Source organism: Genypterus blacodes, unplaced genomic scaffold, assembly GCF_046128005.1.
Source record: "Genypterus blacodes isolate CSIRO-AG114 ecotype Tasmania unplaced genomic scaffold, CSIRO-AGI_Gbla_v1 ptg000073l_1, whole genome shotgun sequence".
Classification (NCBI taxonomy): Eukaryota; Metazoa; Chordata; class Actinopteri; order Ophidiiformes; family Ophidiidae; genus Genypterus; species Genypterus blacodes.
In genome coordinates this window covers 2,068,880-2,336,821 of record NW_027466883.1, presented here as the reverse complement: position 1 = coordinate 2,336,821, position 267,942 = coordinate 2,068,880, and the positions used below count along the sequence as shown (strand labels likewise).

Here is a 267,942-nt window from a genome sequence, read left to right as displayed (position 1 = left end):
AGAAAATATAAAGAAGGTGGAGGATTTTAAGTACATAAGGTCAACAGTCCAGAGCAACGGAGAGTGTGGAAAAGAGGAAGAAACGTGTGCAAGCAGGTTGGGACGGGTGGAGAAAAGTGTCATGAGTCGTGTGACAAAAGAGTATCAGCAAGAATGAAAGGAAAGGTGTAAAAGACAGTGGTGAGACCAGCGACGTTGCATGGTTTGGAGACAGTGGCACTGAGGAAGAGACAGGAGGCAGAGTTAGAGGTAGCAGAAAGGAAAATGTTGAGGTTCTCTTTGGGAATGACAAGGATAGATAGGATATTTTGGAGATAAAGTCAGAGAGGCCAGACTGAGATGGTTTGGACATGTACAGAGGAGGAATAGTGAATATATTGGGAAAAGGATGCTAAGGTGGGAACTGCCAGGCAGGAGGCCTAGAGGAAGACCTAAGAGGAGATATATGGATGTAGTGAAGGAGGATATGAGGTTAGTTGGTTTAAGAGAAGAGGATGCAGAGGATAGGGGTGGATGGAGACGGATGACTTGCTGTGGCGACCCCTGAAAGAGCAGCCAAAAGGAAAAGAAGAAGAAGATGGAAAGCAGTGATCTACCAAAGAAACCTCAGACAACCCGGCACCAAATGGCACTCCCTCACATCTGGTCAGGAGTGTTATCGGTCCTTTGTATTTGAAACTGAGGTAGCTCTCCTCCACCTCTAGTCACATGTTTTCCCCGACACGCAATTTTGACTTATCAGCCACCATATCCATAGAAACAAAACCCCAGACTTCCGTAGCCAAAACCTTGGTTGTAAATTGAAACCCTACATTGACCTTACAATCCTTATGGTATTTCTTACTGGCATATATATTTTCACCATACAGTCCTGACAATTTACCTTTGTTCATGCTTGTGTGCATTTAATGTGGTGAATTCCTGTGTGAGTTGATATTTGTATTGCATGGTGTATTTTCATTTCTAGTTCAAAATAATTTAAAATAATTCCAGTCGAGAACCTTCTGGAATGATTGGTGATTACCATACCGGCTGGTTAAAGAACCCAATATTTATATATTTTCATTTCATTTCATATTTTCAGGAATTAACACCTAATTCAGTGAAAGAAATATTTGCAAGAAAAAATAGTAATGTAAAAATACTTTAAACAGAACCTTTTGATCGGCTCGCACCTTACTCTCACTCTCTCGCTCTCACTCACTCACTCACACAAAACAAGCAAAATGTAAATGTTTCTATAGGATAATGAGTATAAAATCATTATTTTCTACTGCATATCTGTTTGTGTTTACTGCTTTTCCACCCTGTAAGTTTTGGCATCCCAGCTGGTTAAATAAGTCTTTTTATTTCATTTGATATTTTCACTAATAAACACATAATTCAATGAAACATATAATTGCAAGAAAAGATTATAATGTGCAAAAATACTGTAAACAGAATCTTTGGATCTCGGCACCTTACACTCACTCACTCACTCACAAGCACACAGACATTCAAAGGTGAAGTCGTGATTTCCAGTAAATGTAAAAGTGGGAGGAGCTCTTCACAGGGATTCTGTTTTTTCTTTTGTTTTTGCTATTTGTTTTTATTGAAGCAAACATTTTACATGACATTGGGCATACAATTGTAGGATATTTTGGAGATATTTTTTTATACAGAAAGAGGGGGGAGAGGGAGAAAGAGAGAGAGAGAGAGAGAGGGGGGGGGGTTACTAGGGGTGGGGTGACACGTCGACGTAAATCGACGACTCGATTACGTAAATACGTCGATTTGCATAACCGTGTGCCGACGCGTCATGATGACGTAAGATGGCCGCATCAGGTGAAAGCATGTACGCAACCGGAGAACAAGCTGCGGCTAAAAAAGTCCCACGGTTTCAAGTGACAGCGTCGCGGAGCGCGTTGTCAACTTTGTGTCCCCGCCAACCAAGCGTGAGACACTAGGACAGGGGTGGCGAACACGCGGCTCTTTGCCGGCTGACGTGGGCTAGAGAGCCGCAAGCGGGGGTTTGCCGGCTGACGTGCGGAAGCGCAAACTGACCTGCGGCTATCCCCCCATCCCCCGTCAGACCGACTGATCGCGGAGCAAACGGACCTACGTCTCATGTATTTTTGTTGTTGAACGCAGATTGCGCTGGATCACTTTTACTTGAATTGAATAAGCAATATGTTGGATTGTAAAACGTAGATTATCAATGAAAAGGTGGCTAGTTGTGGAGTAATGCACTGCAAATCTTTGTTACATTTTTTTGTTTTCAAGCGAAGATGATTTAAGAAACCATTGAAATATTAATGAGAAGTTTGATATTTATTTTCGGGGCAATCTTTTTTATATTGCGTAATAAATAATATTGAAAAAATAATCTGTAGATTAATCGTTAAAAAAATGATCGTTAGGTGCAGCCCTAATTCATACTATTGTTGTTAAACTTTATGCGTAGACCCTGAGGTAGCAAACAAGTAGATTGAAATTGCAACGATCTCATAGGTTAAATACAGTGTTAACAGGATGATGTCAAATAGTAATGTAGGGTAATACAAATTGCATCATAGACTGCAATGATGTCATAGGGTTAATACAGTTTTTACAGGATGATGTCAAACAGCAATGTAGGGTAATACAAATCGCATCATAGGCTGTGGTAAAGAGAAGGGATTCTGTTTTGCATTAACAGGAAACGTACAGCCATTTTATATCAGACTCCTTTACAAGGCGGATAACCAGAAGGAGAAAAAGAAGTTGACAACATTCTTATTTATACTGACTGTCTGTGATGAGACAAAAAACAGGTAAAATTGCAGATTGGTACAGAAAAGGTGGATATTGATTCATTTCCAGCTGTTATATCCCTTTATGTTGTGGCTGTTAAGGATGTTTTCCTCTTGAGTAATGTGATGTAGTTCTATCGAGACAAGCTGCAGAGGCAGACTAACACAGCTACAGTACAATAATCAACCAGCAGGTAAGCAATACTTATTAGCTAATCATTAACACTCCTGCTCCCTCTGCTTCATTGGTGTATATATATATATATATATATATATATATGGATGTATAAAGTGTGAATGACCAGTGAAAGCTGTGTGTTCCTCTTAACTAAAGTCTCATTCTGGAAACCACAGAAGCTGACTTAAAAACAGTGAAGGTGAAAGTGAAGTGACTTTTACAAAGTCTGACTGAAAGAAAAGGAGATAAAGATCAATGACAATTTGAATTGTGTTGGGCTTTGGTGTGTGTGTGTGTGTCAAGGCAAGTGAACTTTATATATAACTTTATATAGCCCAATATCACATATAATGTCTCCAAGGGGTTTGATATATATATATATCTCTCCATATTAATTGATGATGTTCCATTCAGTTTCATGCAGAGATGCTGTTTGAGGAGGTGGAATTGATTGTTTGTGCTTCCAGATTTGGTAGCTCACCTCAGAGTGGAGATACATGGGCGTAAGTGGGATTTCATACTAAATTTGTGCTCTAATGTATTCAGACTTCATACTTATATGAGGTGAGTGTGCAAACAAAGCATTGTTCCCCCTAAAACAGGAGCTTGTGCAGCTTTCTGGGATTCAGGCTCGGAACTTCAGTCATTTCTAGTTACGCTCACTGTTTGTCTGCTTCAAATGTGCCCAGCGACATCCATACAGATGATTGCATGCAGGATGTGATCACACAGGATCACCTGTATGGATGTCAGGCAGGAAACCATTTTTACCGTCCTCCACTGGATGTTAACACGTTAAGGGACTGACGATCAATAACAAATCCCTGTTCCCTCTCTGCTGTCCATCACTTGTGTGCTTTCTGTCACCTCGTTTCAGCGCTGAAGCACAAAGGTGAAGCGGTGCGTCACAGTGTTTGTCTTCTGTTGCTGGGTTTCTAAATGTGCAATGTTTTCTAAATGTCCAATCAATCAGTGAGACCACCAGCAGACACTGAATGTGTCATTCTCTTCTCTTCCCAGTTTGGGTGAAACATGAATATGTGTTGCTGTTTATTCATCACTCTGTGTTCATAATAACACAAAACAAAATTAATTGCCAGTTGCTGATTGTGTTTCAGACTTTATCAGAGTAAAAAACACAATAAACTGTTCAACTACTGAGTGTTTCTACAGCTCATCAAATATGTACACCTGGAGTTTGTCTTTATTCATTTTTATTGATTTTGCTTCAGTTTGTTAAACACCTAAACCTGTAAATAATGAGGCCTACATACAACCTGCTGACCACCTGAGCGGACAAGTTTGTTGGAGGCTCTTATACAGCCTAACATGAGGATCTACAGAAACCTGGAAAGAAAACACTGTTTACTAAACGCGATTCTAGCAAAAAATATTTCAATTTATATTTTGCTTTACAGGTGACAATGTGTAATAAAAACGTATTCCTTCAAAGATGACAAAAGTGACCATTAGTCAAAGCTAAAGCTGGTATAATATATTAGTATGTTGATGTCGATGTATAAAATGTACACTTGACCCTCACCAGTGTTTTGTTGAAATCCTCTCTCCCCTTTGCAGGCTGGATAGCTGTCAGATCTCAGATGAAGGCTGTGCTGCTCTGGCCTCAGCTCTGAAGTCCAACCCCTCCCATCTGAGAGAGCTGGAGCTGAGTCAGAACAACCTGCAGGATTCAGGAGTGAAGCTGCTGTCTGAGTTTGTGGCGAGTCCAGACTGTAAACCGGAGATTCTGAGGTCAGTTCAACTCACCATGAATCCTCAAATGTTGTCTGTGGTCTTTATGTCCCTCAGATGAAGAGTCTTTTTCAGGGCTCTCCAACCTTTTTCACACCAGGAGCCTCTTTCAAAACTCAAAGTGGCCACAGGCTACTCATGTATTTTGCTTTTATTTACAAACTGTTGTTCAATTCAACTTCATTTGTATCGTGCCAAATCACAACAAACGTTATCTCAAGGTACTTAACATGCAGAGCTTTTATTTTCAAATTATAATGTGAACGTTTAAGTGCAGAAACAGATAAACTGCTCTGACTAAACTGCTCATTACAGAAAAACAATGATTTGCCACCAACAGTGACCTACATTGAAGCTTAATTCAACTTCTCAAACATTAACATAAAAAATAAAGTAATAAAAAAACAGAAGGCTTTATTCATATAGGATGTTATATACACAAGAGCAATTAAAAAGAAGACAGGTATTAAAAAACCATGAGGGTCTACTTTTTTTTTTCCAGTTTGCAGACGCTTTTACCCAAAGTGATGTAACATAAGATTTGAATACAATAATAAAAAATATAATGAAAAACTATTTCCACATAATTATGCATCTACTTAGGGACGGAGTGGCTCAGGATGGCTGTGCGGTTTGATTTCTGGGAATTGGAAGGTTCCTGGTTTGATTCCAGGCTCCGCCTAGAGAGCATGTGGAAGTGTTGTTGACAAACACACCGAACCCATAACTGCTCCTGATATGCAAGTTTGCTCCTTGCATGTTATGCCCCTGCCATCAGTGTATGAATGTGAGGTCATTCTAATGCATTTTGGAAAAAAGCGATTAAGCAGGACAGAGTTATTATACCTCTATATAAATCTACATATAATCTATGTAGAAAAACACACAACACATGTATGTTCATAACCATTAGTCAGTTACACACACTGAGGCATCAGCTCAGTCCTCATAATCGTAATCAGTCTCAAGCTCCAAATCCACAGATTGTATCTGCCTGAGTGCAGAAAACAATGCAAAGTACTGTACATGTATGAGGGAAGTACCAAGAAACTAGATTATATATATTTATAATAATATATAATAAATATATATACATGAATATATATGTATATATATATTTATATGTTAGCACACACACACACACACACACACACACACACACACACACACACACACACACTATTTGTTGAACATCATATTGGCAGCTTCAACTAAAACAGGTTGATAAATATGAAACACAACAGTGACATTTGTTGTTTGAAATCAAGTCAGGTGTCACGTTTCTGTGTTCTATATAATCATGAATCGACTAATGTTAACCAAAGATTCCCAGTTTCTCGTACAACGTGATTCCTTTATATCGTTATTTCTCATTTTTACATCCCAGTGCTGCACAAGACAGAGACATGTTGACAAAACAGAGCTCTGATTATTTAATGGGACACCAATAATATCTAAATTCAGTTTGTTGGGTTCTCTCTGTATAAGTTAAAACTCTCAAAAAGGCACCTGTGTTTTCATCTCTGAGGGTCCAATGCAGCATCTAATGTTTGTATATCTAAAGCTCAAACTGCTCAAAGTCATGAAATGTGTCACCATGTTGTGTTTTCTTAATTGATATTTGCAGAATTCAGAATTTCACTCATTTCTGAAGGGAAACTTAAAGACTCAACACGCACACGCACACACACACACACACACACACACACCTTCTATTTGACCCTCAGCAGTGTTTTGTTTAAATCCTCCTCTCTCTGCAGGATGGAATGGTGTCAGTTCTTAGTTGAAGGCTGTGCTGCTCTGGTCTCAGCTCTGAAGTCCAACCCCTCCCATCTGAGAGAGCTGGAGCTGAGTTATAACAACCTGCAGGATTCAGGAGTGAAGCTGCTGTCTGAGTTTGTGGAGAGTCCAAACTGTAAACTGGAGATTCTGAGGTCAGTTCAACTCACCATGAATCCTCAAATGTTGTCTGTGGTCTTTATGTCCCTCAGATGAAGTCTTTTTCAGGGCTCTCCAACCTTTTTCACACTGAGTGGTCACTAGCACCTGGTTATGTGAATATGCTCTTATGTGTTTTCATGTAACTGCTCATTAAAAAAAATAGATTTGTCAACAACAGTGGAATATATGTCAGTGTTTGCAACGACCACTGATTTATAAACTCTGTTTGCTCACCCTGGGAAGCGTCTTCTTCTCTCTGAACTTCAGTCTCTCTCTCTACTGCTCAAACGTGTGTTTTGGACGCCACTATAGCTCTCATATTATTTCTGCCACTTCAGTTTATTTACATGTAAGTTGTGTTGTTTATGTGCTGGTGCTGAATCACTTCCTCACTGGATGCTCTGTGTGCCATTCCTGCCTGCTGTGCTGGAGTGTGTGTGGACGATGGTGTGTGTGTTCTTGTGAAATAATGACTCCAAAACACAAAAACACTGTTGAAGCTGAAGAGGAAGACAGATGAACTCATTGATCAGCAGTAAGTAGTGAAAGTATTTGGAGAGACACCTGAAATAATGCCTAAAAAATCTGTGTGTGTGTGTGTGTGTGTGTGTGTGTGTGTGTGTGTGTGTGTGTGTGTGTGTGTGTGTGTGTGTGTGTGTGTGTGTGTGTGTGTGTGTGTGTGTGTGTGTGTGTGTGTGTGTGTGTGTGTGTGTGTTCTTCCCTGGATCAGAATCACCAGCTATCAAATATGGGGTTTAAATGAGCTGTATGTGAGGGGTCTAGTGTTTTTATCTTTCTATGGCCCGGAAGCTTCCCTGTTTTCTGATTTATTTGCTGTTAATGAAACTCAACATGTGTTTCTGCTCTGTGCTGTAATGTGTGTGTGATGGTAAATGTATCATAATGTCCATTTCCGCAACATGGATTCATCAGTAAACAACACAGTGATCAGCTTTCATCACAACTGACTGAAGCTGCTCAACAAACACTTACGGTTCATTGATTTCCACTGAAAAATCCACAAACTTTGTCAAAGGATCCATTTGGCTCAAAGTGATTTCCACACAGATTTGATGTCACCAGGCACCAAACCTTTTTGTTTCCTGCTGCCAGAGATAACTCTTCATTGTGTTGTAGAGTCAAAGAGGTCATCTCACAGTGAGAGCAGCTCACTGACTACAAGAAAAGTGAAGAGAGAAGTGGAGAGAAAATGCTGGTTATGTTTCAGACGCCATCACTGTAGAAACACAATAAACTGTTAAACTACTGAGTGTTTGTGCAGCTCATCAAATATGTATCATCACATTTACAGCAGGAGTTTGTCTTTAACAAACTGGGACAAAATCAATAAAAGTGAATAAACACCTTAACCTTTAAATAATGAGGCCTACATACAACCTGTTGAACATCTGAGGGGACAAGTTTGTTGGAGGCTCTTATACAGCCTGACATGAAGATCTACAGAAACCTGGAACACAATGTGTTTACTAAATGTCTTCCGGGGGGAAATCATTTTAATCTATATTTTGATTTATAGGTGACGATGTGTAATTAAAATCTTTTCTTCAAAAGATGATAAAAGTGACCATCAGTCAAAGCTAAAGCTGGTATAATATATTAGTATGTTGATGTCAATGTATTATATGTACACTTGACCCTCAGCAGTGTTTTGTTGAAATCCTCCTCTCTCTGCAGGCTGTATGGCTGTCGGATCTCAGTTGAAGGCTGTGCTGCTCTGGCCTCAGCTCTGAAGTCCAATCCCTTCCATCTGAGAGAGCTGGGGCTGAATTATACCAGGCAGAGTGAAGCTGCTGTCTGATCTTCAGCAGAGTCCAATATATAGACTGGAGACTCTGAGGTCAGTAGAGTTTCAGCAGTTTAGTGTTAAACACAGTTAGTATCAGAGCAAAGGTCCAGTGTTTCCTGGTAATGCTCAGTCATTAGCAGCTGCGGCTTTCCACTGTGAAGCTGTGAGAGCAGAATGCTGACAGGATTGGACACAAAGACGGAGAGACAGACAACAGTCAGCCAATCAAGTCATCCACTAGCTTGTTGTGATCATGTGTGTGAACTGACATGAAGACGACTATTGTTGTTGTTGTTTGTCTCTACAGAACATAAACATGGACTATAGCTGACAACCTGACAGAAAGTGAGTATTCAGGTGGTGATCATCATTTATCAATACTGTTTTTTTGACAAACATTTTCAAACTTTAGTATCTGTGCGCTTTCTGTCATTGAAGAACAAACAGTTAACATAACAAATCGAATACAATTTTGGACAGAAAACAGATAAGATCACATCTTTGCCATATTCTCAAGAAATTAAACATTCTAAGTTTTGATAATTTTAAAAAATTTTCCAATGTCAAAACTTATTTATAAATGCCTACATAGCCAGGCCTCTGAGGTGTTCGGTGACTTCCTGGTTCCACTCAGAGCTTCAGGCTCAGGAACTCGTGGAGCATCCAATGGAAACTGTAAGGTACCTCAATGTAAATCTGCTTTTGGACAAACAGTTTTTAAAGAGGGAGCAGTCCTGTACTCATGTATGGTGCTTAATTGTATTATCTTGTGCTGTTTTTTGCGTTTGGTTGTCAAGCTCTGAGTTTTATGTTTTAGAAACAGACTTATTGTTAGGTTTGTGTTTTACTGTCTCTTGTGTATTGTCTACATGTTTTAAGTGTTCTTAAGGCCCCTCTAGGTACAGGCATTGCAAATTAGCTCAGGCTATAAATGCTGTGGTGTGTGGCATTGGTTATGTTACATACCTGTCCTTATTCAAATAAACGAAGATGAAATGAAGTCAAACTGATATGAAATAACTGAGGACATTTTCCTGTCAAGTGCATGTGTTTCCACCTTCCTAAATTCTTGTGAGGCCTGCAGTTGGTTTGTTTTCTTAATTAAACTCCACTTAGTGAGTACCAGCACTGTCTGCTTTATTTCTCTCTCTATATATATATATTCCATGTTTTATACATGTCTTTAAATTCGGTGTGACGGCTCAGTTGATTAAAGAAGTCTTTTATTTCTCTTCAATTTCATTTGATATTTTCACTCATAAAAGCTTAATTCAAAGAAAAAAGATGATGTGCAAAAATGCTTTAAACTGAACATTTTGATTTCTGCACACACACATTTCCCTCTGGCTTCCTCTCCCTTTCTCTAACACATGTACAAGCACAGGTGAGGTGGTGTCATTCCAGTAAATGAAATTGAGCGGGCCTCTAAATTCCCAGCCATTTTAATCCATGCTCATTTACAAGGCAGACGATCAGAAGGAAGTTGGTGAGTGACAGCAGGGTGAGTGATACTACTACGTTCTTAATCATACTGACTGTCTGTGATAAGATTTAAAAAAAATGGTGTTGCTGTTATGGATCCTTTCCTCATGAGTAATGTGACGTAGTTATAAAAAGTGTGAGAGCTGCAGACAAGGACAATAATCAACCAGCAGGTAATCAATACTTATTAGCTAATCAATCAAACACTCCTGCTCCCCCTGCTTCAGTGGTCATATATGGATGTATAAAGTGTGAATGACCACTGAAAGCTGTGTGTTCCTCTTAACTTTAGTCTCATTCTGGAAACCATAGAAGCTGATTTAAAAACAATGAAGTTGAAAGAAAAGTGACTTGTACAAAGTCTGACTGAAAGAAAAGGAGATAAAGGTCAATGTCACTTTAAATTGTGTTTTGCTTTGGTCGTGCGTGCGTGCGTGCGTGCGTGCGCGCGCGCGCGCACTCTGGAGAGAGAATTCCAAAAGAGATTCCTGAGTATAAAATCATTATTTTCTACTGCATGTTTGTTTGTGTTTACTGCTTTACCACACAGTAAGGTTTGGTATCCCAGCTGGTTTGAGAACTCTGTTATTTACTTATTTTATTTCATTTGATATTTTCACTAATAAACACATAATTCAATGAAACATAATTGTAAGAAAGATTATAATGTGCAAAAATACTCACCTTACTCTCACTCACTCACTCACAAGCACACAGGCATTCAAAGATGAAGTCGTGACTTCCAGTAAATGTCAAAGTGGGACGAGCTCTCCACAGTGATTTTGTTTTGCATCAACAGGAAACGTACAGCCATTTTATATCAGGGTCCTTTACAAGGAGGATAACCAGAAGGAGAAAAAGAAGTCGACAACGTTCTTATTCATACTGACAGGCTGTGATGAGACAAAAAACAGGTAAAATTGCAGATTGGTACAGAAAAAGTGGATATTGATTCATTGATACGGATTTCCAGCTGTTATATCCCTTTATGTTGTTGCTGTTTAGGATGTTTTCCTCCTAAGTAATGTGATGTAGTTCTAAAAAGTGTGAGAGCTGCAGACAGAGACAAGCTGCAGAGGCAGACTAACATAGCTACAGTACAATAATCAACCAGCAGGTAATCAATACTTATTAGCTTATCATTAACATTCCTGCTCCCTCTGCTTCAGTGGTCATATATGAATATACGTTCTTCTTAACTTTAGTCTCATTCTGGAAACCACAGAAGCTGATTTAAAAAAAAAATGAAGGTGAAAGTGAAGTGACTTGTACAAAGTCTGAAGTCTGAAAGAAAAGGAGATAAAGATCAATGTCACTTTGAATTGTGTTGTGCTTTGGTGTGTGTGTGTCAAGGCAATGCAAGTGAACTTCATTTTTATAGCCCAATATCACATATAGGCCTCCAAGGGGTTTACAGGAAAATTCCAGACCCCGCTTTTTTTTTGCTATTTGTTTTTATTGAAGCAGACATTGTACATGACATTGCGCATACAATTGTAGGATATTTTGGAGATCATTTTTTATACAGAAAAAGGGGGAAGGGGAGAGAGATAGAGAGAAAGAAGGAAAGCTGCACTATCAATGGTATTGTTGTTGCCAAACTTTAAACGTAGACCCTGAGGTAGAATACAAGTAGACTGACATTGCAATGATCTCATAGGGATACAGTGTTTACAGGTTGATGTCAAACAGCAATGTAGGCTAGTACAAATCGCATCATAGGCTTTGATAGAGAGAAGGAGAAAAGAGAGAAACAGAAAAAAACAAAGAGGACAACCCACCCCGAAACCCCACCCAACCCTGCAGTCACACAACCCTGTCCTGGCCTGCCTGGGATGTAAGATAAAATGAAGAAATAAAAAGGAACTGTTCGGTGTTCTGGTAATCAGTCACTAGTCTGCCATAGCCTTTTAATCTGTGAAGTAAGAGAGAAATGGTGGCCATCTCTGATAGAACTTATCGATGTTGATTTTCTCGAGTTCAGAAAATACATTGTATCCTTCAGCCATTGCGAAATAGAGGGAGGGATAGGGGATTTCCAATGCAGGAGCAAGCGGCATCTGGCAGGCAAAGAGAGAGAGAAACTCTTTGTCCTGGGGAAGTAGTTCATGCAGGTAGTTAGGGGAGAAGTTCAGGTAAGCTGATGGTGTTTATTTGTGTGTGTGTGTGTGTATGTGTGTGTTCTGTGAGAGCTCTTTGTGTCTGTAGATTTGTTTTCCTATTTGACTAAATCCAGAAGATGAGCATTTGCATGGATGAAGAGGAGGATGGAACAGGATCTGCTGCATACTATATAAATATAAATAGAGCAGCAGATGGTTGTTTTCTGCTGGAGCTGGAAATTGTTGTTAAAGACCTAATTTGAAGTTAGATGACTAAGTAGCAGCCCAGACAATGTTACAGTAACTTATGTAAGGATAGATAGATAGATAGATAGATAGATAGATAGATAGATAGATAGATTGATTGATTGATTGATTGATTGATTGATTGATTCTCCCTTAACACACCAAAATAGATCCATGACATTATGTGGCTATGAAATGTGTAGCATTGCAACAGCAAACATGCAGCCATTTTATTTCAGGCTCCTTGACAAAGTGGACGACCAGAAGGAGGAACAGAAGAAGTTGGTGAGTGACAGTCTGTGATGAGATAAAATTGGCAATTGGCAGATTGGTAGAGAGAGAGAGAGAGAGAGAGAGAGAGAGAGAGAGAGAGAGAGAGAGAGAGAGAGAGAGGGGATAGTGTAGGCAGTAGTTCATGCAGGTAGTTAGGGGAGCACTCCAGTTAAACTGATTATGTTCTGTCCCTGTGTGTGTGTGTGTGCGTGCGTGCGTGCGCGTGCGTGCGTGTTTTAATAAAATCCAGAAGATGAGCATTTGCATGGATGAAAAGGAGGATGGAACAGGATCTGCTGCATCAGTCAGTGTGCCCATGAAGTGACAGGTCCATGAAATCTCCTCCAGTATTCAGTGATGGACGTGGACCCTCACACACAAAGTAAGAGCTCTGTTTATCTGTTACAGGAATTTTCCAGCATTGGGAATTCTTTGGTTGCTGCCAAAACCTTCTCTGTCTGTGTTAAAACGTTAACATTTTTTATATTGTTGTTCACACAAAAGTCAAGTGAAAAAGAATTATGAACATAAACAATAAAGTAATTTAAGAAGAAGAAATTTTTTTTAAGACAAACAACAAAACAGAGACTAATGTGGGACAGTGTCACATAATACAATGAAAATCAATAAGTTTATACTCATACGCATTCCAATGTAATTAATATAAGGATAGATTAATAGATAAGATAGATAACTTATATAAAGACAACTCTGTATTAACATTAATTTGGAGTTAGGACAGATCCTCCTTTAGCTCCACATGGTAAGTGCAATCTTTTGGTGTTGTAACCATTGAAGTGTACATATTTGTCTCTATATTTGAATGTAACTAATGAACCAACTGAGTACAACCACCTGAAAACCCTATTTACAAGTTTAGAAAAAATAATATTGTGATTAATAGTGTCAAAGGCCTTGATAAGTCAAAGGAGACTTCTTTTTCAATTGCAAAACTCTTTTCATCCCAGGCAGACAGAATTCTATGAACTTATTGTAACACTACCAGTTCAGTTGATTGTCTAGTGTTCATTGTCAAGGAGAAGGGTTGATATGCTGGTATGAACAAATTCCTCCAGAACTTTGGAGGGGCAGGATAATATGGAGATTGGCCAAAAGTTTGTTAATATATCTGTCACCTTGTTTGTGGAGTTGTGTCACTTTTGTCACTTTGAGGTCATTGTGTCACTGCTCCTATTTTCAGGAAAGGGAGGAAAAATGTCCTGGTAAGGTCAGCAGGACTCTGACTCGTTTATGGAATGCTGTTAGTGAGTGACAATCGTGTATTGATAACAACAATTATGAAAGCATCAGCTGTCTCTAAGGGAGCAACAATAGATCGACTGTTACTCTGTATTTCTCTCATTACTGTACGAGAACTTTTTTATTTAATGTGTGATTAAAATTCAAGATGATTGTTTAGTCAGATACCTGTACATACTTGTATGTAGTGAAATGGATTGGCATGCTCATGGAGGTTGTGCAAATAGGGTTTACATGGTTAAAGTCCTCTGCTAAAGTCCACAATCAGCTCCTTAGTTTAGCTGATTTTGGAAGTTGTTATCCTGACACCACAGAGTCAGGTCAGTCACCGCCACCAGGCCTTCTCATGGAGGCTAACCACGGCTGTGTCATCTGCAAACTTTACAATGGAGTTGGAGCTGAACCTGGCCTCACAGTAGTGTGTACAGGGAGCACAATAGGGGGCTGAGGACGCAGCCCTGGGGGGAACCTGTGTTCAGGGTGAAGGGGTTGGAGGTCTGCTTACCGAACCTGGGGCTTGGTGGTCAGAGGGCCCAGGATCTAGTCACACAGGGGGGTGTTCAATCCCAGATCCCTCATCTGGTGGGTACTATGGTGTTAAAAGCTGAGCTGATTAATAAGGTTCCATGTTGATTGTATGTATTAAATAAGGGGGAAATGACACTCTGATTTGATGATTCACATGATGGTGTAAATCCAAAAATATCCTTAACAAAATCCCCACAATGCATTTGGACCAAACCTCTGATCTGACAAACTGTGTATTATGTGTCCCAGATGGAGGTCCAGACTCTAGCTGTCATACTTGTGTTTATCTAGCTTGAATTTATTACATATAACAATGTCAATAATCTGCATGTTGTCAATGGTTCATGTTGGATTCCTATATGCAGTATAGGCTGCACAATATCTAATCAATCAACACCACAATGTAAATAAAGAACAGAAAAAGAATCTGCTGGCCATCAGCTATCATCAATCAGCAAACCATCAACAGATACACTGTTTGGCTTTTAGGAATTAGGACGACAGAAGGCAGAGAGGAACATGTCCAGTCAAACTTTGAACAAAACAATGTTTGTCCTCTGCCCCAAACAACAATTAACCCTAACCCCGACTATCTGACCAACAGGACAATATTACATAAGGGATTAAACACGAGATTTTAGTTTTCTGAGTTTAAATGAACAATGGTTTTAATCAGTGACATGAATTGCCTTCATCTCGGGGGAGGCAGTAGCTCAGTAGGTAGGGCTTCCGCTTGGGAACCGGAGGGTCGCTGGTTCAAGTCCCTGCCGAGGTGCCTTTGAGCAATGCACCGAACCCCCAACTGCTCCCCCTCTGTAATGGGTGGTAATGTAATTAATGTAAGACGCTTTGGATAAAAGCGTCTGCTAAATGACCGTAATATAATGTAATGTAATGTAGTCTTCACAGAAAGAGAAAGAGGAGCTTGTGTTTGGACCAGTCTGCTTCATCTGGAGACTCCTCATGTCAAAAGCGACCCAGAACAGAACCTGGACTGAAGACACCCAGTCAGTCTGGAACAGTGCACAGTAAGACTGTTGATCTGTCTGATGGTGTCAACATTTCTATCAGCGGGAATTCTCATATTTTGTATATTTTGTTTTGTTGTTGTTTCTCTTCCACTAGGTGGCGCTCTGCATGAACTTTTGGACAAACATAAGCTCAGTCTGAGGACGAGATGTGAACATGTGACTGAAGGAAGTGCAGGAGCAGGAAGTGGAACCCCCCTCAACAGGATCTACACTGAGCTCTACATCACAGAGGGACAGAGTGAAGGGGTCAATACCCAACATGAGGTGGTACAGCTGGACACAGCAGCCAAGAAGACCACCCTCCATGACACTCCAATAAAATGCCAGGACATCTTTAAAGCCTTAGCTGACCAACAGAAACACATCAGAGTCGTTCTGACAAACGGCGTCGCTGGTGTTGGAAAAACCTTCTCAGTGCAGAAGTTCTCTCTGGACTGGGCTCAGGGATTGGAAAACCAAGATGTCAGTCTGCTGATTCTGCTGACGTTTAGGGAGCTGAACCTGATCCAAGATGAGCAGTACAGTCTTCTCATGCTGCTCCGTGTTTTCCATCCAACATTACAGACGCTCACAGTGGAGAAGCTGGCTGTCTGTAAAGTTTTGTTCATCTTTGATGGTCTGGACGAATGTAGACTGTCTCTGGATTTCCACAGCAATGAGGTTCTGTGTGATGTCACAAAGAAGGCATCAGTCAGCGAGCTGGTAACAAACCTCATCAAGGGGAATCTGCTGCCCTCAGCTCTCCTCTGGATAACTTCCAGACCTGCAGCAGCCAATCAGATCCCTCCTACATGTGTTGACAGGCTAACAGAAGTACGAGGCTTCACTGATGCCCAGAAGGAGGAGTACTTCAGGAAGAGGTTCAGTGATGAAGATCTGTCCATCAGAATCATCTCACACGTCGAAAAATCCAAGAGCCTCCACATCATGTGTCAAGTCCCAGTCTTCTGCTGGATCACTGCCACAGTTCTGGAGCACATGCTGACTACAGAGCAGAGAGGAGAGCTGCCCAAGACCCTGACCGACATGTACTCACGTTTCCTGATGGTCCAGACTCAGAACAAAAAGCACAAGTATCACAAGGGCCATGAGCGCAGTCTAGAGGAGCTGTCTGAGACGGACAGGGAGCTTCTACTGAAGCTGGGGAGGCTGGCGTTTGAATATCTAGAGACAAGAAACATTATTTTCTACCAAGAAGACCTGAAGCAGTGTGGACTTGATGTGTCAGAGGCATCAGTGTTCTCTGGAGTTTGTACAGAGATCTTGAAGGTGGAGATCTTCCAGAAACTACTTCCAGTCTACTGCTTTGTTCATCTGAGCATTCAGGAGTTTCTGGCTTCAGTCTACATGTACCACTGTTACATAAACAGGAACACTAAGGTACTGGAGCATTTCATGTTTACTGACCATTACCCATCACTGAATGTCTTTCTGAGCCGAGCCATGATCAAAGCCCTGCAGAGTGAAAATGGGCACCTGGACTTGTTTGTTCGCTTCCTTTATGGTCTCTCACTGGAGTCCAACCAGAGTCTCTTAGGAGGTCTGCTGGGTCAAACAAAAAGCAAACCAGCGGACATCCAGAGAGCTATCACAACCCTGAAAGACATGAGGGCTGATGATATCTCTCCTGACAGAAACATCAACATCTTCCACTGTTTGATGGAGATGAAGGACCACTCTGTACATGAAGAGATCCAAGAGTTTCTGAAGTCAGAGAAGAGATCAGAGAAGGAACTCTCAGAGATCCACTGCTCAGCCCTGGCCTACATGCTGCAGATGTCTGAGGAGGTTCTGGACGAGCTGAATGTGGAAAAGTACAATACATCAATGGCCGGACGACTGAGACTGATCCCAGCTGTGAGGAACTGCAGAAAGGCTCGGTTAGTCCAGATATTAATACTAATATCAACTAACAGGTAATCCTGTCCCATCATGTAAAGAGTACACCTCACTTAGAAGTGAAGGTGTTTGCTCAGTGTCCATCATCATTACTCAGATTATTCACATATTAACTCTGAGTAAAATAAGGTAACATAGTAAGTGCTCTGCTTTAATAATGGATTTCATGTTAAATCTTTAATAATAGGTTTAAAAGGTGTGGACTCTCAGTGACCCACTCTGATGTTGTGGCCTCAGCTCTGAAGTCCAGCCCCTCCCATCTGAAAGACCTGGAGTTGAGTCATAACCACCTGCAGGACTCAGGAGTGAAGCTGCTGTCTGCTGGACTGGAGAGTCCAAACTGTAAACTGGAGATTCTGAGGTCAGACACTTTTCAAGAATGTTGTCATGGTGATGTCAATTTCATTGATCAGTGTGTGTAATACTGTACAGTGCAGATGGAGCACTGGGGAAACAGCAATTGTCACTCACATGGAACAAACTTACCACACTTATATTTTTTAATCAAAATTCTACATTTGATACAGTGTTTTGTCTCGTTGCGCAAGCTTTAGCCACAAAGTCATAGAGTTTCTCTGTTTAGCTCAGTTGAAACAATGTGAGAGGTCTATCTCCTCAGTTTAATATCTCCTCATTGAGTCTTAGACATGTTTACAGTCTCTACTATAACAGAAACACCTCTCATCATTTCCTTTAAAAAGCTTCCCATCCTATATCACCACTGACTACAAATGTCGACTTTGCTGTCCAACCTCCATCCAAAGCTCTGAGAGAATAAAGATGCTGCTACAGTGAACAAAAACAGTCTGTCCTGACAGGAAGCTCTGCAGGAAGTGTGGAGGAAAAACCAGCACTCTCTCTCTGTCATTGATTTAAACTATATTTTCATTTATGGTTAACAATCTGTAACTTTAATGTACTGCTAACATTAGAAAGGACCAGAGATTTATATCCAAACTAAACACAAATAAATTTATATTGGCAGCTTGATATAAGCAAGAAATATTTATCATCATATTTTTCAACCCTGAGGCGATATTTGATATATATCTCCATATTAATTGATGATGTTTCATTCAGTTTCATGCAGAGATGCTGTTTGAGGAGCTGGAATACATTGTTTGGGTTTCCAGATTTGGTAGCTAACCTCTTATTAGATAATCTCAGAGTGGAGATACACGGGCGTAAGTGGGATTTCATACTAAATTTGTGCTCTTATGTATTCAGACTTCATACTTAATTGACTTAAGTTATGCAAACAAAGCATTGTTCCCCCTAAAACAGGAGCGTCTGCAGCTTTCTGGGATTCAGACTCAGAACTTGAGTCATTTGTAGTCACTCTCACTGTTTGTCTGCTTCAAATGTGCCCGATGACATCCATACAGATGATTGCATGCAGGATGTGATCACACAGGATCACCTGTATGGATGTCAGCCAGGAAACCATTTACTGTCCTCGATTGGATGTTAACACGTTCAGGGGCTGACGATCAATAACAAATCCCTGTTCCCTCTCTGTTCTCCATCACCTGTGTGCTTCCTGTCACTTCACGTCAGCGCTGAAGCACAAAGGTGAAGCGGCGCGTCACAGTGTTTGTCTTCTGTTTCTGCAATGTTTTCTAAATGTCCAAATATATCAGTGAGACCACCAGCAGACACTGAACGTGTCATTCTCTTCTCCTCCCAGTTTGGGTAAAACATGAATATGTGTTGCTGTGTTTATTCATCACTCTGTGTTCATAACAACACAAATCACACTGTGGTATTTTGGTTGTAAACACACAGACAACATTGTGCTTTCCAGTTGCTGATTGTGTTTCAGACTTTAACACAGTAAATACACAATAAACTATTCAACTACTGAGTGTTTGTGCAGCAAATATTGAAACTCAATTTACACCTGGAGTTTTCCTTATTAATGTTGAATATGACTGATTTTAATTAATTAATTAATTCAAAATATATTCTCTTTACCCCCACCCCCACCTCCTCCCCCACCCCACCCCCCCTCCACACACACACACACACACACACACACACACACACACACACCTTCTTCCTTCCACTTGACCCTCAGCAGTGTTTTGTTGAAATCCTCCTCTCTCTGCAGGCTGCATAGCTGTCAGATCTCAGATGAAGGCTGTGCTGCTCTGGTCTCAGCTCTGAAGTCCAACCCCTCCCATCTGAGAGAGCTGGAGCTGAGTTATAACAACCTGCAGGATTCAGGAGTGAAGCTGCTGTCTGAGTTTTTGGGGAGTCCAAACTGTAAACTGGAGATTCTGAGGTCAGTTCAACTCACCATGAATCCTCAAATGTTGTCTGTGGTCTTTATGTCCCTCAGATGAAGAGTCTTTTTCAGGGTTCTCCAACCTTTTTAACACCCGGAGCTTCTTTTCAAAACTCAAAGTGGCCACACTTTATTTGTACCGTGCCAAATCACAACAAATGTTATCTCAAGGTTCTTTACATGCAGAGCTTTTATTTTCAAATTGTTATGTGAATATTTAAGTGCATAAACAGATAAACTGCTCTGAACTTAACTGCTCATTACAGAAAAACAATGATTTGTCACAGTGACCTATATTGAAAGTTAACTAAATTAAAGTAATACAGGATGTTACATACACAAGGGCAATTACAAAGAAGACAGTAAAGGTATTATAAACCACGAGGGTCTAAAAAAATGAATTTTCAATTGGCAGAGGCTTTTTCCCAAAGTGACGTAAACATGAGATTTGAATACAATAATAAAAGAAAATAATGACAAACTATTTCCACATAATTATGCATCTACTTAGGGGCGGAGTGGCTCGGGATGGCTGTGTGGTTTGATTTCTGGGAATTGGAAGGTTCCTGGTTCAATTCCAGGCTCCTCCTACAGAGCATATGGAAGTGTTGTTTAACAACACACTGAACCCACACACACACACACCTTCTTTCTTCCACTTGACCCTCAGCAGTGTTTTGTTGAAATCCTCCTTTCTCTGCAGGCTGACACTTTGTCAGATCTCAGTTGAAGGCTGTGCTGCTCTGGTCTCAGCTCTGAAGTCCAACCCCTCCCATCTGAGAGAGCTGGAGCTGAGTTATAACAACCTGCAGGATTCAGGAGTGAAGCTGCTGTCTGAGTTTGTGGAGAGTCCAAACTGTAAACTAGAGATTCTGAGGTCAGTTCAACTCACCATGAAGCCTCAAATGTTGTCTGTGGTCTTTATGTCCCTCAGATGAAGAGTCTTTTTCAGGGCTCTCCAACCTTTTTCACACCAAGTGGTCACTAGAACCTGGTGCACTTTTCTTTAATTTATAAACTGTTATGTGAATATTTAAGAGCAGAAACATAAACTGCTCTGATGTGTTTTCATGTAACTGCTCATTAGAAAAAAACATGATTTTTTTTGTCACCAACAGTGGAATATATGTCAGTGTTTGCCACGACCCCTGATATGTAAACTCACGCTGGGAAGCGTACACACACACACACCTTCTTCCTTCCACTTGACCCTCAGTAGTGTTTTGTTGAAATCCTGTCTCTGCAGGCTGAATGGCTGTCAGATCTCAGTTGAAGGCTGTGCTGCTCTGGTCTCAGCTCTGAAGTCCAACCCCTCCCATCTGAGAGAGCTACAGCTGAGTCTAAACCCGCTGCAGAGCTCAGGAGTGAAGCTGCTGTCTGATCTTGAGCAGAGTCCAACATATAGACTGGATACTCTGAGGTCAGTAGAGTTTCAGCAGTTTAGTGCTTAACACAGTTAGTATCAGAGCAAAGGTCCAGTGCTTCCTGGTAAAGCTCAGTCATTCGTAGCTGCAGCTTTCCACTCTGAAGCTGTGAGAGGAGAATGCTGACAGGATTGGACATAAAGACAGAGACAGACAGTCAGTCAATCAGATCAGCCACTAGCTTGTTGTGATCATGTTTGTGAGCTGACATGAAGATGACTGTTGTTGTTGTTTGTCTCTACAGCACATAAACGTGGACTATAGCTGACAACCTGACAGAATGTAAGTATTCAGGTGATGATGTGATGATCATCATTCATAATTACTCCATCTCTTTGTTTTGAAATACAGTTTTAATAAGTATATATGTCGTTGGGCAGTAAAATGGGTTAAAATCGTATTTGTTGTCTTGTTGTGATAGTAGAGAAACGTGGATCAGTGGACAGAAGACAACAGAGGAACACAAGACTCTTGACAGCTCACTGACTTTGCAAGGACATTTTTAGATTGCAGACATCTACTTGGATGGCTGTCATATTTAGGGGGGGGGGGGTATTTTATGTTGGGTCTTAAAACCTGTGTTGTCAATCCTGGTGCAGGGTCCACAGCAAAGCACTGATTTAGCCTATGTGTTCACTTCCTCCCAGATCTTGATTCACATCTGATTCAGCTCACCAGGTGTATGTAGAGCAGGGAGAGATTGGAAACTTGCTTTGCTGAGGATCCTGAGGATTGAGATTGAGAACCTCAGCATTCAAAAGAAGTCCTGGGCTCTGGGGGCACAGGGGGGACTCACCACTGAACAGACCTGGATTTGCTTCCCAGTAGCAGGACCTTGTGGCTGTGCATTTGCACAATTTGAAGACAGAATCAGAGGGGAAAGCCTGAGCCTCTGACAGGTTACACACACACTCAGGGAAGCCCCACAGATGACCAGAGTGAGGGCCATGGAGAATTGGGTAGTCCACGTTGTTGAGAAAAGGGGTTTCAAGTCAAGTCAACTTTATTTGTATTGTATATGTCTCAAAGGGCTTTACAGGCCCACAACATCAGAAAAATTCCTGCCCCCCTCCAAAGCTCTCTAGGGAGATAAGGAAGAAGTCCCGGGAAAACCTTAATGTTTATGGAAAAAAGGAGGAAACCTCTGGAGAGGCAATTCCAACATACATTCCCCCTCCACCAATGGCCTGGTGTGCAATGGGAAATTAGGGTTGGATTATACAAAAGAACAACAAAGCATGCAGAGTCCTATTAGTGAGAGTCTCTCTCCTGGAGCAACAGGTCATGCCGGTAGTTGGGGGAGCTGTCCAGGTAAGCTGATGATGTTCCAGGGGCAGCAGCTTGGCATTGGGATGGTAGGAAGTTATCCCAAAGTTTGAAACTCTATATTAATACAAAGTGCCTCAAATTTACAAACTCTTCCTCCACAAACCTATAAGAGCCAAACTACTGATTCAATTCTGTAATGTTACAGATGTTAGCTCAGTGCATCATGGGTCCCCCAGCTGTGTGTGTGTGTGTGTGTGTGTGTGTGTGTGTGTGTGTGTGTGTGTGTGTGTGTGTGTGTGTGTGTGTGTGTGTGTGTGTGTGTGTGTGTCATTAGCCAGAACAGGACAGCACCAAAACAAGGCAGCTGTGTGGTTCATAGTTTTGAGGCACAGTCTAAATACAGAGAAACTCATATATTGCATACATATATTCTACATCTATATTCCAATATTCAATGAAGTAGTTTAGTCAGTAGGTTTAGTGGGTAGGTGAGCTCACATTGGTTGCCATATTCTATGAAACAAGTTCTTTCCCTGATACGCTAGGTGGCAGCACATTCCTTTAAATCCCCGGTTCTTAATCTTAAAGTGGTCCATGGATGGAATTCAGGTGGTCCATGAAGGCCAGATAGCAAAAAGTAATATTTATATTGACTATATTATATACTAAGTTGTTCTATTTCTGTCAGTTACATATACTAGATGCACACAGTCAGGTGACATACAATAATCAGGTTTTGACTTCTGTTTTCCTATTCAAGATGTACCATCCCACTGTTTATAGCACTGCTGACTGTTCTGGTGACCAATGTTTACCATTTAATTTGCTAGCATCGTTCTCTGAACAACTGCATCTCTATATTAAGTGCTTTTTTTACACAAATAAACTTACTTAAATAAACTTATCTTAATAGTCAGCTTGTGAATGTTCTCATATACCTTTAAGGCTTAACTGAGGCCGTAATATCTTTAAATACACTTTTTCCTAAATAATGTTGGATCAAGGATTCATAATCCTTTCCTTGCTGAGATAGACTGTATCAGTGATGAAGACCATGCCAAAGTTGACCTTATTGACCTAAGAACAAAGTGTGAAATGTTACGAAATGAATTAAACTCAAAGAGCCTTGGAGAATTCTGGTGTGCAGTGACACAAGCCTCCCCTCATCTGGTAAAGGGAGCTATGGGTGCTCGGATTCCATTTTCTGAGTCAGTTTTTAGCATTTGTTTCTATCAAAATGAAAAGTGGAAATTGATCGGATGTCAAAGATGACTCCACAGTTTCATCTTCCTATTCAAGCCAAACACAACCTTTTTATTGAAATGAACATTTGAGCATAAAGTTTTGTTTTGTTTCATTTGGAGTGGCCATCAATTTACACTGTATGAGGCAATGAATGTTCTAGCAAATAAAGTCGATTTATTGCATTCAAAGTTGTGGTTATTTGCTTTTGTCAAAGGAGGGGATCAATAACTTTCACCAGATTGTCAAAATAGTCCACGACACAAAAAAGGTAAAGAACTGCTGCTTTAAATTATCAATTTATAGTGGAAGAAAAATCTGCCCGGATTCAGCTTAGAAACATGCAACTTATATTGGTGACAGCACTGTGTGTGATTTAGTCTATTCCTGTATATTTCTATAGCTACCTTTTTGAAATTCATCACACTGAATAACTCAGGATCAGAGAGTGTTTGCTGTAAAATACAACTACTGTATCAAAATGTGTCAATCAAGTTTACGGTTGACAAAAAACGCAGCAGTCTTCCACAAAGTATAATCAACATCAGTCAGGCCTTCACACATGAAACCATCTAAGTCTGTTTATAAATCTCATTTTCTCTGAACTGTGTGTATTCATAGTTTAGAGTAGATCTTTAATGGATTATTCCCCAATTTAAGAATTTCAGATTTACGCTGTAAAAAGCAGAAAAAAATCAATTTCAATTATTCCTAGGCATGTGATTCTTCATTTCTTTAGATTGTATAGTTTTTAAATTGTCCTATCCAACTCATCAGTATTGTCAACTGTGCTGAAAGGTGAAGTGTTTACTCTTTTTTGTGAAGAGCTCAAGACTACAAAGTTTAAGCACGCCTTGCAAAACACCAGCTTCCCTGACATATAAACCAACCAACCAATAAAGCTTGACTTAATTAAAGCCACAGTTGAAAAATTCTTGTTATAATGATGGGGATAATATTTTAGTTAGAAACCCTACAACTTCAGACATCAACAGCCCCCTGTGGGAAGGTGGGCACCAGAAACACAGACCTACATTATGTACCATCCTCCTCCATTGGCAGAAATCATGACTTCATGATAGAGTGAACTTTCCATGATGGCAAAGAAAAAGGCATCGAGACTCAAGTGTTTGTTCTCCAGAAGGAAATGACTCCATCTAGTGGTTAAACCATGCCACTCATCAGAAGAGAATTATGGGTAAAAACCACATCTATCATGTCTGTCATGTATTGAGGACATGGGGTGCATCAGAGCGAATGAGTGGCTGAACTAGAAAATGTCTTTCGGTGTTGCTGACTGTTCATGAGAGCAGACTCGGGTTTGCTTCTGGCTGAGTCTGTCCAGGACATGCTGCATCCCTTTAGTCACTGACATATGACAAGGAGTGTGGTAGGGAATTAAAGTGACACAGCAGTAATATGAAAGTAAAGCAGAGCAGCTCACAAGGGTGATCTCTTTAAAGAGGGAGCCACCTTTTATAGACGGGGGATCAGAATATCTTTCAACCAGCATCACCTTCTACAGTAGACTTCAGCCTATATCCTATGCGCCTAACCTCATCATTTGTCTCCTCCATTGAACAGACTTATAACTAGATTCTCTGCTTTTATTCTTCCCTACTGGTTTCCAGCACAGATAGATAGACAGGCAGCTGATACAGAAGGCAGCCCCCTCCACAGCCCTCACTGAAAGCAAAGACCCGAAGGGATCTTGAAATAGAAATTTAAAGCAGGGGGAGGGGGAGAGGGGAGGAGGGGGCAAAGGGAGGAGGGCTTGTGAGGGAGATCATTGGTATGCCAAGCTCAGTACCTAGCATGGCTGTGCAGAAGAAACAGAGTGTCATCCCTCCATCACAGGGACCCCCGTCTAACCGCACCATCCACAAGCAGAGGAAGGGGAATGGTCTGTGCTATTTATTTGTGCTTTGTGTTGTCTTTGAGCAAACAAACCTCTCCTTCATGCTAAGCTAAAGCAGAGTTACTGTAGATCCGGAATGTCTCAGACTATTGAAGATTTATGAATATTGGTTTGATTGTATATTGCTTTTGATATATTTGTTGAGTGCTTTTTGATATTGAGCATATCTAACCTCAGCAGGGGGCATCTGTGGATAATGATTATATAAACATACCTAGGAATGACATAATTGATGCTTTTCCTGATCTTGTTTGATATTAGATTATGTATTATGTCATGTGGTTCCTCCCTCGTGTGCATACGCACGTACATCAAATATTAAACAGTCTTGTGCTACGACTCCATGTTTTGCTGTCCTTATTTGTTGCTTGTTTCAGTCGTCTCCATGAGGACTGATCAGGTGCTTGCATGATGTTATGCTGTAATCGTTCTTTCTGTTGCAGTTGACCCTAAGGCACGACAGTCCATAATTCATGGTGTTTATGGCTATGATGTCATTTCTAGTCCTGTGATCAAAAATGTCTGTAGTTAGAACCCTGTGTCTAACTACACACAGTAACAGAGCACAATGGCAAGGGAATATTTTTCACAGACATTTGAGGTTATGAAAAATTAAACCCAGGATGAAATCCTTGTTTTTGTTTTTCACTTCCAGAAAATGGCAGTTATAAGCCGGATTCACAGACGAAGAAAACAAACCTCTCCTCTGTCAACATATCTGCCCATATCGCCAACACAACCAGTCCACCACGGTCCACTGCAGGTTTGATAGGGTTCTCTGTTTGCCTGAGGTCATGTTTACCCTTTAGCCAGTAGAAATCACAAGAATGCATTATCTGTTTTGATAATTGAATTACTGGAGAGTGGAACTTCATTTTATTGACTAACTTGATTTACATTTTATAAGTATACTGGCAAAGGTATTAAGTTTAAAGTTCTTTCCTGTGTGTCATTCCAGGCCCTAATGGACTAAACACTGATGAGAGGCTGAAGTTGGCACGGCAAAGAAGAGAAGAGCAGCAGAGATTGTTTGGTATGAGCTCCAAATGAATATGACACTGATTTGAATTTCATACACATAACTGGTTGATCTATTTATACTAGTGTCCTTTTTTTTTACTCAGCCTCTCGGGAGCAAAGCAGGTTGGAACGAGAGCAACGGGCCCGGCGTTACCACATACAGCAACTGCAGGAGCGCAAGGAGAAACTCCTGGAGCAGAGGCTGAAAGAGGAGAGGAGGCGCGCCGCAGTGGAAGAGAAGCGCAAGCAGAGACTGAAAGAGGAGAAAGTGAGTTTGGGTGGTTCTTTTATGATCAGTCAATCTCATGAGTTCACATTTTGAGAATATGTGACTGACGCTGGTTATCCTAAACTAAGGAGCGACATGAGTCTGCAGTGCGTAGGACCCTGGAGAAGAGTCAAAGAGCCCAACAGAGCCTTGGTCAAAACTCTAGAGGAAGAAAACTCACTAGGAGCAATGGTAAGTGGAGGCTGACGAGCTCATGTTTTGTTCTGCTTAATAACCATATTTCTAAGCCAGTAACGCCACACTTAACTCTGCTCTATGTAACTAATCAGTAGAAACAGTTTGCTTGCCCTATCTTTTGTGTTTGCTGCACAATACTTCATACTAATCCATACACTAGTTCCACGTCGCTTACCACTGACAACATGGGAGAAGAACTTGGTCAGTCGCCTAATTACGCCCACATGCTCTTATCTGGCCAGAAGCAAGAGCGCTGCTTGTCAATCAGGAAAAGAAGGTACTCTCACCTCTGATAAGCAAACATACTCATGTAGTGCAAGATGGAGGCAGTGCAGTTACTTTCTCAGACTCTTTGCTGACTAACTCTGCTCCTCTTCCTCTCTGACTCACTTCCTCCATTCTTTTCACTGTTGCTGCCATTTGCACATAATTCTTCATTTAACCATGATGATGGCACAAACCAATGGTTCAGTTGTCCATATTTGTCGCCGCGCAGTTTCATTCCACTCCATGAATACCACCACAACCACCACAACCACCGCCACCCTTCACAAACCCCAGAACCACTCCGGTCTAGTCCACCGCAGGTCTTCTCCCTCCCCGAGCCCCAACAACAGCCAGCACAGAAGCATCAATAAGGCACAGGTCATTACCACCATGAATGTTAATACATGTTGGGTTGCTAAATTGTTATTTTTGTTCTCACTAAAGACTTGAGATAACATTTTCTATTTTCATTACCTGCTTGTTTTTGGATTAGACCAGAGCAGCAAGACTGCAAGACACTGACAAGAAGAACTCAAATACTGGATCAAATATTAAATCAGCAACTGGCAACTCCAGAGTAAAACCCACCACAAATACAAAAACTGAAACAGCATCACCCTCACCAGAACGGTAAGGGAAGCATGTGTAACCAAAAGCCCCCCTGTACCCCAATTATACAATGTGAACAGCACTGAATTCCACTCTTTTTCACCTTGAAGGAATAACAGAAGATCTTTCAGCAGACATTCCACCCCACTGCAGCTAGAGCTGCCATCTGTCCCTGAGGAAGATGTTGCTGCTCTCTCTCCTGGCAACTCGAGGCCTATCAGGGCATTAGCCGAAGGTCAGCAAGACTGGAAGACTGGAAAGGACAATCCACCAGAGATTCCACCAGCCAAAGCAGCCGCAGCTACACCCAAAACTGTGGGAGATGGGGGTAAGCTTTCAAAAAGCATAATTTGCCATGAAATGAAAAGCAGTTTGTGCATTGTCTTAACATGTTTGTTAAATATACACATTGAAGATTGTTTATTTCACTGAAGGTTTTACGCAGATGCCACCCTATCCAGCTCCACAGCCTCCTGACGTCTTATGCAGGTCCTCGGCTGGCACCACAGACCCAGAGGAGGCTTCACGTCTCCTGGCTGAAAAGAGGAGAGAGGCTCGTCTACAGAGAGAGAGAGAGGAGCAGGAGCGCCTGCAGAGGGACGAGGCAGAGAGGTAACAAGTCATGGTTAACTGCGATCATTCTGCACAACAAGACTAATTAGTCTGAGAAACCACCCAAGATGACTGTGTTACAACTTATGCCACGTACAGGAGAAGTCGTGAAGAACTGGAGCACAGGAGGGCAGAGGAACGAGCCCGGCAGCAGGCAGAAGCTCAGCGCCTGATAGAGGAAAAGAGAAGAAGGGAGGAAGAGGAGCAGAGACGAGCCGACGAAGAGAGGGCCGAAGCTATGAGGGAAGCAGCTCTCCTCCAGAAACAGGTGGGTGATTCAAATACAATTCTGTTATGATATTTCTGATATGTACTGAATGAATCACGTCTGCATAAATAACCTTCGTCGGGAATGCATTTAGATTTGCTTTGTTTGTTTGCATTGCTACTAATTGTTCTTCATCTACTCCCTTGGTCAGAGAGAGGAGGAGCAGGCCAGGGAGAGAGAGAAAGCAGAGCAGATGAGGAAAGAGCGAGAAATTATTGTTCAGAAAGAGGAGGCAGAACGGCAAGAAAGAAAAAAGGTGAGGAGTATAACAACGGTGTTGTTTCACATCTACACATATCATATTGTATGTTCATCAGTACTCGTAAGAAGAATTATTCCTCTTGGAAGAATTATGCTTAATTCAAGTCTCAGCCTTATAATGAATTAAAAGATGAAGGATTTTTTCAGAGACTTGAGGAGATCATGCAACGGACCCGGAGGTCAGATTCTCCAGATATGGTGAGAGTCTCTGCTCTGTTTTTACAAAGTTATTACCCCAGGGTCTTGTGACGCATAACCAGTGTGAACTAGCAAACTCCACATCTGAAAGTCACAACATTTTCGAGATCAAATTACTTGTTTTTAAAAGCAGAAGTGTGTCTCGCTGAGGATTTCGCCAAATGAAGCCAAACCAAAGGAAAACACAGAGCCTGTGCAGAACGGCACCATACAACAGGGTGTCAAGCTGTCGGTGGGGACCAAACCTTCACAGCTGGTACTGAATGATGTGGAGGACATGGTGCCTGTTGTGGCCTTCAAAGAGCGCAGGTCTCTCAGAGCTCTCACAGGTCTTGAGGAAATCCAGACTCACCAACGAGCAGGTGAGTAGTGACTGGAAGAACAAGGGCGCTCAGGGCAGGAAATTAAGACTAGCCACCAAATGCGTTATAGAACCTCTTTCACAGGCTTGGGAGTGTAGAGGTTGAACATCTCATTGGCCTGCAAAGAGACTGACTCACATGTGAAGTAATTTCCTCCGTCACTTAAATCTTTTATTTCTGCCCCCAACTGCCTGTAGAGGTTTATAGCGCATCTAAAATGTTTCTCTTGAGCTGCGATGAAAGCTTTTATTGTTTGTTTTGTCTCTTTGTCATTTGTTCTTTAGAAGTCATCTGAGCGCTTTGAATGTGTCCAGGCCAGCTGTCTTCACCTTGGGAAACATACTGTAGGAAGAGCTGCAGTACAGCCATGTTGTGCCCTTTGGAACTTTGAAAGAGCATGTAAAGATTCAACCCTCTCAATCAGGATGTAGTCAGTATTCGCTCACTTTCCTCTGCTTAACCAAGGGTACCAGTAATAGGTACTGTATCTATAGTACAGTGGGATCGTGTCTATCCTAGTAACGTATAGTAGATTTTGACTGTGCTAAATAGTTTGCCGAAAAAACAGTATATCAGCCTTGGAAAGAGTTGCCTTTGTAAACTTTGAAATAGTAGGTATGATCATTCCAATAGTCACAATGTACTTCAGCCATATGCTTCAGCTTATTCCTGATATTTCTTGACAATGCTACTATCCAAGCACCTTTCCTTCCTTAATTCTGTCACTGTGGATTTAGATTTCAAGTAGCTGTTTGTGCGTAGCTTCTGAGCAGAGTTAAGGTTGTTGGTGAAGACTATCCCTCAATTTCGTGATATAGCAATCAAGTATTTTAAAGCTGCTACCTGACTTAGTCTTTCTCAAAGACCTTTGTGAGTATTGCTCCCGAAAAAATCACACTCAAACATTGATTGTACTCACAGTTACTTTGTTTGATATTGTGCAAGCACATAGTAAGCAAAGCTTGAGGTAAATGCATTATATCAGTTGGAAAAAACTGTCAAGTGGTTGATATTTCCACTTATATTTTAAGTATTGCTTTTAGTTATCAATTGTTAACCCATTTAAAATAAGTAAATGCAATATTTCATTAAAGTTCACATTATGCTGAATTCTTGACTTGTTTTCAGTTCATTTGACTCTAACTGACATAAAACTATGAAGTAAAACAAGCATATGCAAATGTAAAATATAAGATATATAAAAGTACAAACAGTTCATGTAGTTCTTAGTATGCACATTCTTCAGTATCTGTCCTGGATAAGTTGTGGGTCGAGAGAAGATGAAGGGAGGAGTTGAATCAGGAGGCGTCTGGTTTCCTCCGTCTGTGAATGCATCTTCCAAAGCTGATTCTCCAGCTCACTGTTGACCAGGAGTGCTGAGAACTCACCATCTGCACACACACCAACAAACAAAAGTAAGAACTCCTAAATTACCATTCATGTCTATTTCCTCATTTAAACAAGTATGTAAACAACAAATACACAACCTTTTTTGAGATTGAGTACAGTAGCTATGCCAAGCTGCTGTATTTTAATGTCCTGTTCTTTCAGAAAGTCCAACAGGTATTTGGACATGCAGCTGTAGTGAGGTCTCAGCAACTGGATGATCTCCCCTATATGAGGTAGAAACATGAATACATGCCGTGTATAATAATTCTACGAATAATCTGTAATCCAACAGTAACACTTGAATTTGCATGGGATATTACCAGTCATTTCTACTTGGCTTATGATGGCAGCACTGGCGTACGACAACTGAGGGTTTCTTGTGTGTCCAGACAACTTCACTAGTCCTGAAACGTGCTGTGACGTCATTATAGCCGATAACTTGGACTTCAGCGCATCTGAAATTGTGAATGTTAAAGTTGATATCAAGCAGGTAAAATATTAAAGTAAATTCCTCAACAAAGTTTCAGCACAAAAGACAGATACCAATTCATAACTCGCTCACTCACCTGAAGTCATAAGGCCATGTAAACATGATGTCACATGCAGCAAAGTCTCATCTGACGTGCTGGGGGCTTCAAGGACGCTGAGCAGTCCTGATAAACACAGACTTTCCATCACAGCCTAGATAACATAATTTGATGAGGAGTTAATCAGTGCCATGCCATTAACTTATGAACACCAACGACAACCTACCTGCTGACCCATGCACAAGCTGCTCAGATGAGTGATGATACTGGAGCTGTGTGTGATTATAATAGAGCTGGATCTGTGATGATGAAGCCGCTGACCTATCACATCCAGCATCCCCTCACTCACCAGGGCCTCCTGAAATCAAACCAAGGGCATATTTTTGATACTTCTGCCATCCATTTTTACTGATATTGAGCCATTTTGTACCATATTCTAGGAAAATCTAAAAACAATATGCCACTACTTTCATACAGTATTTGGTGGGTGAGCAGACAATGTAGACAGTAGTGTTATTGCCGATTCTGTCCATGCAGGAGTAGAGGAGTTGAGCAATGCTTTCAGCGGTGATACACAGTCAAGCTCCATCAGCTGCTCCTGGATCAGAACTACACATAAAATGAGAAAATCTGTTTCCTTTAAAATCAAAATTTCTGGTTTCATTGTTATAGTTACCATTCTTAGAGAGAAGTTGCAGACATCTGCATGCTTGCACTGAATTCTGAAAATGAGAGCAATTTTTCAGAGGTAAATTAAATTGTGTATCAGTCCATTTAAAATGTGGTGATTAGTCTTTGAAGTCATTAGAATTACTTTGTGCACTGAGGAGGATGTAAGAGTCAACAGAGACTTTAACAGAAAGTGATGTCCAATGCTGAGCAACTTTGAGTGATGCTCCTCAACGCCAGCAATGTTACACAGAGCACAGCAGCTGTAAAACTGAATCGCAGAATCTGAAGACTGCAGCAGGAGTACCAGGACAGGGATAGCTCCTGCCTGACACAACATTCTTGTTGAGCAATCTAAAAAGAAAAGAAAAGAAGAGGTTTCCAATTAAATGTGCATGTCATACAGTTAGAAATGGCAACACGTTGTTTATTGATGACAGCGTTGAACCCACCTGATTGTGTGAGATGTAATAGTGCCCAAACTGCATTCTGTTGCACGTGTGGATCATAGGACTTGGCCAAAACCAGCAGTGGCATGATTCCATCAGCCACAATAGCATCTCTGTTTGATTCTGCATGATGCAGAACACATAAGCATTTTAGGAGAAAAACATTGTTTCATTCATGCGGAAGAATATGATTGATTTTGATTCTCAAATGATTGATTGAGAATAGATAGGTGTAAGATTGTTTAACAACTTAAATATTCTGCATCGTGAGACCAGTCTGCAAAGTCTGTACTAACCTGAGGAGGTCAACAAGGCGAGACATGCGCAGGAGTGGCACTGAGTGATGGGATCACCAGACTGGAGCAACTCCAGCAGGGGCACCAGCATCCCCAATTCAATCACCCATTCTTTACACACTGAAAGGATTTCATGTAAAGGAATAAACCATATTTTAATTTGCACGTAAGTGGTTTACCATTGTATGTACTTACCATTATTCTTTACTATCAGATTAACCAAAGATAGAGAGATTGTCTTTTGCACATCCAGGTCAGCTGAGAAAAGCAAGGTCATGATGGGCTCCAGGAAGGCATCTGGCAAGGGGCAGTCCACTATAACACGCAGTACAAAGATTAGTCTTGTGAAAACAATGGTTTCGTTCATTTGCATATTACTGGTCATAGCCTGTACAAAGCTTGTAACTACTGCTATGTGACAATGGAGAAAGTACCACAAATAAAACAATCACTTTCCCCTGTACTTAACAATTAATCCTAAGACTCAATGTAACATATATTTTTCATTTATGATAACACCTTAAATTGTCAGATACTGGAAACACGTTGTCAAAATAATGGAAAGAATACAGTTTGATATTTGCATGACACTGGTCAGCCTGAGGGTTGAAAGCTGTTCTGCAAACATAAGCCATTGCCCTCAGTCTTTGTTATTATGTAGATTGTCCGAAGTTGCACTTTTCTTGACTTACAATGACTGAGATGTAAATAATGAAGCGCTGCAGCCCTTTGTAGTTCAATGTTTTCTGAGGCTGCAAATCTATGCAGTGATTCCAGACATGCCTGATGGAGCAGAGGGGTTTCATCATCTAAAAGGAACATTTTAAAAAGTGTCATCAATAAAACATCACCAACAATAAAAGAACTGTCACCAAGAAAACATTTTGAATTGCATTTTAATACAATGCATTGGGGACAGTTTTGAAGAATAATTTAGCAGCGTTAGTTCTCCTTTAATTTGTATCAATCTAGAACTGCTCATTCATAACTTAGAGTTTAATTAGCCTTATCAACTGGCTTAAAACAAGAAAAGCAGGGTGAACCGAGTTTTCCCCCCACAACTTCAAAACACAAAGAGCTAAAACAGGGACTACAAACGAAGTCTTTACCTTTATATGACAGTTGTAATGCGTACAAATCATATGTGTTTGTCCTCTGGAAACTCCTCACAACTCCTCGTAACTCCCTGCACACACTCCTCACGTGTGATTGCAATTCTTTGAGCAGTTGCACGCAATTGTCACAAAGCCCAGAAGCCATGTCTCCATCTCCATTCAGAAGGAACAAGGAACCTGTCCGTTTTCCTGCTGACGTCATACTAGGGGCACACCTACAGGTACACCACGTGACTAAAATAAATAATTAACAGACGAGAGCGAGAGAGATTTGCATTTCCTGTTAGTGTGTTACGTCACGAGCTTGGCTCCTCCCCCTCGTTCTCTTGGAAACCGTATCGGCGTTGTGTTGAAAGGGACACGAGAGCTACTGCAGGCTAGCTAGTCGGCTAACTGCCAAACTAAGAAGCCTTACCTGTGCGTGTCTTTGGAGTTTGGTGTATTTGTAAGTCCCACTCAGTTCGGTTTGAAACTCATGTGGACATAATTCAGCCGCGAAAAAAGCGTAGCGTGCTATTAAGTGGAGCTTTTAGTAGGTGTTTCCGAGCTACTCTGGACCGGATAACCGTTAGCTTGTCGCTATGGTAGTTTTAGCCTCAGCTAAGTAGACGCCATAGCAAATATCCTGCGTCTCTTCACTTGCGTGTTCTTGTACTTTCATTCGTATTGTGTGTAGGGCTGAAAAAGTTGTAATCTTGTCGCTCTCCGAACCAGCATTAGCTTAGGTGACGCGGTAGAGATTTAGTAATACAGTTATCCCTGTTTGTTTACCATGAAAGCCGCCCTCCTTGGATTAGTCTGCTCTATTACACAGAATGAGAGACACTGCATCGCCTGAGAATGCCAGCAGGTGAGTTTCCTGCTAGTAGACCAGTACACACACACACACACACACTTTAAATGAATAAATATCTGGCTTTCAATTCAGTTGTCCTTCTAAAGGCTTTGAATCATCATCTTTCTAGGTGAGAGTGATGCCCGGGCAAAGACTCGGGACAGATTCAATGAGGTGTTCAAGAAATACACTGAATCAGAGAAGAAAAAGTCAAAGAAGAAAGGCTCTGAAACCCAGGAGGTCATTGTGGTATGTTTGCTTTGAAATATTTCATTAAGGTTGAGTCTTTACTGAGTTTGTCCATCATTTCCTTAGTCATTGACGTATATTCATTGGATATTTGAATCTTCTCTGTCCCTTTTTCATCAGCTTCAGACCCTGAAAAAGAATCTCAACCTTGACAAAGCCACAGAAGATGATGAGACTATTCTCCAGAATACATACCAGCCTGAGCAGGGCAGCCCTCGCTTCACCAAGAACACACGGCGAGAGAGGGAAATAGCAGAAAAGTTCAACGTCAGTAATAGTATAAACCATGAAGAGGGGATTGAAAAAACACCAAAAGAGAAGAGGAAGAGTAAGAGGGAGCTTCCTTCACTGCCAGTACCATCTAAGGACACCCCAAGTTACATTCTGAGGGACTCAGATGCTTCCAAGTCTGAGACCTCTGCTGAGCCTGGTGATGGTGGTGGAAAGGACGCAAAGCAAAAAACAAAGAAGGGGAAGAGTAGAGGGCGCATGGTGGAGGAGGCAGAGAGTAGAGTTGTTGACGCGGACGATGAACTGCTGCATGAATACCAGCAGCAGGTTGCACAGGTGGCTGAGGAGAGAACTTTGAAGAAGACAGCAGCCAAAACAGACGACAGGAATGCAGCCTCCCCTAATATGATGCTGAATAATGATGTCGGGAAGAAGAAAAAGAAGAAGCTGAAATCCGTAGCTAGAGAGTCAGAAGAAAGGTGAGTAAATCTACTGGTTTAGTCACAGACATGAATTCGGCTGCACGTTTTAACAACGAATTTGATGTAATTGACAAGGAGTTCTGGTCGTTCTGCTCCACCAGGGATGAAGATGAGACTGTTGATGTGGAAAATGAAACTGAATCCAAGGGCAAGAAGATAAAGAAGAAGAGAGATCAACGTAATGCGAACACAGTGGCAACACAAACGCAAAGTCCCGTGTAAAGGATGGTGGTACAGCATGCGGCACGATTACGCTTCATGATTATTCTCGTCTTTTTTCCTCATTTTCAGTTGTAAAGGAAGATAGTGAAACAGAGAAAGAAATAGCCCAGAAACCCACATTTGATGACAGCCTGGTGCTGGGAGTGTACGTCCACAGGACAGATCGTCTAAAGACTGACCTACTGATTTCACACCCCATGGTGAAGGTCCATGTCATTGATGAGATGACTGGAGAATATGTGAAGAAAGAGGACAGGTAAGAATTCATTCAATCTGTCTCGGTTTCCAATGTTGTTTCTATTTCCGTCTGCATTCGTTCTGGGATATTGCATTGTAATGGGAAACACAGGGGCTTTGATATTTGTGCTCTAGGGCTCATCTGGGTAATAAGCAGCAGCATGGTGGTCTCACTTTTGAATAAATGCAGTATGGACTGGATGTAAACATGTAACTTTAAAAAAAATCCTTTATTATGTCTTTGTAATGTTTTTCGCAGCCATCGGCCAGTTGCCTCATTTTACGAACACGAGAACATTGAGCATATTCTCCCCATTATGACTCAACCTTATGACTTCAAGAAGAACAAATCAACCGTTCCTGAATGGCAGGAGCAGATCATCTTCAACGAACGCTTTGGTTACTTTATACAGCATCATGACGGAGGCCCCCGAGTTATACTCTTCTTCGAAGTAAGACACGTGTGATTTGGAAATGTCTATGGGTGAAGCTAATTTAAATGCATCTTTCTTCAAATCATTTTCATTCCAATGTGCCCCAAAGATTCTGGATTTCACAACTATGGAAGATGCCAGAGCCAATGTTGATGTTAACAAACAGGAGCGAGGATTTAGAAAAATCGCATGGGCATTCCTCAAGGTACGACAGTTAGGCTGCGACTGTGAGAAAATCATTCTACATTTGCTTTGGGATTTTTCCCTCTGTGGTGCTAATGTGGTGTTTCTCCCTGCATCCTCAGCTCGTAGGCACCAATGGCGTGCTGAATATTGACAGCAAACTTCGCCTCCAGCTCTTTTGCCCTCCGCCTCGTGCAAAGAAACAACCTAAAACAATTGAAGTGTTAGAGTGGTGGAGGAAGTACCCCAGACACAGATACGCATCCACCCTTTATGTCACGGTGAAAGGCATTCAACTCCCTGAACATGTAAGTTACTTCCTAAATGACAGCTGCTGCTATTCATAGTGTCTCTGTGATAAACATTGCAAACATATATTCATACTTAATGTTGACAATGCATGCTGTATTTTCTGTGAATATCTTTAAGGACAAGCTGTATAATGTTGTTGTTAATTCTAATCATGCACTTTCAGATACTCTGGGACAATATTGAAGTCAAAGCCACCAGTGGATTGAGTAAGATGTGGTCAGAGATTTGCTTTTTGTTTTGCAGGTGGACCCCGGTATTCGTTCCATGATGGCACTACAAGAGGAGAGAGGAAGCACATCCTACAGTGAGCTGCAGAGTGAAGTCACCAGGAGAAGCCTGACGACGCATTTAGACAACAAGCCGGCCATCTTCAGATGGAACAGAGTACCTGGCCAGGTTAGAAGAACTACAATTCACTCATTCATCATTAAATTAAACATTATTAAACCATTCCGAGTTTCTCATATCGTGATCCCGATAAGTCCTATCTTTGAGTGTTTTGCGTCGTTACAGGTCTGTCGGATTCCTAACAAGCCAGTGTTGTCGTTCCGTGGTGGTCAGATGGGATGCTTCACTGTGCGTTTCTCTCACGCCGGGACAATCCTGGCTGCCGCTTGTGCTGACAGAGATGCTTTCCCGGTGGTCGGTAAGCAGCAAATCATTCTGCATAGCTTCCTGTTTTTTGTCTCCTCTGCAGAAATCCTACAGCTGATTAATTTACTATATGCTCATTAGTACTGAGCAGTGTCGGGCATTCAGCTCTCAAACTTGCGATTTTTAGGCAGATATTAAAATAGATAAATGATAATGGGTATTTACTTTCCCCAGTTTATGAAATCCCCTCTGGAAAGGTATTGGCTGCCTTCGGTGGTCATCTCAAAATCGTCTATGACCTCTGCTGGTCCAGAGATGACCGAAGTCTTTTGTCTGCCTCCTCCGATGGAACCGTCAGGTAAATATCTGCATGTTAGATAGATAAAGGTTGGTGTCTGAGGTACTCTTAATAGAAGACAAAAGTGTTCCTCTTCACTGTCCCTCTTCACTGCATCCTTGTGGCGCCATAGCATGTTTTGGGCTTCTCTGTCCCAAGAGAACGACTAATTTCACAACATTTACCTTTGTATTCACCCCATTATTCTTCATGTAATGATAACGGAATATTGCTCCCCCCCTCCCCAGGGTTTGGAATGTTGAGGGACTTGTGGGAAATGCCCAGAAGGTTCTCCCCCATCCGTCATTCGTGTACTGTGCTCAGTACCATCCCACGGCCCAGAATCTGGTAGTGACTGGGGGTTACGACTGTGTGCTACGAGTATGGAGGCTTGATGTTGATGATGTGAACGGCCAGCTACTGCAGGAGTTTGAGGGTCACAAGAATTTCATCAACACAGTTTGTTTTGACGCTGAAGGTAAAACATTCACAAGATTAAATCTCTTAGGCGTAGTTATTCCTGTTGCGTCCTCCTCTATAAAAGTCTGTCGGTGAGCGTGCAAACTTTTAAAGATGAGACTATGGATTGTTGTGAGGGGTAGAATTGATTAGTTTGTTTTGTTTTGTCTGGAAGTTTAAACTAAACTGTGTCTCGTAGCTTTTCTCTCATTGATTTGCTTGTTTTAATCAGGAAGAAGAATGTTCTCTGCAGACAATGCAGGACTTATCATTGTCTGGAAAACTGCAGTTAACGACACTAAGCAGCCATGTCAACGCTGGTGTATAGAGAAGGTACAGGAGAATTCAATTGTAGTATTTACTGGTTTTTTACCTTCTACAATTTGACCTAACTTTACTTAAAGGTTTTGTCAAATGCATGTCTGAGTAGTAATAATTGTAAATCAGTCGGTCCAGAAGTGAATTATGAAAAATGTTAGCTATCTGTTTATCATACTCGTCGTCTTTTGGCAGAATATCGACGAGGGTGATTTAAGCGGGATAGCCATCAACATGCTGCAGGTGCACCCGAATGGACGTTGCCTGCTCATCCATGCCAAAGACAGTGTCCTGAGGATGATGGATTTGAGAATGTAAATCAGATGAGATGATGTACCACTGTACATCCACTGTATTATTTTGTGGATGTTGTTTGTTTTACTTTGCTGCAATTTCATCCAAAATTAGTATTAAGTATCAATTTACAGCCCATGTTCTTTATCAGTCTGGCTGTAAAGAAGTACAGTGGTGCCACGAACTACAGAGAGAGGATCTACAGCACATTCACGCCCTGCGGGAACTTTATCTTCTCTGGTAGCGAGGATGGGATGGCGTATGTTTGGAATTCTGAGACTGGTGAGGACAATGTGCCATTATTCAAATGAAGAAGCCAGTTCGTCCCTGAAAACGCTGACAGAATTTTCAAGCTGTCCATCCTTTTCCATGTTTTCTCAGGTGACCAAGTTGCTGTGTACTCAGAGCTCTGTTACCGTACGGCTCTCCATGGTGTGTCATTCCACCCTCATGAGAACATGGTGGCTTTCTGTGCCTTTGGTCAGAGCCAACCGGTCCACGCGTACCTGTACGATCACAAAGGCTAGTACCTTCCCTTAAAGAAAAATACCTGATTCGACACCAACTATACTTGCTTTTTCCACAATGTCTTAGTGATTTACAGGCACGGAGGTAAACATGTTGTGCTAATAGTATGTCATGCCGTTCCACAGTTTCCCAATTGGCCTCGGCAGACAGTAAAACAGTCAGACACACCCCTGACCCATCCGCGTTCCAGGATACTTCTCCCGCTTTGGCCATGGATGAGTTTGCCCATGCTGCAAGACTTGCACTGAAAATGCAGTGTATCAAAGAGCAACTGGATTCAGTACTCGTTAATAATCGACCTGTATGTGTTGTTTTATTAATAAGTTAGTTATGGTTTCAAAATTGTGTTACCGTCACGATTACAACATAAAGAAAAACTCAACCTGCACTGCTGTTTTTAGGAACCACGGTGTCGATCCCCCATGCCTGATTACATTTATGAGCGAGGTACAATTACACAAGAGGCACTTTACATTACAGCGTTGTTATTTTCATTTATGTGATGAACATACTTGTTTTTCCTGTTTGTAGACAAAGCGGCTTTGCCTCACACTGGGAGGAACCTGACCTCAGATCCTGCCACAGTGAGTATTTTGATTTTTGCTGTTACACATAATAAATCGTGAAAATATGCTTATAAGTTCTTTCCCTCCCCCCAAACTGGGGCTGACTTGACTGGCCTCTGCAGGTTCTCAAACGCGTACGTCAATGTCTCATCGATTTAAAACCCGTGACATCTCGGGGCGGCTCTTCGATGTTGGTAGCCCGTCGCCATGTTGACTCTGCCACTGCTCTTCCCCGCTTTATCCAGATCCACTGGGAGGTTCCCGGCCTTCCACCCATTCCGTTGGCTCTTGAATATGAGGGCCTGATGTTTCTTCCTCCGACCTCTCTTCCCAGGTTACTGTAACCGTGGTTCCCCTTTGCATCCTCAGTGATCTTAGAGATTACACAGGTGTGCTCAAGACAGCAAAGAAGATTTTGCCTTCCATGTTGAGGAGTGAGATGGTATGGAATGCCATTTGGCCCTGAGGCTGGTTGACTTCCTGTCAGCCTGGTTCCTCTGCTCCCTAAGGGGATGAACAGTTTCTCTCTTTCCTCCAAGCTGTCCTCCCTTCTGGTGTCCCTGTGAACTTCACAAAGGTGCTCCTCTACCTCCTCCACCTCCTCCTTTGTTGCTCCCAACTCCCCTGATCTTTTGTTCCCCAGAAACTTTCAACTATGAGCTTTTGGGACTTGAGACCTACTTAGCCTATAGCCTTTGATAAACGGCTACAGGAATAAACTTGACTTGACAGATATTTGAGGTAAATGATTTCATCCGTTGCTTCCTGTCCCTGCAGTGACGTATAGCTCATCGCAAGACCTTAATGCGCTCTCTCAGGTTGTGTTGGCTCTCAGTCATTGCTGGTTTCTCATCCTCTGGTGCTCCACAAAAAGCCTCCTTCAGGCTCTGCAGGTCAACTCTTGCAATTGCAATTTTTGTTTGTTTTCCTTTGTTCCTTTGGCTCTTCTTTCCTTGAGTACTCATGCCATGGGCTCCAGAAAACGAGCTTCTTCACACACCAATCATCTCTCAGAACTAGTTTGTTCTTGTGTTTATCTCTAAACACTCTATAGATGGTCCGCAGTAAGTATGATCTCTGACATCCTCTGAGATACTATCTGTTGAGGGATAGTGTATATTTTGTGATAGACTCAATACAACAATGTATTATCATATTACCACTGAACCCTTTGTTATCCAGGTTATGCTGTGGAATAACATTGTGTAATCAATATTAAACGTTTAAGCAGCAAGTATTTGCAAGATTATTCAATACACTACAGCGATGGAAGTTGAGTCCACTTTTTGCAGATGGGGTTAAATATGTCGTTACCGCCCCTGTCTTTGCTGTGGCCACACTCCATGCTACACGGCTCCGGCTCTCTGGCAGTTCAGCTTAACCCTCAAACTGCCCTTACCTCCCAAAAATGTGAGTGGCTTTGACAGTTATTCACATTGTGATTTGTTCTTGTGATGCTTGTGTGATCAATATGGCATATTCACAATGATTTTTTGTTATGTTACATTTGAATTATTTTCCTTTTTCCTCGCCATTTTTTTTTTTAGGTGGTTTTAGTTCGCTTGGCCAGCATCTAAAAGGAACTTTGTCTCCAGGGCTACAAAAAGTAAGAATATAACTGCTATTGCTCTGGCATGATATAGCAACGCAACTCCACAAAATCACCACTAAGTGAGGTTGTTCTTCCTTTCATCAGACTCTCGCTGGACATGTTCCTTCAGGCCTCCAGGTGGAAACAGCCTCTGTTCCTTTTGTGTCTATTGACTGTGACTAATGTGTTTGGCTCGTCTCATATTCACGCCCTTAGGCTGCTTTTCCACCACTCTTGTTTCTCCCTTCCAGGTTATTTCTCGATCTGACTACAATGCTAATAGATCTGACGAACTGAACCTACGACGTGGTGATGTCATCCATGTACTGTACAAAGACAATGACAAGTGGTGGTTCGGGTGCCTGCAAAATGGACAGCAGGGCTATTTCCTCGCTCCTCATGTAGTTGCAGAGAGTAAGTGGATGGTGTTTTCGTGCGACCGACACTTGCATATAACCCTAAAAGTGCCTCAGTAGTTGTTGACGTATCTTGTTGTTGTAGGTGAATTCAATGAAGAAGTGTCTCAGCCGTTCGAGGCCCACACTGCCTTGACTGATGAGTCTGTCGAGAGGTCAACACCAACCAGGGTGAGAAGTCATAATGATCCATTGACATCCGCCCTGAATTCTATCAGTTAAGACAGAACTGTTGTGGCCACACTTTCATTTAAATCTTTCTCCCCCTTCACCTGTACCAGGTATCGGCAGCCATAAGTTCCCCCGGGGAACTTAAGTTTCTTTCTGAGCATGACACTGACCCAGAGCTGAATGATGTCAAGTAAGTGCCTGTTTTTCTAGTAATCTAAATCAATCCCGTGTAAGTAATTGCTTTCCCCTGTTATCCCAGGGCTATGAGTGTAACTTTGGATAACTGATGAAAGCAATTTATAACATGGTAGGGTGGAAAAACTGCAAGACTGGGGCTTACTAAGGGCTGGATTGGAGACCCCTGGTTAAATCCTCTTACCAATATTCATTCATTCTCACACGCAAGCACATTAATGAGCAAGGCTACATATTTAGATACATATTTTTTTATTCATATATGCAAACTGGCCAGAGAAGGACAAATTAAGCTTGATGATAAGACTGTTTGAAAAAAGAAAACATAGCCACAAACTACTTTTGAAACCTTTGTATTGTTTCCTTCACCAAAGAACTAAAAAGAAAAAGAAGGTTAAGAAGATTGACGTCCCTGAATTATCATCTCGAGCAAGATTTTCAGATCCAGAAGCTTCAGGATCATTAATGAGCACAAGAAAAAGTAGAACAGCAGACAGACCTCTGCCAAAGAGGCCGACTGGCCGGCCTAGTAGCGCCTTTGAGCCTGACGCCTGAACTGAAGAGCTTGCAGTTTTATTTAAAATAGACTTTTGTATTGACAACAGATCTTCCTCCTTCTTTTACATGTTTTTATATGAAATGTATGTATTTTCACATGATACATTTTGCACTTGTAAAAGACTGATAAATCAAAGGTGACTTGCAATTCTGATCATTTTAATATTGTCAGTATTTGACAATGTTTAATATGTTTTACAATGTTTTATATTATTTGTAGTTGTATTGAATAACCAGATTTTGATAATATGCCCTCTAAAGATGAATAAGCCATCTCTTATACTGATGATACTGTACAACAAACATAGATTTGTCATGGTTGTTACTGAAAATAATTTGTAAATTCACCTTTAATGTACAAATGTATTGAATAAATCCCTACTTTTCATATACGCATATTAACATGTTTTTCTGTTATGTTAAATGTACCAATTTCCTATGAGATTTTTAATTCCAAAATGAGAGCTTGGACTTAATGAATAATAAAGTACTTCAGAAAGATTTGATGACATGTCAAATGACACTAACAGTCACAATGTGATTTTACCCATGACGCGGATCATCACACAAACCTTTATTAATAAGATCAAAGTGAGTCTCAAATCAAATATTTGTGAAAAGAGTCCTCTTGGAAGCTGAAGATGTGTGCTGTCCACTCACATGTTGCACTTTAAATGGGCATCTCAGCTGTTCAGGAGAGGGGTCCTTTCACTTTGAAGCAAATGTAAAAAAAAAGTGTTACTTAAAGTTAATAGCCTAAAAATCCTTTTTGAATATTTCACTGGAAGAAAATGCTTACTTTGTTTGTCGGGATCTCTTGTACAGTACATGCCCTAAAAGAAGAAGGCCCTGTTGACAGGATGAGACATGAATGATGTATTTCTGAAGCATCTTCACTTGAACTACACATTTGTACAAATCTGTTCTCCCAAATTTGTGTATGTCCTAAGAAATCACAACTTGTCTCTTGCAATCCTCATAAAAGATCCAAACAATCCTAAGATTTTTTTAAGATTTAAGATTTTAAGATTAAGTTTATTCATCATGTTGCATGCAATTCACACACAAATTACATGCAATTGAAATTAATCTTGCACCCCCTCTTACATATCACACACACAAACACATGCATTTCAGAGGGGGTGCAGGGCAGCCATTTTTCGGCGCCCATGGGGTAGGTGGGGGTTCGGTGCCTTGCTCATGTGCACCCAGGCAGTGCTCTGGAGGCAAACTGGCAACTCAACAGCTACCAGTCTGCTTGCTTGGTCCACACAGGGGACTCGAACCGGGGACCCTCCGGTTCCCAGCTGTCGCCCGGGCAGCAGCATAACCTGGATTAGAATCACGGCCAGCACATTCACAGTCTGATGTGGTCACTGCTATGATTGCACAGGGCCTGATTAACAGCCTACAATGGCTCTTAGTATTTCCCTGAATGCAGAGGATATAAGTTAATAAAGCTCATAATTTCTGGGTTGGCCTTTTTGATCTTTGATAACGTAGAGCTAATATACCAACATGAGAGAATAACCTTGCACTGTGCACATACTTACGCCTACAATCCCATGGCCTCCTAGGATTGCTGCTCCCCACTCAAAGTTAAGATGCTGCGTGATGATACCACCAATTAATGGCCCATACATCATCCTTACAAAACAAAGAGATTTCCAATTTAGAATCCAACTTAGAACTAGAACAGAAACCTAAATGTCTAAAGGACACTACATGGCTTCAGAAACACATTCTACAGTCTCTTTTTTTACAGCCCATATAGTCACGTACCTGTCTTACAACAGGTATATCAGATATCAGCATAGCGTAGGCTAAAGTGCAATTGATAAAGTATAGTCCAATTCAATTTTCCTCCCCTTTCTGTCACGTAAATGTCACGTATAACTGGTACTTTATAATGCACTTCAAATCAATATGTGGCAGCTGAAATACAGAAAACATAGAGAAAGTTCAGTTGTATTCACCCTACAACCCAACATGCTGAAAATACTCCAGACACCATTCCATAAGTGCTCAGTCCTTCTTCATATCCTTGTTCACTACAAAGAGAAGAAGGGGATACAGTATGTGAGTCCCTTTGTTTTATAGCCAAATGACAGGTTAAGAATATAGGAACATAACATATGCAGTCACTCACATTGCACAGGCGATGAGCTCTGGAAACGTGGTAACTAAAGTCGTGCCCAAAAATAATCCACATAGACAAAGCATGAGAACCATCAACCACAGCTGACTATGGATACAAAAACAAACCAAGGAAACAGAAAGAACAAGAACAGGTGAATACCAGCAGGCATTATTTCTGAAAATGTTAGTCTGCTGAGTCACATGTGACCTACAGTAGATCCCATGCTCACCTTGGGATGTGAAAGATGGGCACAGGACCAATCAGCCAGAAGCCGATTCCTGAGGCCAGACTTCCTATCACCATGAACCAAATCCTGATGGCCTAGTAAACACCAGAGTTCATGTGAAATCATTCAACACAAATGCATATTTCATCATTATTCTACTGATTTTATACTCACAGGAAATTTATCACTGAAATACCCAACCAGCGGCGATACCAAAGTATACGGTAACGAAAGTCCAAGCATGATGAGCCCAACATAATCAGTGGTCAGACCAAACTAGGAAAAACAGAGAAACATTAATATACTGTTTCTGTTTGTTGTACAATATATACAATATGTATCATTAAACACATGTGAGAAAATGTAATTACCTTCCTCATAGCAAAAAGGGAAAATGAGGCATCCAAGAAACTCATTGCTGAGGCAAACACAAATACCAAAAAGCCGACCAGGATAAATTTTACATTGGTGAAAAGTCCAATGAAAGAAACATTTGGGGAAGAAGTTGCTTCTAAATGGAAGGAAGCGTTAAAACTGTTTAAATATTAATAATCACAGAATGAATTTCTTATTGAAATAAAAAATAATTGAATAATTTTCCCTCACCGATGCGTGGTAAGCAGAAAATGTTCAAAGGAATAAGAAGCAACACTAAACATCCAGCACCCACAAAAGGAATTAAAAATCCATATGCATGGTAGACCCATCCTCCAATTGGTGGTCCTGCAACAAGACCAAGTCCAGTGAAAACCTCCAAAATCGCCTAAAAAAGAAGAATTAGATTTTTGTTTATGTAATGTGATACAAATGTGATGTGAATGTAATATGAGGCTGTCTCTTACGTTAAAAGAGACATAAAGAGACATGAAAATAGTAACAAATAAAAATTTGGATAATAAACTAAATCGTCACAATTCAGTATTCAATTACGTTTGGTAAAACAAAATGAAGGCTATGGTGTTTTTCATAATAACAGTGTTTTAAACCTGTGTGTCATCATTTGAAATTGCATTGAGGTTATGCAATTATGAAGTTTAAGCTCCTTTTACACTGATAATACTATATGTGTGTATATCACTCTGGGAAATGGGATACAAAACAACTCTCACTATAATGCTTTCTTGTTTCCTTGTGATTCCAATGTCAAATCAACATGGCAGTCAGATAAGAAATATCTATACTCACAAATAAACTTGCAACATTCTCTGGGAATAATGTTGTCATCAAACAAAAACATGAAGTCCAGACAGTCCCAAAGCCAAAACCATTAATGGCCCTCACTACAAAACAGAGAGCGATGAATGTTGTTCCTGCAGGAGCCCACTTAAGAAATCTGAGCAAAAAACAGAGACAATAATTAATAAATATGACACAGTGAAACCACTAAAAGTTGAACATAGGCTGTAATGTGCAACTCCACTCAATGGTAGCAGATGGCTCGTTCAAATTGAGTTGTATAAAGTGTGTAATGTAAATGTGTGCGCAGCAAAGTATGTCTTTGGTATTTCCTGAAGTTGTCTAAATCCGACAATGTTCAACACATTCTTCAACATTGCACTATAAAACAATACACTAAGTAAAGTTGAAAGAAAATACTGTAATATGCCCCCATTAAAGAGATTTGGATGAGTGGTATGAAGGCTTTCCATTGCAGGTGAGACCATTGTCATTTCACCATATGTTTTAACAGTACTTTAACAGTCTCACCCATTTTATCTATTTGTAATTGATCAACAAGGTACAACAATTATTTCACCCTAAATACACCTTGGTTGTGACAAAATCTTCAAACATTTTACAAAGTGGGTATCCTAATGTATGAGCTAGCAGAAATAACCATCATTATATACGAAGAACACAAGACTTACAGGACTTACCCAAAAGCAATGGTGGTGATCGCTGCCACACAAAGCCCCCCAATAAGCAGAAACTTTACACCAAATTTGAGCACCTGACAAAAAATGAGCCTGACTGTTACTGTGTAATAGGATGGACTGGTGTGAAATGAATAAATGAATAAAATACTCACATATTTCCCAGTGAATACTGTCGCTATTAATTGGCAGACCGCAAAAATAGCAAATATGGCACCAACAACAGTCTTGCTGGCTCCTTTCTTTATTGCCTGTGTGGAAATAATTTGCAGTTTACATGTGAAGGATGTGGATTAAATGACAATGAAATGTAAAAGAATTTTGTAGAATTATTGGAGAAAACCTTAACAGCATTTGATAAATTTATAGATTTTTTTTTCCTTTAATCAATCAATTAAAAAATAATGGTTTTGTTTTTCCTCAAACTTCTGTTTTCTTTTTCTCTATTTTCTTTTCATTTAGTTTTATTCTTGAATCAAAACACTTTCTATAGTCAATAATTAGTTTTGGATTGTCAGACTGGGCAGAAATGTCATCCTTTGCTCAAATCTAAACCATATTATTTTGTAAAAATTTTCTACAGTGCAACTTTTCCAAATATTTCCAAATGTAAACGTTTGCATTATAACAGAAATTCTTGAAATTCAGTTGTGAAAGAATTTTGCAGAATTATTGGAAACAGCATTTGATAGATTTATAGATTTCTTTCCCTTTAATCAATCAAAAAAAAAACAATGTTTTTGGTTTTCCCAAAACTTCTGTTTTCTATTTCTCTATTTTCTTTTCATTTAGTTTTATTCTTAAATCAAAACACTTCCTAGAATCTATAATTAGTTTAAGAATCTTTAACAGTGCAACTTTTCCAAATATTTCCAAATGTAAATGTTTGCATTATAACAGAAATACTTGAAATTCAGTTGAAGCTTCAAACCAGTTTGCTAAAGCACACACAGCAGAACTAACGCTGTTCTGGTCATTCTTGTTTATCTATCTTTTCTAAATACCTGCCTGGACTATTATTGCTGTATTGTTGTGTTTTATTCTGCATTTTTGCATTTCCCACCTGCAGTTCTTATTGCACTCTAGACTGTTCCATATAAAACAACAACCAGGCCAAAGAGTTGCAGCAATAATGTTATCTGAACGCTCTTTTGAGACTTTCTCTGTGATATTGAGCGATACAATACATTTGGATTTGATTGCATTTGATTTGGATTGCAACTTAACCTTTTCAAACTAATACAACGTACAACTAAATTCTAGAAACAAATTTATACAGGACGACTTCAAAGGTCATGCTGTTAAATGCTAAATTAAGAAGAAATCTAAACCCTGAGTCGTTTGCCATACAACTACAGATATCACATAAGCAGGAGATTAATAGCTGACCTCAGCAGGGAAAAATGGCCCTAATATGGCGTAGCTCATCATTGCACAGAAGTTGCAAGCTGATAATGATATTATCACCAATATCTGCTTTGCTGAAAACGTCTTGGGCGGATCTGTTGATTCCTTTGGAGTGCTGGAATCTGAAGTGGAATCCGAAGTAGAACAGAATTTCTTACAAATATTACACCATACAAAAACAAGTTATAAAATAAGCAAATTGATTATCTTGCAACATAAAACAGATGAATAAAAACTGTATAATGTGCTGTAAAGTTTTCCATACTGACATTAACAGCAAAAAGGTTCACGCTTTAAGTTGAGGGTCATATTAGGTCAACACTAAGTCACAGTTAAAGTTATTACACAATCATAAAAGTCACTAACCTGTTTGTTGAAGTTCAATCTGTCTTTCCATTTCTCCATTTACAATGTCACAATTACTATTATTCATGTCCAAAGGAATCAAACAGGCCTACACAAGAGAGAGGTGAGAGACTACACACACAACTACACAAGCTTATATATTCTTTTGTGTTTACTCAAGATCAAGCCTGAGATAAAACCTGATTTTCCGGCTGCTAGCAGGGCATGATGTGTCTTTTGCGATCAATGGGAGCTGGCTGCCGCTCGAGAGCCGTTTTATTTTTTCTGCAACTTAATACAGAATAATAGGATGATCGTCTCTGTGCCATGAACACAAATGCATGTGAAGTACAGATGATATTAGAACTACAGGGAATTCCCAGAATTACAGGGAATGTGAAGGGCAATTGTGACAGTGATATGTGGACAGACAGAAAATGTGAAATATGAAAGGTATAGTATTGGTAAACTAGTTAAGAAAAAGTAAGAACATTGTTTTGTTATCTGAGATTAATATGATGTGAATGTATTAGTGTGAGCTTGACACTGAAAATATATACAGAAAATAAACATGCTCATGTTGCTGAATTGAGTGTTGGATAACAACATTTTGTAAATGTTCACACGAAAGACGCTTATTCAGCTGGTTTGGGTGGAGAATCAGCCATGTGGATAAATGTTTCTAATAATGTTAAACATGAGTAGCTCTTTGACACTTTTATTTTGTCAAAGTAGCTCTCAGAGGCAAAAAGGTTGGAGTCCAATGTTCTAAAGTATCATAAGAAAGCTGCTGAATGCTAATTTCATCTGACAAAAATGAATAGCTACTGTTTCTCATTCTTTTTCTAAAAGTGATGATGTGAAGTGGTTTTTTTTGAGCCTGTCACACTGTCACTGTAAATCTGTTCGGAATCCTGTTTCTATTTGACTGAACCAATGGGCAACTTATTTTGTGACAACATATATGTTATTTTGGGCACTAATGTGAAATGAATGGAGTAAACAAAGATGCAGAGTTGTGTAGTTATAGTTGTTTACTATAATTATTCAAAACTTTGACAAAAAGCATAACACAAAAAATGAAACAGAATATCAAAACTGCAGTGAAGTGTTGTAAATTCCTCCTGATCTATTAGGCAAGGCAAGGCAAGGCATCTTTATTTATATAGCGCATTTCATACCACAGGCAACTCAATGTGCTTTACATAGGACAAGGCATTTAAAAGAGCAGCATACAGTTGAAAGTAAGAACAAAGAAGAGGGGGGGAAAAAAGGCAAAAGAAAATTAATATCACACAATTAAGAGGATTTATATTATTACGCTTTAAAATTATTTAAAGCGCTCAGCCATAAGCAGATTGAAAGAGGAATGTTTTTAACCTGGATTTAAAAGTGCTTACAGTTTGGGCTGATTTCAGTTCTGCTGGTAGTTTGTTCCAGTTGTGTGCAGCATAACAGCTAAAAGCTGCTTCACCATGTCTAGTTTGAACTCTGGGCTCCACTATCTGACCTGAGTCAGTAGATCTCAGAGCTCTATTGGGTCTATACTCTACTAGCATGTCATTCATATATTCTGGACCTAAACCATTCTGTGATTTGTAGACCAGTAGCAGAACTTTACAATCTATTCTGTACCTGACTGGGAGCCAATGGAAGGACTTGAGAACAGGGGTGTTCTGATCTCTTTGTTCTGGTCAAAACTCGGGCTGCGGCATTCTGAATGAGCTGCAGCTGTTTGATACTCTTTTGGGTGAGTCCAGTCAGAAGACCGTTACAGTAGTCAAGTCTATTGGAGATGAAAGCATTAATCAGCTTCTCCTGATCTGTTTGGGACATAAAACCCTCAATTCTGGATATATTCTTAAGTTGATAAAATGCTGATTTGGTGACTGATTTGATATGATTGTTGAAGGTCAGGTCTGAGTCTATCAGCACGCCTAGGTTTCTGACTTGGTCTTTAGTTTCTAGTGACAGTGACTCAAGGTGTTAAATGACAGCAGCCCTCATCTCTTAATTGCCAAAAACAATGACCTCAGTTTTTTCTTGATTTAACTGAAGGAAATTTTGGTTCATCCAGTTTTTGACTTGCTCTAAGCAGTCGCACAATGACTCCATTGGACCGCAGTTATCTGGAGACAGTGCGAGATATATCTGTGTGTCATCTGCATAACTATGGTAGTTGACTTTAGAATTCTGCAGAATTTGACCCAAAGGCAGCATGTATAGGCTGAACAGAAGGGGTCCAAGAACTGACCCATGAGGAACTCCACATGTCATAGCCACTCAATCAGATTGATTACTTCCAATGGTTACAAAATAACTCCGCTCCTCCAAGTATGACCTGAACCATTCTAGGACTGTCCCGCTGAGTCCCGCCCAGGTTTCCAACCTGTTCAGCAGTATACTGTGATCCACAGTGTCAAACGCAGCACTGAGATCCAGCAAGACAAGAACTGACACCTTGCCTGAGTCAGTGTTCAATCTTATGTCATTTAACACTCTAATAAGAGCTGTTCCTGTACTGTGGTGAGTTCAGAAGTCTGATTGAAATTTGTCAAGGAGTCCATTTGAGTTCAAGAAGTTGCTGAGTTGATTAAAAAACACTTTCTCAACAATCTTGGCTATGAAATTAAGATTTGAGATGGGTCTGTAGTTGGTTAGAATGGAATCATCCAATGTTCTCTTCTTTAAGAGTGGCTTGATGGCAGCTACTTTTAAGGATTTAGGAAACGTACCTGATTGAAGTGAGCAGTTTATTATTTGTTGCAGATCTGTTTGGACAGAGCTTACAATAGTTTTAAAGAAGTCTGATGACATTGTGTCAAGACAGCATGTCGATGGTTTAAGATGCTGGACTGTTTCTTCTATGTTCTTTTGATCAACTGTATTAAATTCCAACATCATATATGATTGATTCCTAGGTGGTTTTAAGGATTGCATCATTTTGTTATTTTGCTGATTTGAGATGATATTTAGCCTTAAAGATTAGATTTTTTCATTGAAAAAGCAAGCAAATTCATTGCATTTGTCTGTGGAGGAGAGTTCTGAAACTATCTCTTTTGGGGGGGTTGTAAGCTTATCAACCATAGCAAACAGAGCACGGGTGTTGTTGATGTTCTTATTAATCATTTCAGAGAAGTGTTGCTGTCTAGCCTTGAGTAACCCATGGTTAAAATTACGGAGACTTTGTTTATAGAGGTCCTGGTGAATTTGCAGTTTAGTTTTTCTCCACTAACGTTCTGCTTTCCTGCATTCTGTTTTCAGGGCCTTTACCATCATAGTGTTCCTCCAAGTTTTAGTTTTAACAGGTGCAACAGTATCCATGACATTTGAGATTTTCGAGTTAAAATTTTCTAAGACTTCATCAACTGTCTCTGCACTCACAGTTGGTGACATAGCTATAACCTCCATAAACTTAGCACTGGTATTCTCATTTATGTGCCAAAGGGGTTAACTGACAGTTTGGAGTTATCTGTAAGTCAAAGAACACACAGAAATGATCAGAGAGTGCCAAGTCCTTGACATCAACAGAATAAATGTCAACATCTTTAGAGATAACCAGATCCAGTGTGTGGCCTCGGGTATGTGTGGGCCCTTTAACATGTTGTAAAAGGCCAAAAGTGTCAAGTAGAGAGCAGAGTTCTTTGGCATTTGTGTCCATGTTATTGTCTATATGAATGTTAAAATCCCCTGTTATGACAAAAAAGTTGTAGTCGATGCAGATAGCTGAGTCCTTGGTATCTTGGTGGTCTATGAATGATTAGGAAAAGAACTTTTGGATCACCCTTTACTAAAAAACAGAGATATTTAAAAGAGCTAAAATCACCAATAAAATTTGGACTGAAATACTGATTTTGTATCACAACTACATTCAGTCAGCCATGTTTCACTAAGAAATAGAAAGTCTAGATTATAGGTCATGATGATGTCATTTACTAAGAGGGATTTGTTGGCTAGTGATCTGATATTGAGTAGGGCTAATCTTGTGGAGACAACAGGAGACACTGGTGAGTTACGAGGTTGGTACACTAAATTCAATAGATTGGTAGATTTAACTGAACCTTTTTTATTTCTCACCAGTTTGACCACTTTTCTGTTACCTGTCATCACAGGGATTGAAAAGGCTGTCTGAACTTCATAGGGCCCTGACTTTTCCTGGGGAAGAGCATTCTTGATATCAGTATTTGTTATGTTACGGTCTTTGAACATTTCATGTTAATACATCGCTGAAATACGCCATCTAGTGGTCGCTTTAATTTAATTCATTCTGGAGAATGGTCGTGCAAGTCTACTTCCGCCATGTAACAGTCGAATAACTGTCAAAGAGACATTCACAAAAACTCCTGAATTCTGTCACAGCCTCCAAGCCTCAGGATGTAATGTGGACAGCATTGGTCAGCAAGTTTTTGCACGCACACCTGATGACCACAAACTTGCGCCATCATTTGAAGACATGCAGTTTCTCCAAATAATGGACTCTGAGTTCTATCAGGACAGTGACAATAGCTGGATTGGTCCACTGCCCTTCCGGTCGCCACGACAACGTCTACCTAACAACAGACAGCTGGCCTTCGATCGTCTCATGTCACTTAGGCGAACTCTGGAAAAACGGCCTGAAATGAAAGCACACTTTCTAGAGTTTATGGAGAACGTTCACCAGAGGACATGCTGAAGTGGCGCCATCTCTAGCCCATAATCAGGAATGCTGGTACCTACCTTTGTTTGGAGTTTACCATCCAAAAAAGCCTATGAAGATCAGAGTTGTGTTCGACTCAAGTGCCCCTTATGAAGGAGTCTCTCTCAACGACGTGCTTCTTACGGGCCCTGACCTCAATAACAGTCTTGTCGGAGTGCTCATGAGGTTCAGGAAAAAGCAAGTGGCCATAACCGCTGACATTGAACACATGTTCCACTGCTTCGTCGTTAAAGTGAACCACAGAGACTTCCTCCGCTTCTTATGGTACAAAGATAACAGCATGTCCTCCGAAATTATCGAGTATCGGATGCGTGTGCACATCTTCGGGAACACTCCCTCTCCCTCCGTCGCCATATACGGCCTCAAGAAAGCGGCAGCTACTGGTGAAGCGGACTTTGGAACCGATGTGCGCACATTCATAGAGCGAGAATTCTATGTTGATGATGCTCTGAAATCATTTCCCACTGAGCAAGAAGCAGTTCATGTCTTAAAGTGGGCACAACAGGCTCTCGCTTCCTCAAATCTCAGACTACACAAGGTCACCTCCAATCGACCTGCAGTTTTGGGAGCCTTTCCTCCAGAGGACAGAGCCAAAGAGGTTGAAAACCTAGACTTGTGCGCTCAAGATCTCCCAATGCAACGTAGCCTAGGACTGTTGTGGAATGTAGGCACAGACACTTTCACATTCAAAGTCAACAAGGATCAAAAGCCCTTTACTCGCAGAGGCGTCCTCTCTACGGTCAATAGCCTCTACGACCCCCTCGGGTTCCTCGCTCCAATCACGATCCAGGGCAGGCAAATACTCAGGGAGCTTACCAGTTTAACAGACGACTGGGACGAACCTCTTCCTGATGACACAAAAGCAGAGTGGTGCAAGTGGAAGGACTCTCTCCAAGATTTGCAAAGCCTCCAAATACAGCGTCCTTACACCTCACTCTCCACAACTAACGCTCAAAGGAAAGAACTCTATGTATTTGCCGACGCATCTGTGAAAGCCATCGCTGCGGTCGCCTACATTAAAGTATCCACGCCAGAGAGCACAGAAGTTGGATTTGTGTTTGGAAAGACTAAGTTGGCTCCTCAATCAGGCCTCACAATCCCAAGACTGGAGTTATGCGCTGCAGTGCTCGCGGTTGAAGTCACAGAGCTAGTAGTAGCAGAAATGGACATCTCATTTGACAACATTGAGTACTACACGGACAGTAAAGTTGTGCTAGGGTACATATACAACCAGACCCGAAGATTCTATGTGTACGTGCATAACAGAGTCCAGCGCATCCTCCAGTCCACACATCCCAATCAGTGGAAGTACGTTCCATCTGAACTCAACCCAGCAGACTATGGGTCTCGTTCTGTGACAGCAGCCCAACTGAGCAGCACAACATGGTTAGAAGGACCAGCCTTTCTTCTAAAACCTTCAGCGCAAGTGCCTTCTCCAGATAACTACGACCTTGTTGATCCTACTGCTGACACAGAGATACGCCCCCTGGTGACAACAAACCGGACACACGTCGTAAAACCGACTCTCAACATATTTTGAAAAGTTCTCCAGGTACAGTACCCTCATCAGAGCAATAGCCCACTTGATTCACATTGCCTGCTCCTTCAACCACTCCAACCAAGCATCCAGCTGCTGCAGCTGGCACCTTTGTCAACCTAAAGAAGAAGAAATGGCAAAGGCAAAGATTTGTGTCATTAAGAGTGTTCAGAGTGAGTACTACAAAGAAGAACTTAAATGTATCCAAGAAGAGAGAAAGATTCCCCCCTCGAGCAGCCTTTGGAAGCTGCATCCCATCCTGGACAGTGAGGGACTCTTGAGAGTTGGGGGCCGAATCACACGATCTGAACTGGGCATCGACATCACTCACCCTCTCATGATTCCGGCCAGACACCACTTGGGCACCCTCCTGATACGCCACTACCACGAAACTGTGAAACATCAGGGGAGACATTTCACGGAAGGTGCAGTAAGAGCAGCCGGGTTCTGGGTGGTCGGAGCCAAACGAAGCATCAGCTCAGCTCTTTTCAAGTGTGTCACTTGCAGGAAGTTATGTGGGAAAACTGAATGTCAACAAATGGGAAACTTACCTCCTGAACGGATGCAGGTCGCACCGCCCTTCACTTACCTGGGTGTGGATGTGTTCGGGCCGTGGGACGTCTTTACACGTCGCACAAGAGGAGGTCAAGCCAACTCCAAAAGGTGGGCCGTCATGTTTTCCCGCATGTCTACGAGGGCAGTGCATATCGAATTAATAGAAACAATGAGCACAGACAGTTTCATTAACGCTCTGAGACGTCTTTTTGCAATCAGAGGTCCTGCAAAGCAAATCAGATCCGATTGCGGCACAAACTTTATTGGCGCCTCTCACAAACTGAAAATGGATGAGACAGATCTCTCCATCAAAGATGTTGAAAGATACCTGAACAAACAAGATTGCTCATGGATATTCAATCCCCCCCATGCATCACATATGGGCGGTGCCTGGGAGCGGATGATCAGGATTGCCAGACGCATCCTCAACTCCATGTTCCAAGAATGTAAAAAAGCACACTTGACGCACAAACTGTTGTCTACATTTATGGCTGAAGTCTGCGCCATCATGAATGCTCGTCCTCTCGTTCCTGTGTCTACTGACCCTGAGTCACCTCTTATTCTCAAGCCGTCTATGCTGCTCACCATGAAAACAGGATCTACACCACCACCTCCTGGCAACTTCGAAAAGGGGATACTTCTGAAAGAACAGTGGAAAAGAGTTCAGAGTCTCGCTGACATCTTCTGGTCAAAATGGAGACGCGAGTATCTTCACACGCTGCAGCTGCGCCATAAATGGCAGGATAAGAAGCAAAGTCTTAAGGAAGGAGACATCGTTCTGCTCAAGGACTCTCAGGCCAAAAGGAACGATTGGCACATGTCAATCATCACCAAGACCATCCCAGGAAAGGATGGACTCGTCAGGAAAGTCGAAGTTACTACTTCTCAGGCAGGCACAAAAAAGACTTTTTCTCGCCCTGTTACAGAAGTGGTTCTGCTCTTTTCCCCCGAGCAATTCAGTGACTGATTATTTAAATGTGGGAAAGTTATTATCCCAGGCGGGGAGTGTTATGTTACGGTCTTTGAACATTTCATGTTAATACATTGCTGAAATACGCCATCTAGTGGTCGCTTTGATTTAAGATTCTTTTGTAATAGTAGAAGAAGAAAGTTCGCTAAACAGGAAGTACGTTGTCACGATCCTACCGAGGTACATGGCCGCTCTTCACTCCTGTTTTCTCCCTTTGGTGTTTGTTAAAGCATTGTCTGTAAGTATTACATGCTAAGTAATCTGTGATGTTACTTTTGTACTTACCTGGTGTACGTTTGCATGTATTTAGCGCTTTACTTATGTTAATGAGTCCGCTTTTCATATGCTAATTCCCGCTGCTAATCGCCATGTTAACTGCCGTGATTTATCGTTTGAGCTACTTGCAACTTATTTATCTATATGCAACTTATTGTAATGTACATTTCCTGGTTGTTTATTGTTACAGTTTCACAAAAAATAAGGATTAGAAGGAATGGAAATGAGGAAGCTGCTGAAGTAAATTCAACAAACCATCCGTCTTTTGGAGTTTCTTCTTGTTCTGTGTTTAGCTGTTTGGATAGCTAGCGTAGCATCTAGCAAGGCCATTTACAGTATTGCAGCCTGGACCCGGCACATGTCAATCAGACTCACAGATATGATGATTCAGAGGAGGTGGGGGGGCTTGGTGACTATTGGTCGAGGGTTGTTTCCGACTTGGTGGGGTAGGAGGGGCTGGACGATGTGGGAGGTTGATGGGGGAAAACATGGGAGGTGGTGGAGTGGGAGGGGCTGGACGATGTGGGATGTTAAGGGGGGGGAAATGGGATTTTGGCGTGGTGTTAGTTGGATTCCAATGTCGGCAAGGCTACATTACATACATTACAATGCATACATTACATTCTCTTAATATTTGTGTCACCTCAAACACTTTTCTTGTGAAATGCTGAATCATTTAAATTAATTTCAAAGGAGTTAGTAAAAGTATTTGTGTGATTTATGCGGAGGTAGAACCAAATCATTGTTTCGCAAGTCACAAATAAGTCTCAAGTCTCGGTTCTGAAGTCACAAGTCAAGACAAGTAAGTCACAAGTCAGTCCTGCTAAGTCCAAGTAAAGTCAGTAGACCTAGATTTTGAGTTTGGAGTCTTAAATAACCCATCATGCGATTAAAACCAAATTGAATGCAAGAGTAAAACATTTTTATTTTTGAAAATGTCTTTCCAAGGCAAAAGGCTAAAGTTGAAGTGAGATCACAAGTCGGTGGTGTGAAGATAGAGTTGCAAGGAATTTTTTTAAATGTCGGGGTGAGTAACAACGAGTTCAAGTTGAAGTTGACTCGAGTCTTGTGATCTTTATGAGTTTAACTTGGATGCTGATGATGTTTGGTTTAGTGTCCATCCACATATTTCAGTTTAAATGGGAATTTCAATCATTCAGGAGAAATAAAATAAGAATTCAAAAAGTGCAAAGTGGTCAGAGGAGCAGCAGGAAGTTTGCAGAAGCTTACAGAGCTTACAGTTTTATTTAAAATAAAATAGACTTTTGTATTGACAACAGATCTTCCTCCTTCTTTTACATGTTTTTATATGAAATGTATGTATTTTCACATGATACATTTTGCACTTGTAAAAGACTGATAAATCAAAGGTGACTTGCAATTCTGATCATTTTAATATCGTCAGTATTTGACAATGTTTAATTTGTGTGTATGCTTAATTTTATATTATTTGTAGTTGTATTGAATAACCAGATTTTGATAATATGGCCTCTAAAGATGAATAAGCCATCTCTCATGATACTGTACAACAAACATAGATTTGTCATGGTTGTTACTGAAAATAATTTGAAAATTCACCTTTAATGTACAAATGTATTGAATAAATCCGTACTTTTTCTTATTAAGATGTTTTTCTGTTCAATTTCCTATGACATTTTTAATTCCAAAATGACTAGTATTCCATGGTGTACTAGATACAACTATTAAATGGTTACAAAAAAGTCACAGCAAAGTCAGATGCCCTCTATCAGTAGAGAAATGTTTTTTTACCCATGACGCGGATCATCACACAAACCTTCATTAATAAGATCAAAGTGAGTCTCAAATCAAATATTTGTGAAAAGAGTCCTCTTGGAAGCTGAAGATGTGTGCTGTCCACTCACATGTTGCACTTTAAATGGGCCTTTCAGCTGTTCAGGAGAGGGGTCCTTTCACTTTAAAGCAAACGTAAAAAAGTGTTACTTAAAGTAAATAGCCTAAAAATCCTTTTTGAATATTTCACTGGAAGAAAATGTTTACTTTGTTTGTCGGGATCTCTTGTACAGTACATGCCCTAAAAGAAGAAGGCCCTGTTGACAGGATGATACATGAATGATGTATTTCTGAAGCATCTTCACTTGAACTACACATTTGTGCAAATCTGTTCTCCCTGATTGTTTGTGTATGTTTTAAGAAATCACAACTTGTCTCCTGCAATCCTCATAAAAAAATCCAAACAATCATAACCTGGATTAGATTCACGACCAGCACATTCACAGTCTGATGCGGTCACTGCTATGATTGCACAGGGCCTGATTTACAGCCTAAAATGGCTCTTAGCATTTCCCTGACTGCAGAGGTTATAAGTAAATAAAGCTCGCAATTTCTGGGTTGGCCTCTTTGATCTTTGATACCGTAAAGCTAATATACCAACATGAGAGGGAGGCAGTGGCTCAGTACCGAACCCTCAATTGCTCCCCCCCCTGTGAAGGGTGGTAAATGCAATGTAAGTCGCTTTGGATAAAAGCGTCTGCCAAATGATCGTAATGTAATGTAATGTAATGTAATGTAATGAGAGAATAACCTTGCACTATGTGCACATACTTACGCCTACAATCCCATGGCCTCCTAGTATTGCTGCTGCCCACTCAAAGTTAAGATGCTGCGTGATGATACCACCAATTAATGGCCCATACATCATCCTTACAGAACAAAGAGATTTCCAATTTAGAATCCAACTTACAACTAAAACAGAAACCTAAATGTCTAAAGGACACTACATGGCTTCAGAAACACCTTCTACAGTCAGCATAGCGTAGGCAAAAGTGCGATTGAAGTATAGTAATTTAATTTCCAATTCAATTTTCGTCCCCTTTCTGTCATGTAAATGCACAAACTGCACATTTATATAGAGGTGAGAAAGATTTTAGTTAAAACACGTGTCTAATGCTGTTGAAGTAGTTTCATATCAGTGTCATAACTCTTTTATAGCCAAATCGGGGGTTTTATCTTATTCTTGATATGCTTGTATAAAATAACATGACACAACTGGTACTTTATAATGCACTTCAAATCAAAATGTGGCAGCTGAAAAACAGAAAACATAGATAAAGTTCAGTTGTATTCACCCTACAACCCAACATGCTGCAAATACTCCAGACACCATTCCATAAGTGCTCAGTCCTTTTTCATATCCTTGTTCACTACAAAAAGAAGAAGGGGATACAGTATGTGAGTCCCTTTGTTTTATAGCCAAACGACAGGTTAAGAATATAGGAACATAACATATGCAGTCACTCACATTGCACAGGCGATGAGCTCTGGAAACGTGGTAATTAAAGTCATGCCCGAAAATAATCCACATAGACAAAGCATGAGAACCATCAACCACAGCTGACTATGGATACAAAAACAAACCAAGGAAACAGAAAGAACAAGAACAGGTGAATACCAGCAGGCATTATTTCTGAAAATGTTAGTCTGCTGAGTCACATGTGACCTACAGTAGATCCCATGCTCACCTTGGGATGTGAAAGATGGGCACAGGACCAATCAGCCAGAAGCTGATTCCTGTGGCCAGACTTCCTATCACCATGAACCAAATCCTGATGGCCTAGTAAACACCAGAGTTCATGTGAAATCATTCAACACAAATGCATATTTCATCATTATTCTACTGATTTTATACTCACAGGAAATTTATCATTGAAATACCCAACCAGCGGCGATACCAAAGTATACGGTAACGAAAGTCCAAGCATGATGAGCCCAACATAATCAGTGGTCAGACCAAACTAGGAAAAACAGAGAAACATTAATATACTGTTTCTGTTTGTTGTACAATATATACAATATGTATCATTAAACACATGTGAGAAAATGTAATTACCTTCTTCATAGCAAAAAGGGACAATGAGGCATCCAAGAAACTCATTGCTGAGGCAAACACAAATACCAAAAAGCCGACCAGGATAAATCTTACATTGGTTAAAAGTCCAATGAAAGAAACATTTGGGGAAGAAGTTGCTTCTAAATGGAAGGAAGCGTTAAAACTGTTTAAATATTAATAATCACAGAATGAATTTCTTATTGAAATAAAAAATATTCGAATCATTTTCCCTCACCGATGCGTGGTAAGCAGAAAATGTTCAAAGGAATAAGAAGCAACACTAAACATCCAACACTCAAAAAAGGAATTAAAAATCCATATGCATGGTAGACCCATCCTCCAAATGGTGGTCCTAAAACAAGACCAAGTCCAGAGAAAACCTCAGAAATCGCCTAAAAAAGAAGAATTCAACATTAAGTAATAGATTTTTGTTCATGTAATGTGATACAAATGTGATGTGAATGTAATATGAGGCTGTCTCTTACGTTAAAAGAGACATGAAGAGACATGAAAATAGTAACAAATAAAAATTTGGATATTAAACTAAATCATCACAATTCAGTGTTAAACAAGTATTCAATTTACGTTTGGTGAAACAAAATGTAGGCTATGGTGTCATAATAACAGTGTTTTAAACCTTTGTGTCATCATTTGAAATTGCATTAAGGTTGTGCAATTATGAAGTTTAAGCTCCTTTTACACTGATAATACTATATGTGTGTATATCACTCTGGGAAATGGGATACAAAACAACTCTCACTATAATGCTTTCTTGTTTCCTTGTGATTCCAATGTCAAATCAACATGGCAGTCAGATAAGAGATGTCTATACTCACAAATAAACTTGCAACATTCTCTGGTAATAATGTTGTCATGAAACAAAAACTTGAAGTCCAGACAGTCCCAAAGCCAAAACCATTAATGGCCCTCACTACAAAACAGAGAGCCGTGAATGTGGTTCCTGCAGGAACCCGATCAAGAAATCTGAGCAAAAAACAAAGACAAAAATTAATAAATATGACACAGTGAAACCACTAAAAGTTGAACATAGGCTGTAATGTGCAACTCCACTCAATGGTGGCAGATGGCTCGTTCAAATTGAGTTGTATAAAGTGTGCAGTAAAGTGTGCAGCAAAGTGTGCAGAAAAGTATGTCTTTGGAATTTCCTCATTTCCTCAAGGTGTCTAAATCCGACAATGTTCAACACATTCTTCAACATTGCACTATAAAACAATACACTAAGTAAAGTTGAAAGAAAATACTGTAATATGCCCCGTTAAAGAGATTTGGATGAGTGGTATGAAGGCTTTCCATTGCAGTTGATACCATTTACTGTCATTTCACCATATGTTTTAACTAATTGACAACGTACAACAATTATTTCACCCTAAATACACCTTGGTTGTGATCAAAATCTTCAGACATTTTACAAAGTGGGTATCCTAATGTATGAGCTAGCAGAAATAACCATCATTATATACGAAGAACACAGGACTTACAGGACTTACCCAAAAGCAATGGTGCTGATCGCTGCCACACAAAGCCCCCCAATAAGCAGAAACCTTGCACCAAATTTGAGCACCTGACAAAAAAATGAGCCTGACTGTTACTGTGTAATAGGATGGACTGGTTTGAAATGAATAAATGAATAAAACACTCACATATTTCCCAGTGAGTACTGTCGCTATTAATTGGGATAGCGCAAAAATAGCAAATATGGCACCAACAACAGTCTTGCTGGCTCCTTTCTTTATTGCCTGTGTGTTAATAATTTGCAGTTCACATGTGAAGGACTTGGATTACATGACAATGAAATGTGAAAGAATTTTGCAGAATTATTGGAAACAGCATTTGATAGATTTATAGATTTCTTTCCCTTTATTCAATCAAAAAAAAAAACAATGTTTTTGGTTTTCCCAAAACTTCTGTTTTCTATTTCTCTATTTTCTTTTCATTTAGTTTTATTCTTAAATCAAAACACTTCCTAGAATCTATAATTAGTTTAAGAATCTTTAACAGTGCAACTTTTCCAAATATTTCCAAATGTAAATGTTTGCATTATAACAGAAATTCTTGAAATTCAGTTGAAGCTTCAAACCAGTTTGCTAAAGCACACACAGCAGAACTAACGCTGTTCTGGTCATTCTTGTTTATCTATCTTTTCTAAATACCTGCCTGGACTATTATTGCTGTATTGTTGTGTTTTATTCTGCATTTTTGCATTTCCCACCTGCAGTTCTTATTGCACTCTAGACTGTTCCATATAAAACAACAACTAGGCCAAAGAGTTGCAGCAATAATGTTATCTGAACGCTCTTTTGAGACTTTCTCTGTGATATTGAGCGATACAATACATTTGGATTTGATTGCATTTGATTTGGATTGCAACCTAACCTTTTCAAACTAATACAACGTACAACTAAATACTTGAAACAAATTTATACAGGACGACTTCAAAGGTCATGCTGTTAAATGCTAAATTAAGAAGAAATCTAAACCCTGAGTCGTTTGCCATACAACTACAGATATCACATAAGCAGGAGATTAATAGCTGACCTCAGCAGGGAAAAATGGCCCTAATATGGCGTAGCTCATCATTGCACAGAAGTTGCAAGCTGATAATGATATTATCACCAATATCCGCTTTGCTGAAAACTTCTTGGGAGGATCTGTTGATTCCTTTGGAGTGCTGGAATCTGAAGTGGAATCCGAAGTAGAACAGAATTTCTTACAAATATTACACCATACAAAAACAAGTTATAAAATAAGCAAATTGATTATCTTGCAACATAAAACAGATGAATAAAAACTGTATAATGTGCTGTAAAGTTTTCCATACTGACATTAACAGCAAAAAGGTTCACGCTTTAAGTTGAGGGTCATATTAAGAGCAACACTAAGTCACTGTTAAAGTTATTACACAATCATAAAAGTCACCAACCTGTTTGTTGAAGTTCAATCTGTCTTTGCATTTCTCCATTTACAATGTCACATTTACTATTATTCATGTCCAAAGGAATCAAACAGGCCTACACAAGAGAGGTGAGAGACTACACACACAACTACACAAACTTATATGTTCCTTTGTGTTTACTCAAGATCAAGCCTGTGAGAAAACCTGTCTTCCCTTTTGGAAGTAACAAAATAAAATTCCTAATGTCCCTAAAGAACTAAGTAGCTGCAGGAGCTGGTCTGTCAGTGGTGCCCAGAGTTACAACTAAACAGGGTGAAATGGTGTTAAGCCATTATGCTGCCCACTGCTGGAACCAACTCCCAAAGGAGATCAAATCAGCCCAACCCATAACTGCCTTTAAAGAACCTAAAAACTGTCTCTGCCTTCATCTAATATTTAAACTTTAAATATTATAATGTGTCTTTACAATCTGTCTTCTTTTTTTTAAGCACTTTTGTTTCTTTTATGTTGGTTGAGATGCTTCTTTTGTTTTCTGTGAAGGACATTGAATGACCTCTACGAATGATAATGTGCTATACAGATACATTTGCTTTCCCTTGTGACCATGAATATGCCAATTTTACATGAATTTGTAGCACAACTATTACTTGTACCCCACCGATTGCATTGAGTCTACTTTGCATTCATATAAATAGACATACTATTACCAGTTACGAAGACATCAAAATACATTTTGTTCTTCATACAAGTGCTTCAATTATAGTGCTAATTTACCCGAATTATTGAAAAATATATGGTTCACAAGGATCAAATGTTGCGCCTCTGAATGTCCCCATGTATACCAATTCTCAGGTCCAGGTCCTAGTTACTAGTTAGTTATTCTAAAGCAGTGGTCTCCCACAGGTCGCTCGCGAGCCACCAGTAGCTCGCCATCTGTTTGAGTGAAAGGTTTCAAGAATATATACATTTGACAACAGAATGTCAATTGGTAAAGCTGTTTAAATTTCTATGCAATCAAATTCACAGACATCCCGCCCCCTTTTATCACAAAACAGTTATAAGCCAATCAGCTGTCAGTCCAACAAATGACGTTGCTGTCATGTTTGGTTACGTGACACAATAACATTCACCAAAGTCCACAACAACTTTTCACGGCTGCTGGGCGGCTAGCAGGGCATAATGTGTCGTTTGCGAACAATGGGAGCCGGCTGCCGTTCGAGAGCCGTTTTATTTTTCCTGCAACTTAATGATACAGAATGATAGGATGATCGTCTCTGTGCCATGAACACAAATGCATGTGAAGTACAGATGATATTAGAACTACAGGGAATTCCCAGAATTACAGGGAATGTGAAGGGAAATTGTGACAGTGATATGTGGACAGGCAGAAAATGTGAAATATGAAAGGTATAGTATTGGTAAACTAGTTAAGAAAAAGTAAGAACATTGTTTTGTTATCTGAGATTAATATGATGTGAATGTATTAGTGTGAGCTTGACACTGAAAATTGAATTGAGTGTTGGATAACAACATTTTGTAAATGTTCACACAAAAGACGCTTATTCAGCTGGTTTGGGTGGAGAATCAGCCATGTGGATAAATGTTTCTAATAATGTTAAACATGAGTAGCTCTTTGACACTTTTATTTTGTCAAAGTAGCTCTCAGAGGCAAAAAGGTTGGAGACCAATGTTCTAAAGTATCATAAGTAAACTGCTAAATGCGAATTTCATCTGACAAAAATGAATAGCTACTGTTTCTTATTCTTTTTCTAAAAGTGATGATTGGGTTTTTTTGGAGCCTGTCACACTGTCACTGTAAATCTGTTCAGAATCCTGTTTCTATTTGACTGAACCGCTGGGCAACTTATTTTGTGACAGCATATATGTTATTTGGGGCACTGAAGACAGAGTTGTGTAGTTATAGTTATTTACTTGTTCAAATCTTTAACAAAAAGCACAGCACATAAAATGAAACACAATATCAAAACTGCAGGGAAGTGTTGCAAATTCCTCCTGATCTATTAAATTATACAATGCATACATTACATTCTCTTAATATTTGTGTCACCTCAAACACTTCTCTTGTGAAATGCTGAAAGATGAAATCCAAGCTAAGTGGCGTAGAAAACAAAGAGCATTAATGGAGTATAGAGCCACAGAACAAAAGGCACTGTGAGTTATTGTGTTGTGCCCGTTGATGTGACTGATACGTATTCAGTAATTATTGTGTATAGAAAAACAAAACATTACCCAAGTACAAATCAATACAATTAAAAAAAAAGGGGGTTTTGTTTAGATAAATTTCAAAGAAGTTAATAAAAGTATTTGTGTGATTTATGTAGAAGTAAAACCAAATCATTGTTTCACAAGTCACAAATAAGTCTCAAGTCTCTGTTCTGAAGTCACAAGTCAAGACAAGTAAGTCACAAGTCAGTCCTGCTAAGTCCAGGTAAAGTCAGTAGACCTAGATTTTGAGTTTGGAGTCTTAAATAACCCATTATGCGATTAAAACCATATTGAATGCAAGGGCAAAACATTTTCATTTTTTAAAACACATTATTTGACGGTAACATGTCTTTCCAAGGCAAAAGGCTAAAGTTGAAGTGAGATCACAAGTTTGCGATGTGAAGATCGAGTTGTAAGGCATTTTTAAAAATGTCGGGGTGAGTAACAACGAGTTCAAGTTGAAGTCTTAGTCATTTGACTCGAGTCTTGTGATCTTTATGAGTTTAACTTGGATGCTGATGATGTTTGGTTTAGTGTCCATCCACATATTTCAGTTTAAATGGGAATTTCAATCATTCAGGAGAGGGGTCCTTTCACTAAAAGGTAAAAATCAAAACAAGTGTTATTTTTATGCCTGATATGTTCTTGGAAAAAGCTTAAAAATATGATATATATAAGAATATATTATACATATATCTTTGATTATTTAGCTGAAAATAAACACTTACTTTTGCTGCCGGGACCTCAGTCTCTGACTCAGATTATACCCAAGAAGAAGAAGGCCCTGTTGACAGGAGGATACATGAGTGTTGTATTTCTGAAATGTCTTGACTTCAATTACACAGTTAAGGGAAACAATTAAGGTTAAATAGCCACTTAGGCTAAAAAAAACAAACACGGGGAAACGGAAGAGTAGTCAGACGTGCATGTTCAATCAGATTATGATATGCAAAATAGTTTTCACAATTGCGCAATTGAGTTACCTATTGTTCTTCATAACAGCCCAAAACGGTACCCACCATGATCACTACAGATGATACTTACACCTAAAATCCCCAGGCCTCCTTGGATTGCAGCTGCCCACTCAAAGCTCAGATGCTGCATGGTGACACCACCAACTATTGGCCCATAAAACATCCTTACAAAACAAAGGGATTTCCAATTCAGAATCTAAATTACAGATTTCAAATTGTTTAAACACAAGACACTTCATGGCTTCAGAAACACCATCTACAGTCCATTTGGGCATGTACAGAAAGTACTATAAAGGTCAGCTGTATTTACCCAATCGCCCAAACTGCTGAAAACAATCCAGACACCATTCCAAATGTACTTAGTCCCTCTTCATAACCTAGTTCACTAAACAGAGAAGAAGGGAGCCACAGTAGTCGTAGTGTGAGTCGCCTTGCATGATAGCCAAACTACAGGTAAGTAATATAGGAATACATCATATGCAGTCACTCACTATGCACAAGTGATCATCTCAGGTACTGTGGTAATTAACGTCACGCCCAGAAAAAATCCACATAGACAAAGCATGAAAACTGTCAACCACAGCTGACTATGGATACAAAAACAAACCAAGGAAACAGAAAAAAAACAAGAACAGGTGAATACCAGCAGGCATTATCATGTGTTACTGAGTTACATGTGACCTACACTAGATCCCATGCTCACCTTGGGATGTGAAAGATGGGCACAGGACCAATCAGCCAGAAGCTGATTCCTGTGGCCAGACTTCCTATCACCATGAACAAATTCCTGGTGGCCTAGTGAACACCAAAGCGAACACAAGCTCAAAATGTGACATTAGAAATCATTAAACAATGCATATCTTATCATTATTCTGTTGATTTTAAACTCACAGGAAATCTATCAACGAAATAACCAATCAGCGGTGATGTCAGACAATACGGTAATGAAAATCCAAGCATGATGAGCCCAACATAGTCAGCGGACAGACCAAACTGTAGAGACAGAGAAACATTAAAATAATGTTTCCTTATGTACAATGTATCCAGTTTTTGCCCTCAACACAAGTGAGAATAAGGTAATTACCATCTTCACAGCGAAAAGAGACAAAGTGGCATCCAAGAAACCCAGTCCTGAACTCAGCATAAATATCACATAGCAGATCAGGATGACTTTCACATAGGTGAGAAGTCCAAAGAAAGAATCATTTGTAGGATTTGTTTCTAAATGGAAAGAAGCATAACACATAATTTGATTAATTACTCACAATCACAGAATTAGCAAAGTATTGAAGGGTTATTTGGGTAACATGGATGAATGTCAACATGCCACAGTATGGGTCAGTTTATAATAAATAATAAGATTCATAATAATAAACATAATAATACATTTTTATATAATTTTATATAAATGCCAAATCACTAATTTCAGGGCAGACTGGACTTGGGAGTCATGGGTAGGGTTTGGTGAAGGCGAAGAAATATCAGGGGTACAATGTTGCAATGAGCAGCATACAGTATACTGTATATAGCAACATAGTAAAGTAGTGGTAGACATGAATGGAACATCCTTTCCCAGAAAACATTAACAAAGGTCAGGGGTTAAGAGAATGAGTGAGTTGGAATCTACCTTCCTCAGCTTGTGCTCACTTACGGCCAACTTTACAGTGACTCCCTCAGGGGAAAGACAGCCGGCAGTGTGAAAGATTTCATAAAATATGATGAGGAGTTCACACCTGTATTTGTACAGGTGGTAGGCATTCTCCTGTCAGTTCACCTCTTGGGGAGGTTGGACCATACTGAAGCACCTTGACTAGTATGAAATAGAACTTATTGAAGTGAAAACAAATTGGAGGAAGTATTTGAACTTACCAATGCTTGGTAAGATATAAATGTTGATAGGCACCATAATCAATACAAAACATCCAAGAAACAAAAAGGGGACTTCATATCCAAATGAATGGAAGAGCCATCCTCCAATCGGTGGTCCTAAAATAAGACCAAGTCCAGTGAAAATCTCCAGCAGCCCCTAAAATTGACAAATTCAACATATATTCAAATACAATACAATAAAATATACACTAAACACGCACACACGCGTTAATATATCTTTATCCATGTATTGTACTTTTCTCCCCCAGTATGTATATGTCTGTAGGTCCTGTATGTCTACAGCTACTATTTTCTATTTTGAACCGCACTCTGGGAAATGACGTACAAAACAACTCTAACTATAATGTTTTTTTTGTTTCCTCGTGATTCCAATGTCCAATCAGCATGCCACTTAAGACAAAAGATGTCTATACTCACAAAAACACTTGCAATATTGTTTGGGAATGTTTTTGCTACGATAGCAAACGACGAAGTCAAGGCAGACCCAAAGCCCACAGCATCGATGGACCTCACTACAAAGCACAGAGAAATGAATGTGGCTCCTTCAGGAGCCCGATCAAGAAATCTGAGCAAAAAACAAAGACAAAATTAATAAATGTGACACAGTGAAACCACTAAAAAGTCTATCATCGAATCATAGCTTTTACACCAGAATAGAATCTTGCTTTTCAAGGATTAAACAAAGGCTGTAATGTGCAACACCACTCCATGGTAAAGCTTGCTTTGTTGTAATTGCACACTGAATTGCACACTGAATGAAAACATGTTGATTTCAGGTCACTTTAAGGCTCCTTCCCAAAACCTCTGATTCGCCAACTGTGTCAGGCGTGAACTGGCAACACAGACTTCAAAACAAGGGTGCTGGCCAAATACTTGCTCGCTGGCTTCATACTTAAGTGTTCTAGCCAAAGACACGCTAGAAGACAGACGCTTACGTCCCTATGTCAACTATTTCGATGCTACCATTCATTTCACATAACACTGAGGGTCCTGCTCTGTGGTGGGGGGGTCCCACCATGCCCACCATCATATTCTTTTGTCATCCGCAGTAGAATCCTGTCCTGTGATTCATCCACTTTAATGGAGGAGGAGGAACATCACATAAAATGTTCTTTTGCCTTGGAGTTTGACCTCGGCTATACTGGATGCATTTCTATGGGCTATGGGCTATTTCTTTGCAACTTTGACAATGTTCAACACATGCTACTATGACACTATAATAAACCATAAAAGATTTGGTAAAATAAACAGTGTAATATGCTCCCCTTAAAGGGTTTTCAGTGAGTTTTCCATGTGTAAGTTAACTGTGTGAGCACAAAATCATACACAGTTATGTCAAAAATGAAAAAAACGTCTGTTCTTTTAGCATTGAACAAAATGGGTATTACACTCTATGAAACAGGACTGTAAACCAGACTTACCCAAAAATAATGGTGGTGACCCCTGACACACAAAGTCCAGAAACAAGCAGTAACTTTGCACCAATTTGGACAATCTGACAAAAAACAAAAGAGCTTGTCTGTCACTGTATGTCAGTGTAACAGGATGGTCTGGTTTTAAATTGATAAACAATAAAACAATGTACTCACATATCTTCCAGCTATTAATGAAGTAATTAAGTAAAAGACAGCAAAGCAGCCAAATATGATACCAACAACAGTCTGACTGGCCCCTTTCTTTACTGCCTGTGTGCAAATAATCACACACATCATTGAGAAAACTCAACTATCTCATCTAGTTGGAATGTGAGAAAAATAAACACACTACAAGTCAATTCATGAAAAACAACATTTGAAGAACACCAAAAACAAGCAGAAATAATACCATGGAAACACAACCCATTTACTTTTAGTGAACAAATGTTTTTACATTTTTCTAGCATAAATGTACAAAAAAACAGTGCAATACAAACAATAAACTCCACAACCCAACTATACACAACATCTACAATACCATATGACCCTCCTAGGGTAGGATTACTATATTAGTATAGCTGGTATTTCAATGACGCCTGTTCGCTCTGCAGAGCTGTCAGCTGCAGCTGTTTCATCTAGCTGGTGCTGTGCGTTTTCACTCTGAAATCTGAACCTCATTGCTGCCTACGGCCTTGCTGACATCATACAATGTTTCTACTATTGTTTATTGTTATCATGCATACCTCAGCTGACCTGAGGGATTTTGTCTATAATAGAGTGAGACTTTCACTGGCATTCAGACATCACATGATCATAGTAAGCCCTCAGTGGATCACATCTTCATAGTCTCTCTAGTATTCCACAATGTAGCATTTAATAATAACATTTAGCCTTGTAGAGATGCAGACATTTCTACCCAGACTGAATTGTTTGCAGTGCGGGTGATGCTGTTTGCAAGCGTGACAGATCCAAAAGGATCACGCCACAATCAAGTGAATTAGTTTATTTTTAAGTGGAGAAGATTTTTGTAGATTTTTCTTTCTTTTAATTTCTTCATTCATTTCTTTTTGATTTCAAAACTAGGAAATACAAATACACTACATACCAGGACCACAAATGCCATCTAACCTCAGTGGTGTGGGAATCAAACCCCTGACCCCCCGCCCCCCTCCACTGAAATCCCATTTTTCACACAGGTAGGGGATTTATAGCTTACCTCAACTGGGAAGAATGGCCCTAATATTGAGTAGCAGATCATTGCACTGAAGTTGACAGATGCTATTGATATTAACACAAGTGTCTGCTGTCTTGATATCTTCTTGGGAGGATCTGTGGACTCATTTGCTATGTTGAAATCTGCATAAAAACAGAAATTAAATCAAACACCATAAAACTATCCAAATTATCAAAGCATCGTAAATTGATGAATGAAAATGGTAAAATAGAGCTTTCAGGATTATAGCAATCATGTTCATGTAGTAAGATAAATAGAAAAAAAGGTTGATTCGTTAATTTAGACACTTATTTAACAGTGATGAGTAATTCGAAAATATAGTAATAAAAGTCACCAACCCGTCTGCTGAAGTTCAACTTGCGGTTCCATTTTTAATTTCCAAGGTTACATTTACAGTGATTCAAGTTAGAAAGTCAAATCATAACTGCTCACAGAGGAGAGAATACCTTTCAGTGAGACAAACTACACGCCCCAACACTACGCTGCCGCCTTTCCCCCTTATAGCAACCGAGCCTGACAGAATACGTGACTTCCTTCTAAACCTTCAAAATAAGAACCCCACGCTCAAATGACTAATACGCCTTGTAGCTAACACACCGGTCTCATTTTACTAAACAACTCATTTAATACACATACTATTTGCAATAAGCAAACGTTATTATTTTCTTGAGACTGGTAAAGGTTTTTTTTTGTTTTTTTTACGTTTTATTATTCATAAATATAGCCAAAAATAATGTTTGCTATTGGGATTATGTGGCAAACAGACAAAGTGAAGTCTATCATTTTGAATTAGCTCAAATATATATGGTAAATTGCTGTATGTCTCTTTCCCATTTGCTTGCAATACGCATAAAACTTGGTGAATTTAATCTTCATTAGTTTGAAAACTCCTTTAAAGTATACGTATAAATGTAGAGCTGTATAAATCATACAGCTCTTCTGATCGTTGTTCCAAAACTGATAATTGTACTTTGATTGGCAAGTTGTGCTTCCGGTTACGCAATTTCTTTTAATACCTCAATGGTCATTTCGAACCTCAAGAAAGAAATCTCCCTCCCGGAGATCCAAAGCATTTGCATGTGGATCAATAACCTGATTATTACATTTGTATCAGACTCTCAATGAAATGGCAAACACGTTGGAAAACTATTTATTTTCATTTATTATTTTTAAATGATCAGTCTATAGGTCCATGTAAACCTATGGTCATATCATATGTGTTCTCTTCACAAAATAAGAAAAGAAAATTCAGCCAATCAGCTTTTCATTGGGCAGTATTGCTGATAATTGACACTCCCTTGTCTATGAAGTGTCTGAAGCTGCATTTAATGACAAACTTAAAATAAAACCCTGTGCCTGATTACTTTTCATAAAATATTTTCTCAATATTCTTTAAAATAACATTATTTTAAACATTTTAAACAAATGATTTTTCTTTATACATTTGCACCAAATCTACACAAATGCCACTCCTACTTTAATTAATCTTGACAATTTATAAACATATTAAATTAATACATTGTAAGTTTATTTTTCTCACATTTGTAACATCCAGAATCCCTTGGTACCATCTCAAGGCAAATTATAGTTAATTCACTGAAATTAGCACCATATTAGCACAATATTTGAAGCATATAACAATGTTTGCTGAGTACACAGTGCAAGCAACTTTGTCTTTTGTTTTGCAATTACATTATCAATTCTAAGAAGGTAGCATTGTTGCAGACAAGCTCTACCTAAAGCAAGATTTCCAAAGAGGCAAACTACTTCACATTCAATGATTTTTCAGTAGCATCATAAACGATGAAAACAACACAGAGCCAAATGAATCTTAAGTACACGGAGAGGAGCTTTACAGAAGTTATTTCAGGTGGTGATGGGATCATCTTCTGTTTGAATTATACCAATTCACTTAATTAGCACCCCACAGTTTTGATTCATCACACTTTAAATAGAGTGTAAATTTACACATGAAGAAATAAGTAATACATTGCTAAATTACAATGACTCACATTGTTAAATTATCTGGATTATTGTGGTCGAAATAGAATGATTGTTTTTTTCATTGTACCACTTCATAGAAGTAACATGGATAGAAAATACATAAAACTATGTTTAAGTAGCAGTTACACAATCAATATGGTCTTCTATTGCACATTAAACATGTTGAACGTCATGTGGAGATTTAATATACAAAACACATGAAAAAATATTTCCTTAAATCCATGCGGATTTATGAATGATGATTGTTGGCACTGACTCATAAAACATTATCATTTAATTACTTAGCTATTCACTTATTTGGTTACAAATGTATGAACATAATAATCGCAACAAAAAAGGCAAAAAGCCCTACGTGCAGATTGCAATATAAATTGTGAACTATTTTTGAGTGTATGAGATGGTGTCATGCAGTGTATACTACAATTTTGGGCTGTTTACATATAACAAGAAGGAGGTATATTTTAAAAATAGAATCCTAAAGGTAAACAAAAGTTAATAATTTGATATACACTGAATTCTCCTGGTAAGTCTTCATATTACGCCCAATTGTAAATCACTACAAGTGATGTCTTCGCTGCTTCAGACAGATATACAATCTGTGTTGCAATTGTTATAATTGTATTTAATCTAACCTTTGTTTACTCAGGAAAAAAAGAGTAGTTCAATAAGCTGATTTAAAGCATTCACACACGCAAGCACGCACACACACGCACGCACGCACACACACAGACTCGCACGCGCGCACACGCACACGCACAAGCACACGCACACACATACATACATACATACATACATACATACATACATACATACATACATACATACATACATACATACATACATACATACATACATATATGCAACAGAACATACTTTTCCAACTAAATCCCTCAGTGCTGGGGTTAATGACAGCTGTGTTTTCTTTTCAGTAAGTCAGCATTACCAAAGTAATCTTTTCATTTGAGCCTTTGAGTCACATTGGCCAAAGCAACAGCAAACGCCTGCACTGCAGAAAAAGGATACTGGAAATCCAAGATGTATGCATTACCATCAATTCTCCCAAACTGCATCACCTGAAATGACAAAAATCACATTACTGTTTAGACACAAACACAGAGAATTACCAACACTTTCTCAAATTTTAAATGCAAAATGTTAAATTCCTCAAAATTTCATATTTAAGTACCTGTCTACCATCCAGCTCAATCTGAAAATTCTTTGCTGACTCCTGGGTAACACGTCCTCCAAAGTCAAGTTGGTACACCTGGGTCGCTTCATTCCATAATGGCTGTTTATTGGCCATAACATATACAAATCCTTGGCTGCCCAAACTACGGTCTTCTCTTTCGTTTGCCTTGCGACACTTAATCTCCTCCAGCTCACTTGCCATGCGGAGGCTTCGCTTGTTCTTCCAGCTCTTCTTACTGCTCTGATTCTGGTTCATGAGCTCATCTCCACTAATAAACAGCTCCGGCTCACTCTCTGAGCTGTCCTGGAACTCATTTGTGGTCCTGCTCATCTTCTTGGTTTTATTGAGTTGCTCACGCTGCCCCTTGGGCTTCTTCTTCTCTCTACTACTAAGTCTTGGACTAGAAATGAGTGTGTTAAAATCAGAGAGCCCGCGTCCCTCCTTTCTGGATTTGCTCTCAGAGACAGTGGGCATGTTAGCCTCCTCAGCTCTACTGTCCAGTCTTTTACGGCTTTTTTTGTTGAAACGCTCTGACTCTTGTGGGACAGGGCTTTCATTTAAGGATGAAGACTCAGGAAAGTTGTTGGCAGATTCTGCTAAATCATCAGTGGCACTTTTGGACTGTGGTAGTTCATTGGGTGGGGGAGGAGGGGGAAGAGGGGGAGGTGGAGGAGGCACAGTTGGAGGAGGTGGAGATAGAATTGGCTTCTCTAAAATCTGGTGAGTTTTTGTAGGGAGTGGGGGAGCTGAATGGGATGGAGGGTCTTGCATGGGAGGTGGGCAGGGGTAAGGATTCCAGGGGTGCAGGTTAACAGGGTGGAGCTGAAGTCCAGCACATGAACTAGCTCCTGGATACATTGGAGGAAGAGGGCAGCAAGCCAGGTTTGCAAGATTTGGTGGGTAGCCTGGAGGCAAGACCAAGTTTGGGTCCTGCTGAGCATAAGGGAGAGGAGTCATTACTTCATTTGGGGAGCATTGTGATGAAGGGTTCTGTAAGGTCTGAAGTGAGGGTCCGCCGTGACCAACACCTGGAGGAAAAGGCGAGAGGGATATCTGGTAACCGGATGGGAAAGTAAGAGTGCTAGTGCTCGGACTGGTTGGGGGTTTAGTTGTGAGGACAAAAGGTAGTCGAGTCATGTCCAAATGCTGAGCTTGACTGAAAATGAGTGGAGGGGGTTTGTGAGGTCCTGGTGGTGGAGCCAACATAGTTTGCTCTGGAGAGAGCCAGAACTCCTCTGTAGTGGAAGTGTCCCATTGGTAAGGTGGAGGCCGTTTGACCGTCAAACTGACATCTCCAAGCGTGAGCTGGCGTACAGATTTTTCAAGGTGACACTGTTGATTCAAAGTCTCATCTTCAGTAAAGGCAGAGTTAACATACACAGTTCTGTCCCGAGTGTTATCAACAGTGCTCAGCAAACTGTAAGATGACTGCGAGGTGAGGGGTGAGGTACTTTTTGAGTGTACAATAATGGTACTGTGGTGTGCACCTTTTCCTGGTGGGAAATCCTGCCTGACTACAGTACCACCTGCAATGCCACTGCTTGTAGTTCCACAACCACTAACGCTAACACTGGTGCCGCTGCTGTTACTGCTACACTGTGTGCATGTGTACAAGGCAGTGGGTACCCTCTGCTGGTATGTAAGTGCAATGGCATTGTTCATTTTAGACTTGGTCGGAAGGGTTCTTGAGTTTTCCAGCATCTGTGGCACTTTGAGTCCCATATCCCTCCGGTCACGTCTTAGAGTGGCATGGATCAGACTGTTATCGATTCTCTGCGGAGGAGGAAGTGTAGCAGTTACTTGATTGGCTGAATCAGGATAAGGGGGAGGGTCTCCACTAGGTATTGAATATCTAGGTACAGAGAGACGACTTAATGTTGCTGAGCTATAGGGAAGCTGAATTTTTTTATTTTCAGATGAAGTGACTTTGAGTGTAGCTGAGCCCCCAATGCCATGGACTGTGTACGCATTCTGGTTACGAATGAGACGTCTGCGTGGTCGGCACACCTCCTCTACATTTCCACTGCTATCAAAGGTGGTGATCCTTTCATACCCCAGAGGTGTTGGGTACTGTAATGTGACTGGGTGAAGAAGGAATTCATCTTTCTTCAGGCACGCATCTTGTGCAAGGACACTTGGGCTATCACAGTTTGTGATGAGGGTTTGAGTAGCGGCTGCAGCTGCAGCTGCAGACACCACAGTGCCTGGATAAGGAGGTGGAGGATTCACCTTCCTCATGTGAATCTCCACAGTCCCATCTGTGTCAATGAAGGACGGAGGCATCAATCGTGACAGACTTGGTTTCAAAGTGTGTCCATGCTCGCCCCTGTCTAGCCCAGGCTCGGTGGTTGGAGGAGGAATCTGTGGCAGAAGATGGAGCTGTTGTAAAGTAATGGTTGGATAACTGGTGGGAGGAGGGGGCAAGGACATCTGCATCTTCAGTTGCTGCTGCATTTGTTGATGTTGCATCTGCATCTGCTGATGTTGCTGCTGGATCTGCTGATGCTGTTGCTGAAGCTGTTGCTGCTGCTGCCTCATCTCTTGGATCTGCTGTCTGATCTGCTGTTGCTGCTGTTGCATCTGCTGCTGCTGCTGCTGCATCTGCTCGTGCTGCAGCTGCATCTGTTGCTGTTGATGTTGGATTTGTTGTTGGTGTTGAAATTGTTGGTGTGGCACCTGTTGTTGGTTTGGTTGCATCTGTTGATGTTGCTGAACCTGATGCTGTTGTTGTTGTTGTTGTTGTTGCTGCTGCTGCTGATGAAGAAGGGACTGCTGATGGTGTAGCTGCTGTAGCTGTTGATGTTGTTGCTGTAGCTGTTGATGTTGCTGCTGAATTTGCTGTTGTTGCTGTTGCTGTTGTTGTTGCTGTTGCTGTTGCTGATGATGCTGTTGTTGTTGTTGCTGCTGCTGCTGCTGCTGCTGCTGCTGCTGCTGCTGCTGCTGCTGCTGCTGCTGCTGCTGCTGTGGTTGTGGCTGATGATGATGTTGCTGCTGTTGATGATGATGATGATGATGCATTTTCTGTGGCTGCTGCAGCTGCATTTGCTGTGACTGTTTTGACTGCGATTGGTGAGACTGCTGCGAATGAGACCTTTGTGGATGTGGCTGTGAAGGGAGATGATGAGGTGGAGGTGGAGGTGGGGGAGGTAGAGTTCCAGGGAGAATGGGGCCCATCTCTAGCCCATTGAAGATCACCTGCCCAGGGTTAGAGTATCTAGCTGGTACTGGGTATGGTGCTGCAACTGCATCCTGGCCACGATCAGCAACAGGGACAGAAGCTGCCACCGCAGCAGCAGCTGCTGCAGCCGTAGCCGTGGGATTAGTAAGGACATCAAGCTGAATATTCTGATTGGCCAGAAGAGACTGCACCAGACCAATACTCTGAGTTGGGGACATGGCTTGAGCTGGGCTGTGGATGGGAGCAATAGGAATGTTGACTGTACACGGAGGATTGTCTCCTGCCACTCCAGACGGCCCCATAACTTCATGAAATCACAGAGGAAGAACCAAATCAGCAACTTTTGGCTTTCACGTCATGCATTTGCGTCAAGCATATGCTGCTTCTGAATGCAAAAAAAAATTATGCATTTATGCATTCACACCTGGTAAGTCATCCTCATCTTCACTGAACACAGTTGGGTTGAACACCGGCAGGCTCATAAAGTCATGGGAAATCTTTCGCACCTCTGGAAGGTAGATTGTCATCTGCCTTGGTTGTAAGTGGAGCAAACTGGTCTTATAGATGACTGGAACACAGAAGAAAGTTATAGTGACAGTTCATGCTCTCTGATTGGTTAATAAGAATTCTCTGCATATCTTTTGGGACATTTACCTGCACCAAGATTGGTAGGCAAGAAGGAGGCAAGTCCTACAATTTTAAACTTTGTTCCCCAAATGTTGGATGTAACTTGAGCGAGGTAATTATGCTGTGAAGAAATAATAGAAAACAGTAATAATTATTATCAGCATTACAAGGCAACTAATAAAAAGATAGTAAGAGTAAGCTAGTAATTATGGTGACATTATCAGATTTTGTTCATTTTGGGATGAAAACAGTTATGATAAATACATTTTAAGCGTAACTAGCAAATAGATAATGCAGGTGCAGGTATTATGGTACCTCTGTGATTCCATCCATAGAAAACTCTCTACGTGTCAGACTTGGGGACCGAACTGGAGGCTTCTTTGTTGGTAAGCGTGGTGATCGTGAGCCTTCCTGATTGGCACGTGAAAGTTTGGGCGATTTCCTTAATTCCATGTTCATTCTTTAAAACAATAAGGCAAATCTTCATTGGTGAAATTACATTTTAAATGTATGTCACAGTATGTTGATAGATAATAATTAAGTTGTGAATATGATTTTAGCCTAAGTCAAAGAGCAGGGTGAAGCATATGAAGTGCTCTATTAAAGTTGTTGTGGACTGGATAATGTCTAGACATATTCAGACATGCAGAGTTTTGGTAACCTGCTTCGTCTGGATAACTTTGGGGACTTCTTCCCAACCCACTCATCACTCAACTCTATGTCACTGGAGTCAGAGCAGTTACAGCTGTCAGTGTACGAGATCATGGGGTTCATACACACCTCCTCTGAAAAAAGACAAAACAGTGAAGTTATGTTTAAACAGAGTCCTCACCCCCACTGCTTAGTTCCTGAAAGTGACGATACCACCTTTGAATGAACGTCAATCAAAAGGAAGTACATGTTAGTGATACTGTAGGCCAAACACAGTCCATCTCAGGTAAGATAACAGGCTATGTTTGTGTATCAAGTCTCAAACCTTTTCAAACACTCGTGAACCCCCTCACATCATAGGATTTCTAAACTCACCTGCTTTACTGTCTGTTTTTGGGTCCATAATGACAAACTCGGGCCTTAGCTTGCTAATGCGCCTTCCCTTAAGAATAGGCACCAGTCCTCCTAAATATTCTAGGTAGAGAGTGTAGCAGGGTCCGCCTGCCTCAGGGCTGTCCTCTGCTCGCTTCATTGTGCAGTGTAGCCTCTCGTTCCCAGTTGTGGGATAGCTGACAAAGTCACGGATGTTGTTTGGGTCAGGGATTGGAGGCTAAAACAAAGAAAGGAAAGGGCTGTAGGTTTGTTGGACACTCAAACACACAGTCAGCAGTTTTAGATTTTAGAGTGTAAGAAAGCTGATGGGTATCTATTGCTGCACATTGATTAGTAGGGCTTTACTTACCTTGATGGTGGGAATGAAAGCTGTGGTTACATAAGAGCAGAGCAGTGATGGCATGTTCAGCTTCCCCACGTCTTTCTCCTCTCTCAGGGCACTTGCAATGCCCTGCTGGCACAAGAGCTGCAGGCTGGCCACCCTGTGCTCCACGCGCACCACATACAGGGCTGGTCCACAGGCTAAGAACAGGCGAGAATCTCTGTGACCCCAACAAATGGTGGTGATGGGTCTCTGTAAAATAGCCAATAAAAGAGTATCAAACAACCCTGGATCCTCAATCAGTTGGTGTGTTTATTTCGGTTAATATTCTGTTATGTTCGCTTTCACCTATTCCACCCCTCCCATTTCCAGGAGACTAACCTGTGCTGGTGTCTCTAAAGTGTAGATGTGTTCCCCTTGAACATTATAGAACTTAACAAGAGCATTCCTCAGCATGGATGCACAGGCAGAGTCAGCAGGGAGTCCATGCCGCTCCATGCCGGCCACGGCCAAGAGGTCCCCCTGGGAGCACCACTGGGCCTCAACATCTGTGGTGCATGACACATGAAAACCACATGGTGTAAGTATGCGTGATGGGTCATATTGACAACACCAGCCATCAGTATATTCATATGGATTTGTTCTACATATACACATCTAAGAGTTCCTACCTTTCAGGCCTGAGCGAATTATGGTAGGGGAGAGGTCATCATAATTGTTCATTAAACTGATATCACCTGACAAGAAGGTGACTGTCAACAAAGGCTTGACCCGCCGCACTTGAAAGAAAAAGGAAAAAGTGCATGAAAGTTCCTAAATAACATATTAACTACAGTTACATGACCAGCGGGGGTTTGTACCTAAGTGCAGAATGTTGTCATCAGAGTCAGTGTCACTCTCTGTACTGTCCTCCACCAAGAAATCAGGGCAGTTCCAGGACATGCTCACAATCCCATCAGATTCGTGCAACAGAACATGTGCTAGCATCCGTCCATGGCAGTCCATCACTATAACTTGACCGTCTGCAGTACCAAACAAGACCTGAGGGGACAATATACTTTAAAATGTGAGAGATGATACACAAATACAAATTGTCTCACATTATCTCATTCAATTATGGTAAACCAGATAGTATGTACCTGCTGATCATCAGGTGTCCAGATGCCACATGTGATTTGACTTTCTAGGTTGATCTCAGAGGACCAGTGTCTTTGTCCGCTGACAGAGCCGACTAACACAAAGCCATCCCTGTAAGCGATGAGGGCCTGGGTGCCATCATGTGACCACGTAAAGTCACTTACCTGGAGGAGATGGTTGGAGGAATTAGTTTTTTCCTGCTTCAGCAAATACATCCTGTCCTTTTACCAAAGTGACTGACAAATACAATGTATCAAAATGCTCAGGGCAACAATTTCATTCTTCGATCTTTAGGGAAAGAGCAGAAAAGAGAGTACCTGGGCCCCTCTGTCGTTGACTAACTCCACAGACCATCTCCCTTCATACTGAATCCATACAAAAATGCCCCCTTCCATATCACAAGTGGCCAACTTCTGAAAAGGTTCATTCCAACGCACCAAGACAACCTGCAAAAGCACAAACACACAGGACTCTCTACACAGAGAAATTGTCCAGTATTTCTCATAATGGATATTTCCGATGTCCATTATGAGAAATACTACAAAACCATTTTACAATGAATATGATTCAAAATGTTGCAAGGGAAGGCAAGATATAGCAACCTGTTCTATTCTGTCTGTGCTATGGCACCTAGTTATGCTCTTTTGATAAAATGAAAATGTATGTATTTTAAAATACACATCTGCATACCTCCCACACCATCTATTGTGACTATTGTGCACATTTGTTATTTGTAATGTCTTATTTTCATGCACAACAGACAGTAATTTTTTACTGATTACATACTGCATTATTACACTGTGCAATCCAACACAGTCCACTATAACACACTTGCTATACTTATGTGATGCTGATAATGTTTTTTCCATTTTTCTTGACATAGTGTCACAGAGATGTTGATTCAACTCAATGATAATTGTGGCCATACTTTGTGGTGCTGTTATACAAGACTGTATTGTACTGAAAGTTGTCATCAGATACATGAGGGGGCACATTATCATCTTCACTTATGTAGGATTTATAACAAGGGTGTTATAATGGTTAATACAGGTATACCTAATAAACCGGTTGAATGTATAGTCTTTATTATGCTATGTTATGTATGTATCCTGATGTAATTTTCTGCAACAACAACTTCAGTTCCCCACCGTGATCATTAATTTCATTATGTTTTATCTTATCAATGAAGACAGTGAAGATATTGATCTGGCCAGAGTGAAAAGCACACCTCGCTGTTGTGTCCTCGTAAGTTAAAATTGATTCTCTGTGGTGTACTTCTGTCCCTCCTGCAGTGACTTGATGTAAACGTCACCCCAACAACTCCTCTCCCATTCCCTGTGGCGAGCCAGCCCTCCTCATAGTACCGTCTGCGGCATACTGGCTTGTCCTTCTCGCTCTTGGGAACCCGGCCTTTCCATGAGAGGCAAAGGATGTTGGAGTCGCTGCAGAGGATGGGACCATGTTCCACGGCAGCCAACATCCCTACTGAGTGACCAGGCTGGCAAGCAAAGAAGAAGATGGGGCAAATAAAGGTGCAATTTTCAAAGTTCTTACTTTAGAATTAAACTAAACACACTGTCTCAGTGTCTGGTAGGTAAGACTGCTGCCTACAGGGAACAGAGGTCATTGAAGTAATAACAGCGGTGGAAAGCGGGATTGCTGGGACTAGACCAAAGGTGAAAAGTTGTATAATATCTTAACTTATTGGAAAATTAAATCAAAAATTAGAATTAACAAATGGCACTGGCCAAAACTCAAATGACAACTGTCTCAAACTTGAATTGATGTCATCAAGTGACACTTTGACGCTGTTCACTGACACTGAATTAGTGACAGGATCAGTGTGTTTACCAGGACATTTGTTTGAGATAGTCCAACCTAATGAGTTTTATTGAATGCAAGTCTCACATTGATGATTGAGAAAATGTGCCTACATCTCAGCAAAATCACCACCATGTGTGCTGTCACTGTGACCTAGCAGTCGTTTTCATTATTCACTGTCTATGGAGCAGCTCCAGGATTTGTCTCCAGATGAAGATCAGATCAGCACTGTCTATTAAGTTTATAAACTCAAACTGAGCTTGCAGTGTTATAATAATATGGATTTCCTTTAAACCACAGCAATGTGATTACAGCAGTCAATGCTGAAATACCAAATCCTCTATACTGACTTCACATAACAGTTATTGATTGGATTGGCTGCATTAATTTATATCTTATGTGGACTGTCTGACATTAAACATTAAACAACCTTGACATTAAACTCAGGCCTCCCATGTGCATTGAAATGCTCACATGCATAGTTACAGAGGTTTAAAATGCACATTCCCAGTACAAATCACAACCTTTAGGAAAAAGCATGTAATTACTTTAGTATTTAAATTAAAATAAGTTAAATTCAGTACAGGAAGCCTTATCATGGACATCAGTGGATTTCAACATACCTCATAGTCCCTGTACATGATGAATCAAAAATCCTCCTCTGAAGTTGTCCATATTTCCATTCAGATGATGCACTGGAGACTATAATGACTGCTCTGCTTTTGGTATTGATAATTTAATCAATGGAGAAGTAAAGGGCATCATACATGCAGATGTTGCCCACCTCTGCATTCATTTAATCAAGCAGCTTTTGACATCAGAGTTCTTGTCTGTCTGGAAATTATATGAGGCTTCTTTGATGCCGGTGGCCCATCCCATGTCCTCCTGCTGTGTCCCTTGAGAATTGTGCAATCCTGTTCCATTAAAATGAAAGCAAATAAAACACACTGATATTCAACAAGTAATGCAGTTTTGCTTAAAATAGACTCCTTGTCATTCAGTGCATCAGCCTTGGAATTCAGTGTGTTCACAGTCACTATGCAACAGCATCACTGCATTAGAGATCAGGGCACTTGCAGTCTCCATGGGTACTGATACAGCCCGGGGTTTTTTTCTGTTTTACGTCAAAGACCAGACCAGCCAGACAAGGATCCGAACTCATACCTTTCATTGTCATTTTCTTCAGGGAACAAGCCATGCATCTTATAATGCAGATGATAATAAGCATTAGGTGATTAGTGATGTTTCATATAAAATAAGAACGATCAAAATCACACATAGGCGTTTTGCTTCCGTGATTGCACGGATATATAGTGCTGCATTAGAGTCTAAGTAAAATATTTATTCTGCTGTGTTGAGGTTTCTCACTATTTTACATTACAGCAACTGTCTTTGTAATTGGAAAGGCGTTTTGTCTGACCGCATGCACCAATCTGACTGAGCCGAGGAGCCGAGACGAATAGACTGCGGCAGAATGAAATAAACGGATTCATGTAAATGTTTTAATGAATAACATCATCAAAGCTAACCTACCTCACACCGCCGTGATAACGTTATTCCCGACAGTCGGTGCTCTGTGCCGTCGTGTTCTCAGGCGCTTGTCGGTTGGCGCACTTTGGGGTTGTGGCTTTAAATCGGGTTGCCATGTGCTCCAAATCACGCAAAATGGACCTAAGTTTTCATTTAATGTCCAGCTATTGTGAACAGTTCGGACAGAGCTACAGAAGATTGGTATGTGAAACTTCCACAAATTCAAGAATCTTTTGCCATATTCTGATATTGATCTAATCTATCGCAGGTTAATAATATCATTACTATGATATATTGCTGCATCTCAAAGGGGCTAATTCTTTTTATACTGGCAACCTCACAAGACGCAACCACCTCTGTAATGTAACTTGATGTGACATTCTAGTCACAAGACCTTGATGTTGTCAATGTGCTGGTGACCGTCTATTATGCCCTCCTGTCATGATGTTAAGCGTTGTTCAGGTTAACTGACTTCAACCTGATTTTTTTTCTGAACAAAAGCACAAACATGTCAATAGAATGACCATTACTCTTTATTGTGATATCATATATCAGAATATAAAGATCTAGCATTGTGTATCTCTAATCTAATGTTATAATCAGAGCGCAATGTATATCCTCCTGGCCAAGTTCTCTTTTGCATTAGTGTTTCTTCATTAGTGGACCACAAAATTTACAGTCCCAAAATATTTATATATACATTTGATGTAAGATACTGAGCCGACACATCATAGCTATGAAAGCATCTTGATCATGCGGCAAAATCATGTAAGGACAAACAGTTTTAGACTGAAAGGAGTAGGTTATTATCACAAATGGTTGCATCTCCCGATATGTACAGATGTCTGTCTCTTACAAAGAGCAGAGCTTAGCCAGTAGCCCCCAGTCATCCCTAGTTCTTCGGTTTTTGTGTTTTGTGTGTTAACAGAGTCAAGTGCAAGTCTCTTCGAAGGCATGGATGACACTATCATATGCAGGTGGTAGGAATCCCTTAAGACCATTGCTGCCCAACCAAAACGAATGTCTCTTGTTTGGCACAAGAGATGCTGAATCTGATGAGGTTGAGGCTGCTGTGTCATCAGGCATGGTGATCTCGGTGTCAGCGCCCATCTCTTGGGTGTCAGCGCCAGCCCTGCTTCTCAGTGGGCGAAAAGTGGAGGCTTCAGTACTGGGTTTACTCCCCAGAGGGCCCACTGGCTCAAGGGAGGGCTGTCGGTACACACTCAAAAAAGTGCTACGGTAAAGACCCATGGGATTCGGTGTTTGTGAAGTGCCAGATTTGTTCTTGGAGCGTCTGGTAATTCTTGCTGTGGCCCTGCGCCTAGATGCCCAGGTCAGCAGAACATAGATCAAGGCACCCAGCAGCAGTCCCACAAGCACAGATAAACAGAAGGCAAGAATCATATCACCTGAAAAGAAGAGAGCAGATTCTTAAGAGAAATTAAGACGGAGCGCATTATTATGTATCTGTATTTTACTGAAGACAAAGTGAGGGAATATAAACAGCCGACTGGACCTTTTAGCTGAATTCCATGTTAGAAATAAAAACAAAATCTCTTGAGCCAGGCAAGTACTTCCTCTTTGGTGCTCTCATTTTCTTCATTTCTGAGATTATAAAAGCTACAAATCTGTTTCAGGAAACATTGTTCTGCACTATTGATTTGCTGTGCACTGCGACTGGCCTATCGTTACATAAAATCTTATGTCCCACGCTGTATGCTGCGTGTTCATTGTCTGTGTAGTACAACTCACTGTGTTGAAATACAAATTGATCACTGATACATGTGGATATTCTATAAGAAAATTCCTTGAACTCTGGACTGAGAACAACCTATATTTCCCTATACTTTGCATTAAAACTGAATGGACATGTAGTCCCTGTAATGCCAGTTCTAGAGATATACTCACCAAGGTTAAAAGATTTCAGTATTTCCAAAAAAGTATTTGTTTCATTATGAGCCATTATTCCACCATAAACTGGTGTTATATTCCACACCGACTGAGAGCCTAACAAATGCTAAGCTTTTTCCAAGACAGCTTTTTTTTTCTTTTTTCCGACAATGTTTTCTTTAGCGGAAACTTTGCTGCTTCCTTCCCTTTCTGGCTTTTAAAATTAGCATTGCATTGCTTATCTGTGTGGGACATTACTCTGGGAAACAGGCTTGCTTCCTTTTGCATCATTTCCTCAGGATCAATACTTCTCAACAATGGCCCCATTAGCTCCATTTTTTTTTAAATGAGTGCATGCTACTTTTGAAACTATGCTGATCGCACAATTCATTGTGCTGTTCAGAGACCTTAATAAAGATGGGCATCGTAAATAAAAAGGAAATCTGACCCGTTAAAATCACAAGGAGCCTCTGATGTAAGAATACCATGCCAAGCGTCGCAATGGGGTTCTGGATAAGCTAACACATGAAAACCCAACCAGACACCAGAGTCTGCAGGCTATCAAGCTCTCAGTCTCTGTGGGGATTTCCTTCAATTGTTGCTCTGTTCCCTCTTCACTCCTGAGTCAGCCTGAAGATTTTTCAGGCCGACAACACCACAAACCATATGGAGCGAAACAGTTGATATTTAGTTACTCCCTGATATTTACCCTACACATGATGTATTACAGTTTTCAGAAGTGTAAACACTTAACAAGTATTAACTAACTTTTAACAATATCATGTTATCCTCGTTTTATTCTCCATTTGTCTAAAATGATGGCCAAACCTATACCACAAAAGTCCAGTAGGTGGCCCTGATGCACTACGATTTAGAGAGTGACCGCCTTTTTCTCCAAAGCCTCAAAACTATTTGAACTAAATTAATTAATTTGTTATCCCTTTGCCGTAATTCGCATGTACATCACACATCCTTGTTCTCTTCATAGTTTTCGTTGTCTTCTTTTTCTTCTTCTTCTGTTTCTTTTCTTCTCTTCTGCGTGCAAAATACAATCTTTTTTTTAAATCCCAAAACTGGACGCTCATTGTTATACCAAAACATTTGATGCAGAATCAATTTTGTTTCCAAAATTTTTTGAACATGATTTTTTTTTTTTTTTAAATTGAACAACTTTTGCATATCAACTGGGTCAAATTCGTTATACATCTTAGAAAACAGATTCAAAACACAGTCCCAAAGCGATACTTTTTAATGAGCCTTTTGTCACGACGAAATTCGGAGTACAGGAACCAGTCAACGCGTCTACAGCCCCTCCCCCCTGGGTTTCGTTTCACTGCTGTTTCATGCCAGCAGCGTGCTACTTGAGGCTACACGCGCACGCACAAACGCACACACACACACGCGCACGCATACACACACACACGCACACACACACCACAATGCCACAGTGTTACCATTGACAACCAGGCCAACACACAGACACTTCCTCTGCAAAGTTATCATGCCCTGCAGTACTGAAAGTGGTAAGAACTCCCTAAATTTAACCGTTTCCGTGAGCACTTTTGTATTTTCTTGGAGGCAGCTACTCAGCGCCTCTTTGCCAGTCGTCAACCATTTTCTGCACGTGCGGATACGGCAGGTAAACTTTTAGCGACTTTATCAGTGCTAGCATACACGTATTTTTATTTTTGTTTTGCTTTGAAAAGTATAGCAGCATTGACAGATATGAACAGAATTATGAACTGTAACACAGTTTAGCCTTGTTTCGAAGATGTATGTGAGTAATTCCCATCACTCGTTACCTTTCTGTAAGTTTTAGTTAAACCTGACAGTTTAACTTCCTTTTTTTTGTTTGAATGACGCTTGCAATAAATGGTGCTAGCTTGTATTATGCAGAAATGAACGCTAACGTGCTTAAATTGGGCTTAAATCAATTTTAAAATACTGACAATACGTTTATGTGGGGCAATGGGTGCCATTTAATACTAGACATTCCCCCCACTATAGACATTAACTGAAGCAGGTATGATAGATAAAAGTAATTAGTGATGCTTAACTTAGTACCACCTGTGTTTGAACATGTCTGCCTTTACAGTTAATGCTGCTCTCTCCTCTTTATTGTAGAGGCTGAATGGAAGAAGTGCTACCATTGGATAATAAACCTGCTCAGCCCTGCATGAAACCTGAGATTCAATTGGACCCTGTCCTGCAGCGAATTTAGGAGAGAGCAAGAGAGAGAGCGAGAGAGAGAACATAGAGGGATAGAAGGAGGGGCTGATGGGATGTCCCACTCAGGACAGCTGCGAAAGATCTTCTGCTTTCAGCATCAGTAACACATCGTGTCATACAGCTGTGGTGTGACAACATGGCCTTCATTAGGCAGTATGGTCGACCGTCTGTGGACATTGCTAATGTGATGCAAAAACTGCAGGGTAAGTGTCATTTATTTGCCTTACCGGCTTACAGTCTCTCCTGCTGTGCGGCTGTGATATTGTGCTGATTCAATGCCTGGGCATTTTGCCCATCTGAAGTTTTCCCAGTGCTCTCTCTCTCACACGTACACACACACACACACACACACACACACACACACACACACACACACACGCACACACGTTAAACCACACATATTATTAGTAATTAAAAATGTCATTATCTTTATCATTCATTACAATTAGACATTGGAAAGTACATTGTTTCACCCTTTACAATCCTTTTCAATGATTTCTGGCAAAGTGAAATATGTTACTTGGGTGTTTTAAAGGCAGTAATGGCAGATAATAATCTATTGTGTATTGTAACTGATGTGTTCTGTACTTGTAGCCCTTGTAGGCTTAATAGGTGAGATAATATGATCGACTGTACATTGAGCCAACGTCTTGTGACCAAACTATAGCTATATAATGGTCACTTTATCTTTCTACTTATTATGCAATTTTATTTCCATAGAATGATAAACTCATCTTCATAACATGATCCAAGCAGCATGAACCACATCTTTATTCATTGAGCACGTCTAAATATTTTTTGGGCAAAAATATCACACCGTAATATTGATTGCGTTTCTGGAAAGAAAGGACATCAGTTTTTTATCAGATATTTTAAAAACTGAGCAGTTCCACCACAAGCTTAAAGTTTTGTCCTTTGATCAGGTCTAGGTTTTGACCTAGGGTACTGAGTCACAACGTCAGACGCTTCATAACATTACATTACATTACATTACGGTCATTTAGCAGACGCTTTTATCCAAAGCGACTTCCAATAAGTGCGTTCAACAAAGGTATATAAAAGAACTTCAGGTCACAAGAAATCGTAAGCGCATTTCCTTCCAAAACCAACAGCTTAGAGCATAACTAGATCCAGAGTAGAAGTGCAATAAGTTAGGTACCAAGATGAATGAGAAAAAAGGACAAATTAGAAAGGACAAATTAGAAAACAAATAAGTGCATCAGAAAAGCAAGGACAAATGCCTCATAAATGTGCAGACTATGTACTGAACAAGACTAATAACCAGACACCATTTCTGGCCTTGTTGACAGAATAGATTGGTAGCGGTAGTCTCTTTTTGTTGGTGTCCCCTTTTTGTTACAAGGACATGAGGCCACTGCCATCATTACACAAGACTGGTCGATTCTGGCATCCTGCATGAGTTTAGATTTATTTCTGAAAGTATATCAGGGTATTTTACACACTATAGCTTGTTACCATAGCTACTGTTATGAAACAGAAGTCTGTGGTTGTGCTGTTGGTGCCCAGGTCCCGCTCTAGAGAGTTTCCTGTACAGATGTTTTCTTTCCCTTGTTATCAATGTGCATTTTAACCACAAGATGGGCAATAAGATCATGTGTCATTTACGGTATACATCTTGAGGCGCTCAAACAAACTCTGGCTAAAAGTGAATCAATGATTCATTTTCAGCAGTAGCATGTTTTAGCACTTTAGTCTGTGTGGTAGATATTTCTCGTTACTGCTGTATTAGGAAGTGACACACACTCACCCACACACACAGAGCCTACACCCCGTGGTTACTGCAGATGAAAATCTTTCTAGGAAATAATTAGAATATCAATCTCGATTTTTTTTGAGACAGTGCTCCAGAGAAGTAACAGCATATTTGTCTGGCCTATCTAGAAACTAACTAAACTAAACTAAACTAAATCAGAAAATAAGTTAATACTGTGTTTCATGAAAATATTGTAACCAGTGCACAAATGGCATTATCCACATTGGCCAGTGCCAGTTACTACTGTGTTTTATGTCAAGGAGTGGAATTTTGTGTCACTAAGGTCACATCTGCAAAACATTACCATAGTTGCTCTTGATGTGTGAACATAGACATTGGCTGAGCCTGTTCTGTGGTAATCAGACACAAGTTCCTGTCATTAGAGGTTTCCCATTGAGACAGCTACTGCAGACTTACTTTGACTTCAGCACTTGTCCATCTGCGGGGATGAATTATTGACACCAGGAAATCTGTACTCTCGTGAGCATCATCTTGCCCTGTTGATTGTAGCTGTCTGCACGGCAAAGAAACTTTGTGAAAACCGATTTGCAACAGTCCTCAGATTAGATTAAATTTGAAGCTGTCGCCACAATAGTAGTATTTCCTCGTAGATTTTGTTTTTGTGTTTGTTTCAGTGTCTTTTGTGGCAACATCATGTGGCCTCAGATGCCCTCAGGTTACAGATGATGTCATTCTCAAGCACTTTGCCCTCACAATGATTTGCCTTTTTAGGAGATGCATTGACACTTTGCATCTCACAGGAAGTGAAGAAAGACTGCTGGTGAAGTGTCAAAGCATGATGAATCCCCTCCCGGATATGTGGCTGTGCTACCAAACACATATTAGCAGGACTATGTACTAGAACCATGATTGTCAATGTGGGGTTTGAGACAGATCTTCAATAACATGGTGTTGGTGATTTGAAGGTGACTAGATTTATTAGTTTTAAGGTTGCCGGCTAAACGTGGTTGAAAAGTGAATAATACATATTGCTTAAGTTGTATTTGAGTGACCACATATCACTGTATACCAAGGCCCTCACATGAGTGACGTGATTTATTTGTTGTTTTCAGCCTTGAGGTTTCTTCTGGGTAATAATGAAAATATCACCATTCTGTGCATGCTCAGCAGTTTGTTATGACGATTCGTAATGACGAGATCTGCTGTCTTAGAAATCTCTATTCACAAACGGGGTGAAGTAGATAGTTCATGGTAAGTGTAAAAATGAGTCAAAGACCCACAATCATGCATGTCAGCTGTACGAGATGCTTGTACTCTACACTGCCAGCAACAGCTGACAGAGACAGACAGCCATCACACTGATATGAGCTCACAGAGCCTAATCACCACTTCATGCATTGCCAAGCCGTCTTCAGACTGTTTTGAATACTGGTCTGTATAGATCGGAAAGTTGAATGGTTAGAATCATTTTTTTTAAGTTTTTTAAGTTTTTTTTTCATTATAGACAGTTATGTTGTTTTTATTCTTTCTCCTTAATAGCATGCCAGTTCTATCACATGGTTTTGAAGACCGGTAAACACTTAAGTGAATTTTAAACCCTCAGTGTCGAGCATATCCAGAACTGGCTAGCTTGAGTCCAACTACTGTACGGAATAATTTCTTGGCCTGTCTGATTGGTGCTGGCCTGTCAGAGAAAAAGTAAGGTTGCTCTCAAGTAAATGGAAAACAACAGAGTAAGTGGGCTTTTACAGTGTTCCCAGGTGACCAACAGAAGCAATGAAGCCAAGCACCTACAGTACAGTATTGCCAAAGGTATCATCTGTCCTAAGATCACCTTAAGTACTCCATTACTCATGTGATTTGCAGATGCTTTAGTGGTTTGATGCTTAGCATGTTGTTTGTTGCTCGGGCTACCCACTTTTAATTGCCACTTAGCTACTAGTACTGCATCAGCCCTAATTAAATCAGTTGACTGTGAGATAATGGCTAAATGATGGGCAGCTGTTTTACATAAGGATTTCTTGTCAGAATAGCCCAGGCCCTATAGGCAGTCCTGACCTACATACAGTACATATTACACAAAACCACATTCAAGTGAGTTCAGGACTCGGGACAGCTCCTATCGGTTGGATTTGGCACTAATGCCAAGGAATATGTGCAAGCCCTCATGTGATAAATATCAAGTTTTCCATTATCTTATAAGTGTCTTTTTCATTTGTCCGTGATAACAGTCTAACAATTACAACCCCATGATTTCTCTGGTGGAAACAAAAACACCGCCCTTCCTTTGTAGCAGCAGGTTTTTCCTGGGGTGGATCTGTCTGGTGTCTGACCTTAGAGGAGTAAAGGTCAAAGCGTTAGTGGATACGTGGATGAAAGGTTAAAAGAAATAAACCCAGCAGGCATTTTATTGTAAAAGAAATTCAGTTACAACTGCATTTAATTGTAAGGTTTGTTTTCAACGTGTACACTTTGGCAGCGTGGTTTGAGAGGTACTTTTTTTGCTGTTAGTGGCCTTAACTGAAGCTCATTGCCCAGAATAGTCAACATTATGTCTCTTTGTAGTAAAAGAGAGGAAAATAATAATTTTCCCCCAAATAGCTTTTCTTGCCCTGTCCCACCAGCAGTCTATAGAGCAGCATAATAGAATCACAAGCTCAGTACTATTTGTAGTTAATCAGAAAGCTTGTAGTGTGCTGACAGTCTTGAAAGAATAAAGGGACCTTTCTGCAGGAGATGATAACTTATCAAGTACCCACTTCAGTAGCTATTGTGCATTCTATTCTGACAAGGAGCCACTAATAAGTCTCAAACAATGCATGTGTCGAAGCTGAGGTGGCATTACTAGGCCTTACAGTGGATATCAGAACATCTACATTAGTGGTTTTACCATTGAAAGTGCATGCTAGGGGGAATCCCTAAATGGGCGTGTCTGCTTTGGCGACACAGTGGCATTGACATTGAGAGGCAGCAGGTGGTACATGTCACTTACCAGCTGCCACATTAATTATTAAGATTTGTTACACCACACACAGCTTGTATAGCAGTCTTTTAATGTTGGTAAGGCATATATCAAAGGCTTAATCTATCGGTAGGCCTATAGGGACTTCATTCCAAAAACAAAACTCAATTCAAATTCAATTCTTAGGGGATTTTTTGCTTTAGTTTAAAGTTGTTAAATTTCAATTAATTTTTTTTATAAATGTTATATATAATTTGATTAATATTATAGGCAGAACACAGGGCTACACACAGACACACACACACACACACACACAGCACACACTCAAAAACAAGCTTAATTCAGGATAATGCAGCTACAGCTGTGACATCACCATCTTCCACTTGCTGATTGGTGGAGCCATGCTGATCTCTCTTTAGCGTCAGATGGTAGGATGATACAGGGAGGCAGTGCAGCGGGGGCTGTGCACATCCACACAGGCATGGCTCCTCTGGATGGGAAAAACACAGGAAAAAGGAAGAATTGGATTGTAAATCCTTTCTGATAGTTTCTGCTATTCTGAAGTGTGGGTGCATGTGTGTGTGTGTGTGTATGTTTAGTGTCTGTGTCACTCTCTGTGTGTGTGTGTGTGCGAGACTGTGAGGGAGGAGGGGACGTTTTCATGACAGCCTCCAGCAGCTCTTTTTGCTTTCACCGGGGAAACCAAGCAGCCAGATCTGTTTTGCTTCCGGCTGAAAAAAAAAGGGGACAGTTTTGCGGTTTTGTGCCCAATTTTCTATTGTGGATCCTATTTCAATGTACACTGGAACTTATGAAAGGCAAAGGGAGCGAGCCGGGGACGGGAGTGTAGAATGGCCCACTATAAGGATGTTTCTGTCAGGAAGACTTCTTTAAACCTGGTGACTGGATTTTTTCAGTATTTACGTGGTAAGTAGGGCAGCAGCATTCTCTAAACGTGCCCTTCATATGTGTGGCTCTAGCTAATATGACATGTAACAGTAATGTTAACATGCTTATAGGTGAACCCCTGCTACATAGAATACTCATGCTGAACAAATACATCATATATATGTATCTTATATGTTTGTGTGTATCTGCATTTGTATGTATGTGTTCTATGCTTCACTGGGCATCCCCTGTGCATCAGTGATTAAGCATTTGCCTCTGGGTTGACGTGATGCTCCATATATAGTGTTTGGAATGCTCCCTTAAACACGTGACTATAGTCTATATCTCTAAGGGTGAATGTTTAAAAATGGCCACTCTGCAGTGTAAAGCTACCGGCATGTGTATCAGGGCCTTATAAATCAGTCTTCAGCAACAAAATCACAAAGAAATCTGCTATTTACTTCAACATGCTGCATAATGCATGAGGCACTGTGTCTGAATATATTAATAGACCACAAAAGAGGCTGGGGGGGGTGACCTTAACAACCACGCATGTCATTACTGAACACAGAAGGGGTTTGCGAGATATGCTGGCAGAAATTACCTCTCTCATTCTCTTAACTCCTCATATGACCTCATTTTGAAAGCACCGGCATCTGCTACATTCACATAAGCGTGTGTTGGTCACATTACACAGAATCAGCCCTTGCTGAAGTCGTACTGTGTAACAGGCTTGCTGCATGGTTGCTGCAATGCTACCTGACATCCTTGAATCAGGGATATTAAAATGATATACATTGTAGAAAGAAGGATCCAGACTGGAGGAGTCCTGATGAATGCTGCTGGAACAGTGATTGTTATGTCAGGAATGGTTGGTCAAGTCCTGTTTGAATGTGTGTGTCATGTAGAGGTGGTTAACTTCTGGCTTAAGAGTAAAAGCATGTGACGTCCAAATATATTGAAATGTGCCCTGTGCCTTTAAATTTCAGATGAGCAAGAGGCAGTGCAGAAGAGAACCTTCACAAAATGGATCAATTCTCATCTAGCGAAGGTAAGTGTGGATTTCCATCCAAGCTGGTTGCAGCTCACACACCTTACAGTTATTTTAAGGCATTTGGCAAAGGGTTGAAGAATAAACAAGATCGATTTCACAAGCATATGATTTAGGTTCATATTTCTCAAAGCAATTATATATCAAGCATGTTGCCAGTATGTTGTATGTTGACCTTATTTGTGAGACGTTCTTGTGATTTTTATGGCTTGTTGTCATTTGAGTGATGTAGCTCCTCTTTGATCCAATGATAAGCTTTGTCATGCAGTAGTAACAGTCTTCAGAGGCACTTAATAATATAATTGAATTTGGTAAGTTAACAGCATCACAATGATATCATTGAGCTGTTTGTTAGAGCTTGATAGAGGTAAAGATTGGCAGCGGCAGACTCTGTGTATAGTAGAGCTGGCATTTTCCTTGGAGAAGAGCGACTGAAAAGGTCATAGCAGAGACTGTTGCGTGTTGCTGTGTTGGGACGTTCATATGACACAGACATTAGTGTTTAAAGTAGCTCACTGAGGCATTTATATATGGACTAGCTTCTTTATCACTTGAGGAATTGGTTTGTGTGTGGCCATATGGGGGCAATCGCATTATACAGAAGGCAGTGGGTGTGGGGTATGTAAGTATGTGTGTTTGTTTGTGCCTGTCTACATGGTCTGCCTGTGTGTGAGTGTGTAGGTACTGTTTGTGTGTGGGTTTTTGGATATTCTCGTCTGTGTGTGTGGGTGAGTATGTGTATTTGTGGGCAGGATTGGCAGGGACATTTGTGCACTGTGCAGATGGAGAGCAAGAGGGTGAGGACAGTTTCCTGCAGTCAGTCGTCTGCTGCTAAGAGCCATGCATGTAAAAGTGCAAAACATGCTTTATCCCAGCATTTATGGGCAATGTATAACAGTGCATTCTAAAATAAACATAAATCAACGAGAACAGTTCAAGAGATGTTTTTTTGAGATTCTCAACAATCATTCTAAAAAATTAGTAATCATTGTCTGCCTATAATAATCCTTGACACAGCACATTACAACGCCTCAGTTATAGATATAAACTCAGATGTAGATGTAAAAAATGCATATGAATCTTGTCAAGATTTGAGTTTTAGGAATCATTTGTTTTTCCTGATCTTCTAACAATACTCATTAGCATAGTTTAAATAATTGTAAAGAATCTCAGTTATGTGATGGGGCAATCTAGAGACACTCTGTTACCCTATTCTTCATTATTCATGTAATGAAATTCACTCTCTATCTGTGCATACCAATGGGACTAGTGCAGAATAAGCAAAGTCATGAAAGCACTTCGGCCGTATTTACATTGCTGGCACCTTCTGTATGAGAGAGAGTGATAAGTGATGAATTCTGGTTTGAACCAAACCCCCTCACTATTGCTAAAAGTGTGTTATCTGGGTTTGAACTTCCTCCAGGTGTCACACTTTCCTTTTGTGTCCATTTCCTGTGATAGTGTTACTAAGCACATTTTGCTTTCACAGTTTTTTCCTGCGTTAGCAGGTCATGTGAGTCTGTTTTTCGGTACATTCATTTTCCAGGGTGGGCTTGGTTTCTACATTGTAGAAGCTAAGTTTGTTTGATTCACACTAATAGAAAATATACTATTCAGGTCTTTTTGTTTTTTTGTATTGTTTTGTATTTGTCTTTGTTGTAACAATTTCATTACTAGCCTTAAGACTTAGACTTAGACCTAGACTTAATAAAAAAACTGCTTATTTTTTATTTCAGTTTCACACACAGTCATGAATGAATGGACCTTTTGTTGTGTTGTTAGATAAAGAACGACAGTTCTATGATATTTTCTTTTGTGACAAGCATAAAGCAGAACATACAGAGATCACAGGGCAGACACAGGGCTTTTCACACTGCTTTGCCCCATGAAGCCAGCCACACTACATCCTGTCATGGAATGTGTCGAGTTGTGAAATGACCTGTATACTGTGCCAAATAAAGAATTCCCATGCTGAGCTGTCCTTTTAATTAGAGCTCCATTCTGCCGAAAAAATACACATCTGTCTCATTTACTGAGATTGTGCTGCATGTGTAATTCAGCAGCTTTAACCCTTTGATTTATCTTGCAGGTTTTATAGTTGTGTGGGTATGATAGCATAGCTAGCATCTAGTTAGGTTTAACCAAGTACCATGGCCTCAGGACTGGGCACCAGGCCACCTCTGAGGTGGCCTGGTGCACCATCTTTTCAGCTGCAGGGAGGCTCTGTGTTTGTTGCTAACAAGCTTCTTGTTTCTCACAAACAGTTTTTGGAATACTAATAGCTTTTCACCCTGTAGGATTAACAATACAGACTCATTAAAATATTACCATTAAATATGGTATTTATTAATTGATTATAACATAATAATAATAATGATAATAATTCATTTCTACACTGTTAACACTTTGTTTTCTCTCTAACAGCATAAACCACCACTGGAGGTTAATGACCTTTTTGAGGACATCAAAGATGGGGTGAAGCTCTTGGCTCTGTTGGAGGTGCTATCTGGCCAGAGACTTGTGAGTAATATTTCTGTGTTGTCATCCACAGGATGCAAACATGAATAATGTGTATATGTGCATGTGCAACACACAACATCGCCTTGATTTTAAGATGGAATTTACAACAGGGATAATTGCCCTACTGCAGTATGTGAGGTAGTACATACGTATTTGACTCGACAGACCTTTAAAGACAAACCTCAACAATTTGCTCCAGTGCTGGAACTGCTGTTGATTGGTTTTTGGTTGGACGATGGAATAGCCAAGACATACTGTACTGGTTGCTGAGTTTTCATGACATCGTTACCTACTAAAATTGTCGAAACTATTTGCCATATAAGTGAAATAGATTTAATTTCACATTATATCCTAACTAGACTTACATGTTTTAGGCCTTTGGAGGAAAGGGTTACTAGATGTTTGACAAAATATACAATGCATAAAAGTTCACATTGACTTAATGAATAGATTTTGTGTCACTTTGATTTGAAGGTGTTGAACTCTTCCTTGACTAATCTTCTGATATCACATCCATTCCATCATTTATAGATAAATGAGACTATGACTGCGACATCCTGTAGATTATTATGTATTTATTCAAGTAACACATTTTTAAAAATCATAGGTTTGAATGAAATTTGTCTGTTTACATTTTCTGCTGGATCACTGCATATACCACAGCTTTGTTGTGCTTTGACACTGTCAGCTAACTGGCTGCCCTTTCTGTGTTTAGCCCTCTGAACAGGGTCGACAGCTGAAGAGGATCCACTGGGTCTCCAACATTGGCACAGCTCTCAGGTTCCTTGAAGGCAGAAAGGTAGGCATTCAGTCATGAGGACAGGCCAAGTGTTCCCAGGCAAAACAGTAATGTTGTCTTAATAAGCTAGGAGGATGATAAAGAATTTGTGACAAAGCATTTTAGATACAAACAAGCTGTTGAATATACTTATTGCACATGTTCTTTATCAAGAGAGGCAGTAGCCAATAAACAGGGTTTCCAGATTACATGATCCCTCTCTAAATCCCTGGGCCATTTGAAGCCTTGTCCTACTTTTCACTGGATTCCATGAGGACTGACACTTACATTGTTGTGACCTCTCTCCTATCATGTGTGCCTTCAGTCTCTATATCGAGGATCTCCGGTCAGTCGCAATTAAACACCCCGTGTGCTCATACTGTATGCATTCCTTTTTGTTTGATGCATGACGTGTTCTAAGCAATGCTTGGATACAACAATTCTTATATACTTTAGGCATTATAGTCTTTTGCTTTCTACTGACATTCATTTGGATGCATTTTGACGTAGTCATCAGATTTTGATGTGTCTGGCTCTCTAACCTGCCCAGCTAGTGAAATGTCGACATACTGGATTCAAACAAATTACAGCAGGTCTCAATGCAAGGTTTGCAGTGCTCCGTATATCATATAATCATCCTCTAGCGCCAAGTTGGACACAGCTTTCTTTTTGTTTCACTTTTCACTGTGGCCGTTTCTGCCTCCTTTGTTTGGCTAGATGCTGCATTATTACAATACTTATTTACATCAAAGATCTGACTTTGATGAGTTTCAGAAAAAGGCTTGCAAAGTGCTTTTGGACAGAATGCAACTCAAGGGGTTCTTCCCAGTTTCCTGCACAAAATCTCAGTTTAATCCTCTTCTTGTTTTCTGTTTCAGATCAAACTTGTTAACATTCATGCCACTGACATCGCAGATGGGCGGCCATCAATTGTCCTTGGATTGATATGGACCATCATCCTCTATTTTCAGGTAATTTAACAAACTGGTAGTAGTAGTTGCTGTCGCATGATGCTGCATATCGGAAATATTTTCATTAAATGTGGATCTTTGTCCTGTCAAAATAGTATGTAGTGTATTTTCTGCAAAATGTAAATGTCTACATGTAGAGTTGAATGGAGATGTGAACCAGATTGTTGTCAAGAAACCTTGGCATTTCTTTCCAAAGTTGCAGTGTTCACAATGTGACCTCCTTTCCCCCTTTGATTTTTATTCATTTTGTAGATTGAGGAGTTAACCAGCAACCTGCCAGCCCTTCAAGCTCTGTCCAACAGCAACTCATCTGTGGAGAGTGCCAATGCTGAGACAGGAAGCCCTCCCATGAAGAGGAAAGTGGTAAACAAATTCCAGGGGAATGCCAAAAAGGCCCTGCTCAGATGGGTGCAGTGTACTGCTGCCAGGTGTGTCACTGTTTTGGTCATTAGTGTGAATGTTTAAATATTGCCATAGCTACAACAACAAAACAGTGCATTCATTATATACATTACATATAATGAATGCATAGTTGTTTGTGTCTTATTATGAACATTTCTGTGTTCCTATGAATCTTTGATTCTTTCACAAGGGTTTGCTTTTTAAATATGAATGTGCATATTGTCTGTGTTTAAGGTACCAAGGAATTGAGGTGAAGGACTTTGGCCCCAGTTGGCGCAGTGGCGTTGCATTCCAGTCTGTGGTGCATGCCATCAGGCCAGACCTGGTAGACATGGAGGCTGTGCGGAAAAGGAGCAACAGGGAGAATTTGGAGGAGGCCTTTGCACTTGCAGAGAATGAGCTAGGCATTCCTCGTCTGCTGGACCCAGAAGGTGCCCTTGACACTTACTGCAGTTTGCATTAAGGATTTCAATGATGCACACTTCTCATGCAGAACGACAATGGCCACTTGTTGATGCTTGCAGTGTAGTTTTAACAACTGCTTGAGTGTGTATTGGAAACATCTACAGATTGGTTTTATGTGATTCTCAGTTTTAGTTTGTTGAAGTAAAGCAGTCTGCAGTTCCTCTGCAGTCCTGACTTGAGAGAGCTGTGTGGTGATGCTTTATTGCACTAAGAACCACACTGAAATATATCTTATTTTAGCTTGACCCTTGAACAATAAGGTCGAGCTTTTAAATTAAAGTAGCTGTCAGGCCCAAGGAATCTATCCTCGTCTAGCGTACATTTTATTCTATGTCATATTGACTCTTGTAATATTTACCTTTTATTTCTACATGAAGGATTTTGTACATACAGGTGAATCACTAATGATTGTTGGATGCCAAAAAGCATTTTCCTCCATTATTCTGATAGGTAATTCTCAGGTTTTAGTTTCATCTAGTGAATCAGATATTCTTTGTGTTGCTGTATAGATGTGGACGTAGACAAGCCAGATGAGAAATCAATCATGACGTATGTGGCTCAATTTCTCAAGCACTACCCAAACCCTCACCACTCTGAAACTGATGGACAGGATGAGGTACTTCCTTATTATGTTTTTGCTTATGTACATGTAAAGCAGTGATACAAAACGCAGAATTTTGGGCAAAGTGAGAAAACAACAACGGTGTCATTTTGACATTGATTCCTTTGATTATTACAATCGATGTTTAGCTTCTTGTGTTTTTGACGCAATTCATAGGTACTAATACCTAGCTGCACTGCCCAAAATTGCCTACTGTATCACCATACTCATAATACAGAGATTAAGCATCAGCTTGACAAAGATGTACTAGAGCTGAGCGTTGTTGTTGCATGCTTGTGTCAGCCAATTGTATATGACATTTAAGTTAACCAAGTAAAGCTCTCATGAATCCAAATAATCATAGCATGAACACCTACACATAATCACCACATGTTGATTTCCAGCAACACAAACTTATTTTCTCAATTTTTTTGTGCATATTAAGCTGCTTCTCGGCTCAATCCCAACCTTTGCACTCTCAGTTCCCGTGCTACAGGTAAGCGGTTAGGTCATAGCACTGCATGCTGTTTTGAGAGTGCATCCTCATCTCATCCTCATTCCTTTTACGCCTTTCTTACTCTTCTTTCTGTGCTTTTCTAATGCATTTTGGTGTATTTGCTTCCCTCTGTGTGCCTTGCTTTCCTGGATAGTTTGGTCCTCAAGATATAGAGCAAATGCTTGAGGTATGTGTCACCAAATTAACAGACCTAATCGGCAGTTCGAAGAAGAACTTTTTAGTCTCAATATTTAATATCATATATTAATCATCACTGTATATGTGGTGGCTGGCTTTACTTAAAATATTTTTTAATACTCTATTCTCTCTCTAATCTCATTTGAAATGATAATTCTGGAATCAGTTTGGTGTGGGGTTCTCAGAATATTGCCATGCCGATGGGGGTAAATAGGGATTACAATCAGTTTGCTCCCTGACTCTGCATGTTTGTTTGTGATTATGACAGAGAGAAGAGCGAAAGATGCTGAGAGAGCTGAAGGTTTTTCTAGATCAGCTGGAGAGAGATGTGCTGCGGGCCCAAGGAGCAGAGGGAAACCTCACTGATAAGTATCAGGTGAACCTCGCTTGCAGGGACAAAACAATATCTCTTCATTTTCTGCTTTGACAAAAAGTATTTTTAGAACGTTTATTCCTCCCTTTTCATTTTATTCCAGGCATTCAAGAACTTCCGTGTTCAGTATGAGATGAAGAAAAAGCAGACAGATCCACTCTTGCAGCCAGTCAGCAGGGATGGCAAGCTCTCTGTGGACCAAGCTCTGGTCAAACAGGCGTGGGACCGTGTGTCAGCCAGGGTGAGTGTGATTGTATTCCTGACTCATGCGAAACATGCATATTTTATGAGCTAGCTAAAAAGACAAAAGGAATTAATTATGATTATTGACTATTGAAGCGTTAATTAAACAAACATTATGTCATACAATAAATATAGATACATTTATTCACTGTTATGTTTTTCTTCAGAGAGTGGCATAGTAGAATTGAAATATATCATAATCAGACAAGCAGGACTCAGGGTTCTTCTCTTCCCTTGCTTGGATAAAAAGTTCAATGGGGTGCAAGCATGAATTAGAGTTTGTTCAGAGGCAGGGGACGAGAACAGAGGAGGTTTTGTCCACTGGACAGACTGCTCCTCTTCACATCCACAGCTTGTCTAGACTGGTATCAAACTCTTTCATTGGCTGGATGCTTGCTAACAAGTGGAAGCATCAGGAGTACCATAGGCTCCTTTATGGTGGGATCTTGCATTGAAAGAGAGGGTTTTAATGGATTACAGCTGCTGGACTGGCACATTCACCTGGACAAGTCCCTGCCTGGACCTCTGGGAGTGATTGGAGCCTGGTTGCACAGGGCAGAGATGGCTCTGAGAGAAGACATTCCCATCCAGCATGTTCATGAAGAGACGGCCAATGTTATTCACAGAAAACTAGAGCAGCATAAGGTAACACAAACTTTTAAATGACATAAGCTTTTAGATTCCAGTGTGGTTTGGATTCCTTCAACTGACCTAATTTTATGTGTCTGAATTTTGCAGGAGGTATTGAAGAGTTTAGAGTCTCACAGACAGACTTTCCAACAGATACACAGGGACAGATCAGTGAATGGGGTACCTGTCCCTCCTGAACAGCTTCAAGACATGGCTGAACGGTAAAGCCTTTGCAATAATTGCCTGAGGGGGGCACCAGAGGAGAGAGAACGCTTGATTGTTCCATCTCAAAATTTTGATTATAATTATACTGTAAAGCTTGTATTTTCCTTGAAATACGTGAATTAAATTGACTTTTGGTGATTTATTTAATGTGTAGGTTTAACTTTGTGTCAACATCATCACATGGCCACTTGATCAAACTGGAATTCTGGGAAATGAAGTATCGACTGATGGGATTTCTTATGTTAGCTGAGGCAAGGCTCAAGTCCTGGATCATCAAATATGGCCGCCGGGATTCAGTTGAGCTGCTCTTACAAAGTTATATTGTGAGTTGAACCTGGTGTCCATTGCATTTAATTTACAAAAATATATAAATATTGTGTTATGTTCACACTATTTCATCTATATTATCATTTTTGCCATTAGACTTTTATTGACGGCCACAGGTTCTTTGAGCAATATGAGATCACATTCTCAGGCCTCAAGCAAGCTGCTGAAGTCTACGTCAAATCTGACAGTTCAAGTAAGACTCTTTTCTTTCAATTATGAATTTTTGACTGATATATTCATGGATATGGAAAGAAGAAAACTAACTAGTCTAATTATCAATTTCGTGTTATAGGGTCTAAGACCTGTAACAGAGGTAAGTCCAAAAAGAATTTGGTATTCTCATTCTAATGGATGGATGAATGCTTTAATCTAATTAATACCTGATCATGTATCTTTGCTTGTCGCAATTTCTCCCTGTAAAAAGTGGGGCTGCACTACTCTTTACTATGTTCTTTTAACACTCTGATCTGAAAATTATATTAATTATGCATGAAATAGTACCAATAACTCTAGGACTTTGAGTGCAATTTTAGCATGTTGTTTTAGACTTGGATCAACCATTAGGCAAAAATTATATTAAGTCAGAAGCAAATGCTACTTTGTTATATAGGATTGTTGAGAGATACTTGGAAACCTTCTATTATAACAAACATACTTTGTTTTCAGTTGATGAAGGAGAGGGAGTGAGTAAATTCCTCAGTGATGCAACAGCTCAGTGGAAGAACCTGGCTTTGGAGGTTCGGAGTGTTCGTAGCATGCTGGAAGAGGTGATCTGTAACTGGGAGAAGTACAGTAGCACAGTTGCAGCTCTGCAGGCATGGCTGGAGGATGCTGAACAGATGCTCAACCAGTCAGAAAATGCCAAACGTGTAAGTACGGTCAGAAATATACTGGCTGTATTTGTTTTGCCAAATAGTATTATAAATTAACATTTATTTTAATTCATACATAGTGACATTCTTTCCAGTTGAAGATCAGATTCCATAATCTTATGAATAAACAGAGACACTTTCACATTGTTAGCAGTTAGCCACACATGTCATTGTGCATTATCTTGAACAGATGAAGTAAAGTGAATTTTGTTAATTATGTGGTATTGCCTTTTCAACTGATGTCAAAGAATGAATGGTTCATTGAACCATACTGTATTCATAAGTTTTCACTCTTGTGGATGATGTTCAAAAGTATTTTCCGTTCTTCCTGTAGGATTTTTTCAGAAATCTTTCTCACTGGATCAAGCAGCACATGGACATGAACGATGCTGGGAACTTTCTTATTGAGACCTGTGATGACACGGTTTCACGGGATCTGAAGCAGCAGCTTCTTCTTCTGAACGGGAGATGGAGGGAGTTATTTGTCAAAGTCAAACATGTAAATGAATTCTGCTTTTGAAAACCAAGTACACAACCAAAATAGAATCTTTTTTTAATGATACTTTATTATGACAGCTCATGCTCCTTTTTTCATTTCCAGTATGCAAGAGCAGATGAGGTAGATAAATTGAGGCAAGACTACCAAGAGGGGATTAATACCCTGAAAATCTTCATGGATGCAACCAATGAGAAGTTGACGGTTCCTGTCCAAGTATCTTTCTTGAATGTCAGATCATTTGTTCAGGATGTTGAGGTAAACACCTGATGCATTCAGCATGATGCCATATCTTTTTTTTATCCATTTTTTTGCTAGAAGCAAGGTGGGAATAGTACACTTATTGTGGCACTGATTTGATACATTATGTGATATAATACGGGAATATGATTACATTTCTTGAGATTTTCAGATTCATTTCAGATTGATACTGTGACATAAGCATCAGTAAATGCAGAAAAACAAACGTGCAAATTACTTCTGCTTTCCTTTATACACAATGAAATGTAAAAAATCATCATATTTCAACTTGTAGGAAATCAAGCACAAAGTGCCAGCTATGGAAGCAGCATGTAAGGCAGCCAGCCGTACTGCTCAGCTGTTGACCAAAGACACCCCACAGGAGGAAGTTTCCCAGATGATGGCTGTGATGGCTTCTATCAAAGAGCAGCTGAGCAAGGTCAGTTTATATCAGGGGTGGGGAACCTCCGGCCGGCGAGTCGTCCCGCGAGCTGCCCCACCCACCCCCCGTCAACAAATGTTTTGTGTTCAATCGCAGCGCAAATTTTGAAGAGCGCAGTGTGTGTTTATGTATTTAGTGTTCAGTGTAACGAGAAAAGATGAGGTAAAACATTATGTGATTGACTTTTATAAAACATGCTGTCCTCCAATCAGATAAGGGAGCGATGTTTACCTCTACTGAGGGAGTCTCAGTCCCTTTTACCTCCGCTGGAAGAAATGGAGAAGAACATCACAGGCTTCTACCAGGCTCTGGAAAAGGCCAGTCACATCACCAGCACCAGGGACTCTGAGAGCCCCACAGAATTTAAACAGAAGTGTCAGGTGACTATTGCAATGTTAATACGTTACATGCAGAGCCCAGGCTACAAAAGACAATTTCTTAAAGGTTCCTCATCCAAGTGACGGTTTTATTGTCTATAAAGCACTTTATGGGTATGCTATGACAATAAATTTTAAGACAGACAGACTATTATTATTTAAGGATGTAGGATAGGACGATTATTTAAGGAATTTATATGAAACACCTGATCTTGAAGGTCTAATCTTGGTTCCCTTGAGCCCCCTATTTATCTTTCTCTGTATGATATTGGATTTTTTGATTCTGCTGGTTCTTGGCAAAATATTCTGGAATGTAATGGCTGCATTTCCATTATCTACTCTTGCCAAAGATGATCTCTGTAGTATATACGTTTCATGTAGAGTGAGCACGTCAGACATATAGTCGTCATAGGAGGGATTAAAGGACAGATTTTGGATTAGGTAAAATGGTGCAATGTTTGGCCCCCTCAGGCCAAACATTGTAATTGTTTTGCCCTGTAGTGTAAAGGACCTAACAAAAACCTTTGTCATTTGAATCTTGCAGGAATTGGCGACTTTCACACATAGCTGTAAGAAGTGTCTGACTGTGATAGAAAGAAACCACCAGAACATCCAGAAAATTCTGAACTGCAGTAAGACTCTTGATCACATGGACATGAGTCTTCTGCAGAAAAGAGTATCAGACCTACAGGCTTCATCACAGGTACAGCACATGTCACTGCTGACTTCTTTTTATTCAACATTTGTTCTTAAATGGTGGGCTTAAGATCTTCTCTGTGCATTTAGTCTATGATTAAGGAGTCTACAGAGTGGCGGAGACATGTGGAGGCCAATAGCAGCCTAATGAAGAGGTTTGATGAGTCCCGATTAGAGCTGGAGAAGGTTCTTAAAATGGCACAAAACTGCATGACAGAGAGAGGCAACCCAGAGGAGCTGCTCAAGAAACACACAGTAGGGGAATGCGCCATTCTATATATATATAGCTTCTATACCGCTTTTATAGAGAATGTTTAAACATTACAGTTTAGTATGATATGTGTGTTAATAAGGTGTCTAAACATAATTTGTATTACTGACCCATTTGTGCACCACCTATTTTGCCCATAGCTTACTAATGCATGTAGAGATGGCCTACTCTGATTAACACTGCCTTAATGAATGGATCATCAAGGTCTGTTACTGGGAATAAGCATACTCTGACTGATTGCACCGTAGTAATCCCACTACATAGACAGCAAGGGGCCCATATATCCGCAAAGCAGAGAATGTAGAATTACCTAAACCAGAGAATTAGTAGGGCGCATGTAAATGAGACATGGCCAGTATAAGGTGTAAAGCATGATTAAGCTTTGATCCTTTTACAGGAGTTCTTTGGTCAGCTGGACCAACGGGTCCTGAATGCATTCCTCAAAGCTTGTGATGAGCTGACAGACATTTTGCCTGGGCAGGAGCAACAGTCCCTGCAGGAAACAATCAGGAAGCTGCACAAACACTGGAAGGTTGGTGCTTTACAATACAAGGACTAGCAATAAGAAACTCAATACATTGATGGCTCCAATTGGCTGTAAGGGGTACAGTTAAAGTTCAATTTAAATACATTTTTGTAATTTGCTTGTAACACACCAGAAACGGCTTTGAACTGAGTTTGACATAGCTTATATTCTGTACTGTTAAAGCTGTAGTTGAATTTCTGCTCTCCCAGGATATTCAGACAGATGCCCCCTTTCACCTGCTGCATCTGAAAGTGGAGGTAGAGAGGACCAAGCTAATGGGGTCTCTGCAGGAGTGCCAGGCAGAAGTGACCAGGGAGAACCGCCACCTGGCCAGCATGGGCAGCGAGAGGCTCATCAAGGAGCACAGGGTGAGCATATATATTGATTAACTGAGTGTGAAATTATTCAATGCAAAGTAGTCTATATAGGATCATGGGAAGATTTCATTCATTTACTTTAAACGAACTGTGGCTCTCCCATCGTATGAAAATAGAGTTGTATTTTTTGTTATTGTTTTGTTTGGTATTAAGTTATTTCCAAATAATCTAAATTTGTGTAAAATAGAAAAAACATGATGTACAAATTGTCACAGAATGTTTGGTTTCTGAACACAAATAAAACCCATGCCATACTGGGTTCAAAGGGTTCACTTCTGACACAAATGCTTTAGTCCTCAAGACCACGGTCATTAAAGATAAGGCTGTGAACAGTGTATAAAGCTGTAAGGATCTTGGAACAATCATAGATTCTAATTCGCCTTTGAGATGAACTGTAATGCAGTGTGTAAAAATGGACCAGCTGTTCTGTCTTGTAAAATTGTCCCATTTTCATATTGGTAAAACCATGATGACCCTCTTTTATCTGGCTTTTGTTTAATTTAATTTAATTTTCCCTTGTGTCGTGGTTTGGTAACCTTGGTCTTGAAAACTCTATTTTTAGAATTCTCTAAACCAAATTGTCAAGTTGGCTAATAAGCTTATAGGTGAGATTCAACTCAACCTATGAGTTCTTTACTCCTCACATCTGCAGTGTAAGGCCAGTTCTATTTTTTAAGACTATTTCCACTCCCTATATACTTATTTCCAGCTTCTCTGCCTGGCTGTTGGTTTGTGACCACTAGGTGGAGAACCAAACGTTTCAAAGAATCTTTTGTACCTGCAGTAATTGCATTACTTAACAAAGCCAGCACGAGATGATGTATGTCATGCATGCATGCATAGCACTAGGGAGTGGATGAGCATGTGTCTTTTGAAGAACTTTGTTGCGACACTGAATTTTATATTCTGAAACTACTCTTACTCGTTTCTACTACTTTTTAATAGTATGGCGGTGTTTGTGTTAATATATTGATGTGATGCCTTCTGAATCTGTATCGCTGTGATGTCTTTTGTTTAACCTTCGACTGCTGAATCTGCCGTCTGCACAACACATTTACCTTTGTGTACTAATAAAGAAACCACAAAGCTTAAAATAAAAGGATAACTTTGTCTTTCTTTAGGCCTTCTTTAGGGAAAAGGGCCCCCAGTCCATCTGTGAAAAGAGGCTACAGCTAATGGAGGAACTATGTCAGAAACTCCCAGAGACTGATCCTGCCCACCAGACCCTAGATGCTGCAAGAAAGGCCTTCTCTGAAGTGCAAGAGGAAATTGAAAGCACCTATCATAAACTAATGTTACATCCTGATAAATGGAAGGAATACCACTCAAGGTACACTTTTCCTTTTCCTATTCAGTTGTAGGCCTATTTTGGTGTAGTTTGTCATTGTGCTGTGGTGGTTCAATGATGCGTTACAACATAAGTGTAAACGTGTCCACAATGGCAGTATGGCTTGATCACGCATGCTATTTTCACTGTGAAAAAATTCCCCTGGCATCAGAAACACAAAGTAGAACACACAAAACAGCCACATCAGAAAAATAATTTAATCTGTTGATTTCTTTTCCTGCATGATGTGAAACAGGTATGCTGAGCTCTCTTGTTGGCTCATATCTAAAGAAAGCCAACTGAGACTGCTGAGAAACCGAGCCAATGACCCCAGAAAATATAGCCAGGTGAAGGCTACAATCACGGTAAGTGATGCTCATGTATACATACAAATATCCACTGACAGACACATCCTCACCTCCTGTGAGGTGCCGTTTGTGATGTCAGTGAGTGGGAGTGAAGATGTACAAGGAATGTAGATGTACATTCCTTTAGAGCAGTTCTTTTACCTCATGTGTTATGTCACACTCGATTGCTGCCTTTAGGAGCTGAGGGATGATGCAGAGCTGCACGAGGGGAATCTTAGCTGGCTGAAAGCCCGTATGGCTGTACTGATAGAGATCTCTGCCGACAGCGATGCCCAGAGGCAAGGAAAGGCCCTTAGCAAACTCTCCACTGATTTGAAGGGTCTCCTTACTTCTCTCTTAGAGGTAGGTAAAGTTTATACTGTTCTATTCAAGTACCAGACATAATCCACTTACAAGATCCGCTGAGGGAGGTATAAGCCTCCCTTTACTCAAACCTCAAAAATGACATACACATACAAATAGTTAACTAATTAATCTGAAGTAAATAGAGGAATATTTAAAAAATCATTCTGTATATCATAACATAGCTATCAGCTAGCTATCAGTCAGATTAAATCAACAAAAATAAATGAGGTTAAGTTTTTTTCACATAATCATTGTTAACAGGAAAGTTTCAGCCCATTCTGTTACGTAGTTTTAATAATGACTCTTCAAGCATTGTCCTTATGATTTATTCATATATTTTCCTCTCTCACTGTATATCTTCCAGGCTGAGAAGATGGTCCTGGCAGTGGGGGATTGTGTGCAGTTCAGGGAGGAGGTACAGAGTACTTTGCATGATCTTGTTCAGGGGCAGAAAGAAGCGCAAACTGAGGTCATCCGAATACTGGACAGTCAGACTGTCAGAGAAGCTCAACAGCTGCTTCTTGTTCACCAGGTACTGTAGGATACTTAAGCTCAGAATGCTTAGTATTACTAGAATGAAATATATACACAACCAAAAATAAGTTATCTTCATTTCTATTTTGCAGCTTTTAAATGGATTTCTGTTAAATATGTTTACCTTGCAGTTTTCATAGATTTCCATTGCTGAATGTTGTGAATGTATGTGGCTTCCCTTAGCATCTCCTGAAACGCCTCAAACTAAAGAGGAAGGATGTCCAGCAACTGGTCACCAGAGGGCAGCAGCTTCAGGCTGAAGAGGGCTTGGGAGAGACACTGCAGCAGGACTTGCAGAGTTTAGAAAACACACTCAGCAAAATGGAGCATAGTATGGATTCACATGAGCAAAGCCTGGAAGTGAGTTGTGTCATCAGACATGTAAAAGACAAGACAAACTTTGGATCAACTGTTATTTTTCAAGATATTTTTAATTTTGGAATGCTGTCTCCCTCAGGTCATTTTGGCAGCCTGGCAGGAATTTGACAGCCAACAAGAAGCAGTGCATGAATTTGTCAACAAGGCTCGCTTGATAATGGAAAGGGACCTGAACTTCAGCAGTCCAGAGAGCCTTGCTGTTGAACTTGACCAGGCTAGAGTAAGTAAAGTTTATCTTGAAACTTCACTTCTGGGGATACACCTTGCGATTTACACTTTTACACTATTTGGGTTATATTAGCTAATGACTAACTAATGTTGTTACCAATCTGCTTTATTCTTTAAACAGGTGTTGTTGAAGCAGTGTGAAGCAGAGGCCTCACATATGAATACTTTGCTGAAGAGAGCAACAGAAATCCAGCTTGGTCCAAAGAACAAAAACTTACTGTCAAACCAAGCTCACTCCCTCAGCGAGCAAGTGGACACAGTGGAGGCGGGGCTCAAAAAAGAGTAAGATAATGCATTTATTTAATTCATTTATCTAAAGCTAAATGATACTTGAGCTGACTTGTTTCAGACAGTGATTATATTTATTCTTCTGAGGTACCAGAGAAGTTTGGAGACAAAGGACAATACACTTTGACAGAACACATTAGTATAGGTGTATAGGTTAAAAATCTACAATTTGAATAACCAAGTGGTAAACCCAGTTATTTGGTAGTTTAAATTGACTTGACTCATGCTTAAAGCTGTACCCCTGTGTTCCAGCGTCAAGACTATTGAAGAAATGAAAATTCAGTGGGATCGGTTTGGGACTGAGTTTGAAGCCTTTTCTTTGTGGATATCTGACAAGGAAAAGCAGCTGGATGCACTGAAAAATTCCACTTTGACTCTTGGGCAACAGATCACCACAGTCAAGGTATTGCATATTACAAAGCGCCAGCCCTCAAATCACGTTTTTACTTTAAATGAATAAAGCAAGCCTAAATCACAATATAAAAACGCTCCCAGTATCACTTAGACCGTCTCAACCAGCAACAACCTTTAGAGTGCAAAATTACATCCTATGCGGTTGCAGTGTTATTTGAATGCATGGGTGCAATTAGGACATATATGAGTGTAAGCCAAGGTATAATTTATTTCTATAAGAAATAATTCATTATTCCTTTTTAATTTTGTGACATGGCACACCCCTCTGCACTGCGAAAAAAAAATCAATATTTATCACCACTGGAAAATACTTCAATCTTGCCTACTTTATTTTTTGCCACTCATCTGCTTGTCCAGGCTGTGGGTACAGAGCTCAGGGACCGGGCTGAGGTTCTCTCTCAGCTGGAGGCAGATTCCCAGGCACTAGTCCAGTTTGTGTCTTCAGGCGAGGCAGCTCGCATCAAGGCTCGCCTGACCCAAATTGGCAGGTACTGGGAGGAGCTAAAGGAGAATTTGCAGCAGCTTGATGGGCAGCTGGAGGAAAGTTCTTCTCATCTAAAAAGGTTCAAAATGAGCCTGGCAGAGGTACTGTGGAAATTCTGATTGGAAGAGGGATTTATTGATATGTTGATGATGTTGTTATATTTATGGACATATAATTAGTTTGAATCTCAATTATCTCCAAGGTACAAGGATCTCTTAGTGAACTACATATGAAACTAGAGCATCCTATCAAATCTTGCACTTCCTCATCCGAGACCTACAAAGCTCTTCAAAATCACATGGTACTGAATTGTTTTTCCTTTCTTTTCTGTCCAACAATTTAGAACAGTTTTATACTCAATTATTAAGATAATATACAAGTGAATTACACAGCCTAATATAATAGAGAATATTTTTTCCTGTGCCAACCTTCCAGCTAACTGTGATGTATTGTTGCTTCCCAGGATGTCTTTCAATGCTTGGAAGGGCTGAAGGGAACCTTGCTGTCCCTGTCCGCTGGTGTCAGAAGACTCAGTGATAAGGAGCAGGCAGAGCGGACTGTGATTGAGCTACAAGCCAATTATGACCAAAACATGCAAGAGTCGAAGGACAAACAGAGCACTCTGGAAAACTTGCTTTCTCTCTGGCAAAAGTAAGACCTACTGTGCAGACTATAGTGACCTTGTGAACTACAGTGAACGTGTTGTGCCACAATCAAAAGTATTTAATGGTTTCAAGTCATGTAATTAAAAGATAGAGATATATTGGTATATATATAAATATATCTATATTTACTGGTATATATATATATATAAATATATATGTTTTTAATGTCTGAGGTATTTGTTTTTTGGTATGTTTCAGGTATGAGAAACATCATTCAAGCTTTGTTTCCTGCTTGGAGAGGAGTGAATGTGCTCCCAAGCCAGAGCCACATGGTCTGTCAGCAGACAAAACAAAGGTCCGCAGTGAGCTGCAGGATTTGAAGGTGCAACACACACATAGATACACACACCAAAATTTGAATGCAGGTTAGAAACAAGTGATTAAGAGAGGTGTGTTTTCCTTGCAGGCCTTGCACGGTGAGGTTCGGGGTCTTGAACCTGCTTATGTTGAATTGGTGTCACTAGCAACATCATTGTATCCCACTGCACCACAAGAGAGAGTGAAAGAGCTGAAAGAGGAGCTGGAGACATTGCAAAGGAGATTGCATGTTCAAAATGAAGCCCTCCCACAAAAGTAAGACTGCGCATTATTCAAAATCATATTTTTTCTGGTATTCACTCAAATGTTCTTCAAGACAGTGCCCAATAAGATGGCAATTGCAAAAACACACTGCAATTTTGCTTCAACAACAATAAAACATTTATGACTGTCAGTGTTTTGAATGGCAACCTTCAGTGTATAACAAATGCTAAGAATCTGTTGCAAATTCCGTTTAAAGCAGGTGTTGTCTTGACTGATTTGAATTTACCTGACATGTCCTCCAGGATACAAGAGCTTCAGAGCCACCTATTCCAGGTGGAGCAGTTTGACCAGGCCCTGCTGAAGTTCTCCCAATGGGGTGAGACAATGCTTTCAAATCTGCACTCAACCTCTCAAATCATCATTAACAACCTGCAGTCTGCTGCGAAGCAAGTGAAGGTAAGAACTACATAATTAACATATATAACAACACATAATTATTATTCATTTATCTATGCATGTATGTAGTCATGCCAGTGACTTTCAGTCAGTGAGAACCACTTTAAGAGCAACAACAAATCCTCTGTGAATTGACTTTGACAGGAGACCCTAGTGGCATTGCAGAACCAGTCCAAAGTGAGACAAAACTTGGAGCAGCAGACTGACAAGCTCTGTGAGTGCTGTGGGCCTGGTGATGCACAGCAGCTCCAAAGCAGAGCTGACAATTGTCTCCAGCCTTACCTGGAGGCTCAGCAGATAGCTGAGCTTCAGTTAGAGTGCCTGGAGAAGCTCGAGACTTTTCTGCAGACCTACAGTGTTGCAGGAGGTGGGTTGCGAGGTCTGAGACAGACTGTGGAGAGTGCTGGGAGCTGGGACCGTGGAAGAGTAGAAGAACTACAGCAGGAGCTTGCCACTATTGTCCCGGATATTAGTCATCTTGAGACTGAAGCCGTAACTTTGGACAGCAGTCTCTGCAAAAGCCATCTTCACATTTGTTCTGATGAGGGGTCTCATACATCATGCCGCATGCTGGCTGATTCAGTAAGTGCTGAGCTGGATGCAGTGAGGAACTTGCTTGGTACTAAGCAGAGTGAAGCAGAGGCCCTGGGAGCTCTGTGGACCTCATTTCGACAGCGCAAAGAACAACTCCTCAAATCTGTGGAGGACATTGAAGAAAAAGCCGACCACCAGAGCTTTAAAGAACCCAGCCTGCACGCCCTGCAACAAAGGTAATTGTTAAGGGTTAACAATTTTTTATTTGTTGGTCAGTTGTATAATTTATGACACACAGAAAGATTAAGACATGCATACATGTTATCCTTTTGATTGTCAGGTTACGGTTCTTTAATCAGTTGGAAGATGAGCTGCAATCACATCAGCATGAAGAGCAGTGGCTGAGAGACAAAGGCAACCAGCTCGCCCAGAGAGATACAGAGCTGGCTGGGGAGGTGCTGAGGGAAATCAGCCTGCTGGAGACCACGTGGGAGGACACCAGGAAGCTTATAATGGAGAGGTACAGCTGGAAATGAAAAAGGGATTATGTGCTAATAAAGAGAATACTATATACTTATGTGAAGTAAAACATTAACATAAGAAACGTACAAAATAAACGCTTAAGACAATGTATTTCTGTTTTTATCGTATTTTATAGTTCACTTATGTAAAAGCTGGTTCTTTCACTAACAGACAGGAGCAATGCAGTGGTCTTGTGGATCTTATGAGAGAATTCCAAACCCTGAAAACCTCAATCAGTAGTGTCATTGGGAGCACAGAATGCTTCATTGATATCAACTCCGTCCTCAAGGACCATGAGGAAACCAAGAGGTCACAAAGCAAGGTCTGAACACACATCTATTGATCTCACATTCAGATCATGTTTGAATGTAATCCAAGTTTTCTCATTCCTGCTTTTTTTTTTATTACTCTCAAATGTTTGCTGTCTTTTTTGTTGGTATTGTAGCATGAGGCAGTGAAGGCAGAGATGACTGACAAGCAGCATGAACTGGACCAGTTTTCCAGCAAAGGAAAACAGCTGCTTAATGAACTGAAGAAAATTCCAGAGTGTGATTCTCAAATGATGAAAAAGGATATTGACACATTGGTTGATCACTGGCTAGACGTAAGTGTGACTTCACCACAAAGACTGAATATGCAGTTCAATTGTTTGTTTTTACCTTTGTGGAGGCTAACCCTAAAAGCGCTGGGTCACAAATATATAGATAGATAGATTGATGGATTTATTTGCAAAATCTGAATATTTAAACACACAGAATTGAGCAAATCCAAATGACAGACAGTAATCAGTTGTGAGTCAAACAGGCACATTGGTAGGTAATCGGACCACAGAATTTGGCTTCTCAAATGTAAACATCTCAAAGGTTAATTTTTTATCTTGCAAAATTAGAATCACAATCAACATAACCAGATCCAATAACATATAAGAGCTGGTTCAGATATACTGATATAGAGATAGTTCAACAGTAAACTTTACTAGATGTTTGCACAATGTTTGTTGGCACTAAAGGGTGGCATAATGCATGAAAGCTTGATGCAAAAACCGAAACGTTTTAAAAAATAGTGAATGATTTAAATTGCTTTTCAGGTGTCTGAGAGGATAGATGGCAATGTTGAATGTCTGAACCAGAGTTTGGCATTGTGGGAGGAAGTACGTAAAATCGCTGAGGACATTGACAGCTGGACAAGTTGCTGTGGGATTGAATTTAGTGAGAGCCTGAACAACCTAAGCGATAGTCAGAAGGTGTCAGCAAGGCTGTCCACTTTACAGGTAAGTTTTCTGGTGTCTGTTTTGATTAACTATTTTGTTTGATTACATTAACATTGATGACTGATTGCCAACACACATTGCATAGCCACACAATGTTATATCTTAGTTAGTAGTTAAATAATACATGCTGTCCTTGTGTCCATCCATCATTAGGTGGAAATGTGTGAAAAGGTGCAAGAACTTGAAACCCTGCAGAGAAAAGTGTCAGAGCTGAAGCAGTACAGTCAAAGCCAAGAAACTCCTGCTAAATTACAGGTAATTACAGTGATTATTATGTTATTTGTTGAAAATTGAAAGTTCTTTTTCTCATTTACACTCAATGACCAAAAGTAGTTGCCCTTCTCCTGCAGAAGATGCAAGGACTCCTTTCCACTTTCATTTGTCACTGACAAAGTATATCTGTAGCAAACCAGGTTCATTCTTTGGCCATCACGTACCCTCAAGAGGATGGGTACTTCCAACCAAGTGCAAAAATAATCAATTAATGGTTGAAGGGATATTAAGGTGAAATTGTGTAAATGATCTGAGCCCCATAATCACTTGATAACATTTTGTATGAGTATCTGTGCTGCTGTCGAAGGAAGCCTTCCTCCATAAATGATTGACAGTTGTGCATAGCACTGATAAGTCAATGCTCCTTTTTTTTATACATAGTAACAGTACAGATCCATGAATGAATGCCAACATAAAATCAGTTTTCAGGGCTTTATGTAAAAGGAGTGTAACAGGTCACTGAGACCTTTCATTATTAAGTTAATACCGTAAATAATTTAAATTAGATGTTATACAACAACACCAGATAACATACTTTAATTTCAATTGTGTCAGGTGATGGAGAATGACCTGCGAAAAAAGATCAACACTGTTCAGAAGCTATATGAGCAGGCCAAGGAAAACTTAAGGGACTTCAGCGGTCAAAGAAAACAGATGGAGGACTACATCTCACAAATGTCTGCTTGGCTTAAACGTATGGAAGATTCTGTGATTTCTTCTCCCACTGTATCCGATCCTGAGGATATCTACAGAGTCAAGGTGAAGCCTAAATGATAAGTACATAGTTATGAACTTTCAAAGGTATGAGAAACAACTTTCAGTAGAGCAATGTAAAACCACACGTTGTAAGTACAACCTATGCTGTACCACCATGCAAAAACAATTGGAGGAAACTCTATTCATTCATTTTCCACATATATGTGTAGTCTGGCCACTGCTACCTTGCAATTTTAACTCCTTTGGGCTGGCACCCTAACCTACCAGTAGTTGTTTCTAATGCAGTCAAAAGCAGCCTGCCCACTTCAAAGCTCAATGCTAGCCCCAGACCAGGTCCACTGGAGGCATTTGGAGTGAATGTTCAACCATTGAACAAACCTTTTTAGTGTGGTCAAGGGGATAAGGCAAGCACAATTATTTCAGGATACCACAATATATCCCAGATCCCACCCACCAACCAGTCACAGTCACTAATGCAATTATCGTTTTTCAACTGCTATCACAAATTTGTGTGCTAGCCGCATGTTGGCTCCACTGAAGACGGTGGGCTTCAGAAATCTTTGGTCCGAGTCAGAGCAGTCTTGTGTATTTGAGAAATTATATAGAATTACACAAAGCTAGTAAAGATATAAATTTGAATCAGTAACTAACAAACTTGAAACATGTGTTTTGAAGGACATTCAGAAAGAGCTGCAAAATCAGCAGGGGAGCATTGATTCCACTCGGGAGAGCCTCAACACCCTTTGCAGAAAATATCCTTCTGAGGAGCTGGCTGGCTTAGGTTCAGCACTCACTGACCTCATCAAGACTTATGAGTCCGTCAACCAGCTTTCTGCCAGGACCCTGGCATCACTGCAGAACAGCATTCAACAACACTTTAATGGTAAGACGTCTTCTGACCAAATCTGTTGATCAAGCACTGTTCTCCTCACCCCATTATAGGGCATGTTAACGGACATATTTACTCAATTAAATTATTTGCTACACTACTGAAAATTTGTACCTACAGAATGGCAAAAAGTTGACTCAGGATTAATACATAATTTTTTATTAGATTATTACACGAAGTAGCTAGAACTCTTTTATCATTGGCACTATAGGAGAGGAAACTACATCTGGGAGAAGCAGGTAAAAACTGATGCTGATTATTGGGCACAAAGAGAGGGGTGGGAAAGACAGGGAAAGTGTCATGAAATTGTTTACAGTAAAGAGCAGTAACAATTACTGCAGGGAATTAAGAATGCATCAACGTCACTCATTCTGCACCATGAGACAGGACAACATTCTATACCTTACATATTCCTCCTGTACGTAAAAAGGGTTAAAATATAAAATATGCCCCTGAGAGTGCAATGGGTTCAAGCAGACCAGAACCAGCCACAATACATCATGCTAGTACCTGTTAAATAAGGACATGTCTCCACAGAAAGTACTACTTCTGCCATTGCAAGGTTACTTCATTCTATCTTGCTCAATATCGGATAGACTTTCTCTCTCTTTCCTTTGCTCTTCAGACCTTGTTCAGGAGTTCCATCGGTGGCTCTCAGAACAGAGGGAAATAGTGAAAGAATGCTCTGACAGATCTGGAGACACTCATATCGTGGACCGCAAACTTCAGAAACTGAAGGTAAAACTAATTCAGTCAATATGAAGTACCACAAGTCTTTTGTATAATGTAATGTAAAATTTGCCAACTTTTTAAAATTTAAACTGCATTCTAAGTACTTAGCGGATGCTGATGAACTATAGCTTTGATATATAAAAAGATCACAAGTTGCGGAAGTTGGAAAGATGACACAACCTTATGATTGATATGGATTTTCCCATAGGGAGCCTTGGAACGTGTGGAGGAGGGTGAAGTTCGTCTGACTCAAGTATGTGAGGAAGGGGAAAAGCTAATACTCCATCTTCCCAAAGCCAGTGCTGGGCAGGTCCAGCAGCACCTTTCATCCATCCAGCAGGACTGGGACAGCTTTGTAGAGCAGTGCAGACAGAACCAACAGATCCTGGAAGACAGTGCATCCCTAATGAAGGGGTAGGAGACTTGCATAAACCAGTAAAACAATAAAACAGTAAAACAATGCATAATCTCACTGTTTTTAAATGTGGTGTCTAAAAAAATATTGTAGGTTTGAGGGTCGCCTTAAGAAGCTGAGATGGTGGTTGGAGCATATGGAAAAGAGGATGACCACAGATTTGCACGAAGCCAAACAGCCTGGCCCTGAAAAGGTTGTGCTTGAGCAAGTGGAGGAATATCAGCAGGAAGTGCTCAAAGAAAGGTGCTGAATCTAATTAATGTCAGTATCAATAGTTAGGAAACACAGACAGACATTTCTTGTCTCTTCATGGGAAATATTGACAAAAGTAGCTTACACATGCAGTGTTGTCAGATGTCCCCAATGTTAGAACTCTCCATTTTCCAAAGCACTTTAAGCACAAGGCAGCATTTCCTTTTTTCCCCGTTTTCAATTTGTTGAAACATTGTACTTAATTCCCTGCAGGGATTCATTTGAACGTCTGTGTCAGGAGGCCCTGGCCCTGAATGAGGGTGGGCGAGGTGATGGTAGTGAAACAAGAGTGTCAGCTCAGCTGCAGTCACAATACCAGGCCTTGCTTAGGCGTGTGAGAGCGAGGCTACGCAGTTGCCAACTCACATTACAGGAGCAAAAGGCCTTTGAAGGGACTCTGCATACCACTTGGACCTGGCTAAGTGGAGTCCAAGAGCGTCTGGCTTCACTCAACAGCACAGTTGGCAATAAAGAAACATTGGAGAAAAGGCTAGGTCTAGTCCAGGTCAGTGAATAACATAGTTATCCAAACATTCGCCACTTGAGATTACAGTTTTTATGTCACTTTAAAAATATATAATTGTAAGTGGATGTTGATGATGACCTTTTCTTTTCTTGCATGATATGTAGGATATCCTACTAATGAAGGGTGAAGGTGAAGTAAAGCTCAATATGACAGTAGGGAAAGGAGAGCAGGTCCTGATGCACAACAAAATGGAAGGACAGGAGGTCATTTGTTCACAACTACAAAGTCTAAAGGACGCATGGGCCAATATGTTGATGAATTCCATGAGTTGCCACAGGTAAGAACTGACAGTGACATGCAGTTGTTGGATTTTGTATCCATCTTTGTTGCGAATAAATAGTTCAATTATGTTTTTAGCCGTTTGGAGTGGACAGTGGCCCAGTGGACCAGCTACCAAGAAAATAAAAGCCAAATGCAACAGTGGATGGAGTCAGTGGAGCAGGAAGTGGGGATAACTTTGCCTCCGCAGCCGGGCCTGAAAGAGAAGACCTCTTTGCTGGAGCGCCTTCGGGCCATCCAGGCTGATGTGGAGGCCCATGCAGCAGCACTGTCACGCCTAACAGACAAAGCTGTGGAGATGCACGAGAAAACTGGTGACCAGAATTTTGGACCAGAGTCAAGGGCTGAGCTCACTGCACACTTTGCTGATATTTCAGCAGTTGTCAAGGTGATTAATTGTTACTGGCAAATATTGTTTCTGCAGTCTTTTTTGTTTTTTTATTTGTATATATTGTAATTGAAGAAAGCATTTGATATGACTGTGAGTATACAGTTACAGGGCATTTTGGAGATCGTTTTTTGATACAGAAAGGGGGGCGGGCGGGGGGGTAGACAGAGAAAGGAAAGTGATGTTGTGAGTGAAATACACTGGTCAATGTGAGTGACCCTGGTCAATGGCTTGTACAGTCAAGTTATTGGGGATAAATTGTTTTGTTCAGTCAAAGTAAAGGTTTTGAGGCCACCTTGTCCCACTCCCACCTTATCCCACTCTTGATAATTGCCAAATAATCCAGAATTACAAGGATGACTAAAATGAAGATAGCTTAGAGGGGTTCTTTGTCTTGTAGTAGTTTACTCTTTTTCTTTCCAAAGGGTAAAGTGCAGTCCATGCAAAGTGTTGTGTCCGAGCATGAGCAGTACCTTGATGCTGTCAGAGATTTTAATGACTGGCTGATCTCAGCAAAGGAGGAACTCCAGCGGTGGTCAGACCTATCAGGAAATTCAGGCTCCATTAAAAGAAAGCTCTCCAAAGTGCAGGTAGGAACCAAAAAACTATATTTGCAATGGATATCTTTGCTACGTATATTATAAATTCATTTTGAAGAACTACTTACAACTCAGATCCTTGTTGTCTGTACAGGAGTTACTTGACTCCAAGCAGCGAGGCAGAGAAAGACTGAGGCGAGTGCAAAGGTGCGGTGCAGTGGCTAGAGATCACACTGGCTCAGGGGGCTTTGAAGCTATGGAGCGAGAAGAAGCAGCCCTGTTGTCATCATGGGAACAGTTTGAACGTGGAGCCCTGCAAACACGGGCTAGCCTGGAGACTGCCCTCTCTCAGATAGCCAGCTCAGAACAAGAGTTCAACACCCTATCAGCTAAGCTTGAGCAAGACCTTCAGGATTTCACCATTCAGCTACAGGACTGGCGTCTAAGGTTGTCCCAACCAGAGGGACAATATATTGGAGAAGAGGCTGTTAAGGGCTGGCAGATAGCAAAGGTAGGTCTGAGCTGAAGAAAACAATCAGGCCATTTTGTATAGATGAGTAGTGCATATGAAATACTAATGGTATGGTTGTTTTCCATTATAGGACACTTTAGAGAATCTTGTTAAAGCTGAAGCTACATCTGACAGCCTGAAGACTCAACTTAATGATCTGTGCCGATTCTCAAGAGACATGAGCACACAGTCAGAAAGAGTGTCTGCTCTCATAAAAGAATACAACAGGTGAGAAAACTGGAAACACAGTGACATATGGTCCAGTGCTTTCATTCTTGTCACTTAAACCCAGAAAAATCGTCCAACAGCTATGAGACAAATTAAACTAATTAAACTTTGTGAGGTGTTTATTTGATGTTGTCTGATGTGAGGAGACAATAAAATGATTTTCTTTCTGTATTTTTCAGTCTGAGCCTCCAAGCCTCTAGGGAATGCCAGAGCAAAGAGAAGCTCCTGGACCAAGTGTTCCGCTCAGCCTTCAGAGACTTTCAGCAATGGTTGGTCAATGCAAAGATCAACACAGCCAAGTGCTTTGATGTGCCACAGAATCTCAGTGAGGCCTCTGCTAGTTTGCAGAAGATTCAGGTAAAGCACTGAATATCAAAGATAGGATATTCATACACTGTTGCTTCCATTGCCACAGAGGGTACAAGTTTACAAAGACGTATCATTGCCTCCATAGAATTACAGTTTCCAGAGAAATTTCAGTTATTGCATTTCTTCATGCGTCTCTTCCCTAGGAGTTCCTGAGTGATCGTGACCAAGGTCAGTCAAAGTTAAATGCTGTTGTGGTGAGCAGTGATCTGGTCTCAACTATCGCTGCTAAAGACAGAGCTGATGCAGTTCGGGTAAAAGTGAACAGTGCCAGAGAAGACTGGAAGAACATAATGGCTAATCTTCACCATAGAGAAACAAGTTTACAGGTAAGCATCTAAAATTCCAAAATTGAGATCTTAAATCTTTCATATCTGTAGTATATTTATCGTAATACGTAAGTGTGAGTCAGTGTCACCCAAAATCTATGGTCTAGAGTCCTCTGTAAGTGAAATTGGTGTGTCAGGGCTCTCACAACAGTTTGTGTGTTTCAGAACCTTTTGTCTCAGATGAAGGACTTTGAGGCAAGTGCTGAGCCTCTACAGGGCTGGCTTAATGCCACTGAGCTGACTGTACAGGAAAGCAGCACACGGCTTCTTGATCTCACGGCTAAGAAGTTAGAGCTTCATAAGTTACAGGTACCACTGTCAAAAGTCCACTGATCTTGGAACATCACTCTCCATAAAGTCCACTCACAACAATCACACTGTGTTTACAAACCCAACCTGTCCTGCCATATGCAAAAGCTTACCATTCCAGCTCTGCTATCGAGATTCATGATTCCTAGTGTTTACTTTGTATCTATTCTGAAGAGCTTTGGCTTACTGCTAAACAGCTTACTTTATGTCTGTGACCAACTTTCTGCTCATCTATGCTGCTCTCACTGTACATGCTTGCACATCATCTTCTTAACACAATATCAATACTCACCTTATTGGTAACAGTAACATTTTTTTTTAGAATTATCGAACCTGGCATGTATTGACTATCGAGAGCTTTAGGTATAGTGACCCTAGCCACATATCTCATTTGTTCTCATTTGTGTCACTTTGCTGTCTCTAACCCTCTGGTTTATGTGTCTGAATTTAACTGTCTTGTGCCAGCTTGCATGCCTCTTTGGTAACCTGCTTGTGCTCTTCCAGTCTGTGCTAGAGGAATTAGCCTCTCAAGAGGTTCAGCTGAACAAGCTGAAAGAGAAGGCCCAGCTGCTGTGGGATGAACTTGCTGCCGGCAAGGGTTTTATGCACCGTGTCTCACAACTCTCTGCTCAGTACCTAGCATTAACCAACCTGACGAAGGTACAGTAATATACCAGCCTACCAGTCTGCGTGTCCACTGAGGCTTTTCTAGTGTTAGTCCTGCAGTGAGACAGAGGAATTAAAATGAATCAAGCTCTGATTTCATCTTAACATTATTAACAGGTGACAGTTAGTAAAGGCACTAAACCACAGTAGGTAAACACTTTTGTCAATGTAAGCCTTTGTAATACTCTCTTGTAAGGCTCTCTTTTCAACAAAAGCATATTAGTCATGAAGCAATCTGGAAATCATCACTGAAGCATCTAATGGCAATTTTCTGGTTGTGCCCCGTTTGTGATTCTGTAGGAGAAAGCTTCACGAATTGACCGAATAGTCAATGAGCACCAGCTCTTCTCTCAGGGGTTAAAGGAGCTTCAGAACTGGGTGGCCGACACTAGCCACATGCTGCAGACTTATTGCACCCCAACTGCTGACAAGAACGTTCTCGACAGCAGAATGATCAAGCTGGAGGTACAGAAGACCACTACCAATATTCAGGTATAGTGTCATTTTGAAAACACAAGTGATATTAATCTTATGTACATATACACGTGCCAACATTCTACTAGGCCTTGCTGAGTGCTCGTCAGGAGAAGGAGATCCAACTGAAGATGCTGATAACAAGAGGAGAGTCAGTTCAGAGAAACACCTCGGCCGAGGGAGTGTCTGCCGTTCGTAAACAAATACAGGATCTAAAGGATGCCTGGGATGCCTTTCTGTCCACTTCCATTCAGTGCAAAAGGTTAGTTCTCGGGTGGCACTATTCCACTGGCTCAGTACAGCATATTTTAATCATGCCATACTCAGATGGCCTCACAGCATTCTTCCCAATCATATCTCAAGGCTATGATAGTCTTTGTCCCAGTGTAAGTGTGTGTACTATCATCATATCAGCCTTAAGAGGCTTGTGAAAATCTGGGCCCTGAGCTTCTCCATTTCAGCCCTACTTTGGAGCAGGGACAAGCTGTGAGCGTACATTACGATTAAACATGTGTTGTCATGCAGGTGACAAAAGAGAAAAATGTCAGTTTGAAAAACATTCACTGATGCTGGGTCAAGAAATGAAAATGCCTATTGTCACTCCTCACTATTTCTTTATTGTTGAGAACTGTTGCGTGGTCATCATCATATCAAAAAAGAAAAGTACCTTTCTAGCAACATAAATGACCACAACCAGGACAACAAACAAAGAATCATTGTGTGTCTTTTTTTAATTTGCAGTCAACTGGAAGGTTCCCTGTCTCAGTGGACCAGCTACCAGGAGGATGTATGCCAGTTTGTAGCTTGGGTGGAGCATGTGGAGGAGAATCTTGATTTCATCGATAAACAGTGCCCAGCGATGAGAGACAAAACTGCTAATCTGAGCAAAGCCAAGGTAAGGACAATCTTCTCAGCCATCCCCAAATGTTGCTGTATATGATTTAGTATATTAATTAATTGTACCCATTTGATTGATGATGTAACCTATCTTCCCTGCTATTTCAGCTGCTGCATGAAGAGGTGCTCAGTCACAACACCCTGTTGGACACCATCACGGCAAAAAGTGCCAGTATGGCTGAGAACTATGTCACTCAGCTGGAGCTGCAAGAACTACAAGAGCGCTACAACACGCTCAGAGACAATGCAATGGTAATGAGCAGTACAGAAAGTGCACAACCATAGTAGACAATGAATATTATTTCATATAGATTTTGAATGAAATTATATCAATTTGCTGCACAAATGCAAGTCCAACAGTATTTGCTACTTGTAAACATTAGACAATTTATTGCCCCTTTATACCTAGTTAATGATAGATGCACAGAGTCCCAACGCAATTTGAATGTGAATTGATTTGAAGTTGCATGACTAAATACCAAAGCGACAACATCATGAAATGTTATTGTTTCAGAATGCAGTAGGCAAAGCAGAGGAACTTGTCAAAGCCCACAAGGAGTACCAAAAGGGCCTCCATGCGTTTGAGGACTGGCTGGAACAAGAACAAGAGAAGCTGGGCTGCTACACACAGTTGGAGGGTGATGTTGATATGTTGGAAGCAACACTCCAAAAGCTACAGGTTCATAATTATCAATCTTATGCAGTACTGATCTGTTAACTATAGCCTGAATTGCTATTTGGTTAATTTATGTAATATAAAGAAAATGTGAATTTTAAGCTGGCAAATGCTCAGACACATCTTTTTGTATTTATAAAGGAACTGCAGCTGCAATGCACAGAGGGCCAGGCTTTGCTTAACACCCTACTGGTGAGTCGAGAACTGGCCATTCCCTGGGGGTTGCCTCAGATAGAGGACCGAGCATTGGAGACAGTGCAGCAAGAATGGAGGCTGTACCAAGCACAACTGGCCGACACCCGGGCTCAGCTCAACAGTGCTTTGGCCAAGCTCAGGCAGATGGAGCAGAAGTTCCAGCGTCTTGACAGCTGGCTTAAGAGCATGGAGACCAAAGCGCAACTGCGGAACCATCGGCGGTCTGACCGTGCCACAAAAGATGCTCAACTACAGTTAGTAAAGGTTAGTATTTATCAATTTCATATAGACAGAATGTTCAAAACACCAATGTAATAAATCTGATGAAATCTACTGAAGGATAAGGGTTTTCCTAACATGACAAATAATCATCAATCAGAGCTGGCAGGAAGAAGTGCTGGTTTATCAAGAGGAGATGGAGGGCCTGAGTGTACTGGCTCAGCAGGTTCTAGATGAGACCCACATAAGCAGTCGGATCAGCACCAGAGCCACCAAGATTACTGCCCGCTACCATGCTCTGCTTCTGCATTTACTGGTAACAATCATTTAAACATAGCACACAGTGACCATTAGTAGAATTGTCTATGGTCTCTTTGATCAGTAGACAACATAGGATTACTTCACAAAGTGTTTTATCTTGATCTGTATTTTGAGATAATTAAAGAATGATATCATATTTGCTAGACAAAGTATTCTCAGTTTTTCATGTACCACTGTATTACAGGAGACCATCAAACAGCTCCAGGAAGAATTGTCTTGCATTGAAGAGGCACAATGTGTCTTTAGCAACTTCTCAGATTGGCTCAGTACATCTGAGAATAATTTCAGTACTGTGGCTATCAGTGTTGAAGTTGTGGACCGCTTTGCCATGGAGAGAAAGATGAAGAAACTTGAGGTACACTTTCCAAGGTTATTGGCAGATTACTCTCATTAGTCTCATATGTTGTTGGTCTATTTATGAACATCACTATGTTTGCCTCTCAGGCTCTTCAGGGAGACCTGGAGCAGGGTCACACTTTTCTGAAGACAATGAGAGAGAAGACAGAAAAGGCCATGGCATACTTGGAAGATGCTGAAGCAGAGAAACTAAAGGAGGAGGTTAACACGCGCCTTTCGCAACTACAGGAGCTAAAGGCATCTCTGCGCACAGAGCATAGCTCCCTTGAGAAATGTATCTCACTTTCCAAAGATTTTATGGATAAATACAAAACTCAGGCTCAGTGGGTAATGGAGATCAAGAACCTTTTAGCATCAAATGTCGAGCCCAAAGCTGAACTCTACCAGAAGAAGGCTCAACTAGCAAAGTACAAGGTAATTGTAATGTTCTATAATCACTTAGAATCCAGCGAAAGCAGTATAAAAACCTAAATGACTTTATCTGTCATGTGTCATTTCCATGTGTGTGTAGACCATCCAACAGACAGTACAGGCTCACGAATCAGCTGTGAAATCTGTCATTGAGAAAGGAGAGGCTTTGCTTGACACAGTCCATGACCTTACCATCAGTGATAATGTGAAAAAGCTGCAGGCTGACTACCAAGATCTCTGCTTGGTTGCTAAGGTAAGGATACTGCTCAGATGCTTGTGATATGTGCTGCTTATGGTGTTACAGTGATACAGTATAACAATATAGCCACACGGCGAGACCTACAGCACTTTGGGCCAGTATGGTATCATTAAATGCCAGACAGAGAGACACATAGCCATTATGGAACACATACAGAGAGGCCAGACTACCATCTTGAAAGCCGAACGAAACAGCATACAAAGAGAGAGCGAGAGAGGCATGGGGGGCCAGGTTGCAAGTTTCCTGAACTTCATGGCAGAATGGTGAAAATTCACGTATTGTAACTTGGCTTGTTGCTACTCTAAAATTTCCATCCTTGTGTGTTATTTCTTTTAGACACAGGTCCAGAGCCTGGTGGAGTGGGTGAAAGAACATGAGGATTACAACATCGAATTGCAAGAGGCAGAGAAGTGGCTCTTACAGATGTCCAGTAGGCTGGTCACATCTGACTCGATGCAGACCAGCAGTATGGAGATGGCTACTCAGCAACTTGCCCGACACAAGGTAAGAAACTGTACATGGTTGTGGTGAAAAAAATATTAACTCTTATTTTTGATTCAGGCCTTTATGTCAGAGGATTAAATCAATCAAAATACTTGTGAATCATGCCGCTCTTTAATGGGCCTTAATTTAGTAAACGCTAGCATTTAAGTAATTAAGTTACTGGGTAGAGTAACATCCAGTTTACCACTCTGTAATAACTCATATCATAATAATCAACTGTTTGTGTCACTACACCCTATTTGAACTGTTAACTGTTTTTCAGGCAATAATGGAAGAGATTTCTAGTTTTGAGGAACGTCTTAGCTGCTTGAAACAGAAAGGAGAAGACCTTGTCGCCAGTTGTACAGACCAAGTCCAAGCTAAGATCAGACAACAAGTCCAGACTCACCAACAGGGAGCCACAGATAGTTATTCAGCAATTTGCAGCACTGCTCAACGTGTAAGTATAATTCAAGAGTTCAGTCAAAGAGTGGTTTCTGACCTCTTACAGCTGTGGTTTCTGACCTCTTACAGCTGATGTGTGTGTGTCTACACTCATTGACGTGGTGACAGTCTAGAAAACCTGAGTGGACTGCTCAACTTGAATGTACTGCTCAACTTGATATTTACCTGTTGATGAAAATTATTTTGTTGTGCCATTATTATGGCAACATGAAAATGTATATATCTAAATATGTTTGTCTATCAATATCAACTTAACAAGTAATGGTTAGAAATGTAAGATATATTAAGAATATTCTTTGCCCTATGCATGGAAATTAAGCTCACATACACATCACCTTTTTTGCTATTAGAAATAAGTGAGAATAACATGTGGTCTGACCTCTACTTGATGACCAGGTGTACCAGAGTCTGGACCGGGAGCTACAAAAACATGTTAGCCACCAGGATACTCTTCAGCAGTGTCAAACGTGGCTCTCCACAGTACAAGAGGAACTTCTGCTAACTGACCAGGCACCCTCCGGTCTGCAGGAGGCACTGAAACAAGTAAAGCAATTTCTAGGCGCTGATGTTATAGAAAAACCTTAACCTATACATTTGTGGTATAATAGTTTTCTGCTACTAATGTCACCGCCAATACATTACATTACATACAATACAATAATAATCATGATAATACAATACATACAATACAATAATAATCATGATAATCCATTTGTAATCATAACTTTTTAATGCACAGGTAAAACTCTACAGAGCCCTGCAGGAGCAGGCAAGCACTTACTTGGACCTTGTGTGTTCTGTGTGTGACCTGTCTGATGACGCTGTGAAGGTGACAGCTGCTGAGGTCCAGCAGGTCAAACTCATGGTCAGTAATCTGTTACCTTTTTAGTTATACAACATCAAATTCAAATTGTTTTATTAGGGTGATTATATAAGTAAATCATCTTCATGTAAGTGTCACATCTTGTAACTATGACAATAATAACACATACTCCGTCTATATCCCCTTTATATTCATATTTAATTTCCCAAAGCACCATTTTTTCCATTGGGTATGATATTTGGCTGTGACTAGAGTTCAGGCTATGCTTGTGGTAATAGAAGGATACAATTTGGAAAAACTGCTAAGCCACTAAGTATTTGCACTGCACATTGCATTTTTATAATCAATGTTTTACCCTGATTTTTGTATTTTTTTAAACGATTACAGTCTTCTCTTTGAAAATGTTCTCCTGCATTAAAAACTGGAACTAGCTATACTTGTATGTGAAAATGTGCTTTTGCAGATAGAGGAGAGGATGTCAAATGTTCAGGAGCTTTCAGAGGGCTGGAGGGAAATCAAGGAACAGAAGCATGATCTAACCAGCCTGTTCCAAGATATGGAGCAACAACTCCTCAGCTTCTCCAGAAGACCTGCAGAACTGGAGACCAAGATAGCTCAGAACATGCTGACACAAGCCACGGTGCGTAGTAACACCACATTCATTACTTCATTGACAATACACAGAAAGTATATTGCTGATAAACATACATTACGAGCATTTGGCAGACGCTTTTATCCAAAGCGACTTACATTACATTACCACCCTACGCAATTGAGGGTTCGGTGGCACCTTGGCAGGGACTCGAACAGGGACTCGAACAGGGACTCGAACCGGCGACCCTCCAGTTCCCAAGCGGAAGCTCTACCCACTGAGCTACTGCCTCCCCACATAATATTTAGTTGTGATGCAGGTTTCTTTCACTGCATATATACTGCAGATTCTCTTTTTCTTCACAAATTACTTTCATAATAATATGTTTCACATATACTCTTACATGCATCATCTGGATTACTTGTTTTTCTTGTACAGTTCAGGAAACTGAAATTAAACTGAAATTAAGTTGGTAACCTTCCAACAAATCCTACTTGTTGAGGAAATCAGAACAATTACACAACACAATTACATAACATAATTAATCAATTCATTTAACATCCTATCTAAAATCCAGATATGATGGAGAATGATAGTGCTGCTCAAAAATTGACCATTTGATTGAACAAATGATTGCAATGATAGCAATGACATTGCACATGTATTAAAGTTACCATCCAATAAATTTACTTCCATGCAGGAATGCAGCCAGCAACTGCATTCGAAGCAGAGTATCCTGACCAAGATGACAGAGACTGTGAGAAGACTGACTGGGGGCCAAGACTCTCCAGACCATGCAGAACTAAACCGTCTAAGCCATTCCTGGCTGGAACTCTGTCACCAAGTTAACAAGCTGCAGAGCCAGAGAGAGGAGGACTTGCAAAGGTCTAAAGAATACCATGACTGCATCACTGCAGTGGAGGCATTGTTTGAACAGGTGTCCAAAAAGTGGGACAATTTGGCCAGGTAAATATGCAGATAAAGTATGCTTATTCCTCACAAACTACTGTGCCCTGCTCTCAACAATTACCCAAGACAAGATCTCAACAAAAAGATTTCAAACAGCCTATAGAGACATCATCACAGCATTCATATACTTCTGTCATTTTTTCTGTGTCATAGAACGGATGCTGAAAGCTCGTCTCAGCACTTGGAGGCATTACGAAAACTTGCTATAACTCTGGAGGACCAAAAAGGAGCCCTTGAGGACCTTAAGGACCAAAAACAGAAAGTCATCCATCATTTGAACTTGGATGACAAGGAGCTCGTAAAAGAGCAAATCAGTCACTTTGAGCAGCGATGGATGCAGATGCAACACCTAATTAAAAAGAAAATCCAGGATTCTGTTGTTACTTTGGAAGATATGAGTCAAGTAGAGGCTCGTCTGAGAGAGGCTCGGGACTGGGCAGAGGAGCAGCAACCTGCCCTGTCTGAGGCCATGAAAATGAGTCCTCCACCAGAGTTGGCACAAAGCTTCCTGTTTGACCACCTGAGCATTTGCAGTGAGTTGGAGGCCAAACAACTCCTACTGGCCCAGGCTATGGTGGATGCTGACCGGGTGTTGGCCCGTTTAGGTCTCAGTGAACGTCAACATCTGCAGCAGCTGATTGCTGACACACAATCTGAAGTAGAATCTCTGAGTGTGAAGATGGTGCAGCGCAGGAAACACCTGAGCAAGGCTTTCACTGAGAGGACACAGTTCCTTATGGCTGTCGGCCAGTCCATTTCCTGGGTCCAACAGAATGAGAAAAAGGCCCAAGCTGAGGAGTACATTGCTTTGTTACCTGATGACTTGGCCAAGCAGGTCCGAACATGTAGGAACATCCAAAGCAGTCTGAAAGCCTATCAAAGTGAACTAACCTCCTTGTGGTCTCAAGGGAGGGACCTGATGAGGGATGCCAGTGAGGATGAAAAGAATGAGATACTTTCAAAGTTGCAGGAGTTGCAAAACATTTTCGACAAAACATTACATAGATGTGGCCAAAGACATCAAGAGCTTGAAAAAGTACTTGTTTCGAGAAAGTATTTCAAAACTGATCTGGAAAAAACATGTCTGTGGTTAAAACAAGCTGATATTATCACATTTCCTGAAATCAATCTAATGGTTGGAGATGCTGAATTGGAAGCACAACTACTAAAATATCAACAAATAGTTGAGCAGGCAGTTGAATATGAGAACCTTCTCCTTATTGTGCAACGAGCTGGCCAAGAAATATTGCCCACACTGAATGAAGTAGATCACTGCTATTTGGATGAAAAACTCAATACCCTTCCTTTCCAATATAATGGTATATTAGCACTAGCTAAAGAAAAACGGGAAAAAATACAGCAGGCCATTTTTGCAAGAAATGAGTACACCTCTTTCATAGATGTCACTCACAAAGCACTGCTAGAGCTTGAAGAACAGTTCAATAATCTTGGTACACAGCCGGTAGGCTTGCAAACAGAGGAGGTTGTCAGATTACAAAGAGATTACAAAGCAATTCAGGCAGATCTTAGTAACCTGAGTTTAGCTGTGAGCGAACTGAACCAGAAAAAAGAAGGATTTCGCAGCACTGGTCAGCCATGGCGCCCAGAGGAAATGACCCAGCTTGTGAGCCTTTACAATGGCCTAAAGAGGTTGATTGAACAGAAAGTAGACCACTTGGAGGAAACATTAGAGTCATTTGAGGACCACAAGGCTATGGCTATGCAAGTTGATTCTGAGTTGAAGGCTACTAAAGAGCAACTGGTAAAGGTCAATGCAGAAACCCAGTCAGCTGAAGAGAGACTAAAGAACTATCATGCTCTGGCAGGGAGTCTCCAAAGTGCCAACTCTCATTTGTCTAGGCTCATGGAGCAGATGGACACTCTTGCTCCTCGTGTTGACCAAGCAGCCCATGACGCCTCCAAGGATCAAGTGGTTCTGTGGCAAGATGAGCTACGGTCTTTGCAGGCTGCAGTAGGGGACCTGATAGAGGAGTGTGAGAACAGGTTTGTCCAAAGTAAAGACTTTGAGACAGAGATGAAAAGGACTCTGGACTGGTTACAGCAGGTCAGGGATGAACTGGGCTGTGCTGTGATTGTGGATGTGAGGGTGGAGAAGGTCCAAGAGGAGATCAGGAAGCAGCAGATCATGCAGGAGGAGGTGCAATCCAGACTGAGAATTGTGGCTGCTCTCAGCAGCAGAGAGAAACAGGAGTACGTCAGTGCGAATGAGCTTGTTCCAACCCATGTGAATAAAAGCCTTGAAGAAATGGCAAAGCTGCAGGCAGATGTTCAAAAATCACTGAGCTCCAAACAGGTGATTATAGGCTTCATTATAGTTGCTTTAATGTCTAAATATTTAATTACCATTTTGTGAGCTCAGTATTTTAAGATTAATGAGTCAAGTCCATGAACTTCAGTGATAAATGCTTAATGCTCTTGTGGGGTTATTTTGGCATTTTTGGTATTTATTCATGGGTTTAATATTTAAAAAAGTACGTTAGTGCGCAGTTGGCCATTGACAAAACTTTAAAGCCCTGTATCTTACAATGGTTCTTGGGGCAGTACAACCTTATAATACTTAAGTCATGATTTGTTGGTAAATCACAACGATGCAGGGTGAGTCATAATTTTAAACCCTGCCATCTCCATACGAATGCAGGCCAGTATTTGTATTTTTATGTATTATACTGTATTTACATGTGAGATCCTTAGTCTCTTTTCTCATTTTCTTTTGTGTGAAGATTACGCTGGAGCAAGCATTGGTGTTGTGCCAGAAGTACCACTTCAGGATGCAGTCAGCATGTGAGTGGCTGGAGGATGCGGTGTCCTTCCTGCAACAAGCTAGCCTTGGTGTGGATGTAGAGAATTATGAGGAGTGTCTGCGCCAGCAAGAGGACATCATGGCCACAGAGCAGGAGTTTCTCATACACCTGGAGGAGCTGCAGGCTCTGCTGCCAGAGCTAGAGAAGCTGGTCAATCCCACAGCTAAAGAGCAACTTAGGGTGAGCGTGGAGTCAGCAAAGCAGAGGGGTGTGGAGGTCAGAGATCAGCTCCAGTGTCACCAGGATGTTCTTCAAAGGTAATTAAAATGAAACAATGGTGGTCTAGGTGACCTGGAATTTCTGTAATTTTGTTATGGTAAATATTGAAACTTTATCAATTCACGTTAACTGTTCTCCTTAGCTGTGTGGCCCAGTGGAAATCATACCAGGAGGCAAGACAGACTGTCATTGAGCTTATGAATGAGGCTGAAAAGAAGCTGACAGAGTTTTCAACTGCAAAAGCAGCCACAAGCCAAGAGGCTGAGGATAAGCTATGCAGTCACAGGGTATGGAGTGTCAATACAACTGTTATATTCTGTCAAAAAAATTTATGAATCTGCAATTAATTTACTTACTGCAATTAATTTACTTACTATTTAATTTTTTAGTCTCTTGTGTCACTTGTTAATGGATTCCAAGAGAAGCTCAGTGGTTTAGAGGAGCAAGCTGCCCAGCTGGAGATGGTCGGGAGTGATGCCAGTAAGGCCACCATTAGTCGCTCTATGACCACTGTGTGGCAGCGCTGGACACGTCTACGCAGTGTGGCACGGGGACGGGAGAGGGTGCTAGAGGACACAGCACAAGACTGGAGGACTTTCCGAGAAAAGGTACACAGCCGAGTAAATATAAAACTACTGTTACTCTGTAGATTAGGAAATATAGATCTGTGATAGTTGAACTAGTTGATACCTCAGATACTCCCCTCTTTATGCCTCAATGAAGTCTATTATATTGCTCTGTATTCATATGTATAATTTTGATTAGATGGTGAAGGTGAGGACAGTCTCTGATGAACTGCAGAGCCGTGTACCTGACAGTGCTGTGGAGAAGGCGTCCAAGGCCACTCTGCATTCTCTGTTAGACCAGCATGACTTGCTGAGCCAAGATTTGGAGAGAGAGCTCTCTTCCCTCACACTGCTGCGGCAGTATGCCTTAAGCCTACTACATGATGTGGAGGTGCCCTCACCAACAAATGACCAGGAGGAGCTACCAAGCTTGAAGGAGATCAGAGCTGTACAAGACCAAATGGAAAGGTAGTGAAGCAATTGCAAGGTTGTTGCTGTAAATATCAATTTAACATCCTTTTACGACAATGTCTTATTGTAATTGTAAGTAATATTGTAATTGAATTAGCCTAATGCCTAATTCAAATTGGGTTTTGTTTAAATATTTGTTGTAATTATGTACTTAAAATTTGTTAATTTTTTAGCACATAATTTTGCCCTTCAGAATACAAGTTCCTTTTTCTTTTTCTATACAGCCTCCTGACACAGTCTAGGGCCAAGCGTGCTCAGGCTGCTCAAGAACTGAGAGACAGAGAGGAAGTAGAAAAAGAACTTAGTGTTGTTAAGGCCTGGATCCAGGAGACCAGGGAGCTTCTTCTGAATCCCACACCAGACATTGATTCTTTACTGCAAGAGCTTGAGGTATATCTGCCATTTAGAAAGGGAAATCTCATCCTCTTGAATGTATGCACTGTGTTTGAAACAGCTACAGTACATCAAAGATTCTCTCCATAGGTGGAGAAAGCAATTAAAAAACCAACAGTACAAAACAGAACTTCAGAGACACAATAATTTTCACCTCAGAAAAGGGTTACATGGATTTTTATTTTCTTCTCTATAGGTTGTACATGGAGATGTGATCACTTATCGACAGAATGTGGAAAAATTAGCTGAACAGCAACAGAGCAAGTACCTGGATCTCTACACGATACTGCCCTCAGAGATCTCCATGCAGCTGGCCGAGGTTTCACTTGCACTGGGTGCTATTGAGGATCAGGTACTGTGTTCGTAAGAGAGCTTTGGACTTTTATAGTCCTTGATAGGCCTCTTAAAATTCTACACTAAATGTGTCATGTCACTGCTGACCAGCAACACTTATGTTGAAATATGTAAGGTTCTGGCTTGTGGCATTTGCTTATGTCTTCTTCGTGCTTCAGGTGCTTTCTAAAGAGAGAGAAATTCAGAAAACGAGAGACATAAAGGAGGACTTCAGTTCACGAATCCATGACATATCAGAGAAACTCAAAGCTATCTCTGCTAAATTAAAGGAAAAATCCCCTGATGTCGATCATGCCAAAGAAGAAGTCAAGGTGGGTTATTTGAAGGTTTGTTGTGTTTCGACTGCCTATTTAGCACAGTTGGGTTAGGGAGATGTCTCATTATCAGCTTCTTTTCTCAGAGCCTGGCTGACGACCTGGACTGTTGTGGACGTGCTCTCTCAGAACTGGATGCTGCTGTACAAGAGTTTGGCCGCAGAAACCCCCTGTTAGCCAAACAGCTAAGTGATGCCATCGGCAAGCTCTCAGAGATGCATCATCATACAACACGGCTAGCAGACTGTAGGAACAACTGGCTCAAAAAGGTTTGTATTTTTAGGTCGTCTGTACAAAGTATATCTTTTTTGCTCATGTGGTTGTCATTAAATGCTACTGTTTTTGTAAATATGTCACATTATCTGTGTAATTTATTCTTTTGTGTTATTCCCTTAGCACTATTTGATCTCTTTTTTCTTCGCGTCTCAGGCTATCTGCTATTTAGATGAGTATAATGAGATGCTGGACTTTATTGTGAGGTGGTCTGAAAAAGCCAAAAGCCTGGTGAGGGCCAACATCATTTGGAACTCCTCTGTTCATCTGCAGGAGCAGATTCGGATGTATCAGGTAGGTGTCCATACACGCATCCTCAAATCCAATTCTGTTCTGATATTGAAGATAAATAAATAGGCTTTTTTACAATGCGAATGGCTACCATTCTCTCTAGAGAAGTCACAGTTCATAAGGCCTTCATGTGTGCACTGCCTAATAACTAGTTGATTACCCCAGGAATTTCTCTCATTAACTGTGCATAATGAGCTTTCATAAGAGGAAGGTGCAGCTCTGCTGGAGGAAGATGCTGATTAAAATTTCGTCAAAGTATACATACTTAGCAGAATGCTACACATCTTGTTGAACAAATCACCACCATTTACATCTGTACAGGCTGTCCTGCGTGAGTCTCGAGAGCTTCACGGAGACCTTGAGTCCATGGGGGAGAAAGTGGAGCTTCTGTCTGAGGTGCTACAGGTTGAGTCGATGAGCCAGCAGGTGTGGGAACTCAGTCGACACACTGAGGAACTTCAGCAAAGTATAAAGACACGCTTGCAGAGCCTGGAGGATGCAGATAAGGTACGGAGAAACAACTAGTCTTTCTTATCTCTTTGTAATAATAATGATCCTATTTTAGACCATCTGATTTATCATTTAAATAAGATACTATTAATAATTGATGACATGAGCTGAGCTCTGTATTAGAGATATATATTTGAATTGTTTCATATGTCCTCAGAGTATGGAAGCCTTGGAGTATGAAGTGAAGGCCCTACATGTTGCTTTGGAGCAGGTCCAAGCAATGCTGACCTCACCAGAGTTGGCACGCCAGAGCCTTAAAGAACAGCTGGCTCAGAGACAGGTTGCAATATTGTTAAAATAATCCATAATTCTGTCTTAGACGTTATTATTAAGCACCAGGAGTGCTTACCTTGCACATTGTAGCTTGTTAAAAATTTCAGAGGTTGTAAATTTCACCTGTTTTTGCAGCGTCTGCTGGCAGATATGGAGAGTTTCAAGCAGCAGGTGCAGGCAGTGCAGCTGTGTCAGAGCACTCTGCAGGTCCCAGAGGAGGTGATGCCCAATCTTAGTATCTGCCGCACAGCTCTGCATCTGCAGCAGGAAGCCAGTCAGTTGCAGCACATAGCCATCCAGCAATGCAACATTCTACAGGTACAGTAGGTGGCACTATAGCTGCAGGAGAGTAATGTCATAGTGTTCAGTGTGGCATCTGACGTTTTGCTGACATCATATATTCATCTAACAAGTGCAGTTTATATAAATGTTTCTTTTACAGGAGGCAGTGGTGCAGTATGAACAATATGAACAAGAAGTGAGAGACCTACAGGGGCTGATAGAGGAAGCTCACCGTGTCATACAGGACCGACCAATTCCTAGTAGCAACATCCAGGAGCTGCAAGCCCAGATCCTTCATCATGAAGTACAGTATATTTATTCAGTTACTTTACTACATATTACTAAACTAATTCAAGTGTATCAAATCTATAACACATTTTAGACAATGTAGCATGTTTGCATAAACAATGGAGGGACAGTCTTAAATATTTCTCTGGTGTATATATCATATTGAAATTTGCAATAAAATGTCACATGAAGCTGATACCATTGTCCTTTTCAACAGGAACTCGCCCAAAAGATCAAAGGTTACCAAGAGCAGATTGCCTCACTGAACTCAAAATGCAAGATGCTGGCAGTGAAAGCCAAACATGCAACCATGCTGCTGACAGTAAGTGATGTGGAGTTACTGCCTGAGATGGACGAGGAGAAATCCAGAAAGTCATCGGCACAAGCTGTTATGGTAAGATAGCATAACACACTGATGACAATGAAGCTCTTTGTATTTGTAATGGAGTTTCCTAATTAATAAAGCATTGGATGAATATGGCTGTTGCTTATGGAGAGTTTTGCTTCCTTTATTTACTGCTAACTGAACTTCTTTGCTTTCTTCCTAACTGAATGTCTGTGTAAGGTGTTTTGTGATACTTCCATCTAAAATTTAGATAGAATTTTCCCAATCCACTTTGCATGTCTGATTTTCTGTGAATGTTTCCCGCATGGCGTCAGATGACTGCTGGTCGCTGCCACACCCTCCTGTCCCCTGTCACTGAAGAGTCTGGGGAGGAAGGCACTAACAGTGAGGTTTCCTCTCCTCCTGTCTGTCGCTCCCCTTCTCCCATTACTCACACTGAAGCCTCTATGAGCAAGGTATCTTCCTATTAATTTCCTTTTTGTTTTTTTGTTTTTTGCTGGCATTAACACATTGTTCTAGTCTCTGAGAAGAATAGCATGAATTCATGGAATCCCCTCTACTTTTGTGTTATATTTTGTTTCTTAATGAAGAAATGGAAGAAAACAACTAATATGATTGATGAAATGCTCACAGGGCTTGACATAAAACCAGCCACCAACCACCTCTTGCCAAGCATTTCATGAAATTGTTTAGCTACTACTAGTGCTGTTTGTGTGTTTTATAGCTGGGAAGAGGAAAACTCACAAGAGCTCCCATCCAAGAATTATACGACCCTACATTTGAGTCTGTGGCCAACTTAGATGACCTACAACGCTCATGGGAGACATTGAAGAATGTGGTATGTGTATAATACAATCCATCTATATTCTTTATTCATTCGCAGTGAATTTGGTCGCAAACTTCATTTAATTTTACTATGAAACTACATGATTCACTTCAAGTTTTCTTTTCATACAGTATGGACTTTGTAATTTACTAGCCTCATATATTGACTTAAATATTTGACCTAGTTGTTCTTTGGCACTGTGAAGTGGACAAAATCATCAAAATTATCTGACTGGAAATTGTAATCTTGGCCTTAATTACATTAACTTGTCTTACATGTTTCACACATTCAACAAGTCCTACATGTAAGATTAACTGTAAGCAATGCTGGCATCAGTATGTTGTTCATTTTACGCCTTTGTGTCTTCATTTTTTTAATAGATCAGTGAGAAGCAGAGATCACTGTATGAAGCTCTGGAGAAACAACAACATTATCAAGGTTCTCTGCAGTCAATCTCTTCTAAAATGGAGGCTTTGGAAGGTAAACTCAGTGAGCCTTTGGAGGCAGATAAAAGCCCGGAAAGCTACGTGAGGGCCCATGAGGTAAGTCAAAAGTTTTAGAACAGATAGAAGTGTTTGATATATTAATGCAGTGTATTTCAACCACAACAAAGGTTTGCGGTTGAAAAGGTTGAAAAACACTGTATTAATGGATACAGGCAGTTCAGGAAGTGTACAGGAAACTGCAAAGCATTTTATGTTAATTTAACATTTCATGCCTTCCATTATCCTCCTCTCCTATTATTTGAGTTTCACATATCTGATATTTTCAGAATGATAATTTAAACATAACAATATCTATACAGTAAGTTTAAAAAACAGCATATCACTCTGATCAGCATAATATATGAATAATAAATGGAGTAAAACTGCATATATCTAGAACACTGTGTTTTTGTTTTTGTGTTCTAAGGATTTGATACAAGAAATTAAGGGTGTTCAGGAAGAAATAGACAAACTCCAAACAAGCTTCACAGAGGATCTGGCCTATGATGCTGTGGACCCAGACATGGCGGACCAGCTTGCTATGCAATCCTCACTGGCAGTTTTAGCTGAACGGATGGCCACCATCCACATGAAGGCCTTAGGGAAACAGCAGCTATTGGAAGTAAGTTTCGTAATAATCATACTAATCTCATAAATACAGATCGAGCCAAATCTGTGTTCTTTTTCATTTCGATGATCAAATAAACATATGTTCTTCTCAGTTTAACACCCTGAATTTCGTTCATTAGACAAATAGACAATACTCTTATGTAATGGGAACATTTCATTTTACATTTAATTAGCTTCCTCTGTTTATGACAAATTAACAATTGATCCACAAGTCAAGTAATGTTGGTTTGATAGATGAAATACAAGAACAAATTCAACTTTTTAAGTTTTCAATATATTTGTTAATAATAATAACAACAACAACAACAATAAGAAGAAGAAACGTATGCGTTAAGTAAAACTTGTTGTTTGTTCCAGGAGCGTGTTAGTGATCGTTTGGAGGGTCAACGTCAGGAACAGGCCATACAACACTATCAAACACAGGCGAATGAGTTAGACCAGTGGGTGGTCCATACACGCAGCACAGTCAGTTTCATTCTAGAACCAAAGGTTTTGGGGGAGGCGGAGGACCAGCTTGCTGAATGTGAGGTAAGAGCTCCCCCTAGGGTTCACTCACAGCAATTCTGCAAATTTAAATTGTAAAGAATATCAGAACAGACCAATGAAAGGTTACTATAAGATATACAGTGCATGTCACAGTAAATTGTCCGGAATCAATGTTTCTGTCTTGTACCTAGGCTATTTCAAATGCACCATTGTATCATTTCCACCCCTCTTGAAATGTTATATCCGTTTTGCTTATGACATATGGATCATCACAGGGGCAGAGTCCTTTTATTAGGTAAACAAGAGTATTAGTGGCGTTACGGGGGGAAATAAGACGGTCAGACTCCTAAGCAACTGTAGCACTAGTCTTAAGAAGATTATGCCTGTTTGCAGCATAGGGCTGAGCTGTCAGGGGTTTCTAGGTGATTAATAGATCCCAGTGCTGGGATTGGTGTTGGTCACCAAGCTGAGCCAACCTGCTTGAATATCCAAGTAGGGGAATCCTCGACAACGGGGCGGGAAGGGTGAGGGAATCTGGGAGAGTCATGCTCTGCCATTGCAAAAGCTGTTGAATATTCTGATTGGGAGAATAATGCTAGAGGAGCATTCACTTATGACCTTCTCTTTTAAATCTAGGCTTTAACAAAGAATGCATCAAGGTCGACTGCAGATGGAAATTGCTTTAGATTCTAAACAAAAACGTCTATGTAGCAGAGCATGGAACCCAAGGATTAGTGGTGATATATTATGTGGGAGAGGTGGGCCAAGGATGAAAGCCAAGAGAGCGCTCTCCTGGTCCCGTGGCCAGGGAAAGCTGCTGGAGTAGGGTTTAACAAGACCTTGACTCCGTGATTGACTGCCTCTTTTTGGTGGGTCTGATCTGGAGCTGTTGTCAGGAGGTGAGACGTCATGTTTGATCTTCCATCTCTCCTCGTGCTACTACAGAACATGCTGCTAGAGATTGAAGAGAAAGTGCTGGCCTTGTCGGAGCTGTCTATGCACAGCGAGAACCTGCTGCTGGAGGGCCGAACAGAGAAGAGAGAGGAAGCTGAGCAACTGGCCAATAAATTACACACGTTGAAGGGTGGCTTGTTGGAGTTACAGAGAATGCTACAAGACAAGCAGATCCGCATCCAGGTGAGGTGGCAAGATTTCTACAAATGTTGACATGAAGATTTTTTTCACATTGACATGATTCCTCAGTTGTGTTCCCGCTCTAGCCATCCATGATGCAACTCCACATGTCGAACAGTAAACTATTTCAGATAAAATCTTATTCCAAAATGTTTTTCTTTTTATCTGCTATGTCAGGGTTCACTGCAGGAACAGGAGGACAGTGAATCAGATTCCAGTCTCTCACAGAGCCCTAGCGTGCAGGACTGGCTGGCGCAGGCCCGGACTACACGTTCCCAACAACATCAGGACAGTCTACAGAGACAAAGGGTACTTTTAAATCTATTTTTCCTGTTGTTTCAGTACTTTGCAGCAAATTGGAGAATGTTCCTCAACAGCAAAATATTATTTTATCCTAATTTAAGTGAAACCTGAAATTCTCCCTTTTCAAATCTCTAGGGCACTATAGCATATGGCAGTAGGCTTGCTACCATTTGCATTCATGTATCTGTACAACACACAATTTTACCATCATTACCACCCAAACATTGATTCAATGTGGAACTCTTCAGTGGTTGAATTTAGCAGTGATCAATAAACTGCACATCCTAACCATTATTTTTTGTTTCATCATTAGGAACTAGAGGAGCAATTAGCAGAGCAGAAAAAGCTTCTCCAGTGTGTTGCTAGCAGAGGAGAGGAGATCCTCATCCAGCAGGCCTCACCAAGCAGTGCCAGGTAGTCATATTATGCTGTCAAAAACAGCAAAGTTTAGTTTGATAGTCATACTGTGGCAATATTCCTATGACAGATTGTTAATAATTCTTTCATTTTTCTTATACTGTATATAGTACAACAGAGCCATTTTCATCAGCAGCTTTGGTCGAGAGGGAATCTCAGGCTGCACGGGAACAGATGAAGCAAAGATGGGAGAGCCTGAGATTGGAGCTCAAAACCAAACTGCAGCTCCTACAGAAAACTCTGGAGCAGGACCACAAGCAGCCTGTAAAAACCCTGTTTTATTAGTATTGGCACTGATATGAGCAATAGTGTAAAATGCTGTTAAATTCATGATGGTGATGCTCTCCACTTCTTGCAGGTTTTTTCCAGGCCTTCTCGTGTGACCACTGCTGGGTCATTGTTTAAAGGAGAGACTGAGGCTGATAAATCCTCACTGAAGTCTCTTTATGACACTTTCAGACAGACAATGGAGGACATGACTACTCAGGTTACACAATTTCTAGAATAATACTATACACATTCTATTGCATTGTAAAATATTAAGTTTGTGGAAGGAAAATTCACAACATTCCTCTGTGTATGAAGCCTGGTGGTGGTGAGAGACAGCTGGGACAAATGGAGCAGCAACTCTACACAGCTGTGTTATCCACCACCTCATGGCTGGATGGTGTAGAGAACTGCGTCTTCTCTGGCTCAGTGCTTGTGGCTGAAAAGGCAGAAAAACAGCTACAAAAGCAAGAGGTACACTGGCTTATCCTGCATTTCTTTTTCAGTTAAATGCGTGAGTTATTCCGGTTAATCTAACACATCCTGTCTCTGTAGACCTTGGAGAATGATGTGAGGCATGTTATGGAGGAGGTGAAGCTCAGCAAGGCTGTGCTAGCAGGGTCTTCAGGGCTGAAGCATGATGACCGGGCACTGCTTGAGGACAACCTTGAATGCCTGAAAGAGAGAATAGGAGCCCTGGGTTGTGCCCTCGGACAACGTTGTGACAAAATGAGGACAAGGACACATGAACTGACAGCATACCAGGTTCACTTAATACTATGTATTGTTTGTTGTTCTTATTTGTTTTCTTGCCTGGAAAAATGGCCATTATCAAACCAAAATGCTCATTGTAAAATCTGTCTCTGTTGTGTTTACAGACGGAGTTGCACCTCCTCCAAACTGCCTTAATTGAAACCAAGTGCCAGATCCTTCAGAAATTAGCTGGGGCTATGGATAGGCCAGCATCAAAACAGCTGGAGGTAATGCGTGTTTTGATACAGACAAGCATTGACAAGCACACACACATGGACACACTACTACTAATAATAATCCTCACACTGTTATATCATGACTTACAGAAAGCAAAACAAAAACAAAAATATACTCATCATATTGCCATCTCTCAGGTCATTGCCAGTGCAGAAGACATTCTGAAAGACTTTGAACAGAGGATCACAGAACTTAAAACCAGAGGAGCAGCCCTACAAGTAGATCAAATCTCAACAAACAAACTCCTAAAACTACAGGTACTGAACAAAACTGACAGCTCTCAATGAAAGTTCCTCATGTAGTGAAAGATGATTCACAAACATGGCGCGGATTTTCAGGATTCTTATGAGGAGCTGGTGATGACAGTGGGTTCTCGGCGTAGTGGATTGAACCACAACATGGCCCTGAATGATCAGTTCGAGCGTGCACTGCAGGATCTGACTGACCTGGTGGACACAGCTAAGGACAAGATGGCAGCGGATCAAAGGATTGTTGCCAGCTCTGTGGAGGAAATCCAGAATCACCTGGACAAACATAAGGTTTGGTTTAGCAAATATTTATTATCAGCAACGTGAAAAATCTGCCGATCCATTGTAATGATGGGAACAGAGAGAATTGTCTGTTGAAGATTGAAACAACTGAAAAAGTTGTTTCAATCTTATATGAAAATATGTATAAAGAAGTAGATTTTCTTAAAGTTGTTTCTGTGTATATTTGTATCTGATTGTCTTCTTTAGGAATTTTTCCAGGGTCTGGAGTCCCACATGATTTTAACAGAGACATTCTTCAGGAAAATCAGTGGCCAGGTCCTTCCTAAAGAGAGCCAAGATCTGGAGGACATACTAGCACAGGCTCAGTGTGTCCTCAAAGAGGCACACAGTAAAGGTGTGGAGCTGGAGTGTATCTTTGAGGTGAGAAAGACAATGTGAACCATAGCTTTTTAATTGCATTTTTTCTACATAAAAATGATGATGTAAGTGTGGTAAGTTTCAAGACCAAGACTAGCATTATTGACCATATACAGTGCAATACAGATGAAGATATCAAGTCTTGGCTACAGGTGTCTGCTTAACTGTATTTTCAAGCAGTAAATGTGTAACAACCCCTTCACTGCTCCAAAAAGTGTTTATTTATTTGTTGTTTAGATTTATTTCCTGAAAAGCCCCATCAGTTGAATTTGGGAGTAGGCAAGTTCTTGATAGGCTGAGGTGGACTCGTCACAACATTCCAAATTCTGTGTATTCTTGTTTTGTCAGACGTGGTGCCACTTGGTGCAGGATTACCAGAGTCTGATCCAACAACTGGAGGCAGTAGAAGGAAGTATACCCTCAGTTGGCCTGGTGGAGGAGACAGAGGAAAAGCTCATTGACAGGATCTCGTTGTATCAGGTGCATGTTAACACAAATGCACATTTTAACACTAAAAACATAAGTAAGCACTAAGCAATCACGGATGGCAATTGCTATTCTTTTGGGGTATAATCTGAGCCCAACAAGGTCTAAATTGGATTCACAAGGCTTAAACAAGCTCAAATTTTCCAGCCGGACTTCCTCAACTGGTGCTCCTCCTGTTTATTCTTCTAAATAGCAGTTTTCTATTCACTGCCTTTTCTGTACAGGGTCTGAAGGGGGGATTGACAGAGTACCAGCACAAGCTTCACCAGGTACTAGAGGAGGGTAAGCAACTGTTGCTATCAGTGTGCTGCCCTGCTTTGGAGAATCAGCTTACATTGCTGGGGGAGAACTGGCTCAACAACACCACCAGAGTCAACAAGGAACTACAACGCCTTGAGTCCATCCTCAAACACTGGACCAGGTCAGACACACTGATACCGGGCTATTTAAAAAAAAAAATTCTATAAGGGTTGATAATAGTAAATGCATTTTTGAGCACATTTTTTGTGGTTTTCCTCAAGGTATCAGAGGGAGGCTACAGATCTTACAGAGTGGCTGCAATCAGCCAAAGAGCGTCTGGAGTTCTGGAACACCCAGGCAGTCTTAGTACCCCAGGAGCTGGAATCGGTCAGAGATCATCTTGCTGCATTCCTTGTGAGGCCAAAGACAACTTATAATTTTCCCCCTATATTGATTAAGAAAGTCAGGCTCTTTTCCAGCAGCAAAATATTATAGATGTTGTAGCTGTAATTATACTACACTAGTATAATAATATACTGTGTATGTATGTACTGGAAGTTAATCATCCCAAACTTTCCTTTTGGTAATATACCAGTTGATGCTTTATGTCATTATTTGTCTCAGGAGTTTTCCAAAGAAGTTGAAAGCAAGTCCAATCTTAAGAGCTCTGTAGTAACCGAGGGCAACCAGCTGCTAAGGCTGAAGAAAGTGGACACTGCAGTGCTGCGGTCTGATCTGGCGCGAATTGACACTCAGTGGACTGAGTTGCTCACACGCATCCCTGTGGTCCAGGAAAAGCTGCATCAGGTATTGTGACATGATGCTTTGAGGCTAATAGAATTGTGTCTTTGTGCCACTTCAGTCTGAAGTTATCATTGATTACCTTATAACCAGTGGCATGTTGGTTGTTTAATGGTCTAATCAAATGTACTTTTGTTTTGGTTAGATACAAATGGAGAAGTTGGCCTCCCGTCATGCCATCTCTGAGCTGTTTAGTTGGATGTCATTGATGGAGAACATCACTGATGAAGATGAGGAGAATCTTAAGAGCGCAGTTGGCTCAAATGTGATTCAGGACTACTTACAAAAGTACAAGGTACATAACCTTCCAGTTACATCAAAGACTTAAGGCTATTTAAGTTTATGTGAAGAACTGATAAACTTTTCTGATATAGATACATTTTATGAATTGCAGAAGTGAACCCATCACTGGTTATCAAGATACAATTTCTGAAGACCTTTCAAAAAATCTTTATGTAAATAAAAGTTGGTTGTTTGTGTTTTATTTAGGTGATTTACCCTTACTAACCTGATTATAATGTTAATGTGAGCTCTAACTATACAGATGTGACATTGTAATTGCTTCTTCTTTCCAGGGCTTCAGAGTAGATTTAAGCTGTAAGCAGCTGACTGTTGACTTTGTCAACCAATCAGTGCTGCAGATCAGTGGTCAGGATGTGGACAGCAAGCGCAGTGATAAGACAGATTTTGCTGAGCGTCTTGGAGCAATGAACCGGCGGTGGCAGATACTACAGGGCCGCATTAATGAGAGGGTGAGGTCTAAGCCACTGAAATTAATAATGAAATTCATTAAATAAAGAAGGGCCACCATCAACATTCAGCTGCACAAAATCTCACAGAATCTTTAACTTTTACATTTCCAGATCCAGTTCCTGGAGAACCTGCTGGAAATGTGGCTGGAGTATGAGAGTAGTGTTCAAGCACTCAAGTCCTGGATGGCAACTCAAGAGGAAAGGCTAAAGAGGAAACATAGGATAGAGGATTTGACATCTGTGCAAAATGCTCTGAGGGACTGCCAGGTAGGCTTGTCTCACTCTTTCAGTGCTGATATATCAAAGTTATTATTTCCTTACCTGTTGTTATTATTGAACCCTTTTTTATCGTCGTAGTCTTCATTGTGTAAAAACATTTCATTAACTTTTTTAGGAAATGAATGAGATGGTGAAGGAAAAGGAGAGAGATTTAGAGAGGGTGGAGGAACAGGGTTGTGCCCTTGTCCAGAACAAGACTGATGAGGCCTGTGCGATTGTCATGGAGACGCTTCAGGGTGTCAATCACACCTGGGCTAACCTGGACCACTTGGTAGGCTCCCCTGTTCTTTCACTGTGTATTTATTGTTCTACTTGGCCTTGGTGTTAGACATTTTTTTTTCTATTCTGTTCAGTTGTGCTCTACTCTGGTCTTTACTGTTATTCTCATCTTGTCTGGACACTTTGCTGGTCAATTTGTGTGTTTTATACCTCTTTGTTTCCACAGATAGGACAACTGAAGATCAGCCTGAGCTCAGTGCTCGATCAGTGGAGTCTATACAAGCAGGCCTCTGAAGAGATAAATGGCTACCTAATGGAGGGAAGGTACTCTGTATCTCGTTTCCGCCTCCTCACAGGATCTCTGGAGGCTGTCCAGCTGCAGGTGCAGAGTCTACAGGTATGTTTGATTTGTTTTCACAAGATATTTTTGCAACACTGTTACCAAGATAAATGTGTTTGCAGTTGCTGTTTTTACATTGTACCTCAGTATAGAAACTGTTTGTGTTTCATTATTTATGTAGTTATCATTCCTGATGGTTGATGAGTTGAGCTCCCCATTATGTGTTTGTCTGTTGTGAAGGATTTACAAGAGGAGCTAGAGAAACAGGAGAGCAGTCTGAGAAAGTTTGGTGCTGTGACCCACCAACTGTTAAAGGAGTGCCACCCATCAGTGTCAGACTCCCTCAATAATGCCCTTAAAGACGTCAATGCAAGGTAACCAGATGCCTCTCTCTTCTTTTTATCTCAATCTTGAAATAATAAAAAAAATTATAATTCTCCAAATTATAATTCATAAATTGAAAAAAATCCATTAGATGACAAATGCTAAATTGTTCTCTCTTAGTGGACATTTTCAAATATGTGATACCTCTGGCCACATTGCATATTATATAAAATGTTCCAGTGTTTTTTCCCTAAACTTTCAAAAGCGAAACATCTGTCTTGACATTTTCAAATCATTTGCATGTTTACAGGTTTTAAATAGTTTTTCCTGTCCATTTCATATTTGCACTTAGATGGAGTAGCTTGCTGGAGGAGATTGCAGAACGTCTGAGCTGTAGCAAAGCTTTGCTGCAGCTGTGGCAACGCTACAAAGAGCTATATGAACAAAGCTACAGCAGCATTCAGCTGCAGGAGAAAAAGGCAGACCAGCTCCTTAAGACTGCCTGCAGTAAGGACATTGCCGATGAGGAAGTTTCTGACTGGATTCAAGAATGCAGCGTGAGTGAGGTGTTCACTTTTTTGAGTACCAAGTATTGAGATAAAGGTTCTACATGATAAGATTATATTTATATATACTTTATATACTTTACATATGCATGTTTCATTAAACACATCTTTGATTGATTTTTTTGCTTCATAGTGGCAAAGATTTCTTTCACAATCGCTCTGAACGTCTTGAATTGAATATGTTTCGTGTAATTTTACCAAGCAACAGTTCTATGAGGTCCAATATGTCTCCACGTACATGTACATCTAATTGTTTGTATCTTTTGCATTTGTCACAAGTTAATAAGTTGATTTAAGTTCCATGTTTTGCCTCAGGACATGCTACGGTCCCAGGCACCAGTGCAAGCCTCCCTGCAGGTTCTACGAGAACTGGGGGATCAGCTGAAGCAGCAGGTGGACACATCTGCAGCTTCAGCCATCCAGTCAGATCACCTTTCCCTCACCCAACGCCTGGCTGCAGTGGAGCAGGCCCTTACCAGACAGCTCACCTCGCTTCAGGTGAAAGAACAGATCATTTTCATAAAAATTGCCCATTGCAATAAAATATCTGAAACTAAGTAATAGTAGCAGTTATAGTGCTTGTGGATACTGAATCATGAAGTTGGTTAGATGTTGAATTTTTCATTGGATGGTTGATCTTCTTCATCAGACTGGAGTTCAAGACTATGAAACCTTCAATGACCAGCTGGATTGTTTGGGGTCCTGGATAGTTGAAGCTGAGGAGGCTCTGAAGATACAGGATCCCAATGGGTCCACTGTTCTCACGGTCATCCAAGATCGCATGCAGGACCTCAAGGTAATGTTTGTGTCACTTGAAAAAAACAAAATACAGATAGTAATATTATTTAAATACCACATTATACTTTTGTTCCTCTACAGAGACTCATGCTGAAATTCAGCAGTATGGCCCCTGAACTAGAACGTCTAAATGAGCTTGGTTATCGGCTCCCTCTTAATGACTCAGAGATAAAGCGCATGCAGAACCTCAACAGGAGTTGGTCAACTGCCTCAGGACAAACTACAGAGAGATTCAGGTATGGAGCAAAACTATTACCTTGACTTTAAAATCATTATTACATATACAAAATATACAGAAAAGTCACCACTCAAAATGGTGGGTATAACTCTGGTTCCTCTTGGGTACTTTGCAGCAAACTTCAGTCATGCCTTCTGCAGCAGCAGACCTTTCTGGAGAAGTGTGAAACATGGATGGAGTTCCTTGTTCAGACAGAAGAGAATCTGGCAGTGGATATCTCTGGAAACTACCAGAGTTTGATGGAGCAGCAGAAAGCCCATGAGGTTAGTGTCATTTTTATGCAAACAACGCTGAAACAGCCTCCCTCAAACTTATAATTTCAGACATTGTGACATAGTAATATCAATACAGCCTTTTCTATACAGCTTTTCCTGTTCATGATCACAGAGACACATGATCACAGAGACACATAATATGGTGTCATATATACAGTATATATATGGTGAAATATATAATTTCCCCTCGGGGATCAAAATAAAAATACAGTAAATTACCTTTACCTTTATCAAATAAGATCTCAAAATTACAACTGAAATTGTATCAAGCCTTCAAGTGATTGATAAATAATCAACTCATTTATGTGTTGTGTCTCTCCCTTCACTGTACCAATGAGCCTGAATTTTTTTGTCCCCCAGTTATTCCAAGCTGAGATGTTCAGTCGCCAACAGATCCTCCACTCTATCATCAGTGATGGACAGAAAATGTTAGAGCAGGGTCAGGTAGATGACAGGTAAAGTAAATACACATTTACTGTATTTCTAATAAATACTAAAATAAAAATTACGCAAAATTCTTTGTTGCCATATCTTCCAAATCACAATATTTTGTTGTATATTTTATTGAAGCAAGCACTTGACATGACAGTGCGCAGTTTAGGACATTTTAGAGATCGTTTGTTATACAGAAAGAGGGGGGAAAGGAAAAAAGGTTGTATAATTATTATTGTTGTTGTTGTTTAAATCACAATATGTCTACCACCTGCTGTAGAGATGAGTTCAACCTGAAGCTGGCCCTGCTAAGTAACCAGTGGCAGGGTGTGGTCCGGCGTGCTCAGCAGAGACGGGGCATCATTGATGGTCTGATCCGCCAGTGGCAACGCTATAGAGAAATGGTGGAAAAACTGCGCAAATGGCTTGTGGAGGTTTCACACCCTGTAGAATCCCTTCAGGCTGGAACAACAATACCTCTGCAACAAGCCCGCTCCATGCTGGATGCTGTCCAGGTACACAATGTACAAACATATGGAGACAATGTACTTTGTACATCTCGGATTTCTCTTGCAGGTGCAGGACAAAAAGTAAACACAACACAAATATTGAGCCTGCATGCCACTTAAAAAGGCATATTTTATTCCCAGTGTATTGAGTTTTATCAACATGATGAAGAAATATTTTGTAAAGCATCATGACAAGAATCCTTTGAAATTAAAATGTTATATGTGGGAAGAGACTGGGAAGTAATTTGGAAAGCAATATTACATGCAGAAAGGACTTTGTCAGAATGATTGCAAAGGGGGCTTGAGGCTTTCCATGTGTGACACATTTTATTTTTCCTGATGCGGTAAACCAAACCCATCTAACTCCTCAAAATAAGGCTAACTGTATGAATGCTTTGCATGTTTGAACACAATCTGTCCAGATGATGAGCAGCAAACTTGATAAGTATTTCTGTATCTGCCTTTCCTTTTCTGATACAGCTGAAGGAAAAGGTGCTGCAACGTCAACAGGGCAGCTACATCCTAACAGTGGAAGCAGGCAGACAACTACTCCTGTCAGCAGATAGCTGGGCAGAGGCGGCCCTGCAGAGAGAGCTTACTGATATTCAGGAGCGTTGGAAGCAAGCCAGCTTCTGCCTAGATGAACATAAAAGAGAGCTTGCCAACTTGTTAAAGGTAAGAAATAGGGGAACCCCAGGATACCCCTTTAAGGATTGCTTGAAAGTATCTTACATCAGCATCTTGTCAGTACAATTTATTATTTTTCTGTTAAACATTCAGTTGTACTGATGTGTGAATAAATGATTTTTTTCATGTAGGACTGGGAGAGGTGTGAGAGAGGTATTGGTGGATCACTAGAGAAACTTCGAGCCTTTAAACGGGAGATATCGCAGCCTCTTCCTGATCACCATGAGGATCTTCAAACTGAGCAAATGCGTTGCAAAGTAGGTCTTAAGAGTGGTTTCCTGGCTGTTTGGTTTATTCCTTGAAATTCACCTTTATAATCAGCAGCCCTTTACTTTAACTAATTATATTTGACAGTACAGCCATTATGTAGACCCATCCTAGCCATTATGTAGAATTTGGAATTTAGCCTTTGCTGTTTAGACCACATGCTGTTGGCATGAAGATGAACTTTTATCCCGAGGGAAATTCTTGTGAAATTCCCCCAGGATGAATAAAGTTTATCTAACCCTAAACATGCAGGATGTTCTACAACATTAACTTTATTTATGTTTTTATTCATTTCAACAGGACCTGGAGAGCACATTTGATGGCTGGACTGGGGATCTCGCCCATCTTTCTGTGCTAAAAGAGTCTCTGTCTTGCTACATCACTGCTGAGGACCTGTCTGTACTGCAAGAGCGTATTGAGCTACTGCATCGACAGTGGGATGAACTCTGTCACCAGGTGAAGAACACTACACTCCTATCATTTATGCAGTTACTTAAGACACCAAATGGGAGTGCTTGTGACAAACAAGCACACAATAAAGACGTGAAATTACTGACTTGAATGTCAGGCTGGTGTCAGGTACACAAAATGTAATTCATCTTATCACATTGTAAATGAGAAGACAGAAGATGAAGATTATCACAAGTTCAAATGAATATATATCTTTCTTCCCTGTCCTGTTCTTCCCACATTTGGTAATACAGTTATATAAAGCTGTAACCAAAGAACATGGAGTGCAGATTAATAAACATTTACTTGCAGTGCAAAAAATAAGAAATGAAATTATACTCTCTTCATAATTTGGTTAGATGTGCAGAGTTGATTCAGGCAGTCAGTCATACAGTGTAAGTGAAACCTCAATGCAAAATAGGTCACAGTTACTTTTTGACAGTTGCATCCTGTGTAGCATAGATGCAAGACAGACAGGAAATTGCTGTAGATGTGCAGCATTATTCAAGAGGCATAGACGTTTTAGTTTCACGGTTTCCTTTTGATGCTTTCTCTCATTGCGTATTCTTTTTTACAATCAGTATGCACAGTTTGTCTGCATTCACTTTGTATTTGACCTGGATATACATATTGTGCTATTGCAGCTGTCATTGCGCAGGCAGCAGGTGAGTGAGAAGCTAAATGAGTGGATGGTGTTCAACGAGAAGTACAAGGAACTCTGCGAGTGGCTCACTAAAATGGAGAGCAAGGTCTCTCAAAATGGAGACATCAGCATTGAGGAGATGATTGAGAAGCTTCGCAAGGTAAAGGCAACAGAAATGTTTCATCCGTCCATTTGAATGTTTTAATCGATCATTTTAATCATTGCTTTGGAAGTCTGTTTAACTTTAACTTCCTTGTGGTTTTTACTTCCTACTGCAAGAATTAAGATGTGGTTTGTTGTTTGTTATCACTGTGTCAATACTTGGTTTTTAACATTATTTTTGATGCACCTAAAACATGTAAAAATTACTCACTGTTGAAAACACACTGTATGTCAGGACTACCAGGAGGAAATCACTGTGGCTGAGGAAAACAAGCTTCAGCTGCACCAGCTTGGAGAGCGCCTAGCCAAAGCTAGCCACCGAAGCAAAGCCTCTGAAATCGGACAAAAACTCAACAAAGTCAGTGATCGCTGGCAGCACCTCCTGGATCTCATTGGAGCAAGGTGAGGAGACACACACACTCACACTCGAGTAGTTCAAAGAAGATAGTCCTTTGGTATCTGCAAGCTAAATTGGACACAAAACAAGCTTTGTTTACACCTGTACATTAAGATATTTAATGTTGATTCGACTGTTTTTGTGTGAATTGCACTGACGGAAAATCCTAATTTAATAGAGTGAAAAAGCTGAGAGAGACCCTGGTGGCCGTTCAGCAGCTGGATAAGAACATGAACAGCCTGCGCTCCTGGTTGGCCCACATAGAGACTGAATTGTCCAAACCCATCACCTACGACACCTGCGACTTTCAGGAGATTCAGAGGAAACTTGATCTGCAGCAGGTAACATGACACATGCCATCCGTATAGTGAAACTGTATGTGTGTGAAAACATATTTTTGTATCAATGAAATGTATGGCAAGCACAGTACCATCACAGATGGTTCACTAATTAATCATTTATCAGCATTTTGTGTTACAGAGGTCACTGCTGGAAAGTGATAGACCCTTTCCTGGATTTAATTTTGTATTTGCTACTCCCCTCTTCCATACATACACACAAACACATACATTCTGTCTGTCTTTCATGCCACCCAGGAGCTTCAGCGTGACATAGAGAAGCATAGTACAGGAGTGGCATCTGTCCTGAATCTATGTGAAGTGCTTCTGCATGACTGTGACGCCTGTGCCACCGACGCAGAGTGTGATTCCATCCAGCAGGCAACTCGTAGCCTTGATCGCCGCTGGAGGAGCATCTGTGCCTTGTCAATGGAGAGGAGAATCAAGTAAGGCACTGATATCACATAGTCATATCGTCGTAAGATGTTAGAATGAATGAATATATTAGTTCAAAACTTCAAACTTCCCTTTACTAACTCCCCTTTTTCCTGTTAGGATTGAGGAGACGTGGCGTCTATGGCAGAAGTTCTTGGATGACTTTGTGCGATTTGAGGAGTGGATGGTGGCCTCAGAGAAGACTGCTGCTCTGCCAAACTCCTCTGGTGTATTGTACACTGTAGCCAAGGAGGAATTTAAGAAATTTGAGGTATATCTATGATAAAGCTATTCCCACGACAAACTGCCAAATCATATCTCTAAATGGATGATAAGGTCTTACTATGTGAGGAAAGTTCAGTATTCTAGATGCAGGAAGATCAAGCATGTGCTCTATTATAAATGTATGTATGTAAAATGTCTTACTAGTGTTAACTGTCTGTCTGCGGTAACTTAGACCTTCCAGAGGCAAGTCCACGAAAGCCTGACACAGCTCGAGTTAATCAACAAGCAATACCGTCGCCTGGCCAGAGAAAACCGTACTGACTCTTCCTGTCACCTGAGGGAGATGGCCAACGACGCCAACCAGCGATGGGACAATCTGCAGAAAAGGGTGGCATCCATTCTTCGCAGGTTAAAGGTACAACAATCTATTTTTTACAATCATTATTCTTTTGTTCATTTAAATAGAATTTCACTTGCATACATACATGTTCTTAAAGTTCTCTAAAATAATTGAAAACATTTGTATGTTTTTGCCTTGCTCCCCTGTAATATCCAATGCATGTACATGATGCTTACTGCACAATCTATTTCTTACACAGCACTTTATTAGTCAGAGAGAGGATTTTGAGACAGCCAGAGATGGCATCTTGGTGTGGCTGACAGAAATGGATCTTCAGCTCACCAATATAGAACACTTCTCTGAGTGTGACATTCAGGCTAAAATCAAACAACTGAGGGTAAGTATTCAACCTTTGTCTTTACATCTTGTGCAGCTCATCTTTGTAGAGCCAATCTGGTTTGTAGTATTTCTCTAACTTACATTTCCCTTGATTTTGACACGCTTACTTTGCTAATATCTAAAACATAAAGGGTCTTCAAGATGTGGATAACCTAGAAATTAATGATCAAATTAGAATTGAACAGGCAGGGGAGGTCTGAAATTTTGTTTTATTGGTTAAGAAACCTGTCGAAGCTTGACTTGATTGTCTTTCTTCTCCGGTACTTCAGTCATTCCAGCAGGAGATCTCCCTGACTACGGCCAAGATTGAACAAATTTTCCACCAGGGAGAATTGTTAATAGAGAAGAGTGAGCCTCTGGATGCTGCTGTCATCGAGGAGGAGCTGGAAGAGCTGCAGCGCTATTGTCAGGAAGTGTTTGGCCGAGTAGAACGCTACTACAAAAAGCTCATTCGACTTCCTGTAAGACTCAATTGAATATTCTCTGAATTCTCCTTCTGTAGAGCCACGGAGACTATGATGTGATTCCAAACACCACTGACTAGTTAACAGGTCATCTTTCCTTGGCATATATCTCTCTGGCTGTATATTTCTCACAGAACTTTTTCTTCAGCTTGCAGACGATGATACCGAAGTGTCTTTCTCGGACCGTGAGCTGGAGCTGGACGAGCCTGGTGATTTGTCCAACCTGCCATGGAGTGAGCGTTTGGGAGATGGTTTCCTCTCACCTCTTCCCTCCTCCAGCCGCTCAGCCTCCTTGGCAGCCCAGCTGCGAACCGAGCGCTCGGGCCGGGACACCCCAGCTAGTGTAGACTCCATTCCTCTGGAGTGGGACCACGACTACGACTTGAGCCGTGGTCTAGAAAGTGCCAGCAGGGCCCTGAGAGACCAACAGAGTGAAGAGGGAGACTTCCTGCAGCGCTCTGCCTCTGCTTTGTCAGGTCAGTTTACACACAGTTTCACACACACAGTTTCACACACACACACACACACACACACACTGTGTTCTTTTTCTGCTGAATTTTAAGAAACATCTGTGATTCATAACGATGATGTAAATTTCAAAGTACTTACAAAGCTTTTTTGAAATGTAGAAGAATTTCATAGAAAGAAAGGAGTTTCAAACCTCTATGTCATCAAGCATCAGTCTGGCTGAATTTTACCTGAACTAGACCCAGAATCCCAGCTACCACCAGGGTGTTACTCAGTATCTAACCCTGACCTCTGACCTCTTTAGGGAGCAGGAAAGTAAACACAACTCAACATAATTTTGTTTGCAAGAATAGTGGCTACAAATGGTTCCACATCACCATCAGAAAAATCACATGTAGTATCAAATCAAACAAATTGTTGTCTTCCATGACAAAATTTAATTGAGTTCAAGTTACCGCTTATTTGTCCTTGTTTTAGATTCTAGATTACTCTAATTTTTACAAAGAATATAGGAATTCTCCCCTAAATTGTAGCCTATCACAGCCACCCTGTGCACACTGAAATGTTTATTTATGTGAATCATGACTGGCACTGTCTTGTATGGTTTGTGAACAGTTATACTTGTGTGGTGGAGCATCATCTGCTGCTGAATGTATGTACTGTATAATATTTCTTCCAGATGTAGTGATTCCTGAGAGCCCAGAGGCCTTTGTTAAACTAACAGAACAAACACTGAGGTCCTCCACTGGTAGGCAACAGCAGACCCCAGCATGCCACAAATGTTTGGGGCCAGAAATAACAGCCTTACGCTGAGTGATATCAGACTTGTAGTCTGCTCACCGGCTTGGACTTTGATTTGTGTTGATTTCCTCTTTTACACACACTTTGAATCAATGTAAACAATTGTAATACTTTCTAACACTGGGGATAGGTCAATTCCATTTTATTTCTTCAATTCACTAATTTTGCACCAGTTTGTAATTTGGCAGAAGCAAAATGGAATTCAACCTAACCCTTCTTTCCAACTGGCTTTCTTACTTTTGTTTGACTTGCAGTGTGCTGTGTGCCTAACCTCTCTAGATTTTTTGACATGCATTTTTGTTTCAGAAAAGCATGGTGTTAATTCTCACAAGGATTTTCAGATTAGTTTGAAGCCTATTTTTGGGATGTTGAGTGTTTCCTTTCCTCTCCTGTAATCATAAACTTAAACATATGAACTTGTGTCATATATTGAGCAGTTGATGTTGTGTCAGCAGGGGAGGCTGCCTCCATGGATTCACACATCCACACTCTAAACACCAGCCGTTTCCACCTACTACAAACTGAGAGCAGCCGCAGCCGAACTCCCACAAGCACAGAACTGGACGGCTCATATATGGGATACGTATGTGCTCTTACGTCAAGTTGAGGAATACATATACATATGTGTGTGTGTGTGTGTATATACTGTATATATATATTTATATACTGTTTATACATATGAATATGGGAGGCAGTAGTCGAGTGGGTAGAGCTTCTGCTTAAGAACCGGAGGGTTGCCGGTTCGAGTCCCTGCCGAGGTGCCCCTGAGCAAGGCACCGAACCCTCAAGTGCTCCCCCCTCTGCGAAGGGTGGTAATATAATGTAATGTAAGTCGCTTTGGATAAAAGCGTCCGCCAAATGATCGTAAAAAAAAAAATATATATATATATCATAACTAATTATTATCATAATTAATTATGGGTTTATAGCGGTTTTGTTATACAAAATAACCTGTGTAACGTAATGTCATGCGTCCTGTAGATGCGCCTGCTGGGTGAGTGCCGTGGTAATATTGACACAGTAAAAAGGATGGGCTTTGAGCTAAAAGAGGAGGAGGACACAGTCTCTGGGCTGGCAGATCCCAGCAGCTCAGAGTCCCAAACATCAGGTATTATTCACCCATTACCATGCATATATTCACAACCAGTGGAATTAACTGAACTATTGCCTTGCTCGTCCTTGACACCCAATCCCTTCCATCCTGGATGTTAGGAGTGATTGAACGCTGGGAACTCCTGCAGGCTCAGGACCTCAGCAAAGAGATTCGCACCAAGCAGAACCAGCAGCAGTGGCAGCAGCTGAACTCTGACCTTAACAATGTGTGGCTATGGCTGGAACAAACAGAAGAGGAGCTGGAGCAGCAGAGGAGGCTGGACCTCAGCACAGACATCCAGACGATTGAGCTGCGCATCAAAAAACTTAAGGTGACATGGGTGTAGTGGTCAAAACTCTCGTTCTTTTTAAGACACTGTGGATGAGACCATTCAGTAACTCAACATCTAAATGCTGTTTGCCCACAGGAGCTGCAGAAGGCTTTTGACAAACGCAAGGCTATCGTGCTATCCATCAACCTGTGCAGTGCTGAGTTTGTGCAGTCAGACACAGAGGAATCCCGACAGCTACAGGCTAAGCTGAAAGACATGAACAACCACTGGGACAAACTAGGCAGCTCACTGGACGAGTGGAGGACATCTTTACAGGAAGCCCTCATGCAATGTCAAGTAAGAACCACCTAAACACTGTGCATACCTGAAATGGGCAATGTCAGTAAATATGCCAACTCAACAATGTTAAGCCAAAATTATCGAAATGTTTTACGAAAGGTTTCATAGAGCTGCTATTCTGTTAAATCTCTACGCTCACCTTACATACATCTAATCGATAGGATTTCCATGAGATGAGCCATGGTCTGCTGCTGTGGTTGGAAAACATTGACCGCAGGAGGAATGAGGTGGTTCCCATTGATCCCATTCAGGACAGTGACACTCTACAAGAGCATCACAAAACACTCACGGTATAGAACTATCCTAATGTTCCTATGTATTATTCAGGGGTTTAGAGTGGAACATTAGATTTCATCACTTCCAGTCTACCTGTTAATGGTGTCAACAGTGCTGTGTTTCAATATTTAATCATGGGTTATAAAATTAAGATGTTGTACTTTTTTCACAAATACCTACACAGCCTAGGAAATTCTACATTCCGTTGAAACATTATTAGTAATGGTATATTCTAGAATGACTGAGGCTGCTAGCTCTGTTATTGAATTAGTGTCCACATTTTACAATCCCCTCAGCAAATCCGCCAGGAGCTGCTGGATTCCCAACTGAAAGTCGCCTCTCTACAAGACATGTCCCTGCAGTTGCTGGTCAACTCTCAGGGCAGCGACTGCCTGGAAGCCAAGGAGAAAGTTCACGTGATTGGGAATCGACTCAAAATGCTGTTGAAGGAAGTTACCCGAGACCTCAGAGAACTGGCAAAGATTCTTGACATCACCAGCAGTCAACAGGTGAGATCCACGTCTAGTTTATTCACGTACAGTGTTGACTAACTTTTTTACCAAACATAAAATTGAACACCTACTGTAAGTAAACAAGGCCTTTGAAATTCCTGCCTCTGGTAAGTCAAAAACAAGTTCAGGTGGTTATTACTTTAGTTAAAACATCACTTTACTTCACCTCTTTTCATTTTGGGGGTTAGATTGACAAATCTGATTTGAACTCTCTCTTGCTCTCTGTCTCTGTATTTCTGCCTCTTTTATCAGGATCTGTCTTCCTGGTCATCTGCTGATGAGCTGGACACATCGGGTTCCCTCAGTCCTGTATCTGGAAGGAGTACACCCAGTCGCCGACGATCGGTAACGTATACACCTAGAACATGCTCTACAAGAAGCAAGGTGCCCCTCTGTGTACCAGAACATGTGCCCAGAATGCCTAGTTGAAAGCTAGATTCACACCCATTACTCCAAAATCTCTCCTCATGCCTTTCTAAACCTCATCTACAGCCCTCTTTCCCCTACATGAACTTTTTCCAGCCTTTTACTCTCCTAGCATGTTTTTGAGTCCCAGAGCAAACCCTGCCAGAGAGCTGGTGAATCGTGAATCCTTCCTTTTACAAATTTTCTTTTACTCCCCATTATTTCTTGGATGACATTTTCTTTTCTTTTGATACTTTTACCAATCCAGTTTCTCCAAACGGATGACCTCTCACCTATAAATCTCCTGAAGCTCCCATTGGATGTTCCTCTGTACCATCTAACTCTTATTTATTTCAGTACTGTTACTTTCAGGAATACTGGCAAAATTACAAAACAGGAACTGAATTTGTCTTTGTCAAATAGCAAGCATGACATCAACAGACAATCACTGTTTCAGTATGATAATGAAAGTGCAAGTTTTGACAGATGTGTTAAAATGCAATAATGTGTCTACAGATCAGTCCAAATAAGCATTTCACTGCTTTTATTACATAACTACATGGGATTCATGCATCGTATTGCTATCTGTAGCTTTGAATTTTCCAACAGTTTGTCTGTAACAGTGTTACACTCAAGTCAAAGCACTTCAAAGTAGTCATGTACTTTGAAAAGCCAGATTCCTTAAAATCATGGGTTACTATCACCTTCATAAATGATTATGTTGCTGCTCTTCTTTCATTTTGGGATTTCTTTTCATCGGAAGCTTTGTCTTTATTTGCCTGGACTGAAACATACTTTCTTTCTTTTACCCCCCTTGTTCATTGCAAACAGAAACGGGGCAAATGTAGTCTGTCACAGCCTGGACCGTCTGTGAGCAGTCCACACCACAGGTACCTTTCTGTTGGTTTCTAGCACAACCAGAAGATAATGGAACTCATCAGCACATGATGCCCCTGGTGGACAATTCATGTTTCCTAACCTTCGCATGACCCTGAATCTTAACCCACAACTGAGGTTTAATGGAAATAAGCTTCCAATTTCAGTTTTAGTGGTCGATTAGCAGCTCATGAGAGTGAATTCCATCATCTTCTGTAAGTCTAGGCGCTGTGTGTAGGGTAGGGGATGAGGTGAGTGGCAGCCCATACATCCTTGGTCGAAAGTTTCTTAAAGAAAGGTGCAAGGTCTCGTCTCTGCCAATGCCCTTGGCTGCTTAATATAGCTAACCAGAGGCTACAATCTGTGTAACATCTCTTTCAATATCTAACTCTGCCTTGCTATTACTGAACACACACAACTTTTCCCATCGAATTGCCAAGCCAGTAAATGTCTGCAATGAACAATGCAAAGGCTGCTCTCTTTCTCTCTTTTCTCTCTATTGTGTGTGGCACTTCTTCTATCTCACTGACCTTATCACATCTCCCCCCTCAGTCTGTCATCTGTGCCTCTTGCCTCTCAGGTCTCCATATGTGAAGCGGTAAGGGGCCACGTTTGGTAACAGCATAGGAAAACCAGTGTCAATTTCACCTCATTGTCCTTGCATTCCTAGAACCGGGCATCATTTCAGCATAAAATGTTTGCTATGTAATATCTTTTCTCTTTACGTAGATAGGAATTTATGTTTTCACAATCGGAAGGAGTATGTGATTCATTATACTTTACATTTTTTTGTGAGCATATCTGACCTTTGAGGCTTTAAATCGACAGTTTTCACTGAGGACAATGGTGTTTTTAGATAGTGAAAATGACAGGCACAATTAAAAGAGCTTAGCTGAGCTACCCTGTCAAAGACGCTGTTTCTGGGTGCTACATTGCTTTGGCATGCTTTGCATTTCTCAACAGGACACACTTTCAAAAATGAAATCTCATACTTGCAGCATGCCGTTTGTCTTTTATCCTAACATTCTTTGCAAACTCACAAACTTGCTGTGTTTGTTTGGTGCAGGATTCTACTGTTTATCCAGCCCCTCCCTCAGTGTGCAGATGAACAATGTTGAGCATCATCCAACATTGCTTTGAAATGAATACCCTGCAATGTTACATCATAGCGTGTACATCATAGTGCTAACATACTGTTCTCCTGTCACTAAACATGTTCTGACTGTGACTCTAGTTCAAATAATTAAGAAGAAGAAACAGTCAGCACTTCTCAGTTTGTGTACTTATAATTCAAATTATAAATCTTCTTAATCTTGAACTTTCCTCATCATATGTTTGACTAATAAAACATCTCTGCCATTTTGTGTATGTGTGTGTGTGTGTGTGTGCGCAGGTCTCCCAGCGACGCTGGATCCGCTTTCTCCCATTCTGAGTCAGAGATATCACCAGTTTCCAGGTCATCGTTCCTACGGCGTGTCCTCTTGGTGGCGTTGCCGTTTCAGCTCCTCCTGCTGCTGCTGGTCGGTTTTGCCTTCCTGCTGCCTATATCTGCAGAAGACTACTGTGCTCAGTCCAACAACTTTGCTCATTCCTTCTACCCTATGCTCCGCTACACTAATGGACCACCTCCAGTGTGAGCTGGATATCAGAGCTTACATAACAGTATTGATCTGTCTGTCAGTATAGCCTGAATTGGAATCAAGTTGATCTCCTCAATCTCCTTATAACAGTATTATATTGGTAGCAAAAAATTATCTTGGTCATGCATTTGTTCTGCAGAAATACAGCTACCATTTGCAGTTAATATCTTTGCAACATAAGACGAAACATCTCAGTATTTTCTCTGTGTAATGCTGTGTCAATGAAGGAGCATCTTTGGTGTGATAAAACTGATGTACAAGAGCTGGATGAAGGAGGTGAACACGGTGTGTATACAGGGAATGTCAGTGGAGAGCACCAAAGGTAAATGCTGACGGTATAGCTTGTGAATTTGCTTGTAACTCAAAAATGTGTAAAATAACATTTATTATATCTTACATTGCAATTATTTTTTTACTTGTATTTTGGCATGACGTTGTTTTTATTTACTCATAACCTTCAATCTGTTGTGGTAAACGGTTTTTAACTTCATCAACTCATGTGACGCTGATTTAGGCCTAGTGTGTTTAATATTGAAAGCAATCACAATGAACCTTCAACATCTGTCATCCATGGTCTTTATACATGATTGTTTTATTTTTTAACAATGTCAAATATGACAAGGTTCAGAATTATGACAAATATATATAAAAAGAACTATTGTATATTTTGTATGACTGTCAGTATCAAATATATAACAGACCAAAATTATTTAACATATGTATATAATGGTCATAAATTAATATGACAGATGTATGTAAATCCAACCATGAAAAACAGTGAATGCCAAATCCTCATTTTGAAATGTGTCTTTATTTAATTTAGTACAGTTTTCATTTGTCATTTTTGTTCAGTGAATAATCAATTAGTTGTATTCATACTGTGCTTTGCTTCAAAAACACAAACAACAAAGACATGGTTTATGATCTCACACTGTAAAAGATAAAGTTGAGTTTATTCTCAATAACTCAAATTTTAAGTATTATAATTAGGATTCATGGAGGGGAACAACATCCTCCAGACCAGCAGAGCTAGAAACATCCAAGGAGGAGCTGTCACGGAGGCCCTGGATTTGAGAAAGGTGAGGGATTTGATGGGTAGGACAGTGCCAGGGTACACTGTGGTGATGGTGAAGATGATGATGATGAAGATGATGACTGTGAAGTAGATTCTCAAGTAATTTGATGATTTCATAATTAGGGAGATCCATGGTTGTGGTATCCAGACCAAGCATCTGAGAAACTACCATCTGGAAATCCACCAACTGAAGAAAGAAAACGTGAATCGATTTAATTATTATTGCTGTCCTGCCTCCTCAAAACACCAAAGACATGGACATGACACTTGATGTCTTGATCCCCTTTGTGGTAGAAGGTGGTACTTCGGGGCAAATTTTTTATATTCCTATCATGATACAATGAGGGTTTCAGCGAATTGAAAAACTTGCATACACACTTAAAATCTGTGCATTAAGGTCCTAGACTCCATAAAATATAATATGGCCAAATATAATTTATATTTATGGCTATTGGGGCTACCTTGCCTTGTAATAGTTAAAAGTCTGCAACAAGATACTAGGTAACATCAGCACTCATCTTTGGTAAACATGGAGTCAAGCAATTAACAATCAATGTTTCCCCTGATCAGATATTGTAGAAAATCCCCTCATTGATCCATCCTCACCTCTCTCTCCCTCTCAGACAGCTGAGACAGAGTCTGTCTGAGAGTGTGGAGCTGCTGCTGGTCCTCCCTGGTCTTCCTCTCGTGGCCCTGTAGGTCTAAGCTCACTGTGCTCAGCTTCTTCTCCACCTTGGTCTTCCCCTCCATCAGGTCATCCAACTTCTTTCTCTGCTCCTGCATGGTCTTATTCTGTTCCATGACTTTCAACTTGGCAAGTTGGACAGCAAAGGCCCGATCAGGTGTGGGGTTTAGTGAAACACAAGTCATTTGATAATCAAGGAGATAATCTTTTGATTTAACAGTCAACATTTACAAAGCACAGCCCTTCTTTCCACCCACTCACACACAGAAATGGGGTCATTTTAAGAGGTGTAAATCACTCTGCCCCTGGAGGGAATCTGGATCCGAACCCCTCTCCCTTCTACCTTGAGCTCGTTGGTGTGGCAAAGCTGGGCTTTCAGCTCCATGTTGGAGGTCTTGTTGGCTTTCAGCTCGCATTGGAGACGTTCCAGTTTTTTCTGTAGTCTCCTGGCCTCCAGACGAGCATCATCTCGTTCCACCGCCAATGCTGACCGGCCCCTCTTTTCCTCCTCCAGCTCCAACATCTTCTTTCTCAGCAGCTGAATGTGGAGCTCTTTGCTCTGCAGTTGGTCTTTGTGCAACTTCAGCTATTGGAAAGAAACCTGGATGTCACTGTCACTGCAAGAAGAGGCTAATGCACAGCACGAATTACCACAAAATGTAAGTTATTCCACTTTAAATGTGAATAGTATCACCACTAGTAGTGTTTTCTACCTTTCTCTGTAGACTATATGTCAGAGTTTTGTTCTCCACCAAAGAAGCTCCTTCTTGTTTGATGAGTTGTTCTGCACGGGATAGGATGAGATTTAACCTCATGTCGAAGCCCACATCCACAGCAATACTGTCGACTTTCAGCGTCTCTGAGAGTTTTTCAAGAAACTCTTCATACTGTAACAAAAGTAAGTAATTATTTGCAGATACGAAGTGCATTGGCTCCGCTACTTTATTTAAGTACACATTCACAGTACACATTATCTGGTCGTCCATTCTTTTACAGCAATCTGAACGGGCTGTCTCACGCTCTTGATATTATACTTGCATGTTGTTTGTTGTGTCGCAGCCCATCTTGCTGCACGTCTGCTGTCAGCAGCTGAACCTCCAGACTGTGCAGTCTCTCCCTCAGGTCCTGAACTTGCTGTTCTGCGAGCTGAGCCCTGTGCACTGTACTGTGCTGCAGCTCTGTCTGCCTGCTCAGCTCCTCAGAGACACGACACAGCTTCACCTCCATCTCTGACACCATCTGCAGGCCCACAGGCAAAAACAATTACAAACTGTGCTTCCAAAAATTGCAGCTCAGCTGCTAAGGCACTCACAATTTATTACATTTTGCATCTGCTGGGAAGACATATAGGATTGAAAATGGTGTCGACCCTTCAATTTGATTGGATGGTCTGTTGGTAGAGCACAATGTAGGACTAATAACTATTTTAAAGTACTTAATAGAATACTTCTGGGAGTCGCTGAAACCTAAGACACATCCACAGTGAGATTTTATTTTGAGACAAACTTTAGTATTAGAAGAAAAGGGGCTGTGTCTTATAGTGATGTGTAACCTAATAGTACAGCCTCAGTGATATGGACTGCTTCTCCAAAAGACGTCATTTTGCTTTTGGGCTGTAAAACTGTAATCAAGCCATTGCAATCTGAGAGGCACATTTTAATCTATCGTCACTGTCCAGATGTAAAAGAAATTACCCTACAACCAAGAACAATTATAACAGAGCAAGATTAACCAATAACACAATAACAACTCCTCACCTTATTACAGAGGTGATCCAGTCTGTGGAGAACATCCCTCTCTGTGGGAAGGAGGATGTTCTCAGAGGGACCCTGCAGCTGTGCAGTGACCTTCTCCAGGAACATCTGTAGCTTCCTCTGTGCTGCCTCGGCCTCTCCTTGACTTATTTGTAACTTTCTTTCAAGCTCCTCCACCTGCCTCTCCAAACAGTTTGATTCCCGCCGCGCCGCTTCAATGACTCGCTTGCTGGCCTCGAGCCTCTCTGTCAGGGTCTGCTTCTCGACCTCTACACTTCTCCTCCCCAGCACCATACCATCTAACTCCTGAGGACAGAAATGCACTGGGGGTTCTTAAATGGTTTTCAACAAATGACTGCAGTTGCCATTGGGGCTTCTATCAGAAACACAGAGAACCTATCCTGGGTTGTAAATATTTAATTTCACAAGATATTGTAAGAGCATTTTACTCATTAACCACTTTCTTTTCTTTTCAATACCACTTTGATTGAATCGAGTGCTGTAGCACTGCTGCTGGCCTTCCTCCTCTCTTGGTCCAGCTCTGCCACCAGCCTCACCACCGTCTCTCTGCTGGCTTTACAGTCCAGCTCACAGGACCTCACACTCTCCTCCAACACACCGATCCTCATCCTCAGCCTTTCCTTCTCATTATGCTGATCCACCTATTGAGTCATTATTGACAAACCAAAAACTGATTGTAAAGCATTCCTGAAGATGAACTTTTACAATTATGTCTTCTTGTGCGGCAAGTAAATAACGGTAACAAATAAATAATAGATAGTGGTAAAGTAAATTGCTATTATTTAACAGACCTCATCAGGGTTTTCAGCAGCTTCCATAGTTAGAAGTGGTCCAAGGTAAGACAAGTTGACACTTGGTCCCTGTTAAAGAAGTTTCCAAGCAACACAAAACACAGGCTGTGCCCAGTTTAACCAGAGGGGGGCGCTATAGCTGTCCACCAGTGTGTTTGTGCGTGAGTGAGTGAATGACATTTCTGTGCCTTTATTGTATGTTTTAAACTATTATTCTCGACATACCAACATGTGAAAGTATTTCAAAGTAAAGAATTTAGTTAACGAAAGTAGGGGGGAACTTATTCAGTGTCTCTACCCTCTGGCAAGCGATAACTTAATGTCTCTGCCATTGATTTTATCATTGATTTGTTCTTCATGATTTTAACATTGGAAAAATACATTATTTTCATCCTTCAGGCGTCAGGCTTCGGAATCACACGCGTGATAACAAACAGCAGCGGTTTTTCCCCTGCCAGTCTATGCGGAGGGCAAAGAACGCAATGACGGCACGACAGCCCAAACAGGAAGTGGTCACGACAACATAACTTTATTAGCAAAACACAACTGTCCCTTTCATTTCAGAACTGCATGACTGATTTTATGGCGTATTTTAACGTGACAGTTCGTATTAACGTGTTTTTCCTATTAAATTGGACTCAGTGAGCCTCTTTGAACACCGTCTTCTTTTGGATTGCTGATATTTGTATTTTACTGGTAAGCTTTGCTAGCTCGTTAGCTGTTGTGCAGATATTAAGTGTTGTGCGTAACGAGTTAAAGTTTAATCATCTTTGTTTTTACACGTATTTTCTATTATATTTTATTCATACTTAATCATGATCATCATGTGTGCCAGTGAAACACAGAGCGTATTCTGCTATATTCCTGATTAGTCAAGGTCAGTCTGAACTGATTTTACTGGATTTATTCTCATTAATTTTAACATGGGCTAAATAACTATTTTAATGCATTTTAAATAGATATATATTTCATAAAGGTTGCTGCATACTTTGGTGTACTAAGCTGTTTGGCGTGTTGTTGTTTCCCTGTTTAGTGGTCCATGGGAAGATGCTTCTCCGGACGCTGTGGTCCAGACTGGCATCACATGGACCAGTAGAGAAGAGACCAGTCTGTATGTTTGCCTTGGCCAGACTCTCCCAGTCCGCCCATCAACACAAGTATGAATCCCAAACCAGGACTCCCTCAGCCTGGCCTGATCCAAGGACTGGTTATTCAGATGGCACTCATACAAGACCCTGCTTGCCCGCTTTAGGTGGATTTAGTCTCCATAGCACTTTATTTACTGACCGCAGGATACTAACTAAATGTTGGAGAGTACAGGGTCGTCCGTATTCATCAGACCTCGTCAGATCTGTGTTAAAACCCAGTTTGAAACCAGTGACGGTCCCTGGAAAGAAGGTCCCCAAAGGTCCAAGAACAAAACAACCGTCCAGAGCCAATCAGCCGTCGCTGAACGAGGACAAGGTGTTACAGTCAATCACTGGAGGAGTTATTGATCGTATTACACATCAGGCCAAAAGTATGTGGACACCCTTTCTGATTAGACCATTGACTGCTGAGACGGTTGTTAATGTTTTAGACTCCTTAGATCCAGCGAAGGCCACATAGAAGGCCCTTTCCTGTTTCATCATGGAAGTCCAGACCTCAATCCCTCCGACACGTTTAGGAATAGGAACACATCCAGGCCTTATCAGCCAATATCAGTACCTAACTCCACTAAAGTTCATTTGGCTGAACGGAACCCATCTATATTAATGCTCCAGTTTTTGGAATTACCAGAGTGTCCACATATTTTTGGCCGTGTAATGTATGTACAGTATGTATGTATGTATGTACAGTTGTTTTTTTGTTACGTGACAAATTCCAGCCTGTTTGCTCTGTAGGATATGATGCAGTGTATCGCCTTTGCAACAGCAGATCAGTACCATTTACTGACTTTGTGCCACGACTTAATGGCCCACGACTTCCGCGAGGTAGATTTACCGAGAGGTATGAATGAAAATAATTCCCAGATTACATTTTTTGTGGGGGAAAAACAAAACAAAACCCCATGTTGAATATCATTTGTGTTTTTAATTTCAGATGCCTCAAATGTGCTGGTGATAAGCACAGACGCATCTGCAAAACCGGATGACGACGCTCTAATTTTCTTCTTCAGGTACGAGTCAAGTTGGTTCTGATTCAGGCTTTGTGTTGAACATAATTGTCCAACACGGAATGATCTAAATTGTGAAAATGATTTCTTCATTTTGAATGTGAATAGCAGACTTTCTTGATGTTTTGTTTTTTTAGAGAAGGCTCTGTAGTTTTCTGGAATGTTGAAGACAAAACGGTAAAAACATAAAACTCCAGCCTCCTGCTTTTGCTCAGATGTTTGCTGTATGTGCATTTTCTAATAATGAATCTACTTTCTCCTTCTCTACGATTGCTTTACAGATGAAGAAAGTCTTAAGAATGTTAGGACAACATGAGATTCAGCCCTATGAAGTTGCTTTAGTCCATTGGGAAAATGAAGAGATAAATTACGCGCTTGGAGAGTATGTGCTCTTTGCTGATTTAGATTTTGTTCATCTTTACCACAGGATACCCATTTTTTTTTTTTTTTTAAATCAAGTGTCATTTTTCTTCAGGGGAAACACAAAGCTTGAGCGTGGCAACTTCATGCTGAGTAACAGGATGGAGCAAGATGACGCTATTTTGGAAAAATTTGCCTTTTCAAATGCATTATGTTTATCAGGTAAGCAGCTACACTCTAACTGTATCTCATAAATGTACTGTATTGATCAGTTTGTGGAAGAATCGTATATAACCTTTAACCTGCTACTCTGTTTGGCTTCTTTTTCAGTGAAGCTTGCAATATGGGAGGTGTCATTAGATAGCTTTGTAGAGTCAATTCAGTCAATTCCAGAGGTACAGTGCACACTAGCAGGATACCTTAAAGTATAGATTACCTTTTATGGATATTTGTGTCTCAACCAGGTCATGCATGTACAGTTTGTATCATTCTACAAGCGGCTCACGTTCCTGTTAATTTGCTAAACTGCTCCTTCATTTATTTTTCCACAGACACTGAAGTATGGTAAAAGAGTGAAGCTGTCCTCTGCAGAGGTTATGCAGAAGATAGGAGAGCTCTTTAGTTTAAGGTTAATTCACTTTTCTCTAAATAGCAGCTTGTTAAATTCCTATTTCTTGGTGAGGGGGTTTAAACAAGTGAAACCTTTGAAAGAAATGCGATTAGATAACAAATATGTCAGCTTTTTCCAAAAGAATCTGTTTTGAAATTCAAATCTGACCATCATTTATTTATTGTTGACATCAGAACAGTTTACACTAACGCCTAGATATTAAAGAAATGCAGTCATCGAAATGACTAAATTAATTAGATTTAAAGGGTGAATGTTTCCTAAAGTTAATGTCAGTGATGATGTTTCACTGTCTACCAAGGGCCTGACACATTTAAAAGGGCTACATTTGGTTTGTGTTTGCATACGGTATATCAGGAGTGTTTTGACTCAGAGCTTTGTGTTCCTCTTCCGTTCTGACAGACACTGTATAAACCTGCGCTCTGACCTGCTTATCACACCTGATTTCTACTGGGACCGAGAAAACCTGGAAAAACTCTATGACAAGACCTGCCAGTTCCTCAGCATCAACCGCAGGGTCAATGTAAACAAACTATCGTACTCCGCTATTTTGATGTTTATGTACTTAGGGTCTGATGTTCACCAGTGTTGTTTACTTGTTGTAAATGTGTTGTGTGCTCCAGGTTGTGAATGAGAAGCTGGAACACTGCACACAGCTGACAGACCTGATGAGGAGCCACCTGAATGACAAACACAGCTTCAGGTTAGAGTGGATGATAGTCATCCTCATCACCATTGAGGTAAGATCCCACTCTTTGTGTCGGACGCGATGAAGAATGGGACACTTAACTTTCTACAAAGACGTGTGAAAGATTGGATTATTAGTTTTTTTTAAACCTTATTCATTTGGGCCTGTGTTTTCTTGCTCAAGGGCACATGTATAGTCATTTACGTGTAGGAACGTGTGATTAATTTGCTCTCTCTAGTTGCCATTTGTGATTATGAATGCATCAAGTCTTCCTCTGTGGAGGGATCTAACTTTTGCTGTTTTGTCTTCATTATAGGTTTTGTTTGAACTTGGAAGGATGATTTTCTAAAGAGCTCCACCAACTGCGCAAGTCCAAAAAAGGAAAATAAAGCTTGAAAAAAGAGACGCTGTTCTATACACAGGTACTCTGTTGCTGTCAGTAACAATGTGACACGGTGTTCTTGGAGCCAGTTACACCTTGCTGTTCGTGTTGTGTAAATACATTTCAACAACATACAATAAATCATTTGCTATGATGTCATCACTGTTTAGCTGTTTTAACTGATTATTACAGCCTGAGGGTCACTCTGAATTTTATATACAGAACATTGATGTCAAATTGAATGCTTTGGTGAAAAAGTGCATCAGTGAATTGTTTTGATCTTTTCAGATTAGTGCACATCACTTTGAACATTTGTTTTATGTTGTGTCCAAATGACTGAACAAATTATGCAAGATTCTGCTGCATTTATTGGGTTCTGGATGCAAAATGTATGTATATTCCAGTGCTGCATAAATACATAAAATCCTTGAAAACACTTTCATTTTAATGCAACTTTTTTTTGCATTATTTTCATTAGTTGCCATCAGGTTTTAATTCCCTTTATAGATAGAGGTAGATGGATAGAGGTGCATGTTCCTGGTTGCTGCAGATAATTTTGCGGACACTTTCTCCATTATCTATTGTAGCCGATGCAAGAAATACATTTTCACATAGAAATAATTGATCACAGCTGTTAATTATTGGAGATGATTGAAAAGTGCTTGAATTTCACATTGCTATATGTTGCAGTAGTTACATTTTTTTCTGAAAAATACCACGTATTTAAATCTATATTAGGTGACTGGACTGGTAAAGTAAAATTAAAACTATTAATTTCACAGACAATACACAAACTCCTCTGTACTTTCAAGTTGTAATTTATTCAAATAAAATTGTATTTTATTAATAAACACTTGAAATATATTTGCTGAATAATAAAAACACATTTATATTTTGCATTTAGTCATTAGTTAACATTTTTTCCAATTAACTAAAATTTCCCGCAAATGCCAGTTGAAAATTAGACTCTAAACAGGATAAGCAGCAAACAATAACCTTTCATAACTTCAATTGTTCCTCTTGTACTTCATTGAAGCTCACAGTCATACATATACAGAGAAGGAAGGAGTAGAAGAAAGTAAAACTGCCGATCATTTATATTTAAGGCTTTATACTGCATAAATGAAAATAACATGATATATCTGCATCTTTAGTTATTTAAAAATATTAAGTTAATATTACAAGCAAATCTAACTAATGTTTTCCTCATACTCTTATTCTGAAAATTTTAAACAGTAGAAATTGTATTTGATCAAAATAAGCACATTTCTGTCAGTCTAGGCATTAAAACGCATAATTTACAAAATAATGAAACATATTGCTTCGCTTTGATCACCACTAACTCAATGTTTAGCTGCATAGTTCCCATAGGAATAAAAAGATGTATTAACGTGGGATGATTAAACACATTTTAACATTAACACAGTTGGGTTAATGAATAGTGGGTGAAATAATACAACACACACGAGTAGGTTGATATCAATTATGTTGCCATAAAAATTGCCATAAAAACGACGGAACAGGCAACAAAACCAGTGTCAAAAGTCATTAATACTAGTTTATACATTACATTCACAAACAGAGACAGATCGTTTTAAAGGAAAATGGTCTGTGAAAGTAGTCTGGTGTAGTACATTCAGTGATATGATTGAATTATATGAATAATGTTTCATTATTGATCAGAATACTGCTACAAATAAACAGTGATTAAATGTATTGACAGAGGCTGAGCACAGTAGATGCTCTGGTCCTCACAACTACTAGATCCCCGCATGAATCCCAGTTTTAAAATTGAAACTAATATGAAGAAAATAAGTGTGCAAATCAAATCTACTTTTAATGAAAATATTTCAGATGATCAAAATGGCAAAGGCCGTTTTTCCTCTGTTGTAGGTACGCTTCTCTCTTTTGACACTTTTAAAGGTTGAATGGCCTCTGATTGTCCAACCTAGAGAGGATAAAATATAAAAGGGTGTTAATATATGCAAACATTCTGCAGAATTTGAAAAATTGGATATAAAAAAATTCCTTCAATGTTTATGTTAATCTTGACTTCTCCATCTCTAAAACATATTCTTTTGATATTTCCATTTAGTACTTTTGCTTTTGCCAGAGCAGAGTGAAAACTGTTTTGATAAGGCACCCTCTAAGTACAGGTTCTGCACCTATGGGATTCAGATGCACTGTGTAAAAACAACGTTTCCTTTAATTATTAATTAATCAATGGTCTGATCTCCAAAAATGTTACTTACCAGTTAATGACGGATGGATTTAATCCCATTATATGTTTGTGTTGCTTGCAGCTGCAGTTTCAGGATGCTCAGGTGCAACAGCAAAATCATCTCCTTCAGTCTTTTCTTCTTGAGTATGGGCACTTTCTGCAGTTATCCACTCATGGTCACATATTGCACTTTCTGTGTGATTATTTAGATGCTCCACAGTCTCCTTCCCCTCTTTAGTGTTGATATTTTCCTCAGCATCGATCCAGACATCCTGCTCAAGTTCCTCCTCCGTTTTTTTAACTGGTTCTGCTGCTTTGGTTTCTGTGAGGAGTTCTGTGTGACTCAGGACCACATGTCTCGCTTCTGTTGCCTCGGTGCTCGGGGTCGCTTTTTCTTCAGTCTCAATTTGTTCTGCAGGTTCTACTGCCTCCACTGCTTGGATGCCAACTTCCAGCAGGACTGGAGAACTCATGGTCACAGCTCTCTCTTGTGCATCATGCTCGATCTCTGGTTCTGTGGTTTGTGTGACCCGGACAGCAGCCTCAGTTAGCTCAGTCTGTTTCTGGACCTCTGTTCTTTGTGTTGCACTTGCTTTCTGTTCAGGTTCCACTGGTCCAGGTACCTGAACTTGATAAGGCGATGAGGGAACTGGAGCCTTTGCATGCCCAAACTGTATATTAAGCTTGAATTCTAAAGAAAGACTTGAAGGAGATTCCACGTTACCCATGGATGAGATTAATCCAGTGTTTGGGGGCACCACTATTCCAGTGTTATCTGGTGTGGCCATCTGGCTTGGGAGATTTTGTGGCTGTTGTGCTTCCACAATGTCATTGTCATTCATTTTCTTCATAGGTACCTCTTCTGTTGTAACACCGTCTTTTGACTCGGTCAGTTCAGCTTCAGTTTCCACCAAATTCTCTTTGTCATGGATTTCTGAACTCAGTGGAATATTGAATTTCTCAGGATGATCTTGAGACTCTTCTTGCTCGGCTAAGATTGCGTCATTATCACTACTGATTACAAGATCTTCAACTTGTCTTTCCCCAAATGTTCCAGTAGCATCCTCTGTCACTTCCTGATGCTCCTCTACAGCAAATTCACTTTCAGCCTTCTTACTCTCTTGTGTTTCAGAAATTGGCGGTTTTATAATTTCTTGTTCTTGGTTGACTAATTCATCCTGAACACTCGATTGAATAGCTTCAGAATCTGGTAACATCTCTGGTAAGCTTTCCTTTACCTGTTGAATAACGTCTTGAATGGTGACTTTACTCCCCTCACTGATCACTTCCTCTTCAGTCTCCAAAGTCGCAAAGAGATTTTCTACAGTGTTATCCATTTTGTGACAAACATCTATGATCTGTTCAGCTTGGGTTAGTCCCACCTCAAGCACTGTATCAAGAGCCACCTCAGCAGATTTTATACCAACATCAACAACCTGCACTTGGATTCTGTGACAGTCCTCAAACTGAACAGAAGGCACGTGCTTCATCACAACCGCGTCTCCACTTTCTGCTGTCTCCTCCGTATTTGTCATTTTCATAAGTGGTTTCACAGTCTCAGCTGCTTCCTTGAATTCCAAACCATACGCCACTGCCTCTACCAGAGGTTCGGCCATTTCTGATACTTTATCTATTTCAGTTTCAGGTATCGCTGCTATGTCATCTTTTGCACCACTCGTTGTTACTTCCTTTTCATTCTCAAAAGTGGGGGGGAGATTCATTACATCCATGTCCACACCATGGCAATCATATATGATTTCTTTGGCTTGTTTTACTCCCACCTCAAGTACTGTGTCAACAACTACCTCAGCTGATTTTATATCAACATCAACCACCTGCACTTGAATTCTGTGATTATCTTCCACCTTTACTGTTGGCACAAGCATCACTGCAACCATGCTGCCTTCTGCTGTCTCAGTTGTTTCAGTCATTTCCATAATTGGTGTTACAGTCTCCATTGTTTCCTTAACCTCTACCTCATTTGTCGCCGTTTCTATCCTAGGTTCTGTCATTTCTGGTGTTTGTTCTAGTGCAGTGTCGGCCATTGCAGCGACAACTTCTTTTAGACCACATAAGGTTACTTCAGCCACTTGGGCATGCTGCGCTGTAGCAACCGTAGCCTCGGTAACTGGAAGTTCACCTTCCTTTTCTCCCTCAGCGCAGACTTCTGTGAGATGCACTTCATGTATGGGTTCATCTGCAACTGAGGAAGATGCTCGATCTGTACAGGGTTCTGGAATGTCCGTCACGTTCTTCTCTAGGTCTTGAAGACTACTTAGCTCCTCGTGTACTGCAGATATGTGAACAGCTGTCAATTTTTGTAAGTCATCTACAACTTCAGGAATCTTGTCTTCAGCTTCAACCTGGTCCTCTTGTGGGTCTTCATCAGTGGTGTTCTCTTTTATCTTGTCCTCTTTTGACTCTGCAGTCTGATCGAATTCTTCCACGGTATTATCAATAACTGAAGCGATGATGTCATCAGTTTCTGCTTTGGAAATGTCTTTCTCAACTTCCTCAGCACTTGCCATGACTGCTTGCCCATGCATAGATTCTTGTGGCCCGTTTTGTGTTTCCACAACATCTACATCAGCACTAATCTGTTGTGAATTTAATATGGCTGCTTTTTCACTCGTGGTTGTTTGCAGCTCATCTGCCACACCATGTACTTGGTAGTGATCGTCAGCATGAGCTTGACTGGTAACATGATCTTCTTTCTCTAACTCAGGCTGTATTTCCTGTTCAACGTTTTCATTCTCAGTTTCATCAATTCCTGCCACAGTTGAGTCTGCATCTTGAGATTCACTTCCAGGCCTCAGCGTCTCATCTTCATTTGACTCAACTACAGAAACTTCACTTGTACCAATTGTCTCACTTTCAGACATTTGCTCTGTAGAAATAGCCTCATTTTCTTCAGGTAAGCATTCCACTAGGGGTTGCCTTTCATTAGTGCTGTCACATTTTTTCATACTTTGTTGTGCCTGTGAAACATCAGCCTGTCGTACTTCATCTACAGTGATATCAGCAGTGACAATGGCGTCAGTTGTAACAGCCAATACAACTTCCTCAACTTCAGTCTTACTCTCTGTTTGGGCCATTGGTGCAAGTTCATTTACTGCATCCAGTTCCTCAGCAGTTAGGCATGTCTTGATGCAAGTTGCATCTGATTGCATGTGCCGTTCCAGAACAGTTGCCTCATCTTTTAAATTGGTTTGAAGTATTTGAGGAGAGACGGAACTAACTAGTCTCTCCGGGCTCTGGTCATTTAAACAGAGCGAGACTGCCGTTGGAGTTACGGCGATAGTTTCGACCACCTGATGCAGGAGGACGTCTGTTGCCTGCATATCGTACTCTGCTGGGACTGGCGTAGTGTCGCCAGATGTTTTTGAAGATTCTGTTAACTGGGAAACTGCGGAGATCATCTCCGTTTCATCTGTCAGAGTGATATCTACAGGCTCCAGTGCAGTAATGGCCTCAGATGTTATCTCTATCAGATCCTCTGCTATGGTGTCATCTCTAGCTACCTCCTCAGTGACCGAACCTGGAGTGGCCATGGTGTCTTCAATTACACCCTCTTCTGGAATGTCACTGAGTTGTTGATGCTTGCTTGACTCAGTAAGGTCCTCCAATTCTTCATTTGAAGCGGTGATTATAGTTGTTTGGTGTTCTTCTAAAACCTTAGCATCGTCTGGGACCTTCTTTGCTTCAGCTTGTAGGTTTTCAACGGGTAGAAGTGGTTCAGGCACATGTACAAGGGCATCTTCTTCTTCTGAATGACTTTCTATGATTGCCTGTGTTTCTGTGAGAACCTCTGTCTCAACTGTCTCAAACTCAGACAATGGAACCACAGCTGGAGTGTCTGAGTCTTCGTCTTCTGAAACTGCCTCCCTGTCAGCCTCATCCGAAGATACTTGGTCTTGCTTTTCAGCAGACTTTCTCTTTTTCCGTCTCGGGATGAGTTTCTTTATTGAAAAGCTGGATTCATCCTTTGTAATGTCACTATCTGACTGTATGTTATCATCTTTGCTTTCTTCCTCATCCTTGGCTTTTCGTTTTGGGGTGACTAGCCTCTTCAGTGATTTCCATGTTGACCCTCCGTCACCCTCTGAAGGACTTTCTGCTTGTCTGGGGGAAGAGGCGCCGTTAGAAATTTCACGTGGTGACTCTGTTCCTTGTCTGGTTTCACCGTCTCTCTTGTTATCGTCTTTCTCTCCGTGGGCCAGTTCATCCTCAGAATCTGATGTTTTTCTGCCCCTTCTCCTTCCAGATCCACATAAAACTGCTTCCCAGGAAACTGATGAATCTTTTCGTTTTCTGACCTCCTCTGAGCTGTGATCTGACCCCTGCTCTCCTTCACTTGTTTTGGGTTCTTCTGCGGGCGAACCTGCGTCTTCGCCTGTCAGGGAGGGCCTCTTCATACGCTTTTTGGGAGTCACAAGTTTTTTGAAGGAGGCCCAGGTACCTTCCTCCACTTCTACGGCCTCAGCAGGTGGTTGCGCAGGACTTTCCTCTCTGTGATTCCCAGCTGATTCGGCGGATGATAGCAGCTGATCCGAAACGTGTTCCCCAGAGTCAGAAAGCCTCGACTCACTTGATCTCCTGCCTCTCTGTTTTTTGGATAATTTCTTCAAACTGGATCCTGACAGCAACCTTTTTAGGGGACTGCCTTGAACTTTGATCTTCTCTTGAGAACTCAGAATTTCAGCCTCAGTAGTAATAATGATTGATGGTTCCCTGTCTTTCATTTCAGGAGTGTCAGTTGTCTGAGCTGATGTTGAAGTTGAAGTTAGTTTCTCCTCTTTAACTTCATTCTGTCTGTGTTCCATCTCGGCTGGAACCGCCTCATCACCTGGACTTATCTCCTCTTCACCCACTTGTGGCTCTTGTACAGTTTCTTCTCTGCTTGTGACAGTTTCATGTTTACCCATGTCTACCAGTTCTTTCTCAATATTGTCATCACTTGCTGACTTCTTTTTCTTGCGTAACCCAGAGAAGATTCCAGTTGAAAAAAACTTTTTAATGGGCGATACGACCACTTCTTCATCACGACCGGGTGGCGATGTGGCCTCTGGTTCTTCCTCAGGTGTGGCATCATCTTCTCCTCTTTTTGAAGTTGTTAGCGCACTCGTGTTTTCAGATGCAACTTCCTGGCTGGCCTCTGTTGTTTTAACGTTTGTTCCCACTACATTTTCCGGAATCTCCTCGGGAGTATTGTCTGTCAGTGTGGGACAAGTAGTTGAGTCATTATCGCAAATCTCCTGCGCTGGGTGCACCTCAGTATTTAGTTCATCATTTTCACGCTTGGTTTCATCAGTCGTGTCTTCAACATCATCTGCTCTGTTTTTTGTTTGCCCACTGGTCTCAAAAAGCGTGTCTTGTGCGTTTTCTCCTCCTTTCTTCACCGTCAGTTTCAAACCGATGCTACTGAAAAATCTCCTGAAGCTTTCGTTGATGTCATTCTGCTTTGCGTCCACCTCAGTATTGTCTGGAGACACTTCTTCTTTAGGATCAGGGGATCCGCTCTCATTTATGTCCACTTTTTCCACTGGCGGTATCTCCTCTTGAAATGGTTTTCCGTTTTCTGATTCCGTAATATCTTTCTGTTCTGTTTTCGTAGCGTCTTCTTCATCGGGAATAGCAACAGCTAAATCACAAAACAAATCAAATAATAAATCCCCTTTAAATCCCAAATGAATCGATTAATTCCATGCTGAAATTATGCAAACTTTTAATATTACACACATTATTACTCACCTTCTGTCGCAACCTGATCCTCACAGTGACCATTAACTTCTGCTATAGCGCCATCTACTTTATCACTCATCCCAGAGAGAACTGCAATACTGCTGGCAGTCTGAAACAAAGCATAGATCATATATGCACAGTGTTCCTTTGCTCTTTGTTTCAAAAGAATAACAGCTTTTGCTTATAGAAGCCCAAAAAATAGAAACCAAATGAATATACAGTCGTTCAGTGGTGCATATATATGAATTTGTTGTCGTGAGATCCCGGTAAGTCCACTGTGAGTGTGTTCTTGTGTGAAAGCAAACAAAGAAATACATTCTTCAGTTTGAATCATTAACAGAGGGCTTAATAACCTGTTTTGGTTAAACAGACTCCATAATCCAATTCCTGATTAAACCTTTTAACCTCAAATCCTTGAACCACATTAGATGGGACAGTCTGGGAAAGTGAGACTGAGCAGCCTCCACCAGTGCAGAATCAACACTGAATCAACAAGCGTTCATCTTTAGCAAAAAGGTTCAGTGTCATCATAATCTAGATGTCATATTTAGACAAATATATATTATACAGATCAGCTGAAGTTTATATAATACAACCAATTTCATTTTCATCAATCTTGGGTTTTACTTTCATAGCTAATCATTTGGAAATTAACATCTTTGAAGTCACAACACAATCACTTCAAAGTTACAACATTCAGGTGGTATCACTGAATCTATGACATAACAACAACAACTCCTGACAGAGTAACGGCTCTCCTCTTCACTCTCAGATGATGCGTTACTGTCTAATTGACTTCCTGCTCAGAAAGGCAAAGTGATCGCGTTGTACACAAATAATCAATGTTGTCCTGCGCTGAGTGCGGCAAAGTAGAAACTCCATCACTCCCTTGGGCTTTAAGGTTCCACAAAGCCTGAAAGGTCATTATTCCTCTGTGCTGTTTCCTTTTCCAGCCCAATACAAACCACAGCAGCATAAACAACACACACAGAGGACATGTAGACAATTAACACAACTCTGCTATCGTAAACACATTCGCAACAGCTTCACTGATGTTTCAACGCTGCACCTGCAACCTGAACTCTTCAGGAAGAAATGGATACATCTCTGCTCTCTGGTGCAACATCCTTACTATGCACTGCTTTGGATGTGCTCCATGTCAATCACTCAAATGGGACCATGACTCAATTAAATATGCTGGTTAATGCGTATGTTGGCACACAGTTTCCTCACTGAGCTGACACTTCAACAACAACAACAACACCACCACCACCAGCAAAAACACAGGCTGATTCACAGAGCAGTAGATTAATATGAAGCATCATTTTTTTAAATCCTCAAGATGAGAATTCATTCGTGTGTAAACTTTCTGCATCATCCGAATCAGAGTTACTTAAAATAATAACCTTATCTTCAGTAACCTGCTCGGTGTGAGCACCTTCCTCCTCCTCTTCCTCCTCCGCTGCATCGCTCTTTGGCGCAGACTGGCTGTGTCCCATCACCGGGGGCTGCAGCAACTCTCTGCCCGCTTCAAATATCCAAAATGTGGGCGGCAGCAGCGGTGAAGCTCCGGGACTGCGGCCCGGCGCGGTTCAGGGCTCAAATGGTGCAGCCTGGACGCCGGGAACACTTTTGAGCAAACACCCTCCCTGCAGGATCACATGAAGCCTATGAGCACTGGGCCGGCACGCCTCTCACTGCATCACACGCACGCACGCACACATACTCACGCGCGCACACACGCACACACTTTATTTATGATTTATTATATATATTGCAGCTTTTTTCACCTTCTTATTACTGAATCGTAAACATCAGCTAATTCTATAATAATAATTTAAAAATATATGTATATAATAAACGGTTAATTCCATAAAAGAACACGTGAGAGCCATGCAAAAGTCCTCAAAATCTGCCTTAAAATTGATATTAATGCCACTGTTTTGGTCTATAAAAATAATAACCTCACCACTTTGCTTGTCGGAAAACAACTGGAACATCTAACAAGAAGGTATTAGAGCACCTGAGTGGAATATAAAATCTTAAATAAGACAGTGACGGGTTTATTGAAGTTTATAAAGAAGAAAAATTACTTTAAAATGGAATTTCGAAATACAGTATAAACCAGTGCAAAGCAATGAGGAAAAGTTTGTTTGGAATTTATAAAAAAAAAATGAAAAATGCCATGCTATATAATTCTAAATGAACAGAAAGAGACTTGCAGTGGACCAAGCAATATGCAATTAAAAAAATAACACACTCACACCCCTCTGACCTTCCTTGATGTGGTGTATTTGCTGGTTAGACAGTGTGTTGACTTTAAAATCCAGATTAATGACAGATTGTGAAGTTTTCATGCAAATGGAAATCAACTGACCGAGCAAAACAGACTTAATGTCATTTGGAGATTAAACGGGAACATGTGGGCAGAATATCATGAGAAGAATGAGGAAGCACCAAAATACTCCTCTCAAAGATGAAGATGCAAAGAAATGTTAAAGAGCAAGTTAAATAAATGACAGAAATATAATAGTAATACCATAAATTATTAAAATATATGAAAGTATGCACAATATTTCCAGCTCACAGCACCATAGCCTAGATTTTGTTTATACTAATAACTAATTACTAATATATCTAAATGGCTTAATTATGATTTATTATTATTATAAAAAAATGACAAACATTGAGTTTTCATGCACCTATCAGCTGAATGTTCCTCCAAACTGAACCAACTAAGAGCCACAGTCCAGTGCTCATTGACCACAGGGCTAAACGGAGAACAGGTTCTCTTCAAATAAAACCAATATGTCACTTAAGCTGAAGAAAGTGAGACCTTTGAGAAATCGTGAAGCTGGGAAATGTTTCCAAACTCATGACAGGAGTTCATGTTAATTTGATCATATGCTCTGAGACACTGCTGTGTTTATCTGGGACTTCTACAAAGATAATGAATTGAGTAAATTAGAGTCACAACTTGAGGTAACTGGAAACAGCTGATGTTTTCTCCACTGATTACAGTAACTCCTGAGGCCATGAGGCCACATATAGAAATACAAAACACACAGCAGGCAGGTCTCTAAAACTCTCTCACCTCTTTTTGTGGACATGTTGCTCCATTTTACTGTATTAAACATCGAGATATGAATTACATTCAACTTTATCACAATAATGGTATAATTTTGATTCATTTTGTATGTTTTGGTTGAGCTGAATCGTGATAAGAACCCTCAAAATCAATCAGTTTTTTTCTTCTTGCTATTTGTCTTTCATTTGTCAAACAAAAAGCTGCACTGTGCAAAAATTCTTGACAAGAAAGCAAATTTTGACAAGGAAAAATCTTCATATCTCTGCCAAGGACTGAATCCCTAATAGGAAACATGATCAATCAAGTGCATGACAGTTTTTAGTTTTTTTCTTCCTTTTTCAGGAATACAATAGAAATATTTTCTATTGTATTGTATTTATTTTGTAGACTTCCATTCTCTAAAATCATCAAATCAAAGATGGAAAGTAGTATAGAGTGAACGGCTCACGCAGTTAATGTAACAGTGATGGGGCTGCAACATTCACTGCATTCACCAATGGAACATCTGCAACAGGAATGGGGCTTTGATGATCACACATAAAGGAAGGAGGTCAGAGGAACAAAGTCCCTTTTTTTGGATTTAAATGCAGAACACAGAGCTTTGTTCTCGTGTTTTCGGAGATTTAGCCTCTGTACTTAAGAAGTTTGGCACATTGAGCTCTTTCCTGGTTCTTACCTCAGCTGATGTAAATTTAGCTTCCACCCTGATCACATGCAGGTGGAAAAGGAAAAAACACACCTAGATCTCACGCAGCTCAGTTTATTGATAAAAACATGATGCAGGGGCTCAAATTAGAACCTGCTGACTGAGAAGAGATAAACTGATTTCAACTCAACTTCCACTTCAAATGCTGCCAGAGAGTTATTAGGTTGGTTTGGGTCAATGTATGAAACTAATGTAGGTTCAGCTGACTGTCAAACGGTCAAACAATTACAAATCATCTAAAAAGACAGGAAAATCATTCTTATACAGTTTTGTTGTCTGTTTTCTGTCACAAGTTATTACAATTTATTATCAGAGCATAGAATTCCAACAAACCTGCTATTTAAGTCAAACTACACAGAGAGGTTCACGACCTGCATAATGGTGCTGTTGTACCACTGCCACCTTCTGGACAACGTCAGTATTTCACCATTCTGCATAAAGTAAACGCTCAGGAAAAAGAAATCCAATGTTTTGTTCCAAGCTCCTGGTAAAAGTGAAGACAAATTGATATTTCTCACTTTCGCTGTATTTCCCAAGTTATGGATCTATAAATGTGCAACAATGCAACAAGATTTGTTTCTAGTTCATATAGTTTATAAAAGTATATCTTTGTTTACAGTTTTTCCCCCAGAGTTGCTCAATGGTGGTTCTCATGGTAATGAACACAAAGGAACGTTCCAGTATAAGGTGTCAGTTACTTATTTGTAGGATCTTATATCTACAGTGACGTCTGCAGCCAGATGAGACGTCTGCACTGCTGAAATCCCCCTCTGATGGAAAATGGAAACGACTGAATCACGCACGGCCGCTGGAAATGACTGTATCACGCTTCCTCCTACACACAAACTAACCATCTATCTCTTCACCACTATCTCTTCCTTGCTCTCTGGCCACATGACTGCGCCTGACAGTTGGTGGTTTCCCTCCATACACTGTGAGAATCTATCTATCTATCTATCTATCTATCTATCTATCTATCTATCTATCTATCTATCTATCTATCTATCTATCTATCTATCTATCTATCTATCTATCTATCTATCTATCTATCTATCTATCTATCTATCTATCTATCTATCTATGATGACAACCCTTCAAGCCCTTCAAGCAGATGTTTTGTTGCTGCTTCCTATGTTTTGAAAAGTCGCTCTGCTAAAAGTCCAGTGTTCAAGCAAGTGTGACCTCTGACCCATTGGATTAGAAATAGTTTTGTCAAAGAAAGGTCCTGGTTTACAAAACAATACAACAAATTCACTCCAGATGTAAACCTTTCCCCTCTAAAATCATCCTCATCTAACAGAAAAATGTCAGGAAAATGAAATGATGTTCCATGAGAGTTGATTGATAAATTCTGAGCCTTTTTTATAACGTTTATTTTAGATCCATGGCTGTACTTAAGATTTATAAAAATCACAAGCCAAGGATGAATGTAGTTTTTAAACCCATCCAGCCTTATTGGCACCTTTGCATTGATGCTCAGGCTAATGCTCAAGCTCAGAATTTATCAATCGACATGTAGCGCTCAATAGGCGCGATGGTTTCTGTTTTGTTTGATCGTAATTTAGTGGTGAAGGTTTGAAAAAGAGAAACAAACACATGATCGCCCATCACGAATCTAAAACGGGCGTCACAGTGACACATGCGCGCTGTGGTAATGATACAGATAAGTTCAGTCTCCTTCCTGTGTTAGAGGCGGCATCTTCCGCGTTATTACAGCCCGTTTTAGAGGGTGTGTGTGTGCGTGTGTGCGTGTGTGTGTGTGTGTGTGTGTGTGTCTGTGTCTGTGTGTGATGAAATCTAGTGGCCAATACCGCGGACAGAAAAGGGGAAATGAGCGTTTCGTATCGTTGCTCCTCTATGCCGCCTAAGTGAGTTTAATGTAGCAGAGCAGCTGGGAGGCAACACAGCAAGGTACGTATGTCCAATTATCGATTATCAGCGGTCTATCGTTAACTAATAAGATCTGATCACTGAAATTCTCGTTTGCTTTTGCTCATTAAAACCAATATGCTTTGTGTTGTCGGTGATGTTGTTGTTGTTTAACTGGTGGAGATTTAATAGCAGTTGTCGGTTGGAAATAAGAGGGAGACAGGAAGAAGTGTAAGTTTCCTTAAGAAGAGATTCTCGCAAGTGTTTGTTTTCAGGAAGTACAACTGCAATACCGAGTGACAATAAATGAAAGAAAGAAAGAAAGAAAGAAAGAAAGAAAGAAAGAACGAACGAACGAACGAACGAACGAACGAACGAAAGAAGAAAGAAAGAAGAAAGAAAAGTTGTGTACTCTCAAATGGAACAAGCTTCTACTTAAGTTCAAGGTGGTAGATGAAGAAGATACACACTTCCTCATACACCTTTTTTGATTCATAAATAAATAATGTCAGGATTGGAGGTCATGATTAGTTTTTTTACCTCTGAGAACTACTTGTTAATCATTAATTCATGATTTATGTCATCGTTTCCTCATTTCTCAGTGTTTCGTGTCAGCTTGTGTAAGTTGTTTACAAAGCTCCTTTGTTCCAACTGTATGTAGGAGAGATGAAGGACAGACTGAATGAGCTGCATGGCATCGCCTCAAAGTCTGCAGTGGAGGGCAGGAGGCCTGAACAGCAGCACGCAACAGAGGATGAGGGCGACCCGGAGCAACATGCAGTTGTGTTTGAGGGAGAAGATGTAATGTACAACATCTACAAACAGGCCCAAGTGATGAGGAAGGAGATTGCGTTGCTCAAATTGGATGTGAAACGTCTCGGAAAGCAGAACATAAGGTTCCTCACGTCTGTTAGGCGCATCAGCAGCATCAAAAGAGACTCCAATGCACTTGGGCGTGACATCAAGACCAGAGGGGAGGGCATTTATTCACGTTTGGAGAGACTGGCCGGGCTTTGCAAGGAGCTGGAGGAAGAACACGGGCCCAGCTCGGCTGTGGTACGCATGGTCCGATCGCAGTACGTGTCTCTGACTGGAGCCTTCCATGAGGCCATGTCTGAATTTAACGAGGCGGAGATGGTCCAGAGAGAACACTGCAAGACCCGCATCCAAAGACAAGCAGAGATTATGGGAAAGGAAGTGAGCAGAGAGCAGATCGATGAGATGATCGAGACGGGGAAGTGGAATCTGTTCTCTGAGAACCTGCTGGTTGAGGGGAGGACTGCCAGATCCGCTCTCACAGAGATCGAGAACCGGCACAAGGAGCTTGTGGAGCTGGAGAGTCGCATCAGGGACATTCACGAGCTCTTCTCTAACATGGCCATGCTGGTGGAGCAACAAGGCTTCATGATTGATAACATAGAAGCAAATGTATACGCTACTGAGGACTATGTTGTCAAAGCCACCGTTCAGATCAGACAGGCCGTGCAGTACAAGAAGAGGCATCCATGCCGGCGTCTCTGTTGCTGTTGTTTCCCTTGCTGCAATTAATGACAGTGTCAGTTTAAAGTTACCTCCACACTGTCATTGTCACCAGCATCTCAAGAGTAGCCTCATTGGAATTTTTTTACATCTTGACATCATGTTTTGCTTTGTTCCAGTATTTATTGAATTCAAAGTTCTGCCTATATGCTTTAGCAATAGTGTTGTATGACCATGTTACATAGTCAAACAATTTCACCGGCTTGTCCTTTCACACCAGTCCATATGCAAATGTATACAGTGTGATATGGGTTGTTCCTTTTCCTAACTGCTAATGAAAACATGTAAGCTATCATTTTATGCAGTAAATCTCATTTTTATCTTAGGCTTTATAATATGTCTATGAGATATGCTGGTCATGTAAAATTTGATATTATTGTTTAAATAAATGCATTACTGTGGCTTTTAGAATGACTCAGCTAGTTTGGATATTCCGGGTGTTGTTGAAAGTGGATGTTGGCATTGCTAAATACGTTTTAGAAATAGTGAACAGATCGTAGCCTGAGCATGTCTTTAGATAATTGTGGGTTTGTGTGCTGAGTTGAGCAACTAACTTTGCTTTATATTGTTGTTTCTCAACACCTACTCGCTACTCTGCAAGATAGTGACATAACTTTCTTGCTTCACATCCATGGAGCCAAAAGATCCTAGGTCAGTCTGATGTTTTCCTGCTGCAGCACTGAGAGGACAGAGTGCACCTACAATGCCAAACACAAACAGCTTTGTTAATAGCTTCCATTCACAAAGGTCCTCAAACAAATGCATACAATGGAATCCAGGCCAGGTGCATCAGGCCAGTAGGACAAATGGGAAACTAATTATGAAGTACCTGCAGTATTGTTTGCACAGAGTTTCTGTCTCATTCCCTGTGTTGTTGTCTTATGTGAAATGACAATGACTATAAAATGACCTTTATTTTGAAATGCAACATACACCCACCAGGGGATTCCCAGCTTGTGTTGTGCTTTGTAGAGAAGACAGTGACCAAGCTGAGCACAAGTCAGAGCCAGGTCTATACAGAGGAGATACAGCAGTGGGTGTTTTAAGTGAAGCAGTTATTCCACTTCCCCAAAAGCCTTGTATGTCTTGTGGCGCACATTTACCACCAGTGTGACTCATTTGTTTGCTGTATGACATCACATATTTATCGAGGTAATCATACCAACTGAACTTATACTTGTATACGCCATTACATTGAGATGTCTTCATTGGTTCCAATCCCACACTTACACAACACACAATACTTTTTTGAACAATATAACAAAAGGCTATTCAATTCATTTGAGATTCCATGTTTTTGGGTCAAAACATGATGTATGTCTGTGTATGTAAGTACACATGAAATAATAATAACATAACAACTATAATCATTACAAAAGAATCAGGCTCAGATTAGATTTTTTTTGAAAATAGGTATATTTAACAAACAAAAACATATGCACGAACACATAAACATGCAGATAAACAAATTTGTCAACTACAGAATCTGCCTCAAAACTGTCATGCCTGCCAAAATATCTGGCTGAAGGTAAAACGGCTCACTGTGACACACTGTTAACACATTTAAAATGCAATTGAATTCTCAATTGAATTGAATTAAATCTAGACAATAAATCTGAATAAATTGCAAAGTACACAAACACATCCATCATCATACAGTTGAGGTTAACGTTTGTTTTGTTTTAATTTGCAGATGGGATGGACAGAAAACACACACAGTGAACACATTAGGCATCTCAAAGGAGGAAAATACGTATCACATATTTATTACAACAAATACAAAAACTGCCAACTGAATAGCCCAAATGATGCCCTAAACAATAATAACAATGGTAATAATAAATAAACACAATCAACAATAACAATACAATTATTATATTATATATTATATATTGTTATTATTATATATTATATATTATATAATTATGCAATACATGTAATGAATAATATGACGTAAATCCTTTCATTTTATTTTTCTAGCTGTAAAAGTAAGGCAGGCTGCCACGTGCAGTGCCTCATTTGGATGTGTCTGAAGTCTTGGAGCTCGACTTCCCTACGTTTCTCCTACAAATGGGCCTTGAGCTTGTTTGGAGGTTCTAGCAGGGGAGCGCAGCTACTGGTATACCAACGATGGATGCTCGTCCGCCGGGGGGAGCTCGTCTCTGCCACCGAGCGCGGAGCTTCGGGAGGGACGCACATGGAGCGGTGAGGGAGGAGGGGGACACCCGCCTAGCCAGCCAGATCAGCCGAATCAACCCTAGCGATCAATGGGGTGACAGATGTCGCAGCCAGATCGCCCTCACATCCAAAACTAAGGGAGAGCGCACTGTGCCTATATAGACGTAGGTCCAACTTTTGTTTAGGTTCACGGTGAAGATCCACTGGGTGTGTTCCTTTATGACCATACTGCGTGACGGTTGCGTGAAAAGTGATCACATGGTTGATCGTTTCAGATGTATTTAGCGAATAACTAATGACACGACCAATGCTAAGCTGTTAGCTTTCCCATGATGCATCGTTCGGTATGTAAATGTTTTTACGCTTCTATTGGCCAGGCAGTGTGTGTGTCTTTGCTACTTCACTTCCGTTATGTAGGTGACGAAATACTCGTCACCTATACGGAAGTACTTTCCGTATTGGCTACAGACAGCCGGAAAATCCTCCTCATTGTAGGCTTAAAGCTGGGGAACGATAATCTTCTTAGGGGGGAATGGGGGCTCCATTCTAAAATATGAGTTAAAAAAAAGCACCAAAGAAAGTGTTGGTAAATTATTATATAAATGTCAGTGTAACCATGGACCAAATTCATCATGTTTGTAAAAAGCCCATGTCTTGACCAAGGAAAGAGCCAGAATGCTAGAATTTCAAACAAAGCACCTGGGATCCATTGCTGTAATTTTTGGGGAAAATTTAATTTTGGTCAAGTTTTTCAAAAATGGTAGTGTATCAATGGACCAAAACATCAGGAAGATCAAAAAGATAAGTCTGGTGCCCCGCAACACTTGGCCATTCTGACAGCCATCTTGGGTCTTGATAGGCTGTTTGAGGGTGGGGGGAGAGAATGGAGAGAGAAAAGATAAGAAAGAAGAGGGACAAAGGGGGACAAGGAGGAAAAATTGATTGACACTGGGATACATTGCTGTAAATTTGGGGAAAATTAAAAAAATTGGTCAAATTGTCCAAAAATATGTGACCAAATTGGACCAAATTGGTAATTTTAGAAAGAAGCCCATATCTTGGCAAAGGAAAGAGCTAGAGCGCTACAACTTCAAACACAGCATCTAGATGGCACCAGGACCCATTGGTGAAAATTTAAATTTTGGTCACATTCTCCAAACATGTCAGTGTTTGGACCAAAACAATTTGTCAGAAGTAGGATTTGAATCACACCCCCAATTAGAGACCAGAGGTCCCATTTTCAGGAAGGAAGGTTATCTCCTTGAGTCTGGCGCCTTAGACCGCTCAGCCATCCTGACAGCCATATTGCCTGAAGATAGGCTGTTTGAGCGTGGGTGGAGAGAATGGGGGAGGAGAAAAGAGAAGAAAAAAAGGGAGAAAAAGAGGAAAAGGGATTCATATTGGCCCATATCTTGGACAAGGCAATAGCTAGAGCTCTAGAATTTCAAACATAGCATCCTGGTGGCACTAGGATCCATGCCTGTAAGTTTGGAAATGTTCTTAATTTGGTCCATTTCCCACAACGCATGTCGATTTTGTGTCCCGCGAAGTGACAACATCCCGCCACTGAAAGGCAGCATTTCCACATCAGCGCCAGATCAGCGTTTAACAAAGGATCACTATTTTACATTCATTTCCAGCTTGGTATTTTTCAGTAAATACTGTGTATTTTTTCTGGAAATGTCTTTGAACATTTTGCCGTTTTCTTCACTTATTTATTCTAAATTCTCTTTAATTTCTCTCTCCGTATAGGAAGCACATTTTTATAAATTATTACTTTTTTTTTTCCTGTATTGTTGTCAGAGAGAGCAAACTGTAACTGTCCAGGCAGAATTCAACTCTATGTTCCTCCAAAACTTTTTGGGGGATTTATCCATGGATAGTGAGTCAGTTCAGTTCACATTTCTACACAGATGTTGGAAATGTATGTACATTTAAAATCATTTCTAGATCTTGACAAGTTGTTGTTGTTGTTATATATTCTGTATTGTTATTATTGTTTATTGTTGAAATTGGACTTGTTTCACTTAAGAAATTTCAGCATCTAGATGGCACGAGGGCTGTAAGTTTGGGGGAAATTAAAATTTTGGTTACATTCTCGAAACACGTCAGTGTTTTGGACCAAAACAATTTGTCAGAGTGGGATTTGAACCCACACCTTCAATTGGAGACCAGGAGTCCCATTTAGGCCAGAAGTCCCATTTTCAGGAAGGCAATTACCTTGAGTCTGGCGCCTTAGACCGCTCGGCCATCCTGACAGCCATAGTTGCTGTTGGTTGGCTGTTTGAGGCTCGAGGGAGAGAATGGGGAAGGAGAAAAGAGAAGGTAAAAAAAGGAAAAGAGAGAAAAAGAGGAAAAAAGGGATTTATCTTGACCAAGGAAAGAGCTAGAGCGCTAGAATTTCAAACACAGCATCTCGATGGCACTAAAATCCATTGCTGTAAGTTTAGGGAACATTTTAAATTTGGTCACATTCTCGAAACACGTCAGTGTTTTGGACCAAAACAATTTGTCAGGAGTGGGATTTGAACCCACGCCTCCAATTGGAGACCAGAAGTCCCATTTTCAGGAAGGCAATTACCTTGAGTCTGGCGCCTTAGACCGCTCGGCCATCCTGACAGCCATAGCTGCTGTTGGTTGGCTGTTTGAGGCTCGGGGGAGAGAATGGGGAAGGAGAAAAGAGAAGGTAAAAAAAGGAAAAAGAGAGAAAAAGAGGAAAAAAGGGATTATCTTGACCAAGGAAAGAGCTAGAGTGCTAGAATTTCAAACACAGCATCTCGATGGCACTAAAATCCATTGCTGTAACTTTGGGGAAATTTTAAATTTGGTCACATTCTCAAAACACGTCAGTGTTTTGGACCAAAACTATTTGTCAGGAGTGGGATTTGAACCCACGCCTCCAATTGGAGACCAGAAGTCCCACGCCTCCAATTGGAGACCAGAAGTCCCATTTTCAGGAAGGCAATTACCTTGAGTCTGGCGCCTTAGACCGCTCGGCCATCCTGACAGCCATAGCTGCTGTTGGTTGGCTGTCTGAGGCTCGGGGGAGAGAATGGGGAAGGAGAAAAGAGAAGGAAAAAAAAGGAAAAGAGAGAAAAAGAGGAAAAAAGGGATTTATGTTGACCAAGGACAGAGCTAGAGCGCTAGAATTTCAAACACAGCATCTCGATGGCACTAGAATCCATTGCTGTAAGTTTGGGGAACATTTTAAATTTGGTCACATTCTCGAAACACGTCAGTGTTTTGGACCAAAACAATTTGTCAGGAGTGGGATTTGAACCCACGCCTCCAATTGGAGACCAGAAGTCCCATTTTCAGGAAGGCAATTACCTTGAGTCTGGCGCCTTAGACCGCTCGGCCATCCTGACGGCCATAGTTGCTGTTGGTTGGCTGTTTGAGGCTCGGGGAGAGAATGGGGAAGGAGAAAAGAGAAGGTAAAAAAAGGAAAAGAGAGAAAAAGAGGAAAAAAGGGATTAATCTTGACCCAAGGAAAGAGCTAGAGCGCTAGAATTCCAAACACAGCATCTCGATGGCACTAGAATCCATTGCTGTAAGTTTGGGGAAAATTTTAAATTTGGTCACATTCTCCAAACATGTCAGTGTTTGAACCAAAACAATTTGTCAGGTGTGGGTTTTGAACCCATGCCTCCAATTGTAGACCAGAAGTCCTGTTTTCAGGAAGACAGTTAACTTGAGTGTGGCGCCTTAGACCGCTCGGCCATCCTGACAACCATAGTTATCAATGGTTGGCTGTCTGAGGCTTGGGGGAGAGAATGGGGAAGGAGAAAAGAGAAGGTAAAAAAAGGCAAAGAGAGAAAAAGAGGAAAAAAGGGATTTATCTTGACCAAGGAAAGAGCTAGAGCGCTAGAATTTCAAACACAGCATCTCGATGGCACTAGAATCCATTGCTGTAAGTTTGGGGAAAATTTTAAATTTGGTCACATTATCAATGGTTGGCTGTCTGAGGCTTGGGGGAGAGAATGGGGAAGGAGAAAAGAGAAAAAAAAGGAAAAAGAGAGAAAAAGAGGAAAAAAGGGATTATCTTGACCAAGGAAAGAGTTAGAGTGCTAGAATTTCAAACACAGCATCTCGATGGCACTAAAATCCATTGCTGTAACTTTGGGGAAATTTTAAATTTGGTCACATTCTCAAAACACATCAGTGTTTTGGACCAAAACAATTTGTCAGGAGTGGGATTTGAACCCACGCCTCCAATTGGAGACCAGAAGTCCCACGCCTCCAATTGGAGACCAGAAGTCCCATTTTCAGGAAGGCAATTACCTTGAGTCTGGCGCCTTAGACCGCTCGGCCATCCTGACAGCCATAGCTGCTGTTGGTTGGCTGTCTGAGGCTCGGGGGAGAGAATGGGGAAGGAGAAAAGAGAAGGAAAAAAAAGGAAAAGAGAGAAAAAGAGGAAAAAAGGGATTTATGTTGACCAAGGACAGAGCTAGAGCGCTAGAATTTCAAACACAGCATCTCGATGGCACTAGAATCCATTGCTGTAAGTTTGGGGAACATTTTAAATTTGGTCACATTCTCGAAACACGTCAGTGTTTTGGACCAAAACAATTTGTCAGGAGTGGGATTTGAACCCACGCCTCCAATTGGAGACCAGAAGTCCCATTTTCAGGAAGGCAATTACCTTGAGTCTGGCGCCTTAGACCGCTCGGCCATCCTGACAGCCATAGTTGCTGTTGGTTGGCTGTTTGAGGCTCGGGGAGAGAATGGGGAAGGAGAAAAGAGAAGGTAAAAAAAGGAAAAGAGAGAAAAAGAGGAAAAAAGGGATTAATCTTGACCAAGGAAAGAGCTAGAGCGCTAGAATTTCAAACACAGCATCTCGATGGCACTAGAATCCATTGCTGTAAGTTTGGGGAAAATTTTAAATTTGGTCACATTCTCCAAACATGTCAGTGTTTGAACCAAAACAATTTGTCAGGTGTGGGTTTTGAACCCATGCCTCCAATTGTAGACCAGAAGTCCTGTTTTCAGGAAGACAGTTAACTTGAGTGTGGCGCCTTAGACCGCTCGGCCATCCTGACAACCATAGTTATCAATGGTTGGCTGTCTGAGGCTTGGGGGAGAGAATGGGGAAGGAGAAAAGAGAAGGTAAAAAAAGGCAAAGAGAGAAAAAGAGGAAAAAAGGGATTTATCTTGACCAAGGAAAGAGCTAGAGCGCTAGAATTTCAAACACAGCATCTCGATGGCACTAGAATCCATTGCTGTAAGTTTGGGGAAAATTTTAAATTTGGTCACATTATCAATGGTTGGCTGTCTGAGGCTTGGGGGAGAGAATGGGGAAGGAGAAAAGAGAAAAAAAAGGAAAAAGAGAGAAAAAGAGGAAAAAAGGGATTATCTTGACCAAGGAAAGAGTTAGAGTGCTAGAATTTCAAACACAGCATCTCGATGGCACTAAAATCCATTGCTGTAACTTTGGGGAAATTTTAAATTTGGTCACATTCTCAAAACACATCAGTGTTTTGGACCAAAACAATTTGTCAGGAGTGGGATTTGAACCCACGCCTCCAATTGGAGACCAGAAGTCCCACGCCTCCAATTGGAGACCAGAAGTCCCATTTTCAGGAAGGCAATTACCTTGAGTCTGGCGCCTTAGACCGCTCGGCCATCCTGACAGCCATAGCTGCTGTTGGTTGGCTGTCTGAGGCTCGGGGGAGAGAATGGGGAAGGAGAAAAGAGAAGGAAAAAAAAGGAAAAGAGAGAAAAAGAGGAAAAAAGGGATTTATGTTGACCAAGGACAGAGCTAGAGCGCTAGAATTTCAAACACAGCATCTCGATGGCACTAGAATCCATTGCTGTAAGTTTGGGGAACATTTTAAATTTGGTCACATTCTCAAAACACGTCAGTGTTTTGGACCAAAACAATTTGTCAGGAGTGGGATTTGAACCCACGCCTCCAATTGGAGACCAGAAGTCCCAGTTTCAGGAAAGCAATTACCTTGAGTCTGGCGCCTTAGACCGCTCGGCCATCCTGACAGCCATAGTTGCTGTTGGTTGGCTGTTTGAGGCTCGGGGGAGAGAATGGGGAAGGAGAAAAGAGAAGGTAAAAAAAGGAAAAAGAGAGAAAAAGAGGAAAAAAGGGATTTATCTTGACCAAGGAAAGAGCTAGAGCGCTAGAATTTCAAACACGGCATCTCGATGGCACTAGAATCCATTGCTGTAAGTTTGGGGAAAATTTTAATTTTGGTCACATTCTCGAAACATGTCAGTGTTTGGACCAAAACAATTTGTCAGGAGTGGGATTTGAACCCACACCTCCAATTGGAGAACAGAAGTCCCATCTTCAGGAAGGAAGGTTATCTCCTTGAGCCTGGCACCTTGGACCGCTCAGCCATCCTGACAGCCCCAATAACCTAGCCACAGGGGTTACTGCCAAGCAGGTGTTTGTAGCAGGGCCGCTCACAGAGGATGGAGCAGGGCTGGGGTCCTCAGGGAGGATGGCTGTTGCACCAAATGAGAATTTGACAGCGCATACTGTGATGGGACGCCGAGAGCAGACTTTTCAAGCGAGTTAGGCGTAAGGGAAACATTTCCACGTACCCAAGTTAAGACAATTATCTATCTTTAACACACCAGGGCAGATAATATATTCTCATTAGCCAGCAGCAACTTCCTTTGTAATTTTATCACAATGAATCCCTGAAAACTCATACTGAGGGCTGTTTGTTCAGGTAGTGGGGCAGCAGCAATGTATCTCTCCTTTACAAGTTAATATATTTGTGACTAATGAAGGCACTCATGTTCCCCCCTTCACTCAAGATGTGCCCCGTTCACAAATAAGCAAAGATGGCCACAAAATATTCAAAATTCAACCCAATTTCCAACTAATGTTGAGCCGTCTTTTCCTTTGAGGGTGTATATTTGCTTATATTAACCATAGTTATAGAGTATAAGCACTTTTAATGCAACTACAGAAATAAGATAAGGGTTTTTTTAAATTACGGAATTTACTTTTTCATATTGATGAATTCATTCAAATAATGGAAGGGAAATGCCTTTCATAAGACAAGAGGAAGTACAGGCCAGTATAACTTGCATTTTCAGTATTTCTTTAAGGTTTTTGTCCCAAATGCCTGTACAAAGTTTGGCAAAGGGACATTTGTGTATTCTGCACCTACTGACCTTGCAGAATAACTTGAAACTTAAGGACCTGATCTAGCGGAATTCTTTTAAAGTCAAGTTTACTTTTAGAGTAATGCCTTCATTCCAGTTGTAGTTTGTTTACAGCAACAGAGTACTGTAAAATAGCTTTCAAGGAATAGTTTTTAAATAAATAATTAATTTTTGAGTAATTCATTACTTTCAGAGTATTTCATTACAGTAAATTATTTGAGTAATGCAGAAGATTGAAAAGCACAGATTAAATCAACCAACTTATAAAAACGAACAGCCTCTTTATTAAAATGCTTCAAAAATCAGACATTGAAGCTAGTGGTGAAAACACACTTTTAGCATGAGTGAAAACAAACCATTAAATGTTTAGACGAAAACGCTGACACGCCCGAGGAGTCTATTGACACTGCTAAGAAGTGAGATATATGTGAATTATACCATTATTGTCTTATTGTGGTAGGTCTGATTATGGTTAACGTAAAAAAACAAAAACAGTAACCATTTACATAAAAACATTCCAACCTGGTGCACTGAGATTTTGAAAGTAACTGTATAAAAGACCATGTAACTGAACTGACCAATACATTTTCAAATGACATCACGTGACATGCAAAACACAAACATAAGAGTTCTGCTGTGAGTAAAGTAAATACCCAGCATTATGATTACTTTACAGTACATGCCATCATGTGCAAATCAATAATTCAAATACACTTACAGATCAGGACAAACATGTCATTCAATACAGAAGTACCAGTAAAAAAAAGAAATAAAAACAAACAAGAACAGGGAAATAGAGGAAGAAAAAGCACCACTAGGGCTTTTCAACAAAGAAAATAAAACACATTTTCAAAGGATATTAAAAGAAAAAAAAGAATATTTCTTTGACCAACTGTTTATTATTGCAGTGACAATTTCAAGCCATTTTGTCGCATTCTAAATAACAAAACCTTCCTGTTTCTCATATTAGGGCACACACTGTCATGTAAGTTACTATATTTAATCTGCATACGCAAAAAACAGAACTAAAAAGGCAGCAAATGAGGCTCTGACTCCTTGTTGTAAAAAGAGCAATCACAGAGCATTTACCTTATTCAGTAACAGTAATTTGTTAGACTGTCACTGCAATGCACAGTTAGGTAATAATACTGAGCGGTACATCAGTCAGTTCTAAGACCCAAAGATGGTCAAGTAGCTGACAGGTCTCTGTGTAGCTCTCTGCACACAATTTACTGCTATGGTCAGCACCTATTGGCTTCGTGCTTACAACCCTGAGACACTAGCATCTGAACACAGTGGACATATAGTGCCAAAACGGTGAAAAGCTTAACAATGACTATTAAAATATCAAATATGATTAGTGACTCATGACCAGACAAAAGGAGGTGTCCATCATGTCTTAACACCTGGCCTGCAGGTGTTCACGAGGTCCGACATAAAAGGAAGAAGTCTTTCTCCCCACAGCTGCTGATGGACTCTACAACTGACAGAGTACATTCATTAATTTATTTTACCTGCTGCATTGACTTTTAGATAAGAAGGGAACTTAAAAAAGGGTAGCTGGCAGAAGACATTTACTTGTCATTTGGCTGGTGGCTAGTGTTCTACGTCTCACTCCGACCAACATGCCAGCACATTAGTCAAGACGTGAGATGAGAGTAAATAAAGATTGCTCATCATCTTTGTTACCCGTCAACAGTGACTTGAATGGCACTTCAAACAACAAAAGAAAGACTTAAACACCAAACGCGGTGGCGACATGCTTATGCTGGTTAAGAGAATCAAAAGCTACAGTAAAAATGTCCAGTCTGTAAAATGCCATGCGCTGTGCACTGCTGATGTTTGGTCAGTCATAAAGTGTAGGATTAAAGCCACACAATCTAAATGAAAACGATGAACTGCAATCATGACACGTGTGGTCACTCTTGGTATCGAAATATAAAACCGTGCAAGATACCAGTGAACTGTTCCTGCAAGAAACAGTTGAGAAATCTCATGGAGATGTTCTGAAAATCTGAAATTCCCCCCCATGATCAAGTCTATCACGACATAAGTTAAGGCTTTACTCACCGATTCAATGCAGCACAGTACTGGTTTTTGATATAAAAAAATAAACTTCTACATCAAAAAAAATGGTTATTGAAACATTGTCAGAGTACAGCTACAGTACACTGGTATGAGTTAATCCATCAGAGTGGAAGATGAAACGCCAGCACTCGCCTGTGCTAATATGGAGTCCCTCTGTTACGACAACGCCAGGCCTCTCTCACTTAGAAGAGCGAACCTTTCCGATGTGAAACAAATCAACAAAAACACTATATGGTACGTCCCAACCAACCACCCGTTTCCCATCGAGTCTGAGGCCGGAGGAGACTGAAGTTTGAAAAGTTTGTAAACACTGGAACACGAGTGTAATTGGTTTATGACCACATTTCTTTGAACGGGTGAATTTACTTTTAAGAAACATCTACTACGCTACTGGCTTCAGGACTGAACGTAAACACCGACCCTCCTTTGTGAGCTCTCTGGTGAAACACATGCACGGCAGCGGGATGGCCTCCTCCCGACGGGCGATCGTGTTAAACTTGCACATCTTGAGATGGTCGGCCATGCTGGCGATGTTGGCAAACTTCCACTCGTTCACAGTGCCAAACGCCGTGCTGAAGCGCCACACCTGAGGAGGGGAAAAAACAAAGAATTCAACTTTAAATTCTCTTTGTCAAAACGACTCCTGCAGCTTGCAAAAGGAGCCAGAGTGGAACTGGGATATGAAATGTATTGCATTGACGGAGAGAGGATAGATAAGAAGGCACTGACCTTATCTGTGATCTGCCACGAAGAAGATCCATCAGCACGCCGCTTCTTGTCCCAAAGCAGGACGACCATGCCACGCATCTGGAGCAGGCTGGCACACACGTCTCGCATGGTGCGGGACACCCTGGACAGTTGGCACAAGCTAAAGCTGTCCAGGAAGCTTGCGACATATTGCAGCACCTCAAAGGGGAGACAGCTGAAGTGGTCGCACTGAGAGCCAAAGTGACAGGTGCTTCTTGGGTGCTTGAGGCCATTTTTCAGCGGAAGGCCAGGCTTCACCCCAAAAGAACCAAGGTGCCTGTCGTGGATGATTCGGAAACCCTGTACAGAAGGACAAAATCGTCTTTGGGAGTAGGTACACCCATAGTAGGCCAAGGGGCAGCGTTGCTCCATCCAGCCATTGAGTCCAGCGTGGATATCCCCATGAACGTTTTTGAAATGAGACGAGAACTCATCCCGCCGGAACAACTGGCCACACACAAACGTGAACATGGAGCGCTGTTTGGTTTGGTACCGAGCCACACATTCGAGCACCAGATCTAGCCTGAGAGTGTGGAAGGGGCTCGGGTTGGAAAGCTGCGGGCTGGCGTGGTCGCAGGCTGAAGCCGAGGCGATGTCGCCAACCATGGTGTTGGTCGCGAGAATTGCTGAAGGAAAGGAGAAGGTCTGCGTACCAAAGTCAATGTGGTAGCCATCGACGAACCTGCTGTCGGAGATGCCTCTACCACCCGGGGAGTCGCCGAGGCAAAAAAGCAACGCTGCAGTAATGAGATCAATGCCGTGGAGGCCCATGGGGTCATCTGGTACCTCCAGGTCAGAAGTGTCCACTGCCTTGTCCTCCATCTTTGCCCGAAACAAGTACGGGTCGGATAGCAGAGCCCGGCGTCCATTGAACGTAAACATACTCATTCCTCTGAGCACTTCCACGTTCTGTAGCTTTCGCTCCAAGCACCTATACCTGAGTTCAGAGGGGAGCTGTTGTAAGAAATTGTGTTGCACGTGTTCAGACAGCAGGAACGGCACCGGAGGCGGAAGTGGCGCTTGTTGTGGCAGAGGGGGCTCCAGTGCCAGGACAGGCATATAATCCTGAGGCATCTCTGGCCAGACGAGGTCGGAATCATTTATCGGCTCTTTCATAATGTCGTCCTTCTCTTCAAATAAGAACTCCACAAAGTCGCTCTCTTCTACCCAGCTAATACCATCTTCGTCCCCATCTGTCCCCACTCCGCAGTCCACTCCTCCTACCGCCCCCAGCTCGCACACTGAATCCGAGTCACTGTCTTCCATATCTACGTTCTTCCCATCCTCAACTGGATAAACGACCTGACTGTCACCATTTCCCCCATTCTGAACAGTCTTTTCTCCATTTAAATTTCCAACAATTACACTAATGTCCTTGGAGTTACTCAGGATATCCAAGGCAGCTGCTAAACTTCTGCTCGTCTCCACTGAGGCCTTATAAAACTCATTATACGGCTCGTCTTCCATCTCCACTGAACCATTACCCACTACTGTCTCTGACCCGCCTGACGCTGCGGCCATCTTCTCACTCTCGCGGTCTCGCTTATCTCCACTCTTTGACACGTTTGTTGTGACCTTCAGGGACTCCAATAGCATCCGCTGATCCTGCAGGGCCAAGGCCATATCCAACTGCTCCACCTCGTCCACGTCTTTGCTCAAATTCTCATACGACTTGCGGTCGGCGTAGCTCACGGGCCAGCGGTTCCACTCCATTGTGCAACACACTATACTTGCCGGACACATTACGAGGTGTTGTGCCATCTTGATCCTTGCAACGGTGAACGGGCAACCGAATCCGCTGTTTAGACAAGGCAGCCTTTCGTAGGGGCACAGCAGACGATGCTCCTGTAGTTTACAGGCGTGAAAAACCGCCCCGCAGACAAGAGGGCAGCCAATGAGGTCACAGGAAATACCCGTCTCTGGTCTGACCATGCATCTCCTCTTGATGCATTTAAGGCAGTGGGGGTGCAGGTGCTCCATTGTTGTGTTATTGCTACTTAAGTGGTGGCTTGCAGGGAGCGCGGGCAAAGTGAAACCCTGCAATAAAAGCAAAGAAAAACAATCATTACGTGTACACGCATGCATACCTACGTCATACTAACATCTGCATCCCGTGTAAGCAATCATTCTACATTTTGACACAGTGCGGACACGTTCACATTCAGCCAACATGCATGTGTCATTGCTTAATCTCTGTATCAGGGGCTGAAAAATTAAATGGAAGTCTGCCAGTTGACTAACATGTCTTTAGACTGTGGGAGGAAGCCGGAGTACCCTGAGAGAACCCAGGCAGACACAAGGAGAACATGCGTATTTCACACAGAAAGGCCCTGGTCTCATACTCACAACCTTCTTGCTGTGAGGCACAAGTTATACAATTTACATGCTTGAGGAAATTGATTCAACGACATAACATTGATGACTCAGAGGATTCAAACCTTGACATGTGATAATAACTATACAACTGTGGCTTTAAAAAAAAATCAATTGATTGGCTAAATCAGAGTAGAATCAAAGTTGCAATGTGCTTGTAAACACACCTACTGTAATAACAGAGCGTGCTGCGCTTACAATACAACCCTGCTACACACACACACACTGACACACACGTGAGCTCCCACATGCTTCCAGTACTCTGTAACTCAATATGTACACATGAACTGGACAACCTACAGATAAGAAACCTTCAGGCCATTCAGTGAAATGTCACAACACTCCTCTGTGGTTTCATGGTCGCACTGGTTCTTCCAGGACTACAGGGCAAACTCGACCTCTAACCTTTTTGGCTATAAAAAGCCGTTTTTCAGGTATGGATTTCGGTGACAACTAGGACAACAAAGGCTTTGGAGCTTCAACGTGATGCAAACATTTGCCGGTCAGCTTTAACAAACCCACAAGGTGTATTTATTATTTAGTTTTACTCAGTCTGCGTGTGTATTATGATGGACGAATGCTCAAAACACACTAAACAATGATTTTAAGTCCCACAACAATGTCGCAAGTCCAAACCGCAATGCCCCACAGGAGAGCCATTGTTCACTTACAGTTCTGACCAGCAACAGCTAGCTAGCATAATTACGCAAACAAAATAACTGGCTGGTTAGCAAACAGCTAAAAACACAAACAGAGCCGGTAACTTCAGATACCATTAAAACAAATATTAATTCCGGGTCCAAGCATTTAAAATCGGACTGTGTATAAAAAGATAAAGTTTGCATGGAAGATGACTCGGAGATGAGCTGAAGTGATGAGGCACAAAACTTTCTGTAACAAAAGCAGAACAACATGGCCAGCTAGCATTAGCAGCTACACTTGCTAGCTTATTGAGAGTTAGCTAGTAGCTTTCAGAAACAACTTACCCGGATTACGGGGCGACCCGAGCGTCTTTATCAGACTTTATGACTTTATATCAACTCTCTCGACTTCAGCAATGTTGCACTGCGGCTACAGAAGCAGCTCCCGGTAGGAGACGTGTTGAAATGTTGTGGTCAGACGCACTGGTTGCGGCCGGCTCTTCGTTTGTAAAAACCTTTGGTGTTGTGAGTTCATCGGTGTCTGTGTTGATCAGTGTGAGGCGCTACTGTAGTACGTCACCACGCGGTGGACCAATCAGGGCGCAGAGTTCAGAGAGATGGACACTGAAATAGACGGGGGGAAAACCCTGTGGACACTTCAATTTATTTTGGTCTTTTAAAATTGACTCAAAGCTACGGAGCCCCTGAAGTCGCACACAATGTTTTTTCTCTTGTAATAAAGGTAATATCTTGTGAGAATGTTCTGAGTTTGTTCTGCCCTTGGAAAAAAAGCATGAACAAATATCTTATTATTCTCCCCAGCCATCAATATTAATCCACACATCATTGTTTATGACTTTAATTTCGGTAATAGTCCAGTCCTAGCTCTTCTTATAACACATAACTCTTATTTCTTTAGGAAGGAGAGTCCCTGAACTATCATAGTTCCCCTTGTTTACCAGGGCATTAAGTGCCATTGGCTTATTATTCATTCAATTTCAGTCAACAGTCACTTATTTGCTCTAGTACATCTACATTGCGTTACTCATAAGTGGAAAGAGTGTCTTGACTCAGCCTGTGAACATAACTGTGAGGATCACCTCCTTATCCCACACAGCTAGACAGTATTCTTTTCATAATCCCACTCAGGAATGTCCCATTTTGCCACATCTCTATGTGAGTAGTGTGAATATGTTGTTTAAAATATAATTTATGTGAAATAAGAGGTTGTAAGTCCTTGTAAGTGAATTTGGGTCTTTTTGATACGATGCTACCATGAGTAGGTATTGTATCAGGAAATAAGTTTCTATCCCATCTTGGGTACAGATTAATTACTTTTACTAACAGTAATTACTCAATATTATTTTCCTGGGTTCTGTACAAATCATGTTTTTTTACAAAGAAAAACACAGACAAAACTTGATTGACATTTTTATTAATTTGCTTTCTTAAGAATTTAGAAATCAAGAATTTAGTTTGAAGAGAAATATATGCAAGGTTTTCATTATCCTCTCATTCATGATGCTACCTCTGAGATGTGGTGAATGTTGGATAGGGTAAGCTGTGCTTCCTGTGCCGGGTAGAATCGTCTGGAGCGAAGCCAAAGCCTCCCAAACACTCCTGTGATCAGCAGCAAAACCACCAACAGACCTCCAAGGACAAAGGTCTCCACTGGGGGAACTCCACTTGTGTCTGCAGAGAAATGGACACAGGTATAATCCACAGCATATTTTAGGGATTGAACGCAAGAGCTCTAGAGTTTGAAACAAATCACATGCAGGGAATCTAGGGAACCTTCGTGTGTTGTAGACAGTAAATTATAATAGAAATTTATAATAGAAATTGTCATTACAAACATACTCAGATTGGGCTTGTCTTTGTCTTTCAGAAGTCGTCTGATTGGTCCATAAGATACTGTATGGGACAGGGGGATGTCTCTCCGCATCCTGATCAATCCATCTTCACTGGAGCAGTTCTGTTATTGCAAAGAGTTGCGTTGGCAAATGGACAATTTAATTATACAAACAGAAATACTTACAGCCTCATTTAGCTTGACTGTTAAACACATTCTGGGCTGATGGGTCTATATTAAGGACATAAGGAGCTCAGAGGCCACTTGTCTGAACTGTCCTCTGACTACCAGTTTGAGGAATGGGGTCTTGCCCCGGCTCACTCACAGGCTGGCAAAGTCCTTGTGTGTTGTGGCAGATCTGGACGTTGCAGTGAAGGAAGACATTCGTGTATGAGCTGCCCACAAACTTGAACATTTGTATCCTGAACATGGCCTCTGGACCCTGGCCGTTCTTCATCACACTCAGTGTCTGTTCGTTTGATAACACCGGGCAGCTGAGTTTGTGTGAAAGAGAGAGAAAGAGAGAGGAAGACGTCAGGGAGGTCTCACGATGATGAGGAATAAATCTAAGAATGAACATACTGAACAATTAAACTTTGTATCATAGTATAAATCAGTGGCTTTCCTTTAAATGATTCCACCTTTTAACTCAAAACTATTTTGTGAAGTGATTCAACAACACAAGAGACGGATCTGTTTGAGCATTTCCCTCCCTGGCATTGTGAAATCCCTGTGCATTTCATTGCTCTGCTGTTGCTGGACCAAATACTGCCTGGTTGTCAAGGGCATGCACAGCTGTTGAACTGAAACACATACGGCCTCACATACAGGAGTCACATGACCAGGCCCCGAGAGTTGTTGTCTGGCTGGCTCTCTAAGCAACAAACTCTCTTATTTCAGATTTCAACAGCACTGTCCTAAGAGGTTCAAGTGCTGTTGGCAAGTGTGATGAAACAGCAGAGCAACAGTGGATCACACATGCAGGTTTCAACATACCGCCTTAAAAGAACATTGTGTCAAGTTGAAGATCTTGATTATTTATCAGTTAAAAGTAGAAAGTATGCGTTGTGTTTGCATGAGATGTTTCTACATGTTATTCTTTATCATGCATGCAGAGGTGTAATATGATATGATACAATAAAAACTGCTTTGATACGCAATCCTGAGACAGACCTGTCCTTGATGAAGGTGTACTGAATGTTGCTGTACGGGTCACTGGTTGGTGTAGCCCAGCATCTCTCCATACGCAGCATCAGGTGAGCTGGTATCTGTGAGACACACAGGAATGAATATCAGGAAGTTACCCTCCACACGAGGTAAATACACAAGACAATGCTTCATAATATGTAAACAACAGCTGTACCAAGAGGTTATGACAACACAGAAGAGAAGACAAGCTCTCACGTTACTGTCTAGTCACGGGTAGAGTGTAAGATTTCCAGCGTGTCTTGGAACATCTCAACACACAATATATTGCTTAACATCATGAACAAGTTTGAACAAACCCATAAATAGCTGTCAGTATTATGACAGCCTGCACAGTCTGAACCCTCTGGAGTCATTTTCGCAATTTTGCTTTTCATTGAAATTGTTGTTCATGTGCCAACAAAAATTCTTCCGTAGGCAGGTCACCAATCTTATCTCCTTGTTTGTAAGGGGGACAAAATCCAAACAAATTTAGAAATAAATATTGAAAATTAAAAATAAACTATTGAAAGTTATCATCGTAAGTTAAAAAAATAATTATCTGATTCAATTTTGAAAACACGAAAAAACTAAATTACAACAATGTAATGATACAATAATTTCAAAATATAAAAATTTTTAGCATTCTACAAAATCCTTACACATTTGATCACATTATGCAATTTTGGATTACACTGAAGTTTTTTTTATTATTTTATTATTTGCTACCTAAAAGAATCCACTACGTTATCAGACACAATGACAAAAGTTGGCTTGTATAAATCTTCATGTTTCGATTTCATGACAATGTGTTTCTTGAAACGGCTGTATTCTGGTAAAAATTAAGAAAAAATTAGTGAGGGAATATATAATAATTCTTTCAAAGTTGGTTGAGTTTTTATTATTTTACTCATAAAGAAATCAATTTGTTGGGGGGAAATTGTTAATAATTCCACTCTTGCACTCAGAGTTTAAATAAAACATAATAATGGACCTTTCTAATCCGGTTAAATTACCATGAAGACTTTAACATAGATGTCGTCATCCAGGGTGAGTGAAGGCACGGTCGTCCATTGGTCCTCAAAGGCTTCATCTTTGTACAGTAACATCGACACTGAGAAGTTACCATCCTCTGTGTTTAGAGTTATGGTTCTGTGGAGAAGATTTATAGATCCACGTGTTAACACAGGATGATTGTAACGGCAGATCAGTCGTCATTTATAATAAAATAAATAATTTAGTCACCTGACATCCACTCTGATCATGTTTTCCCCGTTGGGTTGTTGGACCATGTAGTTGATGGGGTAACGGCATACAAATGTTATGTTAATGTAGTTTCTGGTTATAATATCTGTATTGTTATTGTGGATGGTGTTTATAAACAAGATGTGTGTATCATCAGAGGCCTAAGGACGAAATAAGAAAGAACAATGTCAAAGTCAATCACAAAATGATCAAATGAAGTATCTTTTAAATTGCTATGTACAGTACAGTTTATGTTGTTAATGCACTTCATTTTAAATTATGACATCAACCCACAACAATTTACCTTCTTTCTGTAGTCAAACACACAGGGTCACTAGACAATGGACACTTCTGAACAGTTTAGTAGGTACATTGTGTAAATTCCAGAACATCACTTACTCACTCACTCACAGGCCAGGGCCCATGGGATGCATTTGTATTGGTGCTACCAACTCCCAACATTGCATTATAGAAATTAGGGAATATCAAAACGTGTTATGTTCCCTGCAACTTTTAGCTCAAACAGCTATAAAGTAATCTCTACCATGATGGGTCTATAAATAGCATGTCTTATAATGTGGTCACAGCTGTGAGTTGTGGTCATAAACATGTAAGTGAGCCTTAGCCTCACACCCTTAAGTCTTCATGTTGGGATCTTTGTTACCAAGCTATAATTTGAACCATAATCATCCTTTCACACACTGTAAATGTGAGCGACGCTCTTCAATATTCTGTCTCTATCTGCTGACGTAGGTGAGGAGGTGAAACCATAAAGTGGGGATGAGATAAAAAGGTTGTGTGCAGAGGTTTGTCTGGGCCCCTGTTGAGTGCAAATGGAAACTGGGTGCTGTGGTCATTGAGCAGGATGAATTGCTGGATGCCTCAACAGTCCAGACGTCTTTTACTACCTCTTGGTAAACACACAGCCCCCCCCCCCCCCCTATGAGCACCACTGGCAGCTCTCTCTCAGGGTCTCAGGTCTTTATTACTCCATGACAGAACTCCACTGGCACTTGCACTTATAATGGAAAAATATAAAAAGCAGTGTCTGGAAGATGCAAACTACCAGCGACATGACCGAGGAGGGCGTGGTCATGTTTCATTGACAATGACTGACCTCTATTCCCAAACTATTCACTCATCTCTTCTCTGTCAGAGGGTTTAAAAGGTTCAAAGAGAAAAGGACACCAGACCGCTATGGCATTCTTCTCCTTTAGCAACAGAATCAAATCCAGGGTCGACCTACTTTCTTCAACCTCTATGCAAAACTTGTAAAAGTGCTGAGGTGGGTACAGGGAGATCTCCTACCCGTCTGAGCTGCATTAACCTTTTCTCGCTTTACAAGAAAAACCTCTGTGCATACCAGTCCAAGGGCACTCGGGTTCTGAAGCATGGATTTATGTCTTTACAATGTTGAAATCCGACAGAGTGGCTGGAGGGAAATAATCAGGGGACCAGTTGGCCGCTGATTTATGGCCTTTTATTTATGGAGTTAAAACCTCTGGAGTCCAAAGTGATTTTTTGTTTTTGATTTTGATTTTGGGCAATTTTACTTTTGTTTTTCATATGTCACTGAGAAATACTACTTGTTTCTATGAAATAAATAAAAATGTGTAAGGTTATAAAAATACATACTACAGAACTGTTGAAAAAAGAGAAATATTGTTTAAAAAAAAATAATATAATGATTCTAGAAGGTGATTTTCTACTTGATTCTGTAATATCCAAGAAATAAACTCACTGACTTTAGACTCTCAGATGGTTAACACAATGATCATTTCCATGTAAATCCTGATCATTTAGACCTACATTCATTCATTCAGGGTCCCCTTTGCTGCTTTGCATAAGGTCACTTTCTGTTATTGGGAAAAGGAACAACACCGCTGTTCTTTCTAAAAAAAAAAAAAAAAAAAAAAAAAAATACACACCACTCCCCCCTTCTTTTCCCTTTACCCCTCTCTGTCTGGGCTCAGAATATGGGCCTTTCTCTGTCCACCTTATTGTGCCTTGCTATGAGCTAATTCCATTGTGGCCATCTGAACACAGAGGCCCACAGTTCACACTTGCGTCACAAGTAGGGAAAATACTGTCTGTAAGTCTGAGTTTCTAGTCTTAAATTATTCCAGTTATTTGAAGTGTTATGTAAAGTGCAATAAACTCACTCGGGGAACTCCTATTTTTTGCCACTGAAAGGATCCTGACGAGGGCCAGGTTCCCACAACAACGCTAAACATCGTAAAAATAGATAATTTCTTATGATGGGGATTTTATGTTGTCAATAATGGAGAAACCAAGTGTAGTTTGTCTTCTTCTTTTGTTAAAAGTTCTCCTAAATGACCGAGTTCACGTGCACGACACTAGTTGATTCGTTCTAAATTCTGCTGCCCCGAACCGGGACATTTTCACAGGAGAGTCACAGTTTCTGAAATATTTAAGATCATTTTGGAAGTCATACCACTACAGTTCCACAGTCAGAGAGATTTGTCCTTATGCTGAAAACATAGTCATCTCCAACCTCCTCACCACGGCACTCTGGATCATTGAGATGCAAATCCCAAACCTAAACAGAGAAACAAACAACAAACATCAGAAAAAGAAAAAGAACTGTTGCACTATTTTTAGGGAAATTGATAGAACTTACATAAACTGGAGGCACCTTGTTGAGAAAAAAGGCACTGGGAATAACAACCTCCATATGATCATTGGTACAAACGACTTGGTACAACGTTTCATTGAGCTCTAATGAAAAACAAAAAGAGTTTAAACCTCAAAGAGAAAACATACATAGCATTCATTCATATCCAATTAAAGACTAAAAACAATTACTGACTTGAATTTAATTGCCAAAACCAGAAACATTCATTCTAAACCGAGATTCATCAATCTATAATATAATTTCCCAATTATATTATATTACATTATATTAAATTATATTATATTATATTACATTATATTATATTATATTATATTATGCTTTTCCCCCCCAACAGCAGCATGTTTGACCCTGGACTCCTGGTCCCCCAGTGGTTTGATCTGAGGTGTGAGCTCACCTGGCTCCTCAGGCTCCAGATAGACAGTGGAGGAGACCACTCTCAAGGTGTAGAGTAACCAGGCAAAAAACAAACAGACTGGTGCCATCTTCCAAGTTCTCCCTGCTGGTTTCTCTAAGCTGCAGAACTTCAGCCACTCCAGTCCCTTTTTGGCTCTGTCTCCCAAACTCTGTGAATCTTCTGGGACTATTCACCACAGCTTACTGTCAGCAGAAGACGTAGTACCCCTCTCTTACTCCAACCCTCGAAACACAGCCCTAATGAACTGAGAGCCTCCCTCTGGCCTTAAAACACCAGCTTGAATGATGTCCCGTTCAACAATGAGATTCCGCACATGAATAGGGGGGACTGAGGGGAGTCCAAGGTAACACGTATGTTACCGCCTACTGCGGCAAAGCCCTCTTAGTAAACATCTTACAACCATTTCTTACTACACGGAGCAACAAGGCGGCTGGTAACCATGCAAAGAGAAACAACAGTTCTGGGCTGGCACTCGTTGTCTACAGCCTTTGTCTGCACGTTTTAAAACCTTTACTGGAACGGGAATCCCAGTCAGTCAGACGAAAAGAAACCCATTACGCGTCAAGGGCAGTTCAGAGACGATGCCAAGGACCTGTGAGTGCATGTGTGTGGTGAAACACACCATAAAATAGATACATCTAAATAACAAGGAAGAAAGATTACATCCATCAGTCTTACAAAACCTCTCAAAATGCTGAAAATGTAATACAATAGTCCGTCATGCTCATTTGCAGTGGTGATATCAGAAAGAAGAGGAGATGATTGCTACAATGAGGCAGAAAACGTCTTCACACTGTTCAACATTTATGAGGTGAAATTTACAAGATTAGTTTCAAGGACAGTGAAACTTGTTTTTTTTTCTCTTGCAAACAAGACAGGTGTTAGTGTTAGACGGAATTGTCTATGTATTGTCTCAGCAGACAAGTGGCTTAAAAAAGTTTGTCTGGAAAGAGAGAATCCCACTCAAATCACTCACTTCTGATGCTGTTGTAAAGGTCAATAGCTTCCTTCCTCCTTCCGTTTTTACTACATGGAAATAAACCACAGAAAAGAGCCACAAAACACTTTATCACTAAGGAGGTTTGACCATTTCAAATCATTCATCGTCTTTTATTCTTACATGTGCTCGGCACCTTACAAGGATGTAGTATATAAATGTACATCATGACTTCAAACAACCGACAAACAAACAACACCACTGTACAGTCTGGTCTTCACAAAAACAAGGCCAGTGAAAGTTATTTTCGAATTAAATAACTCACAACTGTTTAGTTACAATCATGAGACGTGAGCAAAAATTCAGGTTTCAGTATTTTGACAAAATGTCCTTTGGAAATGCATTATTAATTTTAGCTAAAATGTATAAAAAGTGGAATGTATTAAACAATGAAGTACTCCTATCACAGCGGCGTAGAGTGACGTCTCTGCGTCTCATTTACTCCAGTGACTCTGTTTCTTCCGTAAACAGATCAGCTAAGTCAGCCACCGTCAGTACAGCCGCCTCTGAGTGCTTCATCGCTGTGCTGCTGTGACTGGGGAAAAAAAGCGACATTTAGCGATGCTTTAATGACAAAATACCAATTCAGGTGGTCACAGTACCTCACAGTTTACGTGTGAAAGCTGCTCTCACCTTTTCTCCGCAGTCTTCAGCATTGCCTGCATTCTCTCCTCAATAGTGGATTTGATGAGAAATCTGTGCACAAACGTCGGCCTGGTGGACAGAGGGAAAGACATTAAATTCCATCCCAACCAATAAGATAAGAGTTTCTCATCTGTTTCTCAGTGTTCCCTGCTTACTGCTTACTTGGTTTGGCCGATGCGGTGCACTCTGCCTATGGCTTGGAGCTCGTGTGCAGGGTTGAGGATCGGCTCCACAAGCAACACGTGAGTCGCCTCGATGATGTTCAGCCCGTTGGAGCCCGTGTGGAGAGGAAGCAGGAGAATGTTGATCTTCTCCTCATATTTGAAGGCGCTCAGATTCTCCTAGAACATTTCACAAATATTAAAGACAATGGACAATGTGAATGGCAGCTTTTAGATATTTATCTCCAGAAAGGAAGATGCTTTTGTTGTTCGTCTGTGTGTCTGTCAGGATAACTCACAAACGATTTTCAGGGACAACTGATTCAATTTTGGTGATGATGTTTTCCATCATAATAGGATTAGTGTTTTGGTATCTAGTTACATAAATTCTTGGCAGTATTTCCTACGGTAATGTTTGTAACTCGAGAAATCAATTGAACTTCAAACTAAATTAACAGGAATGATGTGTTCGGGTGCCATGGCAAGCTGGAGAATTACAGGTGTGTACTTTCGGAGGGGCTTATAAATTCAATTATGGTATCCTGCATATCATTGTGAAGATACTGGGTGACTTTGAAAGGGACTTTGGAAAAGTTTTCTACATCTTTAGCTGGGAGAGAAATTCTACAACAAGCAGGATAAATGGAGAAAAACAAGGAACAAAACGAATGCACCTCAAAAGAGGCTACATGAATATGTGGATTCACTTAAAGAAATGATCATAAAATAAATCCAAACCTGGAATTTGTGAATCCCATTGATTTGTGAGAATTCTAGGTTGTTGTCAAATAAGGCTTTAGCAATGATATCCAAGACGCTCTGCCACTGCAACAGAGAGAAAAAGACATTACAGTTACTGATACTTCACTTACTTACTGATATCACAAAATCAATCAGTGTCACAGGCCCGAGATCATTTAGTTAGTTACCGTGGAGAAAACGAGGCATTTAGCCCCGCGGTCGGTCAGTTGAATCTTCTTCAGGGTTCTCACCACAGCCTCCACTTTGGTAGAATGACTTCCCTAAAATATACACAGACAGAGGAACATCAAGGAACAGTGCTGATCCATGATGACACATGATGACAGCATCAGCATTCCAAACTGTGTCGCATATGACAAGGGCATTTATAAAAATTTTTTATGTACATAGTAAGTAAGTAAGTGACCATATGCAGTAGTAGTAGTAGTTTTAATTGCAACTAGTCGACATTTTCATATATCATGGAGCACTAAGAGGCTTTATTTAATATATAGTGTCGGTGAATTACCTTGACTGGGATTTCCTGGTCCAGACTGGACGACTGGGTGGTAAACACATAGGAGATCTCAGTGTGGGACGTAGTCTGCCTGCAGATGGCGCACTTAATGGCTCGGTGCCGTGAGCCCACGCTGTACTGTTCCACTATTATTGCGATGCACTCGTTACAGAAGCAGTGACCACAGGTCAACACGGCCCACTAAAGAGACACAGGATGATAAAACAATTAAGAAATAAAGCGACTTTTTTATCACTATTTTATTCTATCATATTTATATATCCGTATTACACACCTGTGACACTAATTAAAGAAAACCTCCTGACCTACAATCTAATTATTTATTATCACTTTGGATGGGTATCAACAATTTTGTCCAAGTCATTTACATGTATTTTGTAATTTAAAATAATATGTTACATTGAAAATCAAATCAAAGGTGGTTGGATGATAATTACTTTTGTAAGCTTCAAGTAATTTCAGAGATTCTATTATGGAAACTGATGAAAAATCTGGTACCGGGTCTGGATAAGCTTAAATGGTCAGGGCAATCATAATCATACATTCTGCTTTGAACAGTCACCAAAGACACTGAAACAATTAAATATGTAAGATATTCCATCAAGATCTTGCTAACAAAGTCTCACCTCCTGTCCCAGGGACCGAGCACAGATGGGACATGGCTCGGGGTTCAGCCCTCCAGTGGATTTGTCCTGGGACTGAAAAATGGGAATTGATGTTGTTGATATTAAAATAAAAACACGCAGTTCAGGATAAAGATTCTGAATGGGGAGGGAAACTTAAAGTAATTTGTATTTACTATCACCTTCTCCAGATTTGTGAGGTACAGAAACTGGCCAAGTTTCTTTTGGAGCTGAGATTTGGCCACTGCTTGGTCATTCAGGAGCTTGACTCTGTTCTGCTCCACCTGGAAGCAAAATGACAAACAGAAAGGTCAGAAGTGCAATAGAAACAGTTCAGAGTGAATATTGCATCCCTACAAACAGTTGTGTCCAATCCTAGATAAGAGACTCAGTTAACCTTTGATTCCTACACGAGGGAGACTCAATGTGCTCCCCATAAAAACATGTTAAAATTTTCAGATTAAAAGAATGCATAAAATAACATTTAAAATAAGAATAAACTTAAATTAGAGAATAAAAGAATAAAATTGAATTATTATATCAAAGTGCAAGGTTTGTAGTTAAGCAGAACGCATAGGTGTACTCTTTTTTTTAAACTCTCAACATGAACCAAGCAAACTCACCTCATGCGGCTCGATGATGTGCAGCAGTTTTTGCTTCGGCTCATCAGGCAGACGCACCCGTAGTCTCTCGGTGGCCATTCCCAGCTCGTCCTTGGCGGACACGTGATTTCTCAGCACCATCCAGTATTCATGCAACACCTGAGGAGGGAACCAAGTCCTGTAATCCCGTCCCTTACACTGTTCAATTCTATCACCATTCCCATTTCCTGTCGAAGTGTGCTTCAGATATTAATGTACAGTAGTTTTTATCAGCCTGAAATTAAACTACTTAAAAGTGTAAACATTACATAACATTACATTAAATTACATTACGGTCATTTAGCAGACGCTTTTATCCAAAGCGACTTCCAATAAGTGCGTTCAACAAAGGTAGATAAAAGAATTTCAGGTCACAAAATATCGTAAGTGCAAAACTTAGTGGAAACTTAAGTTCGTGTGTGCATACATACTTTGTACTCTTTCTTCCAGTTCTCAAACAGATCCATAAAGTTGTTCCCCTCCTCCACCAGCTCTGGGTCCATGCGTTTAGCCTTGGCAAAGGACAAGATGGCCTTCAGAGTCCGCTCGGTTTCACTGGCTGCCCACAGACCACGACTGGTAGTCGGTAGGCGGTCGTCCACCAGCCCCTCTTCATCCTCAATCATTTCCTCAAAGATGGCAGTCTGACCCTTCACCCTGTCAGGGAGGTATGGGATGAGAAAAGAAAGACGTTTTAGATGAATCAACTCATGTGGTTTCACATTGTACAATAACCATGTAAGAGGTCTGAAAATATCTTACTCACGTGTGCGAGAACAGCTTGGACTCATAATCTGTGAAAAGCTCATCTGCTTTGCAAAAAACACAACTACAGCGGAGTGAAGTTAGAAGAACATTAGTAATATGAAACAGGCTTGATTAAAGACACACATTTCTATTTTTGACATAATTTGAGTTGGTTTAGATTGGTATCAATTATCCAATAAACACAAGAAAGAAACTCAGGACCATGATAGATGTGATACACATTAAGATAAATTGGTTGTGAAAGTGAAAAGACTTGAAATGGCTAAAATGCAAATCAAAGACCAAAATGCCGACATCTTACTTATTGAGCGGGAGCCGCACAGGCCTGAGGTGACAAATGGTGGCCTCATCAATCACTTGTTTTGAAGCTGGGCCCTCAAGGCTCTTCACCGCCCCTTGCACGGTCTTCTGGGATTTCATCAGATCGTCCATTTGTGAGGTGAGCAAAAACTGCAGACCACAGGCATCACGGAACCTACAAGACACACGTTTGGTTACAACTACAACTACAACTACTCACTGTCATCCTATGATTAATGAAGTGTTTACTTGTCAGCCATGGAGTGCTTGCTGGCTTGTTGTTTGTAGCTGGATGTGAGCTCGTTGTGGATGCGGGACACCAGGTCATCATCGATGGAACACTTGACCGCCCTCTGGATAACGTCCATCCACCAGGGAGAGTTCATCAGGTTGACCTGCATAAAAACATTAAATACATGACCTTTAATTGACATTAAATGACCAAAAGGCCTTTCAGTGATCTCTATTACAGATCCATCTAACTTCAACATTGTCTACCCTTTAACCCCTCTCTAACCTGCGCACACTATGAGCAAAAAACTTCAATATGTAATAATGATAACTAAATATGTGTATATTCTATCTATCTAAAAATAAACTCAAGGAAGTTTAATTATACACAAAAATGAAGTTCTTGTAGGGAGGTAATAATAAAAAAATTATTAATTAATTTCATACAATATATACACAGCCTCATCCAGACACATAAAATGACTGATTGGTTAACACAAAGCTTACCCTACATCCTAAATTCACTTGGCAGATTAAACTGTATTGTTGTGTGTGATTTACTTGAGCGACCATGTAAAGTAGTTCTCACTTTGCGTTTTAGCTCTCTGATGTTCTGTAGAACCGGCTGCAAAGCCTGATGGGCGTCCGATACCTCGGAGTTGTATTTGGTCATGTAGTGCTGTCGCAGCTGCTCTACCTGCAGCACACAGAGGGACAGAAGGTCGGAGACGAACAAGAAACGGATTGAAAGACCAATAGGAGGACGTGAGAACAGCAGGACACTACGGGACGTCCAATGTTTTGACAACTCCTACATCTTATTTTAATGGGTTCTAAATGGAGGAAACATTTATGAATCACCTCCACACTTAGTCGGTCATCTCTCAGGGTAGGAGGTATCCCAGGATGCTTTGCGCTCAGCAGTTCCATCAGATTGTGAGTAGCATGAAGCCTCTGTTTGATCAAAAGAGTAACATGGATCGTCAACAATAATGCCTAAAGAGGATTTACTAAACCTTTCCTTAAATGCGAGTGTCATTTGTTAAAGTGGATGCTTCTTTTGCCAAACAGTAACTGATGCTGGGATGAAAACCCTTCACGTGTTAATCACAAGCAAACTGAACACAAATGGAATGAGGCCATTTACCTGTAAAGAATCTGTTTTCAATCGGCCTTTGTGCTCCTCTGATGAGCGGAGCACTTCTCTATACATCTCTGCTGCGTCCAGAAACTCATCTGTAGGTGTCAAAGGCACATGGCCCTCATCAGTGACACTTAACATGTCTGTCTCATGTAGAGTAGGCATGCTATACAACCGCCCCACATATCACATTACTGAGACCTGCTATGAACGCCTCAGCACAAAAGTGTTGGAACACACAGATACGATCATGGATTACGATTGTTTATTTGTTTCCCATGGGAAAGCGAGCAGAGGGAGGACGTGGAGAGCATATACCTTTGATGATGTGGATTCCAGCCAGGCCATTGAGAGCACACACCAATTGTCTGTGAGCTTCTTCACACTCCACTCGACATTTCTTCTGCAGGGACTTCAGCAGCTCTTCCATCGTCATGGTGCTGGGGAGGGGAGGCACAAATCCCCTTAACAAATCCTTCAACACAGCTTACAAGAATAGGGTTATCGTTAAATAAACACAGCGCCCCACTGTGAAATTGCAAAAAGGGTTGTTGTTGTCTATTAGCATCAATAATCCTGTGATACCCTATTCAGGCCAGTTAGGGCAGTTAATTAACTGGTGCAGCTGCCATCAGAGAAAAAGCTCTACTTACTGCGACAAGGGGCTTGAACACACAATCCAGAGTGTCATCAGGCTCTGATTTACCTTTTCTGTAGAGGCAGGAACTCCCCCCTCACGGCCTGAGGATGGCAGCAGGCCTGGCGGAGCCTCAGCAGCGGGTACAGGATGGTGCTGACGGTCCGGCGGTCGAGGGCGCCGAGCTTCAAGCTCCAGTCGACGATCTTACGGATTTTGACCAGCGCGTCCTGAGAGCAGACCTCGTGCTGGCGGTGGTAGAAGTGACCCTCGACAGGGGAGAAGTGCAGCCAGTGGACTTCCTCTGTCTGAGGGGGAATCTGGATCTGGAACAACAGAATAAGAGACTTTGTAAGCAGATCGAAAAATGAGCAAAGACTAAAAATGCATTCTTTCTTTCTTTCACTAAATATATTAATATTTAGCAGTTTGGTCTGGTCCGAAATGATGTATTCTCAAATCTGGCTGCCTTTAACATTAGGTGGATGTGTGACAGGTCCACAAAAAAAGTGGAGAAGCTTTCATACACGACAATATTTGAAAATGATTGCATTTATTACAACAATTCTTGTAAAAAGGATAAAGGTTAAAAATCTTACCTGATCAATGACATCTTTTTTAGCTGATCGCCACAACAGTTGACCAATTAGGTTGTACAGCGGTTCTGTGTTCCCTTGGCGATAAGGCCGATACAGCAGCTGGACCCACCAGTGTTTAACCCAGTAGGGGTCAACTCTCAGGAAAAGTATGAGGCCGTATAGATCTATGAACAGCACAGAGCCCGTTTAGAAAGGAACAGCTCATCACTTGGTGAGATAGTACTAAATAGTTCATTGGGTTAAGAAGGTGTAAGCAGGCGTCAAACGTTAATGAGGAACAGGAGCTGAATCACACTCACTCACCCTCTAAACCTCTCTGGACAGGAGTGCCACTGACGCACCAGCGGTTGACAGATGCAAGACGCAGAGCCATTTCTGCGGCCTGATTGAAGACAAAAGAGCATAAATTAAATCTAAACAACCAAAAATGCAACGCAGCGAATATAATACCTTTGACCTCGATTAACAATTCAGAATTTATGCATAGAGATCATCTCCACATCATATTGTATCTCTAGCTTATCGTGCTGGTACTCAGATTCGTTGCAGTTATGGAAACTCACCTTGGCTGTGGTACATTCAACCATCTGAGCTTCATCGAGGCAGATGCGCCACCATTCCACAGCCACCAGGGGGCTGGGAATCGCCATGTAGCGCTTCTGGTTGCGAAAGCGCCGGCCGTCCTTGCTGTTGCTGTGTGGAATGTCGACGTAGTTGAGCTCCGACCGCAGCACGTCGTAGGTGGTGATGACTACATCCTGCTCAGCAAGCATGTGCGGCTGGATGAATCCGTGTTTCTTCACCCCCTTGTAAACCTGAACATGGAAGAAGGCAGAGCCGTTTCAGCAAAATGGTCCTGGTGGTGTTTCAAGTTAAAATTGAGAGTGAACAAACGCATCAGAGTGGTAATATAAGCGAAAGAGAACTGGGAGAATTGTGTACATGTGCAAATAAGTGAGGAGGGGAAACAGCTTTTCTGACAGTCAGTAAATTTTGAGATGAGTGGTTTTCAATGGACTGTGACATGTGAACTCGGAGGCACTGTGGACAGCAGCACATCGACCAAACACACTGACAAATATTATGCTAGGCGCCTACCATCACTCGGAGCGAAGAGGACCTGATGTGTCGGTTGATTTCCTCGACCCACTGATGGCAGATGGAACTTGGGGAGATAATGAGGGTGGCACCGGTGGATACGGGCTTCATGGCCACCAGGCAGTGTGGGCAGTAGAAAGGAGTCGTCTCAAGGCTTTCTTCCTTGTAGTTCACGCACTCGGCATGCTGCCACAGCTGGCAGTTCATACACTGGACTCTGGCCTTGTAGTCAACGATGCCCAGTTCACCGCAGATGCACTCGAAGCGGTAGTCCGGTGTGTTGAAGGGAACCACAGAGGCCCTGGTGGGGGTTGGCGTCTCCTCCTGCGATTGCGAGTGGGGAGCCTCTTCCTCTTCCTGAAGTAAATAGCCTACTTTTGGCTCGTCTGACTCCATGTTATCCTGAAACACTTTGAAGGATTCTTCATCTTCAACGGGTGTGTGTGTGGTGGAAACAGGCGGCAGGCTCGGAGATGTATCCAGCGTCTCATTAGACTGATCTGAGTTCTCCATCAGACTTTCACTCTGTTCTCTCTCTGCCTCCGTCTCCTCTGGTGCAGGACTGTCAGGTATAGGGGAGTTCTGCTCTTGTAGTTCTTCTGTAAAGGAGTTCTTCAGAGCGACTTCAGCCTTTTCTTTTGCTCGTCTCTGGAACGTTTTCCTGGGTGTGCTCTCTGTGCTTTTGGAATTCTACCAAAGGAGAAAACACACAACGAGATGATGCAAAGACTACAAACTTCAATTCTAACAGAACGTATTCATACATATTCAAACACTTATGTTCTTACAGGCTTGGACGGTCCTGCAGATGTCTTTGTCATCGCTTCTTTGTACTTCTTTCCCAGTTTGAACGACCCTGCCAAGCCACGTCCTTTTACCCGGTTAACCAGGCCTTCATCTATCAACTTCATCAGTGTTCTCCTGATGAGGCTGCGGTTCTTTAAGAGGTCATAACTGTAGGTGGTGCGGATGTAGGTGAAGATGGATTTGACCGAGGCTCCTTTGGCAGATCTTATCTCCTTGATAGCAGTGAGCAGCATGACACGCACAGCTGCAGACAAATGATCAAAACGTTCTGATTAGAGGCAACAATCCAGTTTATATGTGTAATATCTAAAAGTACAGCAGGGGACATACTTGGGTAGGATATTTTCATTTTAGGTTGAGGTAGAGGTGGAGGAGGGACAAAATAATTCACAGATTTCCCCTGCAAAAGAAAAGAAAAGATCAACAGGGAAGCTTAAAACCTCTACATTGTCACTACTCATTGATGTTGGGATAAAGACATAAAAAAAACAGGACAGAAAGTACGCTTTTATGTTAACGTAAACAGGTAGGTTTTAAGTGTAGTCACCACAGGAAGGGTGAGCGCCTTCTTTTCCAGGTTTTGTCGGGTGTGGGACAAAATGAGAGCCAAGACTTCAACCGTTTTCCCGAGACCCATTTCGTCGGCCAGGATGCCACCAGGCCACTCCACACCGGCGAGGGGGAATTCCCGAATGACACTGACAAAGAAGTAACAGGGGAATACGATTGGAAAAGACAAAACAATCCCTGTCACCGAAGAAGGGTCGCCACCAGTGATGTCACCAGAGGAGATGCGCAATGCTCTTACCAGCCAGTGAAGGGGTTGTAAAACAATTTCTTGCCGCAAAAAGTGATCAACTCCCGCCAGAGGAAATGCAGCGATTGCTCTGCGAAAAAAAAGTTAAATGACAAACAAATTCTGCTCATATCCAACAGCAAACAAATCCCATTAAAAGGAAATGTTTATTATGGGCAGCAGGGGTGGGGGGGACTCAGGGCACCTTTGGGAGAAGAGTTCCTGTATTTCTCTCTCCTCAGCATCCAGTTCACAGCCTGGCTCTGATAGGGCCTGAGCACGGGGATGAGAGCCTTATGTTGAACGTCACAGGTCACCTCCTGGCTCTTTGTAAGATGCAGGTGCCTGACGTAATCGTACAGCTCCTCCACGTTTTGCCTCTCCAGGTCTGTGTCGCACTCGTCCTCCTTATTCTCCACCACTTCTACAAGAGGAAACAGTCCAGTAAAGGGTTCACCCTAGTTCTACTACTCTAGAATGCCATGGCAACATACATCAAATACACACACTTACCAGGAATAATGAAATCATAGAAATACTCCATTAACTTCTGCATTAGTTGATTTGCTTTCTTTAGTCGACTGTTTCCTTCACCCAGGAATTCAGGCTTCCCCAGACCAGTTTCCAGCAAGTAAATGCCCACCTGACCAACAATTTGATGCAAAGAATTTCAACCGTGTGCCATTGCAACCCGATAACAAACAGGCATGCATGTTCACTAGACTGAGAGTGCTAGTTTCTCAAGAGTAACAAGCGCTTTGAGAATATTATGTGGACTCTGAAAAACTCATTCTTACCTTGACTGACTCTTCTTCTGCCTGGTGGCACAGCTGCACCACTCTCCTCTTCTGCAGCCAGTCCAGGTCCTCCAGTGGGATCGCGCTGAGGCTGCACTCTGCGACGCAAGTGTCACCATCAGGCCTCAACTGCAGATCTGAACCCTCATCACGGCTGCCGTAGCTGAGGCAGAGCTGGTCTGCCATCCTGTGGAGCATGAAACCTCTCTGCTCACAGTCAGAGGGGAGCCAAGCTGGCCGGACACCGAACTCCCCTATCAACGACTTCCAGGTGTGGCTCAGATTGGAAACTGGTACCACGGCGAGCGACAGGGACGCCGAGGCTGAGGCAGCATCTGCCGACGTACCGGGGAGTTCCACTGACCTGCTGCAACCCGCCTGCTCCTCGTCCTCGCCGGGGGAGAGGAGGCCGCAGACTGGAGCGGGCTCGGCTGGCAGAAGGGAGCAGGTTGGTGTGTGCTCGTCGTCCTGGACCGTTTCTTTCCCGCGGTCATCCAGCATGTTCCAGTTCAACCGCTTCTTCGCTTCCTCATCCACCCTCACTGGGGGAGCCCTCTTTCTACGGCTGCTCATGGTTAAACTCTGCAAATATCAACAAAAGATCCCAATTTATAATCCCCATTCACATTCAATGATTACTCAGTTGTTGTTCAAGTGAAGGTTTGTATGTATGTATGTATTATAACTGAAAAAAGCCGTTTTCAACATTTTCAGAGTGTCAAAAAATGTAGGACACATAATGAGTTGTACAGAAATGAGTTTTATAACATGTGTATAAAATGTAAAACATGTCTCCGACATTGCGATAGCTCTGGATTCTTCAATTTCTCTTGAAGAATTACACTCTCACGCAATCAGAGCCATGCAATCCAGAGTTTTTCAAGAAATTCAGTACTAAACTTGCACCCCTACTCCTTGCAATGTTTAATGAATCCCTAGAGAAAGGCACACTTCCGCCCATGCTGCGTCAAGCTTCACGTGCTCAAAATAAATGTTCTGCCTAGATTCCTTTACCTGTTTCAATCTCTCCCTTTGTTGAACGCACTTATTGTAAGTCGCTTTGGATAAAAGCGTCTGCTAAATGACCGTTATGTAATGTAATGTAATGTAATGACTCTTAAAACAAAATGATCAACGCCTTCATTTGGGGTGTGAAGCCCCCAAGGATCCCCAAACCACTATAACAAAGATGTAAGTTCAGTGGGGGTCTCGCCCTACCATTCCATATCGACAAATTACGCTACTGGGTGAATTCCCCTGAGCTACCCTGATGCAGGCTTGAAGCCCAATCGTGCTCCTTCCTTCTCTTCCTCCGCCACTGCCCTAATCTACTTGTCTCTCCCAACCAAGATCTCTCAGTTCACCAAGAAACCTGTTGTTTTTAATACTCTAATGATTTGGTACCAATTCCAGAAAACACTTTAAATTTGTAAACACCTTCCCCCTGGGTCCAGTACGCAACAACAACCTGTTCCTACCCTCATTCTTGGACTCTTCCTTCTCAGCATGGCACCACAAAGGCATACAATGTTTCCTTGACCTGTACTCCGATGGCAGTTTCGACAGCTTCTCCAATCTGTCAGCTCAATATAGACTGCTAACCAATTGTTTAAGTACTTCCAAATGAGACACTTTGCCTGCAGCAATTTCCAAAACTTCCCTTCCCCTCCCCCTCAACTCATGTGGGAAAATCTGCTATCGTTCAGGACTCTGCCAAGTCGGTCCATCTCTGAGATTTACAGCCGTATTCTGGACCTCGGGGACCTATCTAATTCTAAAACACTGGCAACCTGGGAGACTGAGCTTGACCTCCATCTAGACATAGACTGGTGGGACGAAGTAATACGCAATCTACATACTGTCTCGTCCTGTGCTCGTCTCGCTCTCATCCAGTTCAAGGTCGTACACAGGGTCCATTTTTCTAAATCCAGATTGGCCGAAATTTACACAGAAGTAGAGGACAAATGTAATAGATGTTTTGACGCCTCACTGTAACCTAAGCCACATGTTTTTTCTCTGCCCCAGGCTCCACAACTACATGGCGGGTTACTTCAACACACTGTCCACCATATTGGGAATGCAAGTTCAACCCTCCCCTCATATTGCCATCTTCGGCACTCCATATGACCTACGCCAATTTAACACCTCACTAAAGGAAATGATCATGTTCACCTCTTTGCTTGCTAGACGCCGCTTGCTCCTGCATTGGAAATCCCTCACCCCTCCCTCTATTTCGCAATGGCTGAAGGATACAATGTATTTTCGTAAACTCGAGAAAATCAAGTACACTATGAGGGGCCACACCGATAAGTTCAGAGATGGCAACCATTTCACTCTTTCTTCACATATCTACAGGCTATGCCAGACCATTGACTGATTACCAGAACATTGAACAGTTCCTTTTTATTTTTTCATTTTATTTTACATCCCAGGCGGGCCAGGACAGGGTTGTGTAACTGCGGGGCTGGGTGGGATTTCATGGTGGGATGTTCTCTCTTTGTTTTTTTTCTGTTTCTCGCTTCTCTCCTTCTCTCTATCAAAGCCTATGATGCGATTTGTACTAGCCTACAATGCTGTTTGACATCATCCTGTAAAAACTGTATTTACCCTATGACATCATCGCAGCCTATGATGAACAATTCAGAGGTATTGCAATGATTTAACCAGAGACATGTACCAACTGCTCACATTTCACAAGCAGTTGTCCTTATTTAGGATCTTGTAACGGATCCTCTTCCTCTTTTTCACTGTTGTTAAAAGACTGATTTCTCTCATTGTACCTGCCATTCTTAAGTCTTTGTCATTTGCTTCTTTACATTAGAAGGTTTCTATCTATCTATCTATCTATCTATCTATCTATCTTCCAATTTACAGTGTATCAAAAGTCACATTCAACACAGCATACACTTATTTAGTAGCTACAGGATTCAATTTAATGGCAAATTAAGTACTACTTTAGAATTTGGACCTTTGCTGGGGATAAACTTGACACGAGCTAAAATGAAACACTTTCAGACCATGAGGCTACGGAAGCAAATATTTTCGAGAAAATTCTTTTACGTTTTGAGGCTCCCGCGTAAATGCTCCGGCTTCTCCCTCAGCTCAGTCGACTCAAACCCGAGGAGGTTCGGAGATTCACGCCGAAAAGCAGCACATTATTTATCCCACTTCATTGTTGCTGTCCGACATTTTTAAATAACGGAAGTGAGGTCACAGCAGGAGGATGTTTTGTCACGTAGGGTGCATTATCGCATCTTTGCCGCGTGGTGGCGACAGAGCGCGTGCGTTTGGGGCTGCAGCGGTGGATTGCAACTGCTTCACATCTGGAAACCAAGGCGCAGCTGGGCCAATGCGAGTGAAGTTCGACCAGTTCCCTAACACTCGTCATCGAGCATAAACACAATACATTTTGGTAGTAAACATGTATATTTATGCGATGCTTTTCGACTCACACCACTCGTAAAGACATGCATTAAAGACATATACTTAATTATTTTACCCCTTCCCATAAAACAACAACCAAACAAACAAAAAACAAAACGCGTCATTAATTCGCTGCGGTGCAATTTTCTGAAACATCTCCACCCATCGTGTGGGAATTGTGGCTTCAAATCAGGGGCACTGCGGTGACTGTGACCCGCTTTCAGGATGCAGTGATGAAGAGGGGAAGAAGGGGGCACCTCAGGATCGGCACAGAGAGAGAGAGAGAGAGAGAGAGAGAGAGAAAGAGAGAGAGAGAGAGAGAGAGAGAGAGAGAGATACACCACAGTGTTTTCGCGGCACCAGCTGGACTTCAGTTTGGTTCAGAAGAGACAGAGACCTGCTGCAGTATGTCCCGAATTGCCGGCTGCAGGTAGGTAGAATCATACTGAGTATTTGAGGTATTATGAATATGTCACATTTTACCAAAGCTGTTCGAATATTCAGTCAGTCGTGCTCTGTCAATTAAACTCCGGTCGTTAATTGGGACGCTTGTGCTGTGTGACGATGCTGATATAAGATGTCTTGTAAACACTGGAACACACTCGTGTCAACCCACCGGTCAAAAAGTAAAGAGAGGATTCAGACGTAATCACCGTCTTGTATCGATGATCGTTAGGGGAAAAGTTGAAATAGTAATAGTCGCAAGTTGAACTCGATCGATTGATTGAGGAAAACACAATCAGCTGTGAGATCTTCAAGTCAAGTCAGGTCGATCAAATCAATTTTGTTTACATAATATCTCCTAGAATGTCTCCGGAGGCTTTTTTAGTTTCAGCACCACGGACAGCTGCATTTGTTTATTGTTTAAGTGGTTTGCTTCAGCTTGATCAAAATCCATCACCACTCAGACACATCATCTAAAGAGCATTGCAGCGCTCCTACATTTAGAAAATGAATTATTTTTGATTCAATGTCTATGCATATTGAACTCCTTTATTGTCTTTTGCAGGATTTGTGATAGAGTGAAAGAAAGCAGTTTCTTCTTTCAGCATGTTTAGGGGCTATGGTGTGTCTGTCTTAATGGATCATTGTTGGATAAGATCAGAGCAAAGTCAGGAAGTAATGCAGTGTTTCTCACATACAGGGTGAAACCACAGAAGGTGAAGCGACTGATTTAACTGTTTATGGAAGAAGAGGATTGATGGACCTCCATTATGGCCAAGTAGAAATGATTCTACAGTCAACAGTCTTGGCACAATGTCGAATATGATTTATCTGACTGCAATAAGTATTTTGTACCTCCCCGTTGTAGTGTTTGAAGCATTTGCTTTGTCCAAAAGCAAGTATGAAAGGTCAGTGGTGCCGAGTTCTGCCTCACGCTCGGTGGCGAGGATGGACGGGGATATTATAATCGGCGCCCTCTTCTCTGTTCATCACCAACCCTCGGCTGAGAAGGTGGCAGAGAGGAAATGTGGGGAGGTCCGTGAACAGTATGGCATCCAAAGAGTGGAGGCCATGTTCCACGCCTTGGATCGGATTAACTCAGACCCAAACCTGTTACCCAACATCACTCTGGGCTGTGAGATCAGAGACTCCTGCTGGCACTCGTCTGTGGCCCTGGAGCAGAGCATCGAGTTCATACGAGACTCTCTCATCTCCATCAGGGATGACAGGGACGGTCCAAGGTGGTGCATCGAGGGAGGCGCTCCTGGTCCCCCACCATCAACTAAGAAGCCCATCGCAGGGGTCATTGGACCCGGATCAAGTTCTGTTGCGATTCAAGTTCAAAACCTTCTGCAGTTGTTTAACATCCCACAGATCGCTTACTCTGCAACCAGCATTGACCTTAGTGACAAAACCTTATTCAAGTACTTCCTTAGGGTCGTGCCCTCAGACACTCTTCAAGCCAGGGCCCTCTTGGACATTGTAAAACGATACAACTGGACCTATGTGTCTGCAGTGCACACAGAGGGTAAGGCACCTTTTACCTCAAGAGGAACTGATGGTTCTCTCTTATTTGTGTCTTTTTGAGTGAATAGGAGGGAATCAAAGACTACTATCTATGTTATAACACGCATATATTTCTCCTCTGGTGTCAAGCAATAGAAAAATCATAATCCTCCAAGTATACAAACCTAAATTCCCATTAAACAACCAGTACAAACATTTTCACATAGCATCACTAAGACCACCACAATAACTACTATGATAGGAAAGTTAATAGGTAATGTAAAAGTGATTGTGGATCAAATGCAGCTACACCAGTACCATCAGATGGTAGTTCACCGTCAAACACCAAATACAGAATGTGATGTCTTTGTTTATTGCTTTCATTGGAGAGAGAAAATCACTTACGATTCCTCCCATTTCTCTCAGGTAACTACGGTGAAAGCGGGATGGAAGTGTTCAAAGAGCTCGCCTCTCAGGACGGCATCTGCATCGCCAATTCTGACAAGATCTACAGCAACGCAGGCGAGAAACACTTCGACAGGCTGCTGAGGAAGCTGCGGGAGCGTCTGCCCAAAGCTCGAGTGGTCGTCTGCTTCTGTGAGGGCATGACAGTGCGAGGGCTGCTCATGGCCATGAGGCGGCTCGGGGTAGCTGGAGAGTTCCTCCTAATTGGCAGGTTTGTTACGGAACGTTTCCCCCATCTGGGGTTCAGCTTTGTTATGCCCATCTTTGGAATGAAGGGCATAGAGGTTCGCAAACAAGTTTACCTAGATGAAAGGAATACTGAGTCATTGCTACCATTGCCTTTTTTCTCTCCTGTGTATTGAATTCCTACTAAACTTAAGATAGTTAAGAAGACATATATACACAAATAATAACAAGAGTTATTGTCCATAATATTGAACCTTTTCCTGAAATTTCCCCAGATTTCTGTCAGAGAAATATTCTTAAACTCCCAGTTATAATATTCACTAATGTTCTCTATGAAATACTCTACAGATGTGGAACTGAAATATTCCTTCCTTAGAGTTCCCCTGAAAGCAGAAGATGCTTTGAATCAGGCTCAGTAATGAATAATGCATCCACACAGGGAGCTCTCCTCTCCCTGTCAGATCACAGACAGGATGGGCTAATATGGGACAGCACCTCCAGCATAAGCTGGGGAATGTGAAGTAGTGAACATCAAAGCTCATATCAGCACTTACAGCAGACACTCCCTCTTTGTGGAGCCTGAACCTGAAATGAGGAGAGCGTTAAAAGCTTGCTACGGTTGATTTACCGAGATTCATTATTATAAGACTGTTTTATTCCCTGTCAAGTCAGAGCTCCTTCTTAAAAACCCAAATGGATGGAAGTGCATGTATGAAAAAGTAGAGCATTTCAATCTGAACTTGCCCTCACTCCTGCACTGCCAGTGAAGTCTCCATGGAAGATAAGGAGGACGTGAGTTTGCTACAGCAGTGTGTGTTTTTCTGGGTCAAGGAGAATACTGAAAAAGGAGAATGTTTTTTAGAGCAATGCAGTAAGTGAACACATGCAGGCCTGTGCAACGGGCCAATCAAAGTGCCTGAGGTGCTGGTCATCAGCCATCCATCCTCTGCTTAGTGGAGGATGACAGAAATGGCTGTTCTGACATCACAGAGCACTCGGACAACAAACAGCTCATGTGGCTCAATACTACAGATGCAATTAAACAATCACATTTGAGAATATTTTCACTTTATTGGCAAAAATCAACCATTCAATCCCCAAGTATGCCCTTTTCTATTGAAATAAACACACACAATGTATCACTAGATCTATTCTGTCAAAATCAGAAGTGTCAGCTTTTTGGAAATCAATGCTATCTGATTCTGAGTTGTGTAAGTCATTGTAGGTTTACACACACTGTTGTTTGCACATGCTTACGTCACAGCTGTGGGTTTTTGGCACTGAGCATGTTGGATTTGTGGGAGTGTGATGCTGAGAAGCAGACGGGCATGTACTGTTAGCACTGTCACACTGTACAGCCTCTGTCAGCTCATTCTTGAAGTGCCAGCCAAGCAATACAAGCTGTCGATGGCGCTTTTTGATGTTTTTCTACATCTTATTTGTTACATGCCATATAATACAACAATTCTGTGTTTTGCACTCAATGGAATGGAAACAAAACACTTGCATTTTGCAACACACGTTATGTTAAAGCAGCGTCAACCACCAACACATTGAACCAAGAACACGTATAACTTTCCTCTTGGTATTGGTTAGTAAAGATGATTGTGTTGTGTAGATTCATTTCAGCTGTCACACTTTATTATAATTTCATAACACTGCATATTAAGTTTGTATAATGAAGTCCTTAGAAAATAAAATGTGTCTATTTTATTTTGTGCTGCACTGCAGTCCATGGAGATGTTTAGGCTGCCAAATCAAACTTGGAGTGATTATTTGAGGCCTCCGTGTTCTCTTTCATGTCCCATTGAAATGCAATTATGCAAAAATGACATATATGAATGACAGATTTGATACAACACTGCATAATGCGGCTATGAAAATACTAAAGTGGGATTTTGAAATCAAATGAAAAGATTTTATTGTGTATGATTCAAGCCTGAAGCTTTAAACAAAAGCTTTTGTCCTATAAAACCGATCTTTTGTGTGAAGATTAGATGGAGGATGGATTTGTATTCAGGCTTATTGACCGAGTCAGACCCTCACTGAGCTGTACAGTCACAAAATCACACGTAGGAATCCAAGTGCTGTGTGGAGGGTGGGCAGATTGTGCTGCAACTAATCTGTGAATTCTCACTGTAGAGTTGTGATTCTATTTGTGCACTTGGATATTTTTTCTCATTCTGCAAGTACAGTGAACATTCCACAACCCTCAACAGGAGGAGAAGCTGAAAGAGGAACAAACTGAGGCAAAGAAAAGACAACAGACTGCTGCAGGTTTCAGTGTGAGGCCGTAGTTAACAAGGTTGCATGTACTGAAGTTCTGCAGAAGGAGCTTCAATCATAATGTCTCAGTTTTGTGTAACTCCCAATCTGGTCTGACTGATCAGCTGCATCAGGCCTGAATTAGTTGGTCTGGTACCTGGTGGGTGAGTCTAACCACGTGTGTAGTTGGGTGAAATCAAATATGGTACATAGTGACCGAAGTGAATAGAATAACGCCAAAACAAACCTGAGATGTATATACAGTCTTTTATTTGCTCATTTACTCATCTGATACATGTAAGGAAGTAAAAGTACATTATGTAGTTGCAAAGAACAAAATGGTTATACTCAAGTAACAAACAAATATCACAAAGTTGTACCCAATAAAAGTGCATCCTGGGTAAATGGTCTGTCCTCTCCTCAGTGATGGCTGGGCGGACCGAGTTGAGGTGGTGGAGGGATACGAACACGAGGCCGTGGGCGGCATCACGGTCAAGCTGCAGTCGGATGAGGTCTCCTCCTTTGATGAGTACTTCCTCAAGCTTAGGCTCAGCACCAACAAACGCAACCCATGGTTCCCCGAATTCTGGCAGTACCGCTTCCAGTGCCGCCTTCCCGGACACCCGCAGGAGAACATGAATTATGCGAGGAACTGCTCAGGTAGCTACACAAACCAGCAGACATCTACAAAATTTCCTTTTCCTTGTTTTTGTCGTTTTAACTCTCAGAGTGTTCAACCCTACCCTACCCTGAGCGTCGATGCCACTAGGCCCAATAGAGTTCAAGACGTTTAATAATGAATTACACTGCCACAGGGTGGAATTCTCTCCACATCCATACCAATAACACATATTTCTCCATATTGTTCATTTCTGTGACACATGGCTTTACAGAGGATGATCTAGGTAAATTCAACTCTTTTCATTTAAAATGGAAAAAAGTAAATGCATTGGCTTAACTTTCTTGAAACAATGCTCGACAAGCATGTTTCTAATTTATACCTTTGGTAACATATTGCTCATATTTGTTCCTAAATTTAAACTCTCTTTCTCTCCATATATATATAATATATTTACGTTTTCAATCTTATGTCATGAGGCTGATGACGTTGCAAGTGTTTTCTCAAAAATCCCTATTTTCTGGAAAATTTTACGAAGTAAGGTTATTGATGAACGTAAATATAAAATTCAGCATGCATCAAAAAAGTACAACCATCCTTATACTTTTAAGTTGACAGATCTTAAAGGTTCTTTATTTGAATTTATTTTTTTTGCCTTGTTTTAATCTTATTTTCTTTGCGTATCATCCACGAGGATAGAGCCTATACTTCTCTTTGTTATGCACATGTCCGTCCACTTTACTTTCCATGTAGTTATCAGAGTATTTCTTTCTGTCTCATGAGTATAGAGATAGATATAGTTATTTTGTGCTGTCCTGTCACTTCTATTGTTTTTGTCATTTTTTTTGGTGTAGAACTCCAAGACGGTGAGTGTATTCCTCTGAACGGAACCATAACGCTCCTCACTTTGGCAATATACATAGAGGTCGACTGACATTAAGTTATCATGACAGGCTGGGATTTCAGCAGCCCAGGGAAATTCTTTGTAACATTTTCTCATTAAATCTAAAATTAATCTCAGTGGACCTCTACTATATGAAGCTATTGGGATGTTTTTATTTCCTTTTTTTATTACACTGCAGTGAGAGCTCAACAATTGGTTCCACTCTGTCCTCATTTTATGCTCTCAGACACTTTCTGGACTTACGGTAGTTGGACAAAACAGCCCAATAACATTGGAGTGAGATGGCAACTGGCTGATCTGGCTTAGGTTTGCATGTTGCCATACTAATAGTGAAGCCACTTTGCAATAGAGAAAGACATACCTGCACATTTATTGTAGTCACATTTGATGAAACGTGACAGGGAAAGTTCAGTCGTCTGACACAGAGCGGTAGCTTGCATGCTGACATCATAACACCATGCCATCATTGCATCATGACTGAAGCTCAGTGATGAGGAGAGAGCTACTAAACTAGGTCAGCACCGGCAGCTCCCATCGGATGTTCACCCAGCTGCTATCCAGCTATATTTACTATATGTGTGTTTGTTTGCACTGAAAACCCTCAGTGAATGATTATTACTTGATTTAACACGCTGGCTTCAACAATGGACGATGTTCTATCTGCAACACACATCATCATACAGCACAATAAATACACTCTTTCACACAATTTAGACAAAAGCATCCATGTAGCAACTGACCGTGTTACTGTGAAATTATATAAATAATTTTTAGATACAGTAAAATAATCTATATTATTGTACAAAAATAGTGAAAAGTTTTCAGTTTTCATTAATGCTAAACAGAGAAGCTGGAATGAGGTAATGTCGGACATATTCATTTGATAAATGACTAAAACATTGATCGGCTATTCAAATCTTTGCTGATTAAGTTTCTGCTGTTGCAAGTGGGATTAAAGTGCATGATTCATTCTGGAGCAGGGGTGCTAACAAACCAAAACACTTAAGCAGCCCCTCATCAGGCTGACAAACGGAAGGAAAAAGCACAGAAAAGGTACAAGACCCACTGTTCTATGAGCCCACAGCCAAGCTCACACAAATATGAATCATGTTGTCTGAAGAATTGAAGCCAGATTTGCCGCAGCTCCTCTTTGCTCTTAGGCACTGAGATTCTCCTTTGCCCTCATGCTCTGGCGTGCTACATGCTTTACATTAAGGCACACAATGAAAAAGTATCTTCCACTCCAGAGGCTGTCCTGCATTGTATCAAAATATAAAATACCTAATGTGATACTGTGTAGTTTTGAAGCTGAAAACCTCCTGCAAACACCACTAACTACGCACATACTGCTTACACTGCTTCTAGCTGGCATTACACTGAACTGATAGGGTGTGTATGAACATTACACATTATTTGTCTCTTTATATGATTGTTTTTTGTCTTGTTCATCCATCACGTTTGTCTGAGGGAAAATATGAAGGGATAAAAACAGACCCAAATACATTGGTTGGTTTAAGATCCACTCTAATTGAATCATGACTCATGAATACAGAGATGGATCATCTTTCCATGGTAACAAGGCTCCTCCTTCATTTTCTGAGGCTGCCAGTTTAGTATAAAGAGGTGAAGTAGCCTGCTGCATGTATTGAAAGAATAATTACAATAATGCATCTGTGAGCACCCTATCATTCCTTTGTAGTATGTCACATTATGCAAAACACAACTATACAGCACACAAGCAATTTAATGATGAGTGACAACATAACGTGCTTCTGCTTGCAGCAATGAAGTCCCTCCTGTAAGTATTCGTCCTCTTCTCTCCAAGCAGAATTAGGACATTGTCTTTACATTGTTCTCCTGTACGGGCAGGTTATGAAAGTCTGGAGGACAACTATGTTCAAGACAGCAAGATGGGCTTCGTCATCAACGCCATCTATGCCATGGCCCACGGGCTGCATGACATGCACACTTACCTGTGCCCCGACCACGTGGGCCTCTGTGACGCCATGATGCCCGTCGACGGCAGCTACTTACTGGACTTCCTGCTCAAGACTTCCTTCACGGGCGTTTCCGGGGAGGACATTTGGTTTGACGAAAACGGGGATTCGCCCGGAAGGTACGACACTCTTCCCTTACAGCCGGACTGGCCCCAGCAGTAATTCACCTAGGATTGTTTTCAAGATATATCACAGGTTAACTGAACATATCAAAAATAAAACGGAAATAAATGCAATCAATTGGAAAAATGTATAGTGAGGCATGTTTACATTGTTCACATCACATCATCATGAGCCAGCCTCAATATTTGATGCCAATTATGGTAAAATTGCAGACCATGTTTCGTAAATTCTAAATTGTTTAAATTTAGACACATGCCTGTACATACAAATTCAGAGGAGGCAGTTTAATGCTTTCAAGTGGAAAAATAATAGGGTTTTTTATTTCTAACACCATCAAAATCTGTTTTAAATTACTGAACTAATATGGGGCCCCCCGGATCATCATGGCGGCAATAAGCAGCAGCTTGTATAGAGATACAAAATGTGTAGAGACTGTCACATTGTGGTGTTTATAAAAGCAATAGGTATGAAGTGATTGTGATAAATGTGTTTATAAGTGATTCAAAAAGATGGCGTTGATAAATCTTCCTATCCCTCATCTGTTTTTCACATTCAGCAATGTCATTTAAGGCTCATTAGGTAATCAATGACCTTTATCGACCTCTATTAATAACTAGAGGGAATTACAACAACAAATAATTTTCTCCTTTGCGGGTCTCTGGCTTTGCCCTCGTGCAGTGTAATTAGCAAATTCACAGTTCACTGTAGATGACAGAGCTTTGTATAGCAGGCATCCAACAACAACAACAATGTTTCTAGGAAGGAAAGTATGCAGTACTATACATCTTAATGAGGAAGACCCCTATTTTTGGTTTCATTAAAACAAGAAATCACTGAACTTATTTTAAAGTAACATAATGTATAAAGCTGTATGTCATAAAGTGATGTCATTCAGTCCTGACAAACCTCATTCAGAAGATGAAGTTTAGGTGGGACTTTTCTAAAAATCCAGTAGGGAGTTTTTATTTTAAACCTCAGTAGAAGCAGTAGAAGCACTAGAAGCAAGTCAGATCAAAGCCAGAAATATCAGCACTTGGCAAAGTAATCACTGAGTCACTAGTATTGATCAAGAGCCTGTCCACCCCCTGAAGATAAATGGTGGTATTTGCTGCTAAGTGGTGGTAGAATCTCTATTATTACCTCTTTAAGAAATGATTCATACGATAGCTGTGTTAGCTTTGATTCGTCACAACTTCCTCTGGCTCTTTCTCCACGCTCAGGTATGAAATTATGCACTTCCAGCACGTGCAGACTGGTGTTTATGACTACATCAACATCGGCTCATGGCATGAGGGCATGCTGAGCATTGATGACGAGATGATACAGATGAACCGCAGTGACATGGTCCGCTCTGTGTGTAGTGAGCCCTGCTCCAGGGGAGAGATCAAGGTGAGGGGCCAATCATATACAGTATCTCTTCTTATTTAAACTGTTTAGTCATTGGATCAAATAAATCAGACTCCGCAAATGCTTCATCAAATCAGACAAGGAAAGGTGCATAATGTGTCGCGTTTAATGTCGACAGAGGCTTGGAATTTCCTCTTTAGATGAAACCAGATTTCTCTTCACATGGGAGCCACTTGTAACTATTTTTGTTACGTTATTGTCCTTCAGGTGATCAGAAAGGGAGAAGTGAGCTGCTGCTGGATCTGCACAGCCTGCAAAGACAACGAATACGTCCAGGATGAGTTCACGTGCAAGGCCTGCGACCTGGGCTGGTGGCCTGATGAAGAACTGGAGGGTACGATTCTCTTTTGTTCCTGAGTGTCAGTCTGTCGTCTCATCCAGACACGTTTGACGCTATGCTGAGGAGTGTGTTGGAGTCATACAAAACAATAGGGGAGTTAAGTTACTGCACTTGGGCTGAGATTCTCTGCATGAATGGTGCTTTTAGAAGATAAAACGAGGCTCACTGGTCCTGTTAAAGGCATCATAGAAAGTTAAGTTGTTCCTCCAAGCCCTCACCCCCCCCCCCCCCCCCTCATGTACAGTTTGTCCTGCTAAGATTTTTGCAGTGCTATTTCATGAACCTGTTCTGTCCTATTTTCTATGCTTTCCCATGACACCTGAGGGCCATTCATCATCCTCACCATTTTATCCGACAGCAGCCCTACTTCACTTACCGCTGCTCTGGCCCACTTTCAGAGGCCTTCTGTGCTGTTCAAAGACAAGACACTTTCTTAACAGGATCATCCCTCCGTCCACGCTGTTTCATGTTTTTTTTAAACACAAGGCCTTTTAATATGCGGAGAAAAGGGAACATGCAGCAGAGAGCGGACATAAAAATATCCACAAATCAAATATCCAATATGCCACAGTTGAAATTTATTAAAACATATTTTCATGGAAATGAAAACAGCAATAACCAGATTTTAGAGTGTCCTTGACATGAAGCAAAGAAGGACATCTGTCTTTTGGATCTATCACACAATGCAGTGATTTACTTTGTCTTTCTGCACTGGCTGCTGCCTCGGCGCAGCCTGGACATAGCTGGATAGAAAGGGGTTTATTTATAGTTGAGCTAAAAACCTACTTAGACTTAGTGTATTTTCACAAGCAGAGATGTATTTGATTAATTATTAATGTTTCCATACATTTCCAAGTAAATCCTTGAAAATCTGACCTTTCTAATTTTTTCATTCTCATGCAAAAATATTTTATTTAGCAGCTTTTCCTCTGACATATAATCTTGAATCTCCCCTACAAGCAGATACTGAAAGTATAAAACTTTAATGTTCTGCTTTTAGAATACACAGGCTTTGAATTTACCCACATGTTGTTTTCCCCCTTCTAGGCTGTGAGCAAATCCCCCTGAGGTACCTGGAGTGGAGCAATCCAGAATCCATTATCCAGGTGGTTTTCGCTTGTGTGGGCATCCTGGTCACATCATTCGTTGCCTTGGTGTTTGTCTTGTACCGAGACACGCCTGTGGTCAAATCCTCAAGCCGGGAGCTCTGCTACATAATCCTGGCGGGAATCTTCCTGGGTTATCTCTGTCCCTTCACCCTCATCGCCCGTCCTACGGTGGCCTCCTGCTACCTCCAGAGGCTCCTTGTCGGACTGTCGGCTGCCATGTGCTACTCTGCTCTGGTAACTAAGACCAACCGCATCGCCCGCATCCTGGCGGGCAGCAAGAAGAAGATTTGCACCAGGAAGCCGAGGTTCATGAGTGCTTGGGCACAGGTGGTAATTGCCTCCATCCTCATCAGTGTCCAGCTCACCCTGGAGGTCACCCTCATCGTCATGCAGCCTCCTGAACCTGTTAAGTCGTACCCCAGCATCAGGGAAGTCTTCCTGATATGCAACACCAGCAATCTAGGGGTCGTAGCCCCGCTGGGTTACAACGGCTTGCTCATAATGAGTTGCACCTATTACGCGTTCAAAACCCGCAACGTCCCCGCCAATTTTAATGAAGCCAAATATATAGCATTTACCATGTACACTACATGTATCATCTGGCTGGCATTTGTGCCAATCTATTTTGGCAGCAACTACAAGATCATCACCACATCCTTCTCAGTGAGCCTCAGTGTGACTGTAGCCTTGGGCTGTATGTTCACACCAAAGATGTACATCATCATTGCCAAACCGGAGCGAAACGTGCGCAGCGCTTTCACCACCTCTGATGTTGTGCGCATGCACGTCGGAGACGGCAAAATTGCCTGCCGGAGCAACAGCCTGCTCAACATGTTCAAAAGGAAGAAGAACACTGGAAATGGCAGGTGGGTTCCATGAGTAATTGAGTCTGTGAGTCCTGCTCCTGAGGCACCTCAGGGATGCTGGTTTGTCTTACTGTAATTCCCTCTCAAAGGGAACCTGAAGTCTTACTGTATTCACTTTCATAGGGGCACCTGTTGTCAAGTGTGTGGGATGTAGGTCAACTCAATTCACACAGCTATTTCAACCTTTGCTCTTTTGTTAAAATTCAAACAAGCATCTCTGTGTGCTGAGGGATGACAAGTGGGATCACAAACACAGAGTATGACACATGAAATGTTAGGTCATTTTCTGTCACAAGCTATTTCGGATTTTGTCTTTTTACATGAACCAGAAATGTTGTTTTTGTCTTGACTTTTCTGGGTTCCTGTGAAATAACAATCGTCTTTATTTTGTTCATAGTTCTAATGGAAAGTCTGTGTCATGGTCTGAACCAGGTGCAAGACATCCTCCAAAAGGGGATCACACGTGGCACAGACTGTCAGTGCATGTGAAGAGACAGGAAGCAGGTTCCAATCAGATGGCTGTCATCAAACCCTTAACTAATACCTACCAAAACACAGCCCTGGAATTCTCAGACCTCAGTACGAAGACTTTGTACAACGTGGCTGAAGAGGAGGACGAGAGCGACCCAGTCAGATATGACCCCCCTGCTACCCCCCCCATGATGGCCCACGGGCAAATGCCTGGATGTGGGTTTATGAAAGGCGTTGGTGAGGAGGTGGAACTCTACACGCCTGAGCATCTGCAGCAAAATAGCATTATGGCCCATCACGTCATCATGGATCACCTGCAGGAGGAGGGGGTGTGCAAATTCAACACCAACATTCCTCGGCTAAATGAAATGATCACCATGCCTGAAGCCGTGAGTGGTGGCATGCCTGTTTACCACCAGGCCCATCTCATCCAGCAGGACCCACTTCTGCCCCTGCATCTAGACCCATTCGACGACGAGCCTTCCTCCCCACTGGAGGAGGGGTTTGAGAATGAGCAGTTTGGCCTCCTTCACGGATACATGTATGACAACGCCCAAATTCACGACGAAGAGGACCTGGTTGAGATCAAATTAGCCACGGGGGATTCTGTGGCTTTGATGCCTCCGTCGCCTTTTCGAGATTGCATCGGCCCCCCGGTGAGCCCCTATCCCAACTCGCCCGTGTCCGAGTCGATCCTGTGCTCGCCTCCAAACATGACGTACGCCTCTGTCATTTTGAGAGACTACAAACAAAGCTCCTCAACTCTGTAAGGGTGCATATCAAATACAATGAGTTGTACAATACTTTCATGGGTCTGACAACTCATTCTGTTTATGATGAGCTTATATGGGGACAAGGTCATTCAGTGGTCTGAGTCAATAATTTTTCTCTCTATCACTTGATCCACATTTCATTTAGATGTTGGCTCCAATAGTGAAAGTATCTGCCCATTATAAACTATAATGATGTAGGATTTTAGGTTACTAAAGATTTAGTATTTATTAGATAAACAAATACAGTCTATGTATGTACATTTATTAACTAATGTCATAAATAGCACAGAATTACAGTAGTGCGTAGATAATTAATTTGACTGGAATAGGTTATGTGGCAGGCTAATTGATTTGTTGATTTTAAACTGGGCAACTTAACAGTGATTAGTTTGTATATAAAGTGAAACAATACAGTTTGTCGAATATTTTTTGGAAAATTTCACGTCACACATTGTGTGTGTTGTGTGTGTTGTCGATTTATAAAAGGTTTGACCTGAGAGTGCAGAGTAAGGATTTTCTGCTTTGGAGTAATTTTAAAGATAAAAAAACCAAAAAAAAAAACCCACACAATTATCTGTAATCTGTTTATTTGTAATTGATGCAGTATTGCCCAGCGAGCACACTGTGTTTCACGAATGTAGCAGAGGACAAATTCAAGTGCCACGTTTTTCTTGCCATTAAGAATCGTCTCTTCTTGTACATTTCTCTCATTTCTATGGTCTTGAAATTCCTGTTTGTATCTTTTATAATTGACATCTGATTTCATAAACGTATAGATTATTATATAAGATTAATAACATGCGTCTGTTTTGTGAATGTTGGAACTTTCGTATCATTCTTTGTTATTCAGATGATATCTAGATACATTATAGCGTTTGTTAGCTGTGTATGCTTCTGTTGTTGATTGGCTGCGTACACCGAGACTTTAACAGCCAGTCAGCTGTATAATGATGTGATGAAGTACTGCTGTAATGTTACCGATACTCTGAATAAGCTAACTAAGCTTGACAGGCCTGATATATACATACAGTATAAAGTAAGTCTGCCATTTTAAAGAAGCATTTACTGTAGAAAAACACGTTCGATTGGAGTAAATTAAATATTTTTTATGCTTTTGTCTCCTGTTTTTCTTGGTGAACTATTTTCCTCCCTCTCGTAAATCAAAGGTCAAACATTTATGACTTTGCTTTGATGTAGGAAAGCGAAACTGGAACACTGGCAGAAGTGGTGAAACAGAGACCAACAACGACTTTAAGCCTTTTTGAGTTGTTTATGGACTAATATTTTCAAATTGGACCTGAAGCAGAACTACCTTTGCAATGGTTTAAGGATATTTTACCCGTGTGATCCTGTGGTTATCAGGGCTATTGCAGCATGGAGAGGCACTCTGTGTCATTATGCCGAGAAAAGCTCTTTAAAGTTTTAGTTATTGGGGATGTTGGTGTTGGGAAAAGCAGCATTATCTTACGTTATGTCAAGAAACGCTTTGATGAAAGATACAAAGCAACCATTGGAGTTGACTTTGCCATGAAAACCATGGAATGGGATACCAGCACTGTGGTAAGGCTGCAGCTGTGGGATATAGGAGGTAAGTGCTAACTAACGTAAACATTATACCGCTATTGTGTCAGTCCAAAATTATCCTTCAAATGAATCTAATGATAAATAATCCCATGGTTCACAGAACGACAAGACCCTGAGGGTGTTTCTAATGTCTGGAAACAGCAGCGAGTAATACTGCAACTCTTTCCTCTGATCTAATTTTGATTCTTATCAGTGTCCATGGAAACTACTATTTTATTGAATAAAACTATTGTTAGTCCCTCACTTGTTACATAACACGGCAACAGTCTGATCACACCTAATGAGTTACCTAGAATGAAATCGATTCTCATATATGACCTAAAAACTGTAATTGGTTTTAAGCATAAACCACTCTATCTTTCCTCTTTCCTCAAGGCCAAGAGCGAATTAAGAAGATGTCCAGGGTTTACTACAAAGAGGCCATGGGAGCAATAGTGGTCTTTAACATTACAGAAACGTCCACCTTGGAGGCTGCCTCAGAGTGGAAACAGGAGCTAGATAGCAGAGTGTGTCTTAACAGTGGACGGCCGGTCCCTGCTGTGCTGCTGGCCAACAAATGTGACATGACAGGAAGGAGCAAAGTCTTGGTGTCCTCGCTGGATGAATTCTGCAATGTCAACCGCTTCCCGGGCTGGTTTGACACATCAGCAAAGGTGTGTGATGTGTTATGGGTTCATTTATTTGTTCATTTTATTGAACCTTTATTAATATTGGTATTCAGGGCATATGGAGACATTAATTTAAAGCTCAAGGAGTACAAGTGCTATAGCTGCAAATTCACTGAGCACTTTTAAGGCCTTTTTTCTTATTATGACATGCTGTCTATATTTATTGACTTATTTCAACACACAGTATATTTATGCTTTCAGAATTGAAATGGAAGGTTTTGTGATATTTTGCTACAAAAATGTGATAGAATAGAGAATATAAACGATTAAGATAAATGATTAAAGCATGACAGAATGAGTACATTAAATGAATGAAGGAAACATGATACACAGGTCTATCACTCCATAATCCTTTGTAACATGTTAAGAAATGTCTCTTTTTAATTCTTCATTGTGGCTTAATATATGTTAGGAATTTAGAGACATGGAAAGACAGACACAATCCTTTGATTAGTTTGATTCTTGAGGATTGTAACTTGTGTTGTTCAAGTTTATCCCTTTGACTGATTGATTTGATTATTTATGTGTTTACTTGTTTGACTTTTGCTTCTGACCCATTTGTTTTATATTGCAAACATGCATTTGGACCAGGTGTGTGAACTTTGACACCATAGCTACTGTGTATTGTTAACTCATAAAACGGCTTTAAATATTAACAAACAGTAACAAGTTGAAGCCAAGGTTCACACACAAAGCCAAGCACTTAGCCTCAGCTGATGCATACACAGTGCTCTAAATATATATTCATATCCTCCTCATCATCCTTTTTAGGACAATATTAATATTGATGAAGCAGTTGCCTTCCTTGTCAAACAAATGATGCTGTGCGACACCGGCCTGTCCAATGAGGAGCGCCACAGGGATTGGATCAAAGTGAACGAGGCACCTGGGGAGATTCAGAGCCAGTCATTGTGCTGTTGGAGGCCGAGGCTCGACCAAACAAAGGCAGATGCTGGTGTAGCACACTAACAAGCCCGGGGTTTTGATACCAGCTCTCATTCAAACCCACAGAGAAGCTATTTCAGAAAGCTAATGAGCCTGTGGGCCGAGTGTTAAATGCAGTAAATATATAGTTGTATCTTTCTCTGCTATAAGAGCTTTTTTTTTTTTTTTAGCAGGAATGTGTGGAATGCGTGGGTTGCATCATAAACACCTCTGTGGAGACGATTGAGCCATTTCTCCAATAATCCACAGAAACTGTCAGGCTAATAAACAGAGCAGCATGACACACATCCTGCTGGGAAAAGTCTGTGACACTCCCTTTGCAACCAAGACTTGCTGATGACTGACCTGCTATAATGAGAGGCCAGACACTGTGAAACTTGTTCATACTCCAACTGCATTTTCTGAGGCCACAAACAAGCGACTAGAATATGTCTGCATTTTGAAGCCAGTCAGACTTTGTTCATTAATTGGCAACCTTTTTCATCTTGGCTCAAGTGTTACTTGTCTGTAATGCAACCCATGCATATAATTATCTGGTTATCACTCCACTGTGACATGAGCCAAGACCATGCAAAATAACTGCAGCGTGGCTTGATGTGGCCAATGGCAGAGAAAAGCTCTGTGACCTAATTTTGGTATATGCTTTCAATGGAGGAAATATGAAAAAAGCAAACTACTGACTGTGTTGAATGTGTTAAACTGTATCGACCGACATTAAATTCATTTTTAAAAAGATAGAATATTCTTGTTTTGTATATTAATGAATCATCTTGACCTATATGTGACTCTGTAATGCAATTTGGGAATTATACAGATAAAAGGTTTGCTCAAGAGAAATTCAGAAAAGGAGAGAAATATCTTAATAATGGGCTTAATATTAAACTTGTGAATCGATTCAGTCTTATTAATTATAACGATAGGATGCCATTGATACTACAAAGTTAGAGATTTTACCCACTTCGTTGTCAAGGTTTCTCTTGTTGAAGCGGACCCTTGTCCTTTATATTCCCTGACATGTCGTGTATTAAAAAACCTTATTTTTGGACACCGATCTGTTTTTTGCTGTCCTGTAGTTTTACTTTTCAGTGTCCTTGCTGTGTACCAAGGGATCTGTTCTAAATCTTGCTGTTGGCACCTTTACTCAATACCTCTTGTCCACATTCAGGCAGTATCCAGGTATGTCACATAAAATTTGTCTTTTAACCTTGAAAGATTGCAAATGCAATATCTTACTGCTTTAATCATCATCATCATAGTGAAGAGTACAGACTGCTGATCAAGTGAGTTTCGAGATAAAGCCTGGAAGGTAGTTTACCTTGTGTGGCATTTGAGCCTGAGGGGAAGTGTGGGATAAGTAACACACAACTGCTAATTATGGGTACATGCCCCAGATACTAGAGACCTAAATTCGGGAGTCAAACAGGGATGCTGGCCCCAATACTTTTCACACTGGACACAAAAGCAGCCTCAGCCTCATAACTTGTTGTTCATGAATATGGAAGTCTGAATAAGAGTCTCTCTGTACAACAGATCCCATTACTTGTGCATTATTGATATTGCCCTATTTTATCTCCCCACCAGTGTACATTTTCTTCAGCAGCTTCTGTTTTACGTTCATGACTGCATGAAAATGTCGATTTAGTCAAACATGTGAATGGGTTAATTAATAACGGGTAGGTAAACGTGCATACTGCCAAAATGCCATTTTCTCCGTGTAACTCTCAGTGAGAGCTACAATATACAGCACTGGTATTTTGAATTAACCGTTTCCTGTGACTGAGCCCTTCTTGGAGTATTCACATCTGGGTGAATCTGATTATTAAAAACAAATAATATTCTGATCAATAAAGGGGATAGATTCAGGTAGCTATCCATGGTTCTGAATGCTGACAGAACGGGAGTACCCTGTCCTTGTTCAATTCTTCCAACAAAATAGCACAGTCAGGATATGAATGTTGGCAAATTGCACCATCTAGTGTACAAAGCATGCATGTGCAAAAACAAGCATTTTTGAAAAATAAATATACATATAAATATTACACATGCAACATTTGATTCTTTCAATGTAAGATCAACAATCCAGACATTCATTTAGAAGAGGAGGAGGTTTAACAAATAACACACCAACATTTACTTGAAATCTTATATATGTGGGAGGCAGTGGCTCAGTGGGTAGTGCTTCCGCTTGGGAACCGGAGGGTTGCCGGTTCGAGCCCCTGCCGAGGTGCCCCTGAGCAAGGCACCGAACCCTCAATTGCTCCCCCCTCTGCGAAGGGTGGTAATGTAATGTAAGTCGCTTTGGATAAAAGCGTCTGCCAAATGATCGTAATGTAATGTAATGTAATTTCAGAAAATCCATTGCATTTGTTACACTTTTAAAATCACATCTGTGATGCAGCACTTACTCAGTATAATACACTAAAATTTTGCATCTAATCCATATCCTTTATTTTTAAGATTACGAACTACCTATTTTACAATACCTATATTACCGGTTGTAATTAAACTCCTAACACCGTGACAATCCAAATACTGACCAACTGAACAAACAATCTAATCTTTGAACCAGATTTTCCAGTTTTCTAAGTCTCAGTGGAAGAAAGATAACCCAGTTTTCCTCCTTTGGGAGCGGAAATACGACCTATTTTCATTGAACGCATCAAAGATTGGATCCTGAAATGGGGACTGAAGTCGCTCCTATCAAATTTCAGTAATAAAGATCTACACAGGGGAGAATTATCCATAAGAAACTTTTAATATTTTACTAATTAGAATCATTTGAAACAACATTGTCAGCATGATGTCGCAACGTTATTATTATGAATGTATTCACTAAGTTTTCTGGACGGTAGCTGTCAGCAGAGCGGCGTCTCCTCTTCATCCGGGTATCCGCAGAGCGCAGACTCAATCCCCGCTGCAGTTCACTGCGTTTCCGTAGCCAGTTTGCTACCCGCTGAGCGCTGGGAAGCAACTCGCGGAAACGATTAATCCCGATCGAATAACACCAAAGCTGGCTCAATAAATGGCGGATTAACGTTGGCGCCGGAGAAGACTTGCTAATTCAATAATCGACATTCGGGTGTTTTTGGGGAGTGCGCTGGCAACACCCTCCGTAACACGTGAGATGAACATATGAAGATATTAACTGTGCGTTATTTCGGCTAGCAGCTAGCAGCTACCTCCCCCCTGTCCGGTTGAGGGAAGCTCGCTTCGTCTGTTTTCCCGTTTTCTACAATCGCGTCTGTCCTGTTACCGGTGGGAAATGAAGAAGTTTAACATTCGGAAGGTGCTGGACGGCTTGACAGCGGTCTCGTCTTCCTCCTCCGCAGCTACACCGCCGGGTACTCCCAGGGAGAACGACACCGTCCAGGAGACACTCCAGTCGGAGCATTTCCAGCTTTGCAAGGTAGGTTTGTGTTAAAAGCGGCGAACATGAACGAAGTGTATTTGAGTCAGATGACAGCGGTGTATTTTCATCTCCAGAGCCCGAATATATGGATCCTGCACCTGAAACACACACACACACACACACACACACACACACACACACACACACACACACACACACACACACACACACACACACACACAAACAGCTGTTTTATTAAAATATATCTGACACTGTTTGTGTGTGTGTGTGTTCTGGTTGTCATCGGGGTTGTTTGCTTTGCACTGAATCCTTGCCTCCAGCCAGTGTTTTCACTCAAATTTACTGAGCCACACACACTCATTTTAGCCAGGCGGGATTTATAAGAAAAGCCTGTTCTGTGTGAAACGTGTTAAACGCTGTAGCTCTCACCAGTTCTGGCCCCAGCTGGGATCAGAACAGGTCAGGACCCCCAGGTTACAGTGCCACGGATTTACCTGTTACATAATCCTGGTGCAAGCTGTATAGTTGATGAGCTCAGGGCTTGACTGAGCAACGTTTCCAAGCGTGAATAATTGTGTCATCGATGGCTGATGACAGTCTTTTAAGCGGATTCTTTGTATGCAACTTTGTACTGTCAATTAAAGGAGCGAGTTGACTGATTTTTGCAGTCCATTTCAGTTTGTTGACAACGGAGAGCTCTATTCAAACACGTCTAAACAGCTGTGTACAGACTTGAAACTCTTATGACACAACACCACGTTACTTCATGTTGGTGCTGAAGACTACATGTTTGCCATCCAAAGCCATTCTTAAAGGTTGAGGGGATGAACTGGCTAAAAAGGTGGCACTTGTCCACAACCTCACAGTACAATCTCTCTTCTCTCTTGTTTCTTGACACCATAGAAGTCCAATTCATAATCTTTCCCCCAAATTGCAAATCTAAGCCTTTTCCAATTCGATTTTGGAGCCTTTCACCCACACACACACTTCAGCTGGATATCAATTAAAGAAATATAATGATATCATTCCCTTCCTTATATGCACTAATCTCCTTCCTTTATTATATTTATTTGGGTTATGAGGCAGAGTTTCCTCATTGATGGATTACATCGCAAGGAGATTATGATAATACTCTGTGTTTTTCTCACCAAGTGCCAACTTTTTGTCACCAAAATATCTTAACAGTGTAGCAGAAGATTGATTAGCTGACCCTGGGTCTAATATAAATTCTGCTCTCTCCTACAGACTGTGCGTCATGGCTTTCCGTATCAACCATCCTCCATGGCCTTTGACCCCGTGCAGAAAATCTTGGCCGTCGGGACTCAGAGTGGAGCTTTGAGGCTGTATCCTTTTTGTTATGGAAAATGAAAAAAGGAAGAAAGATGCGCAAAGGAAAGTAATGCTCTGATGATTCCAGGGATCTTCTTTTTTAAACACCCCCCACATACATACACACATGCACTCACTAGCCCACAGCAGACCCATCTAACTTGCTGACATCCTTTCACCTGGGTTACATATTGACTTCATATAGTAAGTGACCCTTTTTTTTTGAAAACTCCTGTCATCTGGCAACACACAAAGCAAATCCAAACTAGACTGGGGGAGGGGTGGGTGGTGTCAGTGGGCATAGAGGTAGGCAGTAGCCACGATGAGCGTCTCTGCAGCCGGCAGTCTCCTTCTCTAGGAGGACCCAGGCTCATTAGTGGTATCTCTGCAGTAGCATGAACAGCTCCTTCGCCATATGCCGAGGAGCCAACCTCATCAACTGTGCTGCCCAGCTTGTGCCAGGATGCCACTACATATGTGCTGTAAACATCACTAGACTCGCACAACACACACACACGCACACAAGCTGCTACCGTGCTGTGAGGCCGTTGGGCAGTTGGGAGTCAGATTTGTGTTTATATCTGATGTTGAAAAGTCTGTTTTTTAAAGCTAACCAAGCAACATAGAAGAGTCCAGGCTATTACTGGCTACATTTGACACAGTGTCCAGATCCAGGCTCTGCTGTTTACCTGCTGTCTTCAGGGTTAGCCTTGTGAGTTCGCCTTTGCGCCGATATCCTGCATGGGAGGCCAGTCTGCTTTATTTAGACCATCATTAGCTCGGCGCTTGTCTTCATCCACCATCCAGATTAAGAAAGCGTTGTGTGTTTACAGGGCAACTCCCAAAGAACACACATTGCTTCCATGTTGTCCTAATGTGCACGGCGGGGCTGATGGGATTACTGTCATTCGGGCAATTGGTCCATTTATCAAAAGACAGGCCGTATCGATCCACCTCATTGGCCCTGGAGTTTGGAAACTCTGCCACAGCTCAGTAGACGTAAGCTCAATGAGGTGTCTACAAGCAATAAATGTCTACTTTTACAAGATCTGTCTCTACTACAGTGTTTTAATCAGTGTGTTACTGTAGACAGTTCCCTGCTCTATTTAATACATACCTCCTTACCTTTGGCCATTACAGAACATAAACCCTGCCCTATATATTTTTTTCTTTATTGGAGTGGAAGCAAAATCACCAATTAAAAGTGCCGTATGATTAATAGTGTAAAAGAAGCCAGCGTGACCCACAGGGAATGGAGGCCAATAGTGATGTAAAATATCTGGAACTTTTACAAAGTGGGTCACATGACACCAAACGATGAAACCAGTCCATTCTCTTTTTCTTAGCATGAATAGTGCTTAACTCGGGCTTATACAAAGGTGTTTCATTTGTGATCGCGCATGATACGAGACAACTTCCTGCTCAGATGATTATCAGTTGACTACGCAAGAAAACCTGCTGATGTTGAAATGCTGCGTGGTCCATCGCGCGTTCGTTTACCCGAATGGGGAAGTTTTCATGTTCACAGTGATGACTTTTATATATTTGACATATCCTGTCTCATGTCCCCAAGAGAAAAAGAGTCTGGAACATCTCTGCGAGGCTGAGAGAGCAGCATGTGCAGTACAGTCTTATGTTTTCTATTGTCTGATCTCATATCAAGCTTAGGTGTTTCCTCTAGTGTGCCAACCTTGACTTTAAACGATTGAAAACATGGCTTCTGACACGCCAGCTGGACCTCATTTTAATATATGAAAAATCGGTCAGGTCACGTGATGATGGTGATGGTGGTTGGAATTATTATTCATTTCTTTTCCCCCATGGAGGGATTAGCTGGAAAAGGCTTCTCTTGTTCACAAAACCCTCGAAGCTTGTGTTTTTTTTTTTTGTGCCAAATGCATCTGCATAAGACATAAAGCCCAGAAAGGAAGCTTTTATTGTACTCGGCCCGACAAACTATGTAGTGCAGCTTTGGCCAGAGGGTTTGTGCCTGGGGTGCGCACCATCACAGCTACGGTTTTGATCACGAGCGCGCTGCTCGGCCTGGAAGGATGAGGAAGTTCAGACAGAGCGCTCTGCTGCTCACCACAGTGATAAAGTCATGTTTTGTGGTTTGTCTTAGTAATTTCCTGCTAGTCTAGAAGGCAGCCTGGCTCGGCAGCAGAGACATTTCCATACATTTCAATACCTTAATGAGCTGATGCACAAAATAAACAGGGAGTAACAAAATAATCAAGCTAAAGAGACAATTAATGGAAAATACTCCTTTCTTCTACCAAGGTTCATCATAATTGGTTCACGACTTTTTGACAAATCCTGCAAACAATCAAGCAAACAAACCGACTGATGCGGGATAACAAAGGCACAACAGTGTTTCATATTAACATTTCGTGCTCTTTTGACAAGTGCTCTTTACCCACGTATGCACCACCCGCAGCCATAAAATAGACTTAATGAGTCCTCCCTCCATTGTAGACCTTTGGAGACATGCTACTCATTAATAATTCTGACAAATGTGCAGAAGTTGCGGGGCCAGGAGCTAAAGCTGGATAGAAAGGTCATGGGTGAGCACAAGTTCAGTTGCCAGCAGCCTTTGACTGGCGCTAGCTCAAGTCTCAAAGTCTGTGTTTGCCTCCATCCCTCTGCAGAAGTGATGCCCACTGTTGATCTTACTGTGAAACGTCTTTTGCAACCCCACCCTAGTTTGTTTAAGGCACTGAGGGGACTGTTTGACCACAGCTTGGTTAATCCTGTTCAGATCTCATTGCAGTGTGTCAGCTCAAAATGGACACAAATAGTGAACCCAGCTGTCTGTCTGTGTTTGCGTCTGTATTCTTCTGTTTCAATGCGTACGAGTTGGTGCATGTGCGACCACATTCTTTGAAAATGTTGAACTAGCTTTCCCTTATTTGTGCCTGTGTGGCAGAAGTCCACTGTGGTCGGGAACCGGTCAGTGTAAGATCCCGGATCTATTACTGAGCGGGTGGTCTGGTGTAGTACAGACATATTTAGCAGGTGGTGAGGTTCTGACCCTTTGATTTAGAGTCAAATGGAGAGAAGAGTGGAGCCAAGGCACGGTTAATCACGCTGCTGTCACACTGGCTGACTCATATGAAGAAATAAGGCAGACGGAACCCACTGATTTTATTTATAACTCACTCGTTTTAGTTTCATGTTTTCGCCAGTGTGTTTTTGAATTCTGACGAGTAACACTACCTGTGAATATGAAAAACAACATCTGGGGAGCCATTTTTATACTTTTGCCATGGAATAGACTTATCAATTAAGGATACTCTAGTGTTTGTTAGGTTTGCACCACAATTCTGCATTCAGATCATTGGCAACTTTCTACTTTTCTTTGACCGAGCTGACTGAAAGCTTTGGCCGTGCGGGCGTGGAGTGCTACTGTCAGCATGAGAGCGGTGCTGCTGTCATCCAGCTCCAGTTCCTGATCAACGAGGTTTGTTGTCATTACCTGTTTCTCCTCCTCCCCCTTCCTCCCCCTCACTAACTGCTTGTACGTTGTCTCTTGCATCCGTCCATCCATGTTCCTCCTAGAAGGCACGCCAAACACCGGCGCTCATTCAATGTTTATAGGCCATGAATCACTACCAGTTGTGTGAAATGTGCTTTTAGAGAGAGCATTGATTAAACAGTAATGTTAGTTTTGTGACCCGCATGCCTCTGTAATGGCCTCATAGGTGTGTGCTCATGATCATATAAAACAGCCCTGCTTACCAACTAAGCCAGGCAAGATGCTGGATGCATGCTTCTGAATGTCAATACGTCGGCATGTGTTGATGTAATGCCACTGTGCCGGACCCTTTTCCACAGGGGGCGCTGGTGAGTGCCTTAGCTGATGACAGCATCCACCTGTGGAACCTGAGGCAAAAAATACCCGCTATCTTGCATTCTCTGAAGTTCAGCAGGGAGAGGTAATGTGTGCTTTATGTTCAACATCTCCATTTGACTGGATGGTGCACTTTGTGAAATGTGAAAAATGGAAACACCCATCTCAGCCGACCGCATTCTTCCCCGGTGTGTTATTACTGTAGCTAATTTGCAGCCTCGCATCTTTAGTACGATGCCTGGAGGCTTAATGTAAACAGCGATATTTTTTAACGTTCTCTTTTTGTCAGCAGATCATGTGAAAACGGCAACAATGTATCAGTTCACTTGAAACGAGCCACGATAGATTTTTATTCAAGCACACCGTTCAAATGGATGCAAATTAGAATGCATCCTAGGAGCTTTTTTCTAGGAGCTAGTTTTCTAAAATCATCAAAGTTAATTCCCTCATGACCTTTCAACCGGTGCCAAGATGCACGAAACTATCCAGGTTTTGTAAAAAGTATTTCTGTAGTAAAACTGTATCTAGCTTTATTTAAGTTTTATCATATGCCCACAGACAGAATAAAGTGACTTGTACATTTTTAGCTACATAGGCCTCAGCTTTGCCACTGACTAAACATTTTCTACCAGCTGAGAAAAGACAGTGGTATTTACTCTGCTCTTCCTCTCCACCGATCTATATATAGTCAGGCTTCATTAGTGTGACACAGAGCAGGGCCTTTGTAATTAAACCTTCGTCATTTGCTGCTCCTTCCAGTCCGGCCGGCGTGATTAGGGAAGAGGGGTGGATCTTTGATAGGACTGAGTCATGAGATAATGAAACGACTGCTTGTGATGGAGCCTGATCTCTCCTCTTTGCAGGATCACATACTGCCACCTGCCCTTCCAGAGCAAATGGCTTTACATCGGCACAGAAAGAGGAAACATCCACATTGTCAACGTGGAGTCCTTCACTCTCTCAGGCTATGTCATCATGTGGAACAAAGCCATTGAATTGTGAGTCGAGTTTAAAATTGTTATACCTCCCCCCTTCCTTTTTCTAACAGGCCTATCCTCTTTCTGCCAGTGTTGGCCGTTGGTACTCTAACCAGGAAGCTGTGGAATGGAAAGGAATGTGCATGTCTGTTTTTTGCAGATACAGTGTGTCCTGTGTGTCTTGAGTGCCGATGCAGCCTGTCAGTGCAGCTGACAATACTGCAGCTCTGATCTGTGTGAGGGCGAAACGGAGGTGGAGATTCTGCCATGCCCAAAGCTTGTTGTTGAGACTTCTGGAGGAGTTTGTGTGTCTCATTCGGTGGAACATCTGGGATAGGAAGAGCCCTGTTGATTACCCCAAATGACTCCAGTGTCACCCGCTCACACCACAGCAGGGGTGTAAAGATGCAGACACCAATTGTGATGCATTGATATTCACGGTCGAGATTCGGCCGAGTCGATGTGAATCCTAAAAAACACTCGTAATGAAAATGTAGTAAAAAAAGAAATCATAGTCCCATTTGTAAATAAAGATGTTGAATTCTAATGCATCAACTTGAATCATCAATCAAAAAAATTCCTTAAATAATCGTTATTGGATCGACTTGGAGCCAAAGATTTACACCCTGACATCACACCATGTTGTATCACACTCACTGCAGTATAAGAATTCACCTTGGCAAGTCTACCATTTGTCTTTGGCGTGTAAAATCAACAAAGCGTCGCCAATCACACCGGCTGTGGCTGATAACCTCGTGCATGTCTTGGTTATATTGACATGCCACCACCCCGAACATTATGAATTACACACACCATCCATTGTGAGAGTAAACAAACAAGTTTTAAATAAGCATTCAAAGCCAGCAAAAGTTTTGCCAGGAGGAATGATTCTTGACAGTTTTTCCAGTTTTTCCTGGTGTACCAGCTCCTTTGTAGGTGAGCCTAAAAATCATTTCAGATGCTGCCTGGCAACTAAAATTGGCAGGGGTGTGCAAATGTGTTAAGGTGTGGCTGCTTGTGAAATCTGATAAATTGCTATCTTATATCTAGGACTTAAAAGTGTCAGAAGATGCCTCTAGCTCAGATAAATGACCTAGAAACGCACAGGAGGAGATGAGCAATGCTTTTAGCTGTCAGAGCGTTGGAATGGAAATTGCGTGATTATGAATACACACTCCTGGCTGTACTTTGTTCCATATTATGGACTATGTACATTATTAAATTTGGTCAGGAAAATCCAAAGTATATCAAACGCCATGAGAGGCAGCAGTATGTCAGCAGGAAAATGTCTGGATCGCCACCGAAGATTAAGTTTGTGATTGTTTTGGTGCGATCACATAATGGGAAGGAATTCGATGTACTAAATGCCCTCAGGTTTCACATATTTATGGTCCATTAGGATGCAAATCTTTGTTAACCTATTTGCAAAATAAAGTCCTTCCCCGTTAGTGTCATGAAAAACACTAATTTTCATTCTTGTATTGTATGAAACTGTGTGTAGTGTATCATGTAATGGTGAGGTCATTCTCCAGTCCGTCCGTGCCTTTTCTATTCAGTGCTACATCACTGACTGGATCAACTCATCAGCAGCAATGAGATCATTAGCCAGTGGAGCCAGACCACATTCAGCAACGCTTTCATTCGGCCAGACCTCACTTCCGCCATGCTCTGTGCTCTGTTGCCACGGTGACACTGTCTCCACACACTGCAATCTCTCACAGACCCTCATGTGACTTTCTCGCTCCCTCTCGTATCATCATCTCTCCGGCATCTCTCTTTCTTTTCCACATTTTCATCTTACAGTCGGGCTTTCTTGTCTTTCGCACAGTTTTGTGTGTCTAAACTGGCCGCCGCTCCCCGTGTAACCTGCACGTGTATGTTCTGCTGCACACAATGATGAAAAACGGATAATGTTGGATTTATATGCACTTTCTGATGGGTTTACTCTCTTCTCTCAATTTCACCTGCCCAGATCCACAAAGTCGCACCCGGGTCCTGTTGTGCACATCAGTGATAACCCCATGGATGAAGGAAAGGTACTCACCCATCCCTTAAACATCATTTCCTGCCAACCACTTGACAAACGTGGAAGACAGATCGTCAATATTTCTCACGCAGTCACAGCGGAGCAGAATGTTTTTCAGCTAATTGAAACATCTATGGCAAACATTGAGATTTTGATGTCTACATTTAGAGAGTTAGGGCCCTTCTAGACAAATCCTTGGCAGATGACGCAGACACGCCAAAACCTTCCAGCAAGTGCAGCCTCAGTGGAGATGAATTCAGTGTAGCTACATGGCCTTAAATAATGAGGGATGTGTCACGCAGTGTTTACATGCTCCAATGCCAATTTCTGATCGAGTCCAACAAGTTTGTTTGTGGCATTAATTGCTCAACACAGGGTGTAACTGCATTAATAACAAAGACACACTGGAGATGAAGCAGGTTATATACAACAATTCATATCCCATTTATTACGGCAAAGCGATGAGTTAAGGCAGCACAGTGGTTAAGCACTGTTGCCCCGGAAAGATCTTGGGGTCGAATTCCAGTGTGTGCGTGTTTTTTTTCCAGGTTTTTTCCCAGTTCAGTGACATCTAAGCTAAGCAAATTGGTAACTGTAAGCCACCCATAAATGTGAAAGACCCAAATAATCATTATTAGGATAAGTGAGTATAAAGAATTGGATGGAATTGATTAGAAAAAACATCGTAGAATATGTGGGTCATAAACATCAATGTTAGATTCCTTTGAATGACATCATAGTCGGCCTGGATTGTATGCGTGTGTTTTCACAGCACGTCAGTTGAGCTCTGCCTGGCCCTCTTGTTGTTGCAGCTCCTGATTGGATTTGAGTGTGGCGTTGTGGTGTTGTGGGATTTGAAGTCCAAAAAAGCTGACTACCGCTACAATTATGATGAGGTAAGGTGTTATTTCATCTCCACTCAATTCTTATGTGGAGGAGACTTCTGTTCGGGGGTTTACTGATCGTTTCCACAGCAACATGTTTGGTCTCATTCTCGCTGGTTTTGCATAATCAGTGCAAATCTGTAACATTCTCTTATGCTGCACTTTCACAACCATTTTTAATTGTATTTCCAAAACTGTGTAGACCTTTTTATGCCCTTTTGCCTTTCAGTTATTTTTTAAGATCAGACCCTTTCTTATAATTCCTTTTCTCCATAAAGGATTCAACTTTTCTTTACACTTCCATGCAACAATGTTCCTTATCGCGTCTATATTGCATGTTTTGAGAAGTGCTGCTTGTGTTGTGCTTGTCAGGCGATCCACTCTGTCGCGTGGCACCATGAGGGTAAACAGTTTGTTTGCAGCCACTCCGACGGCACTTTAACCACATGGAATATACGAGCCCCGGCCAAGCCCGGACAGATCATCACGCCACATGGTAGGAACTGTTGTGTACACTTCCATCGTATTGTTTACATACACAAAGAGACGAATAGAACCCACCTAATGTACTGGCTTAAAACTAAAGCATGCACTGTAATGTCCGAGCTGTGTATGTGTACACATGGCATGTATTTTTAATCCTTTTTTTTTTTTTTGCCATTTGTCCACCACTAGGAAAGCAGCCTAAGGATGGAAAGAAGCCAGAACCATGTAAGCCTATCCTGAAAGTGGAGTACAAAACAACAAGGGCTGGGTAAGTGAGATGGACTGCTCAAGTCTACACCCATCCTGTGTCTTAACGACTCCAAATGGAATCCATATCCTGTTCTGGATGTGGCTTTTCCTGTTATTCTATCATAATAGCACATATCCAGCAGGACATTTTTGTTTGGTCTTTATTTGGATGATGTTCTTAAGGCCCTTTGTAATTATTTGTCATGGTTTGGCACGAGTGTGTCAATCATAAATGATGTCAGGGAAACAGGCTATTGATGTTAAGAGATGGTGAACAGGCACAATGAATATGAACTTTCTCCTGTGACATACTGATGTAATGATTACTATGAATGATCCTATACACCATAATCTGCCACAATCTCCTCCCCCAGGCATAGAAATATAGTGATTAGTGCGTCAAAGCATCTTCTGAGAAAGCCCAAGTACCTGATAGCTTTTTACCAACACAGCAAAGAGAAATATATTGTAAAAGCAATCAAAGTGTGTGTGTCCTGTATTCAGGGACCCATTCATGGTCCTGTCTGGAGGTCTGTCTTACGACACAGTGGGGAGGAGAGCCTGCCTGACGGTGATGCATGGAAAGAGCACTACTGTCCTGGAGATGGACTACCCTATTGTTGATTTCCTAACGCTGTGTGAAACTCCATATCCAAACGGTGAGATGTAACACAGGGCAGCGTTTGGTCATTAGTTCCAGAAACTGTACAGTTGAAACAACATCATTACCTCTGTTCATTTTGTGCTTTTCTTGTGTGTGTGTGTGTGTGTGTGTGTGTGCGTGGCACAGACTTCCAGGAGCCTTATGCTGTGGTGGTCCTCCTCGAGAAGGATTTAGTTGTAATAGACCTCGGACAAATTGGGTGAATATTTGACCTTTTTAAATCCATGTTTTATGAATATGAATAATTTTAGTTGTGAAAGTGTCTAATTCAAATGTTAACTTTCACAAATGTACTATGCAAAAAAAGATCTAGCAGGGTTTGTGCCAGTGCATGTTTACAGATAACACGAAAGAGCTGTCTGTGCTGGTTATGTCTCTGTTGACCTACTCCTGTTTTAAAGGTCCCATGAAATGAATAATATCTTCACCTTTAACTTTATTATCCTTGAAGGAATTTGGCTTTTTTTTTGCAACCTTTGTGCTGGTTGTAGGTGTATGTCATTTGGCTGTTTCTGTGGCTTATAACAGGCACAAGCAGGGAGGATGTCACTTGTTTTGGTTTATATTACATTACAGGGGACGGATCATGCTTTTTTGTTCGTTTACCTCACTTTCATAGCCTAATGTAGCTGTGACTTTGTGTTGAACACCGTGGCCCCCAGAAAGAAAATAAGAGCATCAAAATCTGTGTACGACAAAATGATATGAGACAAGCTCATAATATGACATTTCACATTAAAGCATGTCCAACCACAGAATGAAGCCACAATCTCACGGTCATTTCATGGGACATTTAAACCAGCTGGGCGCTCATTCAGTAAACAATTAGGATTGATTGCCAGTAAAGTTAGTTGGTAAGTACGCTGGAAATAATGCTTTGTACCTTCATTGCTCTGACAGGTATCCCATCTTTGAGAATCCGTATCCTCTCACTATCCATGAGTCACCCGTGACGTGTTGCGAGTACTTCGCCGACTGCCCTGCTGAACTTATTCCTGCACTTTACTCTGTTGGCAGCCGGCAAAAGAGACAAGGTTACAGCAAGAAGGTAGCTCACTCTACTGTGCGATCTGGGTTAAACGCATCGGGCGCTCAGGAGCACAACGCTGACGTTTCATTTAAGGAGAATAGATGAAAAGATATTGGATCACAGAGATAGAATTCACATTTATCTTTATGTGTGACTGTTCCTGACCAAAGTGTACATATGCTACAATATTTTGTGAACAATACAACTTCAAATTGAATCTGGTTGGACAGGCTGAATTGCATTTTCAGATATCTAGAATAACCTACAGTGCCATTGTTAATTTAGCCTCCATGGAGGTTTTGTCTAAATATAGTTCTACGTGAACAAGAGAACTGAGAAAACTACTGTATCCCTGCTTTGAATGTCTTTGCCTTTGTATGGGGTGTTTATAAATGTCACGTTTTTCTCATTTGAATAGGAATGGCCTATCAGTGGGGGCAACTGGGGCCAAGGCACACAGAGTTACCCAGAGATCATAATCACTGGGTGAGCGATTAATGAATACATTACTGAATGGGTTTGTGGTTAATGCACAACGTTGGTCTATATTTTGACTATCTGTCTTTCAATATTGTCTTCGCTCCCAAATAGACATGCTGATGGGTCAATCAAGTTTTGGGATGCTTCTGCTTGTGAGTACTTGTTTTCTTCATTTGTTTGATTTTATATGCAAAGATATGTGAGTGTGAGCGGTTGAATTTAATTTAGAGCTAATTTCAGTTTAGAGTCCCAGTTAGCCCCAAATAATAGAAGCATATGAAGCAGCAAAATATAAATGTGGGTCACAAGTCAAAGGAGGTATTATATGCAAATCATTGGATTCTCTTCAGAGTTAGCAAGTGTAATCAAAATGCAATGGATGGAGATTTCATTTTATACTTGTATCACCAACTTGAGCACAGTGTTCTATCCTGACCTGCTTGCTACAGTGGGTAAATGAACTGTAGGCAGTAAATCCCCCTTTTCTGTTTGTTGGCTCTTAAAGTAATGCTTCAAGTGCTGTACAAGCTGAAGACTGCCAAGGTGTTTGAGAGGACTCGCGGCAAGGAGGAGAAGGCAAACACAGAAATAGTAGACGAGGACCCGTTTGCCATCCAGACCTTGTCCTGGTGCCCTGAGAGCAGGATGCTGTGTGTGGCCGGGGTGTCTGCCCACATCATCATCTATAGGTTTAGCAAACAAGAAGTCACCACTGAGGTTGTGCAGGTGGGTAAAATAAAGAATCATAGTTGGTTGGGAATTTGCAACAAGCAGGAATAAGGTTTTGGGCTGCAAATTGTTTGTGAGATATCAATCCTTTTTATATTTAGCTTTTGGAGGTGCGTATGCAGTGTGAGTTTAGCGATGTGGATTCTCCTGATCCGGCAGGGGAACAAACCCCAACCTTGCCAACCCCAGGAGCTTCCTCCAGCCCTCAGGAGAGCGAGCCTCTCGCCCAATCCTCCACAGGCAGCAACTCCTCTGAGGGCGCCCGGGACAACATTCCATGTTTGCAGTATGGACAGTTACAATATGCTGCTCTTTTTGCATGAAGTTTAAATGACTTGAAATAGGATAATAGTATGGACAAAACCTAATGCCAAAATGAGGTTAGACCAACAGAATGTGTAATATGGCAGAAAGCCTAGCCATTTACATCTCAGTATAGCTGTAGATAGCTGTGCTTTATAAAAATGTTCTGACAGTATCTCAGAAAAGGGTAAATAACCATAATAATCCTAACAGGAAACAGTTGTCAGTGCAGCTGCCTAAAGGGTGATAATTTATTCCAGGGAACTGGGTAGAGTGTAGCCCGCTGTCTCATCCAGCTGTGTGTTTGATGCAGGGTGCGGAGCTCCCCGCTGAAGCAGTCTCCGGGCTACCAGGTGGAGCTGGTGATCCAGCTGGTATGGGTGAGCGGGGAGCCACCTCAGCAGATCACCAGCCTGGCTATCAACTCCTCCTATGGCCTGTAAGTCTCCCCCGCCGACGCTTGTCATCTCGACAGGGTATCAAAGATTTTGTTTTATGAGATCACTTTACTTGCCTAATGGTTGTCTCAACTACATCCAGTCTCGCTGAAATCAGGATTCAGGCATGTCTGCTTCTATCAAAAGAAGCAGTAAACAGCAGCATATAAAAATAGCATCTGAATCCTCATTCCTCTGTCCTGCTCATCCCTGCTGTGATACAGTGTGGTGCTTGGGAACAGTAATGGTCTGGCTGTGGTGGACTACCTCCAGAACACTCTGCTCCTCAACATGGGTACATCAGAACTGTACAGCCCGTCCGATCCCTACCAGCGGCAGCCTCACTCCCCCCGCAAAGCACGACAGCCTTCTGGAGGTGAGCTGCTCCCCATTTAGTTTATGTGTATTTGTTTGTGCATTAGGCATCAAGTTGGCCAAAAAGCACTGTATCTCTGTCTTCCTGTCTGGCTGCCTTGGCTGACATCCCGAGATAATTAATGCTTTGTTTATTTGTCACTAATTTCATGTTCCTATGTGTTGCAAAGCATCTAGCTGAATTGCTTTGGCTCTGGCTGGTAAAGGTGGGATGGGGGAGACTTGGCTGACACTTTGCAGCCAGCTTGGCTTGGCACCATGAACACGGCCCCCTGCAGTAGCGCCTCTCCCTCAACAGGGGGCATCGCTAACAGATTCACCATCTGTTCAATTGGACAGCGTTAAGACTGATCCGTGCACTTTAGAGTGGATGAGTGACTGTATCGTTGTTGCTCTGCTGCCACTTTTAATTCCTTTTAATGACAAAACAATATATAAGGCTTGGTTACCTGCTTGTTTCTGTCTTCTCTGTTGCTGTACCATTCTCTTCCTGCCGTTCTCTCTCATTCCTTTTCAGTCTCAGTGGCGTGTCGTTAGGTTCCAGACTCATTTATTGAGGTCTTTCACCATGAAAAGCAAATATCATTGGAGCAATATTTGTGTTTGATTTGAATTGTTGTGAATCCAGCAGCCAGCCTCTGAGTCTCAAAGCTTCCTTCTGTCTTTTTGTATTTATGATTTCCATCTTCTGTTTTTTTCTACTGTTGGTCTCTCTCTGTGATTTGGTAAAGACATTCCAAGTGTGACGTCTTGCATGCCCAGCCTTTCTAACATGTATACTGAGTCTGTGAAAAAACTCCGCTGCTCTCACTTCCGTAAGTCACGTTGTGTCTGACCCTCTCACCATTAGTATCTGTTTACTAAGCCATTAAAAGGATGATTAAGCCTTTGATACAAGGACGGGCAGTAGTTGACATGAGCACAAATAAAGGCTTGTTCCTAACTTTTGTTTAGACAGAATGTTAGAGTGTGCACAGTTTAGATGCAGGGATTATTGACATGATTGTACAGATTAATAATAATCTGTTATAATAATAACCTGCTAAGTAATTTACTACACAATGCAGATATTTTCTCCTACCAGTAGTCATATATGCGACCCTATTTCACTGAACACACGGTAGAAATTGCATAGATTTAGTCATCCTGTTGGAGAGGTTGTGATGTGTTGTTTTGTAATGTGTTCTTGTTGCTCCTACAGCACTCTGTGATTCCATTGATGGATCCAACACCTCAGAGGATCGCTGCAAATCACCCACCTCAGGTAAGCCTCTCGCGTCTTAAATGCTTCGTACGAAAATGGTTGTATCAATCTGGCTAAGTTTCAAGCGGTGCTACTTGTCATGTAGGATCTACCTCACCCTGCAATTCTGAGGATGACAAAAAACAACAGAAGTTCATAGAGAAGGGTATTGTATAGTACTACACCGCTAAATGATGAACATCCCTCCTGAGTTTAAGATTGCTGTTGTCGTCTGATTTTTTTTTTTGAACCACATTTTCCAGTGAAGTCCAAAAGCAGACGCTTTTCCAAGACGGTTGCCAATGACTTTGGTACTGTATGCTCCTGATGTACTTCTGATTACTTCTCTTTCTCTCTGAATGACACCGTTCTAACCACACTGTGCCTTAATCCAACGTCAGTCTGTGCATCTTGGGCCAATGAAAGAATGGCATTCATGTGATGTATTTTTTACTAATCACAAGGTGTCGTGGTCTTGATTCATTCATTTAATCAGGGTTCTATGAATTGCATGGGAGGACATCTTTTGACTTTCTGGCCACAGATTTTCTATGCAAAATTGCTTTAGACTTTGGATTGAAAACACCAAGACAAAAGGGCAAATTTCACTTAATACTTTTATTCATTTGAAAGCATAGAAAATCTGCTTTATTCATGTCTTCTCTGTACTAATGTCTAACAAAGTCACTTAAACGTTTACGTGACCTGTCTCTCTTCGATTGCAGACACTTTCCTCGATGCTGTGTTTTGATTGCAGGGCTTCAGTTTGGTGTTAGCTACTTGGTTACTTACTGATTTTTTTTTTTTCCTCCTACTCCTTTTGCATAATTATAGTGACTGAATTGTAATTACTTTATTTTCTGACTGCTCCTTGCTTTGTTTGACATTGCAGGCCCAGTGGTTGTCTGTGATACTTCCCCTGCTAAGCCTCATTTGTATTCTCTGGGTCTCTAAGGGTGGTGATAGAGTTCACCAAGCAAGTTTTTGGGAATAATGTAGATGTGTAAAGTGCTCGGTAGCAAGCAATACATTTAGAAGCACTACGAAAACTATATTCAAATTTATTTTAAATGTATCACCACTCTGTAGTGTAATTCAAAATTCACTTGTTACCAGGCAGCTATGCTAATCAATGGATATCAAAAGATTAAACTTTAACTCATTTCAAGGTGTGATTCTTCAGAAAAGATTAGTTGATATTTTTAGCCAGTATTCTTTGTTAAAGGGGGATATATTTGTTTCTGTTACAGCCAAGATGTCACGGAAAATTAGCTCGCCTACAGAGCAAAAGTCAGACCTGGGTAAGCCAAAATGACTGACTTTCAATTCCTAAGCACGATTACGTTTTCTTACAGGTGTGACTTTGCTGCTTTGTCACTTGAACCTTCAATTTATTTCACTGCTTTATACTGTATATATGTGTAAAAAGGCTTTGTGGGTTGTTGCCTTTTGTATTGCCTAATTGTCTCCTGGTGTGTATGTGAGAGTCCTGTTGTGTTGATGCGATGTACGTTGAGACAAATACTCTCTGTCTGCACCGTGAACAGAAGAGGGTCTGAGACGACAGCGCTCTCTCCCATGTAAGAAGCGCTTTGGTTGTGTAAACGAATGCAAGCCGGCAACCAGGAGGTCCCTGAAGGGGGCCGTCTATAAAACTAATTCGCCCCCCGACACCTGTGAGTGGACCAGCCATGGTCTGACCTGGGTTAACTGGTACTAACCTGTGCCACTGCACTCTGAATTGGTGTTCAGCCGTGTGTCACTAATCCTCTCAACATGACCTGTTCCCTTCTTTACGAGGAAGTTCCACTGACTGGACTGCGCTTGGTCTTAAAAATCTGGCTTTACGTCTTCACAGTTCTGAAGAATATTCGCAAGTGTGTTTACACTTCCCCTCTGCGTCACACATCTTTTTGGAGTCTTTGGTATTTCTGTTGGGACCCCTCATTAGCTTTGTTAAGGAGTGAGGAAAGCTTGTGTTCGTGCTGCTGTCAGCACAGTAATGAGGCATGAAACATTAGTGGTCTTTAACTATCAGACAGACAATGATGCAAGTGTTTGTGCTACTAGACACACTGTTTGGTAGCACAGAGCAAGCATGTGTACAGATTAAACACGCATTTGCTCTTACTTAATACTGGGTGTTTGCAGCCATTTGTGCCATTAACTTCTCTTTGCCTCTTGTTTGCATGTTGAAGTCCTCCTGTCTTCTTTCCTGTTGTAATAATCATTCCCTAATTTCCTCCATTTTTGCTGTGTGATCTCACTCTTGCTGTCCAGATGCCAAGGATAACCCATTCAGCCGCTCACGCAGTTCAAGTGTTACCAGCATAGACAGAGAGTCTCGAGAGGCCATCTCGTCCTTCCACTTTTGCGAGAGTTTCCCCAGGAAGACGGACAGCCTGGTCAGCCCGTGTGTGCTGGTAGGGACGACCCATGGCAACGTAATGGTGGTGGCCCTCAGCTTGCCACCTAGTGGTGACCAAAGGCTACAGCAGTCGGTTGGCATCTCCTCCTGTGGTAAGCAGCTGAACTCTCCTTTATTCACCAGCATTTACTTTTCCACTAACTTTATCGACCTCTAGTGGTCAGAAATGACATGACGGTGCTAGAATCTGCTGATTGATCTGCTGTAGCACAAGCCATACCACCCTCCAAGCCCCAACTCTAGAGCTGTGGAAGAAGCAATCAGACTTTGACAGATTATGTCTTGTGAAAAGATAAGGATGTGAAATGCTCTTAGTCTCATGTTTGCTTTTTAAATGTCAGAATGAGGTTTTTTGTGCCTCGTCTTGAGATGCTCCCTCCTTTGTGGATTATACGCAGAAGAGGGACAAAGAGAAACATGTCCTCAAATAACCGTAGGTAAAGAGTTTTGGATCCAAAGCAGTGTCATGTTTTAAAGCCAGAAATCACAGTACACTGGGAAGTTGTTATTGGATCCCATATTCAACAGCAAACCTGACAAACCTCACACTTTTCTTTTCAGGAGTATACACTGAGTTTACAGTTTATTAGGTACACTGTTACAATCCAGGGCAATCCAGTACAGCTGATCTGCACTGCACTGCACTGTGTGAGAGACGTGTTGATTGAATTATGCAGTATTTTTAGGACTGGTATTGTATTGGACTACGTTACATTGATTGGTGTTTGTAATGTTTTAGTCCACCCACAGTTACACACAAGAGGGGGACAGAATACAAGAAACAAACAAACACACTCATTGTAATGCATTCTAATGCAATATCACAAACTATGGGCTCAGTTATGATCATAGAGCTGAATCCCCACCTCTGACAATGTTAACAAAAACTACTGCAGTGCTGTTGTGTTGCATTAGAGTTGTATCGGTGTCCCTACATAACTGGAAACCCTGCACACAGAATGGAGCTGCCCTGAACCTGAAAAATAAAACTGTTCTTTCAGGCACTCTGCAAAGACTCAAGGGAGGCATTTTAACAATGGCCCTGCTAGATGCCACTGGAGCACTGCTGCCCCCCAGCTACGAGCCGTGGTATGACCCAAACGCCTCAGACGAAGAGAAGGAGAAGAGCCGGAGGCGCAGGCCAGCCTCCCCTCCCTCGTCGCAAGAGGGCCAGGATAGCCAGTATGCCGTGCTGTGCTCTGAGAAACAGGCCAAAGTGGTGCTCATGCCCTCCCAGACCCGCATCTACAAACACAACATCACAGAGTCCTCCTTCGTGCTGAGAGCGGATGTCGTGCAGATGGCCGGCACTAACTGCATCACCTGTTTCTGTGCCAACGGACACATCATGACTCTGAGGTAAACACTGACAAGTCCTCTATGGACTATTATGGATTGAAAATGACACCATTATGCTTTAACTATCCCACAGAGAATATGTGAGGCTATTTCAGCAATTGCATATGAATATATATATATGACTCATTTTGGCTTATTCTTCACTTCATTCATCAAGTCTTTGCAAATTACCATTCCACTGTTAGTAATTGTTGGTTGACATGGAACCATTCCACTAACTATTTTTAACCTCTTAACCCTGAAGGGGGAAATACTTTTAGACTGTCCACATGGAACATTTACCGTTCATATGGACACTGGTTACCAAAGAAGCAATCAGTTTGGGTTGATTTAACAGGCATGGTATTTCTGGTATTGGCATCTTAGAAAGTCATTTTGATCAAATCCTTGTAAGGGCATTTATTCAAATACTTCTCATACCAAACTGTCAACTCTAAAAGTCTAAAAGTAAAGGGACAAAAACTTTCCACTGACCTTCCACTTTTGTTCATAGTCTGCCAAGTCTACGGCCTCTGCTGGATGTAAACTACCTGCCGCTTACAGACATGCGGATAGCCAGAACATTCTGTTTCTCCAACCTGGGCCAAGCTCTGTACCTCACATCCCCTACTGAGTTCCAGAGGATCACTTACAGCCAGGAGACCTGCGACAACGTGCAGGTCAGAATCAATAAAGCAGTCAGACTTTTTAGTTATTAGTTTGTGACTCACATTAACATTTGGCACATTTGCTGATGTTTCTGTCTTCCCCAGGAGATGCTCAGTGAGTTGTTTACCCCTGTGGAGACACCAGAGGCTCCAAACAGAGGTTTCTTCAAAGGCCTTTTTGGTGGAGGAGCTCAGTCTCTGGACAGGGAGGACCTCTGTGAGTGCATAACCTCCTTTAATATTACATTCACCTTCTGACGTTTATGTACTGTGTTGCCCCTGGTGTGTGACCCCTGGTTTCTCTCTGGTAGTTGGGGAAACGACTGCTGGTAAGGCCTCCCGGAGCCTGGCCCAGCACATCCCTGGCCCAGGGGGCATGGAGGGCATGAAGGGTGCAGCTTCGGGGGTGGTGGGCGATCTAGCCCGTGCTCGAATAGCTCTGGACGAGAGAGGACAGAAACTGGGCGAGCTGGAGGATAGAACGGCAGGCATGATGGCCAGTGCAGAGTCCTTCTCCAAACACGCTCATGATGTACGTGCTTGGTATCTTTTTCAGCAGTTTAGTGTTTTGTTCTAATACGGAAAGTCCTCACCTTCTGTTTTCTTCTTCTCGCCCGCAGATGATGCTGAAGTACAAAGATAAGAAGTGGTACCAGCTCTGATGGAAGCGTGTAGAGCATGTCGGACTCTGTTATCACGCACACCAGTGTCTCTGAGGAGCTGCAGGTCCCTCTCTTTCTCTTCTCCGTTTCTCTCCTCGGGGGGAGGGAGGGCTCCTTCTGCTGAACAGACCCATGCTTTTCTTCTCAGCACAATACCATACACTCTGCATTTACCTCAGTCATCGGAGGACCGCCGCGGAGTAGACACGGTCAACCCGACCTAATGAGAATGGAAAGAAATGAAAGAAGAGAAGCTCTTTGGTGGGATCTCCCTTTTCCATTTCACCTGAGAGGGATGATGATCGTTTTCCCATCAGTCTGCAGACCAGGAGAGAGGGGACCTTTCATACCCATCAGTCATGCATTCATATATATCTCATATATATATCTACACACACTGCTGTTTTGTTCTGAAAGAGGAAAGACAATTCTACAAAACATGTACTTGTGGTGGCCTGATTGCTTTTGTTCTTGTTTTGCCCTTAATGGTGTCTGCCAAACACAGTGGACACTTAAAAGAGGAGAAAAGTCTGATTCCCCCACTCCTCCCCCTATGAAATCTAATCAAGTTAGTGAAATTTTAATTTAGACAAAAAATATTGAATCAGTGAAGGATTTTGTGTTTTTTGTTGGTCTAAATTATTTTTAGTGTTTGATCTTTGTCTTTTGTCAGTCTTTTTTTTGTCTAGAATGGACCTTTCAAGCACTTAGAACAGTAGGAATATGGACAGGGAGTTGCCTCTCACTGAATAAGGGCTGGTAGTACACTAGTTCATCACAGACCATTCCCTTTACAGCATTTTCCAATCAAGTTGTTTCGGACGGGATAAACGGATAGCGTGTTTTCTGAGAGTCACTTTGGTTTTTATTTTGAAAATAGGAGTAGTGTAATAGATGGAAAGAAGTTTGTAATGTTGGGCATTAAATCTTCTTTTTTTCTCCTGTCAGCTGAATGCACAGAAATGTGCTGGAAATGTTTACCCCAAGTTGAAAGAGTTTACATTGATCTGTCAGATAAATGAAGTGATACACTGGAAAGCCAGAAAACCCCTTGAAGTTCTTGGATTCTGGATTTCAACGGGCTGCAGCTACACGTGTGGAGTGAAGGATGATGTGTTGGAGGGCAACATAAAGTTTGCCCTTGTTAGAGTTAGATTGCATAAATGTATATTTTGGTTACAACGCTCAGTTATTTGTGATAAAGATTCTATCTATAGATGATTATTCAGATTTGTTTGGCATTGTTTCATAGCTGAAGTTAACCTTGTCTCATTCTTCAATGTGTAGGGATCAAGCATGTGTCTCTCACTGCACAATGGAAATGGTAATGCTGTCATTGTGTTCATAGCCGCCAGTAGAAATGACCACAAAGCGTGGAGTGCAGTGTCATTGGTCATCTCGCTCTGAGGCGCTCACTTCAAAACAATTCTTCTCTGCCTTTGCCTCACGACACATATATGCTAACCTCTACCTATGTGTATGTCTGTGTGTTTGTGAACATGCATATATTCAGGAATATGTGTATGGGCGCCAATATTTATAATACTACATAGATACAGCGTATTACAATAGGTCTTTTGAGGTTTTTGTTTTTGCTTGACAGTGTTTTTCAATGTGACTTTAACTAGAGCTCTAATGTAATTAGATTTCTTTTTCATGAGGTGCAAGGAAATGCTGCTATCTGTGTCAGTGTAGGAGCATTATCTGTTGGTCTTTTTTTATTTTGAAAAGAGAGGAGACTTTGCGTCAGTCCAGATCGCTGCCAAATGTTGTAAATAACAGGACAGCTGGACACAAATCTGACAGTGCAGGTTCAGGTAACGTTACATACTGTAACGTTTGCGCCCGTGTTCTTTTGCCAACACCAAAGAGTTGCTTAATTTCACAGAGTTGTCTTCATTTTCCCGAAAAGCAAGAGGCAGCCTGGATACCGGAGAGCTGTCCAGGAGTCTACTGTGTATTGTGGGGGGGGGTTGATCAGTTTAGCTTCTCCTTGCAGACATGCCACCCTCAGTACGCCCCATACTGCTGTACATGTGTTCAGAGGACAGGGATTTGAAGAGTTTCATTCCAAAATGAGATATCCACCAAAGATAATCGCACTACATTGATTTGTGATAAGTGTTTGCTGGCATGAAGCAAATCTCATGTAACAATAGAAGCTGTTTGGCATTTTTTTTTATATTTTCTTACATTTTAAAAGATTTAATTATGCATACTTCAGAGAGTTATTAATATATATATAACCAAATATGTGTTGTCCAAGATGGATATGTAGCGTTTTGGAATAAAACCCTTCATTCTTAGTCGGCTAATTTAACTCTTACTCGACTGTATACTACTGAGATAAACCCAATTGAAAGAGCAGTTGTCTGGGTTTTGCACTATTTTTTTGAACGTAAAATAATTGTGTTAGTACGATTGTTTTAATGTATTACTGTCCTGTCACATTTTTTTGTGTTTGAAAGGACCAAAACATGACAGAACCTATGCTTATCTATGTCATTTGCCACTTGCTGATTGCTTCACTCTCAGATTTGTTTTCAATGTCAGTTTAATGATACTATGATATATTTATATATTTGAAAACAAATATATGTACTTTTAATTTCAATAATCTATTGAAAATGAATACCTTTAATGTAATTTTGAGAGAGAATAACTCATATTAATGTCCCATCAATGGTTGTGCATAATTATACATAATCCAGATTTGAAAATAAACATTTTTCTGGTTATATATTGAACACGCTCATCTCAGATTCAAGCTTTGCTACTGTGGGATCTCCTCTTGGTTGGCCGCTGAGTCTTTCTACAAAGTGTGGCCTCGACTTGAAGTGCTTCAGTTTGCATATATGTCCTAAATGGTCTCTTATTGCACATTGAAGGATGCATGATAATAAGTGTTTACAAACTTGAAACAACCATGTATTATCCCTCCTAGAGATTGTCTGTTCCGGCATTTGTATTTACCACCATGTTGAACAAAACTGGAGTTCTCAATCAGAACAACAGAAATTTGTCCCATTTTTCGTTCGATCATGCCGATTGTAAATGTGTGACAGATTCTATTTATTTCACTGATATATATGTTTATGTTACTGTTTGCTTCATGAAAACTCTTGCTTATCCTGTGCTGTTGAAATGGAAGCCAAGCTTACAGCACTGTGCAGGAGAGCTCGTGGGTTTCTCAGTCGCCATACTTCCGTCCATCTGTCTTCTGGGATGAATATCTGTGGAGTTACAGTATTTTCTCATAGTAGGCAATTTTTGTACAGTTTTATTAAAATAAATTTCACATGGATGTCTGACTTAATCTGCTGCCACAAACAATTTAGACTGTAGATACAGTATATATATATAGATATTATTGTGCAATGGAAAATAAATGTAAAACAAATCATAAAGAGTTAAGTTTCGTGTTTTCTGTGTCACTTGTTTTACTTCATATGGGAAATATCTTGTTGCATATACCCATTCTCTCAAAGTCAGGGTCAGCTACAAATTAAATAGTTTTACTTAGGGACAATTCAGCAGGGCTTTAGGCTTGACAAACTGAGTGGATTTCTTTCTTCTCATTGTTGTATTACCATTCTTCTTTAGTATCCAGATCCTATTCACCAATATTTAATAAATTCCAGAAGTTTGACTTTTTTCAATCTTCAAATCTCATTTAGATTCCGTCAAGTTATAATACTATGTTACTAAATGCTATTTTTCAAATAAACGTTTTGTTAATTGTTTTTATTTTATTTTTGTTTAGTTAGATTTGACTTTTTATACCATTATATTTATTATTTTATTTCGATTTATTTCATTTCGTGAAATTCTACGATTTTTTATTTTATTTCTTTCTACTACGATTTTATTTTATTTACTACTTTTCCTTATATCATTTCACTCCTCTGTCTGAAGAATCACCTGCAGGGGGCGCCTGTGCTCGCAGAACTCCCACCGTCCAGCGGGGTGAAGGCGCTGCTCCTGAGCCGAGAGCCAGAGCATCACACTGTCTGAGCCGGCGGATGGACCCGAGAGCGGCTAAAGTTAAACACTGGGAGAGCGGGACACGCAGTCAGACACAACAAGTGCCCTGCGAACAGGTACAGAAGATTTCTCCATTTAATTTCCTCCGACTTTTCCCTTAATATTTACCTCCATGGTAGAATCGTCAACCTGTTTTAATTCGCTCCGGGTGGATGTTTCACCGACCAGAGCGTTTCGCTTTAACCGCTGAATGAAACAAAAGGGACGAATGCAGCCTGGGGA

At 41.1% G+C, this 267,942-nt stretch overlaps 21 protein-coding genes and 7 non-coding genes across 43 annotated transcripts; 10 read left to right on the top strand and 18 right to left on the bottom strand.

Moving 5' to 3' along the window:
* The first annotated feature begins 6,434 nt into the window (after positions 1–6,434).
* On the top strand, positions 6,435–8,817 carry LOC143006254 (ribonuclease inhibitor-like). The gene is made up of 3 exons (XM_076157636.1): positions 6,435–6,635; positions 8,338–8,500; positions 8,757–8,817. The coding sequence occupies exons 1-2, from the start codon at positions 6,463–6,465 to the stop codon at positions 8,459–8,461; spliced, it is 297 nt and encodes a 98-aa protein (XP_076013751.1). The 5' UTR covers positions 6,435–6,462; the 3' UTR covers positions 8,462–8,500; positions 8,757–8,817.
* A 3,963-nt stretch (positions 8,818–12,780) lies between these two features.
* On the top strand, positions 12,781–23,631 carry LOC143006251 (NLR family CARD domain-containing protein 3-like). 2 transcript variants are annotated; one of them, XM_076157631.1, is made up of 9 exons: positions 12,781–12,934; positions 15,250–15,368; positions 15,466–17,251; positions 17,458–17,631; positions 19,381–19,554; positions 20,261–20,434; positions 20,804–20,977; positions 21,226–21,263; positions 21,403–23,630. In XM_076157631.1, exons 1-8 carry the CDS (start codon positions 12,885–12,887, stop codon positions 21,230–21,232), a joined length of 2,658 nt encoding a protein of 885 aa, XP_076013746.1. In that variant the 5' UTR covers positions 12,781–12,884; the 3' UTR covers positions 21,233–21,263; positions 21,403–23,630. The 2 variants fall into 2 exon arrangements, with proteins under 2 accessions (XP_076013746.1, XP_076013747.1); XM_076157632.1 differs by having other exon boundaries at positions 12,784–12,945; positions 15,260–15,368; positions 21,403–23,631.
* A 1,676-nt stretch (positions 23,632–25,307) lies between these two features.
* On the top strand, positions 25,308–29,768 carry map7a (microtubule-associated protein 7a). Its single transcript, XM_076157436.1, has 15 exons — positions 25,308–25,395; positions 26,066–26,173; positions 26,369–26,443; positions 26,535–26,698; positions 26,788–26,890; positions 27,057–27,173; positions 27,393–27,541; positions 27,657–27,793; positions 27,883–28,100; positions 28,207–28,384; positions 28,484–28,652; positions 28,804–28,908; positions 29,061–29,111; positions 29,245–29,473; positions 29,758–29,768. Exons 1-15 carry the CDS (start codon positions 25,308–25,310, stop codon positions 29,766–29,768), a joined length of 1,902 nt encoding a protein of 633 aa, XP_076013551.1.
* Positions 29,769–30,406: 638 nt separating this feature from the next.
* Positions 30,407–34,116, bottom strand: LOC143006231 (uncharacterized). The gene is made up of 13 exons (XM_076157590.1): positions 33,913–34,116; positions 33,496–33,612; positions 32,999–33,118; positions 32,804–32,923; positions 32,511–32,630; positions 32,204–32,412; positions 32,066–32,111; positions 31,865–31,998; positions 31,616–31,747; positions 31,429–31,543; positions 31,183–31,317; positions 30,961–31,086; positions 30,407–30,864 (listed from the first exon to the last, which is right to left on the bottom strand). Exons 1-13 carry the CDS (start codon positions 34,061–34,063, stop codon positions 30,716–30,718), a joined length of 1,674 nt encoding a protein of 557 aa, XP_076013705.1. The 5' UTR covers positions 34,064–34,116; the 3' UTR covers positions 30,407–30,715.
* Positions 34,117–34,231: 115 nt separating this feature from the next.
* Positions 34,232–43,397, top strand: ahi1 (Abelson helper integration site 1). 2 transcript variants are annotated; one of them, XM_076157495.1, is made up of 26 exons: positions 34,233–34,768; positions 34,884–35,002; positions 35,123–35,712; positions 35,817–35,893; positions 36,007–36,193; positions 36,434–36,626; positions 36,718–36,813; positions 36,914–37,099; positions 37,347–37,499; positions 37,617–37,749; positions 37,932–38,055; positions 38,283–38,512; positions 38,726–38,826; positions 39,007–39,125; positions 39,257–39,387; positions 39,487–39,627; positions 39,759–39,934; positions 40,035–40,080; positions 40,165–40,217; positions 41,492–41,609; positions 41,747–41,805; positions 41,896–41,928; positions 42,042–42,204; positions 42,292–42,377; positions 42,488–42,567; positions 42,947–43,397. In XM_076157495.1, exons 1-26 carry the CDS (start codon positions 34,759–34,761, stop codon positions 43,125–43,127), a joined length of 3,585 nt encoding a protein of 1,194 aa, XP_076013610.1. In that variant the 5' UTR covers positions 34,233–34,758; the 3' UTR covers positions 43,128–43,397. The 2 variants fall into 2 exon arrangements, with proteins under 2 accessions (XP_076013611.1, XP_076013610.1); XM_076157496.1 differs by lacking the exon at positions 41,896–41,928 and having other exon boundaries at positions 34,232–34,768.
* Positions 43,398–43,719: 322 nt separating this feature from the next.
* Positions 43,720–49,319, bottom strand: LOC143006160 (MFS-type transporter SLC18B1-like). Its single transcript, XM_076157497.1, has 14 exons — positions 49,144–49,319; positions 48,760–48,899; positions 47,526–47,621; positions 47,374–47,447; positions 46,682–46,829; positions 46,103–46,259; positions 45,868–46,007; positions 45,671–45,772; positions 45,500–45,591; positions 45,280–45,375; positions 45,107–45,181; positions 44,684–44,777; positions 43,930–43,979; positions 43,720–43,841 (listed from the first exon to the last, which is right to left on the bottom strand). The coding sequence occupies exons 1-14, from the start codon at positions 49,208–49,210 to the stop codon at positions 43,814–43,816; spliced, it is 1,359 nt and encodes a 452-aa protein (XP_076013612.1). The 5' UTR covers positions 49,211–49,319; the 3' UTR covers positions 43,720–43,813.
* A 9,353-nt stretch (positions 49,320–58,672) lies between these two features.
* On the bottom strand, positions 58,673–61,157 carry LOC143006161 (MFS-type transporter SLC18B1-like). The gene is made up of 8 exons (XM_076157498.1): positions 61,025–61,157; positions 60,828–60,929; positions 60,657–60,748; positions 60,437–60,532; positions 60,264–60,338; positions 59,744–59,837; positions 59,176–59,225; positions 58,673–59,090 (listed from the first exon to the last, which is right to left on the bottom strand). The coding sequence occupies exons 1-8, from the start codon at positions 61,067–61,069 to the stop codon at positions 59,063–59,065; spliced, it is 582 nt and encodes a 193-aa protein (XP_076013613.1). The 5' UTR covers positions 61,070–61,157; the 3' UTR covers positions 58,673–59,062.
* A 4,388-nt stretch (positions 61,158–65,545) lies between these two features.
* LOC143006268 (MFS-type transporter SLC18B1-like) lies at positions 65,546–72,113 on the bottom strand. Its single transcript, XM_076157651.1, has 14 exons — positions 72,016–72,113; positions 71,660–71,799; positions 70,618–70,713; positions 70,450–70,523; positions 69,446–69,593; positions 69,008–69,164; positions 68,223–68,359; positions 68,030–68,131; positions 67,842–67,933; positions 67,630–67,725; positions 67,449–67,523; positions 67,209–67,302; positions 66,893–66,948; positions 65,546–66,760 (listed from the first exon to the last, which is right to left on the bottom strand). The coding sequence occupies exons 1-14, from the start codon at positions 72,044–72,046 to the stop codon at positions 66,733–66,735; spliced, it is 1,326 nt and encodes a 441-aa protein (XP_076013766.1). The 5' UTR covers positions 72,047–72,113; the 3' UTR covers positions 65,546–66,732.
* A 2,524-nt stretch (positions 72,114–74,637) lies between these two features.
* tulp4b (TUB like protein 4b) lies at positions 74,638–82,658 on the bottom strand. Its single transcript, XM_076157435.1, has 16 exons — positions 82,407–82,658; positions 81,496–81,624; positions 81,181–81,342; positions 80,875–81,082; positions 80,713–80,820; positions 80,423–80,589; positions 80,069–80,293; positions 79,702–79,936; positions 79,319–79,460; positions 78,991–79,135; positions 78,703–78,796; positions 78,473–78,616; positions 78,066–78,352; positions 76,442–77,231; positions 74,868–76,363; positions 74,638–74,754 (listed from the first exon to the last, which is right to left on the bottom strand). The coding sequence occupies exons 1-16, from the start codon at positions 82,656–82,658 to the stop codon at positions 74,638–74,640; spliced, it is 4,701 nt and encodes a 1,566-aa protein (XP_076013550.1).
* Positions 82,659–85,046: 2,388 nt separating this feature from the next.
* myct1b (myc target 1b) lies at positions 85,047–86,593 on the bottom strand. The gene is made up of 2 exons (XM_076157550.1): positions 86,438–86,593; positions 85,047–85,938 (listed from the first exon to the last, which is right to left on the bottom strand). The coding sequence occupies exons 1-2, from the start codon at positions 86,490–86,492 to the stop codon at positions 85,460–85,462; spliced, it is 534 nt and encodes a 177-aa protein (XP_076013665.1). The 5' UTR covers positions 86,493–86,593; the 3' UTR covers positions 85,047–85,459.
* A 1,326-nt stretch (positions 86,594–87,919) lies between these two features.
* Positions 87,920–162,674, top strand: syne1b (spectrin repeat containing, nuclear envelope 1b). 7 transcript variants are annotated; one of them, XM_076157475.1, is made up of 145 exons: positions 87,921–88,058; positions 88,544–88,851; positions 95,223–95,284; positions 97,709–97,804; positions 98,520–98,603; positions 99,461–99,553; positions 99,806–99,981; positions 100,190–100,386; positions 100,930–101,036; positions 101,984–102,091; positions 102,192–102,329; positions 102,812–102,976; positions 103,070–103,182; positions 103,341–103,509; positions 103,610–103,706; positions 103,806–103,826; positions 104,180–104,382; positions 104,720–104,884; positions 104,987–105,139; positions 105,417–105,560; positions 105,776–105,943; positions 106,485–106,643; positions 106,727–106,891; positions 107,305–107,439; positions 107,643–107,801; positions 108,932–109,140; positions 109,394–109,502; positions 109,683–109,847; positions 110,215–110,382; positions 110,568–110,744; positions 110,842–110,982; positions 111,112–111,272; positions 111,531–111,681; positions 112,050–112,277; positions 112,379–112,477; positions 112,640–112,827; positions 113,040–113,163; positions 113,248–113,414; positions 113,666–113,819; positions 113,964–114,589; positions 114,694–114,873; positions 115,047–115,197; positions 115,321–115,479; positions 115,963–116,145; positions 116,299–116,400; positions 116,974–117,177; positions 117,811–118,018; positions 118,650–118,762; positions 118,965–119,170; positions 119,265–119,414; positions 119,637–119,928; positions 120,054–120,226; positions 120,307–120,616; positions 121,042–121,206; positions 121,310–121,666; positions 121,758–121,894; positions 122,074–122,251; positions 122,407–122,589; positions 122,755–122,898; positions 123,865–124,029; positions 124,128–124,300; positions 124,780–124,933; positions 125,044–125,187; positions 125,450–125,614; positions 125,753–126,070; positions 126,186–126,341; positions 126,531–126,701; positions 126,791–127,117; positions 127,215–127,367; positions 127,710–127,877; positions 128,140–128,316; positions 128,718–128,864; positions 129,061–129,186; positions 129,608–129,784; positions 130,437–130,702; positions 130,859–133,019; positions 133,447–133,784; positions 133,889–134,033; positions 134,136–134,354; positions 134,512–134,780; positions 135,008–135,173; positions 135,373–135,528; positions 135,689–135,841; positions 135,931–136,113; positions 136,274–136,411; positions 136,730–136,915; positions 137,076–137,198; positions 137,327–137,509; positions 137,634–137,777; positions 137,979–138,155; positions 138,422–138,562; positions 138,832–138,945; positions 139,314–139,475; positions 139,846–140,040; positions 140,406–140,576; positions 141,480–141,671; positions 141,846–141,977; positions 142,285–142,385; positions 142,499–142,652; positions 142,747–142,875; positions 142,974–143,129; positions 143,211–143,420; positions 143,534–143,635; positions 143,783–143,902; positions 143,984–144,184; positions 144,383–144,556; positions 144,902–145,033; positions 145,264–145,460; positions 145,561–145,693; positions 145,904–146,086; positions 146,226–146,375; positions 146,656–146,832; positions 146,944–147,099; positions 147,227–147,382; positions 147,557–147,727; positions 147,911–148,044; positions 148,347–148,551; positions 148,876–149,058; positions 149,210–149,356; positions 149,440–149,594; positions 149,712–149,859; positions 150,232–150,326; positions 150,584–150,818; positions 151,293–151,487; positions 151,631–151,756; positions 152,067–152,222; positions 152,861–153,019; positions 153,257–153,423; positions 153,597–153,759; positions 154,015–154,202; positions 154,312–154,462; positions 154,649–154,831; positions 155,016–155,153; positions 155,425–155,616; positions 155,768–156,095; positions 156,767–156,835; positions 157,341–157,471; positions 157,870–157,996; positions 158,101–158,312; positions 158,409–158,609; positions 158,774–158,902; positions 159,185–159,397; positions 159,653–159,745; positions 160,637–160,695; positions 162,075–162,674. In XM_076157475.1, the coding sequence occupies exons 2-145, from the start codon at positions 88,785–88,787 to the stop codon at positions 162,316–162,318; spliced, it is 26,169 nt and encodes an 8,722-aa protein (XP_076013590.1). In that variant the 5' UTR covers positions 87,921–88,058; positions 88,544–88,784; the 3' UTR covers positions 162,319–162,674. The 7 variants fall into 7 exon arrangements, with proteins under 7 accessions (XP_076013594.1, XP_076013595.1, XP_076013590.1 ...); XM_076157479.1 differs by lacking the exon at positions 160,637–160,695 and having other exon boundaries at positions 87,920–88,058; positions 162,075–162,247; XM_076157476.1 differs by lacking the exon at positions 103,806–103,826.
* A 387-nt stretch (positions 162,675–163,061) lies between these two features.
* On the bottom strand, positions 163,062–166,674 carry ccdc170 (coiled-coil domain containing 170). Its single transcript, XM_076157434.1, has 8 exons — positions 166,648–166,674; positions 166,315–166,497; positions 165,839–166,141; positions 165,120–165,320; positions 164,795–164,968; positions 164,425–164,667; positions 164,003–164,206; positions 163,062–163,583 (listed from the first exon to the last, which is right to left on the bottom strand). Exons 1-8 carry the CDS (start codon positions 166,672–166,674, stop codon positions 163,308–163,310), a joined length of 1,611 nt encoding a protein of 536 aa, XP_076013549.1. The 3' UTR covers positions 163,062–163,307.
* Positions 166,675–167,011: 337 nt separating this feature from the next.
* On the top strand, positions 167,012–171,562 carry rmnd1 (required for meiotic nuclear division 1 homolog). 3 transcript variants are annotated; one of them, XM_076157848.1, is made up of 12 exons: positions 167,012–167,343; positions 167,681–168,111; positions 168,531–168,636; positions 168,730–168,805; positions 168,940–168,979; positions 169,084–169,184; positions 169,278–169,384; positions 169,493–169,557; positions 169,714–169,790; positions 170,193–170,313; positions 170,414–170,530; positions 170,795–171,562. In XM_076157848.1, the coding sequence occupies exons 2-12, from the start codon at positions 167,695–167,697 to the stop codon at positions 170,825–170,827; spliced, it is 1,260 nt and encodes a 419-aa protein (XP_076013963.1). In that variant the 5' UTR covers positions 167,012–167,343; positions 167,681–167,694; the 3' UTR covers positions 170,828–171,562. The 3 variants fall into 3 exon arrangements, with proteins under 3 accessions (XP_076013963.1, XP_076013964.1, XP_076013962.1); XM_076157849.1 differs by lacking the exon at positions 167,012–167,343 and adding an exon at positions 167,352–167,524; XM_076157847.1 differs by lacking the exon at positions 167,012–167,343 and having other exon boundaries at positions 167,352–168,111.
* A 228-nt stretch (positions 171,563–171,790) lies between these two features.
* akap12a (A kinase (PRKA) anchor protein 12a) lies at positions 171,791–178,063 on the bottom strand. The gene is made up of 2 exons (XM_076157306.1): positions 173,113–178,063; positions 171,791–172,808 (listed from the first exon to the last, which is right to left on the bottom strand). The coding sequence occupies exon 1, from the start codon at positions 178,004–178,006 to the stop codon at positions 173,141–173,143; it is 4,866 nt and encodes a 1,621-aa protein (XP_076013421.1). The 5' UTR covers positions 178,007–178,063; the 3' UTR covers positions 171,791–172,808; positions 173,113–173,140.
* Positions 178,064–184,314: 6,251 nt separating this feature from the next.
* stx11a (syntaxin 11a) lies at positions 184,315–187,320 on the top strand. Its single transcript, XM_076157857.1, has 2 exons — positions 184,315–184,528; positions 185,148–187,320. The coding sequence occupies exon 2, from the start codon at positions 185,153–185,155 to the stop codon at positions 186,032–186,034; it is 882 nt and encodes a 293-aa protein (XP_076013972.1). The 5' UTR covers positions 184,315–184,528; positions 185,148–185,152; the 3' UTR covers positions 186,035–187,320.
* Positions 187,321–190,713: 3,393 nt separating this feature from the next.
* Positions 190,714–190,822, bottom strand: trnal-caa (transfer RNA leucine (anticodon CAA)). Its single transcript has 2 exons — positions 190,785–190,822; positions 190,714–190,759 (listed from the first exon to the last, which is right to left on the bottom strand). It is a non-coding gene; the product is annotated as a tRNA-Leu (tRNA).
* Positions 190,823–191,073: 251 nt separating this feature from the next.
* Positions 191,074–191,210, bottom strand: trnal-caa (transfer RNA leucine (anticodon CAA)). The gene is made up of 2 exons: positions 191,173–191,210; positions 191,074–191,119 (listed from the first exon to the last, which is right to left on the bottom strand). It is a non-coding gene; the product is annotated as a tRNA-Leu (tRNA).
* A 252-nt stretch (positions 191,211–191,462) lies between these two features.
* On the bottom strand, positions 191,463–191,571 carry trnal-caa (transfer RNA leucine (anticodon CAA)). Its single transcript has 2 exons — positions 191,534–191,571; positions 191,463–191,508 (listed from the first exon to the last, which is right to left on the bottom strand). It is a non-coding gene; the product is annotated as a tRNA-Leu (tRNA).
* Positions 191,572–192,385: 814 nt separating this feature from the next.
* Positions 192,386–192,522, bottom strand: trnal-caa (transfer RNA leucine (anticodon CAA)). Its single transcript has 2 exons — positions 192,485–192,522; positions 192,386–192,431 (listed from the first exon to the last, which is right to left on the bottom strand). It is a non-coding gene; the product is annotated as a tRNA-Leu (tRNA).
* Positions 192,523–192,774: 252 nt separating this feature from the next.
* trnal-caa (transfer RNA leucine (anticodon CAA)) lies at positions 192,775–192,883 on the bottom strand. Its single transcript has 2 exons — positions 192,846–192,883; positions 192,775–192,820 (listed from the first exon to the last, which is right to left on the bottom strand). It is a non-coding gene; the product is annotated as a tRNA-Leu (tRNA).
* Positions 192,884–193,696: 813 nt separating this feature from the next.
* trnal-caa (transfer RNA leucine (anticodon CAA)) lies at positions 193,697–193,833 on the bottom strand. Its single transcript has 2 exons — positions 193,796–193,833; positions 193,697–193,742 (listed from the first exon to the last, which is right to left on the bottom strand). It is a non-coding gene; the product is annotated as a tRNA-Leu (tRNA).
* A 252-nt stretch (positions 193,834–194,085) lies between these two features.
* trnal-caa (transfer RNA leucine (anticodon CAA)) lies at positions 194,086–194,194 on the bottom strand. The gene is made up of 2 exons: positions 194,157–194,194; positions 194,086–194,131 (listed from the first exon to the last, which is right to left on the bottom strand). It is a non-coding gene; the product is annotated as a tRNA-Leu (tRNA).
* A 1,409-nt stretch (positions 194,195–195,603) lies between these two features.
* Positions 195,604–201,708, bottom strand: fbxo30a (F-box protein 30a). Its single transcript, XM_076157758.1, has 3 exons — positions 201,526–201,708; positions 198,149–200,203; positions 195,604–198,005 (listed from the first exon to the last, which is right to left on the bottom strand). The coding sequence occupies exons 2-3, from the start codon at positions 200,144–200,146 to the stop codon at positions 197,802–197,804; spliced, it is 2,202 nt and encodes a 733-aa protein (XP_076013873.1). The 5' UTR covers positions 200,147–200,203; positions 201,526–201,708; the 3' UTR covers positions 195,604–197,801.
* A 934-nt stretch (positions 201,709–202,642) lies between these two features.
* On the bottom strand, positions 202,643–204,473 carry LOC143006362 (pancreatic secretory granule membrane major glycoprotein GP2). The gene is made up of 5 exons (XM_076157774.1): positions 204,396–204,473; positions 204,206–204,300; positions 203,358–203,526; positions 203,041–203,155; positions 202,643–202,872 (listed from the first exon to the last, which is right to left on the bottom strand). The coding sequence occupies exons 2-5, from the start codon at positions 204,283–204,285 to the stop codon at positions 202,697–202,699; spliced, it is 540 nt and encodes a 179-aa protein (XP_076013889.1). The 5' UTR covers positions 204,286–204,300; positions 204,396–204,473; the 3' UTR covers positions 202,643–202,696.
* Positions 204,474–209,425: 4,952 nt separating this feature from the next.
* Positions 209,426–223,241, bottom strand: shprh (SNF2 histone linker PHD RING helicase). The gene is made up of 30 exons (XM_076157672.1): positions 223,114–223,241; positions 220,054–220,635; positions 219,770–219,899; positions 219,462–219,680; positions 219,269–219,347; positions 219,008–219,158; positions 218,791–218,860; positions 218,442–218,704; positions 217,654–218,343; positions 217,119–217,370; positions 216,859–216,937; positions 216,556–216,719; positions 216,026–216,282; positions 215,638–215,759; positions 215,326–215,414; positions 215,040–215,132; positions 214,768–214,875; positions 214,197–214,342; positions 213,949–214,122; positions 213,646–213,708; positions 213,311–213,536; positions 212,862–212,999; positions 212,421–212,522; positions 212,242–212,313; positions 211,607–211,795; positions 211,266–211,358; positions 211,075–211,161; positions 210,338–210,516; positions 210,164–210,244; positions 209,426–210,065 (listed from the first exon to the last, which is right to left on the bottom strand). Exons 2-30 carry the CDS (start codon positions 220,624–220,626, stop codon positions 209,969–209,971), a joined length of 4,986 nt encoding a protein of 1,661 aa, XP_076013787.1. The 5' UTR covers positions 220,627–220,635; positions 223,114–223,241; the 3' UTR covers positions 209,426–209,968.
* Positions 223,242–223,764: 523 nt separating this feature from the next.
* grm1b (glutamate receptor, metabotropic 1b) lies at positions 223,765–236,948 on the top strand. 2 transcript variants are annotated; one of them, XM_076157587.1, is made up of 9 exons: positions 223,765–223,912; positions 224,672–225,448; positions 225,853–226,102; positions 228,767–229,002; positions 231,735–231,981; positions 233,206–233,374; positions 233,600–233,726; positions 234,780–235,707; positions 236,105–236,948. In XM_076157587.1, exons 2-9 carry the CDS (start codon positions 224,734–224,736, stop codon positions 236,946–236,948), a joined length of 3,516 nt encoding a protein of 1,171 aa, XP_076013702.1. In that variant the 5' UTR covers positions 223,765–223,912; positions 224,672–224,733. The 2 variants fall into 2 exon arrangements, with proteins under 2 accessions (XP_076013702.1, XP_076013701.1); XM_076157586.1 differs by lacking the exon at positions 223,765–223,912 and having other exon boundaries at positions 224,734–225,448.
* A 1,377-nt stretch (positions 236,949–238,325) lies between these two features.
* Positions 238,326–240,172, top strand: rab32b (RAB32b, member RAS oncogene family). Its single transcript, XM_076157433.1, has 3 exons — positions 238,326–238,539; positions 238,911–239,188; positions 239,975–240,172. Exons 1-3 carry the CDS (start codon positions 238,326–238,328, stop codon positions 240,170–240,172), a joined length of 690 nt encoding a protein of 229 aa, XP_076013548.1.
* A 2,676-nt stretch (positions 240,173–242,848) lies between these two features.
* stxbp5b (syntaxin binding protein 5b (tomosyn)) lies at positions 242,849–266,980 on the top strand. Of its 5 annotated transcripts, XM_076157314.1 has the most exons (29): positions 242,849–243,554; positions 244,764–244,861; positions 248,226–248,307; positions 248,682–248,782; positions 249,561–249,695; positions 251,647–251,710; positions 252,513–252,596; positions 252,957–253,080; positions 253,260–253,338; positions 253,824–253,978; positions 254,110–254,182; positions 254,884–255,031; positions 255,432–255,499; positions 255,605–255,645; positions 255,999–256,219; positions 256,324–256,508; positions 256,839–256,964; positions 257,187–257,338; positions 258,539–258,601; positions 258,687–258,746; positions 258,844–258,891; positions 259,831–259,881; positions 260,128–260,256; positions 260,861–261,100; positions 262,010–262,367; positions 262,861–263,026; positions 263,120–263,231; positions 263,326–263,546; positions 263,635–266,980. In XM_076157314.1, exons 1-29 carry the CDS (start codon positions 243,411–243,413, stop codon positions 263,674–263,676), a joined length of 3,570 nt encoding a protein of 1,189 aa, XP_076013429.1. In that variant the 5' UTR covers positions 242,849–243,410; the 3' UTR covers positions 263,677–266,980. The 5 variants fall into 5 exon arrangements, with proteins under 5 accessions (XP_076013429.1, XP_076013430.1, XP_076013431.1 ...); XM_076157316.1 differs by lacking the exon at positions 260,128–260,256 and having other exon boundaries at positions 243,017–243,554; XM_076157315.1 differs by lacking the exons at positions 258,687–258,746; positions 258,844–258,891.
* Positions 266,981–267,942: the final 962 nt, after the last annotated feature.

Excerpts from the sequence above, each read along its gene's own strand:
- tulp4b (XM_076157435.1), bottom strand. The coding sequence starts at position 82,658 with ATGTTGGCTGCCGTGGAACATGGTCCCATCCTCTGCAGCGACTCCAAC. Across the intron at positions 79,937-80,068 it reads CTTTCATTCCCACCATCAAG|CCTCCAATCCCTGACCCAAA; the intron begins GTAAGTAAAGCC and ends TCTTTGTTTTAG. Across the intron at positions 76,364-76,441 it reads CAGTAACAGCAGCGGCACCA|GAAAAGGTGCACACCACAGT; the intron begins GTGTTAGCGTTA and ends ATTTCCCACCAG.
- stx11a (XM_076157857.1), top strand. The coding sequence starts at position 185,153 with ATGAAGGACAGACTGAATGAGCTGCATGGCATCGCCTCAAAGTCTGCA.
- fbxo30a (XM_076157758.1), bottom strand. The coding sequence starts at position 200,146 with ATGGAGCACCTGCACCCCCACTGCCTTAAATGCATCAAGAGGAGATGC. Across the intron at positions 198,006-198,148 it reads CGTGGCAGATCACAGATAAG|GTGTGGCGCTTCAGCACGGC; the intron begins GTCAGTGCCTTC and ends TCCCCTCCTCAG.
- grm1b (XM_076157587.1), top strand. The coding sequence starts at position 224,734 with ATGTCGAATATGATTTATCTGACTGCAATAAGTATTTTGTACCTCCCC. Across the intron at positions 225,449-225,852 it reads GTCTGCAGTGCACACAGAGG|GTAACTACGGTGAAAGCGGG; the intron begins GTAAGGCACCTT and ends CATTTCTCTCAG. Across the intron at positions 231,982-233,205 it reads AACGGGGATTCGCCCGGAAG|GTATGAAATTATGCACTTCC; the intron begins GTACGACACTCT and ends CTCCACGCTCAG.
- LOC143006231 (XM_076157590.1), bottom strand. The coding sequence starts at position 34,063 with ATGGCTTCTGGGCTTTGTGACAATTGCGTGCAACTGCTCAAAGAATTG. Across the intron at positions 32,413-32,510 it reads ATTACATCTCACACAATCAG|ATTGCTCAACAAGAATGTTG; the intron begins GTGGGTTCAACG and ends TTTTCTTTTTAG. Across the intron at positions 30,865-30,960 it reads TGTACTCAATCTCAAAAAAG|ATGGTGAGTTCTCAGCACTC; the intron begins GTTGTGTATTTG and ends GTGTGTGTGCAG.
- LOC143006254 (XM_076157636.1), top strand. The coding sequence starts at position 6,463 with ATGGAATGGTGTCAGTTCTTAGTTGAAGGCTGTGCTGCTCTGGTCTCA. Across the intron at positions 6,636-8,337 it reads TGTAAACTGGAGATTCTGAG|GCTGTATGGCTGTCGGATCT; the intron begins GTCAGTTCAACT and ends CTCTCTCTGCAG.
- LOC143006268 (XM_076157651.1), bottom strand. The coding sequence starts at position 72,046 with ATGGAACCGCAAGTTGAACTTCAGCAGACGG. Across the intron at positions 70,714-71,659 it reads GGCCATTCTTCCCAGTTGAG|GCAGTAAAGAAAGGGGCCAG; the intron begins GTAAGCTATAAA and ends ATTTGCACACAG. Across the intron at positions 70,524-70,617 it reads CATTAATAGCTGGAAGATAT|ATTGTCCAAATTGGTGCAAA; the intron begins GTGAGTACATTG and ends GTTTTTTGTCAG.
- LOC143006362 (XM_076157774.1), bottom strand. The coding sequence starts at position 204,285 with ATGCTGCGTATGGAGAGATGCTGGGCTACACCAACCAGTGACCCGTAC. Across the intron at positions 203,156-203,357 it reads CACAAGGACTTTGCCAGCCT|AACTGCTCCAGTGAAGATGG; the intron begins GTGAGTGAGCCG and ends TTGCAATAACAG. Across the intron at positions 202,873-203,040 it reads CAAAGACAAGCCCAATCTGA|ACACAAGTGGAGTTCCCCCA; the intron begins GTATGTTTGTAA and ends ATTTCTCTGCAG.
- myct1b (XM_076157550.1), bottom strand. The coding sequence starts at position 86,492 with ATGGCTCATAATGAAACAAATACTTTTTTGGAAATACTGAAATCTTTT. Across the intron at positions 85,939-86,437 it reads ACTGAAATCTTTTAACCTTG|GTGATATGATTCTTGCCTTC; the intron begins GTGAGTATATCT and ends TCTTCTTTTCAG.
- syne1b (XM_076157475.1), top strand. The coding sequence starts at position 88,785 with ATGGCCTTCATTAGGCAGTATGGTCGACCGTCTGTGGACATTGCTAAT. Across the intron at positions 138,563-138,831 it reads CTGAAGCCTCTATGAGCAAG|CTGGGAAGAGGAAAACTCAC; the intron begins GTATCTTCCTAT and ends TGTGTTTTATAG. Across the intron at positions 154,203-154,311 it reads TCAATGGAGAGGAGAATCAA|GATTGAGGAGACGTGGCGTC; the intron begins GTAAGGCACTGA and ends TTTTCCTGTTAG.
- rab32b (XM_076157433.1), top strand. The coding sequence starts at position 238,326 with ATGGAGAGGCACTCTGTGTCATTATGCCGAGAAAAGCTCTTTAAAGTT. Across the intron at positions 238,540-238,910 it reads GCAGCTGTGGGATATAGGAG|GCCAAGAGCGAATTAAGAAG; the intron begins GTAAGTGCTAAC and ends TCTTTCCTCAAG. Across the intron at positions 239,189-239,974 it reads GGTTTGACACATCAGCAAAG|GACAATATTAATATTGATGA; the intron begins GTGTGTGATGTG and ends CATCCTTTTTAG.
- ccdc170 (XM_076157434.1), bottom strand. The coding sequence starts at position 166,674 with ATGGAAGCTGCTGAAAACCCTGATGAG. Across the intron at positions 165,321-165,838 it reads TGGATCACCTCTGTAATAAG|ATGGTGTCAGAGATGGAGGT; the intron begins GTGAGGAGTTGT and ends GTGGGCCTGCAG. Across the intron at positions 163,584-164,002 it reads TGTCTGAGAGGGAGAGAGAG|TTGGTGGATTTCCAGATGGT; the intron begins GTGAGGATGGAT and ends TTCTTTCTTCAG.
- rmnd1 (XM_076157848.1), top strand. The coding sequence starts at position 167,695 with ATGCTTCTCCGGACGCTGTGGTCCAGACTGGCATCACATGGACCAGTA. Across the intron at positions 168,112-168,530 it reads CGTCGCTGAACGAGGACAAG|GATATGATGCAGTGTATCGC; the intron begins GTGTTACAGTCA and ends TTTGCTCTGTAG. Across the intron at positions 169,185-169,277 it reads ATAAATTACGCGCTTGGAGA|GGGAAACACAAAGCTTGAGC; the intron begins GTATGTGCTCTT and ends ATTTTTCTTCAG.
- stxbp5b (XM_076157314.1), top strand. The coding sequence starts at position 243,411 with ATGAAGAAGTTTAACATTCGGAAGGTGCTGGACGGCTTGACAGCGGTC. Across the intron at positions 258,747-258,843 it reads ACAGAAGTTCATAGAGAAGG|TGAAGTCCAAAAGCAGACGC; the intron begins GTATTGTATAGT and ends CACATTTTCCAG. Across the intron at positions 262,368-262,860 it reads GGACACATCATGACTCTGAG|TCTGCCAAGTCTACGGCCTC; the intron begins GTAAACACTGAC and ends TTTTGTTCATAG.
- akap12a (XM_076157306.1), bottom strand. The coding sequence starts at position 178,006 with ATGGGTAAACATGAAACTGTCACAAGCAGAGAAGAAACTGTACAAGAG.
- shprh (XM_076157672.1), bottom strand. The coding sequence starts at position 220,626 with ATGAGCAGCCGTAGAAAGAGGGCTCCCCCAGTGAGGGTGGATGAGGAA. Across the intron at positions 216,720-216,858 it reads TGTCCAGAGAGGTTTAGAGG|ATCTATACGGCCTCATACTT; the intron begins GTGAGTGAGTGT and ends TGCTGTTCATAG. Across the intron at positions 211,359-211,606 it reads ACCAGGAAATCCCAGTCAAG|GGAAGTCATTCTACCAAAGT; the intron begins GTAATTCACCGA and ends TGTATATTTTAG.
- LOC143006251 (XM_076157631.1), top strand. The coding sequence starts at position 12,885 with ATGAAATCTCCTCCAGTATTCAGTGATGGACGTGGACCCTCACACACA. Across the intron at positions 12,935-15,249 it reads CGTGGACCCTCACACACAAA|AAAGAGAAAGAGGAGCTTGT; the intron begins GTAAGAGCTCTG and ends TAGTCTTCACAG. Across the intron at positions 15,369-15,465 it reads TCAGTCTGGAACAGTGCACA|GTGGCGCTCTGCATGAACTT; the intron begins GTAAGACTGTTG and ends CTCTTCCACTAG.
- LOC143006161 (XM_076157498.1), bottom strand. The coding sequence starts at position 61,069 with ATGAGTTTCTTGGATGCCTCATTGTCCCTTTTTGCTATGAAGAAG. Across the intron at positions 60,533-60,656 it reads CCCATCTTTCACATCCCAAG|TCAGCTGTGGTTGATGGTTC; the intron begins GTGAGCATGGGA and ends TTGTATCCATAG. Across the intron at positions 59,226-59,743 it reads GAGGCCATGGGATTGTAGGC|GGCCTTCTTCTTTTAGGGCA; the intron begins GTAAGTATGTGC and ends TCCTGTCAACAG.
- map7a (XM_076157436.1), top strand. The coding sequence starts at position 25,308 with ATGGCTGTGCAGAAGAAACAGAGTGTCATCCCTCCATCACAGGGACCC. Across the intron at positions 26,699-26,787 it reads AGAGACTGAAAGAGGAGAAA|GAGCGACATGAGTCTGCAGT; the intron begins GTGAGTTTGGGT and ends TCCTAAACTAAG. Across the intron at positions 27,794-27,882 it reads GCATCACCCTCACCAGAACG|GAATAACAGAAGATCTTTCA; the intron begins GTAAGGGAAGCA and ends TTCACCTTGAAG.
- LOC143006160 (XM_076157497.1), bottom strand. The coding sequence starts at position 49,210 with ATGAATAATAGTAATTGTGACATTGTAAATGGAGAAATGGAAAGACAG. Across the intron at positions 45,773-45,867 it reads CCCTTTTTGCTATGAGGAAG|TTTGGTCTGACCACTGATTA; the intron begins GTAATTACATTT and ends TGTTTTTCCTAG. Across the intron at positions 45,376-45,499 it reads CCCATCTTTCACATCCCAAG|TCAGCTGTGGTTGATGGTTC; the intron begins GTGAGCATGGGA and ends TTGTATCCATAG.
- ahi1 (XM_076157495.1), top strand. Across the intron at positions 36,194-36,433 it reads TATGTGAAGAAAGAGGACAG|CCATCGGCCAGTTGCCTCAT; the intron begins GTAAGAATTCAT and ends TGTTTTTCGCAG. Across the intron at positions 37,100-37,346 it reads GCATTCAACTCCCTGAACAT|GTGGACCCCGGTATTCGTTC; the intron begins GTAAGTTACTTC and ends TTTGTTTTGCAG.